Genomic DNA, 288,358 nt, shown 5'->3' with positions numbered 1-288,358 from the left:
GTACGGGTGCTACTTAGGTTCGGGTTGAGCTTTTACTAAAAAATGAATCGGAATCAACATAAACACGACTTGATTTTATAGTAAAAGTACCCGAATTTCCAAAAAAAAAACCCAAATTGCAACCTTGAATCTTGTATGCAATTCAAATCATACTAGACTTTACATAAATCATGATCACAAGAACAAATATAGTATAATATAATATAAAATGAAGAAAAAGAAGCAATCATACGTATAGCTAATCTCAATTTTCTATTGCTCCAATAAGCAACATTAGGTATACAAAAAACATGTAAAGTCCCACCATAAAGATGATGATCCTATTATCATTTTTTGCCCTGCTCTTAAATGGTGTAGTGTAACAAGAAATGCTTCGAATCATTGCTACTTGATTCGGACATATCATATTTCAAATTGTTTGTTGACACGGATAGAGGGAAAAACCTCTACTGGAAGGCAACCCTATTGAGAGTCAGAGGATCCATAGTAGATGCAGCCTCCTGGACCTACATATTCATAATGTAGGAGACAAACATAATGAGGTTAGAACTTATCTATATATGATGTTCAAATGTACATATAAACTTTTTCTGTCAAGATATTATGAAGAAAGGCATTCTTGACATCTAACTGGTGAATGCACTAGTCTTGGGAGGTGACAACTAAAAGAACAGTGTGGATGTGAAGTGAATCTTTCTTGCTATTAGACTAATTTTTATTCTTCTTTCTATTTTCCTTGCTATTAATCTGACCAGAGTTATATCACTCTCATGAGAACGTAGCATCTAGCTGGTCAACCAATCGATTGTTAATGCTCCGGATTGGCATAGAGAGGAGAGTCCATTTTGCCTGCATTTTCTTTATTTTTTGTGCTTATTCTTTATATTTTTCTCCCATTAGAAATAACTAATGTTTAGGGGAGGGTGCTAGTATTTAGGACATGGTTCTTCCTTTCTATTGTATGTGATGGGGTGTGAAAACACCAGCCTCTCACAGGCCGCCACCTGTCCCAGAGTAGGTGAGCTGCAGCCTCTCACAGGCTGCCACCTGTCCCAGAGTAGGTGAGCTGCAGCTTCTCACAGGCCATCACCTGTCCTGGACACCTGTCCAGGACACCTCACCAGATTTTCCCTATAAATAGGGGATCAAAGCTCAGACCAATGGGTAATGAAAAATCCCTTCTCTCCCTAAAAACTCTTAGACATCTCCCCTTCACTCCTGCTCATACTGACTTGAGTGTCGAAGGGCCTGTCCGGAGTAAAACCCGGTCTGGTCTTCTGACCTCGCTTGCCTTGTGCAGGACTCAGCCCTCATAGCAGGACTCGTTCTCGACCACCTCACTCCTCGTTCACTCCGGTCCCTCAGGACTCAGCTCCCCTAGTCATCCAGCTCAGCTCTCACGTCACTGCTGTACATGTTACCGATTTTAGGTCTAACAGATTGGTGCCATCCGTGGGACCCAAGAACTAAAAGCTGTCCTTACACATCCCACTCACAAAAATGGCAGGACGCAAGAGTACGCGGATGCCTACTGCGCGGGCGCGGACTACCCAAACCGCGCTACCCCGCAGAACCCGGAGCGAGCGAATTGCATCACTAGTAGTAGCAGCTTCTGCTACAGCAGAGCAGAGCCCGGCTCGCTCAGAACATCTGAATCCCTTGCCCACCCCGGAGCAAGTTCAAGCTCTATTTCAGCAGATGACAGCCCTCGTTGGGCAGTACCAGCAACTACTTCAAGTGCCCCCTCAACCTCCTTCAGAAGCCCCGCGACCTGGCCAGGAAAGGCCAGGTGTCCGCAGGGGAGAGTCATCACACCATGGTGAGGGCCGAACTCATCATTCTACCAAACAAGTCCCTCACCCCACGACGAGGCATGCCCAAACAGAGCCCCATCACCGTGAAAGGTCGCGGTCCCGCTTCGCACAGAGGCGCCGAGCTCATGAAGATCGTGCGCCACTAGCAAAACGTCGACCTCGTCGTGGGAGTCGGGAGAGCCAATCCGGCTCCGCAGCGAGCCAGTCTGTGGAAAGGATCAGGTCCTTGGACCACAGGACGGATCCGCTACTACAGAGAATGGAGAAGATGGATCATCGGATAGAGGAACTGGCGAAGGACCAGAGCCGGCCCGTCTCCAGGGCGTTCTCAAGCAGGACGCCGTTCACTGATGATGTTCTGGGTGCCACAGCACCCAGAGGGTTTAAAATGCCCGCCGTCCCTCAGTATGACGGCACTACAGACCCCGTGGACTACTTGGAGACATTCAGAACAATGATGCTCTTCCACGGAGCTTCCGATGGCTTTCTTTGCAGAGCATTTCCAACGATGCTAACTGGCGCGGCAAGAGACTGGTATTCCAGGATCAAACCGAACTCCATCAGCAATTTTGATGATTTTGGAGAGGATCTTGTCCGCCACTTCATGAGCAGCCGCAGGCCAAGGAAAACAACAGCTTCCCTGATGGCCTTGCGACAGGACGACAACGAGCCTCTGAAGGTGTTCGTCCGCCGATTCAACAGGGAGGCACTTCAAGTGCCAAATCTAGATCCCTCAGCAGCAATGAATGCGCTCCTCGCAGGCGCCAGGTCTAATGATTTCCGTCGAGCGGTGGCTCGACAAAATCCGCACTCACTAGCGGATCTTATGGCCGGGGCAGAAGAGTACATAACGGTGGAAGAAACACTGGCAGCTCTTAATTCAAATCGGAGGATAACCTCTGAAGAGAAGAATCTCCCTAAGCAGCGCAGGGAGGATAAACCTCCCAGGAGAGAGAAGTCTCCGCCTCCTCAGAGAAGAGAAGAAAACTTCACACCTCTCAACACCTCCAGAAAGCACATACTGGCGGCGATCAGCGAAGAGGAGTTCGTGAAGTGGCCTGCTAGAATGATCTCTAAGGGAAACAGGAGAGATCCTTCAAAGTACTGTCGGTTCCACAAGGACCACGGCCACGACACAGATGATTGTTGGCAACTCAAGGAGGAAATTGAGCAACTCATCAGCCGGGGCTATTTGAAAAAGTATATTTGAACTGACAGCCGCAACCAAGAGCGCAGAGGAAAGAGCCCCCAGGGCCGCAGCCCTCGAAGATCACAGCAGCCCCCTGCTCGGGACAAAACCCCTCAGCCGGCCAATGCGCAGCCTGAGGCACCCCGATCTCAGCCGAGGGGGGTCATCGGTACAATTATGGGTGGGCCTGCCGCTGGGGCACCTCCTCTACCGCTCGCAAAGCATATGCACGGCGAGTTAACGCCGTGCACACAACCAGCAAAAAGACGAGAACGGAGAATGAGATCTCCTTCTCAGATGCAGATCTGGATAATCTTATCCTGCCCCACGACAATGCACTGGTTTTAACCATGCTCGTTGCCAACTGGGAGGTGAAGAAAATCCTCGTAGACAATGGGAGTTCAGCGGACATTCTATACTACCACGCCTTTGAGAAAATGATGATAGGTGTAGACACCCCATTTTGACAGGACCCCAGGTTCGTGTCGCTGGTGCGAAACCTCTCCAAACCAGTGAGTTAGGGCCTCAAATTGCACCCTAAGCTAGGTTAGGGTCCCCCATAGGTCCCTGTAAAATTTCGTCGAAATCCGAGTTGGTTTGCCCTGCGAACGGACCGAGTCAGTGTCGTAGTATAAATGCAGAAGGGGGGCAAATTATCCGCACAGGGGGGTGTCCTTTTGTAAAATAGCCGAGGTTTTGCCTTTTGTCTAATAAGACAAAGCGGGAAGAGTGCAACTAATAGTTCGCGCGCCTTATCCAAAAGTGGAGTGCCGATATCAAAAATTTTTTTTTTATATATATACAAAAAACCCAAAAATTCGAAAAACACTGTTCATTCTCGTTCTCGTTAAAAAAATTGAGAAAGCAGAGAGCGAGAGCTGCGTTTTTCCATTTTCCATTTTCCTTCCCCGTGGATCATCTTCTCCGATCTACCTCTGGTGGGCTTCCGGCCAAGCTCCGATTTCATCCTTCTTTTTCTTCTCCTTCTTCTTCCAACCTCCTTCAAACCTACCACTATCTCTCCCATCTCCAAGGTCTTGCTGATTGTTGCTAGATCCCAAGATCTGAGATCTGAAATCTCAGATCTGCGAAGAGAGGGAGGGAAGCAGAGAGAGGATACGGTTCCAGAGAAAGATTGAGATAGGGTAAAGATCTGAGAGAGAAGAAGGCTCCTCAACATCGTCTTCTCCGGTGAGTTGCCGGAGCTCCGATCATCGGCCATCGCGATCCTCTTCTTTATTGTCTTCTCCGATCATCTTTCGTCTAAATTCCGGCCGGTTCATCATTTCCGATTTCATCCGAAGAAGAAGATCAGGTCTTTTAGCTGCTATTCCTTTTGGGACAACCGCTATTGCGCTCATAATTTGGGTATTCATTTCATTCCCTTTGGTACTTCTTGATGCTATGGTTGACAGAAATTGGAGTGGTACTCCAAATAATCCCTGCTGTGCGAAAACCATTTCCTTTCTCTATTCCTTAAAAAAAAAAAAAAAAAAATGTGTCAACACCTCCATGTTTTGATAGAATTCCATTGAGTGTTTCAGATGTAGTGTTTAATGGACTCATACAAATTTTGAAGAATGTCATGTTTCTATAGCAGCTTTTATGATGTTTTGAAATGAGAAATTGTAGTAGTTTTCTTATTTTGTGCTGAAATGGAAGCCATTGTAGTTTATTCATATTATGCTTGAACTTAAAACTATGGTACTTTGTCTTTATTTTGTTGAACTGTCAGCATGTTTGTTTTCTATTGTGCTGGATTGAGAGCTATAGTAGTTAAGTTTTTTTTTTACTTAAATAAAAGTTCATTTTGGGTTAAGAGCATGGTTATGGATAATAATGACTCAAGAGAAATAGAAAAATTTCTGCACAAAGCTCAATTTGTTTCCATTGAATACTTTAATTGTCAATTCCTGTCTTGTTGTACTGCTGTCTTGTTTTGATTGCACAAAGCTAAATTTGTTTCCATTGCGTTGTATATTTTAATTGATAATGTTTGTATTGTCTAACTTTAGAAACTCAGAAGTTTAACTTATTTCCATTGTAGTGTACACTTCAATTGTTAGTATTTGTATTGCCTTATTTTGATATCATAAAAACTAAGCTAGTATTTGATGATATGAGCCTGAAATCAGATATCTCATGACATGAAAAGATTTGCCCCAGTATTTCGTGGACAATTTTCATTACTTATTCTGTGAAATTATTAGTATGTTTGTCATACATGACCATATTGATAAGCGTATTCAAGTTGTCAGAATAACTTGCTCTCTGTGTGTATCTGTGAATATGCAATGTATGTCTGTGAATATGAGTATGTATCTATGAGAGTATACCATAGTGAGGTGTTACTAAATACTTGAGTCTATTGTGGACTGTGGGTACGCATGCTATTAGTTAAGCTATTTCATGGGTTTGAAACGGATGAGTAAAGGCGATGAAGGCGATAGCCCAAGCCCATCTTTAGGGGACTCGCTCAATTTAAGTAGCGCTCCCCTCTTTTGTTTAGTAGGCGTACTCAACCTTTCAGATATGCCCCTTGTTATGCATCAAAAATTTATAAAAATCAGAAATATCATTGCGTGCATTTGTATAATCTATTAAAAATTTTAATATTCTTCTTTTGTACTAAACTTTGAGTTAGGTTCTGAAGATGAATGGACTGTTGTAGACACCCCATTTTGACTGTACCTTGACCCTCCAATGTTTGAACAAAATCCCAACCCGTGTCTCGAGCTCGAACCGGGCGTAGTTAAAGAAATGTAAAAGGGAGTATGAATTAGCAGGGCATGGGTGTGCCAATACTGGCTTACCATAGGCAAATAAAAAAAAAAGAAAAAAAAAAGATTTTTATTCCGCCCCCTGTTTCTACCCGAGCCACCCCCCCTGTAAGGATAAGAGTAGTTAAAACACACTAGATGGGGTTTGTCTAGAGCAAAAAGGGGGGGGGCAAGTATATCACTCTTCAAAATAGGGGTTGGGCAAAGAGGAAATCAACCCATCCTTAAGGGTATTCTTGGATGTTCACATTGCTTGCTTGAGAAGCAATGAATCTAAGCCATAGGATCAACAAGGAAAAAGGTGTGGATAGGATGAGGTGAGAAAGAGATTTTCTAGGGTTTGTGAAGGCAAAGGAGTAGATCAAGGGTGGGGATCACCCAAGGAAGGGAAGATACCACATAGATGGCTAGGATTAGACTTAGGGTTTTAACCCTAAGTATATAGCAAAGGGGAGTTCTTGCATGAAGGGGGAGGAGCTCATCCATTTTCAAGAAAAGAAAAAAAAGAAAAAAAAACCACAGCCGCCGCCTTCTCCGGCGAGCTTGCCGGAATCCGGCAAGTCCACAACCTCTCCATCTTCCTCCTCCACCATTTCCTCCTCCACCCGCACCACCATTGCTAGCCACCTCCACCTCTGCAAACTCGAACCCTAGCCTCCATCAGCAAAACCCATTTCAAAAAAAAAAAAAAAAGTCACCACCATCTTCTCCAGCGAGCTTGCCGGAATCCGGCAAGCCTATCTTGAGCCACCACCACCGGCCACCTTTCAATCTCCACCTCCATCTTCCCCTTTCACCCACAATCCCCACCTCCATCTCCCTCCCTACAAAACCCTCTACCGAAACCCATTATTTTTCCACCACCACCGACCACCTCCTTCGTCTTATTTCTGTTTTTCTCTCCACCAGCCACCACCACCTCCAGCCACCACCACCCACCACTTCGAAAATCCTCCTCCATCTCCACCCTCACCTCCCTCCAAACCCAAAACCCAAACCACCATCCTCCACAGCCACCACATCAAAACCCATTTTTTTTCCACCACCACCGACCACCTCCTTCGTCTTATTTATTTTTTTTCTCTCCACCAGCCACCCCCACCTCCAGCCACCACCACCCACCACTTCGAAAATCCTCCTCCATCTCCACCCTCACCTCCCTCCAAACCCAAAACCCAAACCACCCTCCTCCACAGCCACCACATCAAAACCCATAAAAAAAAAAAACAAAAAAAAAACACCACCGAACCATCACCCTCTCCAAACCCATTTCGCCAACACCTCTGCAATTCCACCTCCACCATCATCCACCTCCACAGCCGCCCATCCTCCTCCACCGAGCTGCCACCCCCATCTTCACCCTCTCCACCACCACGGCCAGCCGGAATCCGGCGAGGCCAAACCCACTCCCGGCCACCAACCCACCGAAATCCAAGCCACCATCTCCCCCTATTCTATCCCCTCTATCTTCCACCATCCAAACCCCCATCACCACCCCCCATCTCCGACAGCCACTCCCAAACCCACCTCCATTTTTCAGAAACCCCCATGTCAGCCCCACTGCTGCCCCTGTTTCAACACCGATTCTGTCCCCATTTCAGCCCCATTGCTGCCCCGGTTTCAGGTATGTTTCTGTCCATGGTCCACTCCTCATTGCTGCCCCTGTTTCAGGTACGTTTCTGTCCATGGTCCAGTCCTTGTTGCTGCCCCAGTTTTAGCACAAATCTGTCCCTATATTCAGCCATGTTTAGCACAAAAATCTGTTCACAATTCACCCCTGTTTTAGCACAAATTCTGTCCTCAGTTCAGTCCATGTTGCTGCCCCTGTTTTGGCATAAATTCATTCCATGTTTCAATCCCAGTTTTGGCACGAATCTGTCCCATAGTTCAGCCTCGGTTTTATGCACATTCCTAAGCACATTTCAGTCACATTTTTAAGCACATTTCAGCCCCTGTCTTAACATGTTATGGCTCGTCTTCATTATGCTTCATCTTCATTATCTTAAACTGACAAGTATTGTATCTCCTTTCCATTGTGCTTGAACTGAAAATCAAAATCAAGGTTGGTCCATCTAGAAAATTATATTGTGCTTGTCCTTGAGTGATTCACTTTGTGATTTCCACGGTGTTGTCAAATGAGTTTCGGGTCTCATGCTTTGCCTTTAATTGAGAATTGTGGAATGGTTTTGCATGCATTTAGCAATTCGTTTTTCTCAGTGGCTGATGTATGTATGTCTGTGTGTGTGAGTGAGTTGTGTATGTCTGTGAACATAGGTCTATGCGTATACATGTGTGTGTGTGCGTGTGCGTGTGTGTATGTGAGTGTGAGTGAGTGTATGTGTGTATTCTCCTAGGTATGGTGATCCTTACACTGTCCAGTTCCGAATTTTTCAGTTTTGACCTCAAATGCTCAAAACTTTCAAAAATATACATTTTAATCTTGTAGATCTCGGCGAGCCGGTCAGTTCGACATATGGCGGCCCAAATTTCGCCAAAAGACGAGAGAGTTATGCTCGTTTAAAGTTTTCAGTTCATAATGATGTTTTCGGTCCAAGTTTTTTAGAAATTATCATGTCGAGTAATTTTTGGGCTGCTTTTGCTCAGAATTGTTCGAAATTGTCAGCTGGAAAAGTGTTCGCTATAATATTTCCTAAAACTGTCTTCTTGAGCAAATGTTTCCATAAAGGCTTTTTAATATGTCAAAAAATACTTACAAGCTTCGGACTTTCTGAAAAAACTGTCATTTCTGCAACATCAGCTTGTGGGCCATTTTTAGGCTATTCCAGGTCTGTTTCGTCCGAAATCATACAAAGAAAAAGTGTTCTTCACAAGATTTTCTAATACTTTGTCAATGAGTGAATGTTTCCAGAAACGATGTTTTAAGTGTCAAAACTGAGCCCGAACTTTCAGTAAAAGTGCTAATATGTCTTTTAATGGCGATGGATCGGAAGAGGCCATTTTCCGGCCGCTTCTGGCCAGATCCAAGCGAAATGGTCAACTGAGAGAATGTTTCTTATGCTGAGATCTACAAGATTGATCAGTAGAGTTTTTGATGGTTTTGATGTTTGGGGGGTCTAAAAGTCAGTGCAAAGTTGCATTTTTCACACTATATGTCATAATTGTGCTATTTCTTGAAAATCATGAATAACTTGAGCTCAATTCAATTTTAATGATTGTTTTGGATGTTTAGAGCCTGGTAGCAAGTTTTAAATCATATATTGAATCATTCCCATGATTTGTTTGGTATTTTTGACCATTTGTGGTGAAAATTACATGTTGGGTGAAAATTTCACATTTTCTTTTTTTTTTTAGATTGTTTGAGCCTATATTGATTCTAATGCTTGTATTGGGATATGATGAGCATGCTATCAAGTCACAAATCATATATTGATCAATTTTCATCATTCACTTTATATTTTAGAGCCTTATTTGCGAAAATTGCATGTTGTGCATAGTGCCTTCAATATATATACATATATATATATTTTTATCCTAAATGAGTGGAACCCGTGTTATATGTCAACCTAGACATCTAAACTTCTAGAATCACTTCTAAATCATGTCTAGACTTTTTAAATTCCATTGAGCCTCATTTTATAAAATCCTTTTTACAGTTGAAGACCAACTTGGTCTGTCAGTTGCCTAATCTTTTTATCCTTGCAAGGGCGATGAAGGCGTTAGCCCAAGCCCATCCTTAGGGGACTCTCTTAGTCCGAGTAGACCTCCCCTCATTTGTTTCAAGACTTGCCCAGTCTTTTGGAAACCCTTAAACGTTGTCATCTAGAGCCCCAATTTAGGGAGACAAGCTATGTCTCAGGTAAGCAAAGTCACATTCTTTTAGAGAGACATGCTTTGTTTCGTAGAAAAGCTTATCCTCAGGGAGACAGGCTATGACGGAATGCTTCTTGAGCCAACCCCTTCCCTTCCTGCCTTAGAGTTTTCGCAGGTTAAGGGATTTCTTCCTCTTTAGAGTCTGTCCTAGAGAGTTTAGGAGTCTGTCCTACCCTTGTAGAGTTTAGGATTCTGTCCTATCCCTTCATAAAATTTAGGATTCCGTCCTTCCATCTTTCAGAGTCAGTCTTCAGCATAGGAGTCAGTCCTTCAGTCTTTCAGGAGTCCGTCCTATCATCATAGGGGTTAGGATTCTGTCCATCCCCTCATCAAATCACGTGAATTTTTTCCGTTCCTGCAAGGTATAGGATGCTGTCCAACCCTTGCAGAGTTGTTATTCTGTTCATTCCCCTCGCAAAGCATAGGATGCTGTCCAACCTTTGCGGGATATCAGGAGTCTGTCATCCCCTTGTGATGATAGGATTTTGTCCTCTTGTGTCGAAAAAATCAAAAACATCTGAAAAATCAAAAATCTCAAAAATCTCGAGTCATTAGAGTGTAGTTAGGAAAATCGTTCCGAACTACGGATGGCTTGATCCCTAGCTGAGGGGTACGTAGGCAGCTCAGGCGTGCTGCTGGCACCCTGAGTTCAGTCACCATTTTTACACCCTTTCACCATTTTCAGTCACCATTTTTGTAAATATTTCTCACAACTTTCACCATTTTTCATAACTTCAAAACCTCCCAAAAATACAAAAAACTTCAAAACCTTTTCAAAAAGATCTTCCCCTAGAGTTAGGAGTCTGTCCTAGATATTTAGGGTGTTTTAGAGTTAGGAGTCGGTCTTGATTTGTATTGATGTGGTGTGTCATGTCGTGTGAGTGTCCCTAGAGTTAGGAGGCCTCGAGTCGATCGGTCAGACACTTAGTCGAACCGATGGCTAGACTAGGAAGCATATAGTCAGCCCATGGTTTTCTTTATGTTGCACAGCCTAGATACACATAGGATGTAGGGCCCACCTGCATTAGCTTAAGGCTAAACAACCTGCATTAGTTAGGACATATAGAGAGTCGTAAAAATCACAATCCACTTGAATTTAACCAATCGCACAAAAAGCTTTAAAAACTAGTCGAGTCTAGTTGATCGAGTCTAGGATAGCGGTCCTAGAGGTTTAGGCATTGTAGTTTAGCATAGGACACCGAACTACGTTGGCTCTGATTCTTCCCGAGGCCGGGATACGTAGTGCAGCTAGGATGGATGGCCATCCTGGTCCGAGTCAAGTCCTGCATTAGAATTTTAGGATTTGTCTTGTCGAGTCGTGTTGTATTGTGTGTTTTGCTGTGTTTTCTTATTTTTATGTACAGATCTTATACCTTTAGCTGTAACATGCATGTGCTTGTCCACCAGAACTTAGACACCAATTAGGCATGTCACTCATAACCTAGCTATTCTTAGGCGACATATCTTTCATTTCTTTTGTGTGTGCTTCTTATTCATCTCCGAGACATGCATGATTAGCTAGACGTTATCTTGGAGATATTCGTTCCCATTTCGCATGATTTTCGCCCAAAAACTCTTCAAAATTAATAATAAATGGCATAAGAGACCAGGTGCTAGCACTTGGGCGAATTGGGGGCGCCTAATCCCTTCCCCATTCGTCATCAGGCACGAACCCTATTTTATATCTCTGGTTATCTGTTGCAACAGAGCACAGCATGGGATCCAGGGCCCACTTCCTTGGATGGCGACTCTTTCTTTATTCGAGGTGCGTCTCGAATCCGGGCTGGTCCCCGAATCGAGAGGTATCTCACTTCACATCGCCGCTCATGCTGTGAGGGGCACTCTTTCGAGAGTTCCTTGGCGGGGCTCTCCTTCACGTGGATGATCCAGAGACTCGCGCGGGGGCCCGTCCCCTCACGCCCGTCCCGGATCTGGTTCCACAGGCTGGCGACTCTGCTGGGGATCTTTTGAAACATTGCCTAACTCTGTAAAAATGCCATTTTAATTAATTTTGAAGAAATTTGGGTCAAAATCAAGTTAAATGAGAACTTTATCGTTAGAAATCCAGGGGCACCAAGTAGGTGCGTAACTAAAACAAGGGATTCACACACTGCACATCATACATTGTCATATTCTTTATTTCTTTCATTATTTTCATTATTGGCCTCAGGGAATAGATATGACGCGTACCAGTTGGGAACCGTTGTATCTATTTCCGAGCTATGCGCCGGAGCTGCAGCCGTAGACACTGGGTGTGCTGGTGTTCTACAGCAGCCGATGAGCAATGAACATACTTTGTATAATGCTGGGTGTGCTGGCGTTATACATCAAGGGTATGGTCATAAGCATAGTACCCTGCAGAGATGCCTGGGCCTTACTTTTATTTCATTATATTATGTATGTATATATTAGTTGCTCCCTTTAGAACCAAAATTAGGGAACCCTTGCTAGGACACTATATATATGTACTCATATAGGACGAACATGTGCGACCAGCATATGTGAGCCTAGGATAGAAGTCAGCCTACCCATGTAGTGTAGAAGGGTAAGTCACACCGTGGTTACCCGCCGCGTTTTCTAGTACACTCACAAGCACTTTTGAGTCAAGATTATCTTGGCTCCGCTAGATCAGGGTAGGGCTGGTGCCCCTGGTTAGGATATGTATGTATATATGTACGTGTATGTGTTATATTTATTCTCAGATTAGGACCTGTCTCCTAGATTAGGTTTCTGTATCTGTCGCAGTCGTGCATTCCTTCAGACCTGATCGATGACCCTTACTCTTGCTCGGTTGTCAGCTAGATCGTGATTTACCCTGTGATCTCTTATCATACGGTCACCCCGGTGTGTTGGGTTCATGTGTTTGAGTTGTTCTGATCCATTACATCAGGTAAAGCCTATTCCTTCTTTCAGTTTGGGTCTGGCCGACGGTTTTGTTCACCGCCTTTCATGGTCATGGTCCAGTCCTTGATTCCTTATTTTCCTGATCGGTCTTTGTGCTAACCTGTTAGACCAGGGTCAGTCTATCAATAGAATTTTCTGGTCTAACTATCAGCTACATAGTTTCATTCCTCAGTCTTCAAAATGGTTAATCATTTTCCCTGGTCTTGGTCCTGATCATGGTCTATGTTTTGTCTCCTGAGTGTACGGTGGTCTTGTTCCTTTGTACATGTATTATTCGCTGAGTCGATGTATAGTTTTGCCATCTTCTTGTGCATACCCTATGTGTCGAGTCGGTCGTTCAGATCAGGCCACCTTTTTACAATAGGTGTTCCAGGTCTGATCCATCCTATTGCACTCCTTCGATGCAGTCGATAGTATTTCTTTTACCTTTGTTGAGACTATATCTGTCGTTTTGTCTTCAGATTGTACAAATCTCTTTGGTATGTCCCGTTTTGTCGATTGGTTAGATCAGAACCCTCTTTTCCAGTGAGGGATTCCTGGTTCAATCAATCATATGTACATTCTTTCAGAGTCACCTGGTTAGTGGTCTATACTCGTCACTCTCATAGCCATGGTCTATTCATGTGTCATAGATCCGTGTTGTGTGTGGATATTACTCATTGGGTTAGATTTTCGCTACTTGCATGCTCTGTCTTAGATATGGTTGATGGCTTGTCCGCTGTCTCTATGACCATGATCTATCATTATCGATCCTCTTGATCATACAGTTGTCAATGTCCATCATCAGATTTGAGATCCAGTCTATGACCTACTTCTGTCATTTTGTGGCCGTGGTCTACCTTTCTGATCTATTCGAAAGTCTATGATTATTGATGAACAAAATCAGTGTCGCCAGTTGTATCCTTCCCATATGATCGGTCAAATTTATCCCTATTATTTCGTTATTCAGGGTTATCTTCACTCTCTTCTGATCTTATCCTATCTGTGATTAGGTTAAATCATGTCGAACAAAGTGATGAGGGTTTGGATAAGTGAGTCAATTCGAGCTCTCCCGCGCGAGCGTGCACAGTGGAGTACGGCCGACAGGTTCATCAGCACGTTTAATAATTTGAGCGCATCCGGTGTGAATTGGCAATTTCTTCAAGCAGCTGCAAGACTCTGGGATCCTATTCTTCATGTTTTTCAATTTGGTCCCTTTGAAATCTGTCCTATATTCGAGGATTGGTGCGCCCTATTAGAACTCCCACCTGAGGGACTCTGGATCCAACCTTCGAGTATAGCGTCTCCTCGTTCCCTTTTCTGTAAGCTTTTTGAGAACCAAACTGTTGATGCTATGCCCTATTTCAAAGACACGTACGTGCAATTCGATGACCTCATTGAGCGTTTTTCTAAAAACGTTGACCCTATCGATTCCCGTTTTCAAAATTGTCGACGCAGTGCCTTAATCTTTGGTGTCCTTGCACGTCACGTTGTCCGTGAAGACTCCAGTATTGCCCCTGTGACCTTACTGAGTGTGGTCGATCAAATTAGTGAATGAAGGAATCCTGTCCCACTCATGCTAGCAGAAACCTTCTCTGGGCTGGATCTTATCGCCCGGCAAGAGGTGAAGGATAATTTCCATGGGTGCGTCAAGTTACTTTATTTATGGCTCTGTGAAAAACTCACCATCCTTCGGCCACAGAGTTCCCTTCAGTACACCCTCAAGGATCATCTTTCGTGGCAACCAATGGCCAATAAACCCCAATCCATTGATGAGTGGCGTAATTGGTTGCAACACGTGGAGAAGGATCAATTTCACTGGGTGAGTCATTCATGCTTACATGTTATCACTAGCACCTGCCCACACCCATTTGTGTATCTTATGGGTTTGGAAAAGTCAACCTTTTATGCTCCCACTCGTCTGCTTTACCAGATCACGGGAAGTCCATGTCCTCCCGGATTTGTAACCCCTCCTCCTTGCGAAAAGCTTACTCCCGATCTCATAAAGTCTATTGTAGCTGCTTGGGGAAACAAGGTTACCGCTAGGAGATTTGCTCTATCATCTAAAGTCCATCGAAAGGAGTTACCAGAAGAGCCTGCGGGAAAGAGAGCTCGGATCATGGAGCATTGAAGACCATTTTCATACAATTGTCATTTTAATTTCAAGTTTCATTATACTCATTTTGTTCCATCTACTTGTAATTAAAAGTGACATGTTTTATCAATCGTAACTACAGTTTGATTTGTGATCAATGAAAATGTGTTCTTTTCTATTTTTCTCGTCTTGAATTTACGTGAAGTGTTCCATCTCAATTATCAAATGTGCAATCTAACTTATTAACTTCCATTCAGGAGTCTTAGCGGGACATCATCGCTCCTAAGAAAGCCAAGTCAAAATCGGCCTGGTCCCGTCAGTCTTCAAATTCCAGGCTGAATAGACTTTCTCTTTCCCCAGAATCCTTTACTTCTCCTTCGCCGCTTCTCCTGGGTCGTCCAGAAATTCTTTCACCCATTTCACTTGCATCTGAATCAATGGAAGGGACCGGTAACAACAGTCCTGATACGAATGAGATGATGAAGGCTATTCTTCTTCAGCTGAGTACCATGAAGGATGATATAGCCCTCCTGAAAAATGATCGTCTGTCTACCTCTAAAGACCCGGCCAATCAGCAGCCTTCAGTTATACCTTCTGTTCCTCTTGTTTCTCCCAGGCCAGCTGTATTGCCTGAAATCGAAGACTTTGATGAGGGCCAGTACGCAGCAGAGAACTGTCTTCCTAACCTGGGAAATCCTGATAAAGCACAGGAATTGGCTGACCAAATTGAGAAGCTGACTCGGGATATGGAAACCATGAAGTGCCAAGGTCCCAAAAATTTGGATATGTCTGAGTTCATGATAGCTCCAGGGGTCGTACTTCCGCCCAAGTTCAAAATGCCAGACTTTGACAAATACGACGGAATGGGGTGCCCTCGTAGCCATCTCAAGTCAGTCATTCCTCTGTTGCAGCAGCACGGTTTATCCCCAGAGCAGATTGCTTTGGTGTTCCCTAGAACTTTGACTGGGACAGCGAAGAAGTGGTTCTTGCATCTGAAACCAGAAGAAAGCAGGACTCTTGAAGGTGTAGCTAACAAATTTGTTCAGCAATTCTCCATGGAAGAGGGGATTGACGTGACAAAAAGGGATCTGAAATCGCTGAAGCAGGGACCTAATGAGACATTTACTTCCTTCATTCGACGATGGAGGAGAAAGGCAGCACAAATGACCCACAAGTTACCGGATGACGATCTTATCAAGATTGCCGTCAAGAATCTTTCCCCCTTTTACTTTCCTCATATGTCAATCCAGTACTTCAATGACTTCGATCACCTGATCAAGACCGGGACAAGAATCGAGGACATACTGGCTAAGGGCGGCCTGAGAACTAGGGCCTCCACTTCAGATGTCAGAGAGGGAAAAAGGCCTATGGCGCCTCCGAAGGAAGTTAACAACGTGAATACTGCTCGTCCAGTTAGGAGAGAAGGTCCCGGAGGAGTTCGTCCGGAAAGAAATGAGCCCAGAGAGTTCACTCCTTTACCTTATTCCCTGTCTGTAGCTCTCAAAAAGCTGTTGAGAGACAAGAAGATCACTCTACTAGAACCCCGGGAAGTTCCCAATCCTCTCCCGAAATACTGGAGAAAAGATCAGTACTGCGAATATCACCAGAGTGTTGGGCATTTGACTGACAGATGTTTGGCACTAAGGCATAGGATCCAGGATAAGATCGAGGCAAAAGAAATTGTGGTGGAAGCTCTTCCCAATGTCACCAGGAATCCATTGCCGACGCATACTATGCCTCCTCCAAATGTCTACGCTATTCTCACTGAAGAGGTTGTCCTGGACCATTCTCGTATATGCGCCGTTATCTCTGATGAGCCGTATATCTTACGATGGGAATCCGATGATGAAGAATTAAAGCGCGAAGAGCCTTATGTCTTGTCCTCTGCGCAAGAAGTTGGGGAATCCTCTGGATGTCCTTATGTCCTCAGATTCGAGGGGGAGGAGGAGAAAAGCAAAGTCCCATATGTCCTTAAGCTTGAGGACGAGGACTTGCTGCTGTTGAACGATCCGTGTGATGAGGTTCGCCATGTTACCCGTGGTGGACGTTTCTTTAAGCCCCCTGAGTTGAGAGCAGAGAATCCCGCTGAGATTGCCAGAGCTGTTGAGAATCAGAATCAGAGGTTGAGTCCTGAGGAAGATGAGGACATTCTGTTGAAGCAGCTTAGAAAGACCCAAGCTAATGTTTCTATCTGGGGTCTGTTAATGTCATCCCCTAAGCACCGGCAGGTTGTACTTCGTGAATTGAATACAGCGCAGGTGTCTGTGGATATAACCCCTGGTGAGCTGGTTGGGCTCGTATCTATGGCCAGATCAGCTATGATCGTGTCCTTTTCGGATGAAGATCTGACTCCGGAAGGTAAGAATCATACAAAATCCCTCAGAATCACCGTCGTGTGCAATAAGAAGAAGGTACCAGAGGTTTTGGTTGACAACGGGTCAGCTCTGAATGTATGTCCTTTGAGCACCGCTACCGCCTTGGGGTTTGGGCCGAATGATTATGTTCCGTCGGAGCAGGGGATATTGGCTTATGATGGGACCAGAAGGGACGTCATCGGAACCTTGGTCACCGAAATTGAGATCGGAGGTGAAATGTTTGACATAGAATTCCAAGTTCTAGATATCAAGACCTCATTCTTTCTCCTTCTCGGCCGACCTTGGCTTCACAAAGTCGGAGTGGTTCCTTCCACTGTCCATCAGAAGCTCAAGTTCATCAAGGATAACAGAATTGTCACAGTTCGAGGGGATCCAGAACCAGAGGTTGGACAGATATCCCAAGAGCAGATCGGTTCAAGCACCATAGATGTCAGTCTGACTGGGTTTTCGCTTGAAGTCTCGACCATTACTATGGAAGAGGCTATGAGCGAAGAAATTCTGTTTATGTCCAGTGCAAATGCGCAGGTAGCCCGAATAATGCGCAAATATGGGTATATTCCTGGAACTGGTCTGGGGAGAAGTCTGCAAGGTTTAACTGAGTGGCCGGAGCTGAAGGTCGCAAACAATTTGTTTGGGTTAGGATATGAACCCACCAAGAAAGAGATCAGGGAAAGAAAGCAGTACATGCTGAAGTGGGCAGAGCTGCGTCGTCGGGGCCTAGAGCTGCCTATGGGACCGTTCAGTCTGTTGATGAATGGTAAGTACAGGAAAGAAGGAGCCGATCGCCCGTTCTATGGTTTTCCCGAGCCGTGGTTTGATGAGTCTGGGAAAGAGTTACCAGGTTTTGAAATCTTCTCCGCTGACGAATTGCCAGACGAGTACTTCCATGGACAGATTGTAGCCGTCGAAAAGCAGGAATCTGATTGGGCTAAGAACTTAGAGTCGCAGCTTCTGGACTCCCTCTTCGAGGTTGAGGCACCGGTCATTGCTATGATCGGAAAAGATGCACGCTTCCTGAATCCGAAGGGCCGAATTACCCCAGCTGAGGTACCCCTTGATAACTGGACTTCTCAGGTCATTCCTCAATTAGTTCTTCAGTGTGGTCATGTTCCTCCAAAAGAGTCTCAAGTTTCTGAGTATGTGTCTGTTTCCGAGTCAAATATAAAGTCTGCTATTTCTAACAATTCTTTGGATGCAGGTACCTTAGAAAGCTTAGACATTCCTGGTGTGGGTGGCGAGTCCTCCGGTATAGATGTTGCCTATGAAGATGAGTCTGTTATGGAATATACTACAAAGTCCATACATGGTCCAGTTGAGTCAAGTGTCAGCATTTCAGTTGACGATGCAAACTTTCTTTTTGAGCATACTGTAAAGCCTGCTGTGGGCCAGTTGATCAATGATGTAAACTTTGATTCTATGAATGAAATAAAGGACTCGTTTCAGTATCTTCCTGTCTCTGTTTCTGCTTCTCAAATTGATAAAACTAATAACAATGATCAAGACTCCCCCTCTTACGAGGATGTCGACGAAACTCCCCCTGAGATCAAACACATGATTACTCGGGAGGAGCAGCGTCGGGCTAAACCACTTGAAGAAGAAATTGAAATCGTCAACATAGGTGATGAAACCTTAATTCGGGAAATACGGATTGGCAAAACGTTATCCCCGGAGGAGCGTGAAGAATTAATCACTTTGCTTAAAGAGTACGAAGAAGTTTTTGCTTGGTCCTATGATGACATGCCAGGATTAAGCGAAGACATAGTCCAGCATCGTCTTCCCTTAATCCCAGGCGCCAAGCCGAAAAAGCAAAAACTTCGAAAATTAAAACCAGAATGGGAGTTGAAAGTCCATGATGAAGTCAAGAAGCTGTTAGATGCGGGCTTCATTCAAGTGGTTGAATATCCAGAATGGCTGGCTAACATAGTACCGGTGCCCAAGAAGGACGGAAAAGTCAGAATGTGCGTGGATTTCAGAGATTTGAACAAGGCGAGTCCCAAGGATGACTTTCCTTTGCCGAGCATCGATCTCCTGGTGGATAATACAGCTGGTCATGCTTTGCTATCCTTTATGGATGGGTTTTCCGGATATAATCAGATCAAGATGGCCCCTGAGGACATGATAAAAACCGCGTTCACCACTCCATGGGGAACATATTGCTACAAAGTGATGCCGTTTGGGTTGAAGAATGCAGGGGCAACCTATCAAAGGGCGGCTACCACCTTATTGCATGACATGATTCATAAAGAGGTCGAAGTTTACGTCGATGACATGATTGTTAAATCTAAGACTCGACCAGAGCATGCCGTAGTCCTGAGGAAGTTCTTTGAAAGGATCCGGAAGTATAAGCTTCGCTTGAACCCGAGCAAGTGTGTTTTCGGGGTTACTTCAGGAAAGTTGTTGGGATTCATGGTCAGCGAAAGAGGGATCGAGGTAGATCCTCAAAAGATCAAAGCAATCCAAGAGATGGAGCCACCGAGGACCGAGAGGCAGATCCGTGGTTTCCTGGGAAAGGTTCAGTACCTCAGAAGGTTCATAAATCAGTTGACAATGACGTGCGAACCCATCTTCAAGCTGCTGAAGAAAAATTCTCCAAAGAAGTGGAATGATGAGTGTCAGGAAGCATTTGAGAAAGTCAAGCAGTGTCTAACTTTGCCTCCTGTCCTGTCACCAGTTATTCCGGACCAGCCACTGTTGCTGTACCTATCTGTCACCGACACATCTATGGGTTGCATGTTAGCCCAGCAAGACCCTGAGTCGAAGAAAGAAAAGCCTATCTACTACATCAGCAAGAAGATGCTGGAGTACGAAATCAAATATTCTATCTTGGAAAAGACTTGTCTGGCACTGGTTTGGGCAACTCAGAGGCTTAGGCATTACCTATTATCGAACAAGGTTCTCTTACTCTCACGGATGGATCCGTTGAAGTACTTGTTCGAGAAGCCCGCCCTCACCGGGAGAACATCCAGATGGTTGCTGCTATTGTCTGAATTTGATATTACCTATGTAACCCAGAAATCAGTTAAAGGGCGTGTGATAGCTGAGCAGTTGGCTGATGCGCCTGTGGATGAGAATGCAGTTCTGACGGCAGATTTTCCTGATGAAGAGATCATGGCTATAGAAGATGAGGTCCCAAGCACCAGGTGGTTGATGTATTTTGATGGTGCTGTGAACAACCGAGGTCAAGGGGTTGGGGCAGTGTTGATATCTCCGAAGAAAGAATACATCCCCGTATCCATCAAATTGCAGTTCAAGTGTACCAACAATGAGGCCGAATACGAGGCGTGCATTGCTGGTCTCGAAGCAGCCTTAGCTTTGCATATTCAAGAGATAGATGTTTTCGGAGACTCAATCTTGATCATTTGTCAGATCAATGGTCAGTGGAAAACAAAGGAGGATAGATTGATCCCGTATCACACGCATCTGGATTCCCTGGTCAAGAGATTCAAGAATGTTACATTCACTCATCTGTCGAGGACAAGAAATCATTTCGCGGACGCTTTGGCTACACTGGCCTCAATGTTAGATATCTCTGCATCAATGGAAGTTCAGCCTCTAGCAGTGCGGTTACAATGGGCTCCAGCGCATGTGAACGCTATAGAGATAGCAGCTCGATGTCCAGATGGAAAGCCCTGGTACATTGATATAAAGAATCTCATTTTAGGCCAAGGGCACCCCCCTGAAGCATCAGGAAAAGAACGGAGGTCTCTCCAGAAGTTGACGGCTAACTTCATTATCTGCGGCAATGAGCTCTTCAGGAGGTCGTTTGATGGAATCCAGCTTCTTTGTGTAGATGAAGATCGAGCAGCTAATCTCATAGAGCAGACGCATGAAGGAGTCTGTGGGCCTCACATGAACGGGAAGATGCTGTCAAGAAAGATCCTGAGACTTGGGTACTACTGGCCAACCATGGAAGCTGACTGCTTCGCATTTGTGAAGAAGTGTCATAAATGTCAGGTTTACGCCAACCTCATTCATGTGCCGCCTTCTGAGTTACATTCTCTGACTTCGCCGTGGCCGTTTTCAGTCTGGGGAATCGATATTATCGGAAAGGTGTTTCCGAAATCTTCAAGTGGGCATGAGTACATCCTGGTAGCCATCGATTACTTCACTAAGTGGATCGAAGCCGCATCCTTCGCATCGCTGACTTCAGCCTCAGTTGCCAAATTCATTCGAACGAACATCATCTGCAGATATGGGGTACCACATGAGCTGATCTCAGACAATGGATCTCACTTCAAGAAAGAAGTGGTACGCCTATGTGAGGAGTTCAAGATTAAGCATCACAAGTCCTCACCATACAGGCCCCAGACAAATGGAGCCGTCGAAGCTGCAAACAAGAACATCAAAACCATCATCAGCAAGATGACAGAGACGTACAGGGACTGGTCAAATAAGCTACCATATGCTTTGTGGGCTTACAGAACGTCGATCAGGGCCTCTACGGGAGCTACGCCATATTCACTAGTATATGGGATGGAAGCAGTCCTACCAGTTGAGCTGAGAATTCCTTCGTTAAGGGCAATGATGGAAGCTGGTTTGCCAGAATCAGAATGGGCAAGGGCCCGGTATCAGGAGTTGCAGATGATTGATGAGAAGAGGCTCAGAGCTCTGTATCATGTCCAGGGGTATCAGCGTCGAATTGAGAAGGCCTTTAACAAAAAGGTGAAGATCAGAGATCTCCAGAAAGGTGACCTCGTTTTGAAATCCTACAGGGCACCGGTCCATGATCCCCGAGGGAAGTTCAGACCAAACTGGTCGGGTCCTTACATTGTCGATGAAGTCCTGCCTGGAAAAGCCGTCAGACTCCTTGATCAAAATGGTGAAAAACTAACAGAACCCACAAACCTTGATCAACTTAAAAAGTATTATGCCTAAGACACCAGGAGGCCGTCCTTGGTCGATCTGAACTTCAAATCCAAAAATCCAATTGAAAAACAAAAGAGAAAAGTCAAAGACCGTTTGCAAACCCTTTGAGCCAATGAGCAAAATCAAAATTTCTTTGACACCCTCAAACCAGGGGCATCTTTTATGACTTACGCCATAAAAGATGCAAAGCCTGAACTACGCCATGACCTGATCCCTTTCCACAGGGTACGTAGGCAACTTGACAACGTCGGGTTCGGTCAAATCTTTCAAAATTGCTGAAAGGAAAGAAAAGAAAAGCAGAAAGCAAATCTTTCAAAGCGGTTGAAAAAAAAAATAGAAGTCAAATCAAAACAATCTCAACCCAAAGTCCCCAATGGGCGAACTACGCGGACCTGATCCTCACTCTTTGGAGGTACGTAGGCTATCTGGAAGGGTCCAGATTCGGTCCAGTCAATGCAAACACCCTGATCCAGTTCTTCCAAACCCTAACCCACCTAGAAGTCCTCCTGGTGTGATAAGGCAAAGGTTTGTGGAGAAACAGAAAAAAGAAAAAATAATAATGGAGTCTTAGACCTGTTAGACTGAAAACCCGAAAGGGCGGTCTAGGCAAAAGTTAGGGTCATTCGCCCGCTAAGCTGAAAACCCGAAAGGGCGGCTTAGGCAAAAATCAGGGTGCAGAGCCTGCTGGATAGAAAACCTGCAAGGGCAGGCAGTCCAGGCAAAAATCAAGGCAAACGGTCCGCCAGATTGAAAACCCAAAAGGGGCAGTCTGGTCATGGCCGTGACTTCTCGTAAAGGACTAAATTTCAGAAGCTAGCAAGACTTTCATACCTGTATCGGCATCACTTCAAGGTCTGAATAGTGCCGGCGAGGCTTCCTTTGGTATTCCTCTAAGCTAGGGGTTAAAACCGAGCAACCCAAAGGGTATAATAACCATGACTAAATACCAGAAAGAGGCGGAATCACCTTAAAATGCGGTATTCAAAGAGTTCCGAGAGTGGTAAGCTGTACCCTCTTAAAACAATTATCAAATTAAGAAGCAGATTCGGTCTTTCCTGAAAGTCAGTCTTGTAACTCGGTTGTGTACTCACCAAAAGTCCTTCGTCAAGCAGTTGTCAAGGTCATTCTTGTCAAGTCAAAGTCATGTACTCAGTCGGGTCAGATGTGTCCCAAAATGACCTGTTTGGGTCCAGTATCCTTTCAAACGCTGGGGTAACAGGTGGTCGCATCTCCAGAAGGCGAAATGACATATACATGGTCTAGAAGCGCGGTAAGCTCTCAGGCCCATTTGAAATTTCTGCAGCAGGCAGGAGGTTGAAGATGTGTCAGGCAGAATCAGTCTGCTTGGAAGTTGAAAACCATTGCAACCTGAAGTTCTGACAGTTGGTAGAAAATTGAAAGTGTTTCAGACAAAATCAGTCTCTTGTACCTTCAAAATCTTTGTAATCCAAGTTTCATAAAAAAAAAAAAAAGAGAAGCTTGAATCTGTTTGAGTTTTGTTAAGACTCCTGAACTGGAAGCGAAATTATACTAGGGGCATCTTTTATGTCCTGATGAAAGTCAGACCATAAAAGATACCCAGCATGCATTGATGTTTGAGATATCAGCTTTAACAAATCAAGATTTAAGAAACTTGAAAACGTCTTTCAAATCAAATTTTCAAATTGGGAATGATCCTGATCATTCCGCCCTGTTGATCTGTCAAGATGCTGTCCTCTCAGATCCAAATTCAGGTTTGATCATGATGCTGTCTAATCATTCCGCTGTGTTCATCTGTCAAGATGCTGTCTTCTCAGATCCCAATTCAGGTTTGATCATGATGCTGTCTAATCATTCCGCTGTGTTCATCTGTCAAGATGCTGTCTTCTCAGATCCAAGTTCAGGTTTGATCATGATGCTGTCTAATCATCCCGCTTCGTTCATCTGTCAAGATGCTGTCTTCTCAAATCCCAATTCAGGTCTGATCATGATGCTGTCTAATCATTCCGCTGTGTTCATCTGTCAAGATGCTGTCTTCTCAGATCCAAATCAGGTTTGATCATGATGCTGTCTAATCATTCCGCTTTACAATCTCCAAATCCCTGAGTGGCTTAATTAGATGTTGTCTAATCATTCCATTCTGCAATTGGTGAGAGTCTGTCTCTGTCTCACTATCCCTTGAGAGGCCATCTCATCCATATATCCATAATTGAGTTACGAGTTCAAGAGAGGCTATCTCACCAGCGTTTGTAGAGTCAGCGTCCGGGGAAAGGCTATTTCACCATGTTATCTTTGTGAGTATAATTTTCAAAAAAAAAAAAAAAAAATTCCAAAATTAAAAAAAAAAAAAAAAAAACCCTCTGATTTTGGGCCAATCAAAATGTGTTGTCTGTTCAGCTTTGACATTCGCGCGACAAGCACGCTCTGCCAAAGAGGGGCATCTGTAGACACCCCATTTTGACTGTACCTTGACCCTCCAATGTTTGAACAAAATCCCAACCCGTGTCTCGAGCTCGAACCGGGCGTAGTTAAAGAAATGTAAAAGGGAGTATGAATTAGCAGGGCATGGGTGTGCCAATACTGGCTTACCATAGGCAAATAAAAAAAAAAGAAAAAAAAAAAGATTTTTATTCCGCCCCCTGTTTCTACCCGAGCCACCCCCCCTGTAAGGATAAGAGTAGTTAAAACACACTAGATGGGGTTTGTCTAGAGCAAAAAGGGGGGGGGCAAGTATATCACTCTTCAAAATAGGGGTTGGGCAAAGAGGAAATCAACCCATCCTTAAGGGTATTCTTGGATGTTCACATTGCTTGCTTGAGAAGCAATGAATCTAAGCCATAGGATCAACAAGGAAAAAGGTGTGGATAGGATGAGGTGAGAAAGAGATTTTCTAGGGTTTGTGAAGGCAAAGGAGTAGATCAAGGGTGGGGATCACCCAAGGAAGGGAAGATACCACATAGATGGCTAGGATTAGACTTAGGGTTTTAACCCTAAGTATATAGCAAAGGGGAGTTCTTGCATGAAGGGGGAGGAGCTCATCCATTTTCAAGAAAAGAAAAAAAAGAAAAAAAAACCACAGCCGCCGCCTTCTCCGGCGAGCTTGCCGGAATCCGGCAAGTCCACAACCTCTCCATCTTCCTCCTCCACCATTTCCTCCTCCACCCGCACCACCATTGCTAGCCACCTCCACCTCTGCAAACTCGAACCCTAGCCTCCATCAGCAAAACCCATTTCAAAAAAAAAAAAAAAAGTCACCACCATCTTCTCCAGCGAGCTTGCCGGAATCCGGCAAGCCTATCTTGAGCCACCACCACCGGCCACCTTTCAATCTCCACCTCCATCTTCCCCTTTCACCCACAATCCCCACCTCCATCTCCCTCCCTACAAAACCCTCTACCGAAACCCATTATTTTTCCACCACCACCGACCACCTCCTTCGTCTTATTTCTGTTTTTCTCTCCACCAGCCACCACCACCTCCAGCCACCACCACCCACCACTTCGAAAATCCTCCTCCATCTCCACCCTCACCTCCCTCCAAACCCAAAACCCAAACCACCATCCTCCACAGCCACCACATCAAAACCCATTTTTTTTCCACCACCACCGACCACCTCCTTCGTCTTATTTATTTTTTTTCTCTCCACCAGCCACCCCCACCTCCAGCCACCACCACCCACCACTTCGAAAATCCTCCTCCATCTCCACCCTCACCTCCCTCCAAACCCAAAACCCAAACCACCCTCCTCCACAGCCACCACATCAAAACCCATAAAAAAAAAAAACAAAAAAAAAACACCACCGAACCATCACCCTCTCCAAACCCATTTCGCCAACACCTCTGCAATTCCACCTCCACCATCATCCACCTCCACAGCCGCCCATCCTCCTCCACCGAGCTGCCACCCCCATCTTCACCCTCTCCACCACCACGGCCAGCCGGAATCCGGCGAGGCCAAACCCACTCCCGGCCACCAACCCACCGAAATCCAAGCCACCATCTCCCCCTATTCTATCCCCTCTATCTTCCACCATCCAAACCCCCATCACCACCCCCCATCTCCGACAGCCACTCCCAAACCCACCTCCATTTTTCAGAAACCCCCATGTCAGCCCCACTGCTGCCCCTGTTTCAACACCGATTCTGTCCCCATTTCAGCCCCATTGCTGCCCCGGTTTCAGGTATGTTTCTGTCCATGGTCCACTCCTCATTGCTGCCCCTGTTTCAGGTACGTTTCTGTCCATGGTCCAGTCCTTGTTGCTGCCCCAGTTTTAGCACAAATCTGTCCCTATATTCAGCCATGTTTAGCACAAAAATCTGTTCACAATTCACCCCTGTTTTAGCACAAATTCTGTCCTCAGTTCAGTCCATGTTGCTGCCCCTGTTTTGGCATAAATTCATTCCATGTTTCAATCCCAGTTTTGGCACGAATCTGTCCCATAGTTCAGCCTCGGTTTTATGCACATTCCTAAGCACATTTCAGTCACATTTTTAAGCACATTTCAGCCCCTGTCTTAACATGTTATGGCTCGTCTTCATTATGCTTCATCTTCATTATCTTAAACTGACAAGTATTGTATCTCCTTTCCATTGTGCTTGAACTGAAAATCAAAATCAAGGTTGGTCCATCTAGAAAATTATATTGTGCTTGTCCTTGAGTGATTCACTTTGTGATTTCCACGGTGTTGTCAAATGAGTTTCGGGTCTCATGCTTTGCCTTTAATTGAGAATTGTGGAATGGTTTTGCATGCATTTAGCAATTCGTTTTTCTCAGTGGCTGATGTATGTATGTCTGTGTGTGTGAGTGAGTTGTGTATGTCTGTGAACATAGGTCTATGCGTATACATGTGTGTGTGTGCGTGTGCGTGTGTGTATGTGAGTGTGAGTGAGTGTATGTGTGTATTCTCCTAGGTATGGTGATCCTTACACTGTCCAGTTCCGAATTTTTCAGTTTTGACCTCAAATGCTCAAAACTTTCAAAAATATACATTTTAATCTTGTAGATCTCGGCGAGCCGGTCAGTTCGACATATGGCGGCCCAAATTTCGCCAAAAGACGAGAGAGTTATGCTCGTTTAAAGTTTTCAGTTCATAATGATGTTTTCGGTCCAAGTTTTTTAGAAATTATCATGTCGAGTAATTTTTGGGCTGCTTTTGCTCAGAATTGTTCGAAATTGTCAGCTGGAAAAGTGTTCGCTATAATATTTCCTAAAACTGTCTTCTTGAGCAAATGTTTCCATAAAGGCTTTTTAATATGTCAAAAAATACTTACAAGCTTCGGACTTTCTGAAAAAACTGTCATTTCTGCAACATCAGCTTGTGGGCCATTTTTAGGCTATTCCAGGTCTGTTTCGTCCGAAATCATACAAAGAAAAAGTGTTCTTCACAAGATTTTCTAATACTTTGTCAATGAGTGAATGTTTCCAGAAACGATGTTTTAAGTGTCAAAACTGAGCCCGAACTTTCAGTAAAAGTGCTAATATGTCTTTTAATGGCGATGGATCGGAAGAGGCCATTTTCCGGCCGCTTCTGGCCAGATCCAAGCGAAATGGTCAACTGAGAGAATGTTTCTTATGCTGAGATCTACAAGATTGATCAGTAGAGTTTTTGATGGTTTTGATGTTTGGGGGGTCTAAAAGTCAGTGCAAAGTTGCATTTTTCACACTATATGTCATAATTGTGCTATTTCTTGAAAATCATGAATAACTTGAGCTCAATTCAATTTTAATGATTGTTTTGGATGTTTAGAGCCTGGTAGCAAGTTTTAAATCATATATTGAATCATTCCCATGATTTGTTTGGTATTTTTGACCATTTGTGGTGAAAATTACATGTTGGGTGAAAATTTCACATTTTCTTTTTTTTTTTAGATTGTTTGAGCCTATATTGATTCTAATGCTTGTATTGGGATATGATGAGCATGCTATCAAGTCACAAATCATATATTGATCAATTTTCATCATTCACTTTATATTTTAGAGCCTTATTTGCGAAAATTGCATGTTGTGCATAGTGCCTTCAATATATATACATATATATATATTTTTATCCTAAATGAGTGGAACCCGTGTTATATGTCAACCTAGACATCTAAACTTCTAGAATCACTTCTAAATCATGTCTAGACTTTTTAAATTCCATTGAGCCTCATTTTATAAAATCCTTTTTACAGTTGAAGACCAACTTGGTCTGTCAGTTGCCTAATCTTTTTATCCTTGCAAGGGCGATGAAGGCGTTAGCCCAAGCCCATCCTTAGGGGACTCTCTTAGTCCGAGTAGACCTCCCCTCATTTGTTTCAAGACTTGCCCAGTCTTTTGGAAACCCTTAAACGTTGTCATCTAGAGCCCCAATTTAGGGAGACAAGCTATGTCTCAGGTAAGCAAAGTCACATTCTTTTAGAGAGACATGCTTTGTTTCGTAGAAAAGCTTATCCTCAGGGAGACAGGCTATGACGGAATGCTTCTTGAGCCAACCCCTTCCCTTCCTGCCTTAGAGTTTTCGCAGGTTAAGGGATTTCTTCCTCTTTAGAGTCTGTCCTAGAGAGTTTAGGAGTCTGTCCTACCCTTGTAGAGTTTAGGATTCTGTCCTATCCCTTCATAAAATTTAGGATTCCGTCCTTCCATCTTTCAGAGTCAGTCTTCAGCATAGGAGTCAGTCCTTCAGTCTTTCAGGAGTCCGTCCTATCATCATAGGGGTTAGGATTCTGTCCATCCCCTCATCAAATCACGTGAATTTTTTCCGTTCCTGCAAGGTATAGGATGCTGTCCAACCCTTGCAGAGTTGTTATTCTGTTCATTCCCCTCGCAAAGCATAGGATGCTGTCCAACCTTTGCGGGATATCAGGAGTCTGTCATCCCCTTGTGATGATAGGATTTTGTCCTCTTGTGTCGAAAAAATCAAAAACATCTGAAAAATCAAAAATCTCAAAAATCTCGAGTCATTAGAGTGTAGTTAGGAAAATCGTTCCGAACTACGGATGGCTTGATCCCTAGCTGAGGGGTACGTAGGCAGCTCAGGCGTGCTGCTGGCACCCTGAGTTCAGTCACCATTTTTACACCCTTTCACCATTTTCAGTCACCATTTTTGTAAATATTTCTCACAACTTTCACCATTTTTCATAACTTCAAAACCTCCCAAAAATACAAAAAACTTCAAAACCTTTTCAAAAAGATCTTCCCCTAGAGTTAGGAGTCTGTCCTAGATATTTAGGGTGTTTTAGAGTTAGGAGTCGGTCTTGATTTGTATTGATGTGGTGTGTCATGTCGTGTGAGTGTCCCTAGAGTTAGGAGGCCTCGAGTCGATCGGTCAGACACTTAGTCGAACCGATGGCTAGACTAGGAAGCATATAGTCAGCCCATGGTTTTCTTTATGTTGCACAGCCTAGATACACATAGGATGTAGGGCCCACCTGCATTAGCTTAAGGCTAAACAACCTGCATTAGTTAGGACATATAGAGAGTCGTAAAAATCACAATCCACTTGAATTTAACCAATCGCACAAAAAGCTTTAAAAACTAGTCGAGTCTAGTTGATCGAGTCTAGGATAGCGGTCCTAGAGGTTTAGGCATTGTAGTTTAGCATAGGACACCGAACTACGTTGGCTCTGATTCTTCCCGAGGCCGGGATACGTAGTGCAGCTAGGATGGATGGCCATCCTGGTCCGAGTCAAGTCCTGCATTAGAATTTTAGGATTTGTCTTGTCGAGTCGTGTTGTATTGTGTGTTTTGCTGTGTTTTCTTATTTTTATGTACAGATCTTATACCTTTAGCTGTAACATGCATGTGCTTGTCCACCAGAACTTAGACACCAATTAGGCATGTCACTCATAACCTAGCTATTCTTAGGCGACATATCTTTCATTTCTTTTGTGTGTGCTTCTTATTCATCTCCGAGACATGCATGATTAGCTAGACGTTATCTTGGAGATATTCGTTCCCATTTCGCATGATTTTCGCCCAAAAACTCTTCAAAATTAATAATAAATGGCATAAGAGACCAGGTGCTAGCACTTGGGCGAATTGGGGGCGCCTAATCCCTTCCCCATTCGTCATCAGGCACGAACCCTATTTTATATCTCTGGTTATCTGTTGCAACAGAGCACAGCATGGGATCCAGGGCCCACTTCCTTGGATGGCGACTCTTTCTTTATTCGAGGTGCGTCTCGAATCCGGGCTGGTCCCCGAATCGAGAGGTATCTCACTTCACATCGCCGCTCATGCTGTGAGGGGCACTCTTTCGAGAGTTCCTTGGCGGGGCTCTCCTTCACGTGGATGATCCAGAGACTCGCGCGGGGGCCCGTCCCCTCACGCCCGTCCCGGATCTGGTTCCACAGGCTGGCGACTCTGCTGGGGATCTTTTGAAACATTGCCTAACTCTGTAAAAATGCCATTTTAATTAATTTTGAAGAAATTTGGGTCAAAATCAAGTTAAATGAGAACTTTATCGTTAGAAATCCAGGGGCACCAAGTAGGTGCGTAACTAAAACAAGGGATTCACACACTGCACATCATACATTGTCATATTCTTTATTTCTTTCATTATTTTCATTATTGGCCTCAGGGAATAGATATGACGCGTACCAGTTGGGAACCGTTGTATCTATTTCCGAGCTATGCGCCGGAGCTGCAGCCGTAGACACTGGGTGTGCTGGTGTTCTACAGCAGCCGATGAGCAATGAACATACTTTGTATAATGCTGGGTGTGCTGGCGTTATACATCAAGGGTATGGTCATAAGCATAGTACCCTGCAGAGATGCCTGGGCCTTACTTTTATTTCATTATATTATGTATGTATATATTAGTTGCTCCCTTTAGAACCAAAATTAGGGAACCCTTGCTAGGACACTATATATATGTACTCATATAGGACGAACATGTGCGACCAGCATATGTGAGCCTAGGATAGAAGTCAGCCTACCCATGTAGTGTAGAAGGGTAAGTCACACCGTGGTTACCCGCCGCGTTTTCTAGTACACTCACAAGCACTTTTGAGTCAAGATTATCTTGGCTCCGCTAGATCAGGGTAGGGCTGGTGCCCCTGGTTAGGATATGTATGTATATATGTACGTGTATGTGTTATATTTATTCTCAGATTAGGACCTGTCTCCTAGATTAGGTTTCTGTATCTGTCGCAGTCGTGCATTCCTTCAGACCTGATCGATGACCCTTACTCTTGCTCGGTTGTCAGCTAGATCGTGATTTACCCTGTGATCTCTTATCATACGGTCACCCCGGTGTGTTGGGTTCATGTGTTTGAGTTGTTCTGATCCATTACATCAGGTAAAGCCTATTCCTTCTTTCAGTTTGGGTCTGGCCGACGGTTTTGTTCACCGCCTTTCATGGTCATGGTCCAGTCCTTGATTCCTTATTTTCCTGATCGGTCTTTGTGCTAACCTGTTAGACCAGGGTCAGTCTATCAATAGAATTTTCTGGTCTAACTATCAGCTACATAGTTTCATTCCTCAGTCTTCAAAATGGTTAATCATTTTCCCTGGTCTTGGTCCTGATCATGGTCTATGTTTTGTCTCCTGAGTGTACGGTGGTCTTGTTCCTTTGTACATGTATTATTCGCTGAGTCGATGTATAGTTTTGCCATCTTCTTGTGCATACCCTATGTGTCGAGTCGGTCGTTCAGATCAGGCCACCTTTTTACAATAGGTGTTCCAGGTCTGATCCATCCTATTGCACTCCTTCGATGCAGTCGATAGTATTTCTTTTACCTTTGTTGAGACTATATCTGTCGTTTTGTCTTCAGATTGTACAAATCTCTTTGGTATGTCCCGTTTTGTCGATTGGTTAGATCAGAACCCTCTTTTCCAGTGAGGGATTCCTGGTTCAATCAATCATATGTACATTCTTTCAGAGTCACCTGGTTAGTGGTCTATACTCGTCACTCTCATAGCCATGGTCTATTCATGTGTCATAGATCCGTGTTGTGTGTGGATATTACTCATTGGGTTAGATTTTCGCTACTTGCATGCTCTGTCTTAGATATGGTTGATGGCTTGTCCGCTGTCTCTATGACCATGATCTATCATTATCGATCCTCTTGATCATACAGTTGTCAATGTCCATCATCAGATTTGAGATCCAGTCTATGACCTACTTCTGTCATTTTGTGGCCGTGGTCTACCTTTCTGATCTATTCGAAAGTCTATGATTATTGATGAACAAAATCAGTGTCGCCAGTTGTATCCTTCCCATATGATCGGTCAAATTTATCCCTATTATTTCGTTATTCAGGGTTATCTTCACTCTCTTCTGATCTTATCCTATCTGTGATTAGGTTAAATCATGTCGAACAAAGTGATGAGGGTTTGGATAAGTGAGTCAATTCGAGCTCTCCCGCGCGAGCGTGCACAGTGGAGTACGGCCGACAGGTTCATCAGCACGTTTAATAATTTGAGCGCATCCGGTGTGAATTGGCAATTTCTTCAAGCAGCTGCAAGACTCTGGGATCCTATTCTTCATGTTTTTCAATTTGGTCCCTTTGAAATCTGTCCTATATTCGAGGATTGGTGCGCCCTATTAGAACTCCCACCTGAGGGACTCTGGATCCAACCTTCGAGTATAGCGTCTCCTCGTTCCCTTTTCTGTAAGCTTTTTGAGAACCAAACTGTTGATGCTATGCCCTATTTCAAAGACACGTACGTGCAATTCGATGACCTCATTGAGCGTTTTTCTAAAAACGTTGACCCTATCGATTCCCGTTTTCAAAATTGTCGACGCAGTGCCTTAATCTTTGGTGTCCTTGCACGTCACGTTGTCCGTGAAGACTCCAGTATTGCCCCTGTGACCTTACTGAGTGTGGTCGATCAAATTAGTGAATGAAGGAATCCTGTCCCACTCATGCTAGCAGAAACCTTCTCTGGGCTGGATCTTATCGCCCGGCAAGAGGTGAAGGATAATTTCCATGGGTGCGTCAAGTTACTTTATTTATGGCTCTGTGAAAAACTCACCATCCTTCGGCCACAGAGTTCCCTTCAGTACACCCTCAAGGATCATCTTTCGTGGCAACCAATGGCCAATAAACCCCAATCCATTGATGAGTGGCGTAATTGGTTGCAACACGTGGAGAAGGATCAATTTCACTGGGTGAGTCATTCATGCTTACATGTTATCACTAGCACCTGCCCACACCCATTTGTGTATCTTATGGGTTTGGAAAAGTCAACCTTTTATGCTCCCACTCGTCTGCTTTACCAGATCACGGGAAGTCCATGTCCTCCCGGATTTGTAACCCCTCCTCCTTGCGAAAAGCTTACTCCCGATCTCATAAAGTCTATTGTAGCTGCTTGGGGAAACAAGGTTACCGCTAGGAGATTTGCTCTATCATCTAAAGTCCATCGAAAGGAGTTACCAGAAGAGCCTGCGGGAAAGAGAGCTCGGATCATGGAGCATTGAAGACCATTTTCATACAATTGTCATTTTAATTTCAAGTTTCATTATACTCATTTTGTTCCATCTACTTGTAATTAAAAGTGACATGTTTTATCAATCGTAACTACAGTTTGATTTGTGATCAATGAAAATGTGTTCTTTTCTATTTTTCTCGTCTTGAATTTACGTGAAGTGTTCCATCTCAATTATCAAATGTGCAATCTAACTTATTAACTTCCATTCAGGAGTCTTAGCGGGACATCATCGCTCCTAAGAAAGCCAAGTCAAAATCGGCCTGGTCCCGTCAGTCTTCAAATTCCAGGCTGAATAGACTTTCTCTTTCCCCAGAATCCTTTACTTCTCCTTCGCCGCTTCTCCTGGGTCGTCCAGAAATTCTTTCACCCATTTCACTTGCATCTGAATCAATGGAAGGGACCGGTAACAACAGTCCTGATACGAATGAGATGATGAAGGCTATTCTTCTTCAGCTGAGTACCATGAAGGATGATATAGCCCTCCTGAAAAATGATCGTCTGTCTACCTCTAAAGACCCGGCCAATCAGCAGCCTTCAGTTATACCTTCTGTTCCTCTTGTTTCTCCCAGGCCAGCTGTATTGCCTGAAATCGAAGACTTTGATGAGGGCCAGTACGCAGCAGAGAACTGTCTTCCTAACCTGGGAAATCCTGATAAAGCACAGGAATTGGCTGACCAAATTGAGAAGCTGACTCGGGATATGGAAACCATGAAGTGCCAAGGTCCCAAAAATTTGGATATGTCTGAGTTCATGATAGCTCCAGGGGTCGTACTTCCGCCCAAGTTCAAAATGCCAGACTTTGACAAATACGACGGAATGGGGTGCCCTCGTAGCCATCTCAAGTCAGTCATTCCTCTGTTGCAGCAGCACGGTTTATCCCCAGAGCAGATTGCTTTGGTGTTCCCTAGAACTTTGACTGGGACAGCGAAGAAGTGGTTCTTGCATCTGAAACCAGAAGAAAGCAGGACTCTTGAAGGTGTAGCTAACAAATTTGTTCAGCAATTCTCCATGGAAGAGGGGATTGACGTGACAAAAAGGGATCTGAAATCGCTGAAGCAGGGACCTAATGAGACATTTACTTCCTTCATTCGACGATGGAGGAGAAAGGCAGCACAAATGACCCACAAGTTACCGGATGACGATCTTATCAAGATTGCCGTCAAGAATCTTTCCCCCTTTTACTTTCCTCATATGTCAATCCAGTACTTCAATGACTTCGATCACCTGATCAAGACCGGGACAAGAATCGAGGACATACTGGCTAAGGGCGGCCTGAGAACTAGGGCCTCCACTTCAGATGTCAGAGAGGGAAAAAGGCCTATGGCGCCTCCGAAGGAAGTTAACAACGTGAATACTGCTCGTCCAGTTAGGAGAGAAGGTCCCGGAGGAGTTCGTCCGGAAAGAAATGAGCCCAGAGAGTTCACTCCTTTACCTTATTCCCTGTCTGTAGCTCTCAAAAAGCTGTTGAGAGACAAGAAGATCACTCTACTAGAACCCCGGGAAGTTCCCAATCCTCTCCCGAAATACTGGAGAAAAGATCAGTACTGCGAATATCACCAGAGTGTTGGGCATTTGACTGACAGATGTTTGGCACTAAGGCATAGGATCCAGGATAAGATCGAGGCAAAAGAAATTGTGGTGGAAGCTCTTCCCAATGTCACCAGGAATCCATTGCCGACGCATACTATGCCTCCTCCAAATGTCTACGCTATTCTCACTGAAGAGGTTGTCCTGGACCATTCTCGTATATGCGCCGTTATCTCTGATGAGCCGTATATCTTACGATGGGAATCCGATGATGAAGAATTAAAGCGCGAAGAGCCTTATGTCTTGTCCTCTGCGCAAGAAGTTGGGGAATCCTCTGGATGTCCTTATGTCCTCAGATTCGAGGGGGAGGAGGAGAAAAGCAAAGTCCCATATGTCCTTAAGCTTGAGGACGAGGACTTGCTGCTGTTGAACGATCCGTGTGATGAGGTTCGCCATGTTACCCGTGGTGGACGTTTCTTTAAGCCCCCTGAGTTGAGAGCAGAGAATCCCGCTGAGATTGCCAGAGCTGTTGAGAATCAGAATCAGAGGTTGAGTCCTGAGGAAGATGAGGACATTCTGTTGAAGCAGCTTAGAAAGACCCAAGCTAATGTTTCTATCTGGGGTCTGTTAATGTCATCCCCTAAGCACCGGCAGGTTGTACTTCGTGAATTGAATACAGCGCAGGTGTCTGTGGATATAACCCCTGGTGAGCTGGTTGGGCTCGTATCTATGGCCAGATCAGCTATGATCGTGTCCTTTTCGGATGAAGATCTGACTCCGGAAGGTAAGAATCATACAAAATCCCTCAGAATCACCGTCGTGTGCAATAAGAAGAAGGTACCAGAGGTTTTGGTTGACAACGGGTCAGCTCTGAATGTATGTCCTTTGAGCACCGCTACCGCCTTGGGGTTTGGGCCGAATGATTATGTTCCGTCGGAGCAGGGGATATTGGCTTATGATGGGACCAGAAGGGACGTCATCGGAACCTTGGTCACCGAAATTGAGATCGGAGGTGAAATGTTTGACATAGAATTCCAAGTTCTAGATATCAAGACCTCATTCTTTCTCCTTCTCGGCCGACCTTGGCTTCACAAAGTCGGAGTGGTTCCTTCCACTGTCCATCAGAAGCTCAAGTTCATCAAGGATAACAGAATTGTCACAGTTCGAGGGGATCCAGAACCAGAGGTTGGACAGATATCCCAAGAGCAGATCGGTTCAAGCACCATAGATGTCAGTCTGACTGGGTTTTCGCTTGAAGTCTCGACCATTACTATGGAAGAGGCTATGAGCGAAGAAATTCTGTTTATGTCCAGTGCAAATGCGCAGGTAGCCCGAATAATGCGCAAATATGGGTATATTCCTGGAACTGGTCTGGGGAGAAGTCTGCAAGGTTTAACTGAGTGGCCGGAGCTGAAGGTCGCAAACAATTTGTTTGGGTTAGGATATGAACCCACCAAGAAAGAGATCAGGGAAAGAAAGCAGTACATGCTGAAGTGGGCAGAGCTGCGTCGTCGGGGCCTAGAGCTGCCTATGGGACCGTTCAGTCTGTTGATGAATGGTAAGTACAGGAAAGAAGGAGCCGATCGCCCGTTCTATGGTTTTCCCGAGCCGTGGTTTGATGAGTCTGGGAAAGAGTTACCAGGTTTTGAAATCTTCTCCGCTGACGAATTGCCAGACGAGTACTTCCATGGACAGATTGTAGCCGTCGAAAAGCAGGAATCTGATTGGGCTAAGAACTTAGAGTCGCAGCTTCTGGACTCCCTCTTCGAGGTTGAGGCACCGGTCATTGCTATGATCGGAAAAGATGCACGCTTCCTGAATCCGAAGGGCCGAATTACCCCAGCTGAGGTACCCCTTGATAACTGGACTTCTCAGGTCATTCCTCAATTAGTTCTTCAGTGTGGTCATGTTCCTCCAAAAGAGTCTCAAGTTTCTGAGTATGTGTCTGTTTCCGAGTCAAATATAAAGTCTGCTATTTCTAACAATTCTTTGGATGCAGGTACCTTAGAAAGCTTAGACATTCCTGGTGTGGGTGGCGAGTCCTCCGGTATAGATGTTGCCTATGAAGATGAGTCTGTTATGGAATATACTACAAAGTCCATACATGGTCCAGTTGAGTCAAGTGTCAGCATTTCAGTTGACGATGCAAACTTTCTTTTTGAGCATACTGTAAAGCCTGCTGTGGGCCAGTTGATCAATGATGTAAACTTTGATTCTATGAATGAAATAAAGGACTCGTTTCAGTATCTTCCTGTCTCTGTTTCTGCTTCTCAAATTGATAAAACTAATAACAATGATCAAGACTCCCCCTCTTACGAGGATGTCGACGAAACTCCCCCTGAGATCAAACACATGATTACTCGGGAGGAGCAGCGTCGGGCTAAACCACTTGAAGAAGAAATTGAAATCGTCAACATAGGTGATGAAACCTTAATTCGGGAAATACGGATTGGCAAAACGTTATCCCCGGAGGAGCGTGAAGAATTAATCACTTTGCTTAAAGAGTACGAAGAAGTTTTTGCTTGGTCCTATGATGACATGCCAGGATTAAGCGAAGACATAGTCCAGCATCGTCTTCCCTTAATCCCAGGCGCCAAGCCGAAAAAGCAAAAACTTCGAAAATTAAAACCAGAATGGGAGTTGAAAGTCCATGATGAAGTCAAGAAGCTGTTAGATGCGGGCTTCATTCAAGTGGTTGAATATCCAGAATGGCTGGCTAACATAGTACCGGTGCCCAAGAAGGACGGAAAAGTCAGAATGTGCGTGGATTTCAGAGATTTGAACAAGGCGAGTCCCAAGGATGACTTTCCTTTGCCGAGCATCGATCTCCTGGTGGATAATACAGCTGGTCATGCTTTGCTATCCTTTATGGATGGGTTTTCCGGATATAATCAGATCAAGATGGCCCCTGAGGACATGATAAAAACCGCGTTCACCACTCCATGGGGAACATATTGCTACAAAGTGATGCCGTTTGGGTTGAAGAATGCAGGGGCAACCTATCAAAGGGCGGCTACCACCTTATTGCATGACATGATTCATAAAGAGGTCGAAGTTTACGTCGATGACATGATTGTTAAATCTAAGACTCGACCAGAGCATGCCGTAGTCCTGAGGAAGTTCTTTGAAAGGATCCGGAAGTATAAGCTTCGCTTGAACCCGAGCAAGTGTGTTTTCGGGGTTACTTCAGGAAAGTTGTTGGGATTCATGGTCAGCGAAAGAGGGATCGAGGTAGATCCTCAAAAGATCAAAGCAATCCAAGAGATGGAGCCACCGAGGACCGAGAGGCAGATCCGTGGTTTCCTGGGAAAGGTTCAGTACCTCAGAAGGTTCATAAATCAGTTGACAATGACGTGCGAACCCATCTTCAAGCTGCTGAAGAAAAATTCTCCAAAGAAGTGGAATGATGAGTGTCAGGAAGCATTTGAGAAAGTCAAGCAGTGTCTAACTTTGCCTCCTGTCCTGTCACCAGTTATTCCGGACCAGCCACTGTTGCTGTACCTATCTGTCACCGACACATCTATGGGTTGCATGTTAGCCCAGCAAGACCCTGAGTCGAAGAAAGAAAAGCCTATCTACTACATCAGCAAGAAGATGCTGGAGTACGAAATCAAATATTCTATCTTGGAAAAGACTTGTCTGGCACTGGTTTGGGCAACTCAGAGGCTTAGGCATTACCTATTATCGAACAAGGTTCTCTTACTCTCACGGATGGATCCGTTGAAGTACTTGTTCGAGAAGCCCGCCCTCACCGGGAGAACATCCAGATGGTTGCTGCTATTGTCTGAATTTGATATTACCTATGTAACCCAGAAATCAGTTAAAGGGCGTGTGATAGCTGAGCAGTTGGCTGATGCGCCTGTGGATGAGAATGCAGTTCTGACGGCAGATTTTCCTGATGAAGAGATCATGGCTATAGAAGATGAGGTCCCAAGCACCAGGTGGTTGATGTATTTTGATGGTGCTGTGAACAACCGAGGTCAAGGGGTTGGGGCAGTGTTGATATCTCCGAAGAAAGAATACATCCCCGTATCCATCAAATTGCAGTTCAAGTGTACCAACAATGAGGCCGAATACGAGGCGTGCATTGCTGGTCTCGAAGCAGCCTTAGCTTTGCATATTCAAGAGATAGATGTTTTCGGAGACTCAATCTTGATCATTTGTCAGATCAATGGTCAGTGGAAAACAAAGGAGGATAGATTGATCCCGTATCACACGCATCTGGATTCCCTGGTCAAGAGATTCAAGAATGTTACATTCACTCATCTGTCGAGGACAAGAAATCATTTCGCGGACGCTTTGGCTACACTGGCCTCAATGTTAGATATCTCTGCATCAATGGAAGTTCAGCCTCTAGCAGTGCGGTTACAATGGGCTCCAGCGCATGTGAACGCTATAGAGATAGCAGCTCGATGTCCAGATGGAAAGCCCTGGTACATTGATATAAAGAATCTCATTTTAGGCCAAGGGCACCCCCCTGAAGCATCAGGAAAAGAACGGAGGTCTCTCCAGAAGTTGACGGCTAACTTCATTATCTGCGGCAATGAGCTCTTCAGGAGGTCGTTTGATGGAATCCAGCTTCTTTGTGTAGATGAAGATCGAGCAGCTAATCTCATAGAGCAGACGCATGAAGGAGTCTGTGGGCCTCACATGAACGGGAAGATGCTGTCAAGAAAGATCCTGAGACTTGGGTACTACTGGCCAACCATGGAAGCTGACTGCTTCGCATTTGTGAAGAAGTGTCATAAATGTCAGGTTTACGCCAACCTCATTCATGTGCCGCCTTCTGAGTTACATTCTCTGACTTCGCCGTGGCCGTTTTCAGTCTGGGGAATCGATATTATCGGAAAGGTGTTTCCGAAATCTTCAAGTGGGCATGAGTACATCCTGGTAGCCATCGATTACTTCACTAAGTGGATCGAAGCCGCATCCTTCGCATCGCTGACTTCAGCCTCAGTTGCCAAATTCATTCGAACGAACATCATCTGCAGATATGGGGTACCACATGAGCTGATCTCAGACAATGGATCTCACTTCAAGAAAGAAGTGGTACGCCTATGTGAGGAGTTCAAGATTAAGCATCACAAGTCCTCACCATACAGGCCCCAGACAAATGGAGCCGTCGAAGCTGCAAACAAGAACATCAAAACCATCATCAGCAAGATGACAGAGACGTACAGGGACTGGTCAAATAAGCTACCATATGCTTTGTGGGCTTACAGAACGTCGATCAGGGCCTCTACGGGAGCTACGCCATATTCACTAGTATATGGGATGGAAGCAGTCCTACCAGTTGAGCTGAGAATTCCTTCGTTAAGGGCAATGATGGAAGCTGGTTTGCCAGAATCAGAATGGGCAAGGGCCCGGTATCAGGAGTTGCAGATGATTGATGAGAAGAGGCTCAGAGCTCTGTATCATGTCCAGGGGTATCAGCGTCGAATTGAGAAGGCCTTTAACAAAAAGGTGAAGATCAGAGATCTCCAGAAAGGTGACCTCGTTTTGAAATCCTACAGGGCACCGGTCCATGATCCCCGAGGGAAGTTCAGACCAAACTGGTCGGGTCCTTACATTGTCGATGAAGTCCTGCCTGGAAAAGCCGTCAGACTCCTTGATCAAAATGGTGAAAAACTAACAGAACCCACAAACCTTGATCAACTTAAAAAGTATTATGCCTAAGACACCAGGAGGCCGTCCTTGGTCGATCTGAACTTCAAATCCAAAAATCCAATTGAAAAACAAAAGAGAAAAGTCAAAGACCGTTTGCAAACCCTTTGAGCCAATGAGCAAAATCAAAATTTCTTTGACACCCTCAAACCAGGGGCATCTTTTATGACTTACGCCATAAAAGATGCAAAGCCTGAACTACGCCATGACCTGATCCCTTTCCACAGGGTACGTAGGCAACTTGACAACGTCGGGTTCGGTCAAATCTTTCAAAATTGCTGAAAGGAAAGAAAAGAAAAGCAGAAAGCAAATCTTTCAAAGCGGTTGAAAAAAAAAATAGAAGTCAAATCAAAACAATCTCAACCCAAAGTCCCCAATGGGCGAACTACGCGGACCTGATCCTCACTCTTTGGAGGTACGTAGGCTATCTGGAAGGGTCCAGATTCGGTCCAGTCAATGCAAACACCCTGATCCAGTTCTTCCAAACCCTAACCCACCTAGAAGTCCTCCTGGTGTGATAAGGCAAAGGTTTGTGGAGAAACAGAAAAAAGAAAAAATAATAATGGAGTCTTAGACCTGTTAGACTGAAAACCCGAAAGGGCGGTCTAGGCAAAAGTTAGGGTCATTCGCCCGCTAAGCTGAAAACCCGAAAGGGCGGCTTAGGCAAAAATCAGGGTGCAGAGCCTGCTGGATAGAAAACCTGCAAGGGCAGGCAGTCCAGGCAAAAATCAAGGCAAACGGTCCGCCAGATTGAAAACCCAAAAGGGGCAGTCTGGTCATGGCCGTGACTTCTCGTAAAGGACTAAATTTCAGAAGCTAGCAAGACTTTCATACCTGTATCGGCATCACTTCAAGGTCTGAATAGTGCCGGCGAGGCTTCCTTTGGTATTCCTCTAAGCTAGGGGTTAAAACCGAGCAACCCAAAGGGTATAATAACCATGACTAAATACCAGAAAGAGGCGGAATCACCTTAAAACGCGGTATTCAAAGAGTTCCGAGAGTGGTAAGCTGTACCCTCTTAAAACAATTATCAAATTAAGAAGCAGATTCGGTCTTTCCTGAAAGTCAGTCTTGTAACTCGGTTGTGTACTCACCAAAAGTCCTTCGTCAAGCAGTTGTCAAGGTCATTCTTGTCAAGTCAAAGTCATGTACTCAGTCGGGTCAGATGTGTCCCAAAATGACCTGTTTGGGTCCAGTATCCTTTCAAACGCTGGGGTAACAGGTGGTCGCATCTCCAGAAGGCGAAATGACATATACATGGTCTAGAAGCGCGGTAAGCTCTCAGGCCCATTTGAAATTTCTGCAGCAGGCAGGAGGTTGAAGATGTGTCAGGCAGAATCAGTCTGCTTGGAAGTTGAAAACCATTGCAACCTGAAGTTCTGACAGTTGGTAGAAAATTGAAAGTGTTTCAGACAAAATCAGTCTCTTGTACCTTCAAAATCTTTGTAATCCAAGTTTCATAAAAAAAAAAAAAAGAGAAGCTTGAATCTGTTTGAGTTTTGTTAAGACTCCTGAACTGGAAGCGAAATTATACTAGGGGCATCTTTTATGTCCTGATGAAAGTCAGACCATAAAAGATACCCAGCATGCATTGATGTTTGAGATATCAGCTTTAACAAATCAAGATTTAAGAAACTTGAAAACGTCTTTCAAATCAAATTTTCAAATTGGGAATGATCCTGATCATTCCGCCCTGTTGATCTGTCAAGATGCTGTCCTCTCAGATCCAAATTCAGGTTTGATCATGATGCTGTCTAATCATTCCGCTGTGTTCATCTGTCAAGATGCTGTCTTCTCAGATCCCAATTCAGGTTTGATCATGATGCTGTCTAATCATTCCGCTGTGTTCATCTGTCAAGATGCTGTCTTCTCAGATCCAAGTTCAGGTTTGATCATGATGCTGTCTAATCATCCCGCTTCGTTCATCTGTCAAGATGCTGTCTTCTCAAATCCCAATTCAGGTCTGATCATGATGCTGTCTAATCATTCCGCTGTGTTCATCTGTCAAGATGCTGTCTTCTCAGATCCAAATCAGGTTTGATCATGATGCTGTCTAATCATTCCGCTTTACAATCTCCAAATCCCTGAGTGGCTTAATTAGATGTTGTCTAATCATTCCATTCTGCAATTGGTGAGAGTCTGTCTCTGTCTCACTATCCCTTGAGAGGCCATCTCATCCATATATCCATAATTGAGTTACGAGTTCAAGAGAGGCTATCTCACCAGCGTTTGTAGAGTCAGCGTCCGGGGAAAGGCTATTTCACCATGTTATCTTTGTGAGTATAATTTTCAAAAAAAAAAAAAAAAAATTCCAAAATTAAAAAAAAAAAAAAAAAAACCCTCTGATTTTGGGCCAATCAAAATGTGTTGTCTGTTCAGCTTTGACATTCGCGCGACAAGCACGCTCTGCCAAAGAGGGGCATCTGTAGACACCCCATTTTGACTGTACCTTGACCCTCCAATGTTTGAACAAAATCCCAACCCGTGTCTCGAGCTCGAACCGGGCGTAGTTAAAGAAATGTAAAAGGGAGTATGAATTAGCAGGGCATGGGTGTGCCAATACTGGCTTACCATAGGCAAATAAAAAAAAAAGAAAAAAAAAAAGATTTTTATTCCGCCCCCTGTTTCTACCCGAGCCACCCCCCCTGTAAGGATAAGAGTAGTTAAAACACACTAGATGGGGTTTGTCTAGAGCAAAAAGGGGGGGGGCAAGTATATCACTCTTCAAAATAGGGGTTGGGCAAAGAGGAAATCAACCCATCCTTAAGGGTATTCTTGGATGTTCACATTGCTTGCTTGAGAAGCAATGAATCTAAGCCATAGGATCAACAAGGAAAAAGGTGTGGATAGGATGAGGTGAGAAAGAGATTTTCTAGGGTTTGTGAAGGCAAAGGAGTAGATCAAGGGTGGGGATCACCCAAGGAAGGGAAGATACCACATAGATGGCTAGGATTAGACTTAGGGTTTTAACCCTAAGTATATAGCAAAGGGGAGTTCTTGCATGAAGGGGGAGGAGCTCATCCATTTTCAAGAAAAGAAAAAAAAGAAAAAAAAACCACAGCCGCCGCCTTCTCCGGCGAGCTTGCCGGAATCCGGCAAGTCCACAACCTCTCCATCTTCCTCCTCCACCATTTCCTCCTCCACCCGCACCACCATTGCTAGCCACCTCCACCTCTGCAAACTCGAACCCTAGCCTCCATCAGCAAAACCCATTTCAAAAAAAAAAAAAAAAGTCACCACCATCTTCTCCAGCGAGCTTGCCGGAATCCGGCAAGCCTATCTTGAGCCACCACCACCGGCCACCTTTCAATCTCCACCTCCATCTTCCCCTTTCACCCACAATCCCCACCTCCATCTCCCTCCCTACAAAACCCTCTACCGAAACCCATTATTTTTCCACCACCACCGACCACCTCCTTCGTCTTATTTCTGTTTTTCTCTCCACCAGCCACCACCACCTCCAGCCACCACCACCCACCACTTCGAAAATCCTCCTCCATCTCCACCCTCACCTCCCTCCAAACCCAAAACCCAAACCACCATCCTCCACAGCCACCACATCAAAACCCATTTTTTTTCCACCACCACCGACCACCTCCTTCGTCTTATTTATTTTTTTTCTCTCCACCAGCCACCCCCACCTCCAGCCACCACCACCCACCACTTCGAAAATCCTCCTCCATCTCCACCCTCACCTCCCTCCAAACCCAAAACCCAAACCACCCTCCTCCACAGCCACCACATCAAAACCCATAAAAAAAAAAAACAAAAAAAAAACACCACCGAACCATCACCCTCTCCAAACCCATTTCGCCAACACCTCTGCAATTCCACCTCCACCATCATCCACCTCCACAGCCGCCCATCCTCCTCCACCGAGCTGCCACCCCCATCTTCACCCTCTCCACCACCACGGCCAGCCGGAATCCGGCGAGGCCAAACCCACTCCCGGCCACCAACCCACCGAAATCCAAGCCACCATCTCCCCCTATTCTATCCCCTCTATCTTCCACCATCCAAACCCCCATCACCACCCCCCATCTCCGACAGCCACTCCCAAACCCACCTCCATTTTTCAGAAACCCCCATGTCAGCCCCACTGCTGCCCCTGTTTCAACACCGATTCTGTCCCCATTTCAGCCCCATTGCTGCCCCGGTTTCAGGTATGTTTCTGTCCATGGTCCACTCCTCATTGCTGCCCCTGTTTCAGGTACGTTTCTGTCCATGGTCCAGTCCTTGTTGCTGCCCCAGTTTTAGCACAAATCTGTCCCTATATTCAGCCATGTTTAGCACAAAAATCTGTTCACAATTCACCCCTGTTTTAGCACAAATTCTGTCCTCAGTTCAGTCCATGTTGCTGCCCCTGTTTTGGCATAAATTCATTCCATGTTTCAATCCCAGTTTTGGCACGAATCTGTCCCATAGTTCAGCCTCGGTTTTATGCACATTCCTAAGCACATTTCAGTCACATTTTTAAGCACATTTCAGCCCCTGTCTTAACATGTTATGGCTCGTCTTCATTATGCTTCATCTTCATTATCTTAAACTGACAAGTATTGTATCTCCTTTCCATTGTGCTTGAACTGAAAATCAAAATCAAGGTTGGTCCATCTAGAAAATTATATTGTGCTTGTCCTTGAGTGATTCACTTTGTGATTTCCACGGTGTTGTCAAATGAGTTTCGGGTCTCATGCTTTGCCTTTAATTGAGAATTGTGGAATGGTTTTGCATGCATTTAGCAATTCGTTTTTCTCAGTGGCTGATGTATGTATGTCTGTGTGTGTGAGTGAGTTGTGTATGTCTGTGAACATAGGTCTATGCGTATACATGTGTGTGTGTGCGTGTGCGTGTGTGTATGTGAGTGTGAGTGAGTGTATGTGTGTATTCTCCTAGGTATGGTGATCCTTACACTGTCCAGTTCCGAATTTTTCAGTTTTGACCTCAAATGCTCAAAACTTTCAAAAATATACATTTTAATCTTGTAGATCTCGGCGAGCCGGTCAGTTCGACATATGGCGGCCCAAATTTCGCCAAAAGACGAGAGAGTTATGCTCGTTTAAAGTTTTCAGTTCATAATGATGTTTTCGGTCCAAGTTTTTTAGAAATTATCATGTCGAGTAATTTTTGGGCTGCTTTTGCTCAGAATTGTTCGAAATTGTCAGCTGGAAAAGTGTTCGCTATAATATTTCCTAAAACTGTCTTCTTGAGCAAATGTTTCCATAAAGGCTTTTTAATATGTCAAAAAATACTTACAAGCTTCGGACTTTCTGAAAAAACTGTCATTTCTGCAACATCAGCTTGTGGGCCATTTTTAGGCTATTCCAGGTCTGTTTCGTCCGAAATCATACAAAGAAAAAGTGTTCTTCACAAGATTTTCTAATACTTTGTCAATGAGTGAATGTTTCCAGAAACGATGTTTTAAGTGTCAAAACTGAGCCCGAACTTTCAGTAAAAGTGCTAATATGTCTTTTAATGGCGATGGATCGGAAGAGGCCATTTTCCGGCCGCTTCTGGCCAGATCCAAGCGAAATGGTCAACTGAGAGAATGTTTCTTATGCTGAGATCTACAAGATTGATCAGTAGAGTTTTTGATGGTTTTGATGTTTGGGGGGTCTAAAAGTCAGTGCAAAGTTGCATTTTTCACACTATATGTCATAATTGTGCTATTTCTTGAAAATCATGAATAACTTGAGCTCAATTCAATTTTAATGATTGTTTTGGATGTTTAGAGCCTGGTAGCAAGTTTTAAATCATATATTGAATCATTCCCATGATTTGTTTGGTATTTTTGACCATTTGTGGTGAAAATTACATGTTGGGTGAAAATTTCACATTTTCTTTTTTTTTTTAGATTGTTTGAGCCTATATTGATTCTAATGCTTGTATTGGGATATGATGAGCATGCTATCAAGTCACAAATCATATATTGATCAATTTTCATCATTCACTTTATATTTTAGAGCCTTATTTGCGAAAATTGCATGTTGTGCATAGTGCCTTCAATATATATACATATATATATATTTTTATCCTAAATGAGTGGAACCCGTGTTATATGTCAACCTAGACATCTAAACTTCTAGAATCACTTCTAAATCATGTCTAGACTTTTTAAATTCCATTGAGCCTCATTTTATAAAATCCTTTTTACAGTTGAAGACCAACTTGGTCTGTCAGTTGCCTAATCTTTTTATCCTTGCAAGGGCGATGAAGGCGTTAGCCCAAGCCCATCCTTAGGGGACTCTCTTAGTCCGAGTAGACCTCCCCTCATTTGTTTCAAGACTTGCCCAGTCTTTTGGAAACCCTTAAACGTTGTCATCTAGAGCCCCAATTTAGGGAGACAAGCTATGTCTCAGGTAAGCAAAGTCACATTCTTTTAGAGAGACATGCTTTGTTTCGTAGAAAAGCTTATCCTCAGGGAGACAGGCTATGACGGAATGCTTCTTGAGCCAACCCCTTCCCTTCCTGCCTTAGAGTTTTCGCAGGTTAAGGGATTTCTTCCTCTTTAGAGTCTGTCCTAGAGAGTTTAGGAGTCTGTCCTACCCTTGTAGAGTTTAGGATTCTGTCCTATCCCTTCATAAAATTTAGGATTCCGTCCTTCCATCTTTCAGAGTCAGTCTTCAGCATAGGAGTCAGTCCTTCAGTCTTTCAGGAGTCCGTCCTATCATCATAGGGGTTAGGATTCTGTCCATCCCCTCATCAAATCACGTGAATTTTTTCCGTTCCTGCAAGGTATAGGATGCTGTCCAACCCTTGCAGAGTTGTTATTCTGTTCATTCCCCTCGCAAAGCATAGGATGCTGTCCAACCTTTGCGGGATATCAGGAGTCTGTCATCCCCTTGTGATGATAGGATTTTGTCCTCTTGTGTCGAAAAAATCAAAAACATCTGAAAAATCAAAAATCTCAAAAATCTCGAGTCATTAGAGTGTAGTTAGGAAAATCGTTCCGAACTACGGATGGCTTGATCCCTAGCTGAGGGGTACGTAGGCAGCTCAGGCGTGCTGCTGGCACCCTGAGTTCAGTCACCATTTTTACACCCTTTCACCATTTTCAGTCACCATTTTTGTAAATATTTCTCACAACTTTCACCATTTTTCATAACTTCAAAACCTCCCAAAAATACAAAAAACTTCAAAACCTTTTCAAAAAGATCTTCCCCTAGAGTTAGGAGTCTGTCCTAGATATTTAGGGTGTTTTAGAGTTAGGAGTCGGTCTTGATTTGTATTGATGTGGTGTGTCATGTCGTGTGAGTGTCCCTAGAGTTAGGAGGCCTCGAGTCGATCGGTCAGACACTTAGTCGAACCGATGGCTAGACTAGGAAGCATATAGTCAGCCCATGGTTTTCTTTATGTTGCACAGCCTAGATACACATAGGATGTAGGGCCCACCTGCATTAGCTTAAGGCTAAACAACCTGCATTAGTTAGGACATATAGAGAGTCGTAAAAATCACAATCCACTTGAATTTAACCAATCGCACAAAAAGCTTTAAAAACTAGTCGAGTCTAGTTGATCGAGTCTAGGATAGCGGTCCTAGAGGTTTAGGCATTGTAGTTTAGCATAGGACACCGAACTACGTTGGCTCTGATTCTTCCCGAGGCCGGGATACGTAGTGCAGCTAGGATGGATGGCCATCCTGGTCCGAGTCAAGTCCTGCATTAGAATTTTAGGATTTGTCTTGTCGAGTCGTGTTGTATTGTGTGTTTTGCTGTGTTTTCTTATTTTTATGTACAGATCTTATACCTTTAGCTGTAACATGCATGTGCTTGTCCACCAGAACTTAGACACCAATTAGGCATGTCACTCATAACCTAGCTATTCTTAGGCGACATATCTTTCATTTCTTTTGTGTGTGCTTCTTATTCATCTCCGAGACATGCATGATTAGCTAGACGTTATCTTGGAGATATTCGTTCCCATTTCGCATGATTTTCGCCCAAAAACTCTTCAAAATTAATAATAAATGGCATAAGAGACCAGGTGCTAGCACTTGGGCGAATTGGGGGCGCCTAATCCCTTCCCCATTCGTCATCAGGCACGAACCCTATTTTATATCTCTGGTTATCTGTTGCAACAGAGCACAGCATGGGATCCAGGGCCCACTTCCTTGGATGGCGACTCTTTCTTTATTCGAGGTGCGTCTCGAATCCGGGCTGGTCCCCGAATCGAGAGGTATCTCACTTCACATCGCCGCTCATGCTGTGAGGGGCACTCTTTCGAGAGTTCCTTGGCGGGGCTCTCCTTCACGTGGATGATCCAGAGACTCGCGCGGGGGCCCGTCCCCTCACGCCCGTCCCGGATCTGGTTCCACAACTGTCCAGGTGAGACTATTTTGAAAGCTTATTTTACTTAGGCTACCCAGCGGCTGGTCTGGGCTAATTAATTTTATTTCAATAAATTGTTTAATTGAAGGAGGAAATCAGATGACTACTCTATTCGATATTATCGACATGAGTACTGTCTGATTTCAAGGCGGTTTGTAGGAATATTATTCTGTGTATTTGTGATATCAGATGATTACTTTAGCATCATCTGATTTCACCCCCATATCGGGGCAGTGGTACTTGTGGTTGGGCATAGAAGTGTTTAATGTTGTTTCTTGCTTTATTAGGCTATCCAGCGGCTGGTCTGGACTAATTAATATTATTTATCATTGTATGATTGCTATTATTACAGATTGTGCACTCTTTAGTTGTAGATCATATTTTGCTGATATTTGACTTGTTTTTTATAATAATTGATTGGAATTTGCGATTATCTGGTAGTATTTTCCTCTCTCTTTGATTAGACTAGCACAGTCTTTTAGATTTCTGTTAGATTTCTTTAGATACTATAACCTGTGCTAGGAGACATACTCTGTCTCGTTAGGCAATCCTCCTTTGGAGGCAAGCCTCATTTGTAGAATCCTCTCTGAGATTACACCTCAGTTTGTTCATTTGTTAATTAGAGATCAATTTGGTCAATTGGTTGTCTTAGCCTTGCTTCCCCCTTTGCAAGGGAAATGATAAGGTTACTTGGAGCCCATCTTTGTGTGTGTTTAGGAGACCCGTCCGGTCTCATTCTCTCGTTAATCCTCTTTGTGTGCTTTTTGATTTTGGAAGAACACCCTACTCGGCTTGGCTTCATACCCCTACCCTTATGGGTATTGGGTTGCACATTTGTTGCACCCTGAGGGCTAGGTAGCTGTCCGGCCCGGTTGAGTGTTTTACCTTTGCCAAATATACACAAAGTCTCTTATTTCCTTTTAGACCCGCCCGGTCTCATTCTCTTGCTAAACCTCCTCTTTGTGCGCCGTTTGGTTTTGGAAGAACACACTACTCGGCTTGGCTTCATACCCCTACCCTTATGGGTATTGGGTTGCACATTTGTTGCACCCTGAGGGCTAGGTAGCTGTCCGGCCCGGTTAGGTGTTTTACCTTTGCCAAATGTGTACAAGGTCTCTTATTCCTTTTGCTTGTAAGCTTCTCCTTAGTCGATAGTCCATTCGCATAGGAGTCAGCCTTGATTAGAGAGTCTTTGACTCATTCATCCTTTAGATAGTGTTATTAGAGAGTCTTTGACTCATTCGCCTTTTAGGTGGCGTTATTAGAGAGTCTTTGATTCATTTGTCTTTCAGGTGTTGTTATTAAAGAGTTCTGACTCAATCTTTCTCTTTTAGAGAGTCTTTGACTCATTTATCCTTTAGTCGGTGTTTTTGGAGTCTTTGACTCGTGTTTCTTTCTCTTTTAGAGAGTCTTTGACTCATTTATCCTTTAGTCGGTGTTTTTGGAGTCTTTGACTCGTGTTTCTATCTCTTAGAGAGTCTTTGACTCATTTATCCTTTAGTCGGTGTTTTTGGAGTCTTTGACTCGTGTTTCTTTCTCTTTTAGAGAGTCTTTGACTCATTTATCCTTTAGTCGGTGTTTTTGGAGTCTTTGACTCGTGTTTCTATCTCTTAGAGAGTCTTTGATTCATTTATCCTTAGTCGGTGTTTTTGGAGTCTTTGACTCGTGTTTCTACCTCTTAGAGAGTCTTTGACTCGTATATCCTTTAGTCGGTGTTTTTGGAGTCTTTGGCTCGTATTTCCACCTCTTAGAGAGTCTTTGACTCGTATATCTTTTAGTTGTTGTCAGTGGAGTCTTTCACTCGTGTTTTCTCTCTTAGAGTGTCTTTGAATCGTGTTTCCGTTTCTTTCAGAGAGTTTTTGACTCATTCGTCCTTTGGGTGATTTTATTAGAGAGTCTTTGACTCATTTGTCCTTTTAAGAGTGTTATTAGAGAATCTCTGATTCGTTTACCTTTGCTTTTGATGGTGTTATTTGTTTAGGGGTTTCCCCTATTTGCCCTAAGGTTTAGCCTTAGGATTTCGCTTTGTGTATTTCCCTTAAGTCTTTGACTAAAAGGGTGAAAACAATTAAAATCCAAGAACATATTAAAACATTTAAAAATCCCAAAACATTAAATATTTTAAAACTCAAAAACATTCGAAAAATCTTAAAAAAGCCTAAAGTGTTGAGTGTTTTAGAAGTATTAGTTAGGAGAGTTCGTTTCGAACTACGTTGGCTTGATCCTCTTCCACGAGGTACGTAGTGCAGCTCAGGATTTACATCCCAAGTCCAGCCAAACTTTTTTTGTAAATAAACGTTTTAAACCTTCTTCAAAAACCTTTAAAATCTTGTTTTGAAAAGATCTTCCTCTAGAGTTAGGAGTTTCTCCTAGATAGAGAGTTTTAGAGTTAGGGTTTTTCTTTTGATAGGTTGTTTGATTGTTTGTTTGATGTGTGCTTGTTTTAGAGTTAGGGGTCTGTCCTAGAGTTATAGGAGCGCCTCCGTCCGGTCAGTCGGCGATCCACATCGCCGAGTGATGACTAGAGTAGGACACGGCAGTCCACCTTTGGTTTTCCTTAGGAAATACAGCCTAGTTACACATAGGTTGTAGGAACTACCTGCATTAGCTTAGGGCTAATCTGCATTTAGTTAGGGCATATAAGGTGTCCTAAAATCCACAATTCACTGGAATTTAAATAATCGTACAATAAACTTTAATAATTGGTCCGGTCTTTTAGATCGAGTCTAGGATAGAGGTCTAGGTGTCTTAGGCATCCTAGCTTAGAATAGGCGCGAAGAACTACGTTGCCTTGATTCTCGTGGAGGCGGGGATACGTAGGCTTCTTTGGATGAATACCAGACCATCCGAGGACTCGGGCTAATAATTTAGAGTCTTAGGATTTATTATGTTGTTATTATATGTTTTGATGTGTTTTCTTACTTTCTCGTACTGATCCTATACCTTTTGCTGTAGCTTGCATGTGTTTGCACATCAGAACTTAGACACCCATTAGGTTTGTCACTCATAACCTAGCTATACTTAGGTGGCACATCTTTCATCTCATTTTATGTGTGCTTATTATTTTATCCTCAGGAAATGCATGCTTAGGTAGACGATTCCTGAGGATTGTTCCCATTTCATATGATTTTTACCCAAACTTCTTTGGAGTTAATAATAAATGGCATAAGAGACCAAGTGCTTGCACTAGGACGAATCGGGGGTGCTCTTAGACCTTCCTCATTCGTAACCAGGCACGAACCCATATATATTTCTGGTTATCCATTGTACAGAGGATTTGATTTTAGGGTTCCATGGCATATCCATGGATGGCGACTCTGAGTTTATTTCAGGTATGTCTCGGTTTCGAACCTCGGTTCCGGATCGAGACATATCTCTTTCTTTTATATCGCCACTCGTGCTATGCTATGAGGGTGGCATCCGTTTTGAGAGTTCCTTGGTAGAGCTCTCCTTCACACGTGGATGATCCGGATGGTGTGGGGACCCGTTCCCTCGTCACCTACCTCTTCGGATCGGGGTCCACAATAGGCGACGACCGTCTGAAGCCGGCGAACTCAGATTTATTTGGCTTCTCCGGAGAGGTCGTGAAAGTGGTGGGGCAGATCGAGCTCCCTGTTCTTGTCGGAGACCCACCTTGTCAAGCTTTCGCCATGGTCAACTTTCTGTTAGTAAGGGCCACTTCGGTCTATAATGCTATCTTGGGACGGCCTGGCCAGAACCTCATCCGTGCAGTAGCCTCGGCCTACCACCAAAAAATGAAGTTCATAACCCCCAATGGTGTGGGGGAAGTTCGAGGAGATCAGCCTCAATCCAGAGAGTACTACGCAATGGCACTCAAAGGCAAAAATGCAGTGGAATCACTGCCAATTGAACTGCTCGATGTAAGGGACGAGCTCAGAGGGACTCAACCTGCTGAAGACCTCCTCTCCATCCCACTGTGCCCGGAGGACAGTGAGAAAGTCGCTCTGATCGGTTCCTCCCTCAGCAGCAGCATTCAGCACCAGCTCACCAATTTTCTCCAGGACAATGCAGATGTCTTTGCATGGGTTCCTGCCGATATGCCCGGCATTGATCCAGAGATCAGCACACACAGGCTGGGTGTTGATTCAACCTGTAGACCGGTGAAGCAGAAGAGACGACATTTCGCTTTCGAAAGGCAGCAGGCAATAAAAGAAGAAGTAGAGAGGCTTCTGAAGGCTGACTTCATTCGCGAGATTCGATACCCGGACTGGTTGGCAAACGTAGTCCTAGTCAAGAAGACTAATGGAAAATTGAGGACCTGCGTCGACTTCACCGATCTGAATAAGGCTTGTCCTAAGGACAGCTATCCACTCCCGAAGATCGACCAACTCATTGACGCCACAGCGGGTCATGAACTGTTGAGCTTCATGGACGCCTTCTCCGGATATAATCAGATCAGGATGTACGAGTCGGATATACCAAAGACCTCCTTCGTCACAGATCAGGGGACTTACTGCTACCGAGTTATGCCCTTCGGCCTCAAAAATGCCGGAGCTACTTACCAAAGGCTTGTGAACAGACTTTTTTCAGAACCAGATCGGCCGTAACATGGAAGTCTATGTGGACGATATGCTGGTCAAAAGTCGGAGTGCGCAGGACCATGTGTCTGATCTCAGAGAAACATTCCAGGTCCTGAAGAAGCACAACATGAAACTTAACCCCACCAAGTGCACCTTTGGTGTCAGCTCGGGGAAGTTCTTAGGATTCATGGTGAGCCAGCGAGGGATAAAAGCAAACCCAGAAAAGATCAGAGCCGTGATGGAGCTTACTGCTCCAAAAACCATCAGGGAAGTCCAGCGGCTCACGGGAATGATAGCGGCGTTTGGTCGCTTTATCTCCAAATCAGCGGAGAGGTGCCTGCCCTTTTTCAGCGCGGTCAAGGGACTCAAGACTGCGCCCTGGACGGAAGAATGCCAGATCGCATTCGAAGAGCTGAAAAGGTATCTGTCCTCCCCGCCATTATTAACAAAGCCGGAGCCGGGCGAGGAGCTATTTTTGTATCTCTCCATCAGCTCCACGGCTCTGGCAGCTGTCCTCGTCCGTGAAGAGCACCGCCAGCAAAAACCTATTTACTATGTCAGCAAGGTTCTTCACGACGCAGAAACAAGGTACCAGCAGGTCGAGAAATTGGCTTACGCGCTGGTAATGCCGCCAGGAAGTTAAGGCCGTACTTCCAAGCTCACACTGTAAAGGTCTTGACTGATCAGCCACTTTGACAAGTCCTCCATCGACCAGATATCTCCGGGCGACTTGTGAAATGGGCCGTAGAGCTAAGCGAGTTCGATATTCAGTACGCACCCAGGCCAGCTATCAAGGCCCAAGTACTGGCAGATTTTGTAGCCGAGTGCACTATCCCCCAGCAGGTCGCCGACCCTGAAGCAGTGCAGCTCCCGGTTGTAGAGAAAGCAGTCCCTGAAGAGCGTATGACAGAGGAAATTCGGACGGAAATCAGGCCACCGTCAGCCGAACAGGACTCCATAACCAGCACACCTACTTGGGAAGTATATGTCGACGGATCTTCAAATAAAAAAGGCTGTGGAGCTGGCCTCATCCTCACTGGTCCTGATGAGTTCACTACGGATTATGCCCTGAGATTCGGATTCCGTGCATCCAACAATGAGGCAGAATATGAAGCCCTCCTTGCCGGAATGAGCTTGGCAATTCAGACCGGCGCCCGGAAATTAAGAGCATACTACGACTCGCAGCTAGTAGCAAACCAGATCCAAGGGGTCTACGAAGCTCGAGACGAGCGTATGATTAAGTATCTCGCCAAGGTTCGCCAACTTTCCAGCCGGTTTGCAAGTTTCGAGGTCATCAGAGTACCAAGAACAGAAAATGCCAAAGCCGACGTGCTGTCAAAACTGGCTGCCTCTGGATATACCACCCTCGGAAGCATACGCATGGAGTTCTTACAAAGATCTAGTATCGAAAAAGAAGCTGCCGAAATAATGTAGGTGGAGAACGAGTCGTGCTGGATGGACGAGATTATTCATTATCTGCGCGACGAGGAACTCCCCGAAGATAAGAAGGAAGCCCGCAAAGTGATACAGAGAGCTGCCCGATTCTCCTTCAGTGGTGGCAATCTGTATAAAAGATCATATACTCTCCCATATCTGAAGTGTTTGAGATCGAGCGACGCCGCATATGCACTGCAGGAGACTCATGAAGGAATTTGTGGAGAGCATCTGGGGGGCAAAGCCCTGGCGATCAAGGTACTCCTCAGAGGACTGTATTGGCCCACCATACGACAAGACGCGCTGAATCTGGTTAAAAAGTACGAGAGGTGTCAGAAATTCTCCCCCACCATCCACCAACCCGCTGTGGCAATGGCCCCAATTATCACTCCACTCCCTTTTGCAGTATGGGGGATGGACATCTTGGGCCCTTTTCCACCGGCTTCCGGAAAGCGCCTGTTCGTAGTAGTGGCAATCGACTACTTCACCAAGTGGGTGGAGGCATAACCTCTAGCCCAGAACACTGAGCAGAATGTGCAGAACTTCTTCTGGAAGGCAGTAGTCTGCAGATTTGGGATTCCCCGTGCCTTAATCACAGACAACGGCAAACAGTTCGACTGCCGGAACTTTCGGAAGTTCTGCTCGGACCTAAAGATTGAACAGAGATTTACTTCGGTTGCTCACCCCCAGACCAATGGGCAAACGGAAGTAACTAATAGAATCCTGCTTCAGGGGATAAAGAAGAGGCTGGATGAAAAAGCTGGCCGATGGGCAGATGAGCTCTATCACGTTCTGTGGGCTTACCGCACTACTCCTCGCACGACGACTGGTGAATCACCATTCAACCTCTCCTTTGGAACTGAGGCTGTGATACCAGTTGATATAGGCACCCCATCTCCCAGAGTCACCAGTTTCAACGAGCAGCTTAACAGCGACGGACTCCGTGCCAATCTCGACTTACTAGAAGAAATCCGGGTCGCCGCTTATAAGCAGAGGGTATCAAATTATCACAACTCCAAGATTCGCCCCAGAGAATTCAGGACAGGAGATTTGGTCCTGAGAAAGGCAGCTGTCTCCCAACCGACGAAAGTCGGGAAACTCTCACCGACTTGGGAAGGGCCATATCGAGTGAAAGAAGTTGTCCGGCCAGGAAGCTACAAGCTAGAGACACTGGAGGAGCACTTATTATTATCAATAGCCAAAACTATCCGGCGTAAAAAGGTGACTTTGTAAATTTGTAAATTTGTTGTTATAAATAAATAATCTTTTTGCAGACTTTGTTTCACTCTTACTCACTGGAAACCCAATTCTTAAACTTGGGTACTCATTGGAAACCCAGTTCACAAAACTTGGGTACTCACTGGAAACCCAGTTCACAAAACTTGGGTACTCACTGGAAACCCAGTTCTTAAACTTGGGTACTCACTGGAAACCCAGTTCACAAAACTTGGGTACTCTCTGGAAACCCAGTTCTTAAACTTAGGTACTCACTGGAAACCCGGTTCTTAAACTTAGGTACTCACTGGAAACCCAGTTCACAAAACTTGGGTACTCTCTGGAAACCCAGTTCTTAAACTTGGGTACTTGCTAGAAACCCAGTTCTTAAACTTGGGTGTTTGTATCTGGAAACCCAGTTCCTAAACTTGAGTACTTGCTGGAAGTCCAGCTCGTCACAATTCGGCTATCAACAGCCTCAGTCCCAGGTTATCAAAATTAAAAAGACAAGTCGAGCAAATCACTCAGTTGAGAAATATCAGAGACAAAGAAGGACAAATGTGATTTCATTGATCAGAATATGTGGGGCCTCGAGGGCCATTACAAAATTCATTTTAAAGATGCTACTAAGAGCTGTAGGGTCTCAAGGACCATTACAAAATGAGGTCAAAATGAAAACAGAAAAATACTAAGCGTCTGGAAGAGAGGTGATGTCAGCAGGAGCATCAGTAGGAGCATCTGGCTCCTCATCAGTAATCTTTGGCCTGGCAGGGAGAGTCATATTCTACATCACTAAGTTTGGATTGCAGGCCTGGAGCTCCTGGAGGCAGTCGTAGTATCCGAGACTATAAGCCTCACTCGATAGGCTGAAGAGCTCGGCCTCTTTTTCTTCTACAGCCGCCTTCACTGCGACGTTCTGCCTCTCCTTGGCTCTTTCTCTCTGGGCGCTCATAGCCTCGGCAGCCTTATCCAGCTTCTTCTTCTCTGAGGCCAGATCCTCCATCAACAACTTCTTCTCCTCCTGTACTCGCCCGATGCTCGTTTGAAGCTCCTGGACCTCACGGGCCAGCTTCCCGTTCTCCTCTTCGGATTCGGTAATTGCTTCAGAGAATTTCTTGCTCTTCTCCTTGAGATCATTATACTAGAGCAAGATCTGCAGACAGAAACAGGCATCAGTATGGTCAAAGGAAGAAATGGGCAGAAAGTTAGCAAACTGATCACCTCTTCCTTACCTGGTAAGCTGAGGATAACACAGCCTCCTCTCCTGTAGCTGGCGGCTCGCGAAGGACCTGTTGCTTGTCCTTCCGCAGCAGACACTTGCTCATGATCTCTGCTGCTACCCGGCTCTCGCCTAGGGCAGTATCATCCTTCAGAACAGCCGAATTGGGCCGAAAAACGTTCTCATTTAGTCCCGTAGGAGGACGGGCTCCAGAGCCGGTTCCAGTAGAAGCACCACCGGACTTAGAAGAGCCACCACCCTGGGCAAAGGGGCCTATTAGCTTCACCGTAGTCTTGGCCCTCTGAGATGGGGGCGGAGGAGTGCCCTGTGATGGGGCCGGACTCGCCAATACAGTCGCCTTTCTCTTCTGGCGCTCCTGTTGTGCCTGTGCAGCACCCTCATGTGCCCGTGGCTGGGCTCCCTGTCTTATCTTCTCAACGGTCGATTGTTTCTTCATTTCTGCAAGACAAGAGAGCAGTCAGAAGCAAGCATATAAAAGTAAACAGATTGCAAAGATAAGTCTAGCTACATACGTTCTGGAGTCGCGGCACTCACGCCTAGCCCGACCAAAATCTCCTCTTTCGAAAACTCCGAACAGCGGATAAGGCCTGATTGCTCAATCTCCTTCCGCATCAAGGCGAAAGTCTCTCTGTCCTCACTCTCGAGGAGCGGCTTTCGACTTAATTTGGAAGTGTCCGGAGTGTCCCACACTAGAGGGACAGGCCAGGGCTCACTGGCCTCCTTATCCTCGACGTAGAAGAACCTATTCTTCCATTAATGTATTGACGAGGGGTGCCGGTAATGATTTTTAGCTCAGGGCGCTGGCTGATGTAGATCCAGCCCCCTTCCTTATGCCTCTTCAGATGTGCACAAGCACGGAATAGCGACAAACTCATGCTCCTCTCTAACCGGCCGTGGACGAGATACAAGAACCCAGTCAGTAGTCTCCATGAGTTCGGAGCTACTTGAGCTAGGGCTAGTCCGTAGTATCGAAGCACCGCTGCGAAAAATGGGTGCAAAGGAAATCGGAGTCCCGCCCTCATCGACTCCTCATAGATACAGAGATCCCGGCTCTCGTTACAGGCTCTGTCTCCCTCTATAGCTGCCATTAGTTCAAATCTTGGAGGCACGCAGTACTTATCCCTAATGTCCCCCAGCATGGACCTGGTGAGATAGTTCTCCTCGACTAGAGCTCGCAGGTTGTATTTTGGGTTGGCATCCATCCGCGCTCTAGCGATCACCTCCACCGCCCGGCCAGGAAGGAATGTTGTAGACGCCTCAGCAACGTCACTTTCAACACTCCCTTCTGCTCGGGGGAGACTACAAGTGGGGAGTGGAGTGGCGTTCAAGTCTAAAAACACCTCATCCCTGTCCCCTCCGTCGTCGCTATCTACAAGATCTATCCTAGCGGACGTCCTAGCCATTACAGGCTCCTGCGGCGGCCTAAATTCTGAACTACTGCTAGTGGAGGACTCCGTACCGGACTCGGAACTCGAATTACTATCAGACATGCAGTAAAGAGAAGGGCTGAGAGGAATACCGGTGAGTGGAGCTCATCAAGTCATTGCGCAACTCCCACTGCGAACTGCGAACTGCGAACTGAGAACTGAGAAGTCGAAGCTCCCAGAGCAAGAATAGAAGAAAAGATGAAAAGTGAAAAGTAAAAAATGAAAGGGGGTAAACCTCCTTTTATAGCTTTTCAGAGGCGGTGGGGCAATAAATGCGACGCACGCATCTCGAGGACACTCGAATGGCGCCACGTGTCCCATATTTATGACGGACACATTCTCCCACTCAAAAATACGATCAAGCACGCGCGTGTTCCTACACGCATGAAAATTCACATCTCCACTCCGTACTCCGTACTGGATCTTTAAAGCCGAACTGGATATAACGTGTTTCAACAAAACGACAAAAATCAGTCCGGTCCGAACCGGACTGGCCGCAAGACGACAAAAATCAGTCCGGTAAAAGCCAAACTGGATATAACGCGTTTCAACAAAATGACAAAAATCAGTCCGGTCCAAACCGGACTGGCCACAAGACGACAAAAATCAGTCCGGTAAAAGCCGAACTGGATATAACGCGTTTCAACAAAACGACAAAAATCAGTCCGGTCCGAACCGGACTGGCCGCAAGACGACAAAAATCAGTCCGGTAAAAGCCGAACTGGATATAACGCGTTTCAACAAAACGACAAAAATCAGTCCGGTCCGAACCTTACTGGCCGCAAGACGACAAAAATCAGTCCGGTTGAAGCCGTACTCCGGACTCCGAGCTCCAGACTCCGAACTCCAGACTCAATATGACGCGTCCTATAAAAGCGCCAATAGCCAGTCCGGTTGAAGCCGTACTCCAGACTCCGATCTCCGGACTCCGAACTCCGAACTCCGGACTGAATATGACGCGTCCTATAAAAGCACCAAAAGCCAGTCTGGTTGAAGCCGTACTCCGGATTCCGGACTGAATATGACGCGTCCTATACCGCGCCAAAGCCAGTCCGGTTGAAGCCGTACTTCAGACTCTGGACTCCGAACTCCGGACTGAATATGACGCATTCTAAAGCATCAAAAACCAGTCTGGTTGAAGCCGTACTCCGGACTCCGAGATCCGGACTCCGAGATCCGGACTCCGAACTCCGAACTCCGGACTGAATATGACGCGTTCTAAAGCATCAAAAACCAGTCCGGTTGAAGCCGTACTCCGAACTGCGGACTCCGAACTCCGGGCTCCGAACTCCGGACTCCGGACTGGATCTCCAGAATGAATTCCCCGATTCACTTTCAAACAACGTCTGCCCATCCAGAAAAACGAGTGATCACACTTTCCCAAGTCTCTCAATGACTTGAAATACTGGGGGGCAACTGATGGGGTGTGAAAACACCAGCCTCTCACAGGCCGCCACCTGTCCCAGAGTAGGTGAGCTGCAGCCTCTCACAGGCCGCCACATGTCCCAGAGTAGGTGAGCTGCAGCCTCTCACAGGCCGCCACCTGTCCCAGAGTAGGTGAGCTGCAGCCTCTCACAGGCCGCCACCTATCTCAGAGTAGGTGAGCTGCAGCCTCTCACAGGCCGCCACCTGTCCAGTACACCTCACCAGATTTTCCCTATAAATAGGGGATCAAAGCTCAGACCAATGGGTAATGAAAAATCCCTTCTCTCCCTAAAAACTCTTAGACATCTCCCCTTCACTCCTGCTCATACTGACTTGAGTGTCGAAAGGCCTGTCCGGAGTAAAACCCGGTCTGGTCTTCTGACCTCGCTTGCCTTGTGCAGGACTCAGCCCTCATAGCAGGACTCGTTCTCGACCACCTCACTCCTCGTTCACTCCGGTCCCTCAGGACTCAGCTCCCCTAGTCATCCAGCTCAGCTCTCATGTCACTGCTGTACCTGTTACCGATTTTAGGTCTAACAGTATGTATTTCTTTCAATTAATTGATGAAGATGAGAATTGTCAGGATAATAAAAGTAGATTCATCTAAAATTGAACACATCATTTCCTTTTCATCTGTCCCTTTTTCCCAATAATATACCAATGATCTTCTTCAATTAATGAGGAGTTTGTCATGTATGCTGGTGAAAGATCAATGGGGCATTTGTAGTTCATTTGATTAGTCATCATAATTTATGTTAGAATAGTTTTTTATTTGTATTTTAAAAGCACTTTGATGGGATCATGCATGGAAGTTAATTAGCAGAGTGTGATATTCGATTGAGCCTCACACCTTCCAGTCTCGTAATTAGAGAACAAAATTAAATGGAACGCATGCTTGGTATCTCGCGGAGTCAAGCACAGGTCCTAAGCCCTAACCCAAGTAACGACTCTCCTTTTATCCTTTTATCAGATTGGTTCTTTCATCCAATTCAAGCACCACTCTTCGATAGATTTTTCGATAACTATACCACTACACCTTCAAGAAACCACAAATTACAAATTGTGAACCTAAACCTAAACTAAGTAAACCGATGAATCAAGTTGCATAGGTTTGAATACGGATTCTTCCCCACTTATTTATAGATTATAAGGTCACTGTTGAAAAATATTCCCACCATTAACTTTTGGGCTCCTGTGATCCCGCATCCGTGTAAGCATATCCTCAACACTACACTTTAATTTACTTTTCCTCTTTTTCATAAAGTGGAGATTTTTTTATACTTTCGCTAAAAAAAAAGTTAGAAGTAGTGAGCCCATGCAATTGCAAATATAAATTCCTATGGCAGATGGGACAATTGGCTGATGTATTGCAATAGAAATCCTTACTATACTAAAAGCGAGAATCCTATATTTTTCGGCACGTTCTTTCCTGCTATTGCATTATGCGTCCGCCTTAATTTCCGTAAAACTCCCACATATGTCCTTTTTCAATACGTCTTTTTTCTCATTTCCACTTCTCATATGCCCTTGTACATGAGTTAGAAAAAGACGCCAGCTGTCTCCTTTTAAACCAAGTATTGAAGCTCGGGGACAAGATTAGAAGGGTCCATTAAGCACCTCATAACTATGTCATAATAGATCCAAACACTTGCCCCGTATGGACTTCCATATCATAATTGCCTTGACTCATAAGCTATTGCATGCAGGTTTAACCGCCTAATGACCTAGACATTTCATAAAGAGCTATTTCAATTGAGTTACCAAGCCCACCAAGATCTATTTCAGTATTCGAAACACTACCGGGACGTCCGAACAGGTCTTGAGCGCCTCACAACTGACTTGCTGAAGTATGTTTTTAATAAGCCGGTAGGGGTCCCCACAAAACCCCAACTTACCTATCAAATTGGAGTGAATATTTTACGGCCTACACCATAGGATAATCCAAACCGTCCATTTGATCATTCCCAAATGATGATCACATCCTTACAATCTATAGATAAATGACATAGTTTGGAAACCCCGTAACTGTGTTGGGATCATCCTATGGAAATGATTTTTGGCATACAACCTATGGTGTAAGTCCGTACAATCAAGTATTTTTTAAAAGAATCGTACGCCCTTATCATAGGATGATCCAGACCGTCCATTTAATGGGCCACAATATAAATTGATTGTTCCCAAAAAATAATTTAAATCTGATAATCCTTTGTTCACGCACGTGCATTTATTTTTTTTTTAATATAAACCTTTTCATGCACGTGCATTTTTACTAGTCCATATAAAAGACAATAACAAATAGCCTCCGTAACAGACCCAAAAAGAAAAGAGAAAAAGAAAGAAAAGAAAGAGTATTACATTCATTGATTAAAAGGGCCAGCGATGATTATAAAAACACTATAATTACATTTGTATTACTATTTTAAGCACGCCAAAGGCCCACACCCATTGCTTTATTTTTCATTGAAAACAAAAATTTGAATTGTGGGATGCATCATGGATTCGACCCTGAAGGCCCACCTCTAGTTTTTTACTATATATGGTAACATTGAGCAGCCTATATGCAATTTCAATAAAGAAAGTACGTATATTTTGGCATATTTTCTACTAGTAAAAAACCCCGTGCGATGCACGGGCTCGCAAAGAACTGTACGAACCACGTCATAAGTTGATCCAAACCGTCCATGTGATGGAACACAACATAAATAGGTTGTGCCCCAAAAATCATTTCCATAGGCTGATCCTAGCCGTCCAATCTATAGAGGTTCCCATAATTCCCCTTAAATCGGATGGTTAAGATCACCCTATAGATTTTTTATTAAAAAACCATAAAAGAGGGAGGTAAGATTGAAATTATGTGACTTTAATGGGTGCGTGCGATGCACGGGCCGACAAAGAACTGTACGGACCACGTCATAGGTTGATCCAAACCGTCCATGTGATGAAACACAACATAAATAGGTTGTGCCCCAAAAATCATTTCCGTAGGCTGGTCCTAGCCCTCCAATCTATAGATGTTTCCATAATTCCTCTTAAATCGGATGGTTAAGATCACCCTATAGATTTTTTATTAAAAAACCATAAAGGAGGGAGGTAAGATTGAAATTATATGGCTTTAATGGGTGCCTTTGTTAAAAGCATAAAGGAGGGGGTAGGATTGAAAATATGTGAGTTGAATGGGTGCATTTGTTAAAAAAAGTCAAAAAAAGTGATGTCTAATTCTCATAGAATTTTTAAAAAAATCAAAAAATTCTCTTCTTTTCCATCCAGCTTATTATAGTAGATAGTAGATATAGGAGATGATTGGATGATAAATGTAAGGGTCCCGGTATTTCCACCCTCAAAATTAGGAACTTTCACCCATACTGATTTTCTCACTAGCCTCTAGGTAAAACCAAAAAAAAGTGGGACTAACTGCAATAAGTAGAGTTAGTGGTTTTTTTTTTTTTTGCTCGGTAATTTGGGGTTAGGCAGACCCCCACCAGCTATATTAATTAAAACAAAATTACAATCTTTGATAAGCCATGCCGGAGAAATCTTCCGATACAATGTTTAAAAGCTCATCAGGAGCTAAACAAAGAGGGATTGGGTCCCCTTTACAAATACAGTTTGGTTTAGATAGGAAGTCAGCAGCTCTGTTGCCCTCTCTCCAAATGTGAGTTAGAGTCCAGCGGTCAAGAGAATTGAGGATGGTTCTGAGTTTTTCAAGGGAAGGGATTTTCCTCCAAGGACAAGGCCACAGGCGATGAATAACCATGACTGCAAGGAGAGAGTCAGATTCAATCCAAAGATTCTTAACAGGAAGTTGGCAGGCAAGGATGACTCCATGAAGAATAGCTTCAAATTCTAATTCCTGAATTGGGAGAGGCTCACAGTTTACAGAGAAGAAAGATAGAATGGTCCCCAAGTGGTCCCGGAGAAGGCCACCAACCGAGGCAGAGCCACAAACAAGGGAGGCATCAGAATTCAACTTAACTTCAGATTCAGAGGGGGGCACCCAGTGACAGAACTTAGCTTCTGGGGTTTTGCTGACCAGAGGGAGATTGAAAATTTTCGCAATTTTGCAATTTTCTTCAGAGGTTTCGTCTTTCAGATTTAGAGAGAGAATACGAGACCTCGAAGTGCTGATAATTCTGCTAAGAAGGATCCTTTTGTGAGTTTTTTTGTTTTCAAAGAGTCTCGCATTTCTTTCTAGCCAGATTAGGTAGATAGAAGCCGTGAGAAGAATTCGGGTTAGAGAATATGTCTGCCCCTTCTTCTTGAATTTATTCCTGATCCAGCTTTCCTCATCAGAGAGCGATTTCTTTTGCTTCTTAGAGTTAGTGGTTGCTCTCTAGTTCAATAGATTTGATAATGTATATGTGAATTGCAAGGCGGCTTGAATCAACTTTAATTATTTGTTGTTCTTCTTTTTTTCTTCTTTGTGTGTGTGTGTGTTGGGATTTGCTAGCGTCCATCGCAAAAGGCATTCCGTGGCTGGACCAGCCACCTCGTGAATGAAGACAACAACGGTTGCCTCCATTCACGAGGTGGCAGGTCTGATGTGCAACAGACCAGTCTCAAAATGCCATTTGCAATAGACACTAGCAATTCCCTAATATAATATAATATATATATATATATATAGTATTCCTTTAATATAGTTTTTTGTTATGTAAGGTATTGAATAAGTTTAGAGAAATTAAGATTAAAGGTGTTTAATACCTAAATGGAAGTTTATATTTATGAAGCTTTCAATAACCTCGAGTGGAAAAAGAAAATTTTGTTTTTATAAGGTATTAAATAACTCGAGTGGAAACTCAAATTTTCCCATTATATACAAAAATAGATAATAAATAGCAATATATTAAGAAAAGTCTATTTGAACAAAAAATTGACATGGGCGGAAGTGCCTAAATTTATGGGTGGTAGTACTAGCACTCTAAAATATAAATAAATGATTTTCTTTGGGAGCTGATATTTCCGCTCCACTTTTAGACTAATCCACTCCAAGTTGGAGTGTTTTGGTCTAAAGGTGGAGTGGAAATATCCAAAGCATAGGGGAGTTGATATTTCCACTCACCTTTTAGAGTGGATTGGTCTAAAAGGGGGAGCGGAAATATCAATTCCCTTTTCTTTTTGCTCTTAAAAATTGGCATTGGAGTTTTCCACCGAAGAAAAAGTGATATAAAATATGGATTAATTAATAATAGTCTTGGCTTCTAATCGAGATCATTGAATGCGTAATATAATGATAAAAGCAGTCAGCTTTGGACCCATTGTCCCGAGTGAGAAGCACTCAAAGACATGCTTTTTGTAGGAATTTGTGGAGAAACCATTAACAAATAAGTAATGTATAGCCGCGACCTGTCGGTGCTCTTAGGCCCCCTATGTTTTGTACTTTGAGAATTGAATGTGAGTTAAAAACTGGTTATTTGACTCAAATTTAGGTCCTGTTTGTTTTGGATTTTGAGAAATGATGGTGAGTCCCATAATGATTACTGGACTCATAATTAAACGTAATTTTGAGTCCAGTAATACCCAAAATCAGTTCTCAAAATCCAAAACAATTATGTTTAATTTTGAGTTCAATAATAAGTTTTAGTGTACTTTGCATTCCCAATCTCCCACTAGCTATATCGTGATTTGAACACGACTTAAGTAACTAAAAGTCATTACATATATTAATGTGTTAGCACTTGGTTCCTATTAGCATGTGTCGTGCTAACTTAAAATACAGTGGAGGGCATATTGTTTGGGTGATACAAACTATTCATTTGATTGGCTCTCACATAGATAGGTTGTCCACAAAAAATCAGCTCCCTAGGATCATCCCAACCCTACGATTTGTGGATGTAAAATTGACGTGTATAAACCCTCACAAATCTGTCCATTTTTTGCCTCCACGGTTCGAAGGGTTAGGATGATCCTATGTAGCTGATTTTTTGGGCACACCCTATCTATGTGAAGGCCCATCAAATGAATGCTTTGGATCACCCAAACAATATGGGCCCCCACTGTATTTTAAGCTAGCTAGTGTGTAGATAACTTATCTACACTTGTGTGTAGAAACCGTTTTCTCTATTTGAATTAGTGTTATAAATAACTTGATTTAATTATATGCCAATAAGCTTTATATGGTTCATAAAAAATCCAGACTAGGATTGTTTACATTTAAGCAAATTTGAAATCTAAAATAATAGCCCGCGATTCATCAATTCATCATTATATATTTTATTAACGTACTTATATGTAGAAGAAAAATGGTATAGATTGTTCATCATGGACAAAAAGGTCTCGACGTACGCTCTTCAGCTGTGTTTGGTAATCATGAAAAATTATTTTATGGAATATTGGTAGGTCCACTTGTGTGAGAAGGGCTGAGCAGGAAGGAGAGAGGGACTTAGCAACTGGCCCCACAAATATCCCATGGAATATTTTTTTCATGGTGACCAAACATGGCCTAAGAAGAAAAAAATAATCAGTTTTATTTAAGAACATAGAAAGAAGAGTCACAACTGTGTGAAAGGAGGAGAGAAGGAAGGACAGAGAATTGGTTTTATATTTTCCTGGTTTTTAAGAGCTCTTCTTGCTCCCCTCACTCCTCCTCCTACCCCTCTCAAATCTCTCCATTTCTGACCAATCTCTCACAAATGGCCCCACAAATATTCCATGGAATATTATTATTATTTCATGTTAGCTGCATCAATTAAATAGAGAGACAATGGTCCATGAAAATGAGTTGCGTGTTTGAGGTTGTTGGCATGAAATAAACAAAGATAAATATTTAATTAATTGAATTTATTATTTTATCTTTGTTTTGGGTGCATTTTTAAGCCTTTATAAATTCTCATGTTCTTCATTAAAAATTATTAAATAACGATACTTTTCTTCCCAATTCTCTAATTAAAAAGTTAAGGAAAAAAAGTCAGTTGGGTATTGAATATTCAAGCATTTTAAAATCATGGAAGACTCTCTTTACTTATGGGTAGAAGTAAGTCCTCCTCATTGAATGGCCGAATTCGAAAATTTTATGGAAGGATGGGTGACCTAACGAGAAGATTACTACAATAATTTTGAGTAGTGTCAATATCAAAAGAAGGGGTATAAATATCATTTCTTAAGCGAAATATCATCAACTAGTGCATGTGTTAGTCAGTGAAGGACCTAAGATGTAAATTTTCATCACATGCATTATTATTTTATCAGTTAAATACAACATGGATACACCATTTTTTTATATTTAAAATAAGAATACTAAAGAAATATAACTTGTACAATACAATTTTATGATGCACTAATGACTCCAATAATCAAGATTTTTTTTCTAAAAAGTGATTAATTTGCCAATGTGATAGGATTTTATGGGATAATTTTCTTTGCTTTTACTCTTCAGCAAATAGGAGCAACTTGACATGGTGTGTGTTTGCATCTAAGTTAGCAAAACTTCGCGTTTTTTCCTTTAACAATATATGTTTTTTTTATAAACTTAGTGTTGATGTTATTTTCAATAAAAGTTATAAGAGATTTGCTAGGGACCATCGCAAAAGGCATTTTGCGGAGCATCTGTTGCATGAGAGAGCACCACCTCAATGAATTTAAACTAATAAGACAAAATCTGAGACTGTGTTTGCTCTCTCATGCAACAGATGCACCGCAAAATGCCTTCTGCGATGGTCCCTAGCAAATCCCAAATTATAAAACTCAAAATTTTGAAACTTTTTTTATTAAATTTTTCAAAAAAAAAAAAAAAAACTTTCGAGAAAATGTTAAAGTGTAAAAGATTAAATATCACCTTCTCCAAGTGCTTAAGCTTTTTTAGTAATTGGATGTTTCACATGGTATCAGAGCTGGGTTCAAAGCTCCTTGATATTAAAAAAAAATCAACATGTAATGGCCAACCCAAAAGAGGGGCCACATGTGCCACGTGGAGGCCAACCCTAAAAGGTGGGGCCAGATGTGAGAGGAGGAGTGTTTAGTATAAAAAAATTAAATAACACCTTCTCCTACGGCTTAAGCTTTTGGAGTAATTGGTTGTTTCACAAAAAATTCAAAGCATGTATTTCTCCTATCATGCTTTGGTTACTCTATTTGATTCTTTTGCTTTATGTTTCTGATATTCCTTTCAATTGGGCTCTTCTAGTTGATAAATTTATCAAGATTAAAGAAAACAAGGGTTTTTCGCATTAGTCTAAGATGCATTGAGCTGAGATCTATTGTTTGATGAAGAAAAAATATTTTTTTATTATTTGATTTAATGTTTGTTAATACATAATCTAATTTAATTATATATATATATATATATATATATATATATATATATATACCAATTGGACAATTCTAACCATTAAAAAAAAGACAACTCTAACCATTGAATCTATGGATTCTGCTTTGGATGTGAGTAATTCTGCCATAATGGCATGCAATGCATCCACGGTGGGCCCATGAGATACACTTCTCGTAGGCCCTGTTCGTTTGAGATGGTGACTACCGATTGTGAGTGAGTGTCAAACCGATTATTGGACTCAAAATTACTTTTAAATTTGAGAGTGTGACTACCGATAATCAGTTTAGCACTTACAAAATGGTTTTCATAACATTAAACGGATAGGGCCTAAAGAACCTGATCGTTTGAGATTGTGATTACCAATTGCAGGATTGTGGGCCCCAAACCGATTGTTGGTCTCAAAATTAATCTTAAACTGGATAGGACCTATAGGGCCTAAGGCCCTATTCGTTTGATATTATAACCACCGATTGTGAGCCCCCAGCCGATTATTGGAGCCAAAATTACCTTAATTTTGAATCAATTAATCATCTAGGGGCCATCTAGGTTGTCACAATAATCATCTAGGGGCCATACAATCGGTTGTCACAATCTCAAACGAACAGGGCCTAAAGAACATGATCGTTTGAGATTGTGACTACTGTGCGCCCCAAACCGATTGTTGGACTCAAAATTAATCTGTTGGAGGCCCACAAAGCGGTCACAATCTCAAACGAACAGACCTTATATTGACTCGATTTTAGAGAGAAATCAGGTGGGCCACCAATTGGCGTGGGCCCCCCGGGGGGTGCCGCTATCAAAACGATTAAAAAGCTTCTTTTGACTCTCTTCATGTAAACAAAAAAGAAAAGCAAGTTACCTACAAAAAAAAAAAAAAAAAAAGCAATGTGAAAGGTAAGAAAAACGCGTGGACGTCATGGACATCGGACCGTACGATTAGTGATTCTTTAGTCCCGTGATTGCCGCATCTCTGACTCGCCGGAATAAGTGAAGACAATGGCCGGACATTGGTCAGCGTGCCGTCGTATCCGGCGAGTGTGTCAGATTGGAGGGGGAATGAATAATGAATGGATGGATCTCTCTTTCCTCGGTTCTCTAAAGATCGACTGAAAAGGACACCTTAAAAACAAGTGGGACCCACTACAATGACTCATAGAAAGAAATTTTTTTTACCATTTTAAGGTTTATACTTGAGATGGTTTTTTCCGCTCCCATGTAGGATAATACACTCCACTTGTAACGTGAATTGTGGGTAGGCGTGGCAAAATTGGCCGAACCGAACCGGAACCCAGCCGAAACCGAACTGAAAATTCCGTAACCGATTCACATTTCGGTCCGAATATTTCCAATGATTATGAGTAAGGGGTGGCAAAATTGGCGGAACTGAACCGAAAATTCGGTTTCGGTTTGGTAAAACCAAACCGTTTCAAATTTCGGTTCGGTTCGGTTTGGGGTTCGAACTGAACCAAAACCGAACCATTGCCACCCCTAATTGTGGGCAGACTTTTAACGCCTTTTGACGGCAAATCACGTTAAAGTGGGGGTGTACTATCCCACAGAGGGGCGAAAAAATCATTTCCCTTATAATTAACCCTTTTTTTTGCTTTTTTTTTTGAAAATCTAAGGTGGGGAAAAAAGGAGAAAGGCATTGGTGGGAGAATAAAAAAGATGAGAATAATTCTCTACTTTTCTCTGTTACCACGTTCGCTCACCGACACCTTTTTTGTCTTTTTTATTTTCTCCTCCACTTTTTTTTTTCAACGGGTTTTTAACGCGAGAGCCGAGGGAGGCTGTCCGACAGCTGGATCGAACGTTGGGGTATATGTTTCATGTAAAATGACTAAAATGTCCCTTCCTTGAATTTCATATATGCAAAATGATATTGCCACTCACCTTGTCTCATTTCCCATTTCCCCAGAGAATTTCAATAGGGGAATGATTCCAGCGCTCCATTGTTTTGATAAACATACGCTCCACTTGTTTGTCGTGTAGTATTTAGGTCTTTAAGAGCCTTTTGAAAACCGTAATATTCCTCTGACAGCCCTTTAAATACTATACGATAAAAATTGGAGCGCCTGTTTATCAAAACATTGGACGGCAGAAATCATTTCCCTTTCAAAATTATTTTTTCTCGGTTTATAGGAAAGTGAAATAATTATTGTTAACCCATAGGGACGTCATCATAATTTGAAGGTCCCTCTAAATAGAAATTGAATAGGGTTGATTCAACTTATGCTTAGAAATATTTTTCCTTTCCAAACTTATCTACAAAATTCCTGAAAACAGAGCCTGATTTTTCAACTAAAATGGGCGTAAAACAAATTTTATACCCACTCTTATAAGTGGAAAAATGGGCATAGAATATGTTTTACGCCCATTTTACGAAAGATTATTTGGAACTTCATGATCATTTCAACTAGGATTTGTCCAATGATCTCAATTGTCTTATGGATGTCTTTCAAATTGCTAGTTAAGAAATGAGTAACAGTATAAGTTGAAGGCCAATGAGCCCTTTATTTTTCAAATGTAATTTACATTATGAAATTTGAGGTTTTTTCACCTACGTACCTCGTGGCTTATTTTCAATTTTTGTAAAGGTCCTAGATTAATCGTATTATTATAAACCATGTTTTTTAATCTCAGCCTTCACAAAAAGGTAAAAAGCTGAATTTTGGGCGACACACATAGTCGCGATGGAGGTGAAACAATCTCATCAAATGATAATAACTGAAGATCAGTGCTAAATACTACATTTATCATCTTCTTTTTTTAATTGATTAGAAACAAAATATCTAATGATCCTATCTTCTTCTATTGAAAAATGTCATTATGTTATGTATGAGGTGTTTTTTCTCCATGGGTAATGGAGATTTTTATCTTTTAAAATGAATTACAGTGCAATTTGTATCCAGTCTTTTTTTTATAACGGCACTACTCTCTTAATTTTACATCAAGAGTTGATTAGTCTAAAAGGGGAGCGGAAATATCAACTCCCCTATGCTTTAGATATTTCCACTCCACTTTTAGGCCAATCCACTCCAAGCTGGAGTGGATTAGTCTGAAAGTGGAGCGGACATAGCAGCTCCCTTTTATAATTATCTATTAAAATCCACTAAATCCCCTACATGGAAATTCTTATCCCAACCCTTTTCTAAGATTTCCATCCCTTTCATGAAAGGACAAACAAAAAGGAGTGGAAATGCTGGGAAAAAGGGTGGAAATATTATTCCTCTCCCCCAAAAATGAGTGCGGGTATCGTTTTTATATGTCCACGCTTTTTGTTTCTCTTTTTCAACAAAAAGACATAAGGGGTAATTTGGTCAATCAACGTTCAGAATTTGAAGATGATGACGTGGCGTGGGGGCGACAGTGATAGCGAGATGGCTCCTCCATTTTACCTATTTACTTTGAGGTCTCCGTCCGTGTAAAGTTTTCGTGTGGTTTATCAGAATCGGCGATTAATCGCCATCCAGCCCTAAAAAGGTTGTACTAGTTGAAAATGGCAAAGAAGAGGGAAGATAGTTGCATCCATGGGTGACATCTAGTAGGGCACTTTGATTGGGCCCACTTGTGAGATGTATTTTTGATCGTTGATTGGTCACATCATTGGACAGCCACAATTATTAAGGGGTCGTTTAGAATCTTGGATTTCGCAATGGAAGGAGTGTAAAATTCTAGGTTGTAGGTTGCAAATAGTAGGAGATCGACCTTGTTTCCAAGTTTTAGAAATCTCCAGATAGGGGAGAGATTTCTAAAACATGGATTTCTTATTTAAATCCTTCAGCTGCAACCTATTTCCCCCATATCTACAACCTACTTCCGTTGTACGATACATAATTTTACACTGCTTTTATTGTGAAATCCAAGATTCTAATATCTGTGTATCCAAACGGCCCTTAAAGCTTAAGCATCTCTGATAGTGGGCCTGTTCTCGGAGAAAGGAATCCTTAGATATGTAATTCTTGGACAATTTTGTCTTGAATAAACCATTAGAATTGGGGAAGTGATATATCCGCCCTTTTTTTCACTTGGGACAGCCACCTCTGGTGTAGCTATGACTGCAGAGGTTATGATTTACCCCACGTGGAAAGGTCTCAGCGGCCCTGATTGCCACGTACACTGGAGTTGGCTGTCCCATGTAAAGAAAAGGGGCGGATTTATCATTTCGCTAGAATTGGCGACCATATCCATAAAATAAATCCCACCTTGTTATCCTCGTGGAGTGGAGCCCAATTGGATGAATGATTCAAATCTTATCGATATCACATGGGTATTACCAACCTTTGGAAAAAATCATTTAGCAGGCAAAAAAGTTTTCATGTAAAACAATAATTTGAAACCTTCTTATCTACGAAACAAGTAATCATTCTCTACATGTTATGTAATAATCTTACCATTTATGATTCAACTCCTACAAGTTCAATTGATTTATATGAGAAAATATTCATATTCATCTTAATATTTTTGAATAAAAAACATATTTTGACAGTTTAGCGTTTGTTAATGGTTACAAAGTTAGTTTAATGGTGTGAAACGTACATGAGAGATCACTACAAGTTTAGCGTTTGTTCATATTCATCTCAATACACTAACGTTTGCTTGAGATTTTACAATCCTCAGATCACTCAACATGAAATTGACCTGAATGCTATATATGAAGGGAGGAGATAAATTCGCACCACTAGGATTATTGCACCCACTTTAGCGCTTTTTGATGTGGAAAAGAACTGTAACGTGAGTAGACTTTTAGGGTGCGTTTGGATTGCCGGAATCGGGAATCAGTATGGGTATCGCATTAGAATCCAATTCCAAATTCCCTCTGTAAACGGAATAACCATTTCATTCTAGTGTTTGTGTAAGCACTGGAATTTTTCTCGGGAATCAATCATGATTCCAGTTCTAATGTTTGGTACTGTCTAAACCAATGTCGGAATGGAATGAAATTTTCAATAAAAATTTCATACAATCTCCACCAATAATACTTGTTTTGCTGCTACGCTATCTATAAGAAAATTATACAAATACACGTTACGCAATAAAATCACAAATTAGTTTTGCTGCTACCCTATTGATTAATCTAAATCTTTTATGTGGTAGGCCACAACTTAGTGGATAAATAAATAAATAGCACAATTCAACCACTTAAATTGCAATTGTGCAATGCAATCACATATAGCAACCATGGTTTTAAATTTCGACAGAAATTTCGGATTTCGGTGGAGACCGACACCGAAACCACACAAAACCGAAATGGTCATTTATTTCGGTCGAAAATTTGAAATTTCAAGGTCCGAAACCGGTACCGAAACCGAAATTTTAAACCTCGATAGCAACTATGGCAATGCATGCAATAATTTGTCATACATAACTAAATATACAAAAAAACTGAAAAATATAAAAAAAACAGGACTGAAAAACATAAAAAACAGGGGACAGGCTGTCCGACACAATGTAACCAGTTGCTATAGTCCCACACTATAACCAGATGCTATAATCCCACCCTAAACATTCTTTTGTTTGGTGAATTGGGTTTATTCCATGGATGGATGGAAGACTCTCAAAACAGAGGTTTAGTGCTTAAGGAGTTGATCATGTAGTGGTGGGCATTGCTTTCTTCAGTTTCATCATTGAAGCATTTTGAAGAGTACTTCCACAAGATTTTGCCCTGTAGAAAATTATATTCAAGTGTTTATTCAAAAACTTTTCTAGAGGGTTGCTTAGGAGAATCCAGACACTAGCATATTCTGTGATTATGCTAGCTAATCAAGTACTTTGGAGAATATGTGATTATGTTTAGCTATAGAACTGTTTCTGCAATCTCTAGCTTATAAAGGAACAAAGTTCCATTCAATTAACATTAATAAAAACAATATTTTGAATAATAACCTACAGAAAAGTTACAACTTCCATCACTGCAACTCCGTAAATACCACCCCCTTGGGCGGGTATCAAATAACGCAAAATATTCCATCGTTATTTCTGATGGGAGGTCAGTTTTGTTTCCCATTACAATACCCAAGCCAATCCAAACACCGGAAGAGCGATTATTGGAGTCGGATACCCATACCGATTTCCGATTCCGGCATTCCAAATGCACCATTAACGTTTTTTGACGTCAATTCACATTCAAGCGGTGCGAACAATCCTACAGTGGGTGCGAATTTCTCATCTACCCTCATTTCCTATAAATTTAGTGGGAACCTATTTCTAATGTGAGGGTGTGGTTGAATTAATCGTATGATTTTCTACATATACATGTCCTCTTGAAAATTTGCTTAACAAATCAATTTTTAAAAACATCGATCAAATGTCAAATCCATCATTTTTTGCAATAATACTTTTCACTTTATTAAACATATTTTTTGCCTGTTGGGAATTTTAACTGGCAACCTTCAACATCTAATTAGAAAATTTTAAAATAAAGGGATATACTCTGTCATTATGGATTGTCTTGCCACCCACTCCCCACACACAAAAACATCTGTGCGCATCAAGACTAAGACTAAATGTATATGCAATCTGAGGGTGCGGATATCATTTACTTTTTAAGAAATTAAATCATTAAATTTAGTACTTAAGTGATGAGGACTATATTTCATTAATCATGGGTTCTTTACAATGAGCTCTAATCAATGCTTATATAGAAGAATTAAGAGATAAACATAGAAAGAGATTAAGTAAGAAAGGAGATGACCCTAATCTAGTTTAACTCACATACAGACATACAGTCTAGTTGCCTAATCTAAGACCTTGATGATCCAAGGGTCAAATCTGGTGAGATCTGATATATTCTAACATCAAGATGTGAGGAAGATCTGAAATGCTCCATCATCTCCCTTACAGATGGCACAATAATACTATATTAAGAATTATAAACTTCTAGTAATGAATGATTATGTCACTAATGTGTTGATTTTTCTTGTGGCTGAGTTGGGTTATACCCCATAAAGCCTAACAATATGGGCAAGGGACCCAATTGCATTTTCTTCTATTCACATGTCTGAATCATTGAAGGAAAAAACAGAAGACAAGGGACCGATATCCGCACAACCCTATTTTGATATTTGCACTGCTCACTTTATTTACACCTTTTAGATAGATGTTGATAGCATCTTGAGTGAAGGCCGTGTAAGGCTAACTACAAAAGTTCAATACAAAGTGAGTAGTGCCATTATCAGAATATGAATTGCCAATATCAGTCACCAAAAAGAACGGCTATATATGCATAAAACTCGGCGATTTAAACAATCCATCTCAAACCCTGTTCAAGTACAAAGCAGTGACTCATTTTCCGGTGACTCTACACCTACAAAAAGTAGAAAAACCCCATTTTTTGTCTCAACATAGTCAGAGTTTTATCAGATTTTTAGCTCCTTTCACACGTCCCTCTAAAGCTTACACCCTCTTTTCCAAGTCTCTTTCTCACACAATGGTTTTAGATTTTACCCCAATCAATTCAATGTTTTGAACTCTCTCTCTCTCTCTCTCTCTCTCCATTTGCAGAAACATCTGTCTGTTTTTGGCTTTCTTCCACACCATGAATTCTTCTTATTCTCCAACTCACTCCTTTAAAAAAATAATCCAAATCATAGACCCAACCCCATTTCCTCTTTTCTTCCTATACTAGATCTCCATTAAAATAATATAATCAAACTACAAAAGCCCATCTGTATTTCCTCCATATTCTCCTCCAAAATACTAAAAAAATTCTTTGATACAACTCCAAGACAACCCATTTCCCCTAAAACACTCTACTCCCATCAAAAACAAAAATACACCATTTCTCTCTCTACCTTCAAAAACATGTCCAACATTTTAATACCTTTTTACCACCAACTTTCTAATTTCAATCTTTCCTAGTATGAACCACAACTTGTCTAGAATCAATTCCTCTCCACACTCTCATCCACATCTCTCCCCTCTCTCTCTCTCTCTCTCTCTCTCTCTCTCTCTCTTTCTCTCTCTCTGTCCCTCTCTCCCTCTCTCTCATACAGTCATACTTCACAATGCCATTCTTCCTCTTCCTCATCCTCATCCTTTTCTTATCCTACACACCCTACTCCTTAACCTACACCCCTCTCCCATTTCACAACCGTAGAATCCTTCATCAACCCTTCTTCCCTCTAGACTCTTTACCCCCAACACAATCCCCATCTTCCTCTTCACAACCCAAATTCCCATCTTCCACAAATACCCCTCCTTTCTTCCCATTTTACCCTTCTCCCCCTCCTCCTCCTCCTCAAACCCCTCTCTCTACCTTCCCAGCCAATGTCTCCTCTCTCCATTTTCCCCACCAAGCTCAATCCAAAAAACCCACTTCCCCCAAACTCATCCTCTCCATCCTCCTCCCCATTCTCTTAATCGCCCTCCTCGCATTCGCCGGATTTGGGTTTTTCCTTCGCCGGCGCCGGAATCTCATCGATAAAAGCTCCAGATCGGACAGTCATCGCCTTTTTCCGGCGAATGGCCGCCCTGATAACAACAAGGTAGGCATCCCTAGTACTAGTTCTGAATTTCTCTATTTGGGTACTTTAGTAAATTCTAGAGTTGTAGAAGGTGACCTAAATCAGGGTTCTGGTAATGGGAGCGCGAGCTCGCCGTATCGGAAGTTGGGTTCGCCTGAGCTCCACCCGCTCCCGCCCTTGGCTCGGCAATTTCGAAGAAATTACGAAAATGCCGAGCCGGGTGAGGTGGGTTCATCTGAGGAAGAAGAGTTCTACTCTCCAAGGGGTTCGTTGGGGGGGAAGGAGAGTCCTGCGGGCACTGGATCGAGCTCTAGGAGGGTTTTTCCGGTGGCGGTTGAGAGATTGATCAGTGGGAGTTCGAATTCTAGGACGCCGTCCTACCCATCTTCGAATTCGGCCTCCCCTACTCCATCATTGCCTTCTAACAGCCCTTCGCCGGCTGTTAGTTTGAGTCCTAATAGACCCCAAATCAAATCTTCCAATTTGAGCCCTAATAGATCCCAAACAAAATCTCCTAATTTGAGACCTAGCATTGCCATTGATGTTAGTTTCTTGCCCCCTCCACCTCCTCCCCCGCCCCCGCCTCCACGGGCTATGACACCATCTCCTCCAAAGAGAAAACCCCCTTTGCCTTCCCCTCCTTCGTCGCCTCCTGTGAGAGATTTGGAGAAAAAACAGGACATTTCTGGTCAAATTAGGCAACCTCAAGCTACAATTTTGAATTTTGGGCGAAACCCGTTTTCGAACCCACCGCCACGGCCGCCACCTCCACCGCCTGCAGGATATTGGGAAAGTGCAGTTCGTCCAACGCAGACTCGCCAACCGATGTCTAGGCCACCTGTTCTTGTCACTCCCACGAGAACTGTTGATCTGATGAATCAAACATCAGTTTCTCTCACCAAATTTCAAGAGAATGTGGATTCACTGGAGAAAAATGAGGATACTCCGCCACTAAAGCTGAAGCCATTGCATTGGGATAAGGTCCGGGCCAGCTCTGACCGGGCAATGGTGTGGGACCAGTTGAAATCGAGCTCTTTCCAGTATGTGTACTCTCCTTTTCTTTTGGATTGTGTTTTGGAATTTTTGGTTCTTGTTGGGTATGTTCTATTTCTCGTCATCAGTTTGTAGAATTGACTTATTGCAGATTGAACGAGGAGATGATTGAGACATTGTTTGTTTGCAATCCTTCTAACTCCACGCCAAAGGATACTACCACGACCAGGCGGCAGGTTCTACCTTCACCGAATCAAGAGAATAGAGTGCTTGATCCGAAGAAGTCCCAAAACATTGCAATTTTGCTGAGAGCACTGAATGTGACTAAAGAGGAAGTCTGTGAAGCCCTTTTAGAAGGTGAGAATTTTACTTGTCAGGGCCAATTCAACAATTTTATATCTTGCTTGCAGGGAATTAGTCTGGTTTCGACCACTCAATGCCAGCATGAAATTTATGTTTCTTGATTATTGAATTGTTACTGAATCTGAGTTCTCATCAACAAATTCAATAGTGATGATTTAGGTAGATGGATCTTTGGCTTGCCTTTGATCCCTCGAAGGTATGGCCTTGAGTTCAATTGAGTTGATTTTGGTCTGGATGGTCTCAATTTGGCTTCCATCAAAATGATGACTCTTTGGTTTGAAACATGTAATAAAAGTTTCATTAAAAAAAGTGTAATATTTATGTAATAATGGAACTTCACTTCATTTTCAAAATAAAAATAAAAATAAAAATAATGGAACTTCACTATTTCAGAAAAAATATTGGCTCTGATCAGTGTTGGATACACTTTGACATGACTATTGTCGCCAAACCTTTATTTATTCAATATATCATCTAATAATTATCATGACTGTTCAGGTGTTTCACATGTTGGGTTCACATTTATACTGACAGTGATACATGTCCATGTCTCTTAGATTGGGAAAATGTTACCAAATAGGAGATTTACAAGGGGATTCTTCAAGAACTTGTATCTTTTTTTTTATCATGCTTCTCTTTCTAGTGAATTGTAGTCAGAGGGTTCTAAGTTATGCTTGATTTCCAGAGGAACTTAAATTTGAAAAGACTTCCATATCAAGGCTTAAATGAAAACATATCTGCAGAAGGGGTTCAGTCCTCTTCCTTCACATTGGATCTAATGGGACCTGCCTGACATGATCCGGGGCCTCCTCATTGTTTGTCATAGGTCCCATTATATGCTCCAATAGGAAGGGTTGGGGGACCATTTCAGGATCCCTCATGGAGGGCATGCTGCTTTTTGTGTAAAATAAATTGTATTTTACCTTTTGACTTGTACCTGGTTCTGAAAGGCATTCCAGACTGATGCCTGTTCCACTTATTTCAAAGAAAAGGGAGTTCTACATTCAATGAATTGAAGTGAAGGAGGGAAAGGAATGCATGGTGTCTATCAGGATCTACTGGATGTTGGGAAGTGAGATTGACTAGGAGTTTGGGAAGGTTCAGTGCCAAGTCACTAACGGGAGCATTGAAACACCATTGAAGAGGTGGGAAACTATTGGAAATTTGCAAGTTGGATCCATTAACATAAATTGTTGAATTGAAGTGAAGGTTCAGTGCCAAGTCACTAATGGAAACATTGAAACACCATTGAAGAGGTGGGAAACTATTGGAAATTTGCAAATTGGATCCATTAACAATGCAAAGGAAGGAAAGGAATGGATGGTGTCTATCAGAATCTACTGGATGTTGGGAAGGTAGATTGACTAGGAGTTTAGGAAGTGAGATTGACTAGAAGATAATTAAATGCTTTTACGAACTACTGATATTCAGTTGATACTCGCTAATAAATTTTGAACCATTATTAGTACAATTTGGTGACGTTTCAAGCTGTCAGTGAAATCAACTCTGTGTCCTGTGCAAAAATAAATCATAGCAATTAGGGACAGATTCAGGTGCAGGAGCAGAGAAGCAATGGTTCTTAAACAGTTATAGCAAATAGGAACCTTAAGGAGATGTCCATATAAGATAATATTAAAATGTTTAAATTTTTTATTAAAGCTGGAGCACAAGCAGGAGCAGATTCAGGTGTGGGAGCAGAGAATCAACAGCTCTTGACTTACTTGAAGACTTTAGCGAGTAAGAACCTTAATGCTCTGTTGCCGGTAGATGTGGGAGGATTTGGAGAAGAAGAAGTCAAAGGGAGATTAAAAGCAAATCAAAAGGGAATCAGTCAACGGGGAGATTGAAAGCAAATCTCCCAGACGTTGTTTGGTTGGGTTAGGAGATTTTTTTTGGGAAATGTTATCAGCACTACTGTATTTTGATGAGGGCACTCACTTTATTAAAAGTATAGTATGGCCCGCACCATTGGATGATCTAAACCGTCCATTAGATGGGCCAAAGCCTAAATAGGTTGTGCCCCAAAAATTATTTCCATAGGTTGAGCCTAACCGTCCAATCTATAGAGGGTTAGGATCCTAACCCTCGGAGGGTTAGGATCAACTTTTTTTTTTTTTTTTTTTTTTTGAATGGTAGGTTAGGATCAACTTACGGAAATGATTTTTGGTGCACAACCTACATGGGTTGTGGCCCATCTAATGGACGGTTTGGATCATCCTATGGTGCAGTCCATACCGTACTTTTAATAAAGTAAGAGTGCCCTCATCAAAATACAGTAGTGCTGAGAACATTTTCCTTTTTTCTTTTTACAGGAATTTGCTAGCCACCTTCGCCGAGGCCACTTGCTCGGCTTGTGGCACATGGGTGCAAAGGTGGCTAGCAAAAGCATAAAATGGAAAAAATAGTAATCATTACGATTTATAGATTTGTCATAGAAGTGCTAAGTTTTAAATGAAAAATTACCGAAAAATAGAAACAAAGTAGGAAAATTACAAAAAAAATACGAATATGTGGTACTAACATATGACAATTACGAAAAAAACTACAGTGAAAGTTATAAAATTATGACAATTATGGAAAATTTAAATTTGCCTGAGAATTTCTCCCCTTTTTTCTTCGATTCGGAGAAATTCATCCATGCTATGTTTGGTTCACTTTTTTTGAGAAAAATAGCAGGGAATGTAATTCTACTAATTCGTCGAAGGGTGTTTGGTAGGGAATTTAAAGAAATTGGGGAATTTGACTGCCGGGGATGTCGGGCGCTTGTCGGTGACGTGGAACCCTCAAAATTCGCTGGATGAATTTCTCCGAATCGAAGAAAAAAGGGGAAGGTGGCTAGCAAATTCTTGTTGAAAGTACGGTATGGACTGCACCATAGGATGATCCAAACCGTCCATTAGATGGGCCACAACCCATGTAGGTTGTGCCCCAAAAATCATTTCCGTAAGTTGATCCTAACCCTCCGATCTGAATGTTAGAGGGTTGATCCTAACCCTCTATAGATTGGACGGTTAAGATCAACCTATGGAAATAATTTTTGGGGCACAACCTATTTAGGCTATGGCCCATCTAATGGACGGTTTGGATCATCCAATGGTGCGGGCCATATTGTACTTTTAATAAAGTGACAGTGCCCTCATCAAAATACAGTAGTGCTGATAACATTTCCCAAAAAAAATCTCCTAACCCAACCAAGCAATGTCTGGGAGATTTGCTCTCAATCTCCCCGTTGACTAATTCCCTTTTGATTTGCTTTTAATCTTCCTTTGACTTCTTCTCCAAATTCTCCCAACATCTACCGGCATCCAAACAAAGCACCAGCGAATTTTCCTGAGAATTTCTCCCCTTTTTTCTTCGATTCGGAGAAATTCATCCAGCGAATTTTGAGGGTTCTACGTCACCGACAAGCGCCCGACATCCCCGGCGGTCAAACTCCCCAATTTCTTTAAATTCCCTACCAAACACCCTTCGGCGAATTAGTAGAATTACATTCCCTGCTATTTTTCTCAAAAAAAGAGAACCAAACAGAGCATAAGGAGAGATCCATAATTCCATACAATATAATATTACAAAATTTAATATGTAAGTCCATACAACATAATATTACAAAATTCAAATCTGTATTTTTATTAATGGAATATGAAAATTTACTTGTTCATGAGTTGAGTTTAGAGATTTTACTCAGAGAAACTTAGAATATCAAGACTTGGAAATTACAGCCTTCAATTTTACAAAATTATTTGAGTTATAGTATGTCTCTGTCTTCATGGTAGTTGTCAATTGTCATCAGTTGCATTAGTAAGAAGAGTTTAGGAAGGAACAACAGGATTTTGGAGCCAGAGCCACACCTTGGATGTAGATTCCTGGTACCAAGGAACCTCCCATGTTACGTTCTGTCCTTTCCATATCCCAGTGCGGATTATTCCATACCATGTTTGGGGCATACATTAGTCATAAATTAGTTGAACTGCACATTTTATTGCCCCATTTAATTTGTGGCCATGGTTGTTAAAAGTGGAAGATTTCTTGGCAAGTGAACCTCACACACCACTCTTATGCAATCCTTGGGATTTATTCCTAATGTAGATACCATGGGAAAAAACCAGCAGCTAGGTTGGGAATTGTTTTAGTATCCATGAAGTTTAGGCTTCCATTTTTCAGCGAGATGACCTCAATAAGCAAGAATTGACATTTACTCTGCAAGAGATATCTCTACCTTATTGTTGCCAACCAATCCTAATAGTCCCTTACTCTGGCGAGCCCATGCTTAGTTGCAAGATATAAGGGCTCGCCTCTTTCTAATCAGAATGTGTAGATTCGTAGCAGTTGGTTTCTTTGCATAACGTCATCACCTTTGGCATTTCCTATCGGAACCCAGTTCTCTGGCGCCATGAATTTTTTTTCTGGCCTTTTCCTTTCTGGTTTATTTCTTAGATTTGCTAGTCCCATTGAGTCATTGACCTCAGGTCCCTTTTAGCTCTTTCAAATTATCCCAAAGTTAAGCCTTTGGCTCCAGAAAGCCAGTATTCTTCAGCCAAGCAAAGCTGTTACTTGTTTGAACCCAAACCTCTCCAGGCTGTTTGATTGGTCTTTATTTTTCCTTTTATCTAGAATTGCATGCATTTATGCACACATAGCGTTTCCAAATTATAGTTTTTGATTATTCAATGGTTGATGTTGAATTGCTAGTGTCAAGAACGATACCCATAGAATCTGAGAGATTCACCATCTGTATCTTTTTTCCCTTTAAACCAACAAGTTTTTTAACATTTTCCATGGGATTTTGGTGTCCTTTGACATTTTCGTGCACCAAAAGGCTGTTGTTACCAAAGAAGCTTTTTTTTTTTTGCCTAAATCATTTCATATTTTTAGTAAATCAACTGTTCTCTGTCTCCTGCAAACAAGTAAATGTTGTTTTAGTAAGACTAGGCATGGTGTTCTTTATGTTTTGTTTACTGCTCTTTCTATGTTTCTTTCCTGCATGTTTTGGCATTTTCTGTTTCAGTGACACGTTAAATGGTTGGTGTTGCGAACAGGTAATATTGATAGCTTGGGCACTGAGCTTTTGGAAACATTACTGAAAATGGCTCCGACTAAAGAGGAAGAACTCAAATTGAAAGAGTACAAAGATGACTCTCCCTTCAAGCTCGGCCCAGCTGAGAGATTTCTCAAGGCAGTTCTTGATATTCCTTTTGCATTTAAGCGTGTCGATGCAATGCTTTATATAGCCAATTTTGATTCGGAGATAAAGTATCTCAGAAAGTCATTCGAAACTCTAGAGGTAAGTTTACTCTCCACTGTGTTTTTCTCTTTCATTAATCCTACATGCTATTGTTGTTTGTGTTCCCTGAAAAACCCCAGTTGATTTTGAAGAAAACTTCCTCATGCTTAGCTGATATATCTTAATGTATGGCAACATGACCCTAATCCGATAGAGATCATTTTATAGGCTTATTTATCATACCACCTTTATATATCATGGCACATAGGCATTTTTTAGTTTTATGACATAAGTTGTCAATTTCAAGATAATTTTATTTTCTATTTTTTTAGGGCAGTGATAAATCGACCTCTCTCTCTGTCTCTCAGCACTGCCCTCTATGGGGGTCGATTAATCACTCCCCTTTTTTTAATGTTACTCTGTTATGATATATATTATTTTCCTGGACACTGTATAAATATCCAATGTCATAAGGGATCAGCTATGTGAATAGTGTAAACCCCGAAATCTTAGGATACAGGGGTCGATTTATCACTCCCCTTTTTTTAATGTTACTCTGTTATGATATATCTTATTTTCCTGGACACAGTACAAATATCCAATGTCGTAAGGGATCAGCTATGTGAATAGTTTAAACCCCGAAATCTTAGGATACAGGTTTGGCAAGGATCCAATATGCCTTCGTGCAAGTGGGTAAGGATCCTCAAAACTAGGATATGGGGATGCTTTTTTTTTTTCTTTCCCAAATGGTGAAATTCATTAAACAAAAAAAGCAAGACCCTCAACCGAGGTGAGTGATAAACATGATGCAAAGAGACCATATGACCATTGTTCATAGCCAGATCTCCTTAATCTCATCGGAGAAACATCACAGAATATCATTCTGATGCTTTATCCATCTGATAACATTGCAGGAGTCTCCCTCAAATATCAAAGATTCAAGAAGGGCTTGATCAACGACCCGCATGCCATGCAAAAGAGCAAGAATTTCAGCCTTGTTAGAATCTGACTATGCGAACCATATTAGAGAAAGCCCACTTAACCTCATCATCGGCTCCACAGAGAAGCCCCCAAAAGCAGTGGGGCTGTGGTTCCTAATACTCAAAAGTCAAACCATCAAAATTAAGTTTTAGGAGCCCTGGCAAAGGCAGGGACTAGCGGGGATACGTTTCTAATACTATGTAGCAAGCTTTTGTTATTATCAATCTCAAATTTAATCAATCAATTTGTAAAAGAAACTGGTGAAAAACTAATAGAAGCCTATGTGGAATACTGAATTAATCAATTGCATTTGTTATATGTAAACTAATATAAATAACACAATGTGTAGTTTAAATTATATTTTCTTTTAATTTATGGTCTGTTATGACTTATAGTCACAAGTAGGGCTAAAACCCAACTCATCAGATTGGCTTAGTTATCCGCTGTTTGGTTTAAATCACTATTGGGACATAATTTGTTTGAGTAGGAATAATTCCTTTGTTATTTTCCATTAAGGAGGCCGAATAGTGTAATGTGTCGCATCTTATGTAATAATAAAAGGATCTAGCATGAGTACTTCAGGCTTTGTTAGGATCTAGCGTGCATGTGCATGTGTTATTTATTATTTTTTTTATTAATACATGCACGTGCATGTGTTATTGATCCTACAAATCAATTTATAGTGTAATAACATGTCTTAATTCTGTAAACTTTTTTACAACGATTGCCATTAATTGACATAGATATTTGAGCAAAACCTTTTATCTATTTACGGAAAATGATATCACACTTGTTTTTATAATGGCAACATACATGTTGTCAAAGGCTGTTAACAGTTTAAAAATTTATTAACAGCCAATTAGAGTTGTGTTTAGCAAAGCAGGGACTGCCATTATAAAAATAAGAGTGTGGATATCGTTTCTCTGTTTGTTTATTGTATGGAACTGCTTACAATTTCTATAGTTTTAATCTTTTTCTGTTTGTCTTGTTATTGATTTCATACATTTATATGTGAAAATCAACACACACACACATATATATATCTGTGTGTGTTGCTTTACTCGGTCCAGTAGATAAGCTTCTCTACTCGGTCAAGCTAAAAACAGTGGGGGCCGACATTGTTTGGGTGATCCAAACCATTCATTTTAAAGGCCCTTACCTACATAGGGTGTTCACAAAATATCAGATCCATAGGATCATCCTAACCCATCCAAATGTGGAGGGAAAATGGGGAAAAATGGACAGACGAAGTTGTCCACAAATCTGCCTATTTTCCCCTCCACTGTTGGATGGGTTAGGATGATCCAATGGGGCTGATTTTTTGTGGACACCCTATCTAGGTAAAAGGACCTTTCAAATGAATGGTTTGGATCATCCAAAAAATGTGGGCCTCCACTGTTTTTAGCCGACCAAGTAGATAAGCTTATCTACTCGACCGAGTACGCTCACTTTTATTTGAAAACTGTCATATAAATGTTTCTAGTGTCATTTTCTTCTTCAGCTGTCATTGTTCTGTATTTAACACCAGGGCATGTACTTGTCTAAGTTAATATCCGAAAAAGAATAAAATGGAGTGTTCTGATCAGTACAATAGATAATGACATTATTTTCTCATAATTATGATAAATGAAGTGTTGTTTGACAAATCAGCGCTTGAAATTTGTTAATTGCTCAAGGGCATTTTGGGAATGAGGAGAAAGCTGTAAACATGAATAAGACAATCAAGCTTGATTTTATTGCCATTAAAAAAAAGAATAAAACAATCAAACCTTCCCTGGAACTTTGTACTATAGAAAATCTGTCATGGGATTATATGTTGGGCAATATCTGCATCGGACCCTTTTATCCTAGGTGTCTTTCTGCGCTTTGGAGTTGAACTACAGTCATGAGTTCCTTCCGGGGTCTGTGAAATGAATGATGCTAGAAAATTACCTAGAGGAGATTGGGTTACTGGATTTCCTAGAGAAGTTGGAAACCGTAGTAGTACTTGGTCTTCAAAAACCACCTAGTATAAATAGGGTTTCTTGCTCTCAAGTGATTGTGATTTAGAGTCTAATGCATCAAATTAGTGCTGAGCTTACATTTGGGAATTGGGATGAAGAAAACCTTGAATGTGTCCACTGAAGGCACACAATGAGAAACTTCTAGAAATTGCTTGGAGAGAAGGCTGCAGAAATCTGAAATCTGTGTGCTTGAACTACCGAAAGGAAAATGCAATTTGGAGGTGAGGGATCAAAGCACAATATGGCTACCTTACAAGTCTGAGGACTGATTTCCATAAAAAGTCCCAATCATTTTTGGATGAGGTCGACATTTCTTAAAAGGTCCAAATAATATTCCTATGCATCAGTTCAACGAGAAATTCTCTACCAAGGGCCGGCAGGAAATGGGGGGCATTATTCGTGATTCAAGTGGCAGAACGGTGATGTCTTTCTCAGGTCCAGCAGGAGAGTGTGACTCCAATGAAGCAGAGGCAAAAGCTTTCCTATGGGGCCTAACATGGTATGCTAATGCAAAGCTTTGTCCTTTAATCATAGAAGGAGACTCAACTAACGTAATAGCATGGTCAAGCAATAAGATTGTTGGACAGCAGAAGATTGCCAACATTGTTACAGAAATCAGGAATTTAGTTAAGAAAATTGGGCCTCAACTTACCATTCAAAAATAAATAAAAAATTGTGCCTCAACTTTAGCGCATGAGAAAGTCACAACATGAGCTAGTTGATAAACTTGCAAAGGATGGGTGGAAAAGGAGGGACTGATGCTGGTCACGGGTACACCAGAGATATAGAAGGGAGAGGGAGGTTTAAGACGATGGACAGTGGAGTGGCCTGAGGCTCGAAGTCTTCTAGTGTCTGCTGGTGAGTAAAAGCTTTTGGAATGCAGAAAGTCGTACGAAGTTAACATCCTGAGATTGCCACAGTCAAGACCTCAGATGGTTGATTAGTATCTTAGCACAAACTAGGAAGAGTGGTTACGAAAGGTTGCTCGGTCGGTGGTCCGGGTACATGTAGTCCAACCCCGTAGTCTTTCATTCGATGATTTAAGAAAGCCTAGAGCAAACCATTGGGATCAGTTTGTAGCGGCCCTGGTTCAGCTGGCTCTCCCCAGGGGTGTGGTAGATGATATGACCAATGCATTCAGCACGATCATGTTTCACATTCAGCGCGATCAGGTTTCGGAGAGATAAGGATTTGTTGCTGCTCACTACCGAGTTCCTTTTTGTGTTGTGGTTTGCTGTAACATATCTAGTTGGAGCAACCTCAGCATAGGTGAGATGTATCTAGGGGAATAGTAGAAATACTAGTTTCGGGTTGTAGAGCTGGTGACATGGTGTCAACATTGGAGGGACATCTTGTCCCCGGACGATGTAACTTGCATGCAGTTTTTAATAAAATTGTTACCTTTCAAAAAGAAAAAGAAAAAAGAAGCTTAAACTGCAACTGATCCCATCTTCCTAATAGAGCGACTAGGGAGGCATTAGCTCTATTTTGTCATTTTATAGAAGGTATGCATCTTATTTAGCTTAGAAATGGATATGTTCTAGCCCAAACATGGCACTGGTGACCCTGGAATTTAGCAAATGCTATAAGATTATTTATGTATATATTATATTATAAAAGTATAAGATATAGACAAGTATATCTACAGTAGTAGAATATTAATCTAGATAATGCATGGATCTGTCTGCCTGAAAAAACTTCAGATGATGTTTCGAACAAAATTGTTCACCACATTTCATTAGTGCTGTTTGTCTACAAAGCTACTGATGTCATGGATGGGCCTTGAATTACTGCATCGATGAAAGGATGCTGGAAATTTTTTTCCCGTCATAACCTTCAGGTCATCCCATTCTTCATCGATTCATCCCTATTAGTATAAGGGCATATCCCAAAACAAGGATAAAGACTTATCTTGAAGTAAAAGGATTGGTTATCCTTGCAAACTTAAGTCCCACTTGCTCTCATTGGTGGGAATTATAGGACCGCCCATGTATTGTCATTGTTCCCATTCATTGGACCTATCACCTATAGAAAGGGTGGACTATATTCTGTGTGTGACTTGCAAGGTCATGAGGACCACTTAACTGCTTCTATTTCCTTGATAGCTTTGTTCTGTATGTGAGACACATTAGGCCTTCGTGCTTGAGTATTTTTTTTTATAAATGGTATTTCCTTGTTACATTGGTCTACTAGTAGTTTTCATTTTTGCAAAGAAGCTAGACTAATGTCATGGATTCTGATGACTCGGGTCATCTTTCAAGCTGTGCATCTAACTATTCTATATTTCTCAGGCAGCCTGCGAAGAACTGAGGAATAGCCGAATGTTTATGAAGCTTCTAGAAGCTGTGCTCAAGACGGGAAACAGAATGAATGTTGGAACCAACCGTGGTGATGCACATGCCTTCAAGCTCGACACCCTCCTCAAGCTCGTTGATGTCAAAGGCACTGATGGCAAGACCACTCTCTTGCATTTTGTTGTGCAGGAGATCATAAGATCCGAAGGCTCTCGTCTCTCCAGCGCCAACCAGAGTTCGGGCACTGGAAAAACCCATCAAACAACTTTACGGGATGACGTTGAATTCAGGAAGCTCGGCCTGCAAGTTGTCGCTGGTCTCAGTGGCGAACTGACAAATGTGAAGAAATCTGCTGGAATGGACTCAGATGTACTTAGCAGCTATGTTTCAAAACTTGCTGGAGGAATCGCCAAAATCAACGATGTCTTGAGATTGAATGACACAGGGAATCTACAAGAAAGCAGACAAAAATTCTGTCAAGCGATGACGGAGTTCTCCAAGAAGGCCGAAGAGGAAATTATAAGGATTCAAGCCCAAGAGAGTGTTGCCCTTTCTCTAGTGAAGGAGATAACTGAGTACTTCCATGGGAATTCAGCCAAGGAAGAAGCTCACCCATTTAGGATTTTCATGGTGGTGAGGGATTTTCTTTCTATTCTTGATCAAGTCTGCAAAGAAGTTGGGAAGATTAACGAGCGAACTATTGTCAGTTCAGCACGACAATTCCCAGTGCCAGTTAATCCAACACTGCCAGTATTCCCTCGGTTTGCTCGGCAGCCATTCAGTTCTGATGATGATGACAGTTCATCGTCACCTTAACTCTTAGTTGTCAATCAATGCCTTCTTTTTCAGGTGAACTCTTTGCTGGTTTTCAGCACCGATGCGCCGCCGCCAATGGGCGTAAGTATGAAGGATTCTGGTTGGCGAACTGGGTGTTAATTGATTAAAGGTATCTTTTTGTACTTATAGAAATCCATGTAAAAGATTTTGGAATTGTTTCAGTCTTTACATATATACAGAAGAGGGGCTTATGGGTGGGAGAATAAGGTAGGAATGCCAGATTCTAGAATGGGTCATGTAAATTTGCTGAGAACTGGAATCTTCACAATGTGCTGTTCAGTAATAGAAAGTAATTCGTACTGCTTGTCTCTCCATCTCTAAACCTTAATCAAGTGTATGTATTATGTGATGGTTGGATTAATATGGCGTAGAATTTGAGGCGTTGGATCATCAATGTGCATGTAATTTCCATGGAAATGCAGTGGTCACCAAAAGTTCAGGTGGACCCCATTTGTTCAATGATCCAAATCGTTCATTTTTCTAGGTTCTTCTATAGATGGGCCCTACGCAAATGATAATCCTAAGATCATCCTCTGGGTCCTGCACTGTGTGATCGAGATTGTTGATCTTGTAGACCATCATAATAAAAAAAAATCAACGGTCTATTTTTTTTGGCGGATTGTTAAACTAGGCTTAATAAATCAACGAGCCATGATCATCCGATCAATGTGGGGTCACTGGAAATGGGCCAAGCTTGTGCTTGCCAGTCTGATCAGTGGACCTTGATCGTGTCAATTGGCCCAGAAAGTGGCTGTTTGGAAAGTGCCAGTCATTTTAGGGACAAAAACACCAATTTGCTAGCATAAAAGACTCATTAAAATCAAGTTTCAGATTTACAAATCACAGGGCTACCTGCTTACAAAAAGGCCCACTTTAGGCCCGTTGGATGTATGCCACATCAATGGCGGATACAGTAAAGATGAGCCACGGTTAATGATCTTGGACCATTACCTTTCCTGACTTCGGGCCCATCCATTGGTGATCCAAACCACTCCTCTACTAGGCCCACCATGGATGGGCAAAAAAGATCATGCTCTGTCGAAAGAAAAATAAGGTCAGCAGCTCATGTATGTCAACAGAAGCATTGAGGGACTTGTTGGAAATATTTTCTGGAAAAGTTAATTCTTTGGGCTAAATCATGACAAAAGGATCCTTCTCAAAATATCATCTCTGAAACCTCTTATGACCATGGTTTCAAAATTTCGGTTTCGGAATGCGCTTCGGTTCTCACAGAAACGAAAATTCAGCCGAAATCCAACGAAATCAAATTAATGCCTATTTTATCTCGTACAAAATTTCGACCGAAATTACCAAAATTTCAGGAAAATATTAAATAATTATAAAAAATTGAGATTTTGTGTAAAATCCCTTAAATTTCGGACAAAATTTCAGGATAAACGACGGTTTCGATTTTGGGTATTACTGATTTCGGTTTCGGTCTCGAACAAAACCCCTAAATTTCATTTTGGTCGAAATTTAAAACCATGCTTATAACTATCATTAATGTATATAAAATTTCAGGCATCAATTATCTGTCTACATGTTTCAATCGGCATCACAGGCCTTGATCTCCCCAATAGGACCATTTGTTTTCACTTTCTTTATGTCAAAATCTCTGACAAAATATAATCTTTGAAATCTCTTAACTATCACAATGTATAGAATTTCGGGCATCAATTATCAGTCTAAATGTTTCAATTAGCATCACGGGCCTTGATCTCCCCAAAAGAACCATTTGTTTTCACTTTCTTTTTGTCTACATCTTTGACAAAATACGAATTTTCAGCATCCATGCGTTCGAGAACCCGTCGGGCTTCCTCTTCTGTCGCAGGAACTACATTGCGAATCCTCAATCCATTTCTCAAGTCGTCCTGTTTAACGGTGAATGTGAAGTAGAATGTGTTTGAAACCTGCTCAAACAATGACAATCAGGGGGAGAATTAGAAACCGGTACAAAAATCTTACTACAATTGAACAAAGTTCCGATTTTTCCACAACAAACTGTTACAAGATGCTTACAACAATGAAGATGGACTAGTAATTACTAGCATGGTTTTAAATTTCGACCAAAATCCGAAATTTGGGATTTCAGTCGAGACCGACACCGAAACGTACTGAAACCGAAACGGCCGAAATTTGGAAAAAATTATTAATTTTTTATTCCATTGCCGAATTTCAGCGGAAATTACCGAAATTTCGGGATTTCGGCAAAAGTTTCAGTTTCGGTTACCCCCAAAATTCCGGCCGAAACTGAAATTTAAAACCTTGATTACTAGTAGATACGTCAGAATTTTGAAGTAAACAGATCAGTAATTGCTACTACTCCCATATGATCTTACCTCACTGGTTCTGAGCTCCGGCCTGGTAACATGGGCCTCGACTTCGATGTTGATGAAAGGCTGAAGCGGATTCTCTAATTGTGTATACAAAACACATGATTTGAAACGAAGGAAGTCTCCCACATCCACCTGCACAGATAATATGTACAAGTACAAACCTTTGAATGCGAGGAGACACTTGTTTTCTTTTTGAAAATTAACAGACGATGCAAACAGATATCTTCCTCTTTTTAGGTTCTTAAACACAACTCATTTGGAGACATAAAACAATGCCTCCTTAAGAACATATTGATGTATAGATATGCTATCCTCAATCACCAGAATGGCTTAAGCATTCTGATGTAATGCCCTGGTTGGTGCGCGTTGGAGCACTTGGAACTTTTGGGCACTTTGAGATAGTACTTCTCCTTATAAGCTTGTTCCATATATCAAAAAATACAAAATCCCCTTCATGGCCTAACTGTGAGAGTAATATAACTATCGCCAGATCAGGTAACTCATGTTAAGGGAATATTCCGAACCAAGAAGCCTCTTGGATGAGAGGGCTTGAAACTCCCATGCTACCACTGTGTATACAGAATATGATAACAATATGAATATTTAATCTACACAGAAAAATGCGTTAAAACACAAAGCCAACACTTATTGACACTGATGCTGCAGACTCAACAGAATTCATATTGCTTATTATCTGTATCCTGTCCTTTACAAGAATGAATGTCAACCTTTGTGGTGATATTCATTTGATATTCTTTGGTCTGACTGGTGTAGCTGACACTAGCGAAGCCGAGATTAGAGCTTTGCTAATGGGGATTCTTTTGTTCAAGGAGTTTAGTTGAGAGCTCAGATGGAGGGCAATGTGAAGAATGTAATAGTTTGGCAGCAAGGGAGTGTGTAGTCCGTAGAGATTAGGCCATGTTATTAATCGGTTATTGATAGAATGATAGTGTAAGAGGATTGGGCATTGCCGTTTTCTCATGTTCCTAGTGTAGCTAATGACTTAGCTTGCATCGTCACAAAAGGGGGGCTTTTAGTGATGTTATGTGTCCTTAAATATCGGTCATTGCTTCAAAGAAAATGTCAACCTGCATTAACAGTCTGAAGAAACCCAAATCACATGGCTTTCGCTTTCACCTATGTCCCCACTCTTGTTATTAATAATTGTATTTTGTCTTCCTTAAGATTAAGTACACAAAATATTGAATAAAAAGATAAAAAAAATTAATTAGATTTAACTTGGAAAAAAAGATTGGGACAGATCCGGCAGTTAGATCAGATCCACTTTTGGATATGTGATGGAAGATAGAGAATTACGGATAATATCAAAATTTTGTATTGATCTCACAAAAGGGGGTTGATCTGATCAAAACCAATATCTGCAGAAATTTAGCAATAACAGTCCTAAAATTATGTTTTCAAAATTATGATTTTTGCAGAAGATTCAAAATCAAGGATTTGACCTTTGGATGATCAAGAACAATCCTAGAGATTGAATGGAGAGAATCTATTCCCTAAGCTCTCAAATTTGGGTTGTAAGTAAGAATAGGATTATCAGGGTTTCCAATTACAAGAAATAAAAGAAGAGAATTATGGATTAAAAAAGAGAGAAACAAGATGAGTTAAATAGAAAAAGATTATATGAAAGAGATAAATTGATAGCTCCCAAGGTGTGATGCCAAGTTCCAAGTTGGAATCATGCCAACTTACACCATGGCATCACACCTTGGGAACCCTTTAGGCCTCACATCACAACCTTGGATCTTTTCCAAACATCACGCTTGGAAGAACAATAGAGAAAAATTCCGTCCATCATGAGAACAAGAAAGCTTCAATAAACTGCATTCATTCAGTTCTACAGAATCCAAGCCCTTGGGCATACATAAGTATAGGAGACCAACCAACTTCCATTTTCTAAGATTCCTAGACGTCCTAAAACAGCACCTTTATTTTAGAGTCCACTTGTAGCATAATATGAATCGGGAAACTAGCCTATTTTATTTTAAAAATTAAATAGAAACTAGAGAACTTAAATAAGACTTAAGACTTAAAACAGAAATAATTACTAAATTAAGTAGAATCTAAGTTACTAAAGGACTAAGTTTCCAATTATGAAACTTTGACCATATGCGATCCTGGTCATAGCAGGGCATTTCACATTGTTTTGTCCGGTAAAGAAGGTAAAGAAGAAGCAGGACGAAACACCCAACTAGAATGAAATTCTGACCGAAATGTTTCGATCATATGTTCTTTACTAGAATTGGTACTGGTATGAATCGTTTCGCCCATTTCAGACGGAATGGAATGAAACGAAATCAACAGTATGGTTCGGAGAGAAGAAATGTTTCTTTGGAGGCTGGCAGGCCCTATTAAGGAGATATTAGATCTGTATCCATTAATTAGGTTTTGTTTGAGCTTAATCATAGGAAGGCTAATGGAAAGGTCATTTTGTCAACAAAACTAGGGCCTGGGCATAGGGTGAAAAGATCGTGTTGTGGGGGAATCATGTTCATTTTTAGATGGTAGTGACCTTTGGGCTTCTTTTTTTTTTTTTTGCATTATTTTGTTTCTTTCATGACTACCTCATTCATAATCTTTGTCCTTCCCTTTATCTTTAAATAAAGCTTGTTATCTTCCAAAAGAAAAGCATCCACGAAGTATCCATAATGGTATTATATCATGCAGACAAGAAATTGTTTGTAAGATAGTAAAAAATATACAGGCCATCCATATGCAAGGCTGAAGAGAATTGTTAGCCCAGAAGCACACTAATAGTACTAGCTACTATTATGAGTATTAGCTTGCAGTAATAGTACCACAGCAGTAATGGTGTTAGTAATTAGAAGAATGTATAACTAGTAGTGGTAGTAGAAGCATATCTATGTAACTAATTATGGTAGGTTTTTTAGAAGTAGCATGCAGAAGCAGGGACAGTAGTGTTAGTACTTCATTTTTCCCCCTTTGCTGGCTACTAATTTTGATAGATAAGCGACAAAAAGAGAAACTACGAAGTACTAAAGCTAGCAGCAGTGGTGAGGTGGCCACTCCAAAGAGCATGTAAGGCCCCTCGACTCAGCGAGGCCAAAAGGCACTCGGCGTAGCGAGGTGGCCACTCCAAAGAGCTGTTTCAGCCAAAGAGCTGCGTGTGAAACACTCACCACCTGGGCCATGGGCACGTGGCGAGGTTGTAACACAAGAAGTGAGTGTAAGGCCCCTCAACTCAACGAGGCCAAGAGGCACTCGGTGTGGGGAGGAGGCTACTCCAAAGAGCTGCGTGTGAAACACTCACCTGGGCCATGGGCACACGGGAGGTTGTAATGCATGAAATGTGTGTACGGCTCCTCGATTCACCGAGGCCAACAAGCACTTGGCGTGGAGAGATGGCCACACGGGACTCTTTCACGGCGGTTTAGGACCGTGCTGCATCGGGGGTCGAGCCATGTTTCGGCGTTGGAGAATCGGGGAAGTGAATACACCTTTGTTGGTGAATAGAGGTGGTCTCCAGGGGCATCTAGTGTCGCCAGGTTACACGTGGGCGGTCAGAAATGCTGTAGAAAGAGCAGACACACATCGCGGTTAGTCGCGGGATTGCGCTGTCAGGAGAGGGGCAGAGGTGCCCAAGAAACGCATTTTATATGGGAATTAAGCACAGGGTCGCGCTGTGCCATACCAGGGCGCTAATGTCGCAGCCGACCACAGGAATGAGCCATCACGTACTTCTGAAGATATTCTAGTTGGATGAGCTCCTCAATTTGGTCTTTTAGCTGTCGGAAGCCTTCGGTATCATGTCCGTAGCCGTGATGGAATTGGCAGAACTTGCTCTTATCCACCTCCCGCCCTGCCGAGCGAAGCCTGACAAGCCACTGGATGAGGTTCTCTCAGTCCATCTCTCAAAGGATGCTTTCTCGAGGGGCATTCAAGAGGATGTAGTTTTTTGGACGGCCAGTCGCACAGCGCTTCCGGCAAGAGTGGGCGCTCTGGCGTTGTTGAGCCGCTTTCCGATCTCCTTGGTAAATCGGCGGAGAGCACGACTTTGTTTCTTCCTGCGTGAGCGGACGCTCCTCATGGTTGATGTACTTATCAACTCGCTTGCAGAGGTCATTCATGTCTAAGGGTGTCAATTTTGGCTCGGGCTCGGAAGCTCGCTTGAGCTCGGCTCGAATCCTTAACGAGCCGAGCCGAGCCGGCTTGCCAGGCTCGTTAAGCTTAACGAGCCGAGCCCGATTTAGGCCAGGCTCGGCTCGTTAAGAATTTAATATATTTAAATATATATATTATATATTAATATATACACTAAAAGGGTTATCCAGGGAGTGAAAGGGGGAGGCAAAATATGTCACTTCATTTTTGGAACCCCATTTGTTACTTGGACCACCCCCCATAGCGTAAAAAAAGTAGTCAAATTACACTAGATAGGGCTGTCCAAGGAAGATGAGGGGTGTGAACTTAATATAACCCGAGCTCGGTAAGGCTCGCGAGCCTGACCGAGCCGAGCCTGGTTCGAGCCCGAGCCGAGCTTTTGAGCTTAACGAGCCGAGCCGAGCCTGGCCAAGCTCAGCTCGGCTCGGCTCGTTTACACCCCTATTCATGTCTTTGGCAGGTTTCTTCCTTAGCGAATGCCAGACCGGTGATGTCGGTTCCAATCCATCTTCAAGGCGAGCAGGGTTGTTTCTCAGGTGAGGTCCCTTGTCTCCATGCTTTGGGCATTGCACCAGGTAATGTAGATTTTCAGTAGTTTGCCACTCTACCACCTGAGGGTTGCTAGGGAGGACAAAGTCCCTTGATATTCGTGGTTGGCGATGAAGTGGTCAATGAACAGTACGCCTAGTTGCAGGAAGGAACTGATGAAGCCGACTGGAAGGAGGTGTACTAGGTATACGCTAGTTCTCTAGGGTGATGGGGAAGGTTCGGCACATAATGAGGTCTTCCGCTCCATCAATTGCCATCGTCGTTTTGAAGGCGTCCCAAGTGTTCCCTTGTGCCTGTGGAACCATCATATGGTCCCAGGAGAGGCTACTTGAGGCTTCTGGGGATCGGTGTTTCCAAGAATTTGGCAGGGATGGGGCGATCATCAGCTGTGATCCAAGCTTGGCTAGACGTTGAAGTGGAGGACTCTCCTTTCTGAGTGGTTGGGGTGGAACTCATGCTGAATTCGGGCATTTTGCAAGAGGCGAGCTGGTTCTGCCGCTTTTGAAATTCGGTGGACGGGGCAGGTAAGGTTTTCTACACGCAAATTCGTGCGATGCGCACGTCGAGACAATGTTTCTATGTCCAGACGCTGGCCGGAAGCTGGCAGGAGGTGATTTTCAAGCGTATGTTGTAGGATTTGGGATAGTTTGGTTGCCTTTATCACATGTTTGTGTGGTGGAGACCATGGTAAGCAACGCCGCTAAGGGAAGCATGAACAATGTTTCTATGTCCAGACGCTGGCCGGAAGCTGGCGGGAGGTGACTTCTCCATTCCCAGCATGTTATGTTTCGAGGTTGGTATTCAGCCCTCTTTTACAGCTAGGACACCGTCGGCCCCACGGTGGGTGCCGAACTGATGTTCCTCAAATCCGACCGAGTGTGCGGACCCATGCGCCAGGTCCTGCCTTCTGCCTGGTTCTGGAGGGAGGGAGATTGCCTTTACCTATGACCTGCGCTCACAGATAAAATGTTAAGGGCAACCTGGAGTGGGAACTTTGGGGAACCCTTCTAAGTCAAACAGAGGCACCAAAATGAGAGCTGAATACAATGGGTACCGAGTAGGATACACGCACCGGGGGGGTATACGAGGTGTATTGTACTACCCTTAGAGTGAGCTTGAAGAGCCCCGGACGTGGAGTGAAGGGTTCCATTTAATAAGCAGAATTTAGTGTTCCTAGGCACGATGTGACAGTGACGTGACACTGCGGTAATCGCTGGTATGGCTGCCGATGTTTGACAGAGTAAGGCGAGTCAATGTTGGTACGTTCTGACGTAACATAGTATGGATCGTGCACTACCTATGATGGTGACAATCCAGGGATGGTAAGTGATAAGACTTTGCACCGCCCTACGATGGAGTGGGGCGTAGTTGGTGAGTGAGGGGACATCGTACGACCCCATGAGTTGATGAGTTAGTGAGCGCATGGCGCCGCATGGCAGCTGAGGTGGTTCGTGTCATCTGAGGATCGTGGGAGGTTTGGCTGGATCTGGCCTTTGGACCTGCCGTGTGGAGGCAATTGACCATAGGTAGTCGGTAAGTAGATGGTCGGGTGACCCGATGGATTTGGGTGTCCGCGTGTGGCTCGCCATGTGTCACCATCTTGCCGGTCGCTCGATTTTGTCCCCAACACTAGTTAACCAATTCCTTTGATACCATTGAAAAGAAGGGGATTATAAAGGGATTCGCAGCGCAACGGAATGCATGGGAGGAACTAGTTCCAAACTTTTTAATCCCTTTAACCTCTTACTAAGATCCTAGTCACTAGATGATCGATGGTTGTCAAAAGTAACATTCAAAGGGTTGAGAGATTATACCAAAAGTGATTGTTCGATTGACAATCTCTGCTTCATCTACTCCCCACTTGGCTTCCGATCTTCTCAAGATCGACGCCTTAGAAGTTAGAGTGATGGCTCCCTGAATTGCTCAGACAATGGAGGATTGTAGAACTCTTCTTGAACTAAAAACTGATTCTAGAAATCCGAGAGAGATAGAGTTTTTTCAGAAACGTTGCAGAGATGGGAAGAGGGGAAGAGAAAATGTCCAAGTGCAAGTTTCTCTTCCCCTTCTCCCATTTAAATAAGGAGAGGAAACGTCCAAACCTATTCGGACGTTTTCTCCCTTATTTTTCTCCATTTTCTATTTTCCAAAAATCCCTTTTTGCTTTTATTTCCAAAACAAGTTATTAAATATAGAAACTTGCTTTCGCCTCTCTCTCTCTCTCCAAACTCTAGAAACAGAAACTCCAATTTCTCTTTACCCACTGATTAATTAATCCAATTAATTAATTACCAGACGTACACCACTAGTATAATATATATACTTACGTGCATACACCAATGTCACGGTGTAAATCCTCTTGTATGTCATACAGATGATCTCATCCGTCCGTGCAATGCATAAATTCGGGACCTGAATCCTCCAAGGATTCTTACGGGTCAAGCGACTCATGAGTGGGATCGATGCAGGGATCCGATGGCCTATCCCGCAAGACACCCAGAGCCCCATTGCAACCAAGCTTTGTAGTCCAACTACAATCACATTTAGGTAAGTGGCCCCCACCAAGACATTAACCTGAAAGTGATCGTCAGATCATCCAAATACCCCTAATCACATCCTATGTGTATATCCTTCCTCCATATCCTCACTGACTGGGCTGGGTGCTACGGGAGTGGACACTTACTACCCCTGGGCCGGCTCCAAGGTGTGTGTGTCTATATATGTATGTATGTATGTATCGAAAACCTTTTGATAAACAATTTATCAAATTGTCATGCCAGGCATGTTTAGTGTTCCTGCACAAGAGTGCAGATAAGTTACCTACACTCGAGTGCAGCAACATGATGGGGGCCCACATTTTTTGGGGGATCACAAGCATTCATTTGGAAGGCCCTTCCATTGATAGGGTATGTCTCAAAAATCAGCCCCATTGGATCATCCTAACCCAATCAAAGGTGGAGGGGAAAATGGACAGACACTGTGTGTCCATGTTTCTGTCCATTTTTTCCCTCCACAAATGGCAGGGTTAGGATGATCCAATGGGGCTGATTTTTGGTACACAGCCTATCCATGAAGGGGCCTTCCAAGTGAATGCTTTGGATCCCCCAAAAATGTGGGACCACCCTGTTTCTGCACTCGAGTGCAAATAAGCTTATCTACACCCTTGTGCAGGAACACTTTACTATATATATATATATATATATATATATATGTGTGTGTGTGTGTGTGTGTGTGTGTGTGTGTCGAAAACCTTTTGATAAAGAATTTATCAAATTGTCTTGACAGGCATGTTTAGAGGCTCGTGTTGTGATTGAAACTGTAAATGACTTTCCACTTCAAAAGAGGTGGAGGATTCCTTGTTGAGTTTCCCTATTGATCTCGTATGTTACCTTATAGCCCAACACTACCCGAATGTGATCTTGAATCGAGAACCACTGTAAACTAGTCCAATGCCAAAAAGCGGGCTCACATACCAATATGACCCCTTAGGTCTAAGAACATATAAAGGGTCATGTCTGGGTAGAATAGCCTTATCCTTATTCCTTGATCACAAGCTATTCTAGTATAAATGATCAAGTTCAGTGTGTGAACCATTCACCACACCCATGCTGCATGCTTAGGGTCCACTACCCTAGTGGACGAGATAAGCCACCCCAATTCGTGTACGGAGGCAAGGCCTTATGCTGGTTGTGTATATGAACAGATGCCCAGTCTTAATCCCAGTCTCAACCCCAAACGAGAACATTTAAGGTCTGCGTGCGCCTTAGGATCAGTGAATCCAAGGGCATGATGCTACCTAAGGACAAACATGTGTTAAACAAACACATCACTTTTCTTTAACAATACCCAATAGATGTCATGAATATCATTAATAATTAAAGTTCAATACAAGAATCACTGGCTTTTACGGCATACACTCCAACATATAGATATGGTTTTCTTCTTGTCTTTATCAGTCTGAGTCGCTGTCTATTATGGGTTTGTTTTCCTATGTATTTAAAAATCATTATTCAATAAAGGATGCACGTGTGGCTTTTACTTTCGATTTTATTATTCTTGTGAATAAGAGTGTAGGCTCCTCTTGAACAGAACCTAAGTGTTTCTTCTCTCTTCTTCAAAATAGGGAGGACAGGTAAATGAGGCAGCATCACTTTGGTATCAGAGGTGTCACATCCTATAGCGGACAAACAACAAAAATCCTTTGGTGGAAGAAGATAACTCGAAGGAGATTGCCTCCCAATTGCAAAGTTCGATGGAGATGATGCTCTAGTGGCTCGCTAACCTCGACGACAAGTACGACCAACTCTCTACCTCTACACAAAAGGAGAAAGGGGAGACTTCGGAAATTCATCATGACCGTCGATCTCGTTGAGCAAGGGAATGGAGTCCTTGCAGCTTGTATCCCTTGGAGCCATCCACCCCGTTCAATCAAACTCTATTTTCCAACCTGGTTGTGTTTATCGTGCTGAACAATTTTTCAAGTACCACAACACCGCTCCAACTCAACGCTTATCATTAGCCTCCTTCCATCTGCAAGGGGAGGCCCTCTAGTGGTATCAGTGGTACTCCTGTTCACAAGTCTATCTTACTCGGAGAGGAGGGGGGACTTCATTGAAGCCTTTAATACCATATTTGGGCCCACATAGTATGGAGACTATGTAGAAGCATTGGCAAAGCTTTGACAAACACGCATAAAGATAAGCGGATCAGGGGTGTGCCAACTTGTACTTCCAGACCCACATTAACTCATTCGCCAATCTCTTTGGCATCGACCTAAGTTGTAAAATCCATTTCGTTCGCCGTTTCGTTTTGGCGACCAGAACGGAACGCTTCGGTGTTTCGACCGCTTCGTTCCTCATTTCAGTTGAAACTTTTCGTTTTGCTTTCCAGAGGGTTTTTTTTTTTAAATAGTTAAAAATATGAAAAAATGCAAAAAAAATCAGAAATTGTTAGAAAATTAGAGAAGCTTGAAGAGCTTAAAAGAAGATTAGAGTTCAATAGATCTTAGTTGGTGGGAAAGTGTGTAAATGAAGTTTGTAAGAGAAGGGTGAAAGAGAAGAGTGGAAAAACAATGATTAATGGGGTATATATAGCGGTGTGAATGCTTGTGGATGTGAAAAGACGGAAAATACCCTTCCAACTGCTATAAAACGGTCATAAACAGTCATAAAATGAGGGTAGAATGGTCCAAAAACAGTCCCAACGGCTATAATGGCATTCCCGTAATTTTTTTAATTTTTTCCGCCTTTTCAGACAATTTCGGTCGAAATGGACCAAAACGGCCGAAATGGACCGAAACGGAACGAAACGGATTCCGATCGGTGTGCCAGATTTCAAAAAGCTTGTGGAGGATTAAAGGTGGTAGTTGGATGGGAAGGGTTCAAATTTATGAAAAATGCTAAAAGGCCTCAAGGTCCAATATTATAGACTGAAAGTTTTTGAGGAAAGTGAATTCTGCAGCAGATTTGCTTGTTAGAAGAGGGGCTTCTAGGTTGGGGTTGGGTATTGTGCATTCTTTGCCCCTATTCTAATTTTTTTGTTCTTTTCTCTATTGCATTCTTCTTTTCTTTTGCCAAATTTGTCATTTATCAGATGGAGAACAGACAGAGATCAAAATTCTGGCTTGCTTACTTAGCAGGAAACAGAGGAATGGTATTTGGTATTAGTGGTAATAATAGTAATAATAGTAGTAGCAGCAGTCATGCAATAATTGCAGTAGTAATAACACCTGAAGAAATCACTGCAATGGCAAAAGACAAAATGCATGGTCATAAAAGTAATAGCTTTTCATAATGGTAGTGCTGAAATGGCCAGAAATAGTAGCAGTTTTGGAAAGAAAGAATAGTAATAGTCATAGGCCACTCACAGGTCTTAAAAAATCGACATGATCGACTTCCAGAAAGGAGGGCATCTGACCAACAAAGGCATACGCCGTTGAAAAGGCCAGCTCGAATGCTCTGTGCATCAAAAATCCTCCAAATATTCGTCCATACAAGTTCCTTTGCTGAGGCTGACAAATTAATGAATTTTCGAGGCGGGTATCCCTTAGTAGAATGCTATCTCTGTTTGCCAATGCCGGCATGTCACAAAAGACACGACCCTCGGCCAATAAAGCCTTCAATCTACCGACTTCCCCATGTAGATTATGCCCGCCCTTCTCAAACTCTTGTCTCTTCTCTTCCCTCTTCCTCTTCCTCACTCTGTCTCTTGCCTCGCCTTCTTCTAGACGCAACTTTTCTTGATCAGTTTCCGGCAAGAGGCGGTTTACAGGGACAGGTTTCAGAGTCTTTGAATCACATGCGACAAATGTGAAGTATGCCGTCAACGCTATGGAATTTGAAGGATTAGAGCAGTCTGCCAGGAAAGAGGACCAAAACCAAAATATCAGTTATGGAAAGAGAACATACATTGCTTTGGAAGTACTTATTTTGCATTAAATTATTGCAAATAGTGAAAATTGAAATCTATAATCATCATAAAATCGAACAAATACAATATTTGACTACCTCCTCGTGATTGAGTGATTTCCATTTGAATCTCGATTGATGAGCGTCCAACCCAGGTGACAGAACCAGATACTTTTAAGTCAGTGTCTACACTGAGTGGCTTCACCAAAACCATCTTGTCAACGGAAGCAGTGACTACCAAAGGAGGCCTTGTTGTGCTATCGTCATTAGAGCAGTGCTGATGCAGACATAAACAAATGAGAAAAATACACAGAAATACTTTCGATGCGTAAAAGCACGAAGTTTCAAATTCACATTTCGTGCTCAAAGAACGGTGCAATTTTAGAAAATTCTCTTTTATCACTCAACATGATATTTCCAGAAAATATATGCTTTCCTTTCCATAATCAAGTAACAGCCAACTTTTATTAAAAGTAAAGTAAGGTGTGCTATCCTTTAAACTTTCCCTGGTCTGATCGGAGCAAAGGACTCCAAAACGAGAGACTTTGACTCCTTTAAACGAGAGACTTTAACTTGCACATATCATTCCACCCCCCTTACAAATAACCTCGTCCTCAAGGTTGAATTGTTGAGAAGATACTTATAATCCACCAGGGTCCCAAATCATAATGGCCGCATCATTTGAATCCCTCCAAAATCCATTGCGAACGAAGTTGGAAAGAAATGCGATTTTTCGTGGAGGTGCATCGAAACGATAGATTGATCGAAAAACTTGGCATGGTGTTCAACTAAAGTATATTCGTCCCCATCAATTCTCGCATTTTTCTCCATTTGAAAATCAACATTTTCAAGATTCTGTTTTTCTTCGTCGTTGCGCATCTCCTCTTTCACCGTGCTGATTTTTTTCAAACATTCTACAAATCTTCGTTGCCCTTCAATCATTTTCAAAACCAATGCTTTAATTTCCTGTAGATCTTCACGTACGGATTCCCAAATCTCCGATGGCGCAGCCATGACGCAAGATCGACGGCTTTGATACCACTTGTTACGTGCCTAATCGGCCGTAACGCAAATAAACAAAAAGAAAGATAGAAAAAAGGGGGGAGAGAGGTTGATTCGAGGCAACCGGACCTCCTAATGGCTCAAATTGAGAGGAACGATGACTCTCCTACAAAGTTTCCTTTGCTGTAGAAGTATTTTCTTCTTTTCTTTCATTCAATTACAACTACTTAAATACAAGTAAAAGAGAATGCCACATCACAAGTCCATCTACCCACTTACAAGACACATCACCAATAACTAACCCCATAACTCTAAAACACATAGCCACTACATAATAACTAGATAATAACTAACCCCATATACACTATTAACTTGCACATATCAGATTAGCTAATACTTGTTTTGCATACCATAACCCACTGTAGAGTACTTCCAACATTCTCAAGCAAATTCCCTGGAGCACCACTCAGATGTCTGACACACTTGCCCGTGAAAGAGTCTGGAGGACTGACCTTGTTGTGGGGAGAGGCCTTTGATGTAGCAACTTGTTTTCTTGGGTACTTCTTCCCTGCAGCTTTCAGATTTTTGTTTTTGTTTTTCTAGGCCATCTAATCCCCTTTTCCAGTTTTCTGATTTTCTGTATTTTGCTTGCAGTTATTGCATAGTTTTAACATATTTTTTTTACTTCTAAAAGAAGATAAGTAGGCTTATGGAGCCAAGTCATTCCAGAATTACAATCAAAGCAAAAAATTTCAAGCATACCGGCTGTGAATTTTGCTTCATGGTCACTATGTGAAAACATCCAACAAAGATTAGAGAGATAATATTTCGCATTTCTGGAAGTTTGGAATGCACAAAAACAGTGGTAAAGCACCACAATGTTATATACCAAACTCAAATCTCTAATGGCAGCATAAAATCCAATCGGTTCCTCCTGAAATGCAAGTTCATCCCCACATAGATCTTTAGACTAATTTTTCGGTAAATCAACTAGTTGTTGATTAGACAACCACTTAAGCAGGCAAAAAATTCATTCGTTTTGTTATTCAAAGATGGAATATATACTCCCCTCTTTCACTAGAGCGAGGATTTATCATATCCAGATGAAGGTTTATAGTTCAGTTGATAAATTGGCAAACTACAAACTGAATCTCAGTTATATGAGAACTTGACTAAATAGATCAGATGGGTAATTTTCTTGGAAGTTCTGTTTTCAAGTTTGATCAGTTTTTTTATTCAAATAGATTTTTCAAACAACCTGGAAAATCAGTTACAGAAATGCAGATGGGTTTATCTTAATCTACAATCTTAATTAGTTACTTATAGTTGTAATTTACCAACTACACATCCCAATCAGTCATGTATTCTGAGAATTTTAGCACTATGTTGGAATTGGGCTGTACCAATAGAAAGCATATGTTAAAGCCCAATATGCTAGGGGAAATGATTTCAACACAAACATGTTTTGATACATGACGCTCATGTTTCTTGTCTTTTATATTTAAAGAGCTGTAAAAGGTTTTTTACTGTCCCCAAAAAGCACTTACGTGACAATTAAATGCTAAAAGACAAGAAACATTAACGCATGTATCAAAACATAGTTGTGCTGAAATCATTTCCCTATGCTAATTGTCCTCATCCTTAATTTCTTTTGATAAATTGTAAATAACAAGCTATAATAGGCTACGAAAGCACGGACATAAATCATTTATCCCACAGCCAGTCCCAAGATCAGTTAAGGTAACAATCAAACCTAATGCCAAAGAGTGAATCTACAACAACAGCAGGCCCAGAATTCATCACCCAATACTAGCCACCCTATCAATAATCATTTAAGCAGGCAATTCATTTGACAAAACCCATCAACTAGTTAATGTCCACAAAACCCATCAATAATCTGCACAGAATACTAGTCTCCATTTCAGTGCTATTTAACACGCAGTTCAGATAAACCCATCAATAATCAGAAGCAAAAGTTAACCACTAAACCAATCACCATAAAACGCAGAACTCGCAGACATAATCCACAAATTACACACACAAAAAACCTGGCAATCTCAATTCAGAAACAGAACATTATCATATACCTTGACAGCGATGGTTCCAGCAAGTGCGTCAAGGTCCTCAAGCAGTTTCCCAATCCTGACTTCATTCCATGGATCTCTGTACTGCTCTCGGAGTATGTAATCACTTGAGAAGTTATAGAGAATACTGATTCTGCTCTGCGAAGGGGTTTTGGTGAGTAATTCGCTCTGCGGAGGGCCGTCATTTGTGGGGTCAAGTAGCCTCTCAAAGATGCTTGATCTTGCTTCCCAAAGAGCATTTGTGACAGGGGAATGATACATACCAGGCCATAAACTAAGTGGCTTTCTAAATGAAGAATTTGAATCAAAAGGAGGGGAATTTTCAAAGGGGGATGTGAATGTGGAAACAACACGAATAGGGCTCGAATCTTGAGACATGGGAAATGGGTTTGTGCTAGGGTTTGGTTTGGGTTGTTTTGGTGGTTTTGGTGGAAGGGTTTAGTGGTATTTATGATGGGTTTTGAAGAATTTAGGGTTTTGATTTTTAGGGTTTTGTTAGTGGGTCTTGGAGAAGGTAAAGAACTGATTTGGGTGTTTTTAAGGTGGTGGATTGGTGATTTTGAAGTAAATAAGGGTTGAATTGGGTGGTATTATGGTGAGGTTTTGGTGGTTTTGAAGTGGAAAAAGTTCTATATAGTTATGGGACTATGGGAGTTTAAGGGGAAAGGGAAGTGGTTTTGAAGGTGGTTTTATGGTTTTATTACAGAGGAATCTGAAGTCATTCGAATATGATGATTGGGTGATTGGATTCCATGACTCTTGGAGGCTCTCACAGTGACATAACAATGAAACTGTAAACCTCATGAATTGGGCTGCCATTACCAATCAGAGGCATGTACCATTTTGCAACATAGGACGGCCCCACTTTGGGAAGACTATGAACGGTCCCGGTAACATAGTGACTTCGAAAGATACATCTTATGTATAGTCATGTTTCCCTTTAAAAATGGGGGGAGAAGTGATATGGGCAGCCCATTTTTTCCATCTTTATAAAACTTTTTATTTATTCATATTGTATACTAATAATGATCACTGGCTTTAAATTTTCACCAAAATTATTCATATTGTATACTAATGATCATGGCTTTAAATTTTCACCAAAACCAACATTAAACAACTAGAATGTTCTCATTTTCATTCCCATGAGAATGTATATCGAAATCAAAAAGTATACTCAACTCAACTAAGCCTTTGTCCCAAATTAGTTGGGGTCGGCTAATAAATCCTTTAGAAAATTTTCATGAAGAAGGTAAAAGGATCTACCCGGCTCAAATTTTCTTCCATTCTCTCATATCCAAGGTCATGTTCTCTGTTATGTGCCTAGCCCTCAAGTCTTTCTTAACTGTTTCTACCTAAATTGTTTTCGGTCTACCCCTACCTCTTTTTACTCCATCAACTTTGCACGAGTCACTTCTTCTCAGTGGAGCATCCAAAGGCCTACGTTAGATATGCCCAAACCATCTTAAGGTGTGGTATCTCATCTTCTACTCAATTGGTGCCACCCCCACCTTTTTTCATCTTTATAAAACTTTTAATTATTCATATTGTATTCTAATGATCATGGCTTTAAATTTTCACCAAAACCAACATGAAACAGCTAGAATGTTCTCATTTTCATTCCCATGAGAATGTATATCAAAATCAAAAGTATATTAATGTTATAATATGTTGTGTGTTACATAAGGCATTTGATAGGCAATTTGGAGGAAATCCAAGTTGGGGCAAGACTGAGTCTTTATATGGTGCACACACACATATGCTTGAATTGCAGATGGGCCCGTATGGTTGGATGATCCAACCCACTAATTTTTTCTGCTCCAACTTAAATATGTCGTGACCAAAAATCATCCCCGTAGAAAAATTACGTATTTACAAAATACCGTCACAATTCATCCTATTTCATTAGATCATGTTCATTAGTTCCTATTTGTGGTGCAAAATTTCGTGGAATGTGGGTAGTGGTTATGATCGATTCGATAGAAAAGGAGGAGTCGCGTGTATTTTTCGTTTGGGATTTTCTAGAATAAATCGTCGAATCTTCCTTCGATATCTTATGAGAGATATCCAGTCGATGCCAAGATTTGGTGATCCGCTGCCGAACCTATTCCAATTCCAACCATGGTTTTAAATTTCGGTTTAGGCTAAAATTTCGGACTTATCTAAAACCAAAATTTCGGGCAAAATTTGGTATTAATGCGTGAAATCCCGATTTTTTGGATGAAATTTCGATCAAGATTCTTTAACGGAATAAAAAATTAATATTTTATTATAAATTTCGACGAAATTCCCTAAATTTCGATTTCAGTACGTTTCGGTGTGGTTCAAAATTTCCGACATTTCGAATGAAATTTCGTAAATTTCAATTTCGGTATGGTGTCGTTCCTTACCGAAATCTGAAATTTCGGATTTCGGTTGAAATTTAAAACCATGATTCCAACAGCCTGGACTCGAATCGTGGGATTTGACAGAATACTTCGTATCAACAGATACTCAGTATCTCTCCCCCATCAATCGATACCAGTTGAAGTAATTGAAATTACCATATTTGTCCAATGAGAAATTCCTCTATTTGGATGCCAGAAAAGTGGGCATTTTTGGGCTTTTGCTGGAATTTAAAATACCTTGCGTCGTTTGGTTGTTGTTTTATTGCTTTAGCGCATTTTGACCACCTGGGTGGTGCTGGTCGGCTGACGTGTCTATCCAAAGAGAGCCGAATTGCAAACCCTCAATTCGACGAAATTTGGGTGGAATCTTGGTGGAATGGAATTTAATAATGACGCTTCTGCACCTCAGAATTTAATATGATTTTTTTTGGGCGATGATATTTTCACTCTCCCTGCAGTATGCGTTCGCTCCCCTTATTGACGCTTTTTGACATCAAATCAAGTTAAAAGGGGAGCGAATTCGTACTGTAGGGGGAGTGAAAATAGCCCTTTTTCTTCGTCATTTTCAACTAATATTGACGCCTTTTGACATCAAATCAAGTTAAAAGGGGAGCGAATTCGTACTGTAGGGGGGAGTGAAAATATCATTGCCCTTTTTCTTCGTCATTTTCAACTAAAAGTCCAACACCAGTACAAGCAAACAAACAACATAAATAAATATGCCAACTTATCTTCTCTTTGACTTCCATTCCACCAAAAGCCTCTTTGACTTCTTCACTAAAAGTCCAACACCAGTACAAGCAAACAAACAACATAAATAAATATGCCAACTTATCTTCTCTTTGACTTCCATTCCACCAAAAGCCTCTTTGACTTCTTCAAAACTTCCGCTCCAACGGGCTACCAACATCCAAACAGAGCCAAAGCAAAAAACTAAAGAAATAAGGATTCAAAACGAAAAACGAAAAACGAAAGAAATAAGGATCCCTCCGCCGGGAAGGCTAATGATCATTCAACTGCCCAACGGAACGAATGATTTGAATGATACAACCATGTGGGCCCTGCTGCACTTTTTAAAAAAGGGGACTTAATGCCATTTCGCAGCTCACATTTTCAGGAGATAATAGCCACCTGGTAAGAAGATTGTGTCTTATTTAATTTATCCTTGGTTCTCACCTGAAAAGGTGAGGCCCAAAATGGCTTTCTACTAAATTGCCTACAAAGCCCCTTACAAAAATATGTGCAGACACCATATGATATCTTGCCAAAACTTGTATTAAATATAATGACAAAAATACCCCTACTGAAGGGATAAATTTTCAATTAATATCTATTGATCTCCAGTGACAGGAAGCAACAAACGCAGCAGGCTGGAAAATCTTGTGATTTTTCACTTTCATCTTTTTCATTGAAATGGAATAAATCATGTTGATGCATGTGCTCATGATATTTTCTTGGCAAGGTAAAGATAAATGAGGGGAAGCATCCATAAAAACAGAGAGATTACAAAAGTTTTACTAATAAAGGAGAAACGTATCTAAAATTCAGAATACATTCACAGTTAGACAGAGAAAAAGCACCCTCCTATGGATACATTCAGGTGACTTACAGAGTTGGGTTTTCCTTTTTTATTATGGGAAATGACAAGAATCCCCAGTTTCGAGATACCCAAAAGTTACAATAACTGTAAAACTGATTGAACACCCACATTATCCATTGAGAAGACGACTAATTTTACAGATATATTTACAGAGCATATAATCAGTTTACAAATACAATAATACATCTGAACTGACTCTGCCCCCGTGTTAACATATCAGTGACAGAATGGCGTGATTTAGAGGGGGGAAAAAATCCGGTTACTGAACAATCAATGGGCACCGTCAAGCATCCGCTAACTAGAATTACAGGGTAAATTTGTGCTGATGGTAACCCTTGTGGATCATAACTCCGATTTCATGAGCTTTACTCTGGGCTTAATGTTGATGTTTTCAAAGGGGTTCTCCTGTTCAACATGGATGTAATCCTTTGTTTTAAGAACCTGCATAAAATCATTTAATCATTATAGTAAAAAAAAAAAAATGTAACTAAATTTCCATTGCGTGCAGAAAGAAACAAGGTATGCCATTCTGACATTCGACAAAGTTCAAAAGTGGGAACCAAAACTGGCCAAATTTTTTTTGACACTACACAGAACAATCCTGTTCCGGTAGAAGTCCATGATTTCATGTTTTGATCCATGACCTATGGATTTGCATCCTGATTTCTAAGCATTAAAAATTTCATAGCACAACAAATATAGATAAGTTGTGTGTGTGTGTGTGTGAGAGAGAGAGAGAGAGAGAGAGAGAGAGAGGATTTGTATAGACCTTGTATTTGATCGCAGTGTCAACAAGTATGTAAAAGTTCTATGAATTATGAAGTGTTCTATGAATTTAAAAGCATTAAAAACGTAAACACATTTAATAAAAGCTATTAATGCAACTATAATAATTTATTCACTAAACTAACAAAAGATCGACCCATAATTTAAGATAAGATATGAAAGTTCCAAACTTCCAATCATCAGTGCATCAAGTTATCATCTTATTAAAGCATAAAAGATAAAACTACGTCTTAAAGGGTGTTTGTTTTTAACTTGTTATCCCAAAGCTACCCTTGGCCGTTTTCTAAGGGAACAAATTTGTTAGGTTTTAAATAGCTGTCAGAACATTTTTTACCTTGTAGGAAAGATATAGAAGCGAGCCTCTACGGGGATTGGCAACTGAATAGAACTTGTTCTTGATTTTGAAGTCAATAGGCCTTTTTTCACTCATTAAGATTTATAGTACTTGTTAAGAACCACATACATTTCAGTAGATTCGAGGTAAGAATGACATACCAATGTCTCAAAAAACATCCTTGATGCTTCCTTGCGGCTTTTACCAGCTAAAAGGCGGTCAACCGAAATAACTTTCCTTCCATGTCCAGCTTCATTGTCAAACAAGGAATGTAGGTACTTTGCAACAGCCCTATAAAAAGAATTTAAAGCTTCTTGTCAAACAATATTTTCAGGTAACTTGCAATACTCCTTAAAAATAACGGTAGGAAAAATCTAATGGAACTTTAAAATATTTAATGGAACCTTTATGAATAGATCTGATTAACCACAAAACTCAGTAGTAAAACCCAAAGAAAGATGTCCAAAAAGGCATAGAAAATATTAAGGATCCACTAACAAAACATAAAGGATCGCATTAAGAGCCCACCTTGTGCGAGAAGACCATCCACTATTTTCAAAAAACCGGTCCTCTTTGGCACTTGATATATTGTTATCCTCCTCTTCCAAGGGTTCTGCCTCATCATCTACATTCAAGAAATCTGAAAAAGAAGCAAGATCAGATCAAGTAACAAAATTAAGTGTTGAAATGAATGTAGGTCTTTTATGTTAAGGACTGTTATAACCGAGGTTTTAAATTTCGACCGAAATCCGAAATTTCGGGTTTCGGTGGAGACCGAAACCGAAATTGGGTAAAGTCGAAACGTTAAAAATTTCGATCAAAATTTCGTTTCCCCCAAAATTTAAGGAATATCTCCAAAAAATCAGTTTTTTATTTATTATTTAATATTATCCCGAAATTTCAGCTGAAATTACCGAAATTTGGCCGAAATTTCACAGAAATTTGATAACGACTAAAATATTGCCTAATTTAGTTTCGATCAACTTCGCCCTAATTTCAGAAATTTCGGCTCAAATTCCGGTTTCGGTGAGGACTGAAACGCATTCCGAAACCGAAATTTAAAACCTTGGTTATAACACCCATGTGCATGTACGAGCTTATGCACATGCATTTCATTACTTGATATGGTTCAACTGTGCACATTATAGGAGGACCTCATTTTCCAATAAGAACTGGTTTTTTTTAATGGGAGCAAAAATTTATTAGAAAATCTATGGGAAAACCCGAGACCGAGATGGTCATTACACAGAGAGTAGAAAAACAAACATCAAAACAAAAGCTGGAAAACAGTAAAAGCCCTAAGGCCGAAAGGAGGAAGTCATGGAGAGCTGTTGTTAGATGTAACACTAAAGTAACCAAAAGCATGGTACAAGAAAATTTTAGTGATAACGGAATAAGATTAAAAGGCAGTGGATTTTTTTTTTAAAGGTAAAACGGCAGTGGATTTAGATGGCCTCCTAATCCTAACCCAGCAACATTAAAAAGAAAAGTGCACATAGAAAGAAAGTAAAAGAATCTCGATCCTAAGGGATGATAGGAGGGATAAGACTACCAGAGTCACCAGGAATAGTGGAAATGCAAAATATTTTGGAATCCCACAAGTAAATTGCCTATAGTTCTGTAGTGAACCAGATAGAAAGAAAGTAACAAACAAAATGAGCATTTAGAAATGCTAGAGTAGAGATCATAACATCAAGACAAATGAAGCTATCACAACATGCTAGAGATACCATAAGTTTGAATAAGAAATGAAGCTTCCAATCCAATAAAAAATTAATGAATTAGTAACATGAATAATTTTTACAATCAACAAAAAAAATGTAATCAGATAAAGACGTGGCATTTGGCAATCATGGAACGGACAATAACGGACCTGTGTCATTATCTTCCAAAATGTTGCTGAAATCCTGTACCACAAGATCAAAGAACAAAATGATCAGTAATGAAAAACTACTTTTACCCATGGAGTTGAGTAAATGAGATGCTTCACAAGTGACAGATCGAACCAAGAAGAGAAAGAAAGACATGTTGCATAGGCATGCATTACATAATCAACATCATCTATATATGGGTGAATGTCCAAAAGGAAAATTTGTATCTCTAAGAAGAAAACCTACTCTTCCAGACAGTGATGGTTAAACCTTCACTGAGAATGAAACATAAAGGCACAGAAAACTACATACAAATAATAATTGCAAGAGAAAGTTCAAAAATATTAAAAAGAGACAATTCGATAATTATCCAAAAGTAAATCAAGTGGACAACGTACACAAGCAGCAACGTCGACCACGTGCATTTCCACATCCATAGCACTTTCCAGTTCAACTTCTCGATTGCCTGTTGGATTTTCTTCCTCTCCAAGTGGGGGAACGTTTTCTATGTGTGTATTGAATTGCAATGGACATGTCGAAGCCAATTGAGGGCCGTCCGTATCAAATAGGTAGGAAGAGGGACCTCCCCCATCATTTGTCACTTTGTCCGCCACAACCACCTCCTCAACAACAGCATTTGAGGTACCTTTGCTGACACCCTCCATGACCTGGTCATTGGTGACTATAACCGCAGTTGTTGGCTCATTGCTTTCAACAGTCATATCAGGAATAGAAGGATTTGCACTTTCTGTGGAAGCAAAGGAATCAATGGCTTCACAGTTCTTGTCATTAGCAGTCTCTTCTAGATCATCACATTTCTGAGGAAAGCTAAGAGGACCCACATCAACTGAAATGTCACCTTCAGTTTCCAGCGCGATGGATGTATCCGTTGGAATAAATGCACCTTCATCTAGAACCATAGTTACATTATCATTCACCACAACCATACCTACCGCACTATCATTGGTTTTGTCTGCAATAGAAGCATCTTTTTCAACAAATGTGTTTTCACTTAAATGCATTGTTCCATTAATAGTTTCTAGAAGGTCGTCGGCAGGCTGAATAACCGACTTTCGATCAGGAGACAAACATGATCCATCACTTTTCGGGGGGGCTGTTTCTACTATTCCTTTAGTTTTATCCATGGAAGATGGCTCAATGCTAAAATCTATGTTGCAAGCATCCCCATAATGAGAAGCCGGTGTGGACATCTCAGCCCCAATAATTGCGGCTTGATTTGCTACATCAGAATCCACTAATTCCATGGCAGTAGTGTCAGTTAGTGCCTCTATTTGCTCGGGAGCATCACATCCAAGGGAACTACTAGGATTTTCACATGGGTGTCTCTCAATCTGCACAACCGTCTCAGTAAGTTCATGTGCTTCAATATCGTTTTTTTTAGGCATGAGTGTGGTAGGATCACGCGTCCCATCTATACCAGTTTCCTTGACAAGCTCTGTGCTTCTAGACAGTGCAAGATCCTCTGATATTTCACTAAGAGAATGATTCGCATCAATACGGGAAACCTTGGTCGCACTCGCACAATATGTCTCATTCTGTAAATCAGTCAGCTCTGACGAGATACCTGAAGAAATAAACAGAAAACTACTCATTTTCCCTGTCCAAACCATTCTAGAAACATAGATAAGAATGCAACAAACAAAATTTAAAAAGAAAAAGGAAACAAAAGAGCAAATCAAAATCAGGAAACATTGAAGCAAATAACAGAACCTTTTACGTTATATGCATAACATTAGTATACAGTGAGTGACTATAAAAAAATGAATATGTCGAGTCCACAGCTCCAGTATCCGACGGTTATTTGACCACACCCAAAATTGCACAATTGTACCCGTTCCTACTGGTGTATGTGATAGGGCCCATAGCACTACAGTCATGAATTGATAAAATGCAGTGATTATAACAAATGAACATGCCAAGTTGACTGCTCCAGAATCCAGCAGTTATTTGGACCACACCCAAAATTGCAAAATTGTGCCCCTTCCTACTGGTGTATGTGATGGGACCATAGCAATACAGGGCTTCCATTATCATTTCACAGGTTTCCAGATGCAACCACCAACAGGGGTATGCCTATTGTTTGCAAGAAGCACACAAGTACAAACATTTTTCCACCCCCAAAAAAAAAGATGGAAGAAAGGAGAAACTCAATAAAGGAAGTTTCCTACACGAGTACTGGGAAAATAGAAAAATAAATATGCTGATTAAGACCATTATAAGTTATTAAAAGAAGATAGATAATAGTCTGGAATATATACCTTCTACAGGAGGTACGAGCTGAAGAAATTTCAGATGTGACGGTTCTTGAGTACCAACACACATGCTCTATTTTTATGGGTGTGCACAACTAAAATTACCAAATCAATGACTCACGGCTATTTATGAAATGTTAAAGAATGAGTGGTTAAGATGAATCCATTATTAACAGTAGAATTGTTGGATAAAGGACACACAAGTTGCACTGAGGAAGATCGTAGGAGGTAACCATTTACACAATGAACTCACCAGTAAATAAGGGTTCATTAAAAATTTCATCTTCCAATAAATATTTTTGAATCATCCAGATTTCATGGCAAGTACAAGGAGCCTTCCTTCTTATGCGCCGTATATCTTCTGTACTTGTCAACTGTTGGCGAATTGCACTGAGAAAGATAAAAAGACAAATTAAGTTGAATCAAACGATGGCATTTTCAATACTGAACATGCTACAACATGCTACAACCTACTTCATTTTCTTCCAGGATATTCCAATAAGTTCTGAAATAATAACAATCACCAAAAATATAATCTGCACAACTGTATTAACCGAAAAAGGAAACAAAAGAACCAACATGGAAAGGAAACCTACTCGCCATGCAAGACCATGGTATCATCCAGAAGAACCTTCCTCTTAGGCGTATTAACCCTGGGTGTCATCCGGAGGCGTTTTGAGGAAGCGGCTTTAGGTGGAGGAGGAGTAGGCCTCATTTTCAAGAAAGGCATTCTTCGCCCAACTAGAGGTACAAGATAACAAGTTCAAGTTACAAACATATAGAAACAGAAGCACATTATTGCTTAATAAAGATCCTATAATTGCAGGTGAAAAGAACGGAAAAAATTATGTGCATGATTGACATTTTTCAGCTTATGAACTAGATGGCATGCAAGCAAGCAACAATGTAAGCCAAGAATTAGTAAAATAGCAAATACCTAGGATGGATGCCAAGACATCATCATCATCGGGTATATAATCCATACTTCTTTTAGATCCACGCACAACAGAAAGCTTAGCTGAATCACCATTTTCAAGAACTGGTGTACTCTCCATTAAATGACGTTTTTTGCCAGAAAGACTTTTGAACCTGTTAGCACTTCCCTCACCTTCTTTGTTGGCAGTAGACGGCACTAGCAAATCATCCACTAAATCAGGAACCTCTGCTGGGGCTAAAACCACAGTTTCAGGCGCTGGAAACTCAGAACTTGTCGAACCATTTAACATCACTAACTGGGTATCTTTTGTACTTGGTGAAAAGAGCCCTTCTGGATTATTAAGATGTGCCTTAATTTCACTTTCAGATGATGCAGGTTCCAGAATTTGTGGTGTCTTTGAGTTTGTGTCCATAACATGAGTTGCGTGGTCTTCACCTGGAAGATGATAAGAAATTGGAACAGAATATGGCAATGTTAGACCATTAATATTACCTGCCCTGTCAGAACTATGTCGCAAATATCTCCGATATTTTCAAAATATAGCATTTTTATCGCGACATTGTGATAAAACGAAAAAATCCCAAAATAATCCCAAGATTTTAAAAATATAGTGATATTTTCATTTATATCATAAAATAACGCGATAATATCTTGATATTATCCCGATTTTTTTTCTTAAATTTTTATATATGTATATATTTTTTATCTTATATTTTTCTTAAATTATATATATTTATATATTTTTTAAATAATTTTTTTTTTGTTTTTCCCGAGTATAAACCTGAAAGAAAAATATTTCCTGAGATTTTCCCTTGCCTAGAAATTCCCGAGAACGATATCTGTGACATAGGTCAAAAAGAGAATATTAAAAGCATCTCAAACAAACCTTGCACCTCAGCTGAAGCACCACCAGCATGCAGTGTCTCCCTTCCCAGTGTCTCTGATGTACCTAACCCAACATCCCTGGATGACAAGTCAGGGGCACTTTCGACTAGATGCCCATTTTCTAGCGTGGAATTGCATGCCCGAAGCACATGGCTGTGACATGTATTTTCACCAACAGGATTCAGAATATTGAAATGGTGTGGCACAGAACAAGTATTAGGGTCAACAGTTCCAAGCTCTGCTGTACCTGCCAATCCTAACCGTTGATCAGCACCAGATGGTAATGGATGGCACGTAGGGCAAGAACTCTCCAGAGCTTCTAGAGGGTCCACATTCTTGCAAGCTAGTGGCTCAGAATTATCCTTACAAGGAACAATCTCAACCTCCGATATACCATCTGATACTAACTCTCCAGTAGTAAGTGTTTTCACATCAAAAGGACGATTTTGCACCTTGTTATATAGAATCCCATTCTCCTGTCCACATTCACTACAAAGCTCATCTAACGTAGCTGTGGGTGAAGAATTAGACTGGGCAATGTCTGACAATAAGGGATCCATCAATACAGCAGAGGGACTATCCCCTTGTTTTATCGTTGCATTCTGCAGAGAAACAAGGGGGGACGCATTTTCTACACCTGGCTCAGATTGGGCAATGTCTGACAATACGGGAGGCATCGTTACTGTAGAGGGACTATCCCCTTGTTGAGTTATTGTTGTATTCTGCAGAGAATCTAGAAGGGACTCATTTTCTACATCTGGCATTGAGTGAGCTTCTATTTTGTCACTCAGAGACACACAGCCCCCTTCATGATGTGAATCTCCAACATGAAAATCAGGCTCAATAAGTTGATTTCCCAAATTCTCTTTGGGCATCAATTTTGTTGAATTGGGATCTTCAAATTCCAAGTGTGAATTGTAAAGGGCATTTGGCAAGAACCCTTCTACATCATTAGGAAGTGAAGTCTTCCTTGAAAAACTCAAAGCAGGACCTTCCTGCACATTAGCTGGAATTGCTTCTTCCATTAACACAGGAGTAGATGGAGCCTGAGCAGACTCAATCAAATCTGTAGGCAGAGATCTAGTGGCAGGAAAAACAGCATCCATGACGTTCAGTTCGGCAGATGATCCTTCAATAGGTACATGGGGAAGAACTTCATTTAGATCTGGAGGTTGAATGGGTCCACCATGTAGACAGTCAGAGTCATCTACTCTGTTTGGATCTTTAGTATTTGAGTCGATAAAAGTTGGGTCTGGCATGTCTTTTGAACTTTCAGCACCATCAATATCCATGTCTTTAAAAGTTGTAACCGATTGACCGGGTGTCTGAAGATCCACACTGGGAATGAAAAGTGCATAAATGTGAACAAGGCAAATCACGTAACCTTAAGGTTATTAAGGCAAATTCAATTGTAGACAAAGTGGAATAACCGACACATTCTAGAACTACCACAAGAATTTTAAGAACAATACCTCAAAGAGAAACCGTGGCTGAAGGTTATATAAGCGGTTCTACGTGGCCATGAGGAAATTTAGGCAATTACAATCCTTCAATATTTGAAAACCAGACTGGACCAACCAAGTTCAAAGAGTGTACTCTTTTAATCTTCCATTTTCCAAAAACGTAATCACAGATAGCATTTTCTGGTGGCCTTTTGCTTTTGTTTTGCTTTAAGCATCAGCTAGCTACCCAATTAGTCAAACAATGAAGAAATAAAAATAAAATAACAAAATGCAAAAGGAAAAAGAACCCTATTCAAACACGCTTCTTTACATTCTTTTCTTTTGCATATGCGGGCGAAGAGGTCATTTTCAATCAAATTTCTGGGTTTCTGTTTTAATTTTAGACAGATGTTATCAGTATCTGTTCTCCTTTTCTTGCTGGAAACACACCTACAGTTTTCCAACCAGTCAAACACTAAAAGACACAAAGATACAAAAAGAAAAGGATAAGAGAAATCTAGTCATTCTAAAAGTACTACTTTAGTTTTTGTATTCTTTTTCCTAAACTTCCGGAAGGGTCACTATAGAAGCTAGAAGTAGCCTATCGTAGTCATAGAGTAGTCGGCCTAATCAAAGTCTCACAATAAGTTGTTGATATTTATTGAGTTGGAGGGACTTTCGCTGACTGAATCCATACATATTGAATGTGGTTATTCTATTCTAAGTACTACTTTAGTTTTTGTCTTCTGTTTTTTGAATTTCCTATATTTAGTCAATATCATTCCCTAAAGGTAATGGTAATAACCATTGATGCTGAGTCATTTGTTCAACAAATAATGAACTTCATTAAAGACAAATATCCCAGATATTTAATCTTCTTGGTTTGTAATAATCAATCTCAAAGCTTTTCCTTAGACAGTAGTTCAACATCTTCATAAAAATCTACTATTATTTTCGTTCATTTCTTTCTTCATAAAATATTTCTTTTAGGTATCATTCAAAAAAAAAAAAATTCTTTTAGGTGAACAGGTTCCAGTCAAACCAGTGTGATGTCCACCACCTTGACATTCCAGCTTTTAAATCATTGGAAACTACCATTGCAAAATAAGATTCATTAAGCAAACCACCTATGTAAGCAATTTTTTTATGAAGTGTTTTGTAAAATGAAAACAATAGCTTGCCTAGGTTTTTTTTTTTTTTTTTTTTTTTTTTTTTTTTTTTTTTTAAATTGACTAATTGTATTTAGATTTCAAGTATATATATACAACGAGACGGGACTAGGAGTCCCAGAAACTACAACATAAGATGGCTTGGGAAGTGACACCCGGTTCTCAAAAAATTCCTCTATTCCATACCGATCCCCATTCCAACCACACCTTCTTCATTATCTACCTCTTATGCCATTCGTAAAGAGACCACCAAAAAGCTTCTACGTTCTAAAATATCCGAAAAGTTAGCAAGGCCACCCTTCTTCCACAAAAAGTTACAGGGAACACCTATAAGGAGTTTCTCCCCTAGGAAGAGCACTTCTCCAACTCCCCCAGGTGTTGGATTAAATAGTCCGGCATGTCTGTGAGGGGGTCCTCCGGATTCATTTCCATAAAGCCAGGACTCTTTTTACTGACAATCCTTTCTTCCACCAGCCGGATACCCACCGTCTTGTTAGCTTCCCACCATCACTTCCTCAAAATCCTTTCATCGTTCAGGATTAAATTGAAGAAAGGGTGTTTATGCAGAGGCGAGTGGGTGTCATTAGACATAGCCAACCCACATAGACTATGGAATGTCCAAGGACAGTCTTGGGCCTCCTTCTTAAATAATTTTCACTGCTTCCTAAGGAGGTCTCTCATAACCTCTTTATATTCGGGTCATTTATAGAAGCCCTTTCTTCATCATATATCATCGATTTCATCCTGTAGAGGATCTTTTCCAAGACCCACTAAAAAATATAAACGATCCAAAGTGACACAAGAGATCTGAAGTGACCAGGCATTAAGGAAGATAAAAACAAATGCAAAATCTTATTAGTTCTCTCAAAGTTGCCTACAGTCGTAGTAAAATAGATTTCATAAATCCCTGAATCCGCTTTTGGGATTTTCAGGATTTGCATGACCAAGAATCGTGAGCATGCGGTCTCAAACAAGCCGGGGCATTCTACTCGAGTCCCACCCAGTAGGCAGACAATCTCCAACAAATATTCAAAGGTGATAGTGAAATCTCATAAATAAACTCCCCTTACCCTCCAAAGTCCAAACCTTAAGGAGAAAACTATTGCACATGAAACAAGGGAACTTACTTCTCTTCTTCATAGCCCAATGTATCTGATGCATGCACAGCTGAGGGAACCTTGTCCAGGAACAAACCCTGTTTGTGGCCAAGCAAAGAAAAATAACCATAGTAAAAATATTGGAACCGGATAAAATTAAGATGTATGAAAGGAGCAGATATAAATATCAAAGTTCAAAGGTATCAGGAATTCTCAGAACTATTTCATTTCATCAAACTTCTGTTTACTGAAGTTTATCTAATAAAACTCAAAATCGTAAAATTTACGGGGAAAATTGTAATTTTCATGTGAGAAAACCCAGTGAAAACACTACTATATGGAGCAGATTATAAACAGCATAGACAGAGAACTCTTTATCCAAAGGTACAAACGTCAGTCATACATTGAGACACTTTACTCCCTCTTCCACACATAAACATGAAAGACGACCTACATTTGTATGGTTCAACTACACAAGATAATAACAAACCATTCTTTATTTTCTGGAAGGCTAGACAATGACATGTCGATATCGTAGTTAACATATTTTGAAGAATGAGCAGAAACCCAAAGGAATCAAAATTCAGGAAAAACAAACTTCTAAAGCCGCTTTGTTAATAATTAAGACCAGTAGTACAAACGTACCTCATCAAGTTCTAAGCCAATCTGAGAAGCATCTCCATCACCAAACCTTTCTGAATAAACAAATAGCAATGCATAAATTTAACTTAAGCTACAGTGTGAACAACAATCTCTGGTCAAGTCATGTGCTATTCTAGCTAAACTAAACACTGACCATCCAATCCAAACTGTGATGTAGAGTAAGCCAAGCCATCCATAGTATCCTGAAGCGTAATCTGCTCTCTTGTACTGATATGGTGATCAACGAAATTACTGCACAATTTGAAACCAAAGTTAAATAAGGACAAAAAATGCAATGAACTACAACACCTCACACTGATATCCCAGAAAAAACACTAACCCATTAAAGAAGGCATTATCCGGTAGCTCGAAATCATCAAGATCAAAAGTCTCTGGAAGAGTAATGGAATGGTACGGTGCAGTAGACTCTTCCGGTGGGAGATCGACGGCAGTCGAGCGAAAGGCTTGCTTTATCTTAAGCAAAGCCTCACTACAATCATGGAAAAGATAATTCACCTTTCGGGAATATATCCTCACCACACCAAGCAAAAGATGGCTAGATAACCGAAGGGCAATTGGTGCTTCAGGGAAAAGAATCGAGTCTGTAACATAAGAAAGTTCAAAATCTCAGATGTAGAGCATTTGATCATCCAAAACAATATAAGTATTATAGCATTTGATGAAAGTTTACAAATTATTGCTCCGAGAAATAGAGAATTTGATCATCCAAAACAATTATTACTATAGCATTTAATGAAAATTTACAAATTATTGCTGAGACCCCGCAATGGTGGGAGTCTCATGCACTGGGCCACCCTTTTTTTCTTTTTTCTTTTTTTGCTGAGATAGCAATGATTTTCTGATAATAATAGAAAATATAACAGATTGATGCTTGAAATGAAAATTGTGAGGATCACATCATATCAGTCAATTGCTTCCTTTCTCCTCAAAAAATAAATGTCGCTTCCTCAGTCAATCAAGCATGAAATAATGGTGTTCTCAGTTAATAATTCACATAATATTGCTTATTCAGTTGATCAATCATGTAATTCATGCACTAAACTCCAAGGCTCCCTTTTTCAAAGTTAAGAGATGTGGAACTGAAAAACCTCCAGTAAGTGAGAAATCTGAAAGTGTTACATTGTTATGAGGCAGTTATTGAGCAACATGCTAATTTTCACAAGTCATTTGGTCATCGTTAGAATGGATCGAGGGACGGCAAACCAATTAGCGCAATTGTTGAGATGTAGGGTTGTTGCTATTCCTAATGCATACTTGGGCTTCCGTTATGTGTAGAGCCCTTCAAAGAGTTTTTGGGACCCAATGGTAGAAAGGGTAGGGAGAAAGTTGTCTCTGTGGAAAGGAATCTTTTATCTTTTGAAGGGAGAATCACTTTGAACACGGCGGTACTTGCGATTATGCCTTTGCATTACAGGTCTTTATTTCGATGCCTGATTAATGTGATTGAGAGATTGGAGCAATTGCAGAATAACTTTTTGTGGAATGATAAATAAGATGATAGGAAGTACGATCTAGTTAGTTGAGAACACCTTTGCAAGTTGAAGGAAAAAGGTGGGCTTGGTTTCCAAAGCTTGAGAGTGATGAGCTCAGCTTTATCGGGCAAGTGGATTTGGTGAGGAGAAGGGCTCTCTTTGGAGAGAGGTGATATAGAGAAGTATGGGGAGATATGTGGTGGTTGGTATTCTAGTGATTCTTTCATATGCAATAGGCTGAAGGTGTGGAGAGATATTGTGTTTGTGTCGGTGTGGGTGTATGTGTGTGTGTTGGGAGAAGGGTGGGGATGAAGGACTTTCAGGAGCGTGGGGTGCTTGTGGGAAGCTTTATGGATATGAGAAATTCCTCAAACAAAAAAAGAGGCAAAGTCCGGTATTTGACAAAGATCTTTCTATCAATAGATAGGAATGAGTGTTCGATATATCGGGAGTTGATAAAGGATACATTTAGGCTGATGCGTGCGTGCGTGCGTGTTGGGAGAAGGGTGGGGGCGAAGGACTTTCAAGAAGGTTGCCTCTGTCGATCGTGGTGATCAGATCAGCCTCTGGTATGATATCCAGTGCAGTGACAAGCAGTTGAAGTCAGAGTTTCCTTCCATTTTCAGAGTAGCATCTAATAAGGATGTGAATGTAGGGAAGGTAATTAGACAGGTGGATGGAAAGATTGGGTGGGACATTGCTTTTCGTCGGCGGTTCTCTGACAAAGAAGTGCATACAGTTGTTGTGTGTTGAAGAGATTGGAAGCAGTGTATGTTAAACAGAGCATTCCTAATCGTAAGATTTGAAAGAGTTGTTCTGATGGGCTCTTTTTGGTTAAATCTTTTTTCTGGAAATTAGTTGGTAGTGTTGACCCCTATGTTCCGGCTAGGAGGGTGTGGAACAAATTGGCTCCTCCTAGAGGAGTAGTTTTTTGTTAGACAGCTAGCTTGGAAAAGATCCTCACTATTGATCATATGTAGCATCATTATAGGTTTCTCAGTAACTGTTGTTGCACGTGTTGAGATGACGACGAGACAATGGGCCATTTATTTATCCAGTGTAGCTTTGTTAGGGAGATTTGGAGCTGCGCCCAAGATCATTTTTGAAGTTAATTGGGCTTTCCTCAATCATATTGAGGAGCTGGTTGAGAGTATGTGCTTGGATTCCAAAGGCGTAGGATGCTTTGGAGAATTATTCTTGTGGCCTCTGTGTGGCTTGTGTGGAAGGAGAGGAACGATCGAGTCTTTGAAGGGAAGTCTAGATCATCCTATGATATCCGCTAGATATATTCGAAGTTAGGTTATGCGGTGAGCAATTGGTACAAAGGAGTTTAAAGGGGTGTTTGAACCTGATTGTGGTTGGCTTGTGGTATCTATAGAGACAATCACACCACTAATAACCGTGTCCTAAGAGGCAACCTTCACCATTAGGTATATTTAAGTTGAATATCAATGGGTCAAGCATTCGGAATCTTGGTCCCGTTGGTATTGGAGACAATCTAAGGAACCATGTGGGCTTACTCTGGCCCTATGAGTGTAGCAGATTCAAATGAGCCAGAAGTAATGGTGCTTAAGATAGGTATTCTTCTTGTAGATCGTGATCATAGTTGTCAAACTCTTACGAGTCATACGAGCCAACTCTCATGTCGAGTCAAGTCGATGGGCTTTCGAGTCGAGTCGCATGGGCGAGTTGCCTCTGTTGAAGACTCTTACGAGTCATCTGGTGACTCTTACGAGTCGTTACGAGTCGAGTCGAAAAAATAAAACTCTTACAAGTCAAGTCGAGTCCTGGTCTTTCTTGTTTTGATGGTTGAAAATTTGGAAGTTGGAGCTTAGAACTTAATTTTTTTTAACGGCAATTACATTAAACGTGAAAAAAAAAGACCGAGGAGGTCTATACAAATAAAGAGACAGAAAAAAGAAAATGAAAGACAAGAACAAGCCCCATTGCAAGGGTCAAGGAGGAAGGAAATCAAATAGCTCAACTCTCTCCTTAGAGACATCATCTCTAGCTAAACTGTCCGCCACACCATTAGCCGCCCACCTAACATGATGGACAGAATTCGATACATCTCTCCCCTGTCTTGGATCTCATCGAAGAAAGAGGCAAATCTCCAAGGGAAGGAATGAGGCAACTAAGCCACCGTATCACATTCAGCAAGTCTTCTTCTACCACTACCTTATTCAAATCATCATTCTCAAGATACCTTATTTCTTGGTAGATAGCATGTATTTCAGCTTCATTAGCGCCACCGACTCTAATAGGACCCGCAAAAGCCCATTTCATAACTCCAAATTCATCCCTCAAGACTCCCCCAAGTCCAACAAGACCGGGATTCCCCATGCTAGCCCCCTTAAAGTTTAGCTTCAAAAAAACCATGTGCGGGAGGCTCTCAGTCTTGGACAATCTTGGGTTCTTGGCCTAAACCACCACAATTTTCCTTCCAAACATACCATAAATCACAGGCGGATACAAATCTAAAGCAAGAAAGGGTTTTCACCCATGATTAAGTTCCAACTAGAACTTAATTATTTTTGTGCATGCAAGTTACACGCATATAGTTATTTATGTTTTTGGCTTAGTGCATTATCTATGTGCTATTGGGTTATATTGTTTACATGCTTCATCTTTTGATGTATAATTATATTTTTTCAACTAAATTTCTGTTCTTGTCAAAAACTCTTCATGTCACGAGTCGAGTAGAGTCACAAGTTACAAAACTAAGAAATCGAGTCACGGGTTGACAACTATGATCGTGATCTTCTTGACTGGGTAATTGTGGAGACGGAATCTTTAAATGTGATATGATGGATGGGGGAGGAGAAAGTTTTTCCATGGAGATTCCTCAATATTTTGGATACAATATAGATCTTGATCATATCAACAAAAATAAATAAATCCTCTAATCATGTTTATAAGTCAGAAAATGAGGTTGCCGATGAGCTTGCTCGGAGTGGCGTACATAGAGAGACACTGGCAGTTCATAATCACTTTTTCATTTGTTTGATTGGATTTTTCACTTTTGTTGGTTATGATTGTTGTCTTGATCATCCTAAACGAGGTTCTTTTGTTTGCTTGTTTTTGCTTCTTCAATAAATTTCCGTTGCCATTAAAAAAAAAGCCAACAAACCACTCAACCACTTAGTGCAATCATTGGGTTTCGCCTCTTAGCACTTTGCAGCAGCTACCAATACTCAACTAAAAAGTGGAGCGGAGGGAAAGCCATCAATAAAGATGCGGGGGGGAGAGGTGATAGTAACAAGGGGGTTAGATCTAATGGTGCACTACTACGAGAATGAACATGCATAGAGAGAAGTGTCGGGGCTTTGAATTAGGCACCCTAATGAGGCTAAGGTTTTACTAACTTTGGAGAATTCCCAATGAGACATTCAACTTGGTTGAATATTATATAGCATGGCCTCCAATGCCTCGAGCTCACACTCTCGCCATAACACCCTTGGCCAACATGCCCCTGTCAATAAAATTGTTGATCTCTATACACAACATTGCATGACCTGATTTTAAGCAGTCACAGAGAACAAACTCGGTAACTAACAACAGGGGAAAGAACCAAAGCAAAGGCAACCTGAGTTGAGTCGGCTGAGTCAATGATTGGCTGGGCCTAGTTAAACAGACGTACGGCGTGACATAAAAGCAATACTAATATGCTTGACAAAAATCACAGCAGCGGCCACCTTAACTATTGGAAGATTTGAAGAGCCATCAGAGCCTTTGTGGAAGGATGTGCAAACAATAACTAGAAGTGCAAAATCAGGGATTCGTTGTAGCCAGTTTTATTACGTGCAGCATCTGTCTATTGATATAAATTTGCATTCGGATTTGAAGAGCTATCAGAACCAATTAATTGCAAGACAAAAACTTAGTATAATTTTGATGTACAATTTCATTATAATATTTCCATGTGATGGGTTTCAGACGAGGAAGAAATTCCCACCAAACCCAACAAAAGTTTCAGCACAAAATTTGAAAATGTAACTCTAGTTCTCACATTTCTATCATCAAAGCTTAACAAACAAAACGAACTACAGCATAATTAGACATATATAATTAATGAAATTCATACCATTCAAAAAAAAATTAATGAAATTCTCACACTGGGAAAACAAAGAAAGGAAGAAAGCAAAACAACACAATTTCGAAATGAAAAAAAGAAAAGAAAAGAAAACCCACCTACTGAAAAACCAATATCTGTATCAGCAACCTGATTCTTCCTTAGCTTCCTCTCCAAATGCGCCGCAATCCATATCGTTCCAAGCGGCCCTTTCTTCGCCAATATGAACTGCGAGTAGAACATCCTCTTCCCACTTCGTTTAAACCCTAAAAACCATCCAAAACCCTAAAACCCTTCCTCCTCCCTCACCCAAACTCAAAACCCAGAAACCCTACCCACCAAACCCTAAAAACCCTAGAAAGAATATTACAGAAACCCTAGAAATAGCTTCAACTTCTAAAACTCTACTGAACGAATCAAAACCCTAGAAAATTCAGAAGCCCAAACCCAAGCCGTTGACGAATTTTGGAAGATTCCGACTTGTAGAAACCCTAATCAGATCCAAAACCTTTTAATCGCGAGAAATTTTTTTTTTTTCCAGGATTTAAAGTAGGGTTTGCAAAATCAAGATTGGGAATTTGGGAGATAATGAAGATGGGTTTGTAGGGATTTTGCGTGCGAGAGGGAATCTGCGGTTGAGTTTTTACAGGTGGGTCGTTTTTTGTATGAGTTGCTTGAAAATCGGGGATTTGAAATTTTGGATTTCTAAGCGAGAAATTCACGAGATATCGTTATGTGATATTTTGAATCTCAAAGCGGGAAAGGGTTAAAGGGCGTGAACTTCTTAATTCTGCCCTTATTTTGCTTTCCATTGAGAAAATATTAAAATAAGGGCTCCCTTCGACCCAATTTCTTCCCCATGCCACCACTTTATTACTATCTTTTTACTCTTTTTACGACTACAAGAGGGTGGCCCGAGTAAGAAAAGGCGACAAATATATCATTTCCCTAGTGATAATAATTGAGGAATAATGATAAATGCAAGGGCGCCGTTGCGTAAAGAGCAGGAAAAGGGCCCTTGATTGGATCCACATCATTAAGTGCAACTGAAATTACTTTCTCAACCGATTTGAAAAGGTGAATCCAATCAAGGGCCCTTTTGGGGATTTTTATGCAAGGGCGCCCTTGTATCTATCATTCCGCTGATAAAAAATAATAATAATATGTGGTCACTGTGTTTGGAATCTTGGATTGCACTAAAAATATTGCAAGCGGAAAGAAAAATTTTGTTTCTGTGATTCGCACAAATCCATTTCGCAGCTCCTTGTTTGCATAAGAGAATAGCCACCTCATAGCTGAATTTGTCTTTCTTATTTAATTCATAAGAGGTGACACTTTTCTATGGGAAAAGAGGCTGCAAAATTGCTTTTTCCGAAATTGCCTGGACGATCCCTCGTTATAAATTGGAAATTTGTGTAAATAAAACTTAAATTGTGGTTAAGTTGCTTTTTTCATGTGTGATGAAATAATAGAAAAACAAGAAATTCATAAAAAGTTTTTCTTCGATAAAAATTTCCAAAAAATTCCTACAATCCAAGGAGGGCCTACGAGGAATGATACTTGTTGAGAAAATCAGCCTGGTAATCCGATCCGATGGTGCACAAATTTAACAGAAAAAATTAGAGTAATAAATCAAGTCACAAGAAGAACACCAAGATTTTACGTGGTTAGGCCAAGCCTACTCTACGGGCGAAAAACACGATCTTCTACTATGAGAAAAAAACAATATACAAGGATTACAATGGATTGATCTAAAACCCGCAACCCTTTTCTTGTTCTCCCAACCCAAGACCATACACCGAGAGTAACATGAGAAGAGAACCCTGAGAAAAAACCCAAGAGAAAACTCGAAAAAAAAAAATCCCATGAAGAACCAATGAAGAAACCTACTTTCTCCTTATCTTTCTCTCCCGTCCTCTCTCTCTTTCTCTCTCTTCCTCTCTTCTTTTGCAGCCGAACACACACAGAGCCTCTCACCTTGTTTTGCCGCACACGCCTCTTCTGCAGCCTCTCTCTCTCTCTCTGTATATGTTTTACCACTTAGGTTTTCCAAAACCTAAGAAACAAAAACTTGCCGTTTTTGTCTTTGCCTTCCCACCAACGAAGAGATATGAGGCAACTTCCCCAACAATACTAACGGTGTAGTGACCGGGCCCACCATACGATGTTAGCATGATCTAAACCATTCATTTGGTGGGCGCCATCTTAGATGGGCCATAATTTAGAAATGGAAAAACAAAACACTTAGGCTCCATTCAGTTGCTTGCCATGATTGGGAAAGGAAATGGAAATGACATGGCAAGTGGAAAGGAAATGGAATTGACGGAAGAAGTTTAGATTGAGCATATGGTACAATTTCATGTAGGAAATTTAGGAAATAAATGGTGGATTCATTATAAAATTACAAGAATGTTTTAGTATGGCCCGATTAAGCATAGACTTATTGTGTGCAATGAACATGGTAGGTCTTTACCTTTGAATAATTTGAATCATCCATTTGATAGACCAGACCTTGCTTTGAATTTCTTATTTTTGTCTGGATAATCCCTTTGGGGGGATTTGATTTATTTTTACAGTTGAAATGCCATAGAGTGTGAACCAACATCCGTTGTACGAAAACTAAAATCAGAATGAAGCATAAGATATAGTGATGAAATTATATTATTCCTGCCATCATGAGTGAGGCTGTGTCTTAATCTGGATCCAACGGTCAGATCTTACTAGATCTTATATACTATTATTGAGATCTATCAAAGGTGGGAGCCACTATGCCAATGTGGGAGGCAAGTATGGAGCCATCAAATGGCATGTTCACATGTTAATAACTACTTGGCTTCATCTCAGTTCATATTTTTCTTGTTTTTTCTTAAATTAGCAAAACCACGCCTCCCATGTTTTGTGTAGAGCTTTGTTCAGTTCTGCTACTCTGCTCTTGGTTAGGAGCACTCTGAAAAAATGAGAGGTAGGCTGCGATTGAACCAATAACCTCATTGGTTGAGGCAAAAAGCCTATACCAATTGAACTAAAGGCCCAATCCCTCCTAATCAAAGTAATAAGGGTTGTTTTTATAAATGAGTAGGGGATGATTTTGGTACATTTCACAGTGGTGTGCTATTGGGCATCCTATATTCCTATAGAAGGCATTTCGCGGATGGTCTGTTGCATGTGAGAGCAGCAAAAGCCAAAATCTGCTGAAAAGTGAGCTGTTGTGGCTGCCATCAGCGAAATGCCTTCCCCTATGGAGGCTAGCAAATCCCATTTTTCAAACTAGGGACTAATGGGCAAAAATCCCTCATACAAATGGAAATTTGCTAATGTATTGCAAACCATATGCTTTTTTATTTAAAAATAGTTATTGGGGGTTGCGTCAGAGGTAGTCGGCCTTCACATTAAATTGACGAGATTTTGATATTTTAATTTTATCGGGAACGAGTGAAAATAGCCAAGAAACATCACTCCGCCGAAGTCTTAAGTATTTTGAATTAAATTGAATCTGTTTTTGTAGTTCGCTTTTGCTTTTGCGAATCTTTTACAGCGCTTTTGCGCCTGCGAAAGTCACTTACATAAGACTCCTGTCCCTCCTCAATGTTTTTTACTGGACCAGGACAACCCTTTTCTCAGTTCCAAAGGGTAGGTTTTGAAACGGAAAAATTGCCAATGGGGGACATCAGAATACGAGAATTGCCAACAGAGGACACACTTTTGAAAAATTGTTAAAGAGGGTTGATAACCCCCTTTTGAGAGTAGGGTGCAATTTTGGCCCTGTCAGCCCTGACCCGCCCTGAGCTCGAACAGGGTCAAGGCTGGATTTTCCAACCCTGAGGTGGGTCAGGGTTCATTTTTTTAGACCCTGACTCAGGTCGGGTCGGGTTCTGGGTTAATGCCTCGGGTACCCTGACCCGGCCCGACCCTAAGTTTTTTATTATAGAATTGAACCATCTGTGCAAGTTTCTTTTGCTAATGTTTTCTATTATCTTGGATTGATGTTTCTTTAGATTATTATTATTAATTGTCTCTGTTGCCCGTCATGTTGTTGAATTCATATTCTCTTATTTTGTTCTCTTTCTCTCTGCTTATGGATCATTTTGTTCTATATGATAAGTGGTTGCTTTATTTTTGGCACTCTTAATAGGTATTTGCACTAGGGTCAATTAGGGCCCCAGTTGGCAATTCTCGTATTTTGATGTCCCCCATTGGCAATTTTTCCGTTTTGAAACCACTGACCTCAACATGCGCATTAAATAGAGCATCAATATTACCTCAAAGTTCAGAGGCATTTGGTAGGCATTTTCACTGAAAGGCAGAAAGCCATTTTGCCACTTTCTAGAAGATTTTGTGTTATTCCTTTAATTCAAGAAAGTTAAGCTGTTCTCTCCTCCAAAATTGAGCCCAAAATGCCTAGCAAATTCCTTCTAGTGTCATCCTTAAATTTCTTAACAAAAGAGACACTTTATAAAAATAGGAATGCTTAATTAAAGGGCACCCTTGCCAAAACCAGCCCAAAGGTGCCCCCATTGGATCATTATCAAAGTGAATTAATTATACATTTTTCAATGCTACTAGTGCTATAATAAATGTAATTGGATGATGACGTGAATCCAATGGGTGTGCCTTGAGGCTGTATTTTGCAAAGTGCCCTTCAGTTTAACATTTCCCTTATAAAAAATTAACCGAAAATTCTCTAAGTAGTGTCTGGTTGAACAAACTCTCGGCACCTATTGAGATTTTGAAGAAGTTTCAGGTGGCATTCCTCATTTGGTTGCCAATATTACATTGAACACCAAGGAGACTCCTTAGCATGTTTCCTAGGTAATTATTGCATGTTTGTTGAGTTAATGTCATTCATGTCCCCTTGTTGTAACTTTCAAATCAAATTTTACAAAAAAAGTGAACTTTTTGTTAAAAAATCTTGACAATGGTATTTTTTTGTCTCTCTCTCACTATAATAGTAATTACACCCCTACTTAGGGTGTGAAGCCAGGAATTTATAGTTTGGAGTGGGGGGTGGGGGAGGGCTAACTTACACTTGCCTACATTGGTCATTGGAGGCGCCATGGCCACTAAAATTCTTAAGCATGGATGTACAGCCATGCACCTTTAAAGGGATTTTGCAAGTCAATAGTGTGAGGGGCCCATGATTAGCACTATTAGCCTTGCCAGATTTCACATCTCAAATCAAAGCTTGTTAAAGCTCCACCACTATCATGCACACATCATAACTCCAGACAACTATTGGCTTCTTATTCCACTCCCTTATGAGTCTATGCCGCTTATTCGCCAAAATATCCCATAGTTCTTACTGTTTCTATATTTTCCACTCGTATATCTTTTCATAATATGCATCCTCAAAATCTGCCTCTAATTTCTCAATTGCATCACATTAAATGCACCAAAGATGACTAGCCTTGGGATACGTGACAGAGAAAAGGTCGCTACCAAGAGTGCATGAAAAGATGGCTTCGACAACATTTTCGCAAAAATAGTTGGACCCTTTGGTGATTTGGAGATCACAATGTTTGATTGCATCACTTTAACAGGGAAATGGTAAATGCGCCCCTTTAATAGCAATCTTCGCCTCGTGAGTATATACCATACAGTTGGATTAGTGAATTGGGTGTGCATTGGAGTACTTTTTGAGACATTCCATTTTGGTAATTATTTTGAGCCCACAAACTAGCTCATTTTTCCCAATGAAAACAAAGATGAAGAATAAAAAGAAGCAATTGCCCAGTGGTTTGCCAATAAATTGGGGTTCACGCAAAAGCAAATCAACCCGCATCGGAAAAAAAAAAAGAGTAGACGTGGATGGGTTACAATGGAATGGCTACCCTCCCTATAATGGCTAGCTTTTAGTGGTGAGTTCTACCGGGCTAAATCCCCAACAAGTGGTAACAAAGCTCAAGGCATGATAACCCTAGTTTGCCTCCGAGAGCGGAAATGTCCCTTAGGGAAGATCTCAAAAACCCCGGTGTAGTATCTCGTGGTTCCCACATTACCACCGCGCTGAGGGGGAGATTGTTGGGATTCCAAGCAAAAGCAACTCACCCCACATCGGGAAAAAAACGAGTGGATGTGGATGGGTTACAAGGTACTGGGCCCCTCCCTCTTAATGGTTAGCTTTTAGGCGTGAAGCCTACGTGGTTAAATACCCTACAATTTGCTCATAAATCAGAAAATTTAGCAGTAAACCAGCAGTGAACAACACATAGTCACCAACCTTGTTCTTAATATCACGTTTATTAATTGGTGCCTAAACAGAAAACAACCCCTTTAAGTTTTCAATCATTTGTTTTTATTAATTCTTCATTTTATTTTGTTAATTATTCATAGATGGCAAGTCTTCTTCATGGGAGATGCATCCTCTTAACTATTTATTACGGACACGTGCAATTGCACAACCCGCGACCCCTTATAATATAACGGGATTCTTTTGGGCTGAGAAGTAAGTGGATGTGTTAACAGGATTCTTATTTCGGGCTGAGAAGTAACTGGGCGTGGTTTTAGCAGTCATCACCTTGCTCACCAACAGCTTCCATTTTGTCTCGTCTTTCTTGCTTTGATGTTGCATCTTCTCCTTGAAATGCCTGTAAAATAATTAAGAACACCGGAGAGATTCAATTTATTCCAATCAGTGCATAAAAATCTGACTATCAATTTGATGAAAAACTTTTCCAGAATTTCATGTTTTTCCATTCTTTGATTACTACTTGAACCACCCCAGTTCAACTTTTATATACTATGACCTTCAATTTATAATGATATCCATATAAAATGGCCATAATCATCTCATAACCCTCTAGATTGTGAAAAAAAAAAAAAATTCTTGGGAAAAAATTTCAGCAAGAAATATTGTTCTTGAAATCCAAACAGAGATATGTCCTGAACACCTAAAAAAAAAGTTTATATAACATTGGAAATGGGATGTGGGCCTTAGGTGCAAGGTTTTAAATTTCAGTTTCGGTACCCATTTTGGACCCCACCGAAATCCAAAATTTTGGCGAAATCTGAAATTTCGGGCCGAAATTTGGTAATAATTAAAAAACATTATTAATTTTTTTTTTAAATACATTTTCTCTAAATTTCGCCGGTTTCGGTCTCCACCGAAGATTTCGGCCGAAATTTAAAACCATGCTTAGGTGTACCTCCTCTCACGCCTTTTAAAAAAAGGTATAGCCTATTACCGGAGGTTCTTCTCAGATACAAGAAAATGATTCAGTTCCAGAGCCAAAGATTGTAATGGTTGATTTCTTTATGACTATAAAGAATGGACGGTGATGTTATTCACAGAAACTGAATTTTTCGTATCAGTGTTCCACATCAGATCATTCACCATTTGGAAAAAATCGAAGATCTGGTGAAATTGCTGAGGTTAGGAGATTGAAGGTGTCCAGAAAAATGGTTCAGGAAGGGCAAGAGTGTTTCAATGAGAAGAAAATTTAGAAAATAACAATCAATTATTGGTAATTACAAAAAAAAATACAATAAAACAGTCAATATTAAGAGAGGAATTCTAGACTGAAGGGAGCCCTTGCAAAAACAGAGGTGAAAGGGCTCTCCTATTGGCTACACATCACCATCATGCATTAATAATGGCTGAAAAGTCAAACATGGTGGTGATGTGCAGCCAATGGGGGAGCCCTTTCACCTCTTTTTTGCAAGGGCTCCCTTCAGTTTAGACTTCCTCATATTAAGAAGTAATATTTCCCCAGTCAAAACGGTAAAATTGCAGAACATTACATAAAATCTAAAGCAGTAATGAGACCATGTTCGCTTTGGAATTTGAGAACCGATTTTGAGTCCAATAATCAGCTTGGGACTCCAAATCGGTTCTCAAAAGCCAAAGTGAACATGTTCTAAAGAGTATGATGTCACTCAAAACCTTGCCCTGTTCGATTGGGATTGTGACAACCGATTATGAGCCCAAAACCTATTATCACACTCAAATTTAAATGTAATTTTGGGTCCAATAATAGGTTTTCGGCTCACAATCGGTTGTCACAATCTCAAACGAACAGATACTATTTGATAGGTTTTTTTAGCCCTTATCAAAATCTTATTGTTGAGAAGGGATTTGCGAGGGAATTTTGCGGGAAGGAATTTCGCGGCTGACTTTTGCATGAGATAGCACCACCTCAGATGAATTAAATGAATAAAAAAAAATGTGCTGAAAAGTGAGCCTCTGTGCGCAGTGTGGCTGTTTTCTCTTGCAAAAGTCAGCCGCAAAATGCCTTTCCACGAAATTCCCTAGCAAATACCTCTTGAGAATTAACAAAATCCCCTAGTAACACATAGTTTAAAGTAATGAAAGATGTGGGCTTACCTGCAGAGAGGAACCTTGCAAGAATCAGGTTCACCACACATGCGGGAATGTAGCTCAAGAAGCTGCCACATGCGTTTGCAGTGCACACATCCACCGGGCACCCGGGTTGTGCAGCTGGAGAAATGGCGAACCAACAACTCAAGTCCCTTGCAAGCTGTGAAACCACAAGCAACTTGGCTCCCTTTCAGGACTTTGTCCCTTGGCCCAATTGTCCTGCACCCATCTTTGCATATGTGCAGGAGTGCCTCCATTGCGTCATGGAGTTGCAGGTATACATTATTTTCTTCTATCTTCTTCAGCTTCTCTTCCTTTTTCTGATTGAATCAGAGGACAAACAATCAGTACTTAAGACACTCAGAAGTCCAAAAGAGTTCGTTCTTATTTCCATGAGAGCTGTTGAAATAACTAAGACAGTTGCAATGATCAGAACATAAAAGGTAAATGGAAGAACAAAAGCGGTGAACAACAAAGGAGAAAAACTTACAGAATCCGCCTCCACGACAGATTCTAGAAGCTCTTGTTCCAGTCTGGGATCGGCTTGCTTCATTACTTTCCATCCTTCGGTTGTCGAAACAGTCTTGAAGTTCCTCACCACCAAACGGACACAGAAAAGAGAGAGGCGTGGTGCATCACACTGTCTTGCTAACTGAAGCACGTCTATCACGTTCTCGATGGTCAGCAAGTCTTGCTCTATAAAGTCGACACAGACCCTTTTCAGCGATGGCACTGAGAACGTGTGAGACAAAACCATCAAGTGAAGGACAAACTCCTTCATCGTGCCCTGCCCAAAGCTACACCAGAAAATCCAAGTATTGCCACTTAGTTGAAAATTGTTCAGAAGGAAAGAGGATTTCTAAAAGGGTTGAAAATAATTCTAAGAAAACCCAACTCAGTCTGCCTGGTTGTATGGGCTGCAGAAACCAAAGTGACTGTTTCAAGTGTTGATATCCCCCATAACTAGCAACCCTTAAAAACAACTCAATTTGGCCAGTTATCCAAGCACTGGGTCCAAACTTCGATTTTATGAAGTCAGGTGATTCAGTAGCGAACTTAACCATTTTTTTATGAAAATGAAAAGATCTTTTATATTCAAGCTCAGTTGAACAAGGAAACAGAAACATTAATCTCAAAGTCAATTCTGGGTTTATTTTAACATTGCACGGAAATTAAATATACGTGCTAATGCACAAGCAACAACTACTTAAATACAAGAGCTTCCCTTGCATAAAACATTGGGCATGGGGGTGTTGACTCCTAGCAGTGTTCAACAACAACTTGAACTAGACTCTGATCTTTCGGTTTTTAAGTTCAATTTGACTGAGTTAGTGGAGTACTTGATAGGATTCTCTAAAATTGGCTAAGTTGATAGTCCTCTTGGCTCATACTAACTAAACGTGTTTGGATTCAGCAGTCAGAAGTTAGAGATCGATCAGTCAGCTTCCGAACAATAGTTGCTAAGGAGGTAATTTTTTTTTGATGACATAGGGTATCCCCGCCCGATTTTTAGGGAGGGACTAATCCCTATGGATGCGCACAATCACCGGTAAACCACGCTAAGGAGGTAATTTAATTTAGCTTGAATTCGCCCCAAATTAAAAGTATCTTATTAGTGATTACAGTTATAGATTCTACACAAAATTATAAATCTATTCAGCTCAATGATCACAATATCTAACTTGGGCATGGAGACATGCACATGTGCCACTGTCAAACACAGACCCTGGAAACCCTACCCTATTATGTCCATGCAATTTGATAATATTATAGAGGAGTATTATATGAAATTAGTACAAGCCATTATAAATTTATAACTATATAAATAGTATATAAATAATACTATGTGCATAACACATAGTATATAAATAATACTAAAAGCCATAAAAACTAAATAGTATATAAATAATAATAAATAATACTAATAAAAAGAAAAAAAGATAAAAAAATTACCCCAGTGCCTGTGTTGACATGTGCATAACACATCCCAATATGACAATGTTTCCAAAAGTTGATAAGCCTTATTAGACAGGTGCAACCAACACATAAGATGACTCCTACATGGACAAACTCGGACCCCTTACAACTCATCAAGAAGAGGTCACCACAACCTGCTATTATGTCATTGTCCGATGGAAACGGAAAAAAATATATTCTGAGTAATTAGCTTGAGTTCTGATTCACCAACAGAACAATTATCAGTTAATTGAAGAATTTTGAAGGACTGAAAAACAAACAAATCAATTGAAAACACACCAGGAAGAGTAAAGGAAGCGGACAAATGCACGGACGGCTTCTGAGGGTACTCCGGGGATTTTGACACATCGAAAACCCTCTTTAACTTTGGCTTGCTCCAAGAGATTCCTTAGCACCGGTGATGCAATACCCTGTACAAAAGAATATTCAATTGTAAGGCGCCACTAAAACTTCTGCAATATTTCCTCTTTTTTTTGGAACGTGCTTTCCTTTTGAACTTTTTTTTTTCTTTTTTTTTTTTCACAAATGGAGGCAAATTCTATATTAAAGTGGAATGCAAATGAAACATTTAGGTTTAAAGAAATAGTTCTTTTCAATGAAACACCTTCCTGAAAACCACCAGAAAATATCGAGTACAAGAATATCATTTGCACATCTATATTAAGATTATACAAATTTTATCATTCTGGACCAGTCTTTCCCAAGCATCAGACTGTTTCCGGTATTCTCTAGATAACATGGTTGCTTTCAAGGATACTTAGCATTTTAGTTTGAAAATACTTTTACCAATAACCTCCTCATGAACCTCTAGTTTTAGATAACAAAAGCAATCCAGACTGAAATAATCTTTGGTGCCAAGCACACAAACCAGAGACACCAACAGGGTTTTGAGAAAAAAAAAATTGGAAATATATAAAGAATGATCTAGTGTACTGTATTCTCCAACATTCGGGTTGTACATGCTATTCAACAGCATCTATGACTTTTTTATGAGGCCTGGTGGGTCCTCCATGCTTCAAAACTCAGAATCGGATGAGAACATGGTCAAGGTAAAAGTAAGTCGATTTGGGTGGTTCAATCACAGCTTACCTACCAAAAAAAGTCAACTCAGGTGAGTCAATAATTGACGCTGCTAAAGTATAGAAGATTAAATAGCGCTTTCTCCAACAGCTTAAGCTTTTGGAGTAACTGGTCGTTTCACATGGTATCAGAGCAAATGCTTGGGTTCAAACCTCCTTGATAGCAAAATCCACATGCAATGGCCAAACCCAAAAGTGGGGCCACATGTGCCACGAGTAGGCCAACCCAAAGAAAGAGGGACCACACGTGAGGGGGAGTGTTAAAGTATAGAAAATTAAATAACGCCTTCTCCAACAGCTTAAGCTTTTGGAGTAACTGGTCGTTTCACAGACCCAGTCAATTTTCCATTAACTCGGACAAGTCAAAGGAATTTTGATTGCCTTGGGAGGGAAAACCCAGACTTGGACAAGAACTTGGTCAGGGTAAAGGGACTCAAAACTCAGATTCGGACAAGGACTCGGTCAGGGTAAAAGGGACCTAAGTGAGTCGGCGATTGACTCGGAATTTTAAACAGTGTGGACCCCGCCAATCAGGCTTGTACCTCAAGGGTGGATCCCACCATCACAATCATATAATCAAAGTTAGATAGTGGAAACTATACGTCAAACATAGTGATAATATTGTGCACTGAACAACTGGCTTTTTACGTACAAAACATAATTATAATGTTTTTCTATTCATTTTTTTAATGGCATGTTTTTCTATTCATCTAAAAACATTTTTAATTTTTATATCTTATAACACCATCATAAAGTTGTAGACTAGTTCCATCTTCAAGTTGTACAGCATCATCATGCCTGATGGCTGATGCTTTTTTCTCTGCATAAAATACCTGCCTGTTTCTAAGTTACAAAGCTCCAATGGAATTTAAGTATTAAAGATGCAATCAATCATAATCAATTAAATGAAAATTTTTGTGAAAAAAGATTAGACATATAGCAAGATAAGGAAAAATTATTAGAGAGCTAAAGGAATTTGGTGAATTTACCAGAACATTTGAATGGGCTGGAATGATGGCCATTCCATCTGTGAGAATTCGGACATCTGCTCCGTATCCTTCTTCAAAAAGGTGGTCCCATATGCCCTTTGTTTCCTTAGGGACATGACTATAACCTGAAAGTCTTTGGGCGAAAGAGACTCTGGCACGGGATGCACCAGGGAGGGGAGGGGGCAATGGAATATTACTATTGTGGCAAAGAGAAGATGTGGAAACCTCCGGCACAGCTAAAAGGTTGGCCGGATTGCTTTCCTCTTGACGCATATTGAAAGAATCCTCAAAAGATTGCCGAGTTGAGGACCAAGAAGAATCAAGATCTGAACGCGCCATCAACAACCACTGTTTACACCAAATAATAACTATCTGTGCTTAGGAGTCTGCAAATAAAGGAGATAGATATCAGGCACCAGTCCAAGTACAAATGAGATATAATAGCGCATTAAAACAGAGAAACAACATAAAACTCATAAAACATAGAATATGATTTCCATTCAAGAATTAGCAAACTCACAGGAATTTATGAATATTGCAAGGTCTTAATAATCACGGCAAAGAAAATATTCATAGTTCTGAAAGAAAATGAGCTTTCCAAGATACAACATAATCACATGTTATTATTTATTTACATGATAAGAGACCAATTACCTGTTATTAGACATAAGCATCTCTCTTAATCACAAAATACTTCATTTCAGTATTTAAAAAACTCAAGGCAAATTTTATCACTGAACAGTAGTGGAATTATATTAAATTGAATACAGTTTTGCTATCTTTATAAGAAACTAGAAATAAAAATGATAAGGCCCAAGAAACTCAAAAATCAGAAGACATTTTGTCAAAAGGGCAATGGTAAGTGTCAGAGATTTTTTTTTGAAGGGGTGCACAAGAAACATCCTACCACTATATCCTTTTAAAAAGGAAACAACTTAAAAACATCAAAGAAAATATACTCCTGAAACTCCTCACAAAGGCCGAACCATTTTCATCAGGGAATTAAAAGCAGAAAAGACAGTGCCTGGCAGCCTTCAGATTATACAAGTAAAGGAAAAAAATTTGAAGTTCTGCAGACAGTCCATTCCAGATTGGAAAGTTCAAACAATAAAATGAAAGGAAAACAAATGTTGCCTGAAACATATCATTTAGACTGACAGACCATCTTAAAAAGCGATTCAGATTTCAGGTCCCCATTCAGTAGACATGGTTCCATGAGCAACAGCTTGAAAATACTCAAATCCTATAATACTATTACAGAAAAGAGAGAATGCCTCAGAAAAATAGTTCTCTATGTACAGATTGACAGACCATCTTCAAAAGAGATTCAGACCCCCATTCAGGCAGACATGCTTCCATGAGTAACAGCTTGAAAAATACTCAGCTCCTATAATATTATTACAGAAAAGAGAGAATGCCTGAGAAAACTAATTCTCTATGGGCCACAGAAAAAACATAAGCCACTCTCCATGTCCTTCAAAATCTAATTGAAACTAGAAACATGGAAAATTAAATAATACATGCACTAGAGGTAGCAATAAGACCAAAGAATACTTTCCCTGGAAGGTTAGCTATATTTTCATCTTGAATTTAAAATGAAAAACGAAGATGCTTTTTAGGGATGCTATGATTTCAAGGAGGAAAGGCATCAAATTGTGAAATTCTTCTTGATGCCTCCCAAAAAACCAAAGCATAGATTCCTTTTGCAGGCTACTATATTTTCCTCAGAAATCCCAATCAAAAGTTAACTACTAAGAAACCGTAAAGCTTCAGTCAGGAAAGGCATCAGACCTTGCAAATATACTTGATGCCTCAAACATCCAAATGACCAAATAACATCTGGAATCTGTAAGGAAAACAAAGAAACTGACAGAAGTAAAATTAAAGGCATCAACCCTAAAATGCTAGTCTTGATGCATCAGCAACTCAAGTGACCAAAGAATACATTCCTTCAAGGCATATACACTTTTGTCTGGAATCTAAAATAAAAGTAAATTTAAAATTTATGAATGGGAAAGGCATAAAACCCTGAAATTCTCCTTGTTGACTCAAAATACCCGCAGTACTGAAGAATCTGTCCTCCTCGTAATAAAGATAAAGTCATCTGCTCAGCAAATTTTTGGAACCTTTTCCTAAGATATAATTCTGGGAACCCTTTTCTTCAGATAAAACCACCAGAATAAATGAATAAGAGAAGTCAACTTAACCAACATGAAGCATAAACCCACCAAATTCCATCACACTTTCAAAAGAGAACTGTAAATTGGTCTGGAACCATTCACGGCTTAAATTTAGCACTAACAAGGTAAAACATCAAATGCCATGAAGATTAAAAATAAAAAATAAAAAATCCAAGCTTCTTCCCCTCAAAATTCCATAGATCTAGAGAAAAGAAGAACATGCAAATGAAAACACTGAGAATTACTTAAAAAGTTCAGAGGCTTTTCCTCAACAAAGATCATGAAGAACTAGGAGAACCGGATATAAATAGGGAACGCCTTTAAAATCAATAAATATGGAACACGCCTTTAAGTGCGAATCCAAAGCAAATAGAATAAATGAAATTATAGAAACTTATGTTTATTAAGAAAAACTACCAGATTACAACGAGATCGCTGAGATTTAAAAGGAATACTTGAAAACCTAAAAAAATAGAAGAAGATGTTGATCTCCTTGAAAACCTTCATTGATTTAGTAGAAAAAACAGAACAACTTATCTTCATTATTTAGTCTAAAATTCAAATAAAGCAGTACAAAATTTCCTGAGAAATTCTAAAATTCATATAGGTAAAAAAGAAAAGAAATTCTCACAGAAACATCATACCTTCCACTAAAATCTGGAAATAAACTCCAAATCTGTGATCTTCAAGCAAATAACACGAAAAATCACTTTAAAGCTATAGATCCTGAAACAAACTCCAAAACTCATCAAGAAATTCAGATAAAAACGAACTTCATTCAACTACATCAATCCAAAGCCAATCCGTTCACAAATCTTATCAAGAAATTGAAAGAGAAGATCACGAGAACCACGAATAAACTTAAAATCATTGAAAGAGATGAATTACCTCGAACGCCACAAGGAATTATCCGCTCCTTCTCGGATCTGCATCTTGTTTGTTCTTTGAAAAAATATTCGAGATGAAGGATCTATAAAGCAACGTAGATTCTACTTTAACGACCTAGAAATCTGTATCTACAAAGAAATAGGCTTTTGCAGAGAGGAAAAGGGGGGAAAAACACAATTCACGACCTCCTGTTTCTTTAGCTCAGCTCCTTGAAAAACAAAGAGGAGAGAAGGTTCTACAGAGAAAAAAAGGAATCGTAAGAGCGAGTGGGCGTGAAAGTGGGGCACGGAGTTTGCTATTTATAGGGGAACGCAGATCGAGGGAGGTCACTATCTAGATAAGAAAAAGATTCTGGGTCATGACTCGTGACAAATGGGCACCCGATTTAGGAGAGAAAAGTATGAAATGGGGTAGTAGTTTCGAGTAATTACGGATTTTTGTGCCTTTTTAAACTACGCATCAAACATCAAACACAGGTGATTCTTCATAAAAGGGTGGGGGAAAGACCCTATCATTATCTTTAAAAATTTTAAAAGATGAGAACTCAATGCAGGGGGAGTGAAAATATCATCAAAAAGCGTTAAAGTTTTCCACTTTTCGCGTCAAATCACGTACGTCTCTTTTGGCTCAGAACAGTATTGAACATTTTATTATTTTCCTCGTATTTTTTGGCTTAGAACTTCGCCGGATTCTTACTTATGCCGCCGGAATATCAAGTATGCCGACGGATTCAAGAAACACCCATCGTTTAAAGATATCAAGTACGCCGCGGGATTCTAGAGTACGCCACCGGAATATTGAGTACGCTGTCAGATTTTCTAGGTTCAAACATGTGTTCCAAACGTATCGAGTATGCCGCCGGAATATCGAATACGCTGCCAGATTCTAAAGAACGTCGCTGGAATATCAAGGGGTACGCCAGCAGATATAGGGTGTAAGCGGAAATAGAGTGTACGCTGGCGGAAATAATGGATACGCCGGCGGAATCTCATACAAAAAGACGATATTATTAGAAGACGCCACCGTTCTATATTGATGTTCACGTGTCATGGATCCGACCGTCTATGCATATTGGCGACGTCAAGATTTAAACAAACCCAAAGAACTCTGGGTTCAAAGAAAGATTTCAAATCCAAACCAAACCAGCTGTGCATAGAGGCGTGCAGCGTTCCAAAAAAATTTTCAACACGTGTCAAGCATCCATCTGTCTCTAATTATTTCCGACGGCCATGATAGAGAAACGAACCTAAGGTTCTGTCGGTTCAAATACACATTCAGACGAATCAAAATAAGCATTGTGAAGCGCCCCAATTTAATCGACAGTAATGAAAAAGGAAGCTCCTTCATATTTCTGTTGATATCAGAAGGGTATTGGGGTCTTTTCCTCACACCTTTTTGAAGAATCACCCGTGTTTTATGCTTGTTTTAAAAAGTACCTAAAATCCGTAGTTACTCGAAACTACTACTTCCATTCCGTACTTTTCTACAGGCGTTAACTGCTGCATGAGGTGGGAATTTATCATCACCCAAGATTTTATCGCAGCAATATTTCGTCGGGAGATATTGGATTTTTCTTACACGAGACGGCTGTACGCGCCGTGAGTATTATTCTTACGAGAAATACCGTTTCGTGAGTTAAAGACGAGACTTTGCCAGTTTTGTCTAAGGGAAGTGGGTCCCACATGGTTGAATGATCGAGATCATTCATTTATTGGGGCCCAACTTAGATACTACGTCGTTGCACGAAAAGGAGCAGTGATATTTATGACCGCACCTGTCACCTCCTCTAGTGTATTTATGACTACTCTTCTTGAGGATAGGAAGAAAATGGGGCTAGGGATTTGCTAGGGTCCATCGCAAAAGGCATTTCGCAGCTGGTCTGTTGCATTTCAGATTAGCCACCTCGTGAACTAAGACAACAGCTTTTGTCTCCATTCACGAGGTGATTGGTCTGACAAAGACAGACCAGCCGCGAAATTCCTTATGCGATAACAATTCCCATGGGCTAATATTTCATTTAAAAAAAAAATCATCCCATGTCTCTGATTTGATGCTACTTGTCTGTTTGTTTAGATATTTCATATGGAAAACCATAAGCATCATATATCCCAAAAGTGCATTTTCTTTCTTAGATATTGCTTGAGGATCCCTTGCAATTGGCATCCAAATAGAGCCAGAGTGATCCTCACCCTTTGATCTATTGAGGGATTGCACATTAAATAAGTTACTTCAGATCAAAGGGTTAGGATCATCCCTTTGGAGTCAATCTTTGGAGCACAACCCATTTAAGTGAAGGCCCAACAAATGAATGGTTTGGATCATTGAACTTTGTGGAATGTACAAACACACATGGACAACATATGTGTCCCTACTTAAGTACAAGTATTTTAATAAAATCAGTGAGATCCACATTATTGGATGATCCAAACCATTCATTTTTTGGGTCCGACCTAAATTTGTTGTGTTGTGAAATTCATCTCCGTAGCATTTTCCTAACCCTCTGAGCTGTAGTATGTAGAGTGTTCTATACTCAACATATTGGAGGGTCAGGATCGACCCATGGAGATGATTTTTGGGCACAATCTATTCAAGTCATGGCCCAACAAATAAATGCTTTAGATCCTCAAATAATACGGGCCCTACTATATTTAAAAAACAAAAAAACAAAAAAAAAAAACAAGGGAAGTGATATCTTTGCCCTTTTCTTACCCAGGCCACACCCTTCTAGTGTATTTATGAATACTTTTTTTGCACCACAACAGAGTGGCCTGAGGAAGAAAAGGGGGCCAATATATCATTTCCCTTTTTAAAAATTTTTGCATATATGTGCATGCACCATATTAATAACCTAATGTAAGGTATCTATCATATATTTTTAATTGTAAAGAAATTCATAGTTATAAGATATTTAATAGTTAAAGAAAACTATTCTGTAGTTACCATAGACAAGAAACAGGGACAGGTCCAGTGTTCGGTGAAAAGTTTTGAAGATGCTTTTAATTTTTAGGTCGGATTTTCAGAGAAACATAACTTCGTAAATAATATTTGCTAAAAAAAAAAAAACATTACACATATGCAGAGATTTTATAAGATGAGTGCACGTGAAGTCCATTATTTTTCAGAAAATACAAGTGCCCACTTCATTAGGATGATCTACACAGTTCATTTGTTGGGCCGCAACATAAATAATTAAATAGGTTGTACCTTGAGTTTCTAGAAGTGGGTGGGTACAGCGACCTGAATTGAGTTTTAAAGTAATTATATACTATCCATTTATAAAGTTTCAAATAGCCTTCAATTACCATTTAAATTTCCCCATTATACATTAGAAAAAGGCACAGAACGATGCACCCGCAAAGAGAAGTTTTTTTCTTATTATATTAGGGTGACCCCTCCACCTAATCTTAGGGATTTAATTTTAGTTTGACCCTTCTCTGGGAGGGAGGGAGTTATATAATATAGATACAGTTACGTGCCTAATTGGCCGTAACAGAATTAAACAAAGAAAAAAGATAGACAGAGGTGATGGAATGGTTGATTCGAGGCAACTGGACCTCCTAGTAGCTCAAATTGAGAGGAACAATGACTCTCCAAGAAACATAAGTTTCCTTTGCTGTAAATTTCTCTTCTTCTCCTTCATTCAATTACATCTAAATAAATACAAGTAAAAGAGAATGCCACATCATAAGTCCATCTACCCACTTGCAAGACACATCACCAATAACTAACCCCATAACTCTAAAACACATAGCCACTACATGATAACTAGATAATAACTAACCCCATATACAAGATTAACTTGCACATATCAGATACATAGATTGAAACTCACACACTCCAAAATACAAGAAAGTTGCATGTGCTATGCGCGGAATAATGAAAAGGCGTTCCTATTTCTGCAGTATCTCCTTTTTTCTTGTAAATAAAACAAAACAAATAAAGAAAATGGTATATTCGCCCCAAATTTGTTATCAGGCATGCCCCATTTTAGTGATTTTACGGTTGTAAACAAGAAAAATATTTCATAATCACAAAAGCACTATTGGAATTATCATGAATAAAAAGATGCACATTTATCATTTGGGGGTGAATAATCGTACAAAGTAAAGATTCTCACATCTAATTTATGGTGCAACCAGGGGCACTGTATTAGACATGTTGATGAGCAAATCATATATTGCCCCTCTAATCACATGTGTTGACGTAGGCAAACTGTTAAGCCACGCAATTTTTTGGGCGCTGAAAAAACAAATGTAATTAACAGTAGGAAACATAAACTGAATTAAAAGAAAAGATGTAATTAATAGCCTTCAAAATCAAGAGTCAGATTCATTTGAAGATAGGAAAAATACAATGCATCTACTCTCATGGCTGAAAACAAATCAATGGTATTCCGGTTTAGAAATTCAACTTCCAAACATAAATTACCTCAAGCTATCAACAAACAATTAAAATGTACTAGATAGAGATGTGGTTTGTGTAGACAAGTGAGGTGGTGGAGTTGATTCAAACATAATTTCAGTTTGATTTGGATACAAACATAATTTGTTCCATAGTTAGGCCCTTCCCCTTCTTGTATTTGGACTTTGACAACAGATTCTATGTCCAAAACTGATTATTGGACTCCAATTAACGTTTAATTTTTTTACTTCAATAGTTTTGGTTCCCCCCCGGCTGGCTAACGTTAAACGTTAGGATATGTCACTTTCCCACCATTTGACCGGTCTCTCTCCACTCACACTCACACTCACACTCTCTTTCTCTCTCTCTCTCTCTCTCTCTCTCTCTCTCTCTCTCTCTCCACACACACACAACAGGAACAGTTGGTGGGCCCAACAGAAACCGTTGGTGGAATGGTGGGCCCATCTTTACACAATGTAGGCCCTGCCCATACCACTGTAGGATAATCCAAACCGTCCATTTGATGGACCATAAACATAAATAGGTTGCGTCTCAAAATATCATTTACATAGGCAGATCCTAGCCCTCCGATCTAAATAGAAACTACATCTTATACAACCTCTATAGATTGTAGGGTTGTGATATTCCTATGGAAATGATTTTTGGGGCACAACCTATTTACATTGTGGCCCATCAAATGAATGGTTTGGATCATTCTATGGAGTTGGTCGTAAAGTAACATTAAGGCCCGTCCACAACATAGGACGATCCAAGCCGTCCATGGTTTGGATAATCCTATGGAGTTGGTAACATTAAGGCCCAATCGTAGGCCCCACCGATTTTTTTTTCAAATTGAAGCGTACCGTCCAGAACATAGGATGATCCAATCCGTCCATGGTTGGATCCTCCTATGGTGTGGTTCGTACAATAACATTAAGGCCCAATTTAGGCCCCACCCATATTTTTGAAAATGAAGTGTACCGTCCAGACCATAGGATGATCCGAGCCGTCCATTTGATGGGCCATAACGTAAATGGGTTGTGCCCCCAAAAGGGTTGGCCCATCAAATGAATGGTTTGGATCATCCTGTGGTCTTACAGTAACATTAAGGCCCATGCACAACATAGGATGATCCAAGCCGTCCATGGTTTCGATAATCCTATGGAGTTGGTCGTACACTAACATTAAGGCCCAATCGTAGGCCCCACCGATATTTTTCAAATTGAAGCGTACCGTCCACAACATAGGATGATCCGAGCCGTCCATGGTTTGGATCATCCTAGGGTGCGGTTCGTACCAATTTAGGCCCTACCCATATTTTTGAAAATGAAGTGTATCGTTCAGACCATAGGATGATCCGAGCCGTCCATTTGATGGGCCACAATGTAAATAGGTTGTGCCCCAAACATCATTTCCGTAGGATGATCACAACCCTACAATCTATAGAGGTTGCATAAGATGTAGTTTCTATTTAGATCGGAGGGCTAGGATCCGCCTATGGAAAAATATTTTGGGACACAACCTATTTACGTTTATGGCCCATCAAATGGACGGTTTGGATTATCCTATGGTATGGTATGGGCGGGGCCTACGTTGTTCAAAGATGGGCCCACCATTCCACCAATGGTTTCTGTTGGGCCCACCAACTGTTCCTGTTGTGTGTGTGAGAGAGAGAGAGGTCAAATCGTGGGAATACGTTAGGGGGGGGGGGGGGGGGGGGGGATATCAGCGCCCAATTTTTTTCCTGTTTTAGCGTCTGGTAAGCTCATTTCTCATGATTTTTTTTCCAAAAATAAAAAATTTCCTTTTGTTGTCAAGGTAAGCCAACCAGACAATAGAATTTTAATTCCAATGGAATATTTTTCCATGGAAAATATTATTTCCATAATTTTCTTTTCCTTAGATCCAAACACCGTTAAATATTTAGTTATTTATTTGGATTAGAACCTTAAGTTTTGCTAGTTTGATAGGTGTTAGAGCGATCTGAACATGCATGATTTTTTGCCCAACTTCAAGCTTATCTTTGTTTTAGAACGATCTGAACATGCATGATTTTGTTCCTCATTTGCTTCCATAAAAAAGACATCTTTTTACTCATTTTCATATGCAAGTTCTAGTAAAATGGTGAAACCATCTCCGGAAGGCCCGGTTTGGATTGCAGGGTTTTTTTTTCAAAAAGTTTAAAAAGGAAAAAGGAGATGATATTTTCACCTCCCCTCCATTACGTGCATACCCCCCCTTAATAACCTGTTTTGACGTGAAAAGTGGGCAACTTTATGTCAAATCACGTTAAAGGGGTGTGCAAATACTGTAGGTAGGGGGTGGGGAATATCATCTTTCTAAAATTTCCTATTACATTTAAAAAATGGGAAATTATATGGTGCCCGAGAGGACGTGCTGGTGTAAGCTGTACGATGGAAGTAGTGCCCTTGATTCTTGATCCAATAGCAGCCTCTTAAAAACTGTGCTGCTATTGGAAATATCAAAGGCGTGCTTTTTACACGTGATGTGCATGCCTGCTCGGGCACCATATAATCTCCGTTTGGTTGCTGTAATTTTTTTGACTATTGGGACTCTTGTGGAATTTTCGTAGGAAACCCACGTTTGGTTGGTGGGCCCAAAATAATCCCAGGAACCAAAATAACCCTGCACGAAACCTCGGGAAGGAAAAAAAAATACTCCCAGGAACCAAAAATAAGCTTGCAGAAGAAATTTTTTCTTCCCAACAGTTCAAGCAACCAAACAAATATCCCACCATAGTCCGGTTAACAAACATGGGATTTTTATTTTTACAGGGATACTTCCAGGGAGTTTTTTTTCCCACCAATCTCCCGCGAAGTTTTTTGTTCCACAAAAATCCCAAGAACCAAAAAAATTCCGTTTGCCGGAAATTTTATATAGGCCTGGTTTGGTTGGAAGAAATATTCTGGAAACTTTTGGAAAGGAAAAATATTTCTAAATTTTCTTATTTTTTACACTTGGAAAATGATAACTTGAACCAACCATATTCAGTGTTTACTTAGAGGGACCTTCAATTTATGATATTATCTCTCTAAATTTATTAGAATCATATCATTTCGCTCTAAATAGCGGAAAGAAAAATATTTCTAAAAAAGCTTTTCCTTCAGAAATGTTTTTCTTGCTATACAAACGGGGCAGGAGACTTCAATTTAAGATAATCCCTCCAAATTAACCATAATCATAGCATTTTCCTCTAAACAGTGGAAAGAAAAAAATTTCAAGAAATTTTTTTCATCACAAATGGTTTTCTTGGGATCCAAACATGGCCGGAGCCTTCAATTTATGATAATCCCTCCAAATTAAACATAATCAAATCATTATCCACCATTTCATGAACAGAAAAAAAAATTCTGAAGAAAACTCTTTCCTGGATATGTTTTTCTTGCAATCCAAACTTGTGCTAAAGGTCATTCACTTCTTAGTAAAACTGTAACAGAAAACAGCTTTGGTGAGGATAAAGTCGTTCGGGCAGTGATATTCTCCCCCTCCAGTCCACACCCGGTAAAACACTACTCCAACAGGTCTCTCTCTAGCATGAACCGTTGGTGGGCCCAACAATGAATTTGTCGAAACCTTTGAACAAGGTAGGCCCCACCCATATTTTTCAAAATGAACTGTACGGACCGCACCATAGGATGACCCAAACCGTCTATTATATGGGCCACAATGTAAATAGGTTGACCCAAAATATTATTTTCTTAGGATGATTCTAGCCCTCCGAACTAAAGAGAAACTGTATATTATGAAAACCTCTATAGATTGGAGTGTTGCAATCATCTTATGGAAATGATTTTGCGGAACAACCTATTTACGCTGTGGCCCATCAAATGGACGGCTTAGATCATCCTATGGTGTGGGCTGTGCAGTAGTATTAAGGCCCAATTGTAGTCCCCACCCAGATTTTTCAAAATGAAGTGTGCGGTCCATACCATAGGATGATCCAAGCCGTCCATTTGATGGGCCACAACGTAATAGGTTGTGTCCCAAAATCATTTCCATAGGATCATCACAACCCTCCGATCTATAGAATTTTCCATAATATGCAGTTTCTCTTTAGATCGGAAGGCTAGGATCATGCTGTGAAAATAATTTCTTGCGACAAAACATATTTAAGATCTGGCCTAGTGCACTAACGGTCGATAGGCCACTGTCCAGTAGCCTTTCAAGTTTTTAAAAAACCTGGACAGTGCACTATCGATCAATAGGCCACTATCCAGTAGCATTTCAATTCTTTTTAAAACCTGGACAGTGCACTATCGATGGATAGGCCACATAACACCATCATAAAAATGATATTCACGCCAAATCCAAATTCCACCACCGGATCCTGTCACCATTTCTAAAAGTAGAAAACATTTCTATCTTGATTGGTTCTCTTAAAACGACGTGCTAACCCACGTCGTTGATTGGTTGTTTCTGGAGGCGACGTTCAGTTTTAAACTTCAGATCATCCAACGGTGTGGGCCATATAGTTCATTTTGAAAAAGTGGGTGCGGCCTAACTTTGCTCAAAGATTTAAACAAATTAATTGTTGGCCACACGAACCGTTCATATCGGAGAGAGACCGGTTGGAGTAGTGTCGTACCGGATGTGGACTAGATAGGGATAATATCACCGGCCTAAATTTTTTGCATCGGAGCTGGCTAACAATTTTATATGGGGCTCGTAGGTGAGCTGACCTTCGCCGTTCAAACTTAAACCAACTGAAGAGAGACACGTGTCACGAGATAGTGACGTTAGGTGAAAAGCACTGGACGGGAGTGGGGCGGCCACCCCCCACCACAGAGAAACGAACAGATAAGAAATTGGATACGGGATTCTGCCGGACAAAGACAATTTAGTGGGGCCCACAAATCAACGTCAAATGTCAACGTCAAATGAGAATCATTTCTTGACACTTTGCGAGACATGACGTGGCAATCCGTAATTGGTTTGACGTTTTGCTTCAACGATTTTCTTTCGATAATGACTCCACGCAGAGAGTCACTCTCACGATAGCAAATGTTGAGTTGCTCAAATCGTATCTATCTTCATTGCATGAAAGAACACAAGAAATGTACTTGTTTTTGTGTCATAAGATGATGCTAATGTTAACAGTCCTCGGATCTTTATCTAGGATTTAATAAAGATCTAGGCCATTAAAATACAAAAAATGCTTCCAAAAGAAAAAAAAATCCCACAAAAATCCCATGTAACTAACCTTCACCGTAGCTTTCCGAGAATTTCAATGGCCGGTTGATATGTCGTTAGTGTTAGAAAAAATTGATGTGCAAATCTGTAATTTAGGATTCGAAAAATACCTTATAAGAAATTAATCTCACAACTTGAAGACAGAGATTTCTAATACTATTTTCTGCAATAATAATCTGTGAAGGAAAAATAAATCGTTAGATCACTTATCGAGTTGAGGCACGAAGAATCTTCGCTGTCCTTAAGGCAAATCTCGCCCCCACTATGACGAATCAACGGTGCAGATGGGCGTCTCGGCGTATGCCTCCAGGATACAACAACTCTCGCTCCAGGGGTGTGCACTCACGCAGCCCGGATGCCTAAGAACTCGCTTATATTTGCCAAAAGCCTTGAGCAGAAAATCAGAGAGAAAGCCAGAGAAGAGAAAGAGCAGAAGAAGAATCCGTCAAGGATGATCTTCTGTTTCTCTAAAACCGATTTATATAGAAAGGTAATCGATCCGTTATGATGAAACGTCTCACTCTTTTAGTGCGTGAGAGACGTTTTCCAAACGGTCACTAAACCACGATTAAGGAATCTCAAACGGTAAAAAAAGAATTAAAACAAAATAAATAAATTCTTGACCGTTAAAAGGAAAAATAAATAATAGAAAAAGAAAAGCCTTAGGTCCACGCGCGCGGCCGGCCGAGCCGGGCGGCGCGCGTGTGTGGTAAGATCAAAAGCCCACCGGACCCAAGTGGGCGATCCGTGCGCGTAGGATCCCCATAACCTCTTGCTCATTTACAAGGTTAAGAGAGTGAAAGTATATATATGGCCACTCTCATCCTCTCACACTTCCCATCTAGGACTAAAGTTTTCTCATGACTTTAGTCTTTTTGGAGGGAAGCCCAAAAGCATACATAGAATTACTAAAAACACCCAATTGTAAGTTTGAATTACAAAAAGACTTCTTTTCACATAAAGAGTCAACAGTTAGATCATGTTGAAGTCTTCTATTTTCTTGAGCGTTTATTATATTCTTAGGACTTAGTTTTTTTTTGTTTTGGAATTGTATAAATGCTTCATTTAGTTGTAGGAAAGCTCGGTAGCAGTCGGAATTTGGTTGAGATTTGGCATGCCATTCCATCGTTTGGTTGCCAAAATAGCATTGGACTCCCTTGGATGTCTGATGTCTCCCATGTAATAATTACTTGTCAGATGATGTGGATTCCTTGTCCCCTCTAAAAGCAAATCCTTTCAAAACAAAAGAATTTTGATTGAATTTTATAGGGAATGATGCTCTCTCTCTCTTCCATCTCTCTTTCCTCTATCCCTATATTGGTAATGACACCCCTACTTATTCTCCTACTTTCCGACGATATGCCGTGCAACCAAACACTACTTCACTATTCTTCTAGATAATTCTAGACAAATCAAAATGTTTGTCTCCTCCCGTTTGACTTCTTTTGGCTTCATATTCCACTACTTTCCAAGCCACCCCGACCAACCAAACGGAGCACCCTTTTGGATGGCGGGAAGATTTTGATTTGGATTTCTCACATTTGCAGCCCATTTTGTGTTGTAATTTGGTTCCAGATCAATTCCTTGGATTTCCAAATCAGCGGCTGACAGTGAAAAAATCAGATTTCCAAATATGCAAGGGAAATAAGTAATTGGAAATCCACAGATCTCGCAGTTTCCTTCACCCTCTTTGCTCCTCAACCTCTCCCCTCTACTAGGAAGTAACCCCCTTTCCTCTTTGTCTCCCTCCACATGAGGTGGCAGATCTACTCATTTTGTATTCAAAACTCAATTCCAAATCCGAATACAAAATATGAGGTATCCAAACGGGCCTTAGTTAATTTATGTTTTGCATTTAATACTGTATTAGTAGTTGCTTAAAAAAGTTAAGTATAATAAAGAAATGTTAACATTAACATAGATTTTTAATGTAAGCTATAATTTGGGCTCTTTTATTACAATTCATTTTAGTGAAATTTGAAGTCTTTTGAGTATTAAAACAATTTGGCCTTCATTGTTTGTTCATTTGGCATCAAGAGAACACATTTCTTCTCTTCAATATCGTTCTTCTTCTCCTTGTTACTTGGAAATGCTGTTGAGAGTCATCATTACTCTTGCCGATTCTCATCGGAGGGGTGGGGCCGATGGGGCACACTAGATTAGGTTAGTTAGAATTAGTTTCGTGGTTATCCTACTTAAACTAGAAGTTGTGTTAAGGATAGGAATCTTATTGGTTTTGTGGTCTGGTTAGAAGAGGATTGGCCTTGGTAGAGTTTGACTTAAAATAGGTTTGTATTTATATTTATTTTTCAATTAGTTAAATTAGAATAGGACTTTATATTATTTTGTCTATAAAAGGGAGGAAGTGCAAAGTGCAAAACAAGAGTAGAGAAGGGGTGTGGTGTAAAATTTTGTTTTATTCAATATTCAAGAGAAAAGTTCTTCTCTCTCCTCTTGGTTGTGTTATTGGTTTTGCTTTCTAGTTTTCTTCTTCTTGTTTGGATCTCTTTCTTCTACAATTACAAATATAGATATTTAGAAGAAGATTATTTACTTATTTCTCAAGATTGAATTTATAAACTGATCGCTGCGGAAGCTCTGTGTAGACACCCACATTTTGCCTTACTTTAACCAACAATAACCTAATATATTGATCCGTAGAATTTCATTGGTAAAGTATGCATCCTCAAATTTTTTTGAAAAAACAAAATGATAAAGAGATGTACCTGGTGAGATGATTAGATCCGAAAAATTGAAAAATACCCTGATTGGTGAATTTAGTGTGTTAAATCCATGTGAGAACCCCCTCTATCATTGATTTATATGTTTTAGGTCATTAATATCTTGATCTGACTTTACGGATCATCAATCGGGACAAAATAAGCTAGGGTCACTTCATAGCCCGGACCCTGATTCCATTCCGAGACCCGATTTCCGTAAATCGTTAGATCAATGGCAGATCTTGACCTGGGTCTAACCATCCAAAATCACCTAACCTCTCCTCTCATCCTAACCATCCAAACCTCACCTAACCTCACCTAACCTCTCCTCTCATCCTAACCATCCAAACCTCACCTAACCTCACCTAACCTCACCTAACCACCTAACCTCACCTAACCTCCTATCCCATTCTCCTATAAATACCCTCTCATCCCACCATCCAAAAGAAAGGAAGAAGAGAAGAAAAAAAAGAACCCCTCTCTTAGAAAATTCATCCCTCTCCCTCATCTCTTCAAGGGTTCGGCCATCCTTGCCGGATCGGGTGATTTTATACGTTGGGTGATATATATCAAAAGCGGTCATTATCAAGCAAGGAATCATCTTCAAGGAATTAACATCAAAGAAAAATCAAACACAAAGTGGGTTTTCAAAGAGGTAGGCATTTATTTCAATTTTATGTAGGGTCTGTTTTCATGCATATCTTTTACTTTAAAAGAAAAACCATGTTAGGAAGCATCTAGGATCAATCTTTACTCATATTCTTCTTGATGGTAGACTTTGAAGTTATACATGTTTCCCTCTTCTCTTAACCCATCTGATCTTCATTTTTATTTTTCCCTAATGGTTCACACCCTGGTTCCCCCTGGTTAGCCTCTGGTTAGACCCTGGTTGCACCCAGGTTCGTTGCTGGTTGCACCCAGGTTCGATACTGGTTCGCACCCTGGTTCCCTGCTGGTTCGCACTCTGGTTAGACCCTGGTTGCACCCAGGTTCGCTGCTGGTTGCACCCAGGTTCCCTGCTGGTTGCACCCTGGTTCCCCTGCTGGTTCGCACCCTAGTTCCCTGCTGGTTCGCACCCTGGTGCACCCTGGTCCGCACCCTGGTTTGTACCCTGCTTCCTCCTGGTTAGACCATGGCTAGTCTCGGGTTTGCTCCTAACTTAGACCCAACTCACTAAACCCCATACCCATAAGCCTTAAACCCTATAACCGAGTCACATCAACCCAAGCCATACCTTTGTCCACTCACTGAGGCACACCATTTATCCATAAATCTGGTTACATTAAATCTAACCCAGCCAGGCCACCTGCAGCTTAAGTCAAATCGCCCCAATACAATCCAACCAAGTGGGATCCCAACCCAGCTCAACTGAGTCAACTCTAGCCAACCTCCCTAGTCGAGTTGACCCAACTCTCTAGTCGAGTATGCTCAACCTCTTTAACCGATTGGACTCTCCCCTTAGTTGACTCAATCCAATTCCTTAATCAACCCATCCCAATGCAACCGAGTCGCATTCGACCAAGTGGCGGCCTTCCATGTCACAACCGAGTCATTCCCCTATTCTACTAATGCCCGTTTACACCTAATAGAACTTCCTCCCTTTTGCCTAACCAAGTCATATCCCAACACAATCTGAGTCGCATGTCTGAATCCATTTGGCCGAATCTCATAAGCCCGCCCATTTTGAATTCCCAAAATTCAAACCCTTGATGATTCCTATATGCTCAATTCTTTGATGCAAATTCCCAATTCCAAAATCCCATTGCTAAATCAATGTTTCTGAATCTCAAGTCCAATGCTCAAATACAAAGCCGATTCCTGATCCAAATACCAATTCTGTTTTCCAAAATCCAAGTAACCTCCCCAGCGGAACTACGTGTGGCTTGATCCCCATCGCGGGGTACGTAGGCAATTTGGCACTCCCAAGTTCAGTCGCACCTTTCTCTATCTTTCTCATTCCCTCACACTATTTCATCATCTCTTCCATCCTTTTTTTCACTAACCTCAAGAACTGAAATCGATTCACCTCGTGTCTCTCGGAACCGTTGGATTACGGTTTCCGTCGTAAGGATCCTTAGAGCCCAATTTAGGAACACCGGTGTCGTGTCGTGTCCTAAGTTTTAGGGAGTCTTAGGTTTTAGGGAGTCCTAGAGTTAGGAGTCCAGCCTCATCACGGACGTTTGCTATGTATAGCAACCGTGCCATAGGTCTAGTTACACTAGTCACCCAATCTTTCCCTAGGACAAGCCTAGTAAACTAGGATGTAGGCAAACCTGCATTAGTCTAAGGGACCATTTGCATTTAGATGAGAATCATATAGCATCTTAGATGAAATCCTAAGATAATAAAATCCTCAACTTGAATTAAATAACTTCTCCTAAAACTGTTGAAACAGTCAATCCCGTCTAGGTCGGTGTCCTAGTTGAGTTAGGCATAAGTAGCTTAGCTTAGGTGCACCGAACTACGTCGACTCTGATCCCAGTGAGGCTTGGGTACGTAGGCAGCTTGGATGTCTGATGGCATACCACCCGCGAGTCGGCACCACAACAAATTATGGTGTTTTGTATATTAATTTTCTTGTAAATACTTAATCAAATCACTTAAGACTTTCCATGAAATTAGAATTCTAGGAGAACTTTCACTTAGATTGAATCCAGACAAATTAATAAATCAAGATACACATTTAGGATTCTCATTGAAATTAGATCATAGGATGCATGTCACTTAGTTCGCACATTAACATAGAGTTGAATGAGCCATTTAAAATAAATTTAAAAGAGTTAGCTTTTGGAATCGAAGACCGATTATCGGGCAAGAATGGTGCATGTGGCGGATAACTCCCCATACCTTCCATTCTCGTAACCAGGTAGCGAGTCTAGAGTTCTGGTTAATTTCGGGTCCTAGATCCCACATCTAGGTGGCGACTCTATCAGTCTCTTTCGTGTGGAATTCGGATTGCCTTAGTGATCCCAAGTTCACATGAAAGACGAATTCAAATCAATAATTAAATGCACACGCCAATCGCGTGGGTACGGGAGACCAAGAGAGAGAGCGCGGCGGCTCGCGCCCCACCCCTCTCGCGGGATCGGGTACCACAGTTTGGCGACTCTGCTGGGGACCACCTAACTTCATTAAAATTTCAAAAGATAATTCATTTGAATTTAATTTAACTGGCTCATAAAAACTCTATACTTGTTAGATTAGTTTGCCTTGTTTTATTTTCTCATCACATTTTACTTGAACTTAATCTAACAAAACCTGAAGGCATCATAGATTGCGCAAACTTATTGCACACACTTACATCACTTGCATCTAAACCCTTGCATTTCACGTGCACACACGTCCTATTTTAGGAACCCGGAGTGTTATCTAGCATGGTTGACTGGGATTTCATCACCTGGTGCCTTTGTGCTAGAGAAGCATTCCACCTTTAGCCTAGTACCTTTATGGTACGTAAACGGATCTCTTGTTCACGTACTGATACGCCGGACACTGGTACAGTATATCGAACAGGGATTCGCGCTAAGGGAACTCTTGGCCTTACCCCTAGATTAACCCACACATGCATGTAGTATACGAACACATGTGTATCACGTGTGTGAGCCTAGTTTAGGATATCCTACCTATTTGTGTCTAGATTAGGCCGTAGACCATCTTCCAATGGCTACGATCGGTCCTAGGTACACGAACAAAGTCATGAGTCGAGATCCTCTCTCCACTCCGCTTGATTAGGATTAGGGTTGATGCCTTCAGGTCACACTGTTAAAATGTGCGAGATTAAAAAAAAAAAATTTCCTTTAGGGGTTAGGATATAAATCCTATCATTTCCAAAGATCTCATAGGATTAGTCATTCTTGATCTATCCGTTGAAAGCAATCTTATGCTATCTCATCTAATCTTTCGATCGTATGCCTTTCATTCTTCTATCGTATGATTCGATCATGTATTCATACTTTCCTTGTACTGGCAGGAACTTATCCCAATCTCGTGTTCATGTAATCCTGATCATTCTTATATCCCTTCTCTTGGCTTACGGGCACTATGTCTACTCGTACAATTCTTGATTGGATCCGTGGTACATTAAGAGAATCCCATATCTACGCCATAAGTGAACAAGAGAAAAATCTCTTCGGCTACGTGGCAACCATCAAGCTCGATTGGGGATTACTCTATGCCGCATCAGAGTGTTGGGATCCCGATCATCATGTCTTCCGTTTTGGCAACCAAGAAATGTGTCCCACCTTTGAAGAATGGTGTGCCTTATTGGAATATCCTGTGGATGGCCCTCTAGTGAAGCCATCCTGTGTTCCAGATTATCGTCCTTTGTTCCTTTGCTTGATGGATAATCCAGATGAATCCATGAACTCTTTCATGAAAGGCCAAGAAGTGTCCATGCAGCGACTGATTGACATTTACCCTCCTGTTGGATACATTGGTGCTGTTGATATTCAAAAAGCTCGACGGCGCGCTTTGAGATTCTGCTCCTTTGCTAGGTTCCTCACTGTCCAGCCTTCTCGCTTTGCGTCAGCTGTTCTTCTGGACCTCGTTGATCAAATGGATCGTGGCGCCAATCCAATTCCTACTATGCTTGCAGAAACTTTCAATGGATTGGATGATATGGCTCACCTTCGTGCCAGTTCAGGTCCAAGCTCTTATATTCGCTCTTTCGTTGGGTCTTTCTCAGGATGTCCTGCATTACTTCAAGTGTGGTTATGCCACAAGCTAAAAATTGCAGCTCCTGTCCATTTTGATCATACGTTATACACCTTCAGTGAATGGCGTCATGATGTTTCTTTCGATCATAAAAGCGATTGGGTTGAATGGTTAAATTCTCGCCAAGAAGATCAGATTTATTGGCAAATTCCCGGAATCCAAGAAGCTGTCTTCAACACCGGAGAAGCTAACTACGTTCGCCTTCTTGGTCTCAAAAAGACTTCCTTTTATGTTCCTGCCAGGATTCAGCGTCAGTATGGAAGGGAGCAATCCATTGTGCCTCCCCTTCATCATTTCTATCCGCCTGAGGGTCTCAAGCCCAAGATTGTCAAAGCTGTTTCATCTGCTTGGGATGCAAGAATCATCAAACCTTTAAAGGAGTCAGTTGAGGAAGATTGTCGTCCGAAGAAGAAGTCTAAAAAGAATGCTTAGTTCCATGTTTATCTTTGAAAGATTGAACCATGTACTCAAATTTTAATGATTGATCAATAAAGTCCATCCTTCTCTTTCATTATCTTTGTCTATGTGTGCATCATCGTCTATTCTTCTCTCTGATTTTAAAATATGTCTTTCGGATATTACAGGGCAATAAACATCATAGCTAACCCTAATACTCCTTGGGTTCGGGTCTCTTCGCGGTTAGAGAGGAAATCTGTTTCTCCGCCACCTTCTCTAAGAACCCTAGCATCTCCTTCTTTCCCGTCCTCATCCTCACCAATGGCAGACAACCAAGATGGTCTTCCACCCGCTGCTATTACCGATACTCTTACCTTGATTCTCCAACAGCTTCAAGAACTCAAAGAAGAAAACCGAGTTATCAAGGCTCAGCTTTCTGAAAAGTTGGAACCGTCGTTGTCCAAGGATAAAGGGCCTATGCGCCAAGCAGCTACTCCAGTAGCACCTGCCCAAACAGTGTTCATCAATATCCCTGATAAAGTCGAAGAAGACTTAGAAAAAGAGCAGTACAGCGAGAATCAGAGTAGGCCTTCTCAGTCCATGGTTGATAAGTCTGTTATGGAGAAATTAGAGACTCTTACCAGGAAAGTTCAAGGCATTCAGTTTCAAGACCAGGGTGGTTTCAATCCAAGTGATCTTACTTTATTTCCCGAAATTCGCCTTCCTGCCAATTTTCAAATGCCCGATTTCGACAAATATGATGGTGTGGGTTGTCCAATCACACATTTGCAAATGTTCACCATCATGTGTCAGCCTCAAGGCTTATCTTCTGAGCAAATGGCTCAATTGTTCCCAGTTTCCCTAACCAAGGTTGCGAGGAGATGGTTCATGGTCTTGGACAAGACTCGTTACAGGACATGGAAGGATATCGGCGAGCAGTTCATCAGGCAATTCAAATATGATGATGGGACAGAAATCACCAGAAAGGATTTAGAGAGAACAAAGCAAGACTTGAGGGAATCCTTTTTGATTTTTGTGAAAAGATGGAGGAGAATAGCAGCTCAGATGATGGAGCGCCCGTCTGAGGAAGAACAAGTCCAGATAATCATGAAAAATATTTCCCCCCAGCTCCAGTATCACATGTCTTTGCAATACTATCCAGACTTCAAACACTTCATCGTGGCTGGCACCCAGATAGAGGAGGCTATGGCTCAAGGTGTATTCAACCGTAGCAACCCAAACCCCAGAGATTTCAAAAAGTCCCCTCCAGCCCAAGTCAATAGTATTTCCCGTTCCAATGCTCAATCCTCTAGGTCCCAAGAACCTTTAGTAATGGACTATGCTCAAACCGCAACCGCACCTCGGCAACAAACCCGGGTAGAATTTACCCCTCTTCCCATTCCATCTTCAGAGGTGCTTAAGCAGTGTCTTGCTTCAGGTCGCATAACCTTACCTGCCATCCGGCCTCCCCCCAATCCTCTACCTGCAAGTTGGCGAGCTGACCTACACTGTGAGTACCACAGAGGTCCTGGTCATCTTACTGACAACTGCATTGCCTTGAAATTTAGAATCCAGAAACTCATTGATGAGAAAGTCATTGCATTCCAGCCAAGACCCAATGTCACCCAAAACCCATTACCTGGTCATGCAAATCCTCCTGCTGCCGTTAATGCCATAACCATAGGAGATCCTGAGTTTGACCCTCTTACCCTCATATGTGCCTTAGAACCCATCTCTGAACCCCAAATCATATTCTGTGATGAATCACACCTAAGAGAGTCTGTACCTCCCTTGGTAATCACCTATGAGCCACAAGTCCCTCAAATTATCACTTATGATGAGCCTGAATTGGACGAAGTCAGACATGTGACAAGGGGCGGAAGAATTTTCAAACCTGTTGAATTGAGAGTCGAAAATCCAGGGGCATTGGCTCGAGGAGAGGAGCCGCAATATGTGAAAGATCCAGATGATGAAGTTGTGCAGCAGTTAAAGAAAACTCAGGCTGTTATATCTGTATGGGGATTATTGATAGCATCAAAGAAACACAGAGAGGCTGTGTTAAAAGAATTGAATACAACACAGGTATCCTCAGAGATATCTCCGGAGCAACTGGCTGAAGTTGTTGCTCTAACCCAGGCCACCAGGGCCATTAGTTTCTTAGATCAAGAGCTGCCTCCTCAAGGTCGGAATCATGCTAGAGCTCTTCATGTCACTATTGTCTGTGGAGGCAAGAAAGTACCATCTGTGTTAGTAGATAACGGATCCGCGTTGAATGTGTGTCCATTAAGAACTGCCATTACCTTGGGTTTCGGTCCCACTGATTTTGCCGAATCAACCCTTGGTATCCTCGCATATGACAACACCCGAAGAAATGTGGTCGGAGTCCTCACCACCAAGATCGTTATGGGCAGTCAAGAATTTGAGGTTGAGTTTCAAGTTATTGATATCAAAGCCTCGTTCAATATGCTTCTAGGACGTCCCTGGTTGCATAAGGAAGGTGCTGTCGCTTCAACCCTTCACCAAAAATTGAAGTTCATCAAAGATGGGAAGTTGTTCACTGTCAGAGGTGATGAAGAGCCAGAAATAGGGCAAATAACAGGAGAAACTTTGATCCTTCCAGTTGCAAAAGCAGATGACTACAACTTGAATGGTTTCGCATTCGAGGTTGCTGTTATCTCTTACAAGGATGCCTCTCGGGAGGAGTTGTGTTTGCCGTTCGCCATCAGTTCTGTGGTGGCCAAGATGATGAGAAAAATGAACTACTTCCCTGGTATGAATTTGGGCCGTGATCCAAGCAAGGCATCTCACTGGCGCCCAATCAAAGCAAACCATGGAATTTTCGGTCTTGGATATGTACCTACTGAAGAGGAGGAGGAAGCCATGGAAAAATTGTTGAAATTGAAGGAAGAAATCCGCCGCACCGGAAGGGTACTCCTAATGGCTCCATATCCCTTATCAATGAATGGTCATTTTATCAAAGAAGGTGAGACCTTTCCATACTATGGGTTTTCTGAACCATGGTATGACTCAGTGACAGGGATCATGATACCCGGTTTTGAAATATTCAGTGGCCTTGCTCTCCCAGAAACAGAACCGCCGATATATTATGTTGAGAAAACTGTTGAGGACTGGTTAGTCTACCTTGAGCCAGATGTGCTGGAATCTTTGTTTGAAGAAAATGTGCCTGATGTTGATTACTATTCTGAAGAACAAGAAGAGACAGATTGTGAAGATGTGCTAGTGGCAGTTATTCAGAGTAATGATACCTTTACTGAACCTCAGAGTCAGATTGCACCTGCAACAGAAAATCTTTCAAACTGGAGTTCTGATGTTTTTCCATCTTATTTTATTGCTAAGTCAAGTCTAGTCAAGTCGAGTGAATCAGTGTCAGTGCCTAGTCCAGGCGAGTCATTTTCTGAGTTTATTTACTATGTGAATCCTGAACCTGTTCAGGATGAGTCCAATGATAATGATGTAACTTCTTTCAATTCAATGAAATCTGATTCTCAGTATGTCTCTGTGTTTGCTTCTGACTTTAATAATAATGATAACACTCCCTCCTCAGATGAGGAAGGGGGGATCGACGAAACTCCCCTTGAATTGCAGCATATGCTCAAACAAGAGGAGGAGCGCCGAGCCCAGCCTCTTAAAGATGAAATCGAAATTATAAACATCGGAACAGAAGATTTAATACAGGAAATACGAATTGGAAATACTCTATCCTCTGAAGAGCGTGATGAATTAATAAACCTACTTAAGGAATACAAAGAAGTTTTTGCCTGGTCCTACAAAGATATGCCCGGGTTGAGCGAAGACATTGTTCAGCACAAGCTACCTTTATTGCCTGGGATTAAACCTAAAAAGCAGAAGCTAAGGAGAATGAAGCCTGAGTGGGTCCTGAAAGTAGAAGAAGAGGTTACTAAGCAGTTGAATGCTGGATTTCTGCAAGTGGTGGAATATCCAGAATGGCTCGCAAATATAGTACCTGTACCGAAGAAAGATGGAAATGTGAGAATGTGTGTAGATTTCAGGGATTTGAACAAGGCAAGTCCAAAAGATGATTTCCCTCTACCACATATCGATATCTTGGTGGACAATACGGCCGGGCATGAATTACTATCTTTCATGGATGGTTTCTCGGGCTACAATCAAATTAAGATGGCACCCGAGGACATGGCTAAGACCTCGTTCATTACACAATGGGGGACATATTGCTATCGGGTAATGCCATTTGGTCTTAAGAATGCCGGTGCGACATACCAAAGAGCAGCTACAGCCTTGCTCCATGACATGATACATAGAGAAGTCGAAGTTTATGTCGATGATATGATTGTAAAAGCCAAGGAAAGGAAAGATCATATCCCGAACCTTAAGAAGTTCTTTGAAAGAATTCTCAAATACCAGCTTCGCCTGAATCCTAGCAAGTGTGTGTTCGGGGTTACCTCCGGTAAGTTGCTTGGATTTATGGTGAGTCAAAGGGGTATAGAGGTAGATCCTCAGAAGATTAAGGCTATCCAGGAGATGCCACCGCCTAGAACCGAGAAGGAAATTCGGGGATTCCTAGGAAGGATACAGTTCCTAAGGCGATTCATCGCTCATCTGACATCAACTTGTGAACCTATCTTTAAGCTCTTAAAGAAGAACTCTTCCAAAGAATGGACAGAGGAATGTCAGCAGGCCTTTGAAAAGATAAAGCAAAGTTTGTCTGAGCCACCGATAGTAGCACCAGTGATACCGGGGCATCCATTGCTGCTTTACTTGTCAGTAACAGAAACCACAATGGGTTGTATGTTAGCACAGCAAGATCCAGAAACCAAGCATGAAAAGGCTGTGTATTATCTTAGCAAGAAGATGTTGGAGTATGAACAGAAGTATACTGTCCTAGAAAAAACCTGCTTAGCCTTGGTTTGGGCCACTCAGCGACTCAGGCATTACCTTTTATCACATAAGGTCCTGCTTTTGTCGAGGATGGATCCTCTGAAGTATCTCTTTGAAAAACCAGCCCTGACAGGCAGGACTGCCAGATGGTTATTATTGTTGTCTGAATTTGACATCACTCATGTAACCCAAAAATCAGTAAAGGGCCGAGCCATTGCTGAACAATTGGCGGAAGCACCCCGAGAAGAAAGTCAGCATTTCAAGCCGATGTTCCCAGATGAAGAGATCATGATGGTTGAAGATGAATATCCAGAAACTGGTTGGACCCTCTATTTTGATGGAGCAGCAAACCAAACAGGACAAGGAGTAGGGGCATTGCTTGTGTCGCCTCGAAATGAGCATGTCCCCGTTGCCGTTAAGTTACAATTCAATTGCACCAACAATATGGCATAATATGAAGCATGCATTGTTGGGCTTGAGGCTGAATTGGCCTTAGGCATAGAGAATCTTGACGTATATGGAGATTCGAAGCTAATCATTTGCCAAACTCAAGGAGAGTGGAGAACCAAAGAAGAAAAGCTATTGCCATATCATGAATACTTGGATATTCTCGCTAAGCAATTTCAACGCGTCACTTTCAGTTATTTGCCAAGGTTGAAGAATAGATTCGCCGATGCCTTAGCAACGTTAGCTTCCATGATTGACATACCTCACAATATGAAGATGAGGCCCATCACGGTTCAAGAGCAATGGGCTCCTGCATATGTTGATGCTATAGAAATAGCTGCAAGATGTCCCGATGGAAAGCCATGGTATACAGACATAAAGAACTACATCTCAGGCCAGGGGCATCCCAATGAGGCGTCGAGTAAAGAAATAAGGACTTTGCAGAGATTGGCAGCTAATTTCGTCATTTGTGGAGGAGAGTTGTATCGACGGTCTTTCGATGGAATTCAACTCTTATGTGTCACTGAAGATCAGGCAGAAGAAATTCTCGCAGATATTCATGAAGGGGTGTGTGGGCCTCATATGAATGGGGAGATGTTGGCAAGGAAGATCCTACGTCTGGGGTATTATTGGCCGACATTAGAAGCAGATTGTCACACATTTGTGAAGAGATGCTATAAATGTCAGATACATGCGAATCTCATCCATGTACCACCCACCGAATTGCATTCTCTTACCTCTCCTTGGCCGTTTTCGGTATGGGGAATTGACATCATTGGCAAGATTTCTCCCAAGTCGTCTAATGGTCACGAGTACATACTCGTTGCTATTGATTACTTCACCAAGTGGGTTGAGGCCGCTTCTTATGCAAAGCTTACATCCTCATCAGTTGCTAAATTCATACGCACCAACATAATTTGTAGATATGGAATTCCCCATGAACTTATCTCAGATAATGGATCTCATTTCAAGAAGGAAGTAATCTCTCTTTGCGAAGAGTTCAAGATTAAGCATCATAAATCCTCGCCTTATCGTCCGCAGACAAATGGAGCGGTAGAAGCTGCAAACAAAAATGTCAAGATTATCATTAGCAAAATGTCAGAAACTTATAAAGATTGGTCGAATAAGTTACCATACGCCTTGTGGGCTTACAGAACATCAATTAGGGCTTCAACTGGGGCAACCCCTTACTCTCTTGTTTACGGGATGGAAGCAGTGCTACCTGTTGAGATCCGTGTACCTTCGCTCCGAGTATTGACTGAAGTCAAGTTGCCAGAAAATGAATGGGCAGATGCCAGATATAAAGAGCTGAACGTGCTAGATGAGAAGAGATTAAAAGCGCTTTACCATGTACAGGGCTACCAGCGCAGAATAGCCCGGGCTTTTAATAAAAAGGTTAAAATCAGAGATCTAGAAGAAGGCAATCTTGTTCTGAAAGAGAATCGAGCACCAATGTTAGACCCAAGGGGCAAGTTCAAACCAAATTGGTCAGGACCATACATTGTGGACCAAATCTTACCCGGAAAAGCCGTCAAGCTCCGTAATTTAAATGGAGAAATATTGCCAGAACCAACAAATCTTGATCAACTCAAGAGGTTCTATGCTTGAACATCAGAAGGCCGTCCTTTGGCCGAATAAATCCCAAATTCATAACCAAAAATCAAAAAATTTATAACCTTTTGCAAACCCTTTTGAGCCTAATAAAATTTTCCTTCAAATCCCAATATACTAGGGGCATTCGCCCTGAACTACGCATGATCTGATTCCTACACTGGGATACGTAGGCAACCTGTTCATAGGTTCGGTCGAGACCCTTGCAAAACCTTAAGCCATTCTTTGAAAAGCCCTACCTCACCTATAAAGTCCTTTTGGTGTTCAAGTAAAAAGAAAAGAAAAAAAATAATAAAAAAGAAAGAAATGGAACTTGAAGATCCGCTAGATTGAAAACCTGAAAAGGCAATCTAGGCAAAATTTAGGATCATTCCCCTGCTAAGTTGAAAACCTGAAAAGGCGGCTTAGGCAAAAGTTAAGGGGTGGCCTGCTGAGTCGAAAACCTGAAAAGGCGATTCAGGCAAAAGTTAAGGTTGAGCGGTCCGCCAAGTTGAAAATCTAAAAAGGAAGACTTGGTCGTGGTAAGATGGGGTTCACGCCAGAAGAATTACATCTACCTCTGAACTCTCAGTAGGTCAGGCAAAATTAACAATCATTCCCGAAACTAAGGGCATTAATTTCAAAGCAATCCAAAAGTTGATAGAAGGATATATGAAGTATTACTGTCTTAAAAAAATAAGTGAAGATGTTTATCAGTGGAGAAACATTCTTTAAAAGAGGCTAACCTAACCCAAAAGAAAATACTGATAAGTCAGAAGCATCACGAGATTACGTGAGTAATCTTTCTTATTTTGTCTTTTTTTTATTACAAATGTCTGTGGTTCCGTTTTTAGAAAAATTTACGAACTCTATTTTTAGAATTGTTGTAGGGTGCAATCACTCTGAAGGCAGGTTCATTAACAGGTTCCGAGAACCTGGGAAAAGGCGAGACTGCCACGAATGGCGAAAAAATCTCTGCAGAATGATCTCTGGTCAATGAATAGAAGAAGGTTGAATGCCTCAAATTGGGGCAGGTTGCTAATAAAGTGGCATCTCATATTCAAGCCTTGAAAGTCCTTTGCTGCATGGTGGTATTGAATCATTTGCTTCCAAAGTTGTTAATTGGAGATTTCAGTCCCCTTTCTCTGATAATCTCTGTTAAAACTCAAATTATCTCTGAATTCAATTGAAAGTGATCTTTTCTCTTTGAACATCATATAAATGTGATGTCTCATTCTTTGGCATTCGTATAAATACGATATTCCATTATCTCTGAGTTATCTTTGAGCATCATATGAATATGATGTCTCATTTTCTTGAAATCCATCATTTCATTCTCCCGGAGTCCATTTGAAAATGGTCTTTTCTCTTTTGAACATCATACAACTATGATGTCCCATTCCCTTGGAATCCGTACAAATACGGTATTTCATTCTCTCCGAGTTCATACAACTATGGTCTCTTATCCCCTTTGAACATCATACAACTATGATGTCTCATTTCCTTGGAATCCGTACAAATATGGTATTTCATTCTCTTCGAGTCCATACAACTATGGTCTCTTATCCCCTTTGAACATCATACAACTATGATGTTTCATTTCCCAAAAATAAAATTAAAAAAAAATAAATTAAAAAAAATTCATCAAATCCAATCCCCGATTCAAAAAAATAATAATAAATCCAATCCTATGAAAAATCTCTAAATTCTTCGAGCCCGTTTGAGAACGGTGCCTCTTTTCTTCGAGACCATACAACTATGGTCTCTTATCCTCTTTGAACATCATACATCTATGATGTCTCATTTCCTTGGAATCCGTACAAATACGGTATTTCATTCTCTTCAAGTCCATACAACTATGGTCTCTTATCCCCTTTGAACATCATACAACTATGATGTCTCATTTCCTTGGAATCCGTACAAATACGGTATTTCATTCTCTTCGAGTCCATACAACTATAGTCTCTTATCCTCTTTGAACATCATACAACTATGATGTCTCATTTCCTTGGAATCCGTACAAATATGGTATTTCATTCTCTTCGAGTTCATACAACTATGGTCTCTTATCCCCTTTGAACATCATACAACTATGATGTCTCATTTCCTTGGAATCCGTACAAATATGGTATTTCATTCTCTTCGAGTCCATACAACTATGGTCTCTTATCCCCTTTGAACATCATACAACTATGATGTTTCATTTCCCAAAAATAAAATTAAAAAAAAATAAATTAAAAAAAAATTCATCAAATCCAATCCCGATTCAAAAAAAAAATAATAAATCCAATCCTATGAAAAATCTCTAAATTCTTCGAGCCCGTTTGAGAACGGTGCCTCTTTTCTTCGAGACCATACAACTATGGTCTCTTATCCTCTTTGAACATCATACATCTATGATGTCTCATTTCCTTGGAATCCGTACAAATACGGTATTTCATTCTCTTCAAGTCCATACAACTATGGTCTCTTATCCCCTTTGAACATCATACAACTATGATGTCTCATTTCCTTGGAATCCGTACAAATACGGTATTTCATTCTCTTCGAGTCCATACAACTATAGTCTCTTATCCTCTTTGAACATCATACAACTATGATGTCTCATTTCCTTGGAATCCGTACAAATATGGTATTTCATTCTCTTCGAGTCCATACAACTATGATCTCTTATCCCCTTTGAACATCATACAACTATGATGTCTCATTTCCTTGGAATCCGTACAAATACGGTATTTCATTCTCTTCGAGTCCATACAACTATGGTCTCTTATACCCTTTGAACATCATACAACTATGATGTCTCATTTCCTTCGAATCCGTATAAATACGGTATTTCATCTTGCCCAAGCCCATTCAAAAATGATGCTGCGTTTTCATTAAGAATCTTTCAAAAGTCATCCATTATTCTCTCTGAGACCATTTGAAAATGACGTCTCATTTCCTCTGAAGCTGTTCAAAAGCGATATTCCTTTCCCTCCGAAAATCCATTTGAAAATGGTATCCCATTTCTCTCGTTGCCAGCGGCACCGCAGCGGGTTTGTTTTATTGCATTCCAATTCTAGGATTTCATCTAAGGTCTTGCATTATATTAGGTTGCATTGTGTTTAGGGGGTTCTTTGTCGATTAAAGCTACGCAAAATGGTTCTGTCATTTTGACTTTGGTATTCGATGACTACGTCGTCTCTACCAAAGAGGGGCATCTGTAGACACCCACATTTTGCCTTACTTTAACCAACAATAACCTAATATATTGATCCGTAGAATTTCATTGGTAAAGTATGCATCCTCAAATTTTTTTGAAAAAACAAAATGATAAAGAGATGTACCTGGTGAGATGATTAGATCCGAAAAATTGAAAAATACCCTGATTGGTGAATTTAGTGTGTTAAATCCATGTGAGAACCCCCTCTATCATTGATTTATATGTTTTAGGTCATTAATATCTTGATCTGACTTTACGGATCATCAATCGGGACAAAATAAGCTAGGGTCACTTCATAGCCCGGACCCTGATTCCATTCCGAGACCCGATTTCCGTAAATCGTTAGATCAATGGCAGATCTTGACCTGGGTCTAACCATCCAAAATCACCTAACCTCTCCTCTCATCCTAACCATCCAAACCTCACCTAACCTCACCTAACCTCTCCTCTCATCCTAACCATCCAAACCTCACCTAACCTCACCTAACCTCACCTAACCACCTAACCTCACCTAACCTTACCTAACCTCACCTAACCTCACCTAACCTCACCTAACCTCCTATCCCATTCTCCTATAAATACCCTCTCATCCCACCATCCAAAAGAAAGGAAGAAGAGAAGAAAAAAAAGAACCCCTCTCTTAGAAAATTCATCCCTCTCCCTCATCTCTTCAAGGGTTCGGCCATCCTTGCCGGATCGGGTGATTTTATACGTTGGGTGATATATATCAAAAGCGGTCATTATCAAGCAAGGAATCATCTTCAAGGAATTAACATCAAAGAAAAATCAAACACAAAGTGGGTTTTCAAAGAGGTAGGCATTTATTTCAATTTTATGTAGGGTCTGTTTTCATGCATATCTTTTACTTTAAAAGAAAAACCATGTTAGGAAGCATCTAGGATCAATCTTTACTCATATTCTTCTTGATGGTAGACTTTGAAGTTATACATGTTTCCCTCTTCTCTTAACCCATCTGATCTTCATTTTTATTTTTCCCTAATGGTTCACACCCTGGTTCCCCCTGGTTAGCCTCTGGTTAGACCCTGGTTGCACCCAGGTTCGTTGCTGGTTGCACCCAGGTTCGATACTGGTTCGCACCCTGGTTCTCTGCTGGTTCGCACTCTGATTAGACCCTGGTTGCACCCAGGTTCGCTGCTGGTTGCACCCAGGTTCCCTGCTGGTTGCACCCTGGTTCCCCTGCTGGTTCGCACCCTAGTTCCCTGCTGGTTCGCACCCTGGTGCACCCTGGTCCGCACCCTGGTTTGTACCCTGCTTCCTCCTGGTTAGACCATGGCTAGTCTCGGGTTTGCTCCTAACTTAGACCCAACTCACTAAACCCCATACCCATAAGCCTTAAACCCTATAACCGAGTCACATCAACCCAAGCCATACCTTTGTCCACTCACTGAGGCACACCATTTATCCATAAATCTGGTTACATTAAATCTAACCCAGCCAGGCCACCTGCAGCTTAAGTCAAATCGCCCCAATACAATCCAACCAAGTGGGATCCCAACCCAGCTCAACTGAGTCAACTCTAGCCAACCTCCCTAGTCGAGTTGACCCAACTCTCTAGTCGAGTATGCTCAACCTCTTTAACCGATTGGACTCTCCCCTTAGTTGACTCAATCCAATTCCTTAATCAACCCATCCCAATGCAACCGAGTCGCATTCGACCAAGTGGCGGCCTTCCATGTCACAACCGAGTCATTCCCCTATTCTACTAATGCCCGTTTACACCTAATAGAACTTCCTCCCTTTTGCCTAACCAAGTCATATCCCAACACAATCTGAGTCGCATGTCTGAATCCATTTGGCCGAATCTCATAAGCCCGCCCATTTTGAATTCCCAAAATTCAAACCCTTGATGATTCCTATATGCTCAATTCTTTGATGCAAATTCCCAATTCCAAAATCCCATTGCTAAATCAATGTTTCTGAATCTCAAGTCCAATGCTCAAATACAAACCCGATTCCTGATCCAAATACCAATTCTGTTTTCCAAAATCCAAGTAACCTCCCCAGCGGAACTACGTGTGGCTTGATCCCCATCGCGGGGTACGTAGGCAATTTGGCACTCCCAAGTTCAGTCGCACCTTTCTCTATCTTTCTCATTCCCTCACACTATTTCATCATCTCTTCCATCCTTTTTTTCACTAACCTCAAGAACTGAAATCGATTCACCTCGTGTCTCTCGGAACCGTTGGATTACGGTTTCCGTCGTAAGGACCCTTAGAGCCCAATTTAGGAACACCGGTGTCGTGTCGTGTCCTAAGTTTTAGGGAGTCTTAGGTTTTAGGGAGTCCTAGAGTTAGGAGTCCAGCCTCATCACGGACGTTTGCTATGTATAGCAACCGTGCCATAGGTCTAGTTACACTAGTCACCCAATCTTTCCCTAGGACAAGCCTAGTAAACTAGGATGTAGGCAAACCTGCATTAGTCTAAGGGACCATTTGCATTTAGATGAGAATCATATAGCATCTTAGATGAAATCCTAAGATAATAAAATCCTCAACTTGAATTAAATAACTTCTCCTAAAACTGTTGAAACAGTCAATCCCGTCTAGGTCGGTGTCCTAGTTGAGTTAGGCATAAGTAGCTTAGCTTAGGTGCACCGAACTACGTCGACTCTGATCCCAGTGAGGCTTGGGTACGTAGGCAGCTTGGATGTCTGATGGCATACCACCCGCGAGTCGGCACCACAACAAATTATGGTGTTTTGTATATTAATTTTCTTGTAAATACTTAATCAAATCACTTAAGACTTTCCATGAAATTAGAATTCTAGGAGAACTTTCACTTAGATTGAATCCAGACAAATTAATAAATCAAGATACACATTTAGGATTCTCATTGAAATTAGATCATAGGATGCATGTCACTTAGTTCGCACATTAACATAGAGTTGAATGAGCCATTTAAAATAAATTTAAAAGAGTTAGCTTTTGGAATCGAAGACCGATTATCGGGCAAGAATGGTGCATGTGGCGGATAACTCCCCATACCTTCCATTCTCGTAACCAGGTAGCGAGTCTAGATTTCTGGTTAATTTCGGGTCCTAGATCCCACATCTAGGTGGCGACTCTATCAGTCTCTTTCGTGTGGAATTCGGATTGCCTTAGTGATCCCAAGTTCACATGAAAGACGAATTCAAATCAATAATTAAATGCACACGCCAATCGCGTGGGTACGGGAGACCAAGAGAGAGAGCGCGGCGGCTCGCGCCCCACCCCTCTCGCGGGATCGGGTACCACACTCTGATTTAAAATTTTTTTCGCCTATTGAATTGTTAAACTGGACATGTAATCACGCCAAAGCCACAATCTAAATCACAATCTGATGGATGAACGATGACCGGGAACCCTAATGGTGCGTTTGGATTGCCGGAATTGGGAAATAGAATCGGAGTCTGATTTTGTTTTTCCCTATTCCAGTGTTTGGATTGTTTTAATGGGCCAAATGGGAAACTCCAAGCGAAATCTCGGGGGGAATTTTGAGGGGATTGTGTTACCGTCCAAGGTAGGTGGTATTCTGATTCCACAAAGCATAAAATATGGATTTCGCTTTCGTGTGGAGAAAATCCCTTCCTATTCTCGTGGAGAATGTCTCTCTCTCTCTAGGAACCAGAAACTGTTCCGCGGTCATCTTCTTCATGGCACTTCTGGTTTTCAAGAGCTTTCGTGCATCCACGGACTCAGTCGTTCAGCCTCTACGATCCTGATCTCCGAATCCATGGACTTGGTCGCCGCTGCTCGCAACTCATACCCTGCAAAACCCCTAAACGATCTCATACCCTGCAAAACCCCAACATCTTAAACGCCCTTCTACTAAAAAATGCTCATCTTTCTCTTCTCAGACCCTGCTTTTCTCTACAAATAAACCCATCTTTCTCTACAAAACCCCAGCGATTTGAAACATTTCTTTGCTTCCCAGTCTTTCAATATGTTTTTCTCGGCAATCCCACCATGAATGCCACAAAACCCCATCTTTCTCTTCTTAGAACCTACAAAACCCCAACGATCTCAGGCACCCATACCCCTTAGCAATCAAAACTGGTTTGGTGATTTCTAATACTTTCCCAAACATTAGAATCTGAATTGAGATTCCGTTTTATAGGAGAATGGTTATGGGAATGGAATGTTTTCACAATTCCGATTCCTGATTCCATCGATCCAAACGCACCCTGAGGAGGTTTGTATGCACACCACTAGGGAGTTTGTAACTATACACCCGTTAGATCTCAGTCTGAAGAAGATGGACGGGTGAGACCGAGGGTGGATGGAAAGGTGTTAGAGGGAGAAGAAGAAGAAGAGGGAGGAGGGAATATTACGTGTGTAGAGAATGAGCCATAACTCACTTATATAGAGAGAGGAAACTTGGTAATTCCCAAATTACCCTCAAAATCTATACACTCTCAGGGGTAAACAAACAACCCTCCCTCTTGGACTTTATTACAGCCATGCCATTAGTGATCTAAAATACCAAAATACCCTCAAGGCTTAATGATAGTTACCAACCTGCTTAACCCCAAAGGCAGTCAAATCAACAGCACAAAACTAACCCTTTAGAAATCCTTAACATCCACACCTGATCTTAAATACTGAAACCTAATAGGTGAGACCTCAGGGACCAATCATCTCCTCAACGAGAGCACCGTACCAAATCTCCATCTGACCAGAACGGCAACATCACAATCTCATCTAGCTTACCCTAGACCCACACGATATACACCGAGTTGAACTACTCTAATCCCAAAGAGCCCCATCCACTTGAGCATGCACTTGTTCATTTGTTGAGCAAACTGATGTTTTGCAAAATCATTTTTCAAAATAAACATATTTAACTATATAAATAGATTTAGAAAATAATTTGCAAAACAATCGATAAAATATGATAAAAATGCCGCGGCCGATAAATATAAACAAGTGCACTCCATAGCCCAGCTATAGTGTAAATATCATGAGATCTTCCCCAACGACATATGCTATTCTGTATCTGTCCAACTGCTTTCTCAACAATGCGCCAATTGGTCAAATTGATCACAATCGCAGGTTAGCATGCCAAAGTAGCGAGAATTAGGCTTCAACTTCCTAGCAAAGCGATGGGTACCTAAGGGCACAAGGGTTACTGTAGACACCCCATTTTGACCATACCCTAAACCTCCCATGTTTGAGCAAAACTTAACCAAACCAATGTTTTAAAATCTCAAATTTCGCCCCAAGGTAGGTTAGGGTCCCGCCAAGCTCCCTGCAAAATTTCGTCGAATTTCGAGCGTGTTTGCCCAGCGAACGAGATGGGAGAATGTCCGTAGTGTAAACTAGAAAGGGGGTTGAATTTATCCGGTTAGGGGGGGCGAATTTATCCTTGAAAGGACGTGTATTGCCGAATAAGACAAGATTCGGGCGTGCGCCCATCACTTTTTCGCGCAAAACCGCGCGCCCATCAGGTGGTAGTGCCAATATCATCACCCTTATTTCCTTTTATAAAAAAAATTTGCAGAGAAGAAGGGAGGGGGGTTTTTCTCATTTTCCAGATTTGAGAAAGGGAGAGGAAGAGAGAAAAAATCGTTGTTAGTGGAGAAAAAAAAAGGAAAAATCCAAAGAGAGAGAGAGAGACTAGAGTTTCTTCTCAGGTCAATCATTCCGGTGACCTCGCCGGAGCTCCGGTTAGTGTAATCTTTTCAATTTTATTCCTTTTCTTCATTTCAACAACTAATTTTTGTTGTTTAAAACCTAGATCAAAGTGTAAAAACTCTAGATCCGTATCTCTAATCCCATTTCTAGCTAGTTTGTTTCTTTTCTGGTCACTCTCATGTTTTCTAGAGCTCCGGTGAATTTCCATTTTTTTCGGCCATATCTTGTTAGATCCGGTCATCTTCCCTACCAAATCCGTTGGAAATCCGATCATGCTCATCTTGTTTTTCTCAATCTAAACCCTAGCTATAAAAGCTCAAACCCTAACTGTTCTTTATTTGCTCCGATCACTTTCTCCGGCAAACATTGCTAGATTCCAACTGTATTCTGCTAGTTGAAGCTTGGATCTGATGATATCAGCTCACCTTTGATAAAATTTTAAGTTTTCCTTCATTAAGGCTTTAAAATCAGAGCATTTTTTCTTTTTCTTTCTCTTGAAAATTCTATCAAAGTTCATCTGTAATTAAAGAGAAAGAATAAGAAGAAAAGAGAAAAAAGCTACAGAGAAAAGCAATCCTCTCTGATTTTGGAGGAGTGAAAATTAGAAAAAGAGAATAAGCTCTAAGGTTGAAGAAGATTTGAAGAAGAATCAGGGAAGCACGAATTTGAGCACATCAAACAGGTTCTTTGTTTTCAAGATTTTGATTGACATTGCCGACTGCTCAGGTAATTCTTAGTTATTACTATTTTTTATTTTTATTTTTATTTTTATGCGGTCTGGAATTTCCATGTCTTCTAGATACTTTAAATGTTGATGTTTTGGTTTAAATTTACGAGCCCTGTTCTTAATCGCCATGCTTTTAATGGATTATAGACTTACATAAAGCTTGATTCATTAACCTTGAATCTTTAGCTCTTTCGCCTGTTGAGTTGAGTAAAATCATAGGGGCTAAGGATATTAATAGTCTTGTTAGATTACTCAAAAGCATATTTGGTTACATGCTACAAGTTATGATTGATAAATGTGCTCTGTAGAATTGGAAATGAAAGATCGAATGATCTAAGAAGTAGATATATGAGAACATGTGATTTGTGTTAGAGTCCTATTTGTTTCCTTGTTTGGTGAACTGAGCAGAATACGTAAGGTCTTGAATATTTTATATAATCTTGTTCAGATCAGACATAATATATGCATCATTTTATTTTTATTTTTTATTATTCACCTTCATCAGTGTTGATTTGTGCCACAAATATTATTTTACCTTGCTTATTTCTCTTCAATTGCTGAAATTTACGATCTCTAAATGCTTGTTCTTCTATTAATTGTGATGATTGGAATATCAGCTTTCAAAATTTAATCTCTGATTGATGACCTGAAAATACTTAAAGAGTGTACAGTTGTAATTTTTGTAAACAAGAAAATTTACTTTGTAATTGCTAAAATCAGTTTCGATTGGGAGTCATTGTAGGCTTTTGGTCTGGGCGATGAAGGCGCTAGCCCAAGCCCATCATTAGGGGACTTGCTCAGTCCAAGTAGCACTCCCCTCTTTCATTTAAAAGACTTGCCCAGTCTTTTAGATGCATACCCTTGAACATTAGGTTTCCCTCTATCATTGCAAGGGCGATGAAAGAGTCATCTAGAGCCCTCTTTTAGTAGACAAGCTGTGTCTCAGAAAAATCAAGCCTCTTTTAGGAGACAAGCCGTGTCTCAGAAAAATCAAACCGCCTTTGAGGAGACAAGCTATGTCTCAGTAAAAAAAAACTGAATAAAGAGTACTTTGAAATAAAATTTGACAAGATTTTGATAAGGATTTCCAAAATTAAGCCTATAGTCCAGTACTTATAAATTTAATACTTTTCTTTCATACTAAGCTTTGAGTTAGGGTTCGAAGACGGTAATAAATGGATTGTTCAGGTGAGATTATCTCAAAGCTTATTATACTCATTCCTTTTTATTTAAATAAATTGTTTAATAGGAAGAAAGAGATCAGATGACTACTCTATTCGATATTATCGACATGAGTACTGTCTGATTTCAAGGCGGGATATAGAAATATTATCATGTGTATATGATATCAGATGATTACTTTAGCATCATCTGATTTCATCCCCATATTGGGGTGGTGTTTGTGGTTGGGCATAGAAGTGTTTGATATTGTTTTCTTTTACTTTATTAGGCTATCCAGCGGCTGGTCTGGACTAATTAATGTTGTTTATCATTTTATGATTGCTATAGATTTTTTTTGAAAATTCTTCTTTGCTTAGCACTTGATTTATTTTTATAAGAATAGAATGGAATTTGCGATTATCTGGTAGTCTTTTCTTCTCTCTTTGATAGACTAACACAGTCTTATAGATTTCTGTTAACTTTCTTTAGATACTAGAATCCCCTCTCATTGCAAGAGCTATGAAGGAGTCATCCCGAGCCCATTATTTTAGAGGACTTGCATAGTCCTAGTAATGTTTTCCCTTCTAATCTTTTCTTCATTTTATGAGACTGTTTAAGTCTTTCAGGTTTCTTTCCTTTGTCATTTCAAGCCCATCTCTAGGGGGACTTGCACAGTCCAAATAGCATTCCATTTTCTCAAAAGACTTGCCTAGTCTTTTAGATCCAAATCTTTGGAGTCAGGCATTGTCTCATTAATGAATCAACCTGAGTCAACCCCTAGGAGACTACCTCTAGTCTCACAGGTCTTAAACCTTCTTCTAGTCGAAGACCAACTTGGTCTGTCAGTTATCTCATTTTCTTATCATTGTTTAGGCAATGATAATGTTACTTGGAGCCCATCCTTATGCTTAGGAGACTTGCCCAGTCTTGCTAGCATTTTTCTCTATCCTACCTCTGTGTCTAAGAGACTTACCCAGTCTCCATTCTCTTGCTAAACCTCCTCTTTGTGCGTCGTTTAGTTTTGGAAGAACACCTTACTCGGCTTGGCAACATACCCCTACCCTTATGGGTATTGGGTTGCACATTTGTTGCACCCTAGGGCTAGGTAGCTGTCCGGCTCGGCTGGGTGTTTTACCTTTACCAAATATGCACAAGGTCTCTTTTTCCTTATTACTTGTGAGCTTTATCTTAGTTTGATAGTCAACTAGCATAGGAATCCGTCCTTAGTCTAGAGAGTCAGTCCTCTTGTTCAGGAATCAAATTCTATCATCATAGGGGTTAGGATTTTATCCAACCTTTCATCAGATCATGTTCTTCTATCCGCTCTTGCAAGGTATAGGATGCTGTCCAACCCTTGCAGAGTCGTGTTTCTTTCTTTTCCCCCCGCAAAGCATAGGATGCTGTCCAACCTTTGCGGGATATTCAGGAGTTTGTCCTACCCTTATGATGATAGGGATTTGTCCTATTGTGTCAAAAACTCAAAAACATTCAAAAATTTCAAAAACACTTGAAAATTCAAAAAAACATCTAAAAACCAAAAATCCTCAAAAATTTGAGTCTTTTTAAGAGTAGTTAGGAAATCATTTCCGAACTACGTTGGCTTGATCCCTTTCCATAGGGTACGTAGTGCAGCTTGGGATCCACATCCCAGGTCCAGCCAAAGCTTTCAAATTAATCATTTCAAAACTTCAAAAAATACAAAAATTCTTCAAAACCTTTTCAAAAAGATATTCCCCTAGAGTTAGGAGTCTGTCCTAGCTATTTAGGGTGTTTTAGAGTTAGGAGTCTGTCCTGATTTGTATTGATATGGTGTGTCCTGTCGTGTGAGTGTCCCTAGAGTTAGGAGGCCTCGAGTCGATCGGTTAGACACTTAGTCGAACTGATGGCTAGACTAGGAAGCATATAGTCAGCCCATGATTTTCTTTAGGATGCACAGCCTAGATACACATAGGATGTAGGGCCCACCTGCATTAGCTTAAGGATAACCAACTTGCATTAGTTAGGGCATATAGAGAGTCCCAAAAATCACAATTCACATGAATTTAAGCAATTATACAAAAAACTTTAAAAATCAGTCGAGTCTAGTGGAATCGAGTCTAGAATAGCAGTTCTAGATGGTTAGGCATATTAGTTTAGAATAGGGTATCGAACTACGTTGACTCCGATTCTTCCCGAGGTCGGGATACGTAGAGCAGCTGGGATGGACGGCCATCTTGGTCCGAGTCAGGTCGCATTAGAGTTAGGACAAAGGGAGAGAAGATATTTTTTTTTGCAAATTTTTTCCCCTGTTTTCTACTTGGGCCGCCTCTTATAGAATAATGGTTGTCCTAAATTTGCCAAGGGGGATGTCCTGGAAGATTTGGGGGTACAAATATATTATTTCTCTTTTTCTTCTTGGGCCACCCCTTTGCAGAATAAAGTTGCAAAAAAGGAACACTAAAGGGGGCTGTCCTGGAAAAAATGGGGGGTCGAATTTATCACTTCCCTTGCATTACAAAAGCCGATCGAGCTAGGGTTTTGAAGGGGAGATTTTTATTTACCAGAGACCACAGAGAGAGAGAGAAAGAAGAGAGAGCTCCCTAATATCCAAACCGATCTTCTCCACCTCCATTTTTTTTCCTCCACCACCACCACCTTCTTCTACCTCCATCCTCACCTCCAAAACCCACTTCCATTTTGGATTTTTTTTACAACCCCTTCCATCAGCCACCATTATTTCTTCCCTTGATTTTTATTACTGCAAACTTTCTTCTCAAATCCACCATTTTCTTCTTTCCTCTGCTTGAGCCACCTCTCCACCACCACCATCCACCGATCGAAGCCACCATCGTCACCCTTCTTCCACCTCCATCTAGACCTTCAAACCCACCTCAATTAAATCCGACCCACCTCAAACCCATCTCAGCCGATACCATCACCATCACAGCCACCACTCGACTAAACCCACTTCATTTTCCTCATCCTCTTCTTCACCCAACCACAAGCTCCCACCACCCTTCTTCCACCATTAAATCCGGCAAACCCCACCGGAATCCGGCCTACCAAATCCACAACCACCAACACAACCATCTTCTTCTTCCCTATCCTATCTCTGCAAACCCATCTCAAAACCCATTCTCTACGGCCACCACTTCCATTAAATTAGACCCCACCTCAGTCGCCACCATCACCACATCAAAACCCCAACTCCTCCATTACTAAGCCCCTATCTCACCATCATCTCCGGTAACCCCATCGGAAATCCCCCCCACCATCCAACTCCTTTCATTTGCAGAGGGAGCCAAGGGAGGAGCACACACACACACACACACACACACACACACACACACATATATATATATATATATATATATATATATATATATAGAGAGAGAGAGAGAGAGAGAGAGAGAGAGAGAGAGAGAGAGAGATTGAGAAAACAGAGAAGAGGGGAGAAGAAGAGTAAGCCACCCATCAACCATCTTCGGCCATTTCTCCGGCCGGTCATCGTCTTCTCCGACCACTCCACCATCACCTTCAGCCGCTTCTCTCTCTCATTGCCATAAACCCATTTTTGTAGCTACCACCTTCCATCTTCCCCATTTCACCTCCATCTTCCGGCCATGTCCTCCCAAACCCATCTCATTTTTATTTTTATTTTACCCATTTGCAGAGAGGGATAAAAAGGAGCCGCGACCATCGTCTCCTCCAACCAATCATCTTCCTTGGCCTCTCCCTTGCCACCGGTCATCTCCTACCCCATCACCCATCTCACCCACACCTAGCAAGACCCAAACCCTACTCCGGTTACCTTCTCTGGTCGGATTCTCGCCGGAATCCGGCATCCACAATCTCTTCAAACCTCCTTTAGAAAAAATTCCCAAACCCATTTCTGCTCACTTCAAACCCTTACCCAAAACCCATTTGTTTCTCCCATTTAAAGTTGCAGAGAGAAGGGGCTTTCCCCCATTTTGGTTAGAAAACATAAAAAAAAAATTTGCAGAGAAAAGGGAGAGAAGAGAGAGGCAGCAGAGGGAGGAGGAGAGGGAATTTGAGTTCATCTTCAACACCACCTCCGATCAGCTCCGTCCATCTCCACCATTTTCACCTTCCAAACCCACTTCGATTTTACCCTCATCCCATCTTCTACTCTTAGCCTCCACCTCCATTTTTTCCAATTCAATCATCTTCACTCTCTTTCTACGTTAACCTCCAAACCCATTTCTAAGCCTTAGACCTAGAATACCTTCAGATTCATCCCTTCCAAATCTCAATCTGAGCAATTGGGACTTAAATCCCGAAGATTTCATTCGCCGGTGGGCTCCTTGGCACTAAATTCACTCTTCAAGCATCTTTTCTCTTGGTCATCTCTGTCATTCAGGTAACATTTCTAACCCTGCTTGTATTGCTAAAATGCTTGTGATGGCTGACTTTGCTCTGTCGAAAGTAGGGTATTAGTTCATAAATTTGGACGTAATATGGTGGAAATTGTGTTGGAGATGGATTGGAAAGTTATGTGTGCTCAATGGATGTAGGGAATCAGATGATCGCTCTACCCCATGTCAAGGGTATGAGTACCATCTGATTTCAGAGGAGACCCCATGTCGAGGGTTTTATCGTGTGCTTTATTTGATCTCGTTTCTTTACCCCATGTCGAGGGTGCGGGAGTAGGAATTATTTGATCCCATTGTTTTCTTTTGTCTTTAGAACATTCTTAGGTTTATTCAAGCTTGATATCGTTACAGTTAGATTGGTCATTTCCTTGCAAAAATTGCTAGATCTGATTGATAAATCTTCTTAAAATTACATCTATGATTGCATGATAGCTGATTTGTTGAGTGATATGCCTGTGATTTTGGTCCTCTGATGGTGTTGATTTTCGAATCATACTTTAGCAATTGTTATGTCTGAGAATGCTATGTTCAGAAATGATTAGCGTTGCATGGATCCGTGCATTTTTGGGTTTAATTTTAGTGTAATTTCGTTTCCTTGATTGGGGATATTGAAGAGAGATTCCCGCTTCTTATTGGATTGGCTATAACCTATAGTTGTTCAACTTGTTTGTCTTGTGGACATAGCTTCATGCAGGGCTCACTGCCATGATTTAATAATGTCATCATATGAAATTTTTATCTGTTGATAAATAGAAATGGGTAGCACTCCTCTTTTAGCTTGTTGTTTATAGAAATGAGTTTAGGGACATAATTATTTTCAGAATTCATGAAGATATATGATTTGAAGAGTTGGATACTTGAAATGAGAAGGAAAATGTTTTCTTGGGGGTGCTGACCCTGTTATTTTATAGCTATAATGTGTGTTTGGTTGAAAGCCTATAGCTGCTGTCCTGTAGATTTTTATACCCTATAGTTATAATTTGTAGGTGCTATTCTACAATTTTCTACTCTTTGCATCTATGATTTGTATTTGTTTAGAAGCACGTAGTGGTTGTCCTTATAAGGCTTTATCTACTCCAACCATCATTCATTTTATTATGCAATTGTCTCGTTTGGACTGCACAAAGTTGAGTCTGTTTTCATTTCATTGTACATTTCACTTCTCAATCTTGTTTGACAGGCATACATTGCATATTGAATTTGAAATTATTTTTATAAGGCTTGCCTTGTGTTTGTTGTAAGTTGGAATGAGAATGAATGGTGTCTTTAATTCAGTAGCTGGACCTTATTACCAGCAGCTAGATATGACATACAACAAGGGAATAAAAGTGCTAAAGCTGTTAATAAGTTTTGCTGAATGCCTTTTAGTTATGAAAGATTAGTGGTTAGTTTCCTTTCAGTATTAATTGTATGCTTGATTCGTATACATAGGTACTGTTGGAATCATCTTGCTGTGAAATTAGAGTTATTGTATCATCAGTTTTATGACCATTTCGTGTTTGAGATATTCTTTTATCATGGAGCACCAATAATATAGAAGATTATCTGTTTTATGTTGACAAAAATGTTATAATGCTTATTCTTTGGTTTCGTTGACATTACTCTTTATTCATTGCTAGGGCGATGAAGGCGATAGCCCAAGCCCATCTTTAGGGGACTTGCTCAGTTCTAATAGCTTTTCCCTCTTCATTTGATAGGCTACCCCAGCCTTTTAGGCATGTTAGCCTTTAAACCTTAGTAGCCCTTTATTTAGGGCAGTGAAAGAGCCATATAGAGCCCTCATCAGGAGAGATACCTTGTCTCGTGAGGCAGTTCTCTTTGGGAGACAAGCCTCATTCAGAGCTCCTGTTTGGAGACAAGCTTTGCCTCATTTAGAGAGTTTTTCCTTTAAGAGGCTTACCTAGCCTCATATTAGAGAAAACCCCTTTCTTCTAGTGAGTCTTTGACTCAATTTTATCCCATTCTTGGTACCGTTATTAGCGGTCTCTGGCTTATTCGTCCCCTCTTATAGATTTGTTAGACACCATTCATCTTGTCGGTACCCTTTTTAGTGTCATTGGTTAGAAGTCTGTCCTTAGGGTTAGAAGCTTTTCATCTGTCATTTGTTTAGGGGTTTTACTCCATAAGTTAGATATCCTCTCCTTTGGAGACTGGCTAAGTCTCGTCGGCTTTTGGCCATCTCTTTGAGATTGTTTTCTCATATCGGAATTTGAGTTCCCTCGTTTGATTTCTTTTCCCTTAAGCTTTAGGGATCCCGTTTCCCTCTTTAATTCCCTATCGTGATATGGTGGGTATAGAGGCTCTTCTATCGGATCCCTTTTAGCTGAAAGGGTGTTAACTCTTTTTTTAAACTCCAAAAGCATTAACAGCATTTGAAAATTTAAAGCATTTTGTGCGTAGTTAGAAGAGTTCGTATTCGAACTACGTTGGCTTGATCCTCTTCCACGAGGTACGTAGTGCAGCTTGAGATTCTTATCTCAGGTCCAGCCAAACTTTGTAAATAAATCATTTAATCATTTTTTTAAAAAAAATACCAAAAATCTCCCAAAACATTATTTTTCAAAAAAATCTTCCTCTAGAGTTAGGACTTTGTCTTAGATAGAGAGTTTTAGAGTTAGGGTTTTGTCTTAGATTTGTCCTTGATTTGTTGTGTGCTTGATGTGTGTTTATGTTAGAGTTAGGAGTTTGTCCTAGTTAGGAGCGCCTCCGTTCGGTCAGTCGGCGATCCACATCGCCAATTGATGACTAGAAGAGGATGCGTTAGTTAACCCTTTGTTTTTCTTAGGAAACGCAGCCTAGTTACACATAGGTTGTAGGAACCATCTGCATTAGCTTAGGGCTAACCTGCATTTAGTTAGGACATATAGGGTGTCCTAAAATCCACAATCCACTAGAATTTAAATAATCGCACAAGAAGCTTTAAAAATTAGTCCGGTCTTTTAGGTCGAGTCTAGGATAGAGGTCTAGGTGTCTTAGGCATCATAGATTAGAATATGTGCGAAGAACTACGTTGCCTTGACTCTCGTGGAGGTGGGGATACGTAGGCTTCTTTGGATGAACATCAGACCATCCAAAGACTCGGGCTAAATCGTTTAGAGTCTGAAGATTCGTTGTGTTGTTATGCTGTATATTTTGTTGTATTTTTTTACTTTCTTGTGCAGACCTTATACCTGTAGTTGTAGCATGCATGTGTTCGTCCACCAGAACTTAGACACCTGTTAGGCATATCACTCATAACATAGTTGTCATTAGGAGACATTTATTTCGGTTCTTTTGTGTGCTTATTTTTATCTCCGAGACATGCATGATCAGATAGACGTTTTCTCGAAGATGCGTGTTCCCATTTCACATGATTTTCGCCTAAAACTCTTCGAAGTTAATAAATAAATGGCATAAGAGACCAAGTGTTCGCACTCGGGCGAATCGGGAGTGCTCTTCGGACCTTCTCCATTCGTCATCAGGCACGGACCTTCTGTATCTCTGGTTATCTGTTGCAAGCAGAGCATTTATTTTTTGTTCCATGGCGTGTCCATGGATGGCGACTCTGTGTTATTTTCAGATATATCTTGGTTTCGAGCCCTGGCTCCGGATCAGGATGTATCTCTTTCTTTTTATATCGCCACTCATGCTATGCTGTGAGGGTGGCAACAGTTTCGGGAGTTCCCTGGTAGAGCTCTCCTTCACGTTGTGGAGATCTGGAGGATGTAGGGACCCGTTCCCTCACCGTCCTCGGATCGGGGTCCACAGGCTGGCGACTCTGCTGGGGATAAGGTTTTCTTTAACATCTAAAGTTCGGCGTGGGGAATTACCAGGAAAGCTCGCGGTCAAGAGAGCTCGGATTGAAGAGCTTTGAAGATTCTTTTTTATGAAATCGTCATTTTAATTTCTTCAAATTTCATTGTAAATAGTTACTTTCATCCAATTGTTAACAATGATTAATGTTTTGATTGTAACTACAGTTTGACTATTGATCAATGGAATAGTATTTATGACTTTCTCTTATCTGATTTGGTACGGAATACTTTATCTCAATAGTTATCGTTTTAATTTAGTATGTTAATTTCCAATTCAGGATTCTAAAATCAAGCAAACATCGCTCCCTCAAGTGTCAGTCAACCGGCGTGGTCTAGACAGTCAACGACATCTAGACTCATTCGTCAATTTGAACCGCTAACTCTACCTGAGCAATCTGCACCTTCTTTCTCTGAATCATCTGAATCCCTAGAATATGTCCAAATGGCTGAACCCAATGATGCGCTAGCTAAAATTCAAGAGATGATGGTGAATCTTACCCGGGATATGGATTTTATGAAAGAAGAGATGGCCCAAATGAAAGCCCAATCTAATGAAAAGGTCTCTACTTCTAGAGCACCTGTGGTTCAGCCCCCTCCCGTTATACCTGCAAATCTGAGCCCTGCAAACTTGAACCGTCCTTTCATTTCACCAGTGGACGTCGACCTAGAAGAAGAGCAGTACGCTGAAGAATATTGCATTCCAGATATGGCCCGGTATAATAAGGAAAAGCAGGTAGCTGATCAATTGGAGAAGCTGACAAAAGAAATGGAAGGCTTTAAGCATCAAGGCCCAAAGCAGTTCGATATATCCGAGCTGATAATGTCTCCTGGAGTCACCTTGCCCCCTAAAAAACCCCCGATTATGACAAATATGATGGGATTGGGTGTCCCCGGAATCATATGAGGTGGTTTGGTTTATTGAGATGTCACAGCAGTATGGGCTAGCTCCTGAGCAAATGGCCAGGGTCTTTCAAATGTCTCTTACTGGGGTGGCGAAGAAGTGGTTTCTGCGTCGAAAGCCCAAAGAGGTGAAGACCTTGCAAAGCATCTCCAACAAATTTGTAGAGCAGTTTTCAATGGAGGAAGGAATAGTGGAGACCTTTACATCAAGCAGTTAAAGCAAGGTCCGCTGGAGACCTTTACATTTTTTATCCGCCGTTGGCGTCGAAAGTCTGCCCAACTAAGTGAGAGGCTATCAGAAGAAGATTAGATCAAGTTGGTGATTAAGGGTTTGTCGCCGCAGTATTTCCATTTCATGTCCCCTCAGCATTACACCGATTTTGACCATCTGATTAAGACTGGGACGAGGACTGAGGATGCAATAGCTAAAGGCCTGAGGGCAGGCCAGGCTCCCATCAGACATCAGGGAAGGAAAGAGACCCGTGGTCATACAGAAAGAAGTTGACCACGTAAACTATGTTCGCCCAACAGCCAGGACTGTAACAGAGGTGGCAAAGCCAGCACCAGCACCAGTAGAGCAGAAACCTCAGAGGCACTTTGATCCACTCCCATACCCTTTACCTATGATTCTGAAAAAGTTGATAAGGGATAAGAAAATCAGACTACCTGACATTAGGCCAATACCCAACCCGTTGCCCCCATATTGGAGATTAGACCAGTATTGTGAATACCACAGAAATTCGGGTCATCTCACCGAAAGATGTCTGGCCTTAAAGCATGCGCTCCAGACTATGTTAGAGAATAGAAAGCTTGAGGTGGAAAGGCCCAATGTAACTCAGAATCCCCTTCCTAATCATCGTGCTATCCCTCCTCCTGTGACGAACGCCATTTTTTATCGAGGAGCCAGTTCTTGATCCAGCCGCCCTCATTTGTGTAATCACTTCTGACGAACCTTATATCCTAAGGTTTGACCCTGAAGAGATCGAAGAGATGGAAAGAGAAAGGTTTAATGCCCTCTGGAGGGGGAATACCAGCTTGACAGAGGCGTCCTCTCCATATGTCCTTCGATGTGAGGATGTTGAGGCAGAAAAGGAAACGCCTTATGTTCTAAGGATGGGTGATTTTGAAGAAGAGGAGGTAATTGAAACTCCGTATGTTCTGAGAATGGATGCAGATGATTTGCTTCTTTTAGAAGATTGGTGTGACGAGCTTCGTCATGTTACTAGGGGTGGCCGTGTGTTCAAGCCCGCGGAATTGAGAGCAGAAAACCCCGCAGAAGCAGTGAGAGCAGCCGAGAATCAGGGGCAGAATAGGCCGAGTGCAGATGAGGAAGAAGATAATTTGTTGAGGCAGCTGAAGAAGACCCAAGCAAATGTTTCCATTTGGGGCCTACTTATGTCTTCATCTAAGCACAGGAGGTCGTACTCAAGGAGTTGAATGCTGCTCAGGTGCCAACTGAGATCACTCCCGATGAGTTAGTAAGCCTAGTCGCTGTAACTAGGACCTCCAAGGCAGTATCTTTCACAGATGATGATTTACCTCCTGAAGGAAGAGATCACGCCCGTTCACTCAAAATTACTGTAATCTGCAACAAGAAGAGGGTACCCGAAGTGCTAGTCGACAATGGGTCCGCTCTGAATATTTGTCCTCTAAGTACTGCTGCAACTTTGGGCTTTGGGCCCGAGGATTTCATTCCTTCAGAGCAGGGTATATTAGCGTATGAAGGCACCCGGCGAGATGTCATCGGAACCCTGGCCACTGAAATCCAGATTGGGGGAGAAGACTTTGACATAGAATTTCAAGTATTGGACATTAAAGCTTCTTTCTTACTGTTATTGGGTCGACTTGGCTGCATAAGGTCGGAGTTATCCCCTCTACCCTTCATCAGAAATTGAAGTTTATTCATAACAATAGGGTAGTGACTGTAAAGGGTGACCCGAACTTAGAGATTGGGCAGATTTCACAAGAGCTTGTAGTTAGGAAGGAAGCCGATGTCAGTTTACAGGTTTTTCACTGGAGGTGTCGGTCATATCCATGGAAGAGGCCATGGGCGAAGAAGTTTTCTTCTTGACTAGTACCGACTCAAATGTAGTCAGAACAATTCGCAAACAAGGCTATATTCCAGGCGCAGGGCTGGGCAAGTATCACCAAGGCCCTACTGAGTGGCCTGAGTTTAGAACTTTCAATGGTCTTTTCGGCCTAGGATATGAGCCGACCGAGCAGGAGGTCAGGGAAATGAAGAGATACATGCTGAAATGGGCCGAGTGTCGCCGTCGGGGTTTAGAATTGCCTATGGGGCCAATCAGTCTGATCAGAAACGGCATTTTCAAAAAAGAGGGGGTAGATTTTTCGTTTTGCAGGTTTGCTGAACCGTGGACCGATGATGTGACAGGGCAGAGGTTTCCAAGCTTCGAAATTTTCTTTGACCTTATGGGACCCGATCTCGCGAGAGGGGCGTGGGGCGCGAGCCGCCACGCACTATCTCGCGGGATCGGGTCCCACAGACTGGCAACTCTGCTGGGGACTAGATTTTCTGAAACATTGACTCTTTGAAAGAATGAGTTCAATTGAGGAATTTGATTCAAGAGAGTGTTCAAGCTTCTCTTGCCTCTATTTGCTGAAAATATTTATCTCAATTATCTTGTATTTGATATCTTTTATGACGCAAGTCATAAAAGATGCCCCTAGTATGATTACTTCCATGACAGAATCCATAGGAGAACAAAATCAGGATAGGTAAGAAAATTCAAGTTTGCATGGGTTCTTTCTCTGGTATATGGGTAAATGGATATCCACAAATGGATGAGTCTGAGAATTTTTTTCTTCCATTGCTCATTACTTGAGGCTTTGATGTCTTTGGCAAGTTTGAACAAAATGTCTCTTGCCCTTTCCTTGATTTCTAAACCAGGATCTACTCTGAATTTTCTTCACATTTAAAAAGGTATACTCTCGCTCTTCCAGTGCCAAACACTTCGGACATTGAGAGAGAAAAAAATGATAAAAATAAGACCAAGACTTCCAATGACTCAATCAAAGAAGACTCAAATTACTCAAGGGACTTGACTAACTTTTGATTCACCCTTAGATAAAATGTGTCATTTTTTAAATGGTAAGGTCAGCCACTCTTAGAGTAGTCTCAAAAACCATGCCAAAAGGCTCTAGTTTCCTCCATCAGGACATCCGTCATGGTTATACCCCTTCGGATTGCTCGGTTTTAATGCCCCTAGTTTAAAAAGGTGTCAAAGTAAGCCTTGCTGACACTATTCGGATTCCAGGATCCTGCCCTATAGAGGTTGCTTCTCGGTCTCCTTGATTTGTCTTTTCGGAAGAAGTCAAAATTAATGTCTTCCAAGTTTTCAGTCTAAAAGACCACTTATCTCAACTTTTGCTTTCCAAGCTTTCAGTCTAAAAGACTACTTATCTCAATTTTTGCTTGTACTCAAACTTGGGAATTCTACGTAACTGAGGAACTCCTTCTGCTTCTATTCAACTCAACTTTTCATGGGAAGTATTTGCCTCTGACTAGATTGTCTCTTCAAGTTTTCAATCCAGCAAACCGCTACCCTTACTTTACATAAGCCAATCTCTTTGGTTATTGACTTAGCGAGCAAATGACTTTATCTAGGCCGCCCTTTCGGGTTTTCAACCTAGTGGGTCTTCAGATTCTCATTCTTTTTTCTGTTTTTCTTTTCATTCGCCTCGAACATTTGCTTGTTTCACCAGAAGGACTTTCTAGGTGGGCTTGGGTTCAAAAGGGTTGAATACCTAAGGTTCTAAGGATTTGGACCGAATCTGGTCTAGCCAGACTACCTACGTACCCCAAAAATGGAGGATCAGGTCCGCGTAGTTCGCTTAAGGATTTTTCAAAGAATGGTTTAGCATTTAGCTTCAAAATTTTGAAAAGGGATTTTATCCCAAGGTTTGACCGAACCTGAATTAATCAAGTTGCCTACGTACCCCTGAAGAAATGGGGATCAGGTCCGACGTAGTTCGGGTGCATAATGCCCCGGATTTATAATGTGTTTGAAAAGAAACATTGGCTTTAAATTGTTGGCCCAAAGGGTTCTCAAAAGGATTTTAAAACGTTAGGATTTTGTCTATAAAAGTTCAAACGCCCAAGGATGGCCTCCTGATGTATTTGATGTACAAGCTCTTGAATGCTGAGGTTCAATGACTTTGAAAATTTTCGAGGAGTCGACGGCATGTCAGGCAAAACTTCAACCACTGTGCTCCACTCTCATCTCAAAGATCTTGGATTTATGCCCAAGATTCCACAACTCCTTGTCCGAAAATCTTCACTCAGTATTTCATCAGCTCCACAGGATGTCTGATGCTTATCTCTTTAAAAATTTACTCTTCAACTGGATGTCTAAAGCAGATGAAGTCTTGCTTTGCTCAACGACAGGGTATTCCCCTGGTTTATCCTTATAGGATCAAGCAAGACTACCCCAAACCCCTCTAAACAGGTTTATCAATTCTTTGCGTTCCTCGGGAGATAAAGTTTTGCCACTCCATCTTTCTCGAGTTTCGAATTTCGATACCACTATCAATGAGAAGACTGTGAATTTCGATACACCAGCAGAGTCGCCAGTCTGTGGGACCCGATCCCGCGAGAGGGGCGTGGGGCGCGAGCCGCCGCGCACTATCCCTTGGTCTCTCGTACCCACGCGATTGGCGTGTGCCTTTTATTATTGATTTTAATTCGTCTTTTATGTGAACTTGGGATCAGTAAGGCAATCCGAATTCCACACAAAAGACTGACAGAGTCGCCACCTAGATGTGGGATCTAGGACCCATAATTAACCAGAAATCTAGACTCGCTACCTGGTTATAAGAATGGAAGGTATGGGGATTTATCCACCACATGCACCATTCCTGCCCGATAATCGGTCTTCAATTCCAAAAGTTAACTCTTTTAAATTCATTTTAAATGGCTCATTCAACTCTCTGTTAATGTGCTATCTATGTGACATGCATCCTATGATCTAATTTCAATGTGAATCCTAAATGTGTATCTTGATTTCTTAATTGGTTTGGATTCAATCTAAGTGAAAGTTCTCCTAAAATTCTAATTTCATGGAAAATCCTAAGTGATTTGATTGTTTCAACAGTTTTAAAAGTGATTAGCCCGAGTCCTCAGATGGTCTGGTATTCATCCAAAGAAGCCTACGTATCCCCGCCTCCACGAGAATCAAGGCAACGTAGTTCTTCGCGCCTATTCTAAGCTATGATGCCTAAGACACCTAGACCTCTATCCTAGACTCGATCTAAAAGACCGGACTAGTTATTAAAGTTTCTTGTATAATTATTTAAATTCCAGTGAATTGTGAATTTTAGGACACCCTATATGCCCTAACTAAATGTAGATTAGCCCTAAGCTAATGCAGGTGATTCCTATAACCTATGTGTAACTAGGCTGTATTTCCTAAAGAAAACCAAAGGTGAACTAGCGTATCCTACTCTAGTCATCACTCGGCGATATGGATCGCCGACTGACCGGACGGAGGCGCTCCTATAACTCTAGGACAGACCCCTAACTCTAAAAACAAGCACACAACAAACAAACAATCAAACAACCTATCAAAAGAAAAACCCTAACTCTAAAACTCTCTATCTAGGAGAAACTCCTAACTCTAGAGGAAGATCTTTTGAAAACAAGATTTTAAAGGTTTTTGAAGAAGGTTTAAAACATTTATTTACAAAAAAAGTTTGGCTGGACTTGGGATGTAAATCCCAAGCTGCACTACGTACCTCGTGGAAGAGGATCAAGCCAAAGTAGTTCGAAAATCGAACTCGCCTAATACGCTTCTAAAAGAAACACTCAACACTTTAGATTTTTTAAGGTTTTTTTATATTTTCAAATGTTTTTTATATTTTTAAAGTTTTCAAATGTTTTTGAGTTTTAAATTTCCAATGTTTTTGGATTTTAAAGCTTTTCCGATGCTCAGGACCTTTAGATGAATTCACTCTTACAGAGAACAAACAAGCATAACCATAAACTAGGGCAAAGCCCTAAAGCAAAAAGGGGAAACCCCAAACAAGCAACTAACGCCTCAAAGAGACGAACCACAACAAGAAAGATAGCTTCCCAAGAAGAGAGAAGACGATCCAAGATCCCAAGTAAGCAAAGCTTTAATAAGACTGAGTTAGCCTCTAATCAAAGCGAAGTAATCAACAACTCTAAAGGAGAAACTCCAAACTAACAACACTAAAGAGGGGAACAAATGAGTCAGAGACTCTCTAATACTACAACTTAGAGGAGGAATGAGTCAAAGACTCCCAAATAACGCCAACAGAAGAACCAATGAGTCAAAGACTTCCTAGTAATACAACAAAAGAACGGATGAGTCAAAGACTCTCTAAAAGAAATGGAAACATGAGTCAAAGACTCCAATAACACCAATTAAAGGATAGATGAGTAAAAGACTCTCTAAAAGAAAAGGAAACACGAATTTGCACATTTGGCAGAGGTAAAACACCCAGCCAGGCCGGACAGCTACCTAGCCCTAGGGTGCAACAAATGTGCAACCCAATACCCATAAGGGTAGGGGTATGGAGCCAAGCCGAGTAGGGCGTTCTTCCAAAACCAAACGGCGCACAAAGAGGACTAACGAGAGAATGAGACCGGGCGGGTCTCCCAAACACACACAAAGATGAAGGTGCTTTAGAGATTTTAAGTTGATTTTCGATTAATTTCAATTTTTTAATGGATTTTACCAATTTTTAACCATATGAGTGATTTTACAAGTGAAACTGTTACAAATGAATTCGAAATTATTTGACATTTCTGTAGCAACAAGATGTGATAGAATGTAGCTTCCTGGAAGATTTTTACAGATTTTTACATTAAACTCATATTTAATTTCGAAGTAACAACTAATTGACCAGATTACAAAATAACACGGAAACTACTAGAAATAGAAATCTAAATTTCATGAAATTTCTAAAGTAGTAAGAGATAAGTGAAAATAGAATTCTGTGAGATTTCCATGAATTTAGAAAACTATTTACTATCATTTTCGGATTTTTCAAATTTCAAACCAGATTATGAATTAACACTACAGCTCATATGAAACAAGATCCAAATCACTTGAAAATGTTACAGAAGTAAGAAGTATAGATTTTAAGACTACTTTAAAAATTTGGAGAATTTTATCTGTGATTTGACGTCAGTAACAATTCTCCCAAAATCCGATAATTTTCAAAGAATGCGTAAAATAATATACCAAACAAAATCCAAAAATTCTCAAAAATTCATGGTAGAATGTATCATTATCATATTATTTTCTCACGAAATTTCATTATTTTTGGAATCTGTTTAGTATATCTTTTAGTTTTCTTCGTTAAAAATCATGCAAAAATCCGAAAATATACCAAATAATTTTGAAAAATTCCGAAAACAGTGTACCTACCTGTGATGAGTTCCTCGCCGAATCCAAAAGCCGAAAAATCCGAATAATCCCGCCTATGTGCGATCCGCTCCGCCTTTCTTCCTCTTGATCTTTTTCTTTTCTCTCCTCACTATGAATGGGGGGAGAGAGAGAGAGAGAGAGAGAGAGAGAGAGAGAGAGAGAGAGAGAGAGAGAGAGGGCTTTTTCTTCTAAGAGAGGGGTTCTTCCCTTTCTTCTCTTCCTTTGATGGTGGGATGAGAGGGTATTTATAGGAGAATGAGATAGGAGGTTAGGTGAGGTTAGGTAAGGTTAGGTGAGGTTAGGTGAGGTTTGGATGGTTAGGATGAGAGGAGAGGTTAGGTGAGGTTTGGATGGTTAGGATGAGAGGAGAGGTTAGGTGGTTTTGGATGGTTAGACCCAGGCCAAGATCTGCCATTGATCTAACGATTTACGGAAATCGGGTCTCGGAATGGAATCAGGGTCCGGGCTATGAAGTGACCCTAGCTTATTTTGTCCCGATTGATGATCCGTAAAGTCAGATCAAGATATTAATGACCTAAAACATATAAATCAATGATAGAGGGGGTTCTCACATGGATTTAACACACTAAATTCACCAATTAGGGTATTTTTCAATTTTTCGGAACTAAACAATGTGGGCCCCCCGGTTGATTCGAATTTAGATAAATGTTCAATGCGGGCCCACCAAACGGGTCCAAATTCTCTCTTGCTAGGATTCTCATGAATAACCCTTCTCAACACTTAGCGGAAAAATGCGAAACACGACGGAAATGATTGAACGGGATTTCACCCAAGCATAGCGAACTTGGGTCCGGTCAAAATGGGGTGTCTACAGACCTAGAGTTATCAGAAGAGCCAATGAGTGCACGGATTATTGAGGTAGCATCGGAAACTGATTGGGCCGATGTTTTTGAGCCAGGCTGTTTGAATGGCATGTTTCAGATTGAATATCCAGTGGCAGCAGTGGTTGGCAGTGAGACCGAAGCATCAGAGGTGGCAGTGATAGGCAGAGATGCATTCATTCTGAACCCCGCAGAGTTAGTCACCCCAGCCAAGGGACCCTTGACCAACTAGACCTCCCAGGTTTTACCTCGAGTAGTCTTTCAGTATGGTCCCGTTTCCTCAAAAGAGTCAGTAGTCTCTAGGTATACGTCTACTTCCCAGTCTGATATTGAGTTTGTTTATTCTAACGATTCTTTTGATGCAGGTATCGTAGAAGTCGGATATGGTTCCGGAGTCGGTGACGAGTCTCTTTCTAATAAGGTCGAGTCCAAGAATACTTTAGATGATGAGTTTATTTCTTCAAGTGCATATATGCCAGAGTTGGTTGAGTTCAATGTTGAGTTGTCTGTTGAGTCTGTGAATACATCGTTAGAGTCCAATACAATGCCTGCTGTGGGCTATTCCATTCTTGATGTAACCAATTCTATGAATGAAATGAAAGACTCTTTTACATACATTCCTGTTTCTGTTTCCATTTCAAGTACTGAATCTGCTCTTAAAACTGATAATATTAATAATGATAATCAAGATTCCCCCTCTGATGAGGATGCCGACGAAACTCCCTTTGAAATCAAACATATGATTCAACAAGAGGAGAGTCGCCGAGCAAGACCGCTTGACGAGGAAATTGAAACCGTAAATATTGGTGACGAAACCTTAATTCGGGAAATACGAATTGGCAAAACTTTATCTCCCGAAGAGCGTGACAAATTAATCACTTTACTTAAGGAGTTCAAGGAGGTTTTTGCTTGGTCTTATGATGACATGCCGGGATTGAGCGAAGACATTGTCCAGCATCGATTGCCTCTAATCCCTGGCGCGAAGCCAAAGAAGCAAAAACTCTGAAAACTTAAAACAGAATGGGAGTTAAAAGTTCATGATGAAGTTAAAAAGCTATTGGAAGTCAAATTCATTCAAGTTGTTGAATATCCAGAATGGCTAGCGAATATAGTGCCGGTGCCCAAAAGGGACGGAAAGGTAAGGATGTGTGTGGACTTCAGGGAGCTCAACAAGGCGAGTCCGAAGGACGATTTCCCGCTTCCGAACATTGATCTTCTGGTGGACAATACAGCTGGTCATGCTCTGTTATCTTTTATGGATGGGTTTTCGGGATACAATCAGATTAAGATGGCGCCGGAAGATATGATCAAGACAACGTTTACTACTCAGTGGGGAACTTACTGTTATAAAGTAATGCCTTTTGGGTTGAAGAATGCAGGTGCTACTTATCAGAGAGCTGCGACTACTCTTCTTCATGATATGATCCACAAAGAAGTCGAAGTCTATGTAGATGATATGATTGTCAAAGGAAAGACTCGACCGGAGCATACTGTCGCTTTAAGAAAATTCTTTGAAAGAATCATACAGTATCAGCTTCGTCTGAACCCTAGCAAGTGTGTATTCGGGGTTACTTCAGGAAAGCTACTTGGATTCATGGTGAGCGAAAGGGGAATTGAAGTAGATCCTTAGAAAATCAAAGCGATTCAGGAGATGGAACCGCCGAAGACCGAAAAGCAGATCCGAGGTTTTCTCGGAAAAGTTCAGTATCTGAGACGGTTTATAGCCCATCTGACGATGACATGTGAACCTATTTTCAAGCTTCTGAAGAAGAATTCATCGAAGAAATGGACCGAAGAATGCCAGGTGGCTTTTGAAGATATCAAGCAGTGTTTGTCCTTACCTCCTGTTTTATCCCCTGTCATCCTGGGTCAGCCATTGTTGTTGTATTTATCCATCACGGATACAACGTTGGGTTGTATGCTTGCTCAGCAAGATTCAGGGTCTAAGAAGGAGAGGCCTGTATACTACATCAGCAAGAAGATGTTAGAATACGAAGTGAAGTATACAATCTTGGAGAAGACCTGTCTAGCATTAGTTTGGGCAACTCAGAGGCTTAGACATTATTTATTATCAAGCAAGGTACTTCTGCTTTCACGGATGGATCCGTTGAAGTACTTGTTTGAGAAGCCTGCTCTTACTGGAAGAACCGCAGGGTGGCTGTTACTATTATCTGAGTTCGACATTACTTATGTCACTCAGAAGTCTGTTAAAGGGTGGGTCATCGCAGAACATTTAGCTGATTCCCCTGTGGAAGAGAACGCATTCCTGAAGGCTGAATTTCCTGATGAAGAGATTATGGATGTTGAAGAAGATACTCCAAATACCAGATGGACAATGTATTTTGATGGTGCAGTCAATAACCAGGGTCAGGGAGTAGGAGCAGTACTTGTATCCCCTCAGAAGGAGTATATTCCTATATCTATCAAGTTGCAGTTTGAGTAAACCAACAACATGGCAGAGTATGAAGCTTGTATTGTCGGACTGGAGGCAGCCTTAGCTTTGCAGATTCAAGACATTGATGTGTTTGGAGATTCCATCTTGATCATTTGCCATACTAATGGAAAATGGAAGACTCGGGATGATAGATTGATCCCGTATAATGCATATCTGGAATCTTTGGTCAAGAAGTTTAGGAGTATTACATTTACTCACTTGTACAGAACAAAGAATCATTTTGCTGATGCTTTAGCTACACTGGTTTCTATGTTAGACATTTTAGCAACAATGGAGGTCCAGCCGCTTACAGTGCGATTGCAATGGGAGCCAGCGCATGTGAACGTTATCGAAATAGCAGCCAGGTGTCCAGATGGAAAGCCCTGGTATACAGACATCAGGAATCTCATATCTGGTGAAGGGCATCCACCCGAGGCTTCTGGAAAAGAGCGAAGAACCCTTTAGAAATTAGCTGCCAATTTTGTTATTTGTGGTGGTCAGTTATATCGCAGATCCTTTGATGGAATCTAGCTTTTGTGTGTTGAAGAACACAAAGCAGCTGAGCTTATTGAACAGACTCATGAAGGTGTTTGTGGACCTCATATGAACAGGAAGATGTTATCTAGAAAGATCCTTAGACTTGGATTCTCTTGGCCTACAATGGAAGCAGATTGTTTCGCCTTTGTAAAGAAGTGCCATAAATGTCAAGTTTACACAAATCTTATTCATGTACCTCCCTCAGAGTTGCATTCTCTCACTTCGTCGTGGCCGTTTTCAGTGTGGGGAATAGATATCATTGGAAAAGTATTTCCGAAGTCATCCAGCGGACATGAGTATATTTTGGTTGCCATCGACTACTTTACGAAGTGGATTGAAGCTGCTTCTTATACTTCTTTGACTTCTACCTCTGTTGCGAAGTTTATCCGTACAAACATTATTTGCAGATATGGAGTACCTCATGAGTTAATCTCGGATAATGGTTCTCACTTTAAGAAGGAAGTAGCACACTTGTGTGAAGAGTTTAAAATAAAGCATCACAAGTCGTCTCCTTATAGGCCGCAGACGAATGGGGCCGTCGAAGCAGCAAACAAGAACATCAAGGTAATCATCAGCAAGATGACAGAAACTTACAAAGACTGGTCAAACAAGCTTCCTTATGCTTTGTGGGCTTACAGGACGTCGATAAGATCTTCTACAGGTGTCACTCCGTATTCTTTAGTGTATGGAATGGAAGCAGTTTTGCCTGTTGAACTCAGAATCCCATCTCTAAGAGTGATGATAGAGGCAAGCTTGCCAGAATCTGAATGGGCGAAGGCCAGACATCAGGAACTGTAGATGATAGATGAGAAGAGGCTACGAGCTCTGTATCATATCCAAGGGTATTAAAGGCAGATTGAAAGGGCGTTCAATAAGAAGGTTTGTGTCCGAGATTTGAAACCAGGGGATCTTGTCTTGAAGTCCTATAGGGCACCAGTATTTGATCCGAGAGGGAAGTTTCGTCCAAATTGGTCTGGTCCCTATATTGTCGATGGAGTCCTGCCGGGAAAAGCCGTAAGACTCCTCGATGAAAATGGAGAAAAATTAACAGAACCTACAAACCTGGATTAGTTAAAGAAATACTACGCCTAAAACACTGGAAGGCCATCTTTGGACGACTTGAGCTTTTTAAGCCAATAGCCCAGATTTCAAAAATGAAAACCCTTTTTGCTAAATTCCTTTGAGCCAAAAGCAAAACCTCTTTATCAAACTTAAACCAGGGGCATCTTTTATGAATTTCGTCGTAAAAGATATTAACCTCGAACTACGCGGGACCTGATTCCCAATTTCTTTGGGGATACGTAGGCAGTCTGGAGGGTCCAGATTCGGTCTAATTGCTCAAAACTTACCAAATGTTAACCTGTTTGAACCCAAGCCTACCTAAAAGTCCTTCTGGTGTTACTCGCCCAAGTTTGTAGAGAAATTTTTTTTTTAAAAAAAAAGGGAGAATAGAAAAATGATGGAGTCTTGGACCCGCTAGACTGAAAACCCGCAAGGGCGGTCTAGGCAAAAGTTAGGGTCATTCACCCGCTAAGTTGAAAACCCGAAAGGGCAGCTTTGGCAAAAATCAGGGTGCTGAGCCTGCTGGATGGAAAAGTTGCAAGGGCAGACAGTCGAGGCAAAAATTAAGGCGTGCGGTCCGCTGAATCGAAACCCTAAAAGGGGCAATTCAGTATGGCAGTGATTTCACAGAGGACAAAGCTTTTGAAAGCCGATTGTGCTTTCATTTTTGGCATTACTTCAGAGTCTGAGTAAGCGCCAGCATAATTTGTTTCGATACTTCTTCAAGTTAAAATGGTTAAAACTAAGTAATCCAAAGGAGGTAATAACCATGACCGAAATACTGAAAAGAGGAATGAAACACTTTTAGATACGGTATGCAAAAGATTCTAAGAGCGGTAGACTGTTACCACCTTAAACATTTATCAATTTAAGAAACATATTCAGTCTCTTTTAGAGTCTATGTTGTGCATTTGTCAAAGCTTTCGTCTGTCATTTGTCAAAGTCTCGTTTATCGTATGTCAAAATCTTTCATTGTCAGGTCAAAGTCAGGTCTTTAAGGTCAAGTTTAGCCTTTACTTCTCTGGAGGCTGGGGTGATAAGCTTTAAAAGTAAGAAGTTGCATCTCCTGCGGACAGAGCCGAGCAGAGCAGGGTTCAGAAGGGACATCTTTTCATGTTTATTCAGAATGTTATCACAAAGTTCAGAAAGAAGAATGCTTTGAGCAGAACCCATTTTCTTGTATTCGTAAAGGCTTGGTAACCTCAAACATTTCTTTGAAATAGAAACCTTTAGTTGAACCCTTGCGTTTTGCTCTCTTATGAATCTTGTTATGGAAGTAAAATCATACTAGGGGCATCTTTTACGACTTGGTTTCCCAAGTCAGAAAAGACGTCGAACAAAAATCTAAGATTGAGATGGGCTATTCTTATCAAATAAAGATAAGAGAAGCTTGAACACCCCCTTTCGAGCTAAGCTCCTTGATCAGTTTTTTAGAAAAAAATTCAATCCTCATTGGAATTTGGAATTTAGTTTTACAATTTTTCAGAATATAAGCATAATTTTTGGGTTTACTTATTTAAAAGGGCCAATGCCCCCAGGATTTCATCAAATTTCTTTGAGTTTCGCCTTAGTAAAGGTCATGTTTTCCTAATCATTTCTAGCTATGCTATGTTTTAACTTTTTTTCCTCCTCTCTGACCTCTAGGAGGTTATATTAGGAGCGATCTGACCGCCTTTTCCTGAATAAAAAATTCGAGATATCATCACCCCATCCGGTATTGAAAGTTTGAGTCTTCTCAAATATTCTTTACCCGTTTTGCAATCCGGTATTGAAAATTTGAGTCTTCTCAAACATTCTCTACTTGTCTTATCTGTATCAAAAGTTTGAGTCTTCTCAAATATTCTTTACCCGTTTTGAATGATCTGGCTCTCGATTCCAGGATAAAAACTCGATGTATCATCATCCTATCCGGTATTGAAAGTTTGAGTCTTCTCAAACATTCTCTACCCGTTTTGTAATCTGGTATTGAAAGTTTGAATCTTCTCAAACGTTCTCTACCCGCTTTGTAATCCGGTATCAGAAGTTTGAGTCTTCTCAAATATTCTTTACCCGTTTTGAATGGTCTGGCTCTCGATTCCAGGATAAAAACTCGATGCATCATCATCCTATCCGGTATTGAAAGTTTGAGTCTTCTCAAACATTCTCTACCCGTCTTGTATTCCGGTATTGATAGTTTGAGTCTCCTCAAACATTCTCTACCTGTCTTGTATTCCGGTATTGATAGTTTGAGTCTCCTCAAACATTCTCTACCCGTCTTGTATTCCGGTATTGATAGTTTGAGTCTCCTCAAACGTTCTCTACCCGTCTTATTCCGGTATTGATAGTTTGAGTCTCCTCAAACATTCTCTACCCGTCTTGTATTCCGGTATTGATAGTTTGAGTCTCCTCAAACGTTCTCTACCCGTCTTGTATTCCGGTATTGATAGTTTGAGTTTTCTCAAATGCTTCTTTACCCGTTTTGGTAATTTCATAATCCGGTTTTGAGTCTTCTCAAGTATTCTTTACCCGTTTTAGCTCCCGATAATTAGCCAAGTGATTCTTGGTTTAAATTGTCAATCAAAATCTTCATTCTTCAATGCAAGCACCAAGTTAAGAGTCGGTAAGAGGTTATCTCCCCTTTGCTTTCAGTCTCTGAGTCTCATAGTGTTACTTTGTTATTTTACCTTTGTGAATACCATTTTAAAATCAAAACCCAAAAATTTGCTTTTCCTTATTTTTTCGGGCCGGCCAAAATGTGTTGTCTTGTCAGCTTTGCATTCGTGTGACAAGCACACTCTGCCAAAGAGGGGCATCTGTAGACACCCCATTTTGACCGTGCCCTGTACCTCCATATTGGGGTCGGATTTATCACTTCCCTTGCATTACAAAAGCCGATCGAGCTAGGGTTTTGAAGGGGAGATTTTTATTTACCAGAGACCACACAGAGAGAGAGAGAGAGAGAGAGAGAGAGAGAGAGAGAGAGAAAGAAGAGAGAGCTCCCTAATATCCAAACCGATCTTCTCCACCTCCATTTTTTTCCTCTACCACCACCACCTTTTTCTACCTCCATCCTCACCTCCAAAACCCACTTCCATTTTGGATTTTTTTTACAACCCCTTCCATCAGCCACCATTATTTCTTCCCTTGATTTTTATTACTGCAAACTTTCTTCTCAAATCCACAATTTTCTTCTTTCCTCTGCTTGAGCCACCTCTCCACCACCACCATCCACCGATCGAAGCCACCATCGTCACCCTTCTTCCACCTCCATCTAGACCTTCAAACCCACCTCAATTAAATCCGACCCACCTCAAACCCATCTCAGCCGATACCATCACCATCACAGCCACCACTCGACCAAACCCACTTCATTTTCCTCATCCTCTTCTTCACCCAACCACAAGCTCCCACCACCCTTCTTCCACCATTAAATCCGGCAAACCCCACCGGAATTCGGCCATCCAAATCCACAACCACCAACACATCCATCTTCTTCTTCCCTATCTTATCTCTGCAAACCCATCTCAAAACCCATTCTCTCCGGCCACCACCTCCATTAAATTAGACCCCACCTCAATCGCCACCATCACCACATCAAAACCCCAACTCCTCCATTACTAAGCCCCTATCTCACCATCATCTCCGGTAACCCCATCGGAAATCCCCCCCACCATCCAACTCCTTTCATTTGCAGAGAGAGCCAAGGGAGGAGCACATATATATATATATATATATATATATATATATATATATATAGAGAGAGAGAGAGAGAGAGAGAGATTGAGAAAACAGAGAAGAGGGGAGAAGAAGAGTAAGCCACCCATCAACCATCTCCGGCCATTTCTCCGGCCGGTCATCTTCTTCTCCGACCACTCCACCATCACCTTCAGCCGCTTCTCTCTCTCATTGCCATAAACCCATTTTTGTAGCTACCACCTTCCATCTTCCCCATTTCACCTCCATCTTCCGGCCATGTCCTCCCAAACCCATCTCATTTTTATTTTTATTTTACCCATTTGCAGAGAGGGATAAAAAGGAGCCGCGACCATCGTCTCCTCCAACCAATCATCATCCTTGGCCTCTCCCTTGCCACCGGTCATCTCACCCACACCTAGCAAGACCCAAACCCTACTCCGGTTACCTTCTCTGGTCGGATTCTCGCCGGAATCCGGCATCCACAATCTCTTCAAACCTCCTTTAGAAAAAATTCCCAAACCCATTTCTGCTCACTTCAAACCCTTACCCAAAACCCATTTGTTTCTCCCATTTAAAGTTGCAGAGAGAAGGGGTTTTTCCCCATTTTGGTTAGAAAACATAAAAAAAAAATTTGCAGAGAAAAGGGAGAGAAGAGAGAGGCAGCAGAGGGAGGAGGAGAGGGAATTTGAGTTCATCTTCAACACCACCTCCGATCAGCTCCGTCCATCTCCACCATTTTCACCTTCCAAACCCACTTCTATTTTACCCTCATCCCATCTTCTACTCTTAGCCTTCACCTCCATTTTTTCCAATTCAATCATCTTCACTCTCTTTCTACGTTAACCTCCAAACCCATTTCTAAGCCTTAGACCTAGAATACCTTCAGATTCATCCCTTCCAAATCTCAATCTGAGCAATTGGGACTTAAATCCCGAAGATTTCCTTCGCCGGTGGGCTCCTTGGCACTAAATTCACTCTTCAAGCATCTTTTCTCTTGGTCATCTCTGTCATTCAGGTAACATTTCTAACCCTGCTTGTATTGCTAAAATGCTTGTGATGGCTGACTTTGCTCTGTCGAAAGTAGGGTATTAGTTCATAAATTTGGACGTAATATGGTGGAAATTGTGTTGGAGATGGATTGGAAAGTTATGTGTGCTCAATGGATGTAGGGAATCAGATGATCGCTCTACCCCATGTCAAGGGTATGAGTACCATCTGATTTCAGAGGAGACCCCATGTCGAGGGTTTTATCGTGTGCTTTATTTGATCTCGTTTCTTTACCCCATGTCGAGGGTGCGGGAGTAGGAATTATTTGATCCCATTGTTTTCTTTTGTCTTTAGAACATTCTTAGGTTTATTCAAAGCTTGATATCGTTACAGTTAGATTGGTCATTTCCTTGCAAAAATTGCTAGATCTGATTGATAAATCTTCTTAAAATTACATCTATGATTGCATGATAGCTGATTTGTTGAGTGATATGCCTGTGATTTGGGTCCTCTGATGGTGTTGATTTTCGAATCATACTTTAGCAATTGTTATGTCTGAGAATGCTATGTTCAGAAATGATTAGCGTTGCATGGATCCGTGCATTTTTGGGTTTAATTTTAGTGTAATTTCGTTTCCTTGATTGGGGATATTGAAGAGAGATTCCCGCTTCTTATTGGATTGGCTATAACCTATAGTTGTTCAACTTGTTTGTCTTGTGGACATAGCTTCATGCAGGGCTCACTGCCATGATTTAGTAATGTCATCATATGAAATTTTTATCTGTTGATAAATAGAAATGGGTAGCACTCCTCTTTTAGCTTGTTGTTTATAGAAATGAGTTTAGGGACATAATTATTTTAAGAATTCATGAAGATATATGATTTGAAGAGTTGGATACTTGAAATGAGAAAGAAAATATTTTCTTGGGGGTGCTGACCCTGTTATTTTATAGCTATAATGTGTGTTTGGATGAAAGCCTATAGCTGCTGTCCTGTAGATTTTTATACCCTATAGTTATAATTTGTAGGTGCTATTCTACAATTTTCTACTCTTTGCATCTATGATTTGTATTTGTTTAGAAGCACGTAGTGGTTGTCCTTATAAGGCTTTATCTACTCCAACCACCATTCATTTTATTATGCAATTGTCTCGTTTGGACTGCACAAAGTTGAGTCTGTTTTCATTTCATTGTACATTTCACTTCTCAATCTTGTTTGACAGGCATACATTGCATATTGAATTTGAAATTGTTTTTATAAGGCTTGCCTTGTGTTTGTTGTAAGTTGGAATGAGAATGAATGGTGTCTTTAATTCAGTAGCTAGACCTTATTACCAGCAGCTAGATATGACATACAACAAGGGAATAAAAGTGCTAAAGCTGTTAATAAGTTTTGCTGAATGCCTTTTAGTTATGAAAGATTAGTGGTTAGTTTCCTTTCAGTATTAATTGTATGCTTGATTCGTATACATAGGTACTGTTGGAATCATCTTGCTGTGAAATTAGAGTTATTGTATCATCAGTTTTATGACCATTTCGTGTTTGAGATATTCTTTTATCATGGAGCAGCAATAATATAGAAGATTATCTGTTTTATGTTGACAAAAATGTTATAATGCTTATTCTTTGGTTTCGTTGACATTACTCTTTATTCATTGCTAGGGCGATGAAGGCGATAGCCCAAGCCCATCTTTAGGGGACTTGCTCAGTTCTAATAGCTTTCCCCTCTTCATTTGATAGGCTACCCCAGCCTTTTAGGCATGTTAGCCTTTAAACCTTAGTAGCCCTTTATTTAGGGCAGTGAAAGAGCCATCTAGAGCCCTCATCAGGAGAGATACCTTGTCTCGTGAGGCAGTTCCCTTTGGGAGACAAGCCTCATTCAGAGCTCCTGTTTGGAGACAAGCTTTGCCTCATTTAGAGAGTTTTTCCTTTAAGAGGCTTACCTAGCCTCATATTAGAGAAAACCCCTTTCTTCTAGTGAGTCTTTGACTCAATTTTATCCCATTCTTGGTACCGTTATTAGCGGTCTCTGGCTTATTCGTCCCCTCTTATAGATTTGTTAGACACCATTCATCTTGTCGGTACCCTTTTTAGTGTCATTGGTTAGAAGTCTGTCCTTATGGTTAGAAGCTTTTCATCTGTCATTTGTTTAGGGGTTTTACTCCATAATTTAGATATCCTCTCCTTTGGAGACTGGCTAAGTCTCGTCGGCTTTTGGCCATCTCTTTGAGATTGTTTTCTCATATCGGAATTTGAGTTCCCTCGTTTGATTTCTTTCCCCTTAGGCTTTAGGGATCCCGTTTCCCTCTTTAATTCCCTACCATGATATGGTGGGTATAGAGGCTCTTCTATCGGATCCCTTTTAGCTGAAAGGGTGTTAACTCTTTTTCTAAACTCCAAAAGCATTAACAGCATTTGAAAATTTAAAGCATTTTGTGCGTAGTTAGAAGAGTTCGTATTCGAACTACGTTGGCTTGATCCTCTTCCACGAGGTACGTAGTGCAGCTTGAGATTCTTATCTCAGGTCCAGCCAAACTTTGTAAATAAATCATTTAATCATTTTTAAAAAAAAATACCAAAAATCTCCCAAAACATTATTTTTCAAAAAAATCTTCCTCTAGAGTTAGGACTTTGTCTTAGATAGAGAGTTTTAGAGTTAGGGTTTTGTCTTAGATTTGTCCTTGATTTGTTGTGTGCTTGATGTGTGTTTATGTTAGAGTTAGGAGTTTGTCCTAGTTAGGAGCGCATCCGTTCGGTCAGTCGGCGATCCACATCGCCAACTGATGACTAGAAGAGGATGCGTTAGTTAACCCTTTGTTTTCCTTAGGAAACGCAGGCTAGTTACACATAGGTTGTAGGAACCATCTGCATTAGCTTAGGGCTAACCTGCATTTAGTTAGGACATATAGGGTGTCCTAAAATCCACAATCCACTGGAATTTAAATAATCGCACAAGAAGCTTTAAAAATTAGTCCGGTCTTTTAGGTCGAGTCTAGGATAGAGGTCTAGGTGTCTTAGGCATCATAGATTAGAATATGTGCGAAGAACTACGTTGCCTTGATTCTCGTGGAGGTGGGGATACGTAGGCTTCTTTGGATGAACATCAGACCATCCAAAGACTCGGGCTAAATCGTTTAGAGTCTTAGGATTCGTTGTGTTGTTATACTGTATATTTTGTTGTGTTTTCTTACTTTCTTGTGCAGACCTTATACATGTAGTTGTAGCATGCATGTGTTGGTCCACCAGAACTTAGACACCTGTTAGGCATGTCACTCATAACATAGTTGTCATTAGGAGACATTTATTTCGGTTCTTTTGTGTGCTTATTTTTATCTCCGAGACATGCATGATCAGATAGACGTTTTCTCGGAGATGCGTGTTCCCATTTCACATGATTTTCGCCTAAAACTCTTCGAAGTTAATAAATAAATGGCATAAGAGACCAAGTGTTCACACTCGGGCGAATCGGGGGTGCTCTTCGGACCTTCTCCATTCGTCATCAGGCACGGACCTTCTGTATCTCTGGTTATCTGTTGCAAGCAGAGCATTTGTTTTTGGTTCCATGGCGTGTCCATGGATGGCGACTCTGAGTTATTTTCAGATATATCTTGGTTTCGAGCCCTGGCTCCGGATCAGGATGTATCTCTTTCTTTTATATCGCCACTCATGCTATGCTGTGAGGGTGGCAATAGTTTCGATAATTCCCTGGTAGAGCTCTCCTTCACGTTGTGGAGATCTGGAGGATGTAGGGACCCGTTCCCTCACCGTCCTCGGATCGGGGTCCACAGCGACTCTGAATTTTTCTATCTTGCGAAGTTAGGACCTCGGTCCTGAGTCCACAAGAAACGCAGATCAAACTAACACTCCCATGAGAACCCGATGTGGTGATCCCCTGCCGTCCTGCACGCGAGGAAAAAAACCGGCTCCCATAGTATGTTCCAGAGGGGTAAGTAAAAGGGGTAAGCCACCATTCAAAAAAAAAAAGAAGTATAAGGGGTAAGGCATTTCAAGGAAAAGCACTTAAGTGGAAATACTTTCCTATGAAGGTTTACCTTTGAAATCAATTGTTCCAATGTACAAGGTAAATTAAGGCCTGTATTCCATTTTGAGTGTTGTAGTGACCACGTGTTACAGAAGGCAAATGTATAAATTTTCTTAGCTCGATGTCACGAAATATATTAAAGGGCTTGGACCATCTTCCTGAGGAGATTTATTACCCAGTAGCCAGCGAGCTATTAGAGAGAGAGAGAGAGAGAGAGAGAGAGAGGGGGGGGAGATTTGCTAGGGAACATCGCATAAGGCATTTTGTGGCCCGGCTGTTGCATGAGAGAGCAGCCACATAGGCTGGGAGTTTGTTTTATTCCTTTATTCATCTGAGGTGGCTGCTCTCTCATGCAACAGCTGGTCTGCGAAGTGCCTTATACGATGGTCTCTAGCAAATCTCTACATAGAATCAACATTTTCTTTCTCAACAACTACCCTCTATGTTTTTTGTATACAAAGCATATGTTGAAAAAAACTGAAGCTTTATTTTCCTATCACATGCACAATGAAAGTTTGTGGAATATAATTGAAAATGAACCCTTTAAGAAGATAAATGAATCCAATCGTTCTAAAACTATTTCCCCAGGGTCTAACACTAATAGAACAGTTCTGAAATTATTGCCCTGCTCTCTGTAGTCTGTAGTGCAGAAAGCCTTATCTTGATTGCAGCAACAACAAAAAGAGTGATGAGAACAAGAAAAGAATACAGAGTTCGAAATCCCTAGCATTTGGGGAATCATTGCTTTTTCGAGGTTTCTGAATGACCATTAGTGAGATATGCCGGTTAGGGGGATCTATGGTCATTCTGATCACACGGCAGAAATGGAAGAGAGAGAGAGAGGTCAAGAGGGAAAGGAGAAGTGACTTTAATAGAGTTAGGATTAGGTCGAAGCAGTTCCCTAATGAGTTACCCTGTTTATGTTCAGGGATTTAAGAATAAATAAGGAGAGAGGGGAATCTACTTATGAGTTATGACCTATTCCAAGGTAAATAAGAGTTTACTGCTTCTAGAACTACCATAATTTCTGGTTAAGGGGTAAAATATTCGTTTTGGGCATAAAACAAACCCTAACTTGATATTCGAAATCCGGAAATACATCGACCTTCACTCACTCTTTTGATGATAACTTTTTTCTTTATCGAAAACTCCGATCGACGAAACATTTTTTTGTTAGAAACTAGACTCAGTAATCTTTCCATTAGGATTTGCTAGCATCTATCACAAAAGGCATTTCACAGATAGTCTGTTGCATGTGAGAGCATCCACCTTGTAAATGAAGACAAAATATGCTGAAAAAGTGAGCCTGGCTGGATGCTTTCACATGGAATAGACCCTCCACGAAATGCCTTTAGTGATGGACGCTAGCAAACCCCTATATTATATGATAATATTTTTTGACTACGATAACTTTTTTCAAGAATAAATTTTTGGACTAAAATTTCAACTCCACATATTGGTGGCTTTGATGCCTAGATTGAATGCATTGATTATGAAAGATAGGCAATAAAAAACATATGAAGGGATACAGAGATACATGACCAACGGGCTCATAGGGCGCCACTAAAAGTACAAATAAACACCAAAATATAAACTATTATTTATCAAACACTCCGTTCACTTGCCTTTTCGGGAAAGCAAAAGCAAAGGAAAACCCCCCAAATTTTCTCAGGAAACCTCCATTTACGATGTTCGCTTCCCTGAAAAGTACAATATGTGACGTGGAAATGAAAAAAATTACGTGGAAAAAGGGGTTTCTTGCAAAAGGCGTGATTTCATTTCGTGCCAAAATCAGAAGAAATTGTTAATTTTTACTCGCTAGAAAAGTTACCGGGGTAGCCTTTTTTTTTTTTTTTTTTTTTTTATAGAAGCACTCTCGTCGACCTAAACCTCTCTGGCGACCACTGTATCTTCGGAGAAGCAACTCTCCGGCAACATTTTCAAGGTACGACTATTTCCTTTTTTTTTTCTTCGAAAAGCCGGTGGTTCTTTGATATGCAAGTTTTTTGGTTCTTTTTTTCTAAGAAAATCTCATTTCTTCGAAGCCTTGGCCTCATTTTGCTTTGATCTACAAGATCTATAGAAGATCTACAGTTGAATCCCTATTCTTTGGTTCACCCCTTTTCATTTCTCATGTTTTTCCTCTTTTTTTTCCTGAAACATTAGGAAAGGATTTAGGGTTTTGATATGTATTGTTTGAGATTTGTTCACTTAGTTGGGATCTAGGGTTTGGATTTCATGAAAACAAAGGATTTTTTCTTCGTTTAGGATCTAAGGTTCGAATTTTTAGGGTTTTGTGTTTTTTTTTCATAATAAAGTTCTGATTTCGAAGTTCAAGTTATTTTTCATTTTTTTTTTTTAGTGATTATGGTTAGATTTTTTTAGGATTTTTTGGTTTTTTCTTTCATAATAAAGTTCTAATTTTGTGGTGTTTTTGTTGCAATAGTGTTTCGGATGTTTTGGGGTTTTTCGAGATTCTGTGGTTTTTTCTTGCATTTTGGTTTCGGATATTGGGGTATTTGATTTTTTTCTGTTTTTTGTTGCATTAAGGTTTCGAATTTTTGAGTTTTCAGAGTATTTTTGCTTTTTCTTTAGCAATAAGGTTTCGGATTTTGGGGTTTTTGTGATCTAGATATTTTTGTTTGGTCATTAGCATGTCCGATTACTATTTCTCTTTACATTGTTTGGATTGTTTGGTTACTCGCCCTTGCTTCTCATCGGTGTTTCTCACTCTCTTTAGTTTCTCTTGGTTTCTAGTCAAATGAGCATCTTATTTTCTAATTTTATGCTTTCTCTTGGTTTCTGGGCAAGTGAACAGCAGCAGGATATGTTTCCCGTTACAGTTACAGTTTCTTTTCCTTTCTTTTCCATTTTTCACGTCAGATTCTTTTCTTTTCTTTCGCATGGAAAACAAGTGAACGGACCCTTAAAAGAAACTTTGTATTCTTCTCTTTCTTTATCTAAATCTCTACGCTTCTTTCTTCCACTACCTTTTCATCTTTCTTTCTCTATTATACATATTTATTGACACAAACCACTCCTCAAATAGCTAACCTCATTAAGCACATAGTTACAGGTCACATGGGTCTTTTTGGTAACCCAAACAACTTCATAGAAATAAGAGACTCTTAAAAAATGTAGCCTATCATAAAGAACCCTAGAAGGAGTACCCTAGAAAACCACAATAACATTTCACTTATCAAGGAGCATTAATTTTGATTCACACATTCCAATAGATATCTCCTTGCTATCCTTAACAACAATAAACATGGAATAAAAAACATATATACTTATTTACCCACAACAAACGATAAATATAAAAACACACACTTTTCTTTCCTCTTTTATTTGGAAGGATATAGATGACTTCAGAAATTAAATGTACGGCAAGTCCCAAATCTTACTTATTTGGAAGTTTAGGTTGCAATCTTAAACCCTTCTTGGCAGCGCTTCTTCCTCACTTTTCTCATTGCAGAAAAAGAAAAAGAAATACAGAATCACATTGTAAACATGACCTGTTCTGCCCATTTCTCCAATTTCAGAATCTCGAACATTATTTGGCTTGGATTTATGCCAAATTCTGAGTCACTCCATGTGATTCTATTCCGCCCGCGGCGGAGAACGAGAGGCATTGAAGAACGTGGCCCTAGCTACAAACTCTTCAATATTCTTATCTGAACTTCCACCTTCTGCCAGTACATCTTTTGCCAATTCCCTCCATTTGCTTGCATTCATCCTAATCGCTTTTCCTCTCTCTCCTTCCATTACTTCCCTTATACACTTTTCCATCTCTTCCCTTCTCACAACCCCCTTCTCACCCACCTTAACTCTCAGTCCCACTCCCCAAACCTCCTCCACATACTTGGCATTAGTGGGTTGGTCTGTCCACTGTGGCATTGCCACCATTGGCACTCCTAGACTCAATGCCTCTAGTGTGGAATTCCACCCACAATGTGTGAGGAAGCATCCTACTGCTTGGTGAGCCAAAACTTCCAACTGGGGGCACCAAGTTACCACCAATCCCTTCTCAATTGTCTCCTCCAGAAATTTGCTTGGGAGCTTGCTATGCTCAGACTCTCTCACTACCCACAAGAAATTGTTGTTACTTTCTTTCAGTCCCCATGCCAACTCCTCCATCTGATCTGCTTCCAAGTTTGCTACGCTCCCAAATGATACATAGACAACTGATGCAGTTTGCCTTGCGTCTAGCCACTTCTTGCACAAATCGCTGTTCGGGTTCGAAAGATTAAGGCTGTAACTTTTGTCACCCTCGATAAGCATGTCTAGGTACATAGATGGCAATGTCGGCCCAATTGTCAGAACAGGCCAAATCCCCTCCATCCAACGCACCGCCTACTCGAAAGATAATATCGTTGGATGGTACATTTGTTAGAAAATGATTACTAAAAAAAAAAAAAAAATAACACTAAAAATTTGTTATGAAGAAATATGAACAATTGGTATGTGCCCCATCAATGCAAAGCCTAACAATTAAATGGTTCTCCATTAATTTCTCTTTTAAGGCCCTGTTATTTTGGATTTTGACAACCTATTATGAGTCCAAAACTGATTATTGGACTCAAATATACATTTAATTTTGAGTCCAATAATCAGTTTTGGACTTACAATTGGTTCTCAAAATCGAAAACAAACAGGGCCCTAATCTGCTTCGCTTTACATTAGTGAAAGTGGATTCTCTTCAATCCACCAGGGTCACCTTCTTTTTAACAATAGCCCCACTTCATCTTTATTCATTTTTTTGCTAATTGTTTTTTGACCAAACCATAGGCAATAGGAAATCTCAGTGTAAGGGAAAGCAAATCAATGAAAAGATCTGTAGCTGAAAATTTGGAGCTTTCAAGCCCGTGTACAAATTATGTAAATTGGATGAGCACAACCACCAGGTTAAGAAACTGACAAATACTGTTGTATATGACTTTTCCTTCTTTCAGTAAGGACATGTTTGGCAACCATGGAATATTAGTGGGGCTAGGTGTGAGAGATGGGCTGAGAGGGTGAGAAATGAGAGGCTGGGAGTGAGGGGAGCTGGATAAGCCCCTTAGAAACAGGAAAAAAAAATATTTCCCAATTTGAAATAGCCTATTTTTTTTTCCCACTTTTTGTAGGGATTTCTCATGCTCTCTCCACTCCCTCCACTAACGTCTCTTCACCTCCCTCCTTCTCTGCTCCTCTCTCATAATTGGGCCCAATATTACATGGAATAATTTTTTATGGTTGCAAAAATAGCCAAAATCTCTTGCTTACCTAACAAATAACAGTAACAATAACAGCAACACAAACGATAATAATGATAATAATATTATCACAGCACAATTGAAGCAAAGAATGAAGTAATTTGGGCTATGAGTCATGGGTTCAATGCCCACTATGGTTGATTCTTAAAATTTTTATTAAAATATATATACAAATAAACCACCATTTAGTTGCTCAATTTGCATCTTTTTCATGAAATAGAGTTTCTTATGAATTTTCTTTACAAATTTTCTAATAAATGCGTAAACATTGCTATAATCCTTTCAGAATTTTCTAATCAAAAAACTTTTTTTTTGTATGTTTGCAGTAACTGATCTCGTCTTGATGTTATATATTCATCAAACCATATAGCTTCCAAAACTCCATAATTCATTTATAAGACTCAAAAGTGCGAAAAATTGAAGTCCTACCTCATCCTCCAACTTGTCAAACGTGTTAACAAGCACCAAATCCGCTTTCTCCAAGTTAGAGAATTGCTTCAAAACAATCTCAAGTATACTCGGGTAGGATTTCGGCTCCGAAATGAATGACGGCATATCGGAAATTCCAAGTTCGGGCAATCCAGGCAAGGAAATGGCAGCGGCGGCGGCGAGAGGGAGAGTCAGATGACCTTGATTCGCATGGTAGTAGATGGCATCAATGGCGCAAGACTGGGTGAAGAAAGAAACACCATATAAGCCATGTTGTCTTGCTACATCTAGAGCCCAAGGAAGAATGCTGTCATAGACAAGGCAACAAAATGGGTCACTAGAGGCCTCATACTTCTCTACCAACTTGGTTAAGGTCCCCGATCCATCGGCTAAGAAGGCCAAATTGTCGTTCTGAGATACCGAATCTTGGCCGTCGGAGATGGGTTCGACGTCGACTAAGCCACTTCCTATATGCATGGACATGGTGGCAGAGATGGTAGTGGGTACTGTGACTTTGAGGCCTTTGGAGGCTAAGCGCTTAGCGAATTGGATCATTGGGTTTATGTGTCCTTGGAGTGGAAAGGGAAGGACTAGAACATGAGCTTTGTATGCTCCATCTTTCTTCTCCATCTCTTTGAAGACTAATTCTTGGAACTATAGATTTTACTGGTTGGGTGGTGAGGATGCAAGAGGACTCTTCATAAAAAAAACAGGCAGATTATTATGAGTCAGTTAGGTCTTTTTTAAATGAGTGTAACCACCTATAGAGCATCCTAAAAGATATTTTAAAATATTTTATAATCTTTATTTAAAAAGGAAACTCACCCCCTCTCTCTTAACAAAAAGAAACAATCAATAAAACTTCAAGTTTTTCTCTTTGTTTTTGTGTCTTTCTAATCTCTCTTCTCTCATTCTCTTTTTCTAGAAAATTCAAATAGGGAGAACCACAAGTCCTGTCCCAACTTGGTCTCACATACAAATGAATGAACAACTTAAATTTTCACCCAAGTTTTCACATACAAATGAATGAATGAACAACTTAAACAATAAATGCATATATGTCATGGCAACCAATAGGGGCGCCCTTTCATTTGTTTTTTAGTCATTGCTTTATATATCACTTTAATTAATTAGATTCGTGCTTAATCTAGCTAATCTTTAAATTAATTTGAATGATTGATATCTTTATTGAAAATATTCACTTCAATCTATTCAATTGTTCTTTGCACATTATGTATCATTTTATTGGCATTATTATCTGTCTAAGCGTTTACACATAATATTTATGCTTCCACATTTCATAATCGATTAATTAATAATTGAGGCCTGTTCATTTAAGATTATGACAACTGATTGTGAGTGCCAAACCTATTATTGGACTTGAAATTGCATTTAAATTCGAGTCCAATAATCAGTTCAACACTCACAATCGGTTAATATATTTTAAAAAAATATTATTCATTTGACATAATTGTAATTTTTAATCTAAATATTATTTTGATTAACTTTTACATTTGTAAAGACAATCAATTAATTCAATTACAGGGCAATACATAATATATTATATTATGGGATTTGCTAGGGACTATCGCATGCAGAAAGGCATTTCGCAGCTGGCCGCTCACTTTTCAGCGGATTTTGGTTTATTCATTTAATTCATGTAAAGTGGTTGCTCTCTCATGCGAAAGCGAGCCATGGAATACCTTTATGCAAAACTCTCTAGCAAATCCCTAGTTATATTCACATTCATTTGCTGAAAGAATGTTATTTTAGATTATTTTTGTTATTTACATTGAGAAAGGAAACAAACTAGAAATGGATTGGACAAAGTTAAAGTCTATTTTTTTTTTTTTGGCTTTCCTTTTTTTGTAATAGAAAGATTCCAAACTAGAAAGCTGCAAGTCAAGGCAAACTTCTATCAAAAGACCGGAAGTTGAACCGTATCAAAATTGAATACCTCCCACTATTAGCATTTAAAGGGGGAAACAAAATCGGAACCACTTGCAGAAATGGCCTCTTTGACCACCCAAACTAGGGGTGCAACTTGGGTTGATTTTTGAGAATTCGGGTTGAGGTTTTACTTTAAAATCGGGTCGGGTTGATTCCTATTCATTTTTTTAGCAAGACCTCAACCCGACCCGACCCAAGTTGCACCCCTAACTGCAGCAGCTGTTGCCTTTTTCCCTAACTCAAGCTGGGTTGGGTTGGAGCCCAACCCTAGCCTACCTTGAGCTAGCATTCCCTCAACCCTAACCCGACCCAATTCGAGACTCTGGTCGAGGAAGGTCAACCTTAACCCAAAATTACAGAAAAACATATCCCTAAAATTTTGAAAATTTGCGATAAAAATTACTAGACGGGTCTGATTTGGGTCGGGTCGGGCGGTCCAAGCTTCAACCCTTAACCAACCCGAAATTTAAATCGGGGGTGAGTTTTCCCAACCTCAACCCAGCCCAACCCAACCCAAACCGAGTAAGCGCCAACCCAAACTGAGCAAAAATTGGGTTGAACTCGTCTCGTTTCGGGTTGAGCCGGACCCAAGTTGCACCCCTACTTTGCCTCTACTAAATGCCAAATGATACTGTAGTTTGCCCATTCCTTGTTTTCTTGTTTTTTGTGATGCACGCTGAGTTAAGAGTACCGGCAGCATGAAAAGAAATTTGACTAGCAGGAACAAATGCCACCGAGAGCAAAATGATGGGAATATTAGTTGGAAAGGGATATGTTTTAGTGGCAGGCGTCAGATCATTCACTTTCGACCAGTGCAAAAGCATCTGGGTGCAAAAGCATCTCAGTGCAACGAAAAATCTAGAAAGTCTTCATATATCTGTAAATTCTTTACAAGATTTACAAAATCTGATTTGAAACAGTAACATTACTTCGTAAAGATAAGTGGAGATCTCAGGGGTCGGGCCTGTAGCTCAATCATCTCAACCTTAAGGTCGTAGGTTCGAAGCCAGCTTACCTACAAAAAAAAAAGGATTTTGCTGACGAACTGCCCTTAGGGCACTCGTTAAGGTGCATGAGAAATGATATTTCACAATCATTTTACACATTGTTTGATAAAAATACCCACATTCTGTGAATTTGTTATCAAAAGATGTGTAAAACATCATTTCCAAATGCACCTTAACGAGTGGCACTCGTTAGCAAAATCTTAAAAAAAAAAAAAAATGATGATGTCAGATATATTTGGCATTTAACGGTTAGAGTATCATTTAATCTTCATGGTTTTATTTGTTGGTAGTTGCAGCTTATGAAGGGGTGTCGGATTGATTATTGAGTGTGCATAGTGCATGATGTGATCAAGTGTCTCCCCAAGAACAGAAATTTTTGGGAGACTAGCCTAGTCCCAAAAAGCCATTAATTTTTGTGACCCAAAATTAATTATCCAGTCCATTGGGCTAATCTCCTTAAGAATTCTAGAGAAGCTTCATGTTCCGTATATTCATACCAAATAATATTGTATTTTTCTCTTGTAAATGTGGTTTTATCTTTTGTTTCTCTTTGTATTGGGAAAATGACATAAAAAGCTATTTTTTGGACTTTTCATGAAAAAAAGTTCAAAAGGACCAAAAAGCAGTGCCTTTCACTGTTCATGTTTTTAAGACCTTTTTACCATTCACCATATTGAATATTGTAGACATCCCATTTTGACCGTGCCCTAATCCTTTCAATTTGAACAAAATCCAACCAAATCAATCAACTAGGGTTCCAAACTTCACCCTAGGCTAGCTTAGGGTCCCTATAAAATTTCGTCGAAATCCGAGCACGATTGCCTAGCAAACGAGTCGAGAGAGGACTGTAGTATAAACCAGAAAAGGGGAGTGGATTATCCTGGAGGAGGCCGACACAGAGCCGAATAGGACACGATCCGAAGGTGCACCCATTGATTTTTCGCGCAATTGTGCGCTTATCAGAACTAGTTGTGCCGATATTAATTCCCGAAAGTACTTATAAATACCAATTAAAGCTCATTTCTAAGAAAACAAGGAGAGAAAAATTGATTTTCTAGAGAGAGAAGCTCTCGGTTTTCTAGTAAGAGAAAACAGATCTCGCTATTCTTCATCTTCTCCGATCGTCTCCGGCAGTTCTCCGACCAACCTGCAGTCAAACTTCCGGTCATTCCTTCACTAGGATTACTTTATCTCATCCTTTTTCTTTCATTCCTTGCAGCTTTACCTTGAGATTTCAAATCCTAACCCTCTCCCTTTTCCTTCTCCGGCTCATGCTCCCGCCAGCTCCGATCTTCTTCTCCGGGTAATTCACGCCATATCTTCCACCCTCCTTTCATTTGCAGCCTACGAGAGAGAGAGAGAGAGAGAGAGAGAGAGAGAGAGAGAGAGAGAGAGAGAGATCCCCAAAACCGAAACCCTAAAATTCGAGCCACCATTCTTCTTCCCTTTCTCCAATCATCTTCTCCGGCAACTCATGCCGGAATTCGGCAATTTGATCCTTTCTACGATCAACTCCTTTATTCTTCTCATATTTTTCTGCTTCATCTCAATCTCATATTTCCATTTCAAACTCTTCTCAAACCCTAACTTCCTCATAAACCCTAGATCTTAGATTTGTAGCTCTTTCTATGTCATTTTCTTTTTCCAACATTTCTAACCTTTAGGTTTACTCATTTCATCACTACCTTTGAGCTTGAATTTTTGTGAAAAAATCAGAGGAGAGCTCTTTATTTGGATTTGATTTTGTGGAGAAGAAGAAGATGAAGAAGCATAGGGTTTCTAGTGTTATTGCAGAGAGGATTTCAAGAGAAAGCTAGAGAGGAAAAAGAAGGGATTTCCGGCCTTCTTCTCCAATCGTTTTGCCGGAGTCTGCCACCTCTGCAAATCCTCCGGCGAATCCGTCAATTGGCGCTGATCTTCTCCATTCTTTGGGTTTCAATTTCAGATCATCCGAGAGAGATCTAGGAGCAGAGAGGAAAGATCTGATTTCCATTTCTCAATTTTTTCTCGTAATTTTGCGATTTCTGGCAAGAATCGCAAGTTTCGTTAATTTCTGCAAATTCCGTTGACTCATCTCCGATCCGGTCATTGTTTAGATCGGAATAACTTCCATTGTCCAACCTTGCTGGAACTCAGGTAATCTTCTCAGATTATGATCTAAATAGAAATTGTATTTACTATGAAGGCCCATTTGGATACGTTTATTGTGTATTTGGGTTTGGAATTGAGTTGTGAACACAAAGTGATCAGATCCATCAGCTCCTGTGTGAGTTAACATTAAAGAGACAAGTCATTTCTCTTGTTTTCTCACGGAGAGTAATTGATATGGTTATTTCTTTTTATGTATGTAGATTTTCATATCCATTTTGTACAGCAATTTTTGAGAATTTAGCAGATCATGTCATTTCAAATGGAATATCAGCTCTGTATCTTGCTTAAAACAGAGATTTGTATTTTTATTTTTATTTTTTGATAATCCTTTGGTGATGGGTTAAATTTTGTTTGAAGTTTTGAATTTATAAAAGCCATATCTTGATAATAGAATAGGGGTGTAAGATATCATATGTAAAGTGAGCTGCTTCATGGAATTGATGTATGCATAACTACTGTCATGGGGGCAACTCTTGAAAAATCAAATTTTTTTTTATATAGAGGGTTTGCCCGTGATGGTCTAGCAACTAGCCAGCGTCTGACCAGTGCCCATCCAGTGCCTAGCCTGTCCAATGGACAACCAGTCCAATGTCCATCCAGTGCTCATCCAGTGCTTAATCCATCTAGTCCAATGCCCAACCAGTCCACTGCCCCAATAAGCCTTAAGTAAATATGGAGGCATTATTTGTAATTCTTGAATCCTCGTGTTGTGTTGGAATATGATTCTTATAATCGTCTATTTAATCCCATGCCAAGTGTGATGCTCAGTTTGTGTAAGTAATATTAGAATTGTTTTTTTACCTGAGATTTGTTTATGAGCCCAAGAGAAGGATATTAAAAGTTAAAGTCAGATCCTATATATTAGAATCAAGAGCTGATTTTTTTCATTTTCCAGGATCTTTATTTGAAGTATAATACTTTAGTTTCTTGTATCATAGACTTTATAATACCTATCAAAATGAAATTGGTTTAAATCGCAGACTTCATTAGTTTTCTGCTAGTAAGCAAAATGTTATTTATGATGTGAAATTTATGGTGCTTCGGTCTGCAATATGACATGAAGCTGAATATGAGTTGTGAGCCTAATGTCTTTGTTGTCTATGACACCCTATATTTCTTATCAGCATTCGTTGGTCCCATTTTATTCCATTCAATTGTTCACAATCTTTAAGCTAAACTTGTAATGTATTGACCAAATGAATATTTATAGATGGTTATTTTATTATTGTTAGCTTAAAATTCTCATTGTTATGATAGTCTTGTCAAGGAAAATAAAAGAATCTTACTTTGGTTATTTTAACGTGTGGGCTGTCATGTTCATGATTTCTTCTCCAATATCTGTGAATATGTCATGAACCCTGCAAGGTTTCATTATATAAGTGTACAAAGTTTAGTGGTAGGTCAATAAAGATTACATGTCTTTTAGTCTTATTCTTTAGCTTTTACACATGACTGGTTCTTGTTGGATGGATGTTGGCTAGTTAAAAATGCATGTTGTAAATAAGAATTTTTTTTAGCGTGAATTATATGCATCACACTATTTTTGCTATTATTGTTTGAATTATGTAGCAGCTCATGCTTGAATCACAGTCATTCATTTATTTTTAACTTATTAGCTCTAATAGTTGAAGCTCATGATGATTACGTTGTGGTTTATAGAGTTTGTCAACTGATTTGATTGCTTAGTTTAATTCTATACTAAGATATGCTTGATCTAATGTTCAAGGGCGATGAAGGAGTTATCCCAAGCCCATCTTTTAGGGAGACCTATTTGGTCCGTGTAGTATCCATCTTCCTTTTGTCTTTTTAAAGATAGCCTCAAGTCATTAGATCTTTCCATTCATCGCCAGGGCGATGAAGGCGCTAGCCCAAGCCCATCCTTTATGGGACGTATATAGTCCTTACAGCATTCCCCTTTTTATTAGGTAGACTTTCTTAGTTTTTTAGACATTCTTAGCCATTAGAATCCCCTCTCATTGCAAGAGTAATGATAGTGCTAACTGAAGCCTACCCCTTTTAGGGAGACAAGCTATGTCCCAACATGAATGTCAAACCCGTTTAGAGACAGGCTTTGTCTCATTAGAGCACCAACCCTTTTAGGGAGACAAGCTATGTCTCACGAAAGCATAGTCGAATCTTTTGGAGACAGGCTTTGTCTCATTAGTCGTAATGTTCTCTGTGTTTAGGAGACTTGCCCAGTCTCACTAGCACCCTTATTTGTTTTCTCTTTCATAGGAGACAGGCCATGTCTCATAAGCATCAGTTGTCGTCTCCATTTCTTTTAGGAGACTGACCTAGTCTCGTTAGCACTCCCCTCTTAGGGTTGTGCACTAGGAGTCAGTCCTTTCGTATTTGAGTCAGTGTTTAGCTAGAGAGTCTGTTTTTAGTTAGAGAATCAATCTTTCAGGAGTCTGTCCTATCATCATAGGGGTTAGGATTCTATCCAATCTCTCATCAAATCTTGTGTTTTTTTATCCGCTCCTGCGAGGTATAGGATGCTGTCCAACCCTTGTAGAGCTGTGATTCTGTTCTTTTTCCCCGCAAAGCATATGATGCTGTCCAACCTTTGCGGGATATATCAGGAGTCTGTCATACTCTTATGATGATAGGATTTTATCCTCTTGTGTTAAAACAACAAAAACATTTCAAAAACACTTGAAAACATCAAAACATCTGAAAAACCAAAAATCTCAAAAATCTCGAGTCATTAGGAGTAGCTAGGAATTTTGTTCCGAACTACGTTGGCTTGATCCCTTTCAACAGGGTACGTAGTGCAGCTTGAGATCCACATCCCAAGTCCAGCCAAACCTTTAAAAATAAACATTTCAAACCTCGAAAAATATAAAAATTCTTCAAAACCTTTTTTAAAAAAGATCTTCCCCTAGAGTTAGGAGTCTGTCCTAGATATTTGGGGTGTTTTAGAGTTAGGAGTCTGTCCTGATTTGTTGATATGGTGTGTCCTGTTGTGTGAGTGTCTCTAGAATTAGGAGGCCTCGAGTCGATCGGTTAGATATTTAGTCAAACTGATGGCTAGACTAGGAAGCATATAGTCAGCCCATGGTTTTCATTAGGTTGTACAGCCTAGTTACACAAGGATGTAGGACCCACCTGCATTAGCTTAAGGCTAATCAATTTGCATTAGTTAGGGCATATAGAGCGTCCTAAGAATTACAATTCACTTGAATTTAAGTAATCGTACAAAAAGCTTTAAAAATCAGTCGAGTCTAGTGGATCGAGTCTAGGATAGCGGTTCTAGATGATTAGGCATCGTAGTTAGAATAGGTCATCGAACTACGTTGACTCCGATTCTTCCCGAGGCCGGGATACGTAGAGCAGCTGGGATGGACGGCCATCTTGGTCCGAATCAAGTCGCATTAGAGTTTAGGATTCATCTTGTCCAGTCATGTATAGAGTTGATTTGTGTTGTATGTTTTGCTGTGTTTTCTTACTTTCATGTACAGATCCTATACCTTTAGCTGTAGCGTGCATGTGTTTGCACACCAGAACCCAGACACCAATTAGGTATGACACTCATAACCTAGCTATTATTAGGCGACACTTCTTTTATTTCTTTTATGTGTGCTTATTATTCATCTCCGAGACATGCATGATTAGATAGACGTCTTCTCGGAGATATTCGTTCCCATTTCATATGACTTTCGCCCAAAACTCTTCAAAATTGTTAAATAAATGGCATAAGAGACCAGGTGTTTGCACTTGGGCGGATGAGGTGCTCTTTGGACCTTTCGAATTCGTAACCAGGAACGAACCTTCTTTTATATCTCTGGTTATCCGTTGCAACAGAGCATAGTATGGGATCCTTGGCCCACTTCCTTGGATGACAACTCTTCTGTGTTTAAGGTACGTCTCGAATCTGGGCTAGTCCTCGAATCGAGAGGTATCTCACTTTGTATCGCCACTCATGCTGTGAGAGGCACTTCTTTCGAGAGTTCCTTGGTAGAGCTCTCCATTCACGTGGATGATCCAGTGAGACTCGAGCGTGTGGGGCCCGTCCCCCCGCCTCTCTCGGATCGAGGTCCACAAATATATATTTAGTTCTTTTTACTTCTACCTTTAATTTTGAAAGTGACATTTTTTTCTCCTTTCTCTCTCCTTTGAAACTGACGTTTCTCTCTCATTTCATAGTGTTTTTGAATAAAGAAATAGCGGTTGAAACTCTACTTATTTTTTGAAATTATGTAAATAGTTGTTGAAATTATCTTAATAGTGGTCAAATTCTGTACTTATTGTTTGAAATGAGCTTGAAATCTATAAAATTTTGGTTGAAATAGTGGATGGATCAGTTTATGTGGTTGAAATTGGTGGAAATAGTGGTTCAAATATGTGAGTAGTGGTTGAAATTGGTAAAGATAGTAGGGAAACAACTTGGGTCAGGTCAACCCGAACCCGATGGGTTCAACACGATTTTTTGGGCGGGTTGGGTTGAACTTTTTCTGGTCGGGTTCAGGTTGGGAATTGTCAACCCGACCGAAAATCGGGTTGGGTTGGGTTAGGTATTGGGCAACCAGACCCAACCCGTAACCCGACTTAATGTGGCTCTTTCTTGGCCATTCCCCATGTTTGAGAATTAATTTTCAGTTTAAAAAAGATCGTTGAACTCAGAATTAAGGCCCTGTTTGATTTGGTTTTGAGTGGAAAACTGATTATTAGATTAGAATTAAATGCCAAATGTTTCCCCAGGAAGATTTATATGAAAATGATTTTTTTGGAGTTCTTGAACACCATTCCTGCCTCTCATCACGTGTATTGTAAAACACTAAAATAGTGAAGCCTGCCTCAGCGGGTCAACCCGACCCAACCCAACCCGACTTAGGAAATCGGGTCGGGTTGGGGACAAACAAATCTGGGTTGGGTCGGGTTAACCAAACCGGGTGAAGGGTCGGGTTGGGTTGGGTTAGGGTAGGAGGTTGAGGTTTTCGGGTTGGGTCAGGTTGGCCTGAACCCGACCCAACCAGACCCGAGTTGCACCCCTAAAAGATAATGGTTGAACTCTGTTTTAGTGGTTAAAATTACTTAAAATAGTGGTTGAACTCTGTACTTACTGTTTGAAATTATGTAAATAGTGGTTGAAATTATCTAAATAGTGGTTGAACTCTGTACTTATTGAACCTACTAATCGGCCCATTCGAAATGTAGATATAACTGCATTTCAAGTGGTTGAACCCACTCTCCGGCCCATTCAAGAAAACGGGTGATGTAATCAAATTTGAACTGTTCACTATAACTATGAAATTTGGTCAGGTCTAACTTCGTCTAATCTTACATTCTTGTAGGTTTGACTGTGGGCTATTTGTTATTAAGGAAATGGATTGCCTTGGCAGAGATGGAGGTTTGGACTTCTGGCAGGGTGATATTAGTGCTATGAGAAGAATTCTACTCAATGAATTCTTAGAGGGTGTGTATGGGCATGTGAATGTATAAAACTTTGCAAACCATGGGCTATTTGTTATTAAAGAACATGTGGTTCATTGTTTTATGTAATTAAACTACTTATCTATGTTTTTTAATGTAAAGTTCACTGTTTTCTTTTCATATATATCAAGTGCATCATAATTAGGAAAAGTAACTGACATTGTAAACGAATCACTTTATTGTAATGTAATACGGACATAATTCGAAGTAGAATTTGTTCCCTTTGAAATTTTGTTCATTTGAACAAACATGAACCAGTGTGGGAAGCATTTGAACAACTCCATACACACATTAACCACTATTGATACCCTTTCAAAAATTAATTATACAGTTTTAACCACTATTCCAATAATCATAAACCACTATTAAATTAGATAAAATCAAATCCAATGACAGAAACCCTTGACTAGATGGAATCCAATCTAATGAACAACATTTGAACAACCATGAACCAGTTTAGGAAGAGTTTGAAACACTCCTTACACACATTAACCACTATTGACAGTGTTGCAACCACAATTGATACCCTTTCAGCCACTAATTACAATGTTTTAACCACTATTCCAACAATCATAAACCACTATTAACTTAGATGAAATCCAATCCAATGACAGAAACCCTCGACTAGATTGAATCCAATCCAATGAACAACATTTGAATAACCATGAACCAGTTTAGGAAGAGTTTGAACAACTCCTTACGCACATTAACCACTATTGACAGTGTTGCAACCACTATTGATGCCCTTTCAACCCCTAATTACACAGTTTTAACTACTATTCCAACAATCATAAACCACTAATAAATTAGATGAAATCCAATCCAATGACGGAAACCCTCGACTAGATAGAATCCAAACCAATGAACAATATTTGAACAACCATTAACCAGTTTAGGAAGAGTTTGAGCAACTCCTTACACACATTAACCACTATTGACAGTGCTACAATTACTATTGATACCTTTTCAACCACTATTCCAATAATCATCAACAACTATTAAAGTAGATGAAATTGAGTCCAATGACACAACCCTCAATTAGATGGAATCCAATCTAATGAACAATATTTGAACAACCATGAACAAGTTTGGGAAGAGTTTACACAACTCCTTACACAAATTAACAACTATTGACAGTGTTTCAACTACTATTAATACCCTTTCAACTACTAATTACACAGTTTTAACCACTATTCCAACAATCATAAACCACTATTAAATTAGATGAAATCCAATCCCATGACAGAAACCCTCAATTAGATGGAATCCAATCCACTGAACAACATTTGAACAATCATGAACCAATTTAGGAAGAGTTTGAACAACTCCTTACACACATTAACCACTATTGACAGTGTTGCAACAGCTATTGATACCCTTTCAAGCACTAATTACACAGTTTTAACCACTATTCCAACAATCATAAACTACTGTTAAATTAGATGAAATCCAATCCAATGACAGAAACCATCGACTAGATAGAATCCAAACTAATGAACAACATTGGAACAACCATTAACCATTTTAGGAAGAGTTTGAGCAATTCCTTACACACATTATCCACTATTGACAGTGCTACAATTACTATTGATACCTTTTCAACCACTATTCCAATAATCATCAACAACTATTAAAGTAGATAAAATTCAATCCAATGACACAACCCTCAATTAGATGGAACCAATCTATTGAACAACATTTGAACCATGAACAAGTTTGGGAAGAGTTTAAACAACTCCGTACACAAATTAACAACTATTGACAGTGTTTCAACTACTATTAATACCCTTTCAACTACTAATTAAACAGTTTTAACCACTATTCCAACAATCATAAACCACTATTAAATTAGATGAAATCCAATCCAATGACACAAACCCTCAACTAGATGGAATCCAATCCACTGAACAACATTTGAACAAACATGAATCAGTGTGGGAAGAGTTTGAACAACTCCATATACACATTAACAACTATTGACAGTATTGCAACCACTATTGATACCCTTTCAACCATTAATTATACAGTTTTAACCACTATTCCAATAATCATAAACCACTATTAAATTAGATAAAATCTAATCCAATGATAGAAACCCTCGACTAGATGGAATCCAATCCAATGAACAACATTTGAACAACCATGAACCAGTTTAGGAAGAGTTTGAACAACTCCTTACACCAATTAACCACTATTGACAGTGTTGCAACCACAATTGATATCCTTTCAGCCACAAATTACACTGTTTTAACCACTATTCCAACAATCATAAACCACCATTAAATTAGATGAAATCCAATCCAAAGACAGAAACCCTCGACTAGATGGAATCCAATCCAATGAAAACCATTTGAACAGCCATGAACCAGTTTAGGAAGAGTTTGAACAACTCCTTACGCACATTAACCACTATTGACAGTGTTGCAACAACTATTGATACCCTTTCAACCACTAATTATACAGTTTTAACCACTATTCCAACAATCATAAACCTCTATTAAATTAGATGAAATCCAATCCAATGAGAAAAACCCTCGACTAGATGGAATCCAATCTAATGAACAACATTTGAACCAACATGAACCAATTTAGTAAGAGTTTGAACAACTCCTTACACACATTAACCACTATTGACAGTGTTGGAACTACTATTGATACCCTTTCAACCACTACTTACACAGTTTTAACCACTATTTCAACAATCGTCAACCATTATTAAAGTAGATGAAATTTGATCCAATGACACAAACCCTTAACTAGATGTAATCCAATCCAATGCACAACATTGGAACAATCATAAACCAGTTTAGGAAGAGTTTGAACAACTCCTTACACACATTAACCACTATTGACAGTGTTGCAACCACAATTGACACCCTTTCAGCCACTAATTACACAATTTTAACCACTATTCCAACAATCATAAACCACTATTAAATTAGATAAAATCCAATCAAATGACAGAAACCCTCGACTAGATGGAATCCAATCCATTGAACAAAATTTGAACAACCACGAACCAGTTTAGAAAGATTTTGAACAACTCCTTACACACATTAACCACTATTGACAGTGTTGCAACTACTATTGATACCCTTTCAACCACTACTTATACAGTTTTAACCACTATTCCAACAATCATCAACCACTATTAAAGTAGATGAAATCCAATCCAACGACACAAACACTTAACTAGATAGAATCCAATCTAATGAACAATATTTGAACAACCATAAACCAGTTTAGGAAGAGTTTGAACAACTCCTTACATACATTAACCATTTTGACAGTGCTACAACTACTATTGTTTTAAGCACTATTCCAATACTCATCAACCACTATTAAAGTAGATGAAATTTAACGAAATGACACAAACCCTCAATTAGATCGAATCCAATCTAATGAATACCATTTGAACAACCATGGACAAGTTTGGGAAGAGTTTGAACAACTCCTTACACACATTAACCACTATTGACAGTGTTGCAACTACTATTGATACCCTTTCAACCACTAATTACACAATTTTAACCACTATTCCAATAATTATAAATCACTATTAAATTAGATGAAATCCAATCCAATGACACAAACCCTCAACTAGATGGAATCCAATCAAATGAACAACATTTGAATAACCATGAACCAGTTTAGGAAGAGTTTGAAAACTCCTTACACACATTAACCACTATTGACAGTGTTGCAACCACTATTGATATCGTTTCAACTACTAATTACACAGTTTTAACCATTCTTCCAATAATCATCAACCACTATTAGTTTAGATGAAACCAATCCAATGATAGAAACCCTCAACTAGATGGAATCCAATCCAATGAACAACATTTGAACAATAAGGTTTCAGATTTTGGGATTTTTGGTGTTTTTGTGATCTAGATATTTGTGTTTGGTCATTAGTATGTCCGATTACTATTTCTCTTTACATTGTTTGGATTGTTTGGTTAATCGCCCTTGCTTCTCATCGGTGGTTCTAATATAATGCCTTGGTTGTTAGGTGTTGATGATATGTGGGTGTTTCTCCTATAACGTCTCGGTGGATTGGTGTAGATGATATTTGGGAGTTTCTAATATAATGCCTTGGTGGTTGATTTTTGGGTGTTTCAAATATGATGCCCTGGAGGTTGGGATTCCGAACAAGACCATTACAAGAGATCATATGAAGAACCGTCTGAAGACACTGGAGACTAATTTTAGGATTCTGAACATCATTGTTAATCTCATTAGCTTTGATTGGGATGCAACCATAAAAAATCTCAGTTGAGGAAGAAGTGAAGAATGATTACCTTAAGGTAATATTTGAATTATGTATATCATTACTTGTTTAGATACTGTAGTTGTTTAAATACTAGTTGGTCACAATGTCATTTTTGTTGTAGTTACATCCTCAACATCTTCGTTTCTTTGAGAAACACTACGAACTGTAAAAGGAAATGAAAGTTGTGTTCGGCGAGGATTATACACATGGGGAGTTTGTGAGGGATAGAAGGGCCCCTATTCAGGAGACACAGGAGGTGAAGGCCTAGGGTTCTTTTTCATCGAGCCAGGTTGTTGGGCTCGATAATACGTTAGACGGTTTCACCCTTTCTCCTACTCCTTTCCCTATTCCTCCTGCTTCCAGATCACATCATTCATCTCCAGTCAGAGACGCCATCATGGGCTACAGTGACTCATCGCCTTTGAAAGCCCCAACTCCAGGTAGTGGCGGAAAGAGGAGGAAGCGAGCTAGTGTTGCACTATTGGCATCATAGATCAGCGAGATGTCTTCCATTATTAGAATGGTTGCTCAGGCCATCACGTCTACTACTGAGGCGCACATCATCACTGACCTGAAAGCTACCGGGATGAGTATGGCTAGTTTCACCCACAGTGAGAGGATTAAGGCAAACATGTACTTTCATAAAAATCACAAGGACGCCAAAGTCTTCCTTTCCTTCGATGATGAGGAGATGAGGAGGAGCGACAGGAGTTCATGATCAGTACTTTGGACCAGCTGGCATAGTTATGATGGTTTGGGGACTTATCTGGTGGTTTATATCTTTGTTGCTCGTAGTATGACTCGAATACTTTGATAGGGGTTTGTGATGTTTTTAGATGTTTATTTGGGTGGACTTCTTTATTTCATGTCTTTGGTGAGATATTATGAGTGATTGGGTTACTTTGGCAAGTTTATGTTGTTAGATTTGTTGTTATCCACCACATACATGGTTAGGTGGTTGGTTATTTTGGCATCTTTATGTTGTTGGATTCCAGATTTATGTCCTATCATAAAGAACCCTAGAAGGAGTACCCTAGAAAACCACAATAACATTTCACTTATCAAGGAGCATTAATTTTGATTTACACATTCCAATAGATATCTCCTTGCTATCCTTAACGACAATAAACATGGAATAAAAAACATATATACTTATTTACCCACAACAAACGATAAATATAAACACACACTTTTCTTTCCTCTTTTATTTGGAAGGATATAGATGGTTTCATAAATTAAATTTATGGCAAGTCCCAAATCTTACTTAGTTGGAAGTTTAGGTTGCAATCTTTAACCCTTCTTGGCAGCGCTTCTTCCTCTTCCATTGCAGAAAAAGAAAAACAAGTAGAGAATCGCATTGTAAACATGATCAGTTCTGCCCATTTCTCCAATTTCAGAATCTCGTTTGGCTTGGATTTATGCCAAATTCTGAGTCAATCCAAGTGATTCTGTTCCGCCCGCTCTAAAGATTGGTGAACGAGAGGCATTGAAGAACGTGGCCCTAGCTACAAACTCTTCAATATTCTTATCTGAACTTCCACCTTCTGCCAGTACATCTTTTGCCAATTCCCTCCATTTGCTTGCATTCCTCCTAATCGCTTTTCCTCTCTCTCCTTCCATTACTTCCCTTATACACTTTTCCATCTCTTCCCTTCTCACAACCCCCTTCTCACCCACCTTAACTCTCAGTCCCACTCCCCAAACCTCCTCCACATACTTGGCATTAGTGGGTTGGTCTGTCCACTGTGGCATTGCCACCATTGGCACTCCTAGACTCAATGCCTCTAGTGTGGAATTCCACCCACAATGTGTGAGGAAGCATCCTACTGCTTGGTGAGCCAAAACTTCCAACTGGGGGCACCAGGTTACGACCAATCCCTTCTCTATTGTCTCCTCCAGAAATTTGCTTGGGAGCTTGCTATGCTCAGACTCTCTCACTACCCACAAGAAATTGTTGTTACTTTCTTTCAGTCCCCATGCCAACTCCTCCATCTGATCTGCTTCCAAGTTTGCTACGCTCCCAAATGATACATAAACAACTGATGCAGTTTGCCTTGCGTCTAGCCACTTCTTGCACAAATCGCTGTTCGGGTTCGAAAGATTAAGGCTGTAACTTTTGTCACCCTCGATAAGCATGTCTAGGTACATAGATGGCAATGTCGGCCCAATTGTCAGAACAGGCCAAATCCCCTCCATCCAACGCACCGCCTACTCGAAAGATAATATCGTTGGATGGTACATTTGTTAGAAAATGAATACTAAATAAAAAAAAATAACACTAAAAATTTGTTATGAAGAAATACGAACAATTGGTATGTGCTCCATCAATGCAAGGCCTAACAATTAAATGGTTCTCCATTAATTTCTCTTTTAAGGCCCTGTTATTTTGGATTTTGACAACCTATTATGAGTCCAAAACTTATTATTGGACTCAAATATACATTTAATTTTGAGTCCAATAATCAGTTTTGGACTTACAATTGGTTCTCAAAATCGAAAACAAACAGGGCCCTAATCTGCTTCGCTTTACATTAGTGAAAGTGGATTCTCTTGAATCCACCAGGGTCACCTTCTTTTTAACAATAGCCCCACTTCATCTTTATTCATTTTTTTGCTAATTGTTTTTTGACCAGACCATAGGCATTAGGAAATCTCAGTGTAAGGGAAAGCAAATCAATGAAAGGATCTGTAGCAGAAGATTTTGAGCTTTCAAGCCCGTGTACAAATAATGTAAATCGGATGATCCCAACCACCGGATGATCCCAACCACCAGGTTGAGAAACTGACAAATACTGTTGTATATGACTTTTCCTTCTTTCAGTAAGGACATGTTTGGCAACCATGGAATATTAGTGGGGCTAGGTGTTAGAAACAGGAAAAAAAAAAAATTCCCAATTTGAAATAGCCTATTTTATTTTTTTCCCACTTTTAGTAGGGATTTCTCATGCTCTCTCCACTCTCTCCACTAAGGTCTCTTCACCTCCCTCCTTCTCTGCTCCTCTCTCATAATTGGGCCCAATATTACATGGAATAATTTTTTATGGTTGCAAAAATAGCCAAACTCTTTCTTACCTAACAAATAACAGTAACAATAACAGCAACACAAACGATAATAATGATGATAATAATATCACAGCACAATTGAAGCAAAGAATGAAGTAATTTGGGCTATAAGTCATGGGTTCAATGCCCACTATGGTTGATTCTTAAAAATTTTATTAAAATATATATACAAATAAACCACCATTTAGTTGCTCAATTTGCATCTTTTTCATGAAATAGAGTTTCTTATGAATTTTCTTTACAAATTTTCTCATAAATGCGTAAACATTGCTATAATCCTTTCAGAATTTTCTAATAAAAAAAATTTGTTTCTATGTTTGCAGTAACTGATCTCGTCTTGATGACATATATACTAGAAAAACGATGTTATATATTCGTCATACCATATAGCTTCCAAAACTCCATAATTCATTTATAAAACTCAAAAGGGCGAAAAATTGAAGTCCTACCTCATCCTCCAACTTGTCAAACGTGTTAACAAGCACCAAATCCGCTTTCTCCAAGTTAGAGAATTGGTTCAAAACAAACTCGAGTATACTCGGGTAGGATTTCGGCTCCGAAATGAATGACGGCATATCGGAAATTCCAAGTTCGGGCAATCCAGGCAAGGAAATGGCGGCGGTGGCGAGAGGGAGAGTCAGATGACCTTGATTCACATGGTAGTAGATGGCATCAACGGCGCATGACTGGGTGAAGAAAGAAACACCATATAAGCCATGTTGTCTTGCTACATCTAGAGCCCGAGGAAGAATGCTGTCATAGACAAGGCAACAAAATGGGTCACTAGAGTCCTCATACTTCTCTACCAACTTGGTTAAGGCCCCTGATCCATCGGCTAAGAAGGCCAAATTGTCGTTCTTAGATACCGAATCTTGGCCGTCGGAGATGGGTTCGACGTCGACTAAGCCACTTCCTATATGCATGGACATGGTGGCGGGGATGGTAGTGGGTACTGTGACTTTGAAGCCTTTGGAGGCTAAGCGCTTAGCAAATTGGACCATTGGGTTTATGTGTCCTTGGACTGGATAGGGAAGGACTAGAACATGAGCTTTGTATGCTCCATCTTTCTTCTCCATCTCTTTGAAGACTAATTCTTGGAACTATAGATTTTACTGGTTGGGTGGTGAGGATGCAAGAGGACTCTTTATAAAAAACAGGCAGATTATTATGAGTCAGTTAGGTCTTTTTTAAATGAGTGTAACCACCTATAGAGCATCCTAAAAGATATTTTAAAATATTTTATAATCTTTATTTAAAAAGGAAACTCACCCCCTCTCTCTTAACAAAAAGAAACAATCAAGTTTCTCTCTTTGTTTTTGTGTCTTTCTAATCTCTCTTCTCCCATTCTCTTTTTCTAGAAAATTCAAAAAAGGAGAACCACAAGTACTGTCCCAACTTGGTCTCACATACAAATGAATGAACAATTAAATTTTTACCTAAGTTTTCACATACAAATGAATGAACAACTTAAATTTTCACCTAAGTTTTCACATACAGATGAATGAATGAACAACTTAAACAATAAATGCATATATGTCATGGCAACCAATGGGGGCATCCTTTCATTTGTTTTTTAATCATTGCTTTATATATCACTTTAATTAATTAGATTCGTCCTTAATCTAGCTAATCTTTAAATTAATTTGAATGATTGATATCTTTATTGAAAATATTCACTTCAATCTACTCAATTGTTCTTTGCACATTATCTATCATTTTATACATAATATTTATGCTTGCACATTTCATGATCGATTAATTAATAATTCAGGCCTGTTCGTTTAAGATTATGACAACTGATTGTGAGTGCCAAACCTATTATTGGACATGAAATTGCATTTAAATTCGAGTCCAATAATATGTTCAGCACTCACAATCTGTTGTCATAATCTGAAACGAGCAGGGCTTCAACACTTGTTATCTATCTAAACATTTTTGATGAATTAATATATTTTTAAAAAAATATTATTCATTTGGCATAATTGTAATTTTTAATCTAAATATTATTTTGATTAACTTTTACATTTGTAAAGACAATCAATTAATTCAATTACAGGGCAACACATAATATATTATATTATGGGATTTGCTAGGGACTTTCGCATGCAGAAAGGCATTTCGCAGCTGGCCATGCTCACTTTTCAGCAGATTTTGGTTTATTCATTTAATTCGTGTAAAGTGGCTGCTCTCTCATGCAAAAGCGAGCCATGGAATACCTTTTTGCAAAACTCTCTAGCAAATCCCTGTGGTTTCAAAACGTGACAAGAACACCCCCTCCGTCAACTGTCCGTTAGTTTAACTTGACGGAAAGACTAAAACTAACTATGGTTAATATTTTGAGGACATAAATACCCTCATTTGCAGAGGGATTAGGGTTACGCCATTTCCCACCACCGCCGCCGCCCCTCCGGCCACCGCCTTCGTCACCACCTTCGGCCACCGCCTTCGTCACCACCTTCGGCCACCGTAGTCACCTCTGCCACAGACAATCGAACCCCACGCCATGGCTACATCAAACCCACATTTCAAGAAAAAAACTTTGATAAAAACAAAAAATAAATCCCTAAAACAATAGGGTTTTTGTGCAAATCATTATAATGATGTGAATGAAGAGAAATAAAACTCCTAAATGGAGGGTTTATGTTGATAAATCAACAAGGGTTTGAATCAAACCCCAATTTTTAGTTTTCAAGTATGAAAACCCTAATTTTCAGTTGGGGAAGACGAGAACATTTTGGTCTTTCCCCCCACGTCGTCAGCTCCATCCAGTTAAAAAAACTGAATGAAACCATAGGGGTCTACTTGTAACTTTTTAAACTTTAGGGGTTAAGTTGAATGTGTCAGAAACCACGGGGGGTCTAAGTGTATTTTTGCCTTTTGTTCTTTTATTCTAGAATGAAAAATATGATACTTGGCGTGAACTAGGGGTGGCCAACCGGTTCGGTTCTCGGTTCTTGGTTACTTTTTTTTCGGTTCTCACTTACTTTTTTTTCGGTTCTCGGTTCCCGGTTCCATGAACTGTAAGAACCGAACCAAACCGTAGTACATAGTAGGACAGAACCGAACCGGACCGAACAAAATCGGTTCGGTCCGGTCCGGTTCTCTGGTTCTAATGGCTAATTACTAATTACTAATTATAATTTATAAAAAACTTTTAATTAAAGTTATAATATAAGTTACTTTCTTATTATAAGAATAGTATTAACTATTACTTATTAATATTATAAGTAATTTATATTAATAAGTATATGTATAATAGAAATATAAAAAATATTATATATATATATATATATATATATATATATATATATATATATATATATGTATATTCAAAAGTTCGGTTCTTCGGTTCCAGAACCGAACCAAAAATATTAGACCCGGAACCGAACCGAATAAGTTCGGTTCTCCATCAGTGGAACCGAACTGGATCCAAAGTATTTTTAAACAGTTCGGTTCCGGTTCGGTTCTTCGGGTCTGGTTCGGTTCTGGCCACCCCTAGCGTGAACAAACATTACCTATGTAAAAAGGTATGCAATTTTTATTATCACCTGCGGATAATGAAAATTTTCATTATCGTCGACTTATAATTATCACTGAGATTTACCCCAAAAATAAGGTTGTTTTGGTGGACGAAGGATTTTGGCCCCAACTATTAGGCTCCCATATCTTTTGTCTTTCTGTGAACGTATAGTTAAACCTGCAACTAGTTTTTATTTAAAAATAAAAATAAAAAGGGTTTCCTTTTTTATTTTATTTTTAACATTGATTTTGAAAATGACTTCTTTGAAAATGACTTCCCGTGCAGTCATTTTCAAATCTTTATTTGCAAATAATGACCAATTTTGCTGGCATTCAAAGTGGGCCTTAAGCTTTTTACATCATAAAACTTGGGCAAAAAATTTGTACATATTTGCACCTAAAGTGAGTCTGCTTGTGAAATATGTGGAGATAAATGGTTGTGATAGACACTTACAGAGACTATGTTTTTGAAATTTTACATAGGAAATATTCTTCTTAGAAAGAAAAAAAGAGACTTTAAAGAGCAAGACAACCATAAACATAGTCAAAGTTGTTGGTGGGGGAGAATGGCCCTAAAGAGTTGGGGGGTCATCTCAGAGAAGTTCGATTTGAATACTCTTGAGAGAGAAAGAGAGAGAGAGAAAGAGAGAGAGAGAGATTGGGCCATTTTTGGCCACCATAAAAAATATTCCATTGAATATTTGTAGGGCCATTTGTAAGAGATTGGACGGAGATAGATACTTGAGAGGGTTAGACCGAGGGCACCATGAAAAGCTCATAAAAACCAAATCTAAGTAAGTATTTTACTTTCAGTGGTTTTTAGGGAATTTTGATGCTATCTCTACTCCTGCCCACTTAATTCTCTCCATCTCCATCCTTCTAAGCTCCTATCACTCAGTTGGGCGGACCAATATTCAATGGAATATTTTTTTTAGGGAAGTGATATTTACACCTCTTGATAACCAGTGTACGTAGCAATCAAACCCACTGGATTCTTCTGACATCAAGTACATTAGCCCCCGCCCCCAGTCATTGATACACCAGCACTGGCGCTGGGTGTCCCTAGTAATCAAAAGGGTTTATATATCACTTCCTTTTTTTTAATTTTTTAATGGTTACCAAACATGGCCTTAAAGTCATTTAGGTGCATAGGGCTATTATCCACCTCCCCGCGGTGTTTTAGGCATCATGTTCTGCGTAAGGATTTATTTTGCTGAACTTATTATTATTGCTCCAATCCATGGCATTCTGGTACAATAATGTTGTTTGGAAAATAATGGAAAATGCTTGTTAGGCTTGTTACTAACATATATTCTCCACTATGTAAATGATCTTCAGTCCTTCATTCGTTGAGCATGGAAATTGACACTACTAACTAATTTAATATACAATTTTACCGACTAAGAAAGCTCCCACTATACTGAAGTATGATCGATCTAATAATCTAAATCTAATTCTCACGTGTAGCTACATAGACCAATTCCAATAATGTGTTTCACATGATAAAAACGAACTATAGAGATCGTCTCTCTATGTAAGTACTAATGCAAAAATGTCTCGTTCATTTATTTAAAAATGCAAGGGTCTTAGACCCCGTTTGTTCTCCACTTTCACAATCAATTGTGAGCCCATAACTGATTATTGGATTCAAAATTACATTTAATTTTGAATCCAATAATCAGTTCTGGGCTCACAATCAGTTGTCATTTGTCAAAATCTAAAAAAAATGGGGCCTTAGTGTATGGCTCGATCATGATGTCGGACTCAATTGGTAAAATTTCTTCCACCCTTCTTCAACCTCCAACCACCGTCTTCCCCGGCCATCCTAGCCGGGATTCGGCAAAAATCCAAGCCGCCATCAACCACCTCCAAAACCGAAACCCATAACCACCATTCCCTCTTCTTCACAGCCGCCATTTTCTAACCCAAACCCACCTTCTTCATTCAAACCACCACCAAACCCTCTTTGAAATCCGAACCACCCAATCACCACCGCCCTTCACCAACCCATCTAACCCCTCTTCTCCGGCCACTACTCCCCTAGCCGACCCCTCCATTGCCGCCACCATCTCTTCTCCTCCCTCCACCACCGCTACCCCCATTCAAAAAAAAAAGGGGGAAAACAGAGAGAGAGAGGTTTGGGGTCGTTTTCCCCAACCTCGTTCCTGCCGACCGTTTGCTCCGGCCACTCCCTCCACCACCATTTTCTTTTACCCATTAAACCCACTTGGGTTTTCTTCCATTTGCAACCCCTTCTCCCTTCATTTCAAAAACCCATCTCATCCACACCTCTATTTTAACCCAAAATCCGACCCTACCCCTACCTCTATACCCACGTAGACACCCATTGCCAAACTTCCCAATCTCCAACTACCACTTTTTCCGCCGGTAGCCACCCCATTTCTCAGCCCTTCTCCCCAAGATCTCAAACCCATTTGGCTAGGCCCCATTCCACCGAACCCCTTTACCCTCATCTTTTTAAACCCTCCTTACGATCACCATCATCCTGAAAAGTCTTGGGTCCGGACCCTTTTCTGGCAAACCTCTTGCGGCGATTTTCTTCCGCTAACATCGGAACCTGGCTTAGCTAATCCAATCTCTAGTGAGTCCGAAGGTTCCGACGACATCAGTTGAATTTCAACCATTCTGCAGGTAATGTTCCTTTTTCTGCTTATTTTGTCTGTAGATTTCAATGAGTTCATTGCATGAATTAGGCCCATGTCATTAGCCTGTTCTTTGGATTTCTAGTGGGAACGATAGCAGGCATAAAAGAAAATTTTCTATTGGATTATCTATATTCCTCATTTGGGTGTCTTGATAATATGAGAGTAATCGGTTTTGCTGATTGGAAGTTGACTCCCCCATGATTTTGCTTTCCCATTTTGTTTCACTCACCCTCTGCCGTTTCTTCTTTTGGGAAGTGATGTTCACACTGCTGAATGTTTTCAATGGTATCCATCCAATACACTTTCTTGGGTTAGATGGCTGTTTATACTCAAATTGGACTCAATTCGTTTTTTTTATTATCGTAGTTGGTTCTTCAAACTCTATTTTCCGATTTTAAACTAGATTCCATGCAACCCGTGATATGAGGGGTATTAAGAAATTTTCATTGGGAATCATGTGATGGCTGAAGCGAGCGCATATCTGTAAGAAATTTTTCCTTTTGTTCTCAGTGGTATCTCAATATGTGCCAGCTGCTTGTTTTGGAATTAATTGTCACAACTATGTGGACTTCACAGAACATTTCTCAGGATGGCGATGACAGAATGTTTCCTGACCCATCTCTTTGCCCTCTATGCCTCTATGCTTATCTCATCGTTTCTCATGGGGTTTAGGGATTCCTCATTCTTTGGGGCCTTTGCTTCTTATAGGGTTCAAGGGTTCTATCTTGTCTTCTTTCGGGACTACTCTCTTCACGTTCCTAGGGATCTTGCTCGGGCTTCAGGATTCCCTCGATTATAGGAACTCTTTGTCGGGTCTAGGCGATGACGGGCGGCAACCTCTTGAGCCAAAACCCCCTTTCGATCAAAAGGGATAAAAATACATAAAAATCAAATAACAAAATTGGGGGCGCTTAATACCAAAATTTCGGCCCAAAAAATCGACATTTCGTGCGTCTTTACCATGCTTATAAGGACTTGGGCACCCTCCCCTTAACGGCTAGCTTTGAAGGGTGAGTTCTACCTGGTTCCCAACAACTGGTATCAAAGCACCCTCCGCTTAAAGGCTAGCTTTCCTATTTCGATTTTCCCAGGAAACTTTCCAACAAGACGAGAAACTATCTCAGGTAGGGAAGGGTTTAAGAATATTGGGTTTTCCAATAAAAATCTTGACCCATCCCCACACGACATAATTTATCGGGTAGGGTAGGGTTTAAGAAAACCCGACCGACCAGTCAGACTAGAGTTGCAATCCTAGGCTCAAGCCTGATGGAATTTGAAAATATAATGGGAGCAAATATCAATTTCCCATATAGAACTTGATCGAAAAGATTGAATTCCTACAACTTCAGCAGTCCCAATCACTATTGAGCAGTTTCGATCACTACGGTGTCACATGCCAATCTCTACAACTAGAGCAATCCTTATCAGGATATCCATTGAGAAAATCCGCCGGGCAATCCAATCCGATCGTGCACAAATTAAATGGAAAAGATAAAAGTAATAAATAAGCCACAAGATGAACACCAAGATTTTACGTGATTCGGCAAAGCCTACTCCACAGGCGAGAAACACGATCTTCCACTATGAGGAAAACAATATACAAGGATTACAATGGATTAATCTTAAACCTACAAACCCGCAATCATTTCCTTGCTTCTCAAACCTAAGATCGTACCCAAGAGAAAACCCGAGAGAAAACCCCAAGAGAAACCCAAGAGAATACCCCAAGAAGAAAACCCATAGAGAAAACCCTCTATTCCTCTTCTTCTCCCTTTGTCTCTCTCTCTTCACTTCTCTTTTTTCTTTTTCTCTCTTTCCCTCTCTTGATTTTTCCACACAAGAAAACCCACTCTCTTTTTAGTATTTAGGTTTTCCCCCAAAACCTAAAAAGATGGCTTTCCTTTTTGCCTCAAACGAATCCCAGTGCAATTGAGAAATAAGGCTGGAAATAAGGCAACTTTCCAACAATCTCCACCTTGGCTTATTTCCCAGCCACCTGAAGATTTTCCGTTGATGTTGCCACCGGTCTGCTGTCACTACAAACCACCATTGGCCTTCCGAAGTACCAGCTACACACCCCTCCAATCACCTTGGTTCTGACTCCTCCCGATTCGATCAACACGGCCAATGCACATGTGTAGCTGCCAACCCGTTGACTCACCCAGTCAACCCTGGAGAGGTATCTCGATCCATCCTCCCCAACGCAGGTCCTGTCATCCTCTCACCATCACCTGCAACCTGGAAACTCGTCTCTGCACCAATTGCGAAAGAGACCCTACGTGTGCGCACACAATTACCCAGTTTCCAACTAGCCATCAAGATCTTAGGAACACTAGCCACCGTGTCTCCGACCAGACGATATAATCCACCACACTCCTCTCCTTTCATCAGAACCATACAACCGCGTGTGATTTTCATGGCTCCACCTGCAGCTGAAATCCTGCAACCTCTGGAGTCCAACCGGCCAAGAGACACTAGATTCCTTCGCATCTTTGGGACATACGCCACACCACCAAAAGTACGAACCACTCCATTAAACATCTTGATCTTCACCGTCCCAACTCCTGTGACGTCACAAGTAGACCCGTCACCCAAGGACACTACACCTGCCCTTGTCTCTTGGAACGTATCAAAATATTCCCTCCTGGAGCATACATGAATAGAGCACCCTGAATCTAGAATCCACTCATCATGAGAAGAAGTATGATTACCTGTGGAAACTGTGAGAACATCTCCAAACACTTCGCTCTGTTCATCCGTTACCGCCACCACAGTATTCGTAGCACCATTGTCCACCTAGTCAGCTCGCTTTGGATAATCCCGCTTGATGTGGCCATATTCCTTGCAACGGTAACATTGCACACCCTTTCCGCCGACCCTAGATCTTGACATGCCTTTTCCTGATCCCCTGTCAGACGACCTTCCTCTTTGATTCCCACCATGAACAACCAACCCATGCTCTTCACTTGCACTAAGAACATATTTCTTCCGCATCTCATTTGATAAGAGCGACGCGTGACTTCGTCCAACTTTATCGTATCCTTACCATACAATAAAGTTGTCACCAAGTTGTCATACGAATCAGGAAGAGAAGTAAGAAGCAAAAGGGCCTTGTCTTCAACTTTTCTTCTACCTTGTGAAGCTGATCCACAAGCCCGTTGAACACCGTAATGTGTTCCAGAAGATCCCCGCCTTCCTGCATCTTCAGCCCGTACAATTGCCGCGTCAGATACAACTAGTTGGCCAAGCTTTTTGACATATAAAGCTTTTCCAACTTACCCCATAATTTAGGGGCATCTTCTTCTTCCATAATGTTAAACATAACGCCATCTGTCAGACATAGTCGAATTGTGCTGACCGCCTTCAACTCTGTCTTCTCACTCGGCACCCGTCATCTTCTCCGGCTTTCCATCCTTTCCCTTCAACGCTTTAGCCAAGCCCTGTTGAACTAGGATGTCATTCACCCTCATCTGGCATAGGGTGAAACTGCCCTTTCCGTCAAATCTGTTGATGTTGAACTGAGTAGAACTCGATTTTATCGTTATCTCAGATTACTTCGCACTTCTCAGTGTAATGCTCCACCTCGAACAAGAATCTTCTTTGACAATCTTTCCACCCCAAAAAATTGCTCTAACCGCGATCCAATCACAACACCCACGATCACTCTACCCAGCCTCGACGATCGCTCCACCTGAGCTTTGATACCACTTGTTGAGAAAATTCGCAGGGCAATCCAATCCGATCGTGCACAAATTAAATGAAAAAGATAAAAGTAATAAATAAGCCACAAGATGAACACCAAGATTTTACGTGGTTCGGCAAAGCCTACTCCACAGGCGAGAAACACGATCTTCCACTATGAGGAAAATAATATACAAGGATTACAATGGATTAATTTCAAACCCACAAACCCGCAACCATTTCCTTGCTTCTCAAACCTAAGATCGTACCCAAGAGAAAACCCGAGAGAAAACCCCAAGGGCGTGTTTGGATGCCAAAAAATTAGACATTTTTTGAGCTTTTGCTGGAATATAAAGCGCCGGATGTCGTTTGGTTGTTTTTTTTCTTCACAAATACTTTTTGACTACTCGTCTTGTCGGTAGCCGATCGGCCCACGTGGCTTGCAACTCTACCCTCCTTGACTAATATGGATACATATTACTTTGGTCATAAAATATGGGGAATCATACCCCGGAACAATTTATGTGAGAATGGTCCACTACTTGAGGATAAATTCACCCCCCTCTTTAATGTTTTTCTTTGCCTTTAAAACCTAACAATAACGTTAAGGTGGGGATTTTGTCCATCACGGGGGGATATCATTTCCCTAAAATATTTCCAGATAGGAAGTAAAGAATGCAGACGTGCATTCCTTTGTAAAATCATGTGCTTCATGGTATTCTTTCTTCTACAGAGAAATACTTAATTATATCATTGGATACTTAATTATATACTAGGATTTGCTAAGGACAATCCCAGAAGGCAGAAGGCATTTCGGCTGGGCCGTTACATTTGAGAGCAGCCACATCAAGATGAATTAAAGGAATAAGACAAAATTTGTTGAAAAGCGAGCCTGTATGTGTTATGGTCCTAAGTGGGGGCCCGCCTAGGTATGGGAGTGGGTGGGACCCAGCCTGGTATGGGACAGATTTAAAGGGCCTTGCCTAACGCGTTCCATTAGCTTTGGAGCTTTTGGCGTATTGGTAAGTTACCTAACACTTGGTATCAAAGCAGCCACCACGTCCCGTGTTCGAGTAACAGAAGGGGCGACCTGTGAAAAGGGTTACCTGGAAAAAAGGCTAGAGTGAAACCATCACAGAGTGGGCCGCCGAGGACGGCGGATGCGGAAGCGTGGTGGTATGTTATGGTCCTAAGTGGAGGCCCGCCTAAGTATGGGATTAGGTGGGACCCAGCCTGGTAGGGGATAGGTTTAAAGGGCCTTGCCTAACGCGTTCTATCAGCTCTGGAGCTTTTTGCGTATCGGTAAGGTACCTAACAGTATGGCTGCTCTTACATGCAACAGCCCAACCGCGAAATGCGTTATACAATGGCCCCAGCAAATCTATGTCCTTTGAGAGAAGAATGGTTATTGTCTTTGGCCATTTTCATTGTGCACATGTCAAGTGGGTGGGATATTAAAGACAACTAATTATCGTCTTGTGTGCCACATATTTTTTAATGTATATGTAAACAACTTGAAATAAATACCTTCATCTTAGTTTTATTTTATAAAATAACAAATTTAAAGTTTAAAATCATACCAGATCTACCTAAAGTCAATGCCAAATATTTATAGCAATTTTTTTCTTTTACTTAGATAAATTATGTATAATTTCTTGGGATGCATCTTGGGTTGGCTCAACCCGAACCCGACAGGTTCAACCCGATTTCAGCTTGGGTTGGGTTGGTGTTTCCTTTGGTTGTGTTGGGGAAAGAAAGCCCAATTTAATATCGGGTTGAGTTAGGGATGAGTCTTTCGGCAACTCGATCCGACCCAAACCTGACACCCTCCCCTAATTTTATCATGATTTTAAAAATCTTAGAATCCTGGTTTCTTTATATACTTTTATTTTCTTTTTTTCCCAAGCCCATCCAAACCCAACTCGACTTGATCTAGAAATCAATTTAGATGAGTGGGGTTTGGGTGAACCATCCTTGATCTGAGGTTATTTGGGTGGTGTTAGGGCTAAGGAAATGTCAGCTCGGGTTAGGCTAGGGTTGGCCGAATTTTACCCATCCAGGCCCGAGTTGCACCCCTAATAATTTCCCTACCTTTCTTTATTTTCCTCTATTTCCCAAAAAAAAACCTCTGTCAAAATCCAAGAGAAAAGGCCATTTTTCCTTAGCTCATCTTTCCTTTCCTGTCACTCATAAGTGTTAAAAGACCCTTATGAGGGACTAGATAGGAAATACTTGTAAATCTTCTTGAGAGTGTTTGTGTGAGCTTAATTGTATATCTACCTTTGTGAGAAGGTTCTTTGGTTTGTTCTTATTGTATTTGGTGAGAAGGCACTGTATCAACCTTTGATTTTGGTGAGAAGGTATTGCAAACCTTTGGAGTCGGAGCTTGGGAATAAAGCTTCAGGAGTTGGGGGGACGCACCAGATCAACCTTCATTGTAAGCGGTTTGATCTTCACCGAGAAGAAGATCGGTCTAGTGGAGCCACAAGGAGGGGATATCCTTGTGAGAGTTTGGCCGAACCACTATAAAATCTCGGTGCACCTTATCTTCTAGCTCTTTATTTTGTTTTGTTCTTGCATGGAAAACTCATGATCATAATCAGTACATCACAAACCCCGTAGGGTCATAACACTTTCATGGAAATCTCCAGATGCAATAGAAATAATATGGCGAGAAATCAGTTTGACAATTGGGTTACCAAATATGCACATTATCAATAATAACAAGTAAAGCGTTTCTTTCAGTTCACAAATGATGCACATTTGAAAAACACTTGGAATCTACGGTCATTGGAACCACAACCACACTATAACCCGGTGACAAGGCTGCTTCCCTAGGTCGTCACTTTGTGGTGAGCACAATTCACTTTCACTTGATCACCACTTTGTGGAGAACACACTTTACTTCCACCTTAGAAAAACTAGCATATGGTCACTAAAACATGATCATGTGCCAATGTATTAACCCCACTGACGAAATCTTTCGTAATCCGACTGAGAACCCATAAAACAAAATATTGAAATCAACGGTATTCGATCATACATTACAATTTCAGTTCAATAATCATTAGCTAAAGAGTCTTTAACATGAGTACTTTCAAAAGTAATTTCAGTAACACTTGCAGGCTTAACTTGTAGTGGTTAAAACCCAGTGACACATGAAGTCCGATGGTAAATAGTGGGGGTGAAATTGGCATTTCATAGAAAAAAGAGGGCAACCAAGTCATTTCATGTAAAAAATGCCCTCCCTTATGCTATAAAAAGAGGCTAGGGCTTTGCAAAAGGAGGCTTCAGCTCTCTTCTCTTCCAGGGAGCTCTAAGCAAGGTGAACGAGATTACCTTCCTCAGAAATCCGACAAGTTCTCGGATCGAGCCATGCCGCATCTTACTCTCGTCACACCTTATTCCTGGACTTAGGGTTTCGGCCATAGACTCTCCCTCTTCACTATTTCTCCTATTTGCGCTCCTGCCACTTCACCGAGTAGTACACGTGTAAGAACATCCACACTTCATCCATGGATGCAATGGCAAGGTCTCACCACGTACCTCCTCCAAGACTATAAGATCGAAGGTCTCTGTCGGTGTCTGAAAACGACGGACTCTAGCTGTGTACGACGATTTCTTACAACAATAGCGAGTCTCTGTGATTCTGATCAACCACCGGCCCCTGCACCAGTAACGGCAACAGATCCCCGATGGTTTCTTCTCCATCAACAGCCACCACTTCCTCCACGGCTACTCTCATCATGTTAGCCTCGTCGCTGGCTTCCGCACCGGTGGCCACTCCTTCAGCTCCGCCATTTGAAAGCACTGACCCATCACCATCATGGAGTACGCCGGGTCCCTATCTCCTGCCAACCCGCTGACATATGAAACCTCTTTGGGCCATGTTAGCTCCTATTGCTGGTCAGCTCACTGACACTCGTCGCTCCCCAAGGAACATGTCACTTCAACCACCCGTCATTCTTGACAGCCGTACTACGTCCCAAAAGAGCCCAATCACCTCAATCCCATAGCGGCCACACTATGCCAGTTGTTGGCGTCTTATAGCAGCGATTGACACGTCACCGTGTTGCCATCACATTGCCCCTGAGATATGAACCTCCATCTACAAAAGAGAACCTTCCACTCCAAACACCAGGTAACACAATACTTTCTAGTGTTAAGTTCTCATCATGTTGGCCCCCTATCTAACTTGAGTGTCAAAGGGTTCCCCCGGTGGTCCGCCTTGGGGGTCCCTAACATGTTGTCAGTGAGCGCAGGTAGCAGGTCAAGCCAGCCAACCTTCCCTCCATTAGAACCAGATAGAGGGTGAAACCAACTCATCCCAGTTGTTCATGCTCTGTTGCAGATTTGAGCATCAACAGTAAATCAAGAATACTATTTGAAGATAGACGATCAATCAATTTTCATGTAAACAATGAATAAAAGGGAGAACCAATTCGAAATCAATATCATTACATACAATTCATTTCAAATAACTCATTTGAGAAAATACATAGAAGACAACCAGCCAAAATAACTAAATAAGATGTAACCACTTACCTCATTTTTTATGCCTTAACAAAGTCCAAAATATCCTTCAATGAAAGCTCTCTTTCCAATCTTGGTCTGAATCAAATACCCTATCAACCAAGGTTTCTAGTCACTATAGTTTACCTAAGAGGGTTAAACACTTGACTTAGGGACCAAGGAGTGCACTCTATGTCATAAACAAGAAGTTAATTCATTGTTCTGCCGTAGGGGTGATTGTGTCCATACGTAGGTAAGGGTGTCAACTGATCCACTTCGGATCAGATCCGCCTATGTCTCAGTCACGATCCATTCAAATCCCTTATCGGCAGGATCGGATTCAGAGTGTTTTTCGGATCATACTCCCATGTGCCAGTCATGATCCATTTCAAAAGAGGTTGCAACATATTAGTCTTATAGTCAATGGTTAGAGAAGGAAAAGAAGAGGCTAACTAGAGATAGATGAATGATAAAATATTGAAAATAGAAATTGCTCGAAAGTTAGATATGGCTTATTTTTTTCTAAAAACCCTCGAAATAATACTTAGTGTTATAAAAATTGAAGGTTTTTGTAAAATAATATAATAATACCTAATTTCAGATGGGCCCGCGGGCTTTTATTAGTTGTTTGGATCCAACCGATAATTTTTCGGATCCTATGATCGGGATCCGAAATATGTCCGTGGATTCTAGTAGTGTGTCTAGGTTTTGTCCATTAAACTTCGGATTCGGATAGTCCATCGGACTGTCTAGATCCATTGACACCCCTATTCGTAGGGATTAGTCCTGCCCTAAATGGGGTGGGGATACCTATGTCATAAAAAAAAAGGAGTTCACTCGAGGCATTAAAAATCCGGTCAAAACACCCCAGGACACTTTACCGGGATCGGTTGACCAGCCCCAGCTCGGTTGACCGAAGTGAGTATTCTCTAAATTTTTTTTTTTAAATCCCAAGAGCGAACTTCGATCGACCTCCCCGGTCATCCGTCGACTAGCCAGGCAATTCTGAATTTTTGCACAATTTCACGATTTTTCTACCTTTTAAACTTACAAGGCTATAACTTCCTCATTTCTCGTTGGAATCGAGGGAAAGAGATTTTGTTAGAATGCTCCTAGCAAAAGGATCCCAACGGGATCAATAGGTTCGCCGAAATCATGCCAGAAAACAGGTCCAAAATATAAAATCCTAACTTTTCCTCCCTAAAACACCCTATTATTCTCTTCAATCAAGATAGAAATAATAAAATATGGAGTATGATGGTTCAACTACCTTAGTTTTGGCTCTTCGATGATCGATTGTCCTCGAACACTTCTCTCTCTCACTCTAGGGCTCCTTCCTCTTCTCGATTTAGGGTTTATGGAGTTTGAGAAATAGAAAATTTATAGCAAACATATTTATACTCTAAGTTAGGTTAACCTAACCTAATCTTTTAAAATTGACTAAATTACCCTTATATCTATAGAAATTTACATGAGAGGACATGACCAAAATACCCCCATACGTTTTGGGGTATTTCACACACATAACTGTATAGACTAGGTTCTAAACTCTTATTTTTCTAACTAACAACACTACAAGAAAAGTGACATTCACCGACGTTTTTGTAGCGACATTCCATTAAATCGTGGTTAATAACATATATGCACCGACGTTCATAAAAGAAACGTCGGTGTATGGATGTTACCTCACGGCTCACGAAAGCCTTCACCCGCCTTAAAAATCACTAATTTATTATTAGCGACGTTATTGAAACGTCATTAAAGGTTAATATTTTCCGACGCTTATTATTTAAAAGGTCGTAATAAAATTAATTTATTTTACTTAATGGGCGCGACTACGGGCTCCCTCTTTTGTTTTCTCTTTTTGGTTTTTAGGGTTTTTTCAAAACCTCTTCCTTGGATTCCGTCCGTCCACAACTCTAAATCCTGGGCGTTTTAGCTACCAAATCTCTCAAATCTCTCTTAGAAGGTATGTTATTAGGGTTATTATCAGTTTTTTTTGTTACAGACCTTTTGGGTATTTTCAGTTTTTTTTTTCTATTCAAACGAATTTGGGTTAATCTCCCTATTCTAACACATGTAATCTATCTCTTTAGGGTTTTCCTCAGATTCTCTGATTGTAATAGGGGTTCGGTGGGGTTAAGGTTGTGATTCCGGTGGGGATTTGGGTATGGCTTGGGCTTTCTATTGAGATCTGACCTAGGGTTTCTCTTTTTCTTTCCTTCTTTTTTCTTTTGACTATATCCCACTTTGTTAATTTCTTCTTCTGCTCTTATTTTAGGAGAGACATTGTGATATTTGTGGTGTCGGAGTTGTTGCTGTGAATCAGCATCCTTTGAGAAAGAGCACGGCATTTCTGCTCGGCAACGAGGTAAAAGACAAGTTGCTATTTGATGAAATGCCTCTGTTTTGATCTTAATTTCTATTTTGATCTATGTGTTTACAATGTTTCCTAAAATCTTCAAATGTCTATTTGAATAATTCTGTAATCAATTTAGAGGATATATTTTATTATCTCTTTGTATTGTACTCACCATAGATTTTATCATCATGACAAAATTCTGAGCATTAGGATTGTGGTTTGATATCCTATTTAAAAATCTAAAAATCAAATGTATTCTTGGTCTTTCGAGCTAATTGTATAAGAATGAAGGAGCTGTTTTCTTTTTTTTTTAGTCAAGTTGGAAATGTTTCTCGTCATATTGGAGGTTTGAGTTTTTTTTTAAGTTCAGATTTGTCTCTATAAATGAGGATAGTAGTAATGGAAAATATAAATAAAAACTTATGCATGTAGTGAAAGAGGTTTTACTTACATCAATTCTTTTGATTTTGTCTGATGATAATGTAAGTTGGTCAGTGCATCTCAATAACTCTTATTCAAAACTTATTTATGTGTCTAATTGTAAGTAAAATTCTATTTTGTTGAGAAAAATTTTAGAACAAGATTCTGGTAGATTTTATTCCTAATACACATTTGGTTCAAGAGATGTATTCCTATAGGTTACGGAAGGAAGGCTAGTGTGTCTTTTAAGGGACATACTAGCCTAAGTTGGTTTCAATGTTCTTACGTTATCATTGAATTTATTCTTTTCAATCAATTGAGTGAATTTTTTTATATTGAAACTAAGTTAAGGCTTTGGCCAAATGCCAATACTTGATAGTGTTTATACTGTTTCTTTTGTTGGTTCACTCATTAGATAGAAATAGTGAATTAGTTCTCTCTGATAATCATGATGTGTTCTGTGTACATTGTATACCTTGGTCCCAAATAATACTTACTCGGGGGAATGGAGCATATCTTTACTTGATTTTAAGAGGAAGAGCTATAGTTATTTGAGAAGGGTAGCGATTGTTTCAATATTTCTTATCATATCTTATTATCTACTTAATTTTGGCTTATGTGAATATCATTAGTTAACTGTACATTTATAAATGCAAGGCCTTACTTTCTTCTTTGGATTTTCCTTGTAAAACACATTCAAAATTTTGCAGAAGAATAACTAGGAGGTTTTTCTTTCTATATAACCCTGTGAAAAGATTTTGCAACAGTTTTTCCCCAAAAAACTTTGTTTGTGAGATTGCATGAACAAGTTTATGAACGTTTATCAAATTGATGATTTTGCCTTCCACTTGGTTGTTCATTATTTTATTTGGTCCCTAAGTTTTACGTCTGCACTTTCATATCAATTGGCTTTAATGCATTTAATGTTGAATGGCATGTTTGAGCCATGGTCACATTCTGTGTAATTTGGTGTGTCATTTGAATACTGAAGGATAGGTTGAGTTAAGATGATTGTATGGATAGAGCAAAGTCTGCCAGGGGGATTTATGTGATCATTTTTTTTAAGAGTTGCACTAAACTGATTTAGTTGTTTGTGGAGAATGATATCAGCCCCTGTTAGAGCTACCTCCATATTGTTAGGGCCTTGGGAATCCTAATAGAGAAGTTAGAAAGCTGAGAAGAGAGTTCGGATCTTGATATACACAGAGAGAAAGAGAAGGGAACCTTTCTTCCTCGGCAAATTGTGCCGGAATCTGGCACCTGCTCCTACCATTACAATTTTCACAGCAGCCCTACTTCCACCATTTTTTTTATCACCCAAACCCACTTCATTTACTCTATTTTTCTACTTCCTATCACAGCCACCATTATTATCACTTAGCCTTCATCTATCACCCACATTCCTTCACCTTCATAACTACTCTTTCCTACCATCACCACCGAATCCCCATCTTTATTCCTCTGCCATAATTTTCAATAGAGTCATGCCACAATGTATTGGTTGTTCTTGCACATGTACTCAGGTAATCCTTTACCCTTTTTACTGTTTATGATTCCTATGAAAATTATGCCTGTCTTGTTAGGCTAAGTTTTCGAAGTGTTTTGCTGCCTACTGTTTCAATTTCTCTACATAACAGGATTTTAAATGATCTAATGGAAATTCAAGGGGTTGGTTTATGAAACTTCTCCATTGTTTCTTAAGGAAAAGAATGCATTAATTCCCTGTTGTTCCTTGGGTCACTCCTTTTAGCATGTATTTGTGATTATTCTTTAACGCTAAGAGTCGGTGATCCAAATAAAAATAAGGCAACTGCATGATCACTTTATTTTGACCTGTTAGATCAATTGATTTTGAACTAGCCATTACACATGCGTTCTATGGCTCAATGATATGGTGAAGGTATTTCAGCAATTAAGTGATTGCCACCTTGTGGATGAATTGGGAGTATATTGTCAAGGCCAACTTCAGATAAATTGGAAGTACTGAAGCATAGAAGGCATGGGTGATGGGCCTCCTTCCTTTACTTTCCTTTAGCACATCGTGAACAGACTGTTTCCGAACAGACTCATGGTTGCCAACTTTAGCACATAGTGAACAGACTGTTTCCGAACAGACTCATGGGGGCCTTTCACAATTGTTATTGCTAATGGGGATGAAAGTGAATGATATGATCCTACTGTTGGATCATCATTTTATTACCTAGGATGTTGATTATTTTTGTTTATTTGAGGATTATTGGACATATACAATTTTTTCCCATTAATGGTTTATCTTTAAGGCTAATCTACATGATTCCCTATGCTGAATTTTTTCACTAAATGTTTGTTTTACTGATTATGGTTTTGCTTTGGCTATGTGAATGTGAAAATTTGGTCCCATTGAGCTCTGAGTTTTCTTGTAATTATTCGCGAGCCTCCGGGTATGCATTAGTGAATAAACCAAAAATTTATGGAGAACTTGGCATGTGAAGCTTAAAATTAAGGAATAAGGATCTCTTAGGAAAGGGGTTATGGAGATTGGGAGGTTTAATCCCAGCTTACCTACCAAAAAAAAGTTTCCACATTGACTCCACAAATGAAGCTCTACACTATTATTATATGTTTATGTTGAATTATTAATGTTCAATTGTCATGGAAGCATCTAAACTCATAGAAACAAAACTGTAAATTTATTTTTTTTCATGGAACCATCTAACTCATAGAAACAGAACTGTAAAAGTGTCTTGACTCTTGACTCTTAATAGTTAATACTTATTACAAAAAAAACTATTAAAAATTATATAAAATGGACATTTTGTTGTATTCAACATCTTATCAGGCAATCAAGGCTTAACTAATTGTCAGAAAATGAAATATGTGCTCATAAACTTATAGAAAAGCCTTTCCCTTGAAGTGATACTAGAATCTTGATTTTGCTCTACATTTCCCTCTGCTTCTCTCCTCTGTGGCTATTTTGTGGCCCTCTGGAGATGGGAGGGTAGAGTACAACTTTATAGCATGTGGCTTCCATTGTCTATCCTTAGATCTTATCACCTACCATTATAGACATGTGACCTCATTATGGCTTCTAAATCTATGGAGATCTCACAGTTAATAAACTAGCATGATATTAGCATGTGAGTTACTCCATGACCATAAACTAACAAAAAGGCTAGACCATGGAATTAATACATTATATCATAGATTTCTCATTGTGCATTTTGTCTTTCATAAAAGGCTTTCCTTCTCTACAGTTTCATTATAATATTATGCATATGACCTAGCTATGATTTTATATTCAATATATTTTGCATATTGGGTAACTTTAGATTGAAAAGGAATCTGGATGGGATTATTCATCTGTTCAGTTTTTCACATGACCAACTCCCGTTGGTAATAGTAATTAGTATTGTATGCCCATGACACATTTTTTTCATTTTTTCTTGCATGTTTCCCTGTAGGAAGTGATGCATCACGTTGGTCTTTACATGGCCAAGGGAAGGGGGGCCAAGATAGTACGAGAAGTGTTGATAGATACATAGTTGCAGCTGTGACGTACAGGGTTACTGGCAACTACCTGGATTGTAGTGTTCATCGGTTTCTGATCTTTACAAGATGGAGATGGTGTTTTTTTTTTGCTTTTTCTACTGCTTCACTCTTTCTTAGGGAACTGAGAATTTTTTCTATTGTAAAATTGAAAATGAGACTTGATTCTGTATTACAGGTTTTAAAATTGTATCCCATATTACATGTATTACAAGTTGTTTGTATAATAAGATTGTTTCTCATTGTAGTGTGACGTTGTTTGAATGCCATATTACAGGTTCTATCCCAATATTCTGATAAAGAGAAATTTAAAAAAAAAATCTCTATATTTACCGACAGTCAGGACTGTCGGTGATTCTCACAATCAAACTACGGCCATACATTTTCACCGATGGTCCTTAACAGTCGGTATGTACACCGACGCTCACAAAATGTCGCTAAATTTGCCATTCACCGATGGTCTTTAGTGTCGGTGTAATTACCGACGCTCACAAAACGTCAGTGAATAAGATATTCACCGATGGTCCAAAACGCCGGTATAAAGGGTAACACCGACGCTTTGCATTAAATGTCAGTAAATACCTTTAGCCACGGTAGTATCAGTGACGTTCACTAAAAGTGTTGGTGTAAGTTTCACCGACATTCATTGGCATATACACCGACGGTCATGACTGTCGGTGAAAGTCACTTTTCTTGTAGTGCAATATTTTGAGAAAAAGAAAAAGAATCATTCTGAATGTAGATTATTTAAATCATCTGACTTAACATTTACCATACTACTAAAAGTTGGCTGAGTCAAAACAACTCACAAAAATTGAGTCGAATCGTTGAAAAACTCATGAGTAAAATGAGTTAACACGCTCGACTCACTTTTGAGACAAGTCAGAGTTCTCTAGATTTTTGAACCAATTGGTCTTCACCACTGTTTACTACAAGCCTCTAATGAACTATGTAAGCAACTTGAATACAAAGACTTCATTTCTCACAAGCTTCCATCCACTCAAATTGACCCCCTGTTGATTTTTTTATTGGAACAATTACCAATGGGGGACAAAAATTAGGCGGAATTATCAACAGGACACATGCTTTTCAGAAATTATCAACGAGGGACAAAAAAGGTCTTGTCAGTAAAAGCTGGACGAAAATGCCCTTTCGCATTTACAACACTTTTTCATCTTGTTTTTTCCTTCTTCCCTCTTCTTTTACTTTTCCATTTTTGATTTTTGATTTTTTTATCCTACCAGTCATCTTCCTCCTTGGTCAACCACCATTGTTGCTGGCAAGTCTTGAAAACTTGAATGTTGAGTTCTTACCATCTATCTCTCTGTATCTAGGTTTTGTTTTTCTTTTCTTTTTTTAGGGTTTTGCACTATTTTTCATTCATCTATTTCTGATTTATGTTGCTTAGGGTTTAAGCGGTTTGTATTTTAGGGTGTGTTATAGAGATAATGCATGGATGGCTTCACTCACTTTTTGGAAGACAAGTGGTTTTATAAGAAAATTTTGATGTAATACATGAATTGATGGCTACACATTTTTTGATATACTTCAATTTTTTGGTAATACACAAATTGGGATGTGATACGTGAAGCATATTTAATGAAAACAACATCCATTTCTTTTGTTATTTCTATCATGAGCAGAATTGTAATGCCATTAGAAGAGTCTATAGGCAGGGGTTTCGTAACATAAGAGGTTTATCAACTCTCTGGAAGGGGGTTAGCAACTCAAAAGTAGGGTTACCAATTTCCGAATGGGATTATCAAGTGCCTGAAAATTGGCCGAGAGTACTGGAGTTTTGGAAAGGGGTTTTCAAGTCTCTGGGATTGGGGTTATCTAGTATCAAAATGGGGTTACCAATCTCCCAATGGGCTTATCAAGTCCCTTATCAACACATTTTTACTTCCTGTTTTTTTCACTCGTTCATTTTCACCGTTTTTTTTCTTTCCACCCAACGATTCATCTTCCTCATCCGCCATTGAAAGGGGGAAGGAGAAATGCAAAATCCTAAAACAAATGGAAAACAAAACCTAGATACAGAGAGATAGATGGGAATGAACTCACGTTTCAAGTTTTCGAGCTTTTCCGCCTCTAATGGTGGCTAAACGTTGAAGGAGATGACTGGTAGGGTAAAAAATAAAGTTGAAAATGGAAAAATAAAAAAAATATAAAAAAAATGAGGGAAAGAAGAGAGAAGAGGGAAAAGTGGAAAAGCAAAACTTGTTGCTTAAGAAAAGGGCATTTTCGTCTAGCTTTTACTGATAAGACCTCTTTTGTCCCTCGTTAATAATTTTAGAAAAGCCTGCGCCCTGTTGATAATTCCGCCTAATTCTTGTCCCCATTGGTAATTGTTCCTTTTTTATTCAAAGAAAGTCCTTACGCCGAATAAACCCAACTTTTCTTTGGACGTTCTGCCTTTTTCCTCGTGACCACATTGCAACTAGTCCAACCCACCTTTCAGCACGTTTAGTAAACTAAATGCGGATTCTCAAGTCATTCAACAAGCGAAAAGTCCCTAGCGATATAAAATACTAGATAGAGGCAAAAGTGGATTTGATTTGGAAAATAACGACGTGCACATGAAGACAAAAAAAATGCAAAAATCACAGAGGGCCAAATCGTTGGTCAATTTCACTTTGTTCTTTATTTTTCAAATGAAATCCCTTTTGGAAATGTTTTCCTATTACATGTATAGCCCATTTTATATGCAAGCTTTTGATTTTCAAATCATATGTTACGGCCCATGATTCAGTATGACCTACGCCTCCATTGAATTGTTTGATCCAATGAAAGTTATTTAAAAAATCGGGTCATTGGTTCAAATATCAAGGGTGTGCCCTGATTTTGCACAGCAACGTGGGTAGACCATATAAAAACTCAGTTACACTATATCATATATTAAAACTTAGATAACACATACTCAACCCAAAAGTCATACAATAAAAAACTCGAATGTGAGTGACCTAATATACGTCCATCCTGTTCAAATTTTTGGGATTACATAATAAATTAAAACAGGTGTGCCTTGATTTCTGTTGAGACAGAAATTTGATGAGTTTCACCTGATCTGCACGCACAATAAGAGAAATTTGAACCACACAAAAATGCAACACTTCTGGTTGCCCAAGAAAATAAGAAAGAATGAAAATAAAGAGAAGATTTCGAGGAAACACGTAAGGGTTCTCCCCATTTCTATATGAGTGCTGCTAAGGAAACCAAGAGTGGAACATATAGTGGAACCAAACCAATCCCTCCAAGCTCTAAGCCCCCAAAAGGTTGAGAAGTTGAGGAAGAGCATGAGAGCTAAGAAATTTAGCCAGAAGATGAAAGAAGTCTTTGATTACTAGGGGCTAAAATGGGGCCCGGCTCTAGAGTTCACGTGTATTCTCTCTTGCTGTGCTTGTTTTAAGTTTGGTATCAAAGGTATCATGTCCTTGTTTGTTCTGCCCAGCTTCCTTAGCCATTGTTCAAAGGATTGGGGCGTCGTTTTGTTTCTTTTTTTGTAACGTCTTTCTTTAATCAATATACTGGTAGGGGTCCGCCTAACCCCAGCTTACCAATAAAAAAAGTAAATCCCTCCGGGCCACATGGCTTACACGGGTGCTTTTGCTATTTTACGGAAAAAAAAAGCCATAAAATTAGGAAGTAGATTGCACACGTATGTAAAGTCTACTCGTTCGGTGCCATTCTCAGCCAACGTATCATTATTCTTTCTAGATTATCAAATTCCACCTATAGGCTCACATGTCATATCATTATCCTTTCTGGATTATCAAATTCCACGTCTAGGCTCACATGTCATATCATTATTCTTTCTAGAATGTCAAATTCCACCTCTAGGCTCACATGCGGCCGTGGGCACATGGCCTTTCATTTCCTCTACTAATTTATTATGCACGTGGAATAGGAAAGATTTATATATAGAGAATTTAAATGATAGGTGGCAGTGAAACCACGTGAAGTCTAAAAATGTGGATACGGCCAACTTTATTTATTTTTATTTTTTTTAATGATCTAAACCATTCATCTGTTTGGGCACAACGAAAATAAGTTGTGCCCCAAAAGCCCAATGTAAATAAGTTATGCCCCAAAAATCATTTCCATACGATGATCCTAACCTATTTGCGTTGTGCCCAAACTAACTAACGGTTTGGATCATAAAAAAAAGTTGGTTGTACCTACTTTTTTAGACTTCACATGTTTTCCCGGCCACCCATCATATAAATTCCCTATATGATGGGTGGCCGTGAAAACACGTGACGTCTAAAAAAGTAGTTACGGCCGTGAAAACACGTGTAGAAGAATCCATAAATGATTTTTGGAAATCTCCATATTCAGATCGGAGGGTTAGGATCATCCTATGGAAATATTTTTTGGGGCACAACCTATTAGGATCATCCTATGGAAATATTTTTTGGGGCACAACCTATTTACGTTGTGCCAAACAAATGAACGGTTTGGATCATAAAAAAAAGTGGGATGTACCTACTTTTTAGACTTCACGTGTTTTCACAGTCACCCATCATATAAATTCTCATATATATGAGAATAGAGTTCCTAAGGTGTCACCTCATATAGCTTATATGATGTGGTGCTTAAAAACATAAGGGGCCAACTTTGTTTGGATGATCCAAACCATTCATTTGAAAGGCCCTCACATAGATAGGGTGTGCCCAAAAAATTAACTTCACAGGATCATCCTAACCCTTCCATTTGTGGAGGTTGAAATGGATGGGTATAAACCTCCATAAATTTGCCCATTTTAACCTCCATAAATGGAAGGGTTAGGATGATCCTATGGACCTGATTTTTTGTAGGCACCATATCTATCTAAGAGCCTTTCAAATGAGTGGTTTGGATCACCCCAAAAATGTGGGCCCCTTATGTTTTGTGAGCGCCACCTCATATAAGCTATATGAGGTGACACCTTAGGAACTCTATTCTCTCTCTCTCTCTCTCTCTCTCTCTCTCTCTCTATATATATATATATATATATATATATATAGAGGAAAAGGATCGTACGCTCGACCGTACCTAAAGTTAGGTACGGTAGAGTGCCAAATCACATGGGTCCCCCATTTTTGGTGGGCATCTAAACCATTCATTTGCAAGGCCCCATCATAGATAGGGTGCATATCAAAAATCAGCACCATTGAATCATCCTAACCCCTCCAAAACTGGAGGCCAAAATGGCCAGATTTGTGGACAAACACTGTCTGTCCATTTTGGCCTCCACAAATGGATGGGTTAGGATGATCCTATGGAGCTGATTTTTGGTATGCACCCTATCTATGATGGGGCCTTGCAAATGAATGGTTTAGATGCTCACCAAAAATGTGGGACCCATGTGATTTGGCACTCTACCGTACCTAACTTTAGGTACGGTCGAGCGTACAATCTTATTCCTCATATATATATATATATATATATATATATATATATATATATATATGAGGAAACTGTTGGTGAGCTTAAGCTCACCAAACTTATGGTGAGCTAGCTTGCCCAATCACATGGGGGCCCACTTTGTTAGGATGATCCAAACCATTCATTTGAAAGTCCCTTACATAGATGGGGTTAGGATGATCCAAACCCCTCCATTTGTTAGGACAAAAATGGACAAACACAAATTTGCCCCATTCTTGTTCTCCACAAATGGAGGGGTTAGGATGATCCTATGGAGCTGATTTTTGGTACACCCCCTATCTATGATAAGGCCTTGCAAATGAATGGTTTGGATCACTCCTCAAAATGTGGGACCCATGTGATTGGGCAAGCTAGCTCACCATAAGTTTGGTGAGCTTAAGCTCACCAACAGTTTCCTCTCTCTCTCTCTCTCTCTCTCTCTATATATATATATATATATATATATATATATATATATATATTCCCATGAACATCTCTCCTAATCTCTGATGCGGGTCTAAAACTTTTAGGAGGGAAGAGACTAATGACTGAAAATAGGTGGCAAAAATGTTAATGAGCAGAATTCAAAAAATACAAATTTTTAAATCAAAATTTAATGGAAAACTGTTAGAATATATGAGATCTCACATATTTATTTAGAATATGTGAGATCTCATATATTCTAACAAAAACACTTCTAAAATGGGAGGATAGTGGCTCCAACGGGATCCCGTTTTAATTTCCTACCAACCCTCTTATATAAAATTAGGGGTGCAACTTAGGTTGGGTTGAGGCCAACCCGACCCAACCCGAGGAGTTCAACCTCCAACCCTAACCCAACCTAACCCGACTCTCAACACGGCATGGCTAACCGAACCCAACCCATATTGGTTTTTCCCTAACCCGAACCCAATCCAACCCAACCCGAATTCCCAAGTTGGGTTGGGTCGGGTTTAGACATTTCAGGCGAAATATTTTGGAAGGGAAATGGGATCTAAAGTTCAAAACCCAAGGAAAAAAAACATTAATAGAACATATGCACAGATTAAGTAACTGCAAATGAAGCAAGGAAAACATGACAATCACAATTACAAGGATATGCACCCTCTGTATCTCCATCTCATCTACACAACAGCAGCAATCTCTCCAGAGAATTATATTTTTAAGGATAGAAGTTAGAAAAAAATAAAACGTCTAAAACTAAAAAAGCCAAAAAAAAATGTTAATGTTTGCCCGGTTACGGGTCGGGTTGGGTTGCCTGATGCCCAACCCGAATTTTGGTGGGGTTGCCAAATCCCAACCTGGACCCGAACCCAACCCGGATTTTGTCAACCCAACCTGCCCAATAATCGGGTTGAACCCGTCGGGTTCGGGTTCAACCCAACCCAAGTTGCACTCCTATATAAAATACTAACACATAACATTTCATAAAGGAAAACACTCCTAAAACGGGATCCCTTCCCGAAAATAAAGATGGGTTAAGGATCGTCTCGATCAATTTGTCAAACTTAATGTGTTCTTGAGATTCACCTCCACTTTGTAAAAGATTCCGTGATTTTTCAGCAGGGTATTCCGTTTGCTAGCAACCTTCCTTAATAATTAAAATATCAACATGCGTCTAGTTTAAAAGTTTATGTTGTCGGTTGATCTCTATTCCAGTAGCATTTTAATATTTCCTAATTTATTGAGTGTCTAGCTTTGCTGTTGAGCCTTGTGACATCTTACCGACACTTCAGATAAGAGTTTGTGCTAGATTTTAACCGTGGGACTAGGATTTGCTAGGCAATTTCGCAGCCGTCACATATGAATTAATAAAGACAAAATCTGCTAAAAAGTAACCCTACTCTCCTACAAAAGTGAGCCAGCAAAATTGCGTAGCTAATACCCTTAACAGTAGAAGGGATTTGCTAGCGTCCATCGCTGACGGCATTTCACGGATGGTCTATTGCATCTGACAGCAATAGACCATCCGCGAAATGCCTTCCGTGTTGGACTGACAGCAATATACCATCCGCGAAATGCCTTCAGCGATGGACGCTAGCAAATCCCTGAGATAAAGTTTTCCAAGTATCCCTGCAGCCCCTATGATGAAATGGTGAGATCATGTCCATCCTGTTAATTGTAAAGAAAGAATTTGAATGAAGTAGAAAGCTTGTTTTGCAAAAGTGCCATTTTGCCCAAATTACATGCATAAGAAGACAAGGGAGTGAGCTCAAATCCTACTCAACGTTAAAAACAGTGAAAATGACCAAATTGCCGGTCATTTTCACACACAAAGTTCCGTGTTTGAAGTGTTTTATTTTGCAAAATGCGAGAAAAGTAGAACCTTAGAAAGGAGAGAACTTTGGAAAGAGCCCTTTTCGGTCTTTTTTGAGGAAAAAGAATAGAATGAGAGAGATAATGAGAGGCTAGAGAACTGAGAAGAGAAGCCATGAGGAAATATGCTCATATTCTTGGATTTAGAGAGTTTTTTTTTTTTTTTTTTTGGAGAGAGAGAGAGTGGAACCTATAGTGGAACTGAACTAATCCCTCCATGCCACATGGCATAGTACAAATGAGTGCTACTAAGGAAACCAAGACTGGACCATATAGTGGTACTAACCAATCCCTCCAAGCTCTAAACCCCCATAGGTTGAGAAGTTGAGGAAGAGCATGAGAGCAAGGAAATTTAGCCGGAAGATGAAAGAAGTCTTTGATCACTAGGGGCTAAAATGGGGCCCGGCTCTAGAGTTCACGTGTATTCTATCTTGTTGTGTTGTTTTATGTTTGATATCAAGGGTATCATATCCTTGTTTGTTCTGTCAGCTTCCTCAGCCATTGTTCAAAGGATTGGGGCGTCGTCTTCTTCCTGTTTTTGTAACATCTTTCTTTAATGAAGATACCGGTAGTGATCCGCCTAACCCCAACTTACAAATAAAAAAAAGAAAATCCCTCCAGACCACATTGTCACGCCCCGACCCCATTGTGTAGATATTGTCTAGTTCTGGGTCATCTACCCTCCCCGGTTTTATTTTCCAGTAACATTAACCGTGCCCAACCCACTCCGCGGGGCCCGCCCCTTGGAGATGCTAAAAACGCGTCTGCATAGGGAGAGCAGAAATCCACATATATAGACCAGTAACTTTTCCTCCCTTTCCGATGTGGGATCTTTCAATCCAACCCCCTTAGGGCCCAGCGTCCCCGCTGGCACACCGTACTAGATGGGAGGTCTCGCTTTGATACTATTATGTCACGCCCCGACCCCACTGTGTGGAGATTGTCCGGTTTTGGGTCATCTACCCTCCCCGGTTTTGTTTTCCAGCAACATTAACCGTGCCCGACCCACTCTGCGGGGCCCGCCCCTTGGAGATGTTGAAAACACGTCTGCATAGGGAGAGGAGAAATCCACATATATAGACCAGTAACTTCTCCTCCCTTTCCGATGTGGGATCTTTCACACATGGCATACAAGGGTGCTTTTGCTATTTTACGGAAAAGAAAGCCATAAAGTAAGGAAGTAGATTGCAAACGTATGCAATGTCTACTCGTTCGGTTCCACTCTCAGCCACCATATCATTATTCTTTCTAGATTGTCAAATTCCACCTCTTGGCTCACATGCCATATCATTATTCTTTCTAGATTGTCAAATTCCACCTCTTGGCTCACATCCGGCCGTGGGCACATGGTCTTCATTTCCTCTACTAATTTATTTTGCATGGGGAATAGGAAAGCTTTATATATAGAGAATTTATATGATGGGTGGCCGTGAAAACATGTGAAGTCTAAAATGTAGGTACGGCCCACTTTTTTTTTATTGATCCGAACTGTTCATCTATTTGGGCACAACATAAATAGGTTGTGCCCCAAAAGCCCAACGTAAATAGTTTGTGCCCCAAAAATAATTTCCATAGGATGATCCTAACTTATTTACGTTGGGCCCAAACAGATGAACAGTTTGGATCGTCAAAAAAAAGTGGGCCGTACCAGACTTCACGTGTTTTCACGGCCACCCATCATATAAATTCTCTTATATATATATATATATATATATATATATATATATATATATATATATATATATATATATATATAGAGAGAGAGAGAGAGAGAGAGAGAGAGAGAGAGAGAGAGAGGAATAAGGGTGTGCGCGAGCTTGGTGCGGTCGAGGGCCAAAAACTCATGTGGGCCCACATTGTTAGGATGGCCCAAAGCATTCATTTGCAAGACCCCATCACAGATAGGGTGTGTACAAAAAATCAGCACCATAGGATCATCCTAACCCATCCAAAAGTGGAGGGCAAAATGGACAGACACCGTTTGCCACAAATCTGCCCATTTTTGCCTTCCACTTTTGGAGGGGTTAGGATGATCCAATGGAGCTGATTTTTTGTACTCATATATGTATATATATATTCTCATGAACATCGCTCCTAATCTCCGATGCGGTTCTAAAATTTTTAGGAGGGAAGAGACTAATGACTGAAAATAGGAGGCGAAAATGTTAATGAGCAGAATTCAAAAAAACAAATTTTTAAATAGGGGTACAACTAGGGCGGGGTTGGGGCCAACCCTAGCCCAACACAACGTGGCATTTTCATCCATCGTAACTTAATCCAATCTGAGCATCAGGTCAAGGAGGGTCAACCCTAACCCAACCCGCCTCTTACGCCTGGCAAGCTTAACCGAATCCATCTAACCTGATTTTCTAAATACGGTCGAGTTGGGTTCAAGTTGGCTAAGTGCAAAACTGAACAAAATATAAAATAGACCATGAACCTAAGACTTAAAAAAAATTATGATAAAATCACATAAAATTAGGGAAAGGGGATCGGGTCAAGTTGCCCAAGGCCTCAACTCTAACCCAACCAGAACCGGAGCTGAAATCAGTTTAAACCTGTGGAGTTCGGATTGCCAAATGAAGAAATTTGCTATAAACATTGGCACAGGAGACAAGACGATAGGTTGTCTTAAATATCCCACCCACTTGACATGTGCACAATGAATGTGTCTTAAATATCCCATGCACCCACTAGCTTGACATGTGCACAATAAGTATCCTTATTACAAAGGATCACACAAAGTAGTTTGTGTTACAAAGGAATGATCTGATTGTATAATGACGTCTAGACTCTTTATTTCTTGGCAGCCGAGGAAATAACGAATAGAAATTGTAACAACATAGTAACTAGTAAAAAACCCGTGCGATGCACGGGCCGACAAAGAACTGTACGGACCACGTCATAGGTTGATCCAAACCGTCCATGTGATTGAACACAACATAAATAGGTTGTGCCCCAAAAATCATTTCCATAGGCCGATCCTAGCCCTCCAATCTATAGATGTTTCCATAATTCCTTTTATCTTAAATCGGATGGTCAAGATCATCCTATAGTTTTTTAATTAAAAAACCATAAAGGAGGTAGATAAGATCGAAATTATATGGCTTTAATGGGTGCCTTTGTAATATCCGCCGATGTCCACTCCTACTTGCACCCCTAAGCTTTAGAGTTCTTTGAATTTCTAGAAGAACAATGAAATTACTCCTTTGTCTCTGCTGTTCTTGTGGTATTTCTCCTATCATTTTCCTTATGATATTTCTGCACTATTTTTCTGAGTTTATTGTCTATATGGGTCATTTCTCTTTCCACTCTTGTTTCTTAGCGGGTTTTTAAGTTTCAGTAAACATTTCTCACTAACAAAAAAGGAAAAATTGAGAGGTGGCTTGCCACTTTTGTTTTCTTCTAGAAAGTGTTGACTGTCTGTTTTGATTATTTGTTTTTACGCAACTTTAAGTCCTTTAAATAGGACGTCTATCCTACACAGAATGAACTCAGAAGAGATGGAGAACAAAGAGGTAGGTAATACTCTCAAAGCCCATGTTTTGATTCTCCCCTTTCCTGGCCAAGGTCACATAAACCCAGCAATCCAATTTGCTAAACGCTTAGCCTCCAAAGGTCTCAAAGTCACAGTAGCCACCACCATAGTCATCAAACTCGACCAAGAACTAGTTAGCCCAGTCAGTGTCGAACCCATATGCAACGTCAGTGAGTACTTGCATGGCACCGGTGCTAACTTTGGTCACATCCAAGCCATTGTGGTGCGAGCCTTAATGGGTTTCGTAGAGAAACATGAAAAATCCGGTGATCCCTTCTGTTGCCTCATCTATGACTCTGTTCTTCCTTGGTGTTTGGATATCGCGAAACAATTGGGATTATATGGAGCTCCATTCTTCACTCAGCCCTGCGCCGTGAGCTCTATATTCTACCACGTATACCAGGGGCGATTGAGCGTCCCGTTGGACGGTCCAACCGTTTCTTTGCCTGGACTGCCGAAGTTTGAATTATCCGATCTCCCTACTTTCATAACCAAATCGGAAACTTCCAGGGCCAGCTTGGAGTTGCTTGTGAGCCAGTTTTGTAACTTGGAGAAAGCCGATTGGGTTTTCATCAACACGTTTGAGAAGTTGGAAGCTGAGGTTGGTCTCATTTTTATTTTTTATTTTTACCTTTTTTGTTTGCATATAAGATACAATTTCAGGAATTATGAGCTTAGATTATTTGTTCCTGCCACGGGGAGGCCCACTATGCCGAAAGCGAGAGAATTCGCATCCCTTTCTTTCCTTTCCGTGCCCCATGTCACCACACCGGAGAGCGTGGGTTTTTTTTGTGCTCCATGCACCACCATGGTTTTAAATTTCGGTTTCAGCTCAGACTTATCCGAAACTGAAAAATCCCGAAATTTCGGTCGAAATTTGGTACTTGCACTCGAAATACCATTTTTTTACCAATTTTGGTGATTTCAATCAAAACTTTGTAAAAGAATAAAAATATTTTTTAACAAATTTTGCCGAAATTGCTGAAATTAATTAAATTTCGACCGAAAATTTGTAAATTTCAGCTATTTTGGTTTCGGTCAAAATTTAAAACCATGGTCACCACACGGGTGGGCGTGGGGTTAAACGGTTGAGTAATCAGGGCGTTCCGTCATCGTCTTTTAAACTGATTCTAAGCCCCCCTGGCTGCTTGTCACCTGAATCATAATTAATCCTTGACTTTTCAGCCATTATTAATGCATTTCGGGCACACCACCGAAGTGCGTTAATAATGGGTGAAAAGTCAAATATTATGGTGACGTGTACAGAATGGGTGCCCTTTCACCTCATTTTTGCAAGGGCGCCCCTGAGTATAGCATTCCTCGACTAAATCATATCTTGGGAAAATTGTGCCAGAAATGTTAATGGTGGGAGCCTCCACCTTTGTGTCCGTCATGTGAAATAATAGAAATCTTCATTACTCATAAATGGTTGCAATCAACATTACTAGTGCTTATACAGATCACTAAAGGGATAAACAAAGAAAGATAAAGATAGCTGTTATCCTAATCTAATTCAGTTGCCTAGGGCCTAACTCATCTAGCACATAATCCAACGGTTAGATCTCAACATAATCTAATGGTGAGATCTCATATATTCTTATGGCTATAAATTTGTTCTAATTGGATAATTCTGGCCATTATTGTCTCAACGATCCCCTGTGCAAGCCACCTTTTTTTATGATCACCCAGCACATGGCGAAACTCAAGTCGATCCACTTTCAAATCAAGTCCATTTTCAAGTTTTTTTATCTGAGAGATTCATCTCCCATTATGTTTTGAAAATTGATTTGGTATTCCTTACTTACTTTCTAACATGTTTACTTTCGTATTATGATTTCTTTGTTAAGCTCATAAGTTGGATGAAGGAGCTTTGGCCTGTGAAGACAATCGGTCCGAGTGTGCCCTCTATATATGTAGACAAGCTTATCGAGGGAGACAAGAACTATGGGCTTAATTTATGGATTCCAGATGGTGATACATGCATGAAATGGCTTGACACAAAGCCAACAGGGTCGGTCGTCTACGTCTCGTTGGGAAGCATATCAACACTAGGACTAGAGCAGATGGAGGAACTAGCATGGGGTCTGAGGGGAAATAACAAGTATTTCTTGTGGGTGGTGAGGGCATCAGAGGAGAAAAAGCTTCCCAGCAATTTTGTAGAGGAGACAAAAGAGAAGGGTTTGATAGTGAACTGGTGCCCCCAATTGGAGGTCTTGGCTCACGAAGCAGTGAGTTGCTTTGTGACACATTGTGGGTGGAATTCCACAGTAGAGGCTCTAAGCCTTGGAGTACCAATGGTAGCCATGCCACAGTGGGCTGACCAGCCCACCAATGCCAAGTATGTGGAGGACATTTGGGGAGTGGGAGTGAGAGCTAGGACTGATGAGAAGGGGATTGTGAGAAGGGAAGAGATGGAGTTGTGCATAAGGGAAGCAATGGAAGGTGAGAAAGGGAAAGTGATCAGAAAAAATGCAGGCAAATGGAGGGAATTGGCAATAGAGGCACTAGAAGTGGGTGGAAGTTCAAATAACAACATTGAGGATTTTGTAGCTGCACTTTTGACTAAGTAATATTTTTATGTCTTATATGATTGGATTATATAAATACTGTGATGGTTGAAGAAGCAGTAGAAGTGGGTGGGAGTTCAAATAAGAACATTTAGGATTGTAAAGCTACTATTGAATACGTAATATTTTTTAGTGGTTATGTTTCAATGATTGGATTGAAAACATTTCCTAATTGTTGAAGAGGAACTATTTCAACCCTTGATTGCGGCTTTCGTTGTATTATATACTGTGTTTAGAAGTACATTAAGAACGTCTTTTTCTTTTATTTCAATACATATTCTAGTCTGTCAATTTACAAATAGAGTCTTCACATTTGAGTGAATTCTGCAAATCAAGTCTTGCAATCTATTTATTTACTCATAAAATGTAAAAAATGTCTTTCTTTCCTTCGTCGTTAGTTTTCTTTCCATGGAAATTTTTTATTAGAAATCTTTTTCATGAAAAGAGTTTACTGCAATTTTTTCTATAGTAAAATTTTCACACCTTGTATATGGGTGGGGCCACCACAAGAAGTGTCGAAAACAGATATACCGGCATTCATAAAAGTGGCCGGTAAATAACGTTACATAAATCGGTGGTCAGAAACCCCCTTGTAAAGACCGCCGGAAAAAAAAAAGTACGATTTCAAAATGTACGACCTGTTTTCCTCTCACCTTTTGCAGGGGTGAGCATTATTCGGTTAAAACCGAATAACTTAACTGAATTGGTCAATTCGGTTCGATTTTTTTCTTTATGGTTCGGTTTCGGGTTTTTTTTTTTTGGAAATTCGGTTATTCGGTTTCGGTTTTCTCAAAAAAAAAATTTGGTTAACTGAATAACCAAAATAACCGAAATTATGGATGAAAACCATTTTTTTCCAAAAAAAAGTGCTATATGTGCACTCCGTAGGATGATCAAAACCGTCCATTTGATTGATCACAACTTAATTAGGTGCGCTCAAAAAATCATTTCGATCGGATGATCCTAGCCCTCCGATCCAAACCGAGATTTTGATTTTTTTTCCCTCTTTTTCTCCCACAATTCGGTTATTCGGAATTTTTATTCGGTTTCGGTTCGGTTTCGGGTAATTTCGGTTCGGTTTCGGTTACCGAAATTTGGTAACCGAAATTATTTCGGTTAAATTTCGCTATTCGGTTCGGTTTAAACCGAATAACCACCCCTAACCTTTTGCACTAATTTTTTTTCAGTGTACTTTGGTATGACCGCATGTTAAAAGCGTGATGTGAACTCTCAGCGGAAGCAATGAAGAAAATTCACAGATCTAATCTAGATCTAGAATTTTATGATCAAATCTAGAATTTCTTGAAAATGTGCAAGAATTCAAGAGAAATTGGCTACTTTTGCTAGGATTAATGGCCGATTTTTCTAAAAATCTAGATCTCGAATGTTTATTTATTCTTCAAAATCAAATGGAGATGAAATCCACAAACAAAATGTAGAATAAAAAAGAAAGGGAAAATTACATTTACACCCCCTCTAGTTTCTGGCACATTCAACTCTAACCCTGACTTTCAAAATGTGACAAGTACACCCCCTGAGGTTTCAATTTGTGTAAGTTAGACCCCCACTGTCAACGGTCCATCATTTTAACCTGACGGAAAGACTGAAATTAACCTGGGTTCAGATTTTGAGGACAGAAATACCCCTGTTACTGGTTTTAAGCCTTTTGCAATGGGATTAGGGTTATGTCATATTGTCATTTCCTTCATCACCGCCGCCGTCGCAATCTCCAGCCACCGCTGCCGTCACATCTCAGGCCACCGTCATCATCTACCTATCTCAGTATATATATATATATATATATATATATATATATATATATAGAGAGAGAGAGAGAGAGAGAGAGAGAGAGAGAGAGATCTTCTCTTCTTCAAGACACCCCACCCCATGGCTACATCAAACCACACATTTCAAGAAAAAACACTAATAAAGACAAAAAAAGCCCTAAAATATTAAGGTTTTTGTTCAAAGCATGATAATGATGTGAATGAAGACAAATAAAACCCCTAAATCGAGGATTTATGTTGATAAATAAACGAGGGTTTGAATCAAACCCTAATTTTCAGTTTTCAAGTATGAAAACCCTAATTTTTAGTTGGGGAAGACGAGGGCATTTTGGTCATTTCCGCCTCGCCGTCTACTCCGTCACGTTAAAAACCCTCAGGGGGTGTACTTGTCACGTTTTGAAAGTCAGGGTTAGATTTGAGTGTGTCAGAAACTAGAGGGGGTGTAAATGTGGACTCACAGCGGAAGCAATGAAGAAAATTCACAGATCTAATCTAGATCTAGAATTTCTTGAAAATGTGCAAGAATTCAAGAAAAATTGGCTACTTTAGCTCGGATTAATGGCTGGTTTTTCTAAAAATCTAGATCTCGAATGTTTATTTATTCTTCAAAATCAAATGGAGATGAAATCCACAAACAAAATGTAGAATAAAAAAGAAATTGAATATACCTCCAAGGAATTAAAAGAAAACACAAGATAATGTAGAGAATCATGGATAAATTTTAAAGAACGAGAGATTGTAGTACAAAATCCGCTTGTACATCACTTTGGGATTCGGATCCGGTACAACGATAGCCGATCTGTCAAACGAGACTTTGGCTCCGCTTCTCGAGGGCTGGGTATCCTGTGTTGGTGAACTTCTCCCCTCTTCCCTTGGACTTCTCTCCAAAAAACTTTCTCACTCCAAAAATTACATCGCTTCTCAAAAATGAAAAACTAAATTAATCTCTACCCCTAGACTCTATTTATAGAAAATCTCCACTTTTATCCCAAGGGTTCAACTATTACCTATGTTTTGATGATTTAAAAATCCAAATTGATTAATGATTTATGGACTAATGATGCGCCTTGGAAGTGTATGTGCATAAGACAGGTTAACAGTGGATCAATCTCAACTTGCACTACACTATAGCTAAAGCTTGAGAATCAACCCTGGATAATGTTAAGGAGCTGGACCAGATTGGAGACATTCAATCCTCGGATAATGTCACAAAGAAAAAGCTCAATTAAAGTTGATCACAAGCAAAGCCAAGCTTCAAAGGGAAGGGAGTTGATTTTTGTAGATTGTATATCCTAACTATCTTTGATTTTTCTCTAAGTTCAAGGCACACATTCGACCCCAAAATATTTTCAAACTGAAGTTAAATCCTAAAAACCAAAGTATAAAATAATTTTATAGGTATTTGTGTACCCCGATCCCTAGAAAGGTGGGGGACGACCCCCCCACATCCTCTAGATCATCCACATGAAAGAGAGCTCTACCAAGGAACTCTCAAAACAGATGCCACCCTCATAGCATAGCACAAGTGGTAGTATAAATGAGATACATCTCGATTCGGGAACAAGTCCAGATTCGAGACGTATTTAAACAAACTCAGAGTCGTGTAGACTCCCCATTTTGACCTGACCCAAATTTCCCAAAAATTGAATAAATCCCAAAATCTGAGTCCCGAAACCAAATTTTGAGTCCCAAAGTCAAGTTTCAAGTACCTGAAGCATATCCCCGAAATTCCCGAAGAACCGAGCCTTCGATGCAAAAGAACCCGAAAAATATGCATTAGCAGATCATTGTTGAAACCCTTAGAAGCTTGGATGATCCCCAGAACTCCTGCCTGGATGATACCCAGAACTCCTGAAAACCCCCGTTTAATCGCCCCAATTCTCTCCCGCATTTCCCTGAAATTTATGAAATTTACAAAATATCCCTGAATTTTGGTATTGGCACTCCTCTGTTTGGGTCCCTTGGGCTCCAATGTATATCGGCACAACCCTATTTTGATATTTGCACCTGACTGTCATTTATTATTGATCGGCTTGTCGGAGTTTAATTTTCGAAAAGCAATAATCTATTGACAGCCATTTAAACACTAGATGACAAGAAGATTTGCAAAGGTATCAAAATGAGGTAGTGCTAATATCATTGACCTCTAAAGCAATGATATATTTGTCCCTCTTATTACCTTGGACAGCCCACCCCTTTTGCCAAAAAGAGTAGTAATAATCCCGCTAAAAGGGGGGTTGTCCAGATAAGAATGGGTCGCAAATATGTTACTTTGTCTATAAGGTGGGCTGTCCGAGGAAGAAAGAGGAGGTAGATATATTCTCTTTCCTAGAAGTGGGGTGAGTTAGCAAAGCAAGGATACCCATTGATAAAAAGAAAAAGCAAGTAGAGCTTAATGGCAAGAGGGTAATACACATTAGCCTTGGGGGTATTTTTGTACAGGTGATATTGCTTCCTTCCCAAGCAATAAGCATAGACCATTGAATTAAAGAGATGAGGTGTAGGGTCTAGATTAGTTATAACATTCTAGGTTTTTAGGGTTTCTAAAATGGAATTGTTGTTGGGGAAATAGATCAAGGGCTGAAAGCAACCAAGAGGAAATAAGCAATAAATGGACGGCTAGGATTTGAAAAAAGAAGAAACCCCTAAGTATAAAAATCAAGAGAGCTCGTGAGAGAGAGGGAGGGGATTTTTTTATTTTCCACACACAGTAGAGAGAGAGGAGGAGAGCTACAGGAGAAAAGGGTTTTCTTCCCATTTTCATCAAAACAATAGAGAGAGAGAGAGAGCTTCCTCCTCCGGCCATCTCCCTCTTCTCCGACCACTTCTCCCCAAATCCAAACCCATCTCAATACAATTTCTTCAACCCCTCTTCTTCTCCCTTCACCCTTCTCCATCTTAATCCCACCTCTGCAACTTTTCCATCACCGGAGCTGTTTGCAGAGAAGAGGCTGAAAGAAGAACAAAGAAAAAAGGGAGAGATAGCAGAGAAAGAGGGAGGGAGAATCGGCTCCAGCTTCATCTTCCCCAACCGCTATCTTCAACCGGCAACCTCCTCTTTTCCGGCCATTTCTTCTCCATCCACCCCCATCTCTCCCCAACTCCGGTCATCTCCGACCACACACTTTACTACCCATCACCTCCTTCTCTGCAAATTTCGATCATCCACCGTCTCCGACCACTATCCTTCATTAATTCCGGCACACCTCAATCAAAACCCCACAAATTTCGATCATCCCCCACAACCATCTTCTTGCTCAATCAAAACCCTCTTCACCCACCACCATCCGGCCAAGCCACCATTATCTAACCCTAACCTAGCTAAAGATCAAACCCATCTCCACCATCCAACACCATGGCAGCCACCACCCCACAATCAAACCCACTTCATTTCTTTCCCAAAACCCCCATCCCTCCATATGTTCCCTTAATTTCAGCCATCAAACCCCACATCTAGCAAGGCCCAAACCCATAAATTCCAGGAAACCCACCGGAATCCGGCCACCCTTTCCTCTGCAAATCAAATCCCAGTACCTCCTTCTAGCAATAGCAAACCCATTTCCTTAATCCCAAACCCACCTCATCTCTTTCCTCAAACCCCCTTTTTGCTTTGTCCTGATCCCATTTCCGGCAATTGATTCCGGCAACAGCCATGGAATCCGACAATCCAACTTGCTCCTACTATTTCCGACGACCCCTACTAATCTGAAGATCTGCTCGGTCATATCAACCCAAGGAAAAGAAATGAAGAAGAAAGAAGAGTTTGAACACACAGGTCTACAATCAAAAGTAATTTTCTCACTCTCTTCCTTTTATTCATTTTCAATACTCTGTTCCCCACATTTTCTTATGATCTCAATACTATTATATGCAGTTGTGGTCGTAGTAACTGATTTGTGCTTACTTAGGTCCATAATCTGTTTGATTAAATACCTATAAGAGGATCTCTGTGTTAGCTTCGATCGGATTTATATTGTTGAAATGTTTTCAATCTTAGTGTAATTATATTGTGGTTGATCCTTGTTCTATTCTTAGCCTTGGTTCATATCTGAGTTTTCTTATGATTACGATCGGATAAATCAATCACTTGTAATCATTGGCTTTAATCTCTGTGTTTGACGATTTTAAAAGTGTGTGAAGATGTGCCATGATTGCAGATTAATTGAAATATCCTGAGATTGCTTAAGTATTTCTTGAATGATGATTTTCTCATGGTCAAGTAATTCTTCTTATACATCACTGCCACTATTTTGAAATGGTTTCACATCGAAGTATATAGGGTCGGTTAGTTGGATTTGATCCTTGGAATGTTACCCTAATCGGATGTTAATAGAATTAATTTTCCTACTTCGTATGATCTGCTAACTAAGAAATGAACTTCTCTAGAGTTGTTTGAACACAAAGATGGGATGAATTATTAATGGATGTTGAAAATTGATGCCGACGATTACATGTATTTTGGTCTCCAGGTCCCTCATCTTGTTTGGCTTAGTTCATTTTTCTCCTTGCTAAAAGCATCCTTGAGACTCAGCTTAGGTCTCTTATAGGTTTCAGGGTTCTTATGGGGTTTCCGGATCACTTATCAATTTTAGAGGTTCTCCCTCGGGTTGGGCGATGACGGAATGTTTCTTGAGCCAACCCCTTTACCCTTCTTGTCCTCCTTGTACTAGGATTTCGCATGGGGCGAAGGGATTCCTCTTTCGTTAGGGCTTCTTGCTTCTTATAGGGTTCAGGGATTCTACCTTGTCTTCTTTCGAGACTACTTTCTCACGTTCCTAAGGATCCCACTCGGGCTTCGAGATTCCATCGATTATAGGGACATTTCCTCGGGTTTCTTCTTCATTCAGTCACTCTCCACATGTTCCTCGGGGTTCTCTTTGTTTTTCGGGATCCCATCGATTTTGGGAACACACATTGTCGGGTTAAGGCGACGACGAAAACGGAAACCTCCTGAGGAAAACCCCCTTTCAATCAAAGGGATAAAACAACAAAAATGTTTTTTTCAAAAAAGTTGTTTCGAACTACGTTGGTTTGATCCCTTTCCACAGGGTACGTAGGTAGCTTGGGTCCACCCAAGTCCAGTCAAACCTTTTAATAAATATTTTCAAACATCTTCGAACCTTTTAAAACAAAAGAACTAAAAAAATGGGCAAGGATGGTGATTGCCAGGTCACTCGGAGCCCCCTTTTCATTCCATTTCTGATTTTGATCGTGGTTTTCCGGTTTTCATCGGTTTTCTGACGTTTTATTGAGTTTTGAGACCGGCGATGACATAGCGTGGCCCCCTTCACAGGGATTGTCCTCGCTGAGCCCAACGATAGGTCATGACGATCGCGAGACTTGCCCGATCTTCAGCAGATTAGGATCGCTGGGCTTGATTCCTTTTTTAATCGCCCCTGAGCCTATCGTGTGTTCCATTTTTTTTTTGCCTGGCATTTCTAGTCCTTGTATACCGCCGACTTTCTGATTCCATTCTTTTCGTGCATCTTTTAGCACGTTTGTCTTTAGTTTCTTTTATGTTACCTTTAGTTTGCTTACTTCTCTAGCATGTGATTGATTGCTATTTTCTTAACCTTGTCTCTCGTATATGTTCGCATGCTAGTGTGTTTACTTTACTGCTTTGGTTGCTTAGCTATAGCGTTCATTCATTCGTCTTATCCTGATTATCTGTCTAGATACAGCTATTTACTGCTTTCCTTATTATATCTATCATTGTCTATTTAGTTATAGCTCTGCATGCAGATGTTACTGCTTTCCTAGAATGTGATGAGTTAGGATTAGATGCGATGAGTTAGGATTTTGATGTTTATTTTCTTTTGCCCATCCCTGGGTCATGCATGCTTAGAAAGACATTTTCTCGGGGATACTCATTCCCATTTCACATGATTTTTGCCCAAAACTCTTCAACATTCATTAAAAATGGCATAAGAGACCAGGTGCTTGCACGTGGGCGAATTGGGTGTGCTCTTCGGATCTTCCTCATTCGTCACCGGGCACGAACCTTTTGTATCTCTGGTTATCCATTGCAACAGAGTGTTTCATGGGATCCAGGGCCCATTTCCTTGGATGGCGACTCTGAGTTATTTTGAGGTGCATCTTGGTTTTGAGGCTCCTGTCTCCGGATCAAGATGTATCTCATACATATACATCGCCACCCATGCTGTGAGTGGCATCTGTTTCGAGAGTTCCTTGGTAGAGCTCTCCTTCACATTGTGGAGATCTTAGAGGATTGACGGGGGATCTCGCGTCCCTCGCTCACCGTCCTCGGGATCGGGGTCCACAAGTCGCCATCCATTGATAGGCCATGGAACCCAAAAATAAAATCCTCTGTGCAATGGATAACCAGAAATAGATATGGGTCAGTGCTTGATTACGAATGGAGAAGCTCTGAAAAGCACCTCCAATCCGCACGAGTGCAAGCACTTGGTCTCTTATGCCATTTATTATTAACTTTGAAGAGTTTTGGGTGAAAATCATATGAAATGGAAACAAATATCCCCGAGAAAACGTCTACCTAAACATGCATGACCCGGGGATAATAAGAACATACAAAATAAATAAAAGAAGTGTCACCTAAGCATAATTAAGTTATAAGTGACATGCCTAATGGATGTCTAGGTTCTGGTGGATAAATACATGCATGCTACAGCTAAAGGTATAAGGTCTGCACAGGATGAGAAATCTAAAACTAGCAGTTAATCATGAAATGAATTACGAATACAGTAAACGAAATAAAGAATAAACAAAATAACAGGCAGATAAAAGAATAATGAAATAGAACCTAGAGTGAACACATAGCGCATATCTACATTAAGGTGAACACATATCGCCTAATATGATATAAGATCCTAACACATCCCATCTAGAAAGCAGTAAATGACAGATAGGATAAACAATAATGAAATAAAAACCTAGGACGAACACATAGCGTCTATCTCCATTAGGACGAACACATAGCGCCTAATATAATATAAAATCCTAACACATCCCATCTAGAAAACAGTAAATGACAGATAGGATAAGCAATAATGAAATAAAAACCTACGGCGAACACATAGTGCCTATCTACATTAGGGCGAACACATAGCGCCTAATATAATATAAAATCCTAACACATCCCATCTAGAAAGCAATAAATAACATATATGATAAGCAGTAAAGCGCTACATCTAACTGATAATCAAAGCAAGTAAGTGCTACAGCTAAACATGTAAGTGAAGAAATAAGCAAATAAATGCTACAGCTAAGCATGTAAGTAAAACAAGTAAGCAAATAAATGCTACAGCTAAGCATTTAAGTAAACAAAGAAATGAACACACACTATCATGATCCTATGCAAAAAGCATCATCAATATACAAACACAAGCCCTAAAGTGCTAACAACAGACCCTAAGACTCTAATGCTTAAGCCTAAGTCTTTAGATGATCTGATGTTCATCCAAAGAAGCCTATGTATCCCCGCCTCTTACAGGAATAAAGGCAACGTAGTTCTTCGCACGTCTATTCTAAACTGCAATGCCTAGCACATCTAAGACTGCTATCCTAGACTCGACCTAGAAGACTTGACCTGTTCTTAAAGCTTCTTTTGTGATTATTTATATTCCAGTGGATTGTGAATTTTAGGACACCCTATATGTCCTAACTAAATGCAGGTTAGCCCTAAGCTAATACAAGTTGTTCATATATCCTATGTGTAACTAGGTTGTATGTCCTAAGGAAAACAATGGGCAAACTAATCGCATCTTATTCTAGTCATCAGTAGGCGATGTGTATCACCAACTGACCGGACGGATGCGTCATACTCCTAGCTGGGACAAACTCCTAACTCTAAAACAAACACAAACAAAACACACAGCAAATCAAGGACGAACCCCTAACTCTAGAGGAAGATCTTTTTGAAATCATGTTTTATGAAAGATTTTTGTATTTTTAAAAGGGGAAAATGATCTATTTACAAAGTTTGAAATGTTTTTTACAAAAGTTTGACTGGACTTGGAATACAAATCCCAAGCTGCCTACGTACCTCATAAGAGATGATCAAGCCAACGTAGTTCAGAAACAAAATTCCTAACTACCTTAAACTCTAAGCTTTCAAATTTTAATATTTTTTTTTAGTTTTAAAATGATTTCAATATACGAACACACATGCATCACGTGTGCGAGCCTAGTTTAGTATATCCTACCCATTTGTATCTAGATTAGGCCGTAGTCCATCTTCTAATGGCTACGATCGGTTTAGGTACACAAACAAAGTCATGAGTCGAGATCCTCTTTCAACTCTGCTAGATTTGGATTAGGATTAATGCCTTCAGGTAAAACTTGTTAAAATGTAAGAAGATTAAAAGCTTTCCCTTTGGGATTAGGATATAAATTCAATTTTTTCTAAGATCTCATACGATTTGTTTAGTCTTGATCTACCCGTTGAAAGCAATCTTGTGCGATCTCATCTAAACCTTTGATCATGTGTCTTTCATTCTTCTTATGTGATTCGATCATGTCTGCATACCTACTCTTAATTGGCAGGAACAGAGTCTCAATCCTTTGATTATGCAATCCTGATCCTGATGATATAATCATACTTGTATCTTTAGTCTCTTCTTACTCTAGAGGCATCCTTTTCGAGATTATTTTGCTAAGCCCTTCAGAGTTCACTCTCATGATCCTTGAACTAGGAGCATTCCCTGCACGGTTCTGTCATCATTGTTATGTCTCGGTCATTTAGGATTCATCCTATCATCTCCATTACATGTTTACTCCATAATCATTTTCAGTCATTGAGATGAAACACTCCTTGAATGTCAAGCACATATACCATTTTTTTTGTTTCCATGTCACGATTGTTCACCATTGAAAATCCAGAAAAGCTTCTTGAGTTTGAATCTATTCGTGGTTAGTAAGAAAGCTAATTCCCCATTTTCTTCGGAAGTGTCTCAAATCTCCTCTTTCCATACTCATGGTAGACTCTATGGAAAATTCTCAGCTCTCTTACATCATGGAAGCCTTGACCCTGCTTGTCCAGCAGATAAAGGAACTGAAGGAAGAAAATCAATCCATCAAAGCTCAAGTGACTGAGAAATTTGGTTCAACCATTGTTACTTCTAAAAACAAAGGTCCTAGCTTCCTGGATACATTAAAGCCATCTCAAAATCCTATGGCTATGAGAATGGAAGAAATGATTATGAATCTCTCTAGACAAGTGGCCGCCTGGCTCATGAGGTTCATCAAATGAAGCAGCAAACGCCGACAAATTATTTCCAACCTCTAAACCTCCAGGAGTTGTCTGGGTCAGATCCTTTTGAAGAAGAAGAAGATACAGACAGTGAAGATGTTCTAGTAGCTGCTATCCTGATGTGAGCCTCCTTTGCCGAGCCTCCAAAGCCAGACCTTTGCAGCGTTTAAAGTTAAAGTCTCAGTCATTTACTATTTTGTGTTGAGTCAGTCAATATGTTAGTTCAGAAATTGAGTCTAGTCTTACAAGGTTAGAGGGCATAGTTCGGGTGAGTCTTTTTCTGCATTTATTTTCAAGTCCAAAAATTGTGAATCTTGAGCATGTTCAGGATAGGTCATCATTTGTATTGTCTTTCTATTAAATGAAATTTGCTTCCCAATAATATTTCAGTAATTGCTTCTGATCTTAATAAATAAAAATGAGACTCCCTCCTCAAATGAGGAAAAAGATACCGACGAAACTCCCCTTGATTGGCAACATATGTTCAAACAAGAGGATGAGTGCCAGGCCCAACCTCTCAAAGAGGAAATTGAAATGATAAACATTGGCATGAAAATTTTAATCCAGTAAATGCCAATTAAAAATGTATTACCCTCAAGAAGAGCGAAATAAACTCATTTCGAGGATAAGAGGATTATCTAGAAGCGCTATAACCGTTACTAGGGGCAAGACATCGATAGAAAGCTAAAGAGAATGAAGGAAGTGAGAGACATATACTATACAAGGGGCATGGATTGGAAACAACTTTCATATCTTCAGTCAATGACCTTGGTTCCCAAATTCATAATATGAAACCAACAAATTTAAGATAAGAGTTCAAGAGCAAGTATTGAAAAGCGATCGTCAAATATCAAAAGTTACCGATTCATAAATGGAATATGTTAAAGAACAAGTTTCACTCCATTAAAGTCAAAAGTGCATATCAGAATTTTGAAAGAAGAAGACCCATTATCTCTTACCTGGAAATGCCGTCAAACTCTGCGAAAAAAATAATAAAGAAAATTTATCAACCTAGATCAATTCTAAACCTGAACATTGGAAGGCCTCCTTTGGCCTAACAAATCCCAAGTTCATTACCCAGTGTGAAAAAGAATACCCTTTTTGCAAATCCCTTTTGAGCCTGAATAATATTTTCTTTCAAAACCCATAATACTAGGGGCATCAGCCCCGAACTACGTGATACCTTATCCCTACACTAAGGTACGTAGGCAGCTCGGTCAAACCGAGTTTGGTCGTTTCAAAAGAAAAAAATTCAATAGTTCCAAAAGGAAGAAAAGAGAGTGTTAATAAAAATAAAAATCAAAGAAAAGAAAATAGAGTCAATCAAGAAAAAGAAAAGAAAAGAAAAATCAGTTTACCTTCAAACTAGGGGCATCTGCCCTGAACTACGCGCGACCTGATTCCTACACTGGGATACGTAGGCAACCTGTTTATGGGGTCGGTCGAAATTTTTGTAAAGCCATAAGTCTTTTCTTTGAAAAAGCCCATCCTACCTATAAAGTCCTTTCGGTGTTCAAAATCAAGGAGGTCCCAATGCAAAAAATAAAATAAAGAAAAAAGAAAAGAAAAGAAAAGAACAGAGTTTGAAGATCTGTTAGACTGAAAACCTGAAAGGGCGGTTTAGGCAAAATTTAAGATCATTCCCCTGCTAAGTTGAAAATCCGAAAGGGCAGCTTAAGCAAAAGCTAAGGGGATAGCTTGCTGAGTTAAAAACCCAATCGGACGATTCAGGCAAAAGTTAAGGTCAAATGATCCGCCAAGTTGAAAACCTGCAAATGGCAATCCCGTTCGAGGGCATTTTGGTCACTTTTTAAGGTGTACTTATCAAATAGGGGCATTTCGGTCCGCGAAATTATTTTTTCTAAAGGGGATGGTTTGACCATATGTCGAGGGTGCACCATAAAGGTTACATGGGTTAGGTTCATCTATAAAATATTGAATTTAAAAGAATTTATTAATTTTTTATGAAAAAAACCCAAAACCCAAAACCCATGTGAGAGGCCCATTGAGCTAAAGCCCACAAGGTGGGGGTCCATGTGGGTTGGCCACATAAGTGGGCGCCCCATATGAGGAAGCCACTTGCAAAAACGTCCACCATGGGATGAGGTGGTTGGTGACATCATATTTGTTTTTGAAAAATAATAAAGGAAGAGTTATAATTAGAAAGGGCTTGTATGGTCAGGTTACTAAAACAGCCATAACTTTTTATTTTTGTGTCCAAAAAATTTGCTAGTATACTTGTTTTGAACGACTTGAAAAGATCTACAACTTTCTAATTTATGACTTTTTCTATATCAGCCTCTAAATAGGTTAAAAATGAGCTCAAACGTTGGGCAGCCCTTTTTGGACGAAAATTATTCATAAAAGCTAATTTCCTATGTGAGAATGCTTCTAGATTAATATTGAAGGATCTCTATTGTGTAATTTAGCATTGCTTGGCTTGCAAGAAATCAATATTAGAAGTTAATCCAATTTAGAAGGCAAGGGAAAAGCAAGCCCTAGGTGAGAATTGGAAACTAACTAAAGGTAGGAGTTCTCACATTGGAAACTTCTAAATCCAATCTAACCCTAACTTTTTCTATAAAAACAAAGCAAGCACAACCTTTGGCCTTTCGCTAAAAAATTGATCAATCTCTCTCTTCCTCCTTGAAATTCAATCGTCTCTTTTGTTGTTTTGGTGTTCATCTCTTCTACTTGGTTCTTCACAAAGTGCTTTCACATATTCAATACATTCAACATATTGGAGGCTACTTTATAATTCTTTGAGATTTTTAGAGCGTATAAAAGGGTGCGACAAAGCGTATACCTCGGATCTACACACCCTAGAGACAAGGAGCGTGATCAACGGTAGGTTCCTCCATCTTTGTAATATCAAAACTAGAAAAGCATGCTAGGGTTTTTATTTTCGTATATGGTTTAAATCAGTGAATTTTTCAATCAAATTTCAGTATGTTATAAAATAAATAATAAGTTTTCAAAATCCAGATTTTTTGGGAAAATTAAATTTTCTCCATTTAATAATGATTTTCTTTTATTCTTTATTCAATATGGATTTGAATCGGGTTTTCAAAGCAAGTGTTTGAAAATATGGGTTTTTTTAAAACACTGATATTTTCTGAGTTTAATACAAAATAAAAAACCCACTGGAAACATAATTTCAGCCAGGGTTTGATCGTTTCATCTTTCGTTCTATTTTTTGAAAAATAACCCCAAAAAGGGTTATTTCTCGATGAATGAAACCAAGAGTATATCAAATTAAGTCCAAACTTCATGAAATTTTATCTTCAGTGGTTTTTTAGGATTTTTAGATCACCCAAAAATGTTCATATTTTTTTTGAATTTATTTGGTCTGAATTTAAATTATTTTAAATTTGGCCTATTTTTAATGAATATCAAATGATTTTGGAAATTATTAAAATTTTCCAGAGTTTATGTTTAATTATAAATTGAATTTCCATTAAATAAAATTTTGAAAAAAATATTTTCTTTACTGTTTTCTAATCAATGCTCTGTTTTACGTGCCATAATTCTTTTTATATCAAATTAAATAATTTTCAAAACTTTTCTTTACAAACCAGTAACTTAAGTTACTGGAACATTAGATAAAAAAATTTCAAATGGTTTTAAAATATTTTGATATAGTTTTACAATTTATTTTAATAAACGGGTTTTGATTCCTAGAAAGCAAATTGATCTTTTCCATTTAAAAATCGATTTTATGAAGGATCTGTAATTTTTAGGTTTTGAAATTTTTGTAGAAAATCTTATAATTTATTTAATATCTACGGTAATTTTTTCTTTACTTTAGGATACCATTAAGTTTGACTTTTAATTGATTCTTTGAATTCTTCCGAATTTTGTGTGATTTTTAATTGATATCCAATCATAATAGAAATCCATGAAATTTTTACCGTAGCTTACTCTCATGCCGATCTTTATACTATACAATTTTGGATTAATTTAAAATTAAGATGCTATACGTTTCTGTGTTAATCTACAATCTAACTTGAATTTTGAAAAATCAGAAATTGGTAGTACATCTTGATGAAAATTCATGAAAATTTTCCAATAAGCTACAATAATCCATATCTTGTTACTGGAAAAGTTTCAATTGATTTGGAGTTCTATTGCTAAGGGTTTCCGTGTAATCCTAGCAATCTAGTCATAATGTTATTAAATCACAACTTAATAGCAAATCGACACAAAAGTCAGTGAAAACTTCCAGAAAATCCTAATTTTTCATCATATATTTAACCTTAAAATTGTTTGAAACAGAAACCCTAGAAGTCATAGATTTCCTTTGTAAATTGACTATGCTGTGACGGTTTAACTGCCAAGATCGCATTCATAATCGTATACTAATTGTGATCGTTCCTGCATAATTTGAGCATGTATATTATAGTATGTTGTTGGCTCCGAGGTCCATTGTCCACAAAAATCCTGAGAAATATGCCAGGCAATAATATATTCTAACTTATGTGTTAAATTATACAAGGATTGAGAGCACGATGCCCTTTCATGGATACAACTCAAGGCTGAAATTTTCCAACCATAGAGCCTTTGGTATTCCTTAGATGTTAGGAATCGAAAATCTTTGAAAAATTGAAAATCATTTACTTAATAAATTAGGATCATTTGATCAATGCTTTTGGAACCGTTGGATAACGGTATCTCTTCCTAAGGACCTTTAGAACCAATTAAGAACACTTACCTCGCGTTGTATCATAGGTTTTAGGGTGTCCTAGAGTTAGGGAGTTCAGCATTATCACAACTGATTGCTATTATTAGCAATTGAGTCATAGATCTAGCTACACTAGTTACCTTTTTTCCCATAGGACAAGCCTAGTTACCTAGAATGTAGGTTCAACTGTATTAGTCTAAGGGATGTCTTGCACTTAGATAGGATCATATAACATCTTAGATGGAGTCTTAGGATAATAAAATCTACTCAACTTGAATTAAATAATCTCTTGAAAACTGTTGAAACAGTCATTCCAGTCTAGATTGGTGTCCTAGATGTCTTAGGCATATAGCTTAGTTTAAGCACCGAACTACGTCGACTCTGATCCTAGTGAGGCTTGGGTACGTAGGCAGCTTGGATGCTTGATGGCATACCAATTACGAGTCGACCCCACACACAATCAGTGGGGGTTTTTAGGGTAGTTTTTATTTTCTTTCACCATTTAAAATCTTAAATTAAAATTGATTAAATTACTTAGGACTTTTTCCCAAATTAGAATTTTAGGAGAACTTTCACATAGATTGAATCCAAACGAATTAGAAAATCAAGATACACATTAGGAAATACATTGAAATTAGATCTTAGGATGCATGTCATATAGTTCACACATTAATATAGAGTTAAATGAGCAATTTAAAAGAAATTCAAAAGAGTTAACTTTTGGAATTGAAGACCGGATTATCAGGCAAGAATGGTGCAAGTGGTGGTAACTCCCCATACCTTTCATTCTCGTAATCGGGTAACGAATCTAAATTTCTGGTCAATTATGGGTCCTAGATCTCTTATCTAGGTGGCGACTTTGCCATTCTCTTTTGCGTGAAATTCGGATTGCTTTAGTGATCCCAAGTTCACGGAAAAGATGAATTAAATCAATAATAATAAAAAAATAACGGCACACGTCATTCGCGTAGGTACGAGAGACTAAGAGAGAGGGAGGCGGGTCACGCACCGCGCCCCTCTCGCGGGATCGGGTCTCACAATCACTCCCCAAATAAAGACATATATGACAATTTGACTATGTGAAATCTGAAACGTACAAAACCCGAATTATAATTCAAACATGTATAGGTTGTCAAAAATCATGCCTGCTCAAATATCTAAAGTTTTCTCATTAACTTTTCTTACTCTTTCTAGCACATATCAGGATCAAAAAGTAAGGAAACACATGCTAAGGGCAATAGTGCTGCAAAAAATGAATTCCTAATTAACAATTAGAAGACTTTTAAAGTGATCTGACAATTTTTCATGCTAATACCATACTTACAAACATGACGATTTTGTAAACCACGGCAATTCTAAAAACCTGATGAATTTTATAGATAAGATTGGGAGATTCAAAACACATAACTAGGACTCAAACTCAATTCATCTTCATATCCCCAAACATGAGAAACCTGACCTGAACCCAAAAGCTTAAAACACCATTATGCCCCTCTTGTGATTCTCCACTTAAGCATTCAATGGAAATGACGTACTAGTTCCAAATGGCCAACTCATAAAGATTAATGAGAGGAGATTTTGATAGCTTCTTACTACTAAGGGAGTTGGAAGAGAGTCTTCTAACTGAGAAACATATGCATTCTCTCTCTCTCACGTTTCCATCATGTAGGACAGAAACACTTCTTGAGGCAATACCAACACCATTAAAATGAAACCTCCCAAAATATGATCATGCTCTTCTTACCCCTCCTTTTTTTAAAAAAAATTCATAAAGTTGAATTGAAAGATGACAAACTCCAACTCCATTCCAATGAGCAAATTTAAAAGTTTCAAAGTATTATAGATGTCTATGACATTGAAGGGACACTATTACAAAAATCAATTGATATGCAGAACTAAAATTCTCAATGGAGATGATTCATTAAACCCCTAATCATTTGTTGCTTCAATGAAGAATTTTTAAAACAAATCATTTGACAAACATCAGTAACAAAAATCACTAAGTGCACAGCTCAAAACCATTAGGTACCATCATGAAAACCCCAATGAAAAATGAGTCAATGGGCAGTCAAAACAAAAGTCCCCCCTTTGAACACATGTAAAGTTTTTAACGGAAATCATGAGCTGAGTTCAAAAAATTGAAGATGAATCAAAGTACAGCAACTATCAATTTTCCTTCCAAAACTAACCTTCATCTGTTTTTGACAATATGCATCCAAGTTCTTCACATTTACCAAAAGGATTAACCATTTAATTCATCTTCATGCTCATAGCAAGTATACCACCACATCTCATAAAACAATGTATGCACTCTAAGAATCATGTCAGCTAATGGTAAACAAAAGTAGAGAGAATCAAATTGCACAAATAACCATAGACCAGGCAGAAGGCTAAAGAGATGAGTGGTATATGTAAAGTATCCAATAACAACAGAAATTTTCACTCCTTATCATAACAACCAAAATTTCTGATCAACTGAAAACAAAATCTTCTCAATTTTCTTTCAGACATTGCCTAAAAGCTTGTATAGAAAATTTTCACACAAAGAGATATTCATAATAGCAAATCATGATCTCAGAACGTCAATTCAATAAAATAGAAGAACAAGAAGAATACCTTTTCTCTTTATTATTTATCTGCTTGAATCGTTTCTTGTTCGAATGGATTGAATGAAGTACAACAATATCAGCGATAGATCAGAGCAATAACGAGAAAACAACTATACTCCAACAAGATTGTTAGAACCTCCATGACTTATAAAATATGTCAGATTTAGAAATTTTCACCAATTTTCTCCTTCTTCTTAAGATGCCGTAGCTTCTCCTTGTCTTTCTACTTCTTCTTCTTGTATACCTGAGATTTCCTTTCGAAACAGATCAAGTCCAAATCTAAAGGTAAGAACAACAAGGTTAAAGGTCGGATCTAGGGATTTTAAGTTCGAATTTAGATTTTTCTAACCTTAAGGACTGATCTGATGAAGGAATTAGAAATAAGAAAAGATAAAAATGAAAGATTAGGTGTAGAACTAAGGTTAAAAGCTCTGGTTTAGGGTTTAAAGCTAAAATTTCTAATCAAGAAAAGATAAAAATGAAAGATTAAGTGTAGATCTAAGGTTAAAAGCTCTGGTTTAGGGTTTAAAGCTAAAATTTCTAATCACTTAACAGCAAAGGAGACTAGTAAATGAAGCAATTGAAGAGATTTAGTGGGGAATCTTTCGGCCGGAATTAACCGGAGCTCGGGTAGAACCGCCGGAGAAGAAGGTGAAACGGATTAGGGTTTCAAAGGTTAAGATTTGTAAAAATGCAAAACTAGGTTTCTCTCTTAACAAAGGAACAAAGATCAAAGAAGTAAGACAAGAAAAACATGCTGCTGGCCGGAGATAGTCAGAATCCGGCAAGGATTTGCCGGAGAAGAAGGATCGAAGGGGGAAAATGGGGTTTTCTCAAACTTTCTCTCTGCTAGGGTTTGGTAAAGAACCCTCCTTTTCTTTTCTTTTTTTTCAACTGAAAGCTTAAAATGGTATATATAGGTAATTTATGATGCTGAAAACGGCACTACCAAAATTGATGGGCGCACCATTGACAGAATTTTTGATGGGCGAACCATTGAATCATGTCCTATTCCCATTCTTGTTCTGCATGTCCCAGGATAATCCATCCCCCTTTCTGCTTCACTACACATACACTATACTATGAACTATACTCGTCTTATTTGCTGTTTCTTGGCGGATTTCGACGAAATTTTAAAGGGACCTAAACGGGATCCTAACCTAACATAGGAAGAAATTTGGGACACTAGATCATTAATTTGAAAGGATTTTTAGTTAAACTACCTAATTGGGGATCGGTCAAAATGGGGTGTCTACAGTATTAAATTATTATTTTTTACAATATTTTGTTCCTCAATCGACCAAGATTATCGGTCTACCCCGAGCCTATGGGATGCAAAAATAAAAATGGAACAAAGTCTGTTGGACGGTCTACTAGACCTCTCTCGGTCTACTGATCGAGCTCGGTCGACCGCGACCACGCGGTCAACCGCTCTCGATAAACTGGGTTTGTAATATAACCCAATGGCTAGTTGGGCAGTATACCAAGTGGTCTATCGTGAGAGCCGTTAGAGCTTGAAAAATGGCTAGTTTTTGTTGGGCCTTATAAATTCATGTTAGTTGGCATTTATTTGACTTCTTAATCATCTACCAACTACTCTAAACCACATTAAACACTTGCAAACCCATTTTTAGCTATTATCTTCTCTCCCAAGCTCGTATGCCATGCATTTTGATTAATTCTTTGATAGTTTGGAATTTGGTTTACTTGTAATCATTTGGAGAGATCTCCTTCAAGTTCTTCATTGTTCAATCAGCCCTAAAGGAGGGAAAAGCAAATTATACTTCTCTTCTTCATTCATCACTTCATTGTAAAGATGGAAGGGCACCTTAATTAAACCCCTTGAAATGTGAAGCTTGTACTTGGGCTCACATTCAACTGCTAAGGAGGATTGCAACTTAGTGAATTGCCTCAAGGAGAACAACTTGAGAAGAGTGGAGTAGGTCTTATGTTTAACTAAGACTGAACCACTATAAATCTTGCTGCACATCTTTTACTCGAAGAGTTAGGGAGGAACGAAGGAGAAGGTTTAACTAATTAGAGTTCGCAGTGGAAGCATGGTAGATTTAGTTCATTTAAATATCCATGGAAAATATCAATCAAGGATTAGTGTTGTATGAAAGGTAGAAAGGATCAAGTGTGGAAAGCGCACCACTTCATGTATTAAAATTGACGTTAGAAAGTTTTCAAAGAGATAGAAGATATTTTGGTATTTGAATTTCGAGGACGAAATTCTTTTTAGGGGGGAGAATGAAATACCCTAGTATTGCAACTTCCAAATTTCTTAAGGGTATTCTTGTCAACTCACATTGAAAAGCTGGATTAGGGCTTCCTAATCCCTAATATAAATATTAGTTTCCAGCAAAGAAAAGAAGAAACCCTAAACTAAGAGAGAGGAGAAAAAAGAGATAGAAGAGAGAAGGTAGAAGAGAAACAAGAAGAAAGAGAGAAAGAAAGAGAAGTTAAGAATGGAACTTGAGATATTCGAGAGTCGCCAGAGATCATTTCATCCCCAGAGAGATTTAATTGAGGTAAGAGAGGCTTTGGATCTAAATTTTTGTATAAGGCCATCCCTATGTTGTGATTTTTTAGGTTAGGGTCTGAGAAAGTTTGATTGTCCTTTATTTTCTCTTTTTGCAAAAGTTCCATCTGGATTCCGGTGAGTTTTTCGGCCTCTTTGGAAGCTCTTCGCTCTTAGCTTTTCAACGAGCCTAGCCAAGCCCAATTTTGATGTAAAACGCGTGAGTTAGAGCCTTTATAGTGGCAAAATAGGGAAAAATCGCCATTGGTGGGAAAACGCAGTTCCCGAGGGGAGGATGTCCACCCGAATCAAACCCGATCCCAGTTGATTATTAGATGGATGTCCAGAAAATTGCGGATGTCGACGAGCCAATTTTTCCTTCCAGTGGCTCAAAATTTAGAAAATTGTAACTTACTCATTTCTCGCCCGATTTTGACGCTCTTATACTCTACAGATATGACGGAAATATCTACTTTTTGTTAAAAATTAGTCCAAAAAAGTTTGAGGACTTTCTAATGTGTTTAATCTCAAGATAGTATGAGGGGACCTAGGTTGACCTACTGTTCTTTTCCCGGTTAAACACCAAAGTGTGTTTCGTGCCTCTATGATGTTTCGTATACTGATCTTAGATACTTATATGATTATTGAATGATTATTTGATAATAGATGATTGAAGATTCAGAGTTCGAAAAGCATTTGGTCTTCTTTCGAGGCAAGTAATATTGTATTACTTTAGTCTTGATTATTTCTTTGATCACTATTCCTTTGGAACTCTTTTAGATTTATGACCTTGCGTTAGAATTTGATCAAGGTGAGATCCTATCTTCGATTTGAATTGGGTCTATCATGCTTCTGTGTTTCGGTCTGTGTGTTTCCATGTGCCATTTATTCATCCAAATTATTATTGTCATATTGGACATCGTTCCACTGACTCCCTCTACTATTATTATTACGATGTCGCATATTGTTTCTTGGATTATCCCTATTATTAGCACAATATCAAATATCCTATTGTTTATCTAAGATTCTGGTTGTGTGAGTTTCAATGTGTGGCCTTTGCCAAATATGCTAATGTTTCATGATGCATGTTCGTTTGAACTGTGTGTATGACCTGACCTCTTGACAATGAATACGTTTTGATGATGTACTGTTCACTTATGATTTGATGATTCCCAGATGTTAAGTTCTTTTAAAATATGTTTCTAAATTCTGGACAACGAATACCGTTCGATTATGAACTATTCAGTTATGATCTTGATGAGCACATGCTTAACATACAAACCTCATATCTATTGCATTCTTGTAGACACTTCTTGTGGAGGCTTAGGTTATATGGGTTGTGAACGCTCGAAATGTTTTTCCAAAAATACCCCTACTTAAAATTTTGTACCCCATTGAAAGGGGAGGGTGTTTTTTGTCTTTTGAAAACCCATTAGGGTTAGGACTTTTAATAAGAAAGCTATAAATACATCCTTTAGGGTTCTGCAGAACATAACTCCAACCCTAAGCGTTTCTGCAACCATAGAAAAGAGAGAGAAGCAAATCGAAGGAGACGAAGATCGAGGACAAGAAATCGGAGACGCAAATCGAGGTAAGAAATTAAACCCACGTTTATAATCCGTAGGTGTAATTAAAGAAAAACATTAAAACAAGAAATCGAAGGATTGAGAATAAGATTAAGACGTCGGGATGATATACGATGATCTAAAGGATGAATCTATAGGTCCCTAAGAGATCAGGAACATGTATAGAACCCTAAGAATTTAGTTTTGGAATTATGCCCTAAAAGCTTTGATTAATTTTTTGTAATTACATCTTAAGATTTTTAGCGTGAAATTGGATTAGATGGATTCTTCTCGTCCATACGAGTCCAACGGATCCAGCCACGCATGAATCGGAGGTCAAACGAAGAAGTTATGGCATTTTGAAGTTTTCGGGACGAATCTG

General features: G+C 40.4%; 11 protein-coding genes and 1 long non-coding RNA gene across 18 annotated transcripts; 7 read left to right on the top strand and 5 right to left on the bottom strand.

Annotated features, from left to right (window-relative positions):
* The first annotated feature begins 16,832 nt into the window (after positions 1–16,832).
* On the top strand, positions 16,833–18,406 carry LOC143861825 (uncharacterized). 2 transcript variants are annotated; one of them, XM_077372762.1, is made up of 2 exons: positions 16,833–18,014; positions 18,166–18,406. In XM_077372762.1, the coding sequence occupies exons 1-2, from the start codon at positions 16,896–16,898 to the stop codon at positions 18,172–18,174; spliced, it is 1,128 nt and encodes a 375-aa protein (XP_077228877.1). In that variant the 5' UTR covers positions 16,833–16,895; the 3' UTR covers positions 18,175–18,406. The 2 variants fall into 2 exon arrangements, with proteins under 2 accessions (XP_077228877.1, XP_077228876.1); XM_077372761.1 differs by having other exon boundaries at positions 16,833–18,041.
* Positions 18,407–35,418: 17,012 nt separating this feature from the next.
* On the top strand, positions 35,419–36,992 carry LOC143861826 (uncharacterized). Of its 2 annotated transcripts, none has more exons than XM_077372764.1 (2): positions 35,419–36,600; positions 36,752–36,992. In XM_077372764.1, the coding sequence occupies exons 1-2, from the start codon at positions 35,482–35,484 to the stop codon at positions 36,758–36,760; spliced, it is 1,128 nt and encodes a 375-aa protein (XP_077228879.1). In that variant the 5' UTR covers positions 35,419–35,481; the 3' UTR covers positions 36,761–36,992. The 2 variants fall into 2 exon arrangements, with proteins under 2 accessions (XP_077228879.1, XP_077228878.1); XM_077372763.1 differs by having other exon boundaries at positions 35,419–36,627.
* Positions 36,993–75,769: 38,777 nt separating this feature from the next.
* Positions 75,770–89,756, top strand: LOC143860453 (formin-like protein 1). The gene is made up of 4 exons (XM_077371113.1): positions 75,770–77,790; positions 77,895–78,100; positions 83,143–83,387; positions 88,603–89,756. The coding sequence occupies exons 1-4, from the start codon at positions 76,292–76,294 to the stop codon at positions 89,419–89,421; spliced, it is 2,769 nt and encodes a 922-aa protein (XP_077227228.1). The 5' UTR covers positions 75,770–76,291; the 3' UTR covers positions 89,422–89,756.
* Positions 89,757–90,914: 1,158 nt separating this feature from the next.
* Positions 90,915–106,722, bottom strand: LOC143862388 (acyl-coenzyme A thioesterase 2, chloroplastic-like). Its single transcript, XM_077373429.1, has 5 exons — positions 105,961–106,722; positions 102,971–103,148; positions 102,331–102,818; positions 91,782–91,910; positions 90,915–91,352 (listed from the first exon to the last, which is right to left on the bottom strand). The coding sequence occupies exons 1-5, from the start codon at positions 106,333–106,335 to the stop codon at positions 91,137–91,139; spliced, it is 1,386 nt and encodes a 461-aa protein (XP_077229544.1). The 5' UTR covers positions 106,336–106,722; the 3' UTR covers positions 90,915–91,136.
* A 3,110-nt stretch (positions 106,723–109,832) lies between these two features.
* On the bottom strand, positions 109,833–127,616 carry LOC143862636 (sister chromatid cohesion 1 protein 4-like). The gene is made up of 14 exons (XM_077373697.1): positions 127,062–127,616; positions 121,718–121,979; positions 121,532–121,629; positions 121,381–121,430; positions 120,766–120,833; positions 117,029–118,365; positions 116,143–116,577; positions 115,802–115,946; positions 115,459–115,595; positions 113,331–114,517; positions 112,935–112,968; positions 111,590–111,701; positions 111,223–111,352; positions 109,833–110,382 (listed from the first exon to the last, which is right to left on the bottom strand). Exons 1-14 carry the CDS (start codon positions 127,183–127,185, stop codon positions 110,284–110,286), a joined length of 4,218 nt encoding a protein of 1,405 aa, XP_077229812.1. The 5' UTR covers positions 127,186–127,616; the 3' UTR covers positions 109,833–110,283.
* Positions 127,617–133,150: 5,534 nt separating this feature from the next.
* LOC143862007 (BTB/POZ and TAZ domain-containing protein 3-like) lies at positions 133,151–142,646 on the bottom strand. 5 transcript variants are annotated; one of them, XM_077373001.1, is made up of 9 exons: positions 142,370–142,645; positions 142,126–142,207; positions 141,329–141,460; positions 141,093–141,147; positions 139,302–139,687; positions 137,513–137,643; positions 135,747–136,053; positions 135,263–135,576; positions 133,151–133,526 (listed from the first exon to the last, which is right to left on the bottom strand). In XM_077373001.1, the coding sequence occupies exons 5-9, from the start codon at positions 139,638–139,640 to the stop codon at positions 133,352–133,354; spliced, it is 1,266 nt and encodes a 421-aa protein (XP_077229116.1). In that variant the 5' UTR covers positions 139,641–139,687; positions 141,093–141,147; positions 141,329–141,460; positions 142,126–142,207; positions 142,370–142,645; the 3' UTR covers positions 133,151–133,351. The 5 variants fall into 5 exon arrangements, with proteins under 5 accessions (XP_077229116.1, XP_077229117.1, XP_077229115.1 ...); XM_077373002.1 differs by having other exon boundaries at positions 141,359–141,460; XM_077373000.1 differs by lacking the exon at positions 141,329–141,460.
* A 12,482-nt stretch (positions 142,647–155,128) lies between these two features.
* Positions 155,129–185,998, top strand: LOC143861288 (uncharacterized). The gene is made up of 4 exons (XM_077372228.1): positions 155,129–155,356; positions 158,672–159,668; positions 185,784–185,835; positions 185,897–185,998. The coding sequence occupies exons 2-4, from the start codon at positions 158,743–158,745 to the stop codon at positions 185,996–185,998; spliced, it is 1,080 nt and encodes a 359-aa protein (XP_077228343.1). The 5' UTR covers positions 155,129–155,356; positions 158,672–158,742.
* Positions 185,999–196,507: 10,509 nt separating this feature from the next.
* On the top strand, positions 196,508–197,671 carry LOC143861287 (uncharacterized). The gene is made up of 3 exons (XM_077372227.1): positions 196,508–196,773; positions 196,918–197,211; positions 197,434–197,671. The coding sequence occupies exons 1-3, from the start codon at positions 196,508–196,510 to the stop codon at positions 197,669–197,671; spliced, it is 798 nt and encodes a 265-aa protein (XP_077228342.1).
* A 13,004-nt stretch (positions 197,672–210,675) lies between these two features.
* LOC143860554 (UDP-glycosyltransferase 74E2-like) lies at positions 210,676–214,178 on the bottom strand. Its single transcript, XM_077371244.1, has 2 exons — positions 213,193–214,178; positions 210,676–211,861 (listed from the first exon to the last, which is right to left on the bottom strand). Exons 1-2 carry the CDS (start codon positions 213,820–213,822, stop codon positions 211,109–211,111), a joined length of 1,383 nt encoding a protein of 460 aa, XP_077227359.1. The 5' UTR covers positions 213,823–214,178; the 3' UTR covers positions 210,676–211,108.
* A 14,860-nt stretch (positions 214,179–229,038) lies between these two features.
* LOC143861959 (UDP-glycosyltransferase 74E1-like) lies at positions 229,039–232,333 on the bottom strand. The gene is made up of 2 exons (XM_077372937.1): positions 231,522–232,333; positions 229,039–230,217 (listed from the first exon to the last, which is right to left on the bottom strand). Exons 1-2 carry the CDS (start codon positions 232,146–232,148, stop codon positions 229,426–229,428), a joined length of 1,419 nt encoding a protein of 472 aa, XP_077229052.1. The 5' UTR covers positions 232,149–232,333; the 3' UTR covers positions 229,039–229,425.
* Positions 232,334–244,237: 11,904 nt separating this feature from the next.
* On the top strand, positions 244,238–251,999 carry LOC143862111 (uncharacterized). Its single transcript, XR_013240164.1, has 5 exons — positions 244,238–245,079; positions 245,147–247,419; positions 247,547–247,618; positions 247,732–247,821; positions 251,673–251,999. It is a non-coding gene; the product is annotated as an uncharacterized LOC143862111 (long non-coding RNA).
* A 10,905-nt stretch (positions 252,000–262,904) lies between these two features.
* LOC143862461 (mogroside I-E synthase-like) lies at positions 262,905–265,857 on the top strand. Its single transcript, XM_077373513.1, has 2 exons — positions 262,905–263,618; positions 264,865–265,857. Exons 1-2 carry the CDS (start codon positions 262,968–262,970, stop codon positions 265,585–265,587), a joined length of 1,374 nt encoding a protein of 457 aa, XP_077229628.1. The 5' UTR covers positions 262,905–262,967; the 3' UTR covers positions 265,588–265,857.
* The last annotated feature ends 22,501 nt before the right edge of the window (positions 265,858–288,358 follow it).

Source organism: Tasmannia lanceolata, unplaced genomic scaffold, assembly GCF_043159265.1.
Source record: "Tasmannia lanceolata isolate RefF3 unplaced genomic scaffold, GAP_Taslan_0.1 ptg000037l, whole genome shotgun sequence".
In the NCBI taxonomy this organism is placed as follows: domain Eukaryota; kingdom Viridiplantae; phylum Streptophyta; class Magnoliopsida; order Canellales; family Winteraceae; genus Tasmannia; species Tasmannia lanceolata.
The sequence above is the reverse complement of the archived record's forward strand: the minus strand, read 5'-3'. Positions and strand labels throughout refer to the sequence as shown.

What these genes read in the sequence shown, in the direction of transcription:
- LOC143862388 (XM_077373429.1), bottom strand. Translation starts at nt 106,335, where the DNA reads ATGTCTCAAGATTCGAGCCCTATTCGTGTTGTTTCCACATTCACATCC. An exon ending in CTGGAACCATCGCTGTCAAG is followed by an intron (nt 103,149 to 105,960) that starts GTATATGATAAT and finishes TGTCTGCATCAG; the next exon opens with CACTGCTCTAATGACGATAG. An exon ending in CGGAGCTCAGAACCAGTGAG is followed by an intron (nt 91,353 to 91,781) that starts GTAAGATCATAT and finishes TTGTTTGAGCAG; the next exon opens with GTTTCAAACACATTCTACTT.
- LOC143861826 (XM_077372763.1), top strand. Translation starts at nt 35,482, where the DNA reads ATGGCCAGATCAGCTATGATCGTGTCCTTTTCGGATGAAGATCTGACT.
- LOC143862007 (XM_077373004.1), bottom strand. Translation starts at nt 139,640, where the DNA reads ATGGCGCGTTCAGATCTTGATTCTTCTTGGTCCTCAACTCGGCAATCT. An exon ending in CGCTTCCTTTACTCTTCCTG is followed by an intron (nt 136,054 to 137,512) that starts GTGTGTTTTCAA and finishes TTTCTGGTGTAG; the next exon opens with CTTTGGGCAGGGCACGATGA. An exon ending in CTGTCGTGGAGGCGGATTCT is followed by an intron (nt 135,577 to 135,746) that starts GTAAGTTTTTCT and finishes TGATTCAATCAG; the next exon opens with AAAAAGGAAGAGAAGCTGAA.
- LOC143862461 (XM_077373513.1), top strand. Translation starts at nt 262,968, where the DNA reads ATGAACTCAGAAGAGATGGAGAACAAAGAGGTAGGTAATACTCTCAAA. An exon ending in TTGAGAAGTTGGAAGCTGAG is followed by an intron (nt 263,619 to 264,864) that starts GTTGGTCTCATT and finishes TTCTTTGTTAAG; the next exon opens with CTCATAAGTTGGATGAAGGA.
- LOC143861959 (XM_077372937.1), bottom strand. Translation starts at nt 232,148, where the DNA reads ATGGAGAAGAAAGATGGAGCATACAAAGCTCATGTTCTAGTCCTTCCC. An exon ending in TTGACAAGTTGGAGGATGAG is followed by an intron (nt 230,218 to 231,521) that starts GTAGGACTTCAA and finishes TCTTTCGAGTAG; the next exon opens with GCGGTGCGTTGGATGGAGGG.
- LOC143861287 (XM_077372227.1), top strand. Translation starts at nt 196,508, where the DNA reads ATGACATGTGAACCTATTTTCAAGCTTCTGAAGAAGAATTCATCGAAG. An exon ending in ATGTTAGAATACGAAGTGAA is followed by an intron (nt 196,774 to 196,917) that starts GTATACAATCTT and finishes TCTTACTGGAAG; the next exon opens with AACCGCAGGGTGGCTGTTAC. An exon ending in TCTATCAAGTTGCAGTTTGA is followed by an intron (nt 197,212 to 197,433) that starts GTAAACCAACAA and finishes TCACTTGTACAG; the next exon opens with AACAAAGAATCATTTTGCTG.
- LOC143862636 (XM_077373697.1), bottom strand. Translation starts at nt 127,185, where the DNA reads ATGTTCTACTCGCAGTTCATATTGGCGAAGAAAGGGCCGCTTGGAACG. An exon ending in ATCACAGTTTGGATTGGATG is followed by an intron (nt 121,431 to 121,531) that starts GTCAGTGTTTAG and finishes TTGTTTATTCAG; the next exon opens with AAAGGTTTGGTGATGGAGAT. An exon ending in TTGGCTTAGAACTTGATGAG is followed by an intron (nt 120,834 to 121,380) that starts GTACGTTTGTAC and finishes GGCCACAAACAG; the next exon opens with GGTTTGTTCCTGGACAAGGT.
- LOC143860554 (XM_077371244.1), bottom strand. Translation starts at nt 213,822, where the DNA reads ATGGAGAAGAAAGATGGAGCATACAAAGCTCATGTTCTAGTCCTTCCC. An exon ending in TTGACAAGTTGGAGGATGAG is followed by an intron (nt 211,862 to 213,192) that starts GTAGGACTTCAA and finishes TCTTTCGAGTAG; the next exon opens with GCGGTGCGTTGGATGGAGGG.
- LOC143861825 (XM_077372761.1), top strand. Translation starts at nt 16,896, where the DNA reads ATGGCCAGATCAGCTATGATCGTGTCCTTTTCGGATGAAGATCTGACT.
- LOC143861288 (XM_077372228.1), top strand. Translation starts at nt 158,743, where the DNA reads ATGTCTACTCGTACAATTCTTGATTGGATCCGTGGTACATTAAGAGAA. An exon ending in CCTGCCAGGATTCAGCGTCA is followed by an intron (nt 159,669 to 185,783) that starts GTATGGAAGGGA and finishes TTGTAACTACAG; the next exon opens with TTTGACTATTGATCAATGGA. An exon ending in ACTTTCTCTTATCTGATTTG is followed by an intron (nt 185,836 to 185,896) that starts GTACGGAATACT and finishes TTTCCAATTCAG; the next exon opens with GATTCTAAAATCAAGCAAAC.
- LOC143860453 (XM_077371113.1), top strand. Translation starts at nt 76,292, where the DNA reads ATGCCATTCTTCCTCTTCCTCATCCTCATCCTTTTCTTATCCTACACA. An exon ending in TTGAAATCGAGCTCTTTCCA is followed by an intron (nt 77,791 to 77,894) that starts GTATGTGTACTC and finishes GACTTATTGCAG; the next exon opens with ATTGAACGAGGAGATGATTG. An exon ending in AGTCATTCGAAACTCTAGAG is followed by an intron (nt 83,388 to 88,602) that starts GTAAGTTTACTC and finishes TATATTTCTCAG; the next exon opens with GCAGCCTGCGAAGAACTGAG.